At 40.6% G+C, this 288,358-nt stretch overlaps 1 protein-coding gene, 1 non-coding gene and 1 pseudogene across 2 annotated transcripts; 2 read left to right on the top strand and 1 right to left on the bottom strand.

Moving 5' to 3' along the window:
• Nucleotides 1–132,283: 132,283 nt before the first annotated feature.
• Nucleotides 132,284–254,806, top strand: ARHGAP32 (Rho GTPase activating protein 32). The gene is made up of 23 exons (XM_052662185.1): nucleotides 132,284–132,399; nucleotides 142,169–142,277; nucleotides 154,085–154,176; nucleotides 154,693–154,734; nucleotides 155,098–155,182; nucleotides 176,078–176,164; nucleotides 187,149–187,286; nucleotides 189,451–189,543; nucleotides 190,388–190,510; nucleotides 192,089–192,166; nucleotides 203,970–204,051; nucleotides 229,932–230,081; nucleotides 235,067–235,169; nucleotides 236,507–236,651; nucleotides 237,107–237,189; nucleotides 240,865–240,972; nucleotides 241,456–241,601; nucleotides 242,292–242,487; nucleotides 243,741–243,886; nucleotides 246,586–246,657; nucleotides 248,830–249,705; nucleotides 250,373–251,346; nucleotides 252,548–254,806. The coding sequence occupies exons 1-23, from the start codon at nucleotides 132,284–132,286 to the stop codon at nucleotides 254,804–254,806; spliced, it is 6,303 nt and encodes a 2,100-aa protein (XP_052518145.1).
• TRNAW-CCA (transfer RNA tryptophan (anticodon CCA)) lies at nucleotides 213,795–213,866 on the top strand. Its single transcript has one exon. It is a non-coding gene; the product is annotated as a tRNA-Trp (tRNA).
• Nucleotides 254,807–267,857: 13,051 nt separating the features above from the next.
• LOC128068550 (14-3-3 protein theta-like) lies at nucleotides 267,858–268,629 on the bottom strand (annotated as a pseudogene).
• Between the last annotated feature and the right edge of the window lie 19,729 nt (nucleotides 268,630–288,358).

Raw genomic sequence — 288,358 nt, 5'->3', positions numbered from 1 at the left:
ATCCTCTTTGTAAAGGGACTCCACTCATTTTGGATTAGTGCCCATCCTAATGACCTTATTTTAACTTGATCATCTCTTTAAAGACCATATCTCCAAATACAGACACAGTCTAAGGTCCTGGGAGTCAGGACTTCAGCATATGGACTTGTTCTACACAGCTCCTCCAATAACAACACCCCAGTTCTCATCCTGGTTCTCCCACTAAGTAACTGGGCAATGTAGTCATGCTGAGCAAGTCACTCACTGGGCCTCAGGCTTTGGCTATAAAATGAGGTCATTGGATGATGTCATCTCTGTGGTCTAGAAGTCTGTGATCATGACAATCAATACAAGTCTGAACTTTGCAAGACCGGGAACACGATGATTTCCAAACGAGCCACAAAGGACAATTGTCTCTGTGCATAGACATTGGTGTGTTTGTGCATACAGATGTCCTCTCTACTCTTGTAGGTATAAAGACAACTTTCATCTCCTTATGGGAGTTGTCTTCCCATGCACACAGGCATTCAGTGCTTTCAAGACAACAGCAGCACAAAACACAGTAAGATGTATTTTCTCCAAGTAAGTTGGTCATTTTCCCTTTACTGCATCTTTGAAAGAAAAGAAATGCATTTAAGGACCTACAAGTAATCCATGGACTGTGTTTTCCAGTCACCCCATCCTCTTTCATGAGTCCTTGTTCATGCAAGTGATATTCTCCCTGCGTGGATCCCTCTCTCCTATACCTCCTCCTGCCCTATTTCTGCCAGCAAGCAGCTATATGAAGTGAAAGTGTTAGTCGCTCAGTCGTGTCTGACTCTTTGCAATCCCATGGACTGTAGCCCACCAGGCTCCTCCATCCATGAAACTTTCCAGGCAAGAATACTGGAGTGGATTGCGGTTTCCTTCTCTGGGGGATCTTCTTGACTCAGGGATCAAAACCGGGTCTTCCACATCGCGGGCAGACTGTCTGAGCCACCAGGTGAGACCAAACTATATCAAGACTTAAGTCAAGTGTTACTTTCTCCATAAAACATTCCAGAATCATCTGCTCTTTCCACCTTGCTCATCTAGCAAATGGTATGCATGCCTGCTAAGTAGCTTCAGTTTTGTTTGACCCTTTATGACTCTATGGACTGTAACACGCCAGGCTCCTCTGTCCTTAGGATTCTCCAGCCAAGAATACTGGAGTGGGTTGCCATGCCCTCCTCGAGGGCATCTTCCCAGCCCAGGGATCGAACCTGAGTTTCTTATGTCTCCTGCATTGGCAGATAGATTCTTTACCACTAGCGCCACCTGGGAAACCCCAGCACATGGTGTGCCCATCTGTAAAAATAATTATAGTTGCCCACACATACGTAGCACTTACTTTGTGCCAGGCAGAAGTCTATATGCTTTATGTACAACTCATTCAATTCTCACACCTACCCTATGAGGAAGACAGATAGACACTGTTATTATCCCCATTTAATAGATGAGAAAACTGAGACACAATGAGGTTAATTGACATGTCCAAATATACTCGCAAAGTGATAGCAGTATGATTCAAAGCCACACACTCCAACTCCAGAGGCAGAGCAAGCCATTCAGTACCAGATTCTATACCACATTGTTTTGTAATTAGTATTTATTTAGATATCTGTCTCTCAGTAGATAGTATGCTTCTTGGTGACAAGGACTGACTCTTTTTTTTCAAAACAAATAACTTTTTATTGAAGGATCATTGATTTGCAATGTGTTAGTTTCAAGTAGACAGCAGAGTGATCCAGTTATATATGTATGAAACTTTTTCAGATTCTTTTCCATTACAGGTTATTGCAATGCTTTATTGCATATAGTTCCCTGTGCCATCCAATAGGTCATCTTGTTTACCTATTTTGTATGTAGTGGTGTGTACCTGTTCAACCCAAACTCCTAATTTATCCCTTCACCCTCCTTTCCCCTTTGGTAACCATAAGTTTGTTCTCTATGTCTGTGAGTTTATTTCTGTTTTGTAAAAATGTTCGTTTGTATCAGTTTTTTAGATTCCATATAAAAGTGATATCATATGATATTTGTCTTTCTCTGTCTGACTTACTTTGCTTAGTATGATCATCTCTAGGTCCATCCCTGTTATTACAGATAAGGACCATTTCTTAGTCATCTTTTTTCTTACAGCCTGGTACAGACCTGGCCCATGACAGATAGTTTAATAGTGAATAAATGTATTTGTTACTTGGTCTCTCTGCTGTTTACTGAGCACGTGGTGCCTGGCACCTCCCTTCTCCCTGGATCTCCCCAGCTCCCATTCTTCTCTTAACACCCACTAGAGCATCTCATTTCCGGCCTGTGTTCCTCAAGTCCAAATAAACTCTGAGGTGTATCTGTCTACCATTGGGGCTGTTGGTGGGATAGAGATAGGCCCAAATGACTTCTAATAAATACAGTACCTAATGTGCATATCTCAGCTTCAGGTTTAGACATGACCCCTCCTTCTCCCATTTCTTTGGTTCCCTCATCTGCTCGTTTCCACCATTACCACAAGCTGTCTGCTCAGAATTACTGGAATAGAGGAGAGGAACAGACAGGTAAGTGGGATGCTTATCCATGGGGCTATTCATTCAAAAAGAACCTGATACACATGGAAAGTCTTGTCCCATAGCCCTCAAATACACATTTGAAACATGTAGTTTTGTTAAAGAATCATATCTCTAAGATAACACAGAAAATATAGGCATGGCTTTCACAATATACATTCTCTTTCTCTTAATAAAATAAGTGGCTACCATTAACATCCAACCACTGTATTAAGCCCTTTACATGCATTATCTTTTCTAATTTTCACAAAAACCAATGAGAGAAGCTGTCCTTTTCATCTTCAATTTACCAATGAGTAACCACAAGCTCAGAGAGTTTAAATAATTTGCTGGGACTTCTACAGCTAGCAAAGGTCAAAACCAGGATTCCAGCCTCAAGTCCAGAGCTGAAGTGCTCCACACTTCTCCCTGTGGCCTCCTGGGTCACTTTCAATTGACTCCTAATTTCTCTAAGTCTCATCTGCCCAAGAGAAAAACATGGGGGGAGAGAAAAGAGAAAAAAACAAGAAGGATAGGAATTGAAGAAAAAGAAGCAGATTAAGATGGAAAGGAGAGAACAGGCTGTAGAGAAGACATGGGAAGATAAAGAGGAATCAGCCTGGCTACTGTGTACCCCTGACGTCGTTAAGCTCAATGCCAGATACGACACTGCCGAGTAAGTCTTTTTCCATTTGTTTTATTTTTTAATTTATTTTTTAAAATTTTGTTCATTTACATTATTTTTGGCTGCACTGGGTCTTCGTTGCTGTGTGTGTGCTTTCTCTAGTTGCAGTGAGTCGGGGCTACTCTGGTTGTGGTGCTTGGGCTTCTCATTGCGATGGCTTCTCTTGTTACAGAGTGCAGGCTCTACAGTGCCCAGACTTCAGTAGTTGCGGCATACGGGCTTAGTTGCCCCACGGAATGTGGGATCTTAGTTTCCAGACCAAGGATTGAACCTGTGCCCCCTGCAGAGGAAGTGCGGGGTTCTTACCACTGGACCACCAGGAAACCCCTCCATTTTTTTTAAATAACAAAATTCAGTAAATGCATTTCGGTGCGACATGGTAAGGCTGTGTCCCATATGAGCCAAGGCTGTCCATGCAGACGTGCCCTGTGGGCAGAAGGAAGACCCAGATGGAGGGAACCAGAGATGCTGACCAGCAAGGTTGATGTAGTTGTTCTTCCTAAATCTCCTTTCCATGTTTTTCTGTCTCTCTATCTCTTTCTCTTAATGTGAATGCATGGAAGTGTAAAATTGAGTCATTTAGTTAGCAAAATTAGGATTAATTTATGTAGTCTTCTGTTTAGCCCTGCAGGGTTAACTCAGTAAATGTAGTTAATGTGTGTGTGTGTGTGTGTGTGTGTGTGTGTGTGTGTTTCCACATGCATGCACGCACGTGCTCAGTTTCATCAGACTCTCTGCAACCCCGCGGACTATAGCCCACCAGTCTCCTCTGTCCTTGAGATTTCCTAGGCAAGAATACTGGAGTGGGTTGCCATTTTTCCTCCTCCTGACCCAGCAATCAAACCCGTGTCTCTTGAATCTCCTGCAGGCAGATTATTTACTATCTCGCCACAGAGAAAGGTCTGATTAAGCATAATCAGATGCAAACCAGCCTATTCTATGTCCATCTTGTATTTTTCTCTCGGGAGTCCTCCACACCAATATTCCCCACCTGATTTGGACAATGTGTTAGAAATAGTCCCTAAATTTCTCTGTGTGTAACTGAGCAGGACCCTATGGGGCCTTCCCTCCACCCTAGCACCATCTGCTTTCTCTGAAGTACCTATTGAATAGATAATAGTATTTGATGCACATTTCCTGAATTGTTTTGCAGATGTAAAAAAAAAAAAAAAGAACAAAAAAAACCCCACTAAATGAAAGAACTACTTGATGAGCCTGAGCACACAGCCCCAGGCCTCCTGAAGCCTGAGGACTGATCACGTTCACCCCTGTAACACTACCCTGCTCCCTCACCATCAGCAGATCAGAGAATTGGGTTCGATAAGATCCATCTATTACCCTTCTACCCCCACCTCCCTCGCCTGGCTTTTAAAAATCCTTTGCTGAAACCCTCCAGGGAAACCCTTTATAGAGCATGAGGCACCCATCTCCTTGCATGGCCTTGCAGTAAACCGTTCTCTGCTTCAAAGTCCCGACATTTCTGTTTGTTTGGCCTCACTGTGCGTTGGAAACACAAACTTACGTTAACACGTCTTCACATTTCTCAAGGAGGAGGGAAAGCCTGTGTTCATTCCAAGCGTGTACAGTTGGAATTAAGAGAGGCAACACTGGAGCTCAAGAGGAGAGAGGAGGACTGGGAGTCCTGGCCAGAAAACAAACTGCCCAAATAAATACCGGAAGTCCAAGAAAAGGCAGAATATAACACTCTTTAAGGGACTAACAGTCTGTGAGCAACTAGCTGTATGACTGCAGGCTAATCAGCGACCTCTCTGATGCTTTTATCTGCAACAAAATAAGATGTTGAACTCTAAGATCACCAAGACACTCATCTGGCTATGGAAGCCAAGTTCTGCTAATCCATCCTGAGATTTTTCTGAAGAAAAATAACATCTTCAAGACAAAGGAGATGAAGGAGATGAAGGAGTGATAGATAGGAAATTACAGCCTCACTGCTTTCTCTTGATGAAAAGAGACCAATTCACAACAAATTATCCTACCTACTGACCAGGAAAAGAGCTCTAGATATAAGCCAGTCATTTGTATTTCAGCTTTTCACTAGTGAAAATACTTGTCTATTTTAATTGAAGATTGAATTTGCTTAACTACTGAGTTGGTTTAATAGGCTGGCATTAGAATAGAAGATCTAACATGTATCTCTGTAATTTATCGTTTTTCATTCTGAATTCGATCATACATTTTGTATAAGTGCAAATGTAAAACATTTTGATGCAAAATTCATAGAGCAGAAGTCTATTAAAATGAAATTAAAATGGGATCCTTTCTCTTTGACAGCTAAGCTCAATAACTTTAGTCTCAGATTTATTGGGTTGGCCTAAAAGTTCATTTGGATTTTTCCATAAGATGTTATTTTTAAACACTGGACTATAGGTGGGGGTTGGATTAGGGGTCTAGGTAGGGGGAGTTTGTCTCAGCACCCCCTTTCTTCCCCACCACACCCCAAGCCTCTCTTCTTAGTCTCCAGGTTGGAATGACCTCCCCAGTCACCCCCACTCCTATTTTATATTTGATTTTTGAGGGAAGGGAAGGGGAAGGGGAACCTTTCCTCCCTGCATTTTTCCACCGGTGATAACTCCCAGCTTGACTTTGTCATTCTCCCGAAACTTCAGCTCTCCAGCTAGCCCTCCACCCTATTTGCATCAAAACTCAGCGGCCCTGTCCTCCATTTCCTTAGGGCTGCATTCCTGAGAATTTGCAGTCGATTGTGCTGGTCTCCTAAAGGCCTGAATGCTCTGCAGGTGCGTTGGTAGAAAAGGAGAGCAGGGGGGAAAGGAGGAGGTGACTCTGTCCAGGATGACTTTGCCCTCTGCCCCAAAGCCTGGAGGGCAATTCCTGGAGCTCACCTTAAAAGGGTTCTTAATAAACAGGAGTGATTTCAGAGGCAAATACTCTAATGTATGCTCATAAATATGATCAGTTATTTGAAGAGAGTCACCCAGGCAATGAGCACTAAGCAAGCTTGTCATATAAGAGAAAATTCAAGTATTTAGAAATGCTTAACATGGAAAGATACAAGCATCTGAATGCAGAGTTCCAAAGAATAGCAAGAAGAGATAAGAAAGACTTCCTCAGCGATCAATGCAAAGAAATAGAGGAAAACAACAGAATGGAAAAGACTAGAGATCTCTTCAAGAAAATTAGAGATACCAAGGGAACATTTCATGCAAAGATGGGCTCGATAAAGGACAGAAATGGTCTGGACCTAACAGAAGCAGAAGATATTAAGAAGAGGTGGCAAGAATACACAGAAGAACTGTACAAAAAAGATCTTCATGACCCAGATAATCACGATGGTGATCACTCACCTAGAGCCAGACATCCTGGAATGTGAAGTCAAGTGGGCCTTAGAAAGCATCACTACGAACAAAGCTAGTGGAGGTGATGGAATTCCAGTTGAGCTGTTTCAAATCCTGAAAGATGATGCTGTGAAAGTGCTGCACTCACTATGCCAGCAAATTTGGAAAACTCAGCAGTGGCCACAGGACTGGAAAAGGTCAGTGTTCATTCCAATCCCAAAGAAAGGCAATGCCAAAGAATGCTCAAACTACCGCACAATTGCACTCATCTCACACACTAGTAAAGTAATGCTCAAAATTCTCCAAGCCAGGCTTCAGCAATACATGAACCATGAACTTCCTGATCTTCAAGCTGGTTTTAGAAAAGGCAGAGGAACCAGAGATCAAATTGCCAACATCCGCTGGATCATTGAAAAAGCAAGAGTTCCAGAAAAACATCTATTTCTGCTTTATTGACTATGCCAAAGCCTTTGACTGTGTGGATCACAATAAACTGTGGAAAATTCTGAGAGAGATGGGAATACCAGACCACCTGACCAGCCTCTTGAGAAACCTATATACAGGTCAGGAAGCAACAGTGAGAACTGGACATGGAACAACAGACTGGTTTCAAATAGGAAAAGGAGTATGTCAAGACTGCATATTGTCATCCTGCTTATTTAACTTATATGCAGAGTACATCATGAGAAATGTTGGACTGGAAGAAGCACAAGCTGGAATCAAGATTGCTGGGAGAAATATCAATCACCTCAGATATGCAGAGGACACCACACTTATGGCAGAAAGTGAAGAGGAACCAAAAAGCTTCTTGATGAAAGTGAAAGAGGAGAGTGAAAAAGTTGGCTTAAAGCTCTACATTCAGAAAATGAAGGTCATGGCATCTGGTCCCATCACTTCATAGGAAATAGATGGGGAAATAGTGGAAACAGTGTCAGATTTTATTTTTCTGGGCTCCAAAATCACTGCAGATGGTGACTGCAGCCATGAAATTAAAAGACACTTACTCCTTGGAAGGAAAGTTATGACCAACCTAGATAACATATTGAAAAGCAGAGACATTACTTTGCCAACAAAGGTCCGTCTAGTCAAGGCTATGGTTTTTCCAGTGGTCATGTATGGATGTGAGAGTTGGACTGTGAAGAAAGCTGAGCACTGAAGAATTGATGCTTTTGAGCTGTGGTGTTGGAGAAGACTCTTGAGAGTCCCTTGGACTGCAAGGAGATCCAACCAGTCCATTCTAAAGGAGATCAGTCCTGGGTGTTCATTGGAAGGACTGATTCTAAAGCTGAAACTCCAATACTTTGGCCACCTCGTGCAAAGAGTTGACTCATTGGAAAAGACTCTGATGCTGGGAGGGATTGGGGGCAGGAGGAGAAGGGGACAACAGAGGATGAGATGGCTGGATGGCATCACCGACTCGATGAACGTGGGTTTGAATGAACTCCGGGAGTTGGTGATGGACAGGGAGGCCTGGTGTGCTGTAGTTCATGGGGTCGCAAAGAGTCGGACATGACTGAGCGACTGAACAGAACTGAACTGAACTGAACATGGAAAAGAAGTTTCTTAGAAAACCAAATATCACCCAGGAAGAGGTATCTGATTTGTAATTTTGACTCCAGAGAGAAAGTAGAAAGAATAAAGGTAGATTTCAATTCCATTTAAGAAAAATCTCTGAAAATGTTAAGAAGTACCTGTTAGTGGAATTGAAACAGGAGGGAAGAGGGATAGGGCACAGCCTTTGAAAGAATGACATGACCACCACACCTGACAAAAACTGGTTAGATCCAACTAGGCCCAAAATGGTGGGAGATTCAACTTCCTGTGGACCTTAAGACTCATTATACACGCACTGTAATGCATTAGCTAAATGACACACCATAACAGTTCTTAGGCCAACACTAAAAGGCCAAAAAATTGGGCAACCCTAAAAGCCCAATTCCTGGAAATCTCTGCCCCTTCCCCAAAATAGTTGAACTAATCCTTCCACTTACTAGACTGTGAAATTACACAGCCCGTAAAACCTAATCACCTCACATTCCAGGCCCCCTGGCCTTCTGACATACCCACACTGTCTGTGGAGTGCATTTCTTCCAAGGCTGTTCTCCCCTTTTGAGATAGACCACATTCTGTCTCTTATTGTTCAGTAGCTAAGTCATTTCCAACCCTTGGCAACCCCATGGACTGCAGAATGCCAGGCTTCCCTGTCCTTCACTATCTCCCAGAGTTTGCTCAAACTCATGTCCATTGAGTCAATGATGCCACACCACCATCTTATCCTCTGTCACTTCATTCTCCTACCCTTAGTCTTTCCCAGCATCAAGGTCTTTTCCAAAGAGTCAGCTCTTTGCATCAGGTGGCCAAAGTATTGTAGCTTCACATTCAGCATCAGTCCTTCCAATGAATATTCAGGGTTGATTTCCTTTAGGATTGACTGGTTTGATCTCCTTGCTGACTAAGGGACTCTTAAGAGTCTTCTCTAGCACCACAATTTGAAAGCATCAGTTCTTTGGTGCTCAGCCTTCTTTATGGTCTGAGTCTCATATCCGTACATGACTACTGGAAAAACCATAGCTTTTACTAGATACACATCTCCATGCATTCTGTTTGTGGAATGTGCATCTCTCAATAAACATTCTTCTTACCTATTGTTTTGTCTTTTATTGAATTCTTTCTACATGAGACTTAAAGAATCTTTTTTTTAATTTTTAATTTTATTCATTTATTTTTTGACTATGCACAACAGTACATGGGCTCTTAGTTCACTGAACAGGGGTGGAACCTGTGCCCCCTGCTTGGAAAGCACGGAGTCTTAGCCACTAACTACCAGGGAAGTTCGACATAAAGAATCTGAGCTTCGTTAAGTCCTGACCCCAGGTGTGTGATTTCAGTTAAAAGACTGTGGGTTCAAGTACTGATCTGGGTTCAGGATGGGTTCGAGTCTGGCCCGTTGGTTCAAGTCCCATCTGGGTAGGGTGGTTTCAGCACGGTCTACTCTGAGATCAGAAACTTGTCTGGGCTCCAGATAATCACATAGAGTTAACCAGTCACACTGAGGAGTTATTTTTGAAGAGGGAAATGTGTTCCATAACCATTCATTGAATACTCTCTATGGTCAAGCATTGGGCTACCTTCTGAGGATGTAAAACTGAGTAAGGTATGGTTTCAACCAGGTAAGAAAGAGATATCAACAAGTAACAATGCCCCCAAGTAACACATCACTGGCCTCACCAGCCTATAGTGGAATGAGATCCCAGTTACTTTTTATATACTACACTTATTCCAGCACCATGCCCCACCTGCCTAAATTCCAGAAATAAACCTCCTTGAAGTGTCTCTCCAATTAGTCTCCTAGGATAAAGCTTTCTTATCTGGCCAACAAGGAAAAGAGCCTTAACAATGGAAAACCATGGCAATCCTCGTAGAGCAAGCTCCAGAGTGACAGTCACAGCTGCAGGGGGAAGCTTGCTTGGGACCTCGAGTGGGAGTGGAGGCTCCTGCTTGAGGCCGATCAGGAGACTTGCAGGGTGGAAAAAGAGCTTCAGAGTTCAGTGGCTGAGTAGATGCAGTTTGACCTGGAATTGATCTGGTATCTGAATCCCAACCCCCAAAGGACCTGGTTTGCCCAGAAAACACAGCCAAGAAAAGTTGGATTCACAGGGGAGAAGTGTGTACCCAAGAAGGGCACCCAAAGTGGTGAGCTTTGTTTAGAAGACAGTTTCCAAGCCAAGGATAGCCGTGGATCTGTCTGTCTAACTTTCCCATTAGCCAACCAAGCAGAAATATGCTGATGACACTGACCTGCTAAGGAGGGAGATGAGAACAGAGGGCCTCCCAGGTGGCTCAGTGGTAAAGAATGGGCCTGCCAAGCAGGAAACACAAGTTCGATTCCAGGGTCAGGAAGATCCCCTGGAAAAGGGAATGGCAACCCGCTCCAGTATTCTTGCCTGGAAAATTCCATGAACAGAGGAACCTGGAAGACTACAGTCCATAGTGTCACAAAGGAGTCAGATACAACTGCGTGATTCAACACACAGAAATATGTTGATGACACCATGCTGCTACGGAGGGATAAGAGAACAGACAGGTCTGAAGGACGAGGAAGATTTTCAGGAGGAGTCTCTTTATGCATGAGAGTTTCTTGCCCAGATTTAGGAAGTGTGACCAGCCTCAGCTGTTCATTCTCAGTTTCTGAATGTCTGTGGTTAACACAATCTTGTGGCCTCTGGCCCTTCTTACCTGCATTTACTCACATCACAGTGCAAACCTGAACCTGCAAAGTCAACATCACCTCTGCCGGTCCCGTTTCCCTTTCCAGTCCAGACACGTCTCCTGGGTCAAGATGCCAACCAAGGACAGATGAAATTCCTTCTGCAGAAGTGACCCTAAGGCTCCTTAGTGATCCTGAGCGGGGATTTTATTTTACTATTTGTCGTGCAAACAGGATGCCACCTATTTCAGGCACAACAGAATAATACACCTCACGGAAATGCCAAGAAGTCCTGGAGGGGGAGGAAATAGCCTTGATTCTGGACAAAAAGAAAAATTGTACTAATAATACTACCCCCAAAGAAACCACTTAGAGAAGTCAGATGATTTTCTAACACAGAGAGGCTGAAGTAAAACACCACGAACTAGAATGGATGCCAAAAGGAGGTGTCTTGAAAGAGTCAATATTGCAGCATTAATACCCAGATGGCTCTCTCTAGGGCACGCAAAGTCTGCTGGAGAAGGAAGTGGGTAGGAGGCAGGGGAGAAAGGCAGCTTCACACCAAGCACGGAAAGGAAAATACGCATTTAATTTGAAGCTGTCCTCCTGGGCTCCCCACTGTGTGAGCCCACCAGCAAACAGTGGAAGGGAAAACAGTAACATTCTGGGCTTTGTGTGTGTGTGTGTGTGTGTGTGTGTGTGTGTGTGTTCTCCCTTCTGTGAACTGTTACACGGTTCACACGTGTTACCAGGGCAGTGGATTCCAGAGGGGTCCTGCTGAACAGAGGCTCTTCTTCTTTGAATAACTCATCTGGGGGAAGAAGGGGAGGGATGTCCTGTAATCAAACTATTTCAGAACTGGATTCAGCAAAATTTTAACTGTTTGTTTACTGCAGAATTCTTAGACCAATTTACTCTGTTAATGTACATTATGACTTTCCAAACAGAGAAATATGTGGTGTTTCTCCAATTTAGATGAATGGGTCCTTTCTTGGGGTGCTTTCTGGATCTAGAGTTCTAGAAACTCGGCCTTGCAACATCACAGAAGCAATCCTTTATCCCCGTATCTGATCTGTCATTCAGTCTTGAGATCTGCCTCGTGGTCGCCATATCCTTACACCCTGATCCCAGCAGCCACCGCCTGGCTGGGCTGCCTGGGTCTGATTCTTCATCCCAAATTCTATTCGACATCTTCCCCATGTCTTATCTGACCAAGTCCAGTCTGACTCCTCCATCTGCCTTTGAGATCCTGCAAAACCGTCAGCTTTCCTTTAGTCTTATTCCAAAATAAGAATGAACATTTCGGGAGGGCTACGTACACAGAACTGCTTTCACTTTACTTCTTTTTAAAAAAATGTATTTGTTTTTAATTGCTTTACAATATTGTGTTCGTTTCTGCCACACATCAACATGAATCAAAGCCATAGGTATACATATGACCCCTCCTCCTGAACCTCCCTCCCACCTCCCACCTGTTCCCACCCCTCTAGGTTGTGACAGAGCATTGGATTTGACCTCCCTGAGTCATACAGCAAATTCCACTGGCTATCTATTTTGCACGTGGTAATGTATATGTTTCAATGTTACTCTCTCAATTCGTCCCACCCTCTGCTTGCCCCTCTGTGCCCACAGGTCTGTTCTCTATGTCTTTGTCTCTATTGTTGCCCTGCAGATAGATAGGTTCATCAGTACCTCACTTTACTTCTATTAGCTCATTCAATCTCACCCCTCCTACAGCCTCTCTTAAAACTTGACAAATGGGAAACCTAGATAGAGAGAAGTTCAGTTACGCGCCCCAGGTCACCAGACTAACAGCGGCTGAGCCGCAGTGTGAACCTCTCAAGCCCAGCTGCCAAACCAAAGCTCTCTTGCAGCCACAGCTGCCTGCCTCTGCACCCACCTGCTTGTCTCTGCTTCTCAGGGAGCCTTCCCAGCTGAGGGGCCCTCTCTCGCTGACCTTGTTCCACTGCAGAAAATGGATGAGACTAGGTCCAACCTTGAAGGCTCCAGTTAGCCCTGTTAAGGAGTTTGGACTTTGCTGGGCGGGCCACAGAGAGCAATCAGAGGATACAGGAAGGTGTGTGGCAGCATTTAATGTGTGCTGATGATGGCCTGCTCCAGAGAAAGGGTACCAAATAAACTGGGCTGTTTGACGAAATCAGAGAAGGTTAGAGGCTCAGGCTAACACACACAGCCCATAAATGAATGAATTGATTGCATTCTCACAGCCCTACCTGTGCCCACTCTCATCACCCCCCATTTCACAAGTGAAGAATCTAAGGTACAGAGCGGTCAAGGAGTTTGCCCTATGTGACCTAGCTGGAAAGTGCTAGAACCAGGATTAGAGCTGAAACTGTTTCTAAAGTGATCCTCTCATGGTATTTCCCAAGTGAGCCTTATTTTGCTTCTCCTGAGAGTTTTCATACTGTTCTTTAAACTCTTCTCTGTGCTCAAGATATTCTGTGACTGTGTTTTGGCAGACTGGAAGGGGACAGGTTGGCTGCAGTGAACCTGGGAGAAGCTGCTGCAGGTGACCCCTCCTAGGGATGTCCTCACAGGGTCCTGAATTCAGGCAGAGGCTGGGAAGAGGCAGACAAGTGGGCAGATTTGAGAACTAGCCAGGAGGGAGACCCAGCAGGGACTGAGGTTGAAATTGGGGTGAGGAATAGAGGAAGGAGAAGGAAGACTCACCCCCAGCGGTCAGGCTGGACTGGGAGCTCTTCAGTGATTATTGGACTTCCTGGATGGTTCAGCTGGTAAAGAATCTGCCTGCAATGTAGGAGACTTGGGTTCTATCGCTGTCAGGATGATCCGCTGAAGGAGGAAATGGCAACCCACTCCAGTATTCCTGCCTGTAGAATTCCAGGGATAGAGGAGCTGGGTGGGCTACAGTCCATGGGGTTGCAGAGTCAGACACAAGTGAGCGACCAGCACTGGCACAACGCTTATTGCCTTGTTCAGAGGTTACCAGAGCATCCGCCTGGCTGGACCGCCTGGCTCCCGTTTCTTCAACCGAAATTCTATTCTGCACACAGCTGACATCCTTTTCTTTACCAAATGGTGAGTCAACTATGAGTACTTATAATGCACCCTTTTATTATTTTTCTTTCTAACAGAAATAGAAATTACCAGGAGACATATGTCACACACAGTGCTAGGAAGTAGAGAGGATGGGAGAAGACATAGCTAAAAGTACTCAAGAAGTTTTCTCTGCCCCCAAGTGTCCCCTCGTTGATGCCTGAAATCCTCCATGTGAGTCCTGAGACCCTCCAAATAGGAGATCTTGGAACACATGGAATCTGATATTCTAATTATTTATATGAGGACACTGGACCCAGAGAGATGATGTGATTGGTTCAGCTCACCCAAACTCATACTGAACCAGGGTTTAAAAGTACTTGAATTCCCTCAACTTTCTCTCTCTAAATTTATTTATTTGGCTATGCTGGGTCTTAGTTGCAACACGTGGGATCTAGTTCCCTGACCAGGGATAGAACCCAGGCCCCGTGCATTGGAGGCATGGAGTCTTAACCACTGGACCACCAGGGAAGTCCCAATATTCTCTCTCTGGAATCTTCTTGAACAAGGGAAGGCAAGGCAATACTTTGACATTCCCAGGACTTTGGCCTGAGTTCCTGAGTGGCTTTCCTCTGTTTCCAAAGGAAGGTTGCACAGGAAACTGCTTAAGACAGGGGTCCTCAACTTCTGGGCCATGAACCAGTACCTCCTGTCAGATCAGCAGTAACATTAGATTAGAAATAAAATACAAATAAAATAAGTGTAATGCTTTTGAGCAGGAGAAATATCAATAACCTCAGATATGCAGAGGACACCACACTTATGGCAGAAAGTGAAGAGGAACTAAAAAGCTTCTTGATGAAAATGAAAGAGGATAGTGAAAAAGTTGGCTTAAAGCTCTACATTCAGAAAATGAAGACCATGACATCTGGTCCCATCACTTCATAGGAAATAGATGGGGAAATAATGGAAACAGTGTCAGACTTTATTTTTCTGGGCTCCAAAATCACTGCAGATGGTGATTGCAGCCATAAAATTAAAAAACGCTTATTACTCCTTGGAAGGAAAGTTATGACCAACCTAGATAACATATTGAAAAGCAGAGACATGACTTTGCCAACAAAGGTCAGTCTAGACAAGGCTATGGTTTCTCCAGTGGTCATGTATGGCTGTGAGAGTTGGACTGTGAAGAAAGCTGAGCACTGAAGAATTGATGCTTTTGAACAGTGGTGTTGGAGAAGACTCCTGAGAGTCCCTTGGACTGCAAGGAGATCCAACCAGTCCGTTCTAAAGGAGATCAGTCCTGGGTGTTCATTGGAAGGACTGATTCTAAAGCTGAAACTCCAATACTTTGGCCACCTCATGCGAAGAGTTGATTCATTGGAAAAGACTGATGCTGGGAGGGATTGGGGGCAGGAGGAGAAGGGGACGACAGAAGATGAGATGGCTGGATGGCATCACCGACTCGATGGATGTGAGTTTGAGTGAACTCCGGGAGTTGGTGATGGACAGGGAGGCCTGGTGTGCTGCTATTCATGGGGTCACACAGAGTCGGACATGACTGAGTGACTGAACTGAATTGAATGCTTTTGAATCATCCTGAAACCATCCACCGGCACAACTCCCATCCGTGGAAAAACTGTCTTCCACAAAACAAGTCCCTGGTGCCAAAAAGGTTGGGGACCGCTGGAAGAGGCCGCCAATATTTCATCAAAAGAATTCCTTTTTCTGCATTGAGCAACAAGGATGGTGCTCTCGGTCCTTCTCCAAGTTGCAAAGGGACATTGTCCTCAGGGTCGCCATTACTCTCTCTACTCAATCCTTTAGGGAGCAGTCTACACAGGGTGAGATGGTTAGACAGCATCAAGGACTCAATGGACATGAATCTGAGCAAATTCTGGAAGACAGTGAAGGACAGAGAAGCCTGGCATGCTGCAGGCCATGGGGTCACAAAGAGTCAGATACAACTTAGCAACTGAACAACAACAACAACAGACCTCATTTAAACATCCAGGAGTACAACTCTGCCTTGGCTGAAGCAGATGGGCCCCAGTCCTCAAATCTTAAATCTTTAGCAGGGAGGGATTCTGTCTAGCTCAGCTCCCTGCCTGGAAATAAGATTTTATTGTCCCTAATTTTTCAGACAAGGGCCTGAATCCCAGAGAGGTTAACCGACTTGCCCATGGTCACACCTCCAGTAATTAGAACAGTCACTTAAGGTTATTACCTATTTAGACTCCTAGTGGCATAGAATGTCAGTGCTGAGAGTGATCTTACGAGAACAGGGACCATATTTTCAGAACCCAAAACTAGGACATTTAGTTTGGCAAACCCAAGTGCCCTTATGGGGGCAGAGAACACATTATTAGAATTGGTGATGGCCCAGAAAAAGGGGGATGTATGGCTGTGGTTTTTAGACACCATCCAATCCAGTACCCCTCATTTCACAGTGGAGGCGACCGGAGCCCAAAGAGGCTCAGTGACTTGCCGGAGGTCGTAGGCAGAAACGTTTTCTGTTTTCTCAACTCTGAAGGTTGAGTCAACAGGGCGTGGGTGGGGGAGTAAAGAAGGGTCCATTGTTCCAGGCAGCTTGCCCTCCAGTGGACTGACTTGACCCCACTGTGCCTGCCTTAAGCCAGAGTGGGTGCGGCTGTCCCCTACACACCAGAGAAATAACATTCAAAGCCAGATAAAACTTGGGGTCTTGAGTTCTTCCAGACCTGGGCAGCAAGGCCGAAAGGAATCTAGAGAACTAAAAGTCCTTTACCTTCAGGGGGTACCATTCGACAGAAAGGATATGCTACTTTCTGGGGTTTTCCTTTTTCCTAATTTCTTCCCAGAAACAAGATGTTAAAATGACAAGATATAGCTAATCACTCTTCCAGCTTTCTAAATTCTAGTGTAAATCAAAGAAACAAGTCAAGTTGACACATATTTAATAAGGATCTGCATAAGCCCTGTCATGAGAGAGGCACTATAAATATGTATTATTAAATCTTCAATTTGCCCCTAACCCTTGCCTCGTGCACTGCATGACCTCATTTTATATTTAGTAGCAGAAAAGGAGACCAAAGAACCAGCGCGAGCACTCAGGGTGAGTCCATTCCCAGCTAGTTCCTTTGGCCTGGAGGCCCTCAATCTCTAGATCAACATTCCTTCCCACATTAAAAAGTGCATTTTGTTGTGACCTTTTAACACCGTGGCCATCCAAATGAGGACTCTGAGCAGCAGATGGAACCCTTCCAAGAGTCTGCCTAACCTCTCCTCTATGCAAATGCTGATACTCTGCTGATGGAGAAATTGCTCCCGGAAAACCAATTTCCTCCTTATCGTCTTACAGGCTGCTGGGATACACCCTGTTGTGTAGGGTGGGCTCCTGGGCTGTTACCACACCATCCCCATCCCCGCAGAAAGAGGAATTGCTGAGAACCGCCTGCCCAGACTGAGAATTCAGAGACATGTTTGAATGGGAGCTGTGTTCCCACTCCCCAGTTTAGAAACTGTTTTCCTGAGGCTTATTTTCCAGTGTTCTAGTTGCTTTGCATCCTCGGGGCCCTGGAGCTAGCATTCTCAAAGCTTTGCCACCCACAATCCACCCGCTATTGTCAGGGTTCAACAAGTGTTTCATTCATTACTTCCTTCATTCATTTCCTCTGAATTTGTTTCCAAAGGACCGTAACCTGTCATTCAAGCCCACCCTCTATTCCACTGGCAAAGAATCAAGACGGGAGGTGAATGGCCAGCCTGCACAATGGGCTCCCCAGCTCTGTCCAAATGAGAGCACGTTTCCATGTCCGCTGTTCAGCCCAGCCTTCAATCCTGCCTTGGGTGAAAGCAAGTGACAGCGAACTCGAGAAGAGCTAATAACAACCTGATCTCCCAGATAGCATCTTCTTTAATTATTTAGAGAAAGGGACAGTCGGTTTTAAAACCCGTCCTGTTCCAGTTCTTTTGTTAAAATCCTCTTAGAGTCAGTGACAGGTTGTGCAGCTGAGACTAGGAAGGGGCTGGTCCCGAGGAGGGAGTCCAGCAGGAAAGATGCTTTCTGAATGGAAAGGAAGGATGAGGTGAAAGACCCTTTGTTTATAGGACAGTTATGCACATGATTTCTCTGCCAAAACTCCAGCAAACACGACTGATGGATTGTATTTTGCATTTTAAAAATATGAATTTATTTATTTGGCGGCACTGAGTCTTAGTTGTGGCACACGGGATCTTTAGTTGCAACAGGCAGACTCTTAGCTGTGGTATGTGGGATCTAGTTCCCTGACCTGGGCACCCTGTATTGGGAGTGCAGAGTCTTAGCCACTGGATCTCCAGGGAAGTCCCACCTTGCATATTTTAAAGAGCGGATTAGACAAAGCCAAGAGAACAGCCAAGTCTAACTTCCATGGAAACTTGTTGGTGCCTATGCATGTAACAGAGGAAGCAAGATCTCTGGAAGCAGCTTTAAGGACCAGCTCTGCCACTGACTAGTTGTGTGATGTGTGTGTGTATGTGTGTGTGTGTGATGTGTGTATAATGTGTGTGTGTTAGTCACTCAGTCATGTCCGACTCTGCGAACCCATGGACTGTAGCCCACCGGGCTCTTCGGCCTGTGGGATTCTTGCCCAGGCAAGAATACTGGAGTGGGTTGCCATTTCCTTCTCCAGGTGTGATGTGGGATGGGTTATTTAACTTCTGTAAACCTTCTGTTTCCTCACCTGTGAAATAAACATCGTAATAGCTATTCTAGAGGTGATCTGAGGATGAGATGAGAACAGCTTACATAGTAAAGGCACCATAAATGTTATCTTAAACATGAATTTTGTGGCTGTTGTTTTGTTGCTAAGTTATGTCTGATGCTTTTATGATCCCATGGACTGTAGCCTGCCAGGCTCCTCTGTCCATGGGATTTCCCAGGCAAGAATACGGGAGTGGGTTGCCATTTCCTCCTCCAGGGGATCTTTCCAACCCAGGGGTCAAACCCCTATCTCCTGCATTGGTAGGCGGACGCTTTACCACTGAGCCACCAGGAAAGTTAAACGTGAACAGGGCAATCCATGAATTGGGGAGAAAGAAAGTCAACCAAATGACTACGTGGACTGTAACTGTTTTAACATTGTTTCTGTTGGATTTGTTTCCTTGCTGGACTTCATGTTCTGGAATATGCACTTGAATTCCTCACACGAATTTAATAAACACGTGCTTAATGAGGATTAGATGCAGCATTATAGTGGCGTTCTGGGTCTTTCGATTTGAGGTCACAAAAGGAAATTCAGATACAGATCTGGACGCTCACATGCTTTCTCAGTTGATAGGGGAAGCCTGGAGTCAGCTGCTGTTCCTTTCATGAGAGATGAAGTACCAGGCATGGGGAACAGGGGAGAAGGCTGATAGGAGAATGCAGACTAAGGAATCAGCAACATTAGAATAAACAGAACAACAACAACAAAAAAAAATAGAAGCGTGTTCCCCAGTGAAATCAACGCCTCCTCCCTCGTCTCTCCTGAGCCCTGTGGCTGCAGTGGACTTGTGTCTGCAACACTTAGCACAGTCCTCACCTGGACAAGATGATGTCCAGGTGTTGAAGAAAGTGACAGAAGGATAAAGTTTACTTACTAACACCTGGACAGAGTTTAATCTTGTGTGTGGCATCTCTCTAAGAACTCTATAAATATGAAGTTGGTTAATCTTCAACATAGGTATTTTATGGTCCCTGTTTTACAGTTGAGGAAACAGAAGCCTGACTGCTATGTTTATTAAGTATCTCATATAATAATAACAAACATAGCTATCATCACCCTGCTTATTCAACTTATATGCAGAGTACGTCATGCGAAATGTTGGCCTGGATGAAGCACAAGTTGGAATCAAGATTGCTGGGAGAAATATCAATAACCTCAGATACACAGATGACACCACCCTAATGGCAGAAAGCAAAGAAGAACTAAAGAACCTCTTGTTAAAAGTGAAAGAGGAAAATGAAAAAGTTGGCTTAAAACTCAACATTCAGAAAACTAAGATTGTGGCATCCAGTCCCATCACTTCATGGCAAATAGATGGAGAAACAATGGAAACAGTGACAGATTTTATTTTGGGGGGGGCTCCAAAATCACTGCAGATGGTGACTGCAGCCATGAAATCAAAAGATGCTTGCTCCTTGGAAGAAAAGCTATGACCAACCTTGATAGCATATTAAAAAGCAGAGATATTACATTACCAAAAAAGGTCCATCTAGTCAAAGCTACAGTTTTTCCAGTAGTCATATATGGATGTGAGAGTTGGACTATAAAGAAAGCAGGGTGCCGAAGAAATTATGCTTTTGAACTGTGGTGTTGGAGAAGACTCTTAAGAGTTCCTTGGACTGCAAGGAGATCCAACCTGTCAATCCTAAAGGAAATTAGTCCTGAATATTCATTGAAAGGACTGATGCTGAAGCTGAAACTCCAATACTTTGGTCACCTGATGTAAAGAACCCACTCATTGGAAAAGACCCTGATGCTGGGAAAGACTTAAGGTGGGAGAAGGGGACAACAGAGGATGAGATGGTTGGATAGCATCACTGACAAGATGGACATGAGTTTGAGTAGCCTCTGGGAGTTGGTGATGGACAGGGAAGCCTGGCGTGCTAAAGTTCATGTGGTCGCAGAGTCGGACACGACTGAGTGACTGAACTAAGTATCTATGATGTGGCGGGGTTTTAATGTGTCTTCAGTGTAGTCCTCAGAACCCTATAAAATGAAGTTATTACTCCATTTATTTTTTAAATTTATTTAAAATTTATTTTGGGGGGTTTGCCATGTGGCATGTGGGATCTTCCCTTATCAGGGATCAAACTCATTCCCCCTGCACTGAGAATTCCCTATTACTCTATTTATTAATACTAGTCTTTTACAGATGAAGAGTGAAGTTCATGGAGGCTCAATGCCCTCCCTGTAATGCAGGAGACCCAGGTTTGATCCCTGGGTTGGGAAGATCCCCTAGAGAAGAGAATGAATACTCCAGAATTCTTGCCTGGAGAATTCCATAGACAAAGGAGCCTGGCAGGTCCCAGTCCATGGGGTTGCAAAGAGTTGGACAAGACTGAGAGACCAACACTTTCAGTGACTTGCTTGTGGTCACACAGACACCAAATGGTCTGATTCCACTGCTCCGGACAGCCCCTGGACCTCCAGGATACACTCACTACCCTCAGGAGGTGAGGTGAGATCAGAGATAAAGGCTCCATCTAACATAGACACAAGTGACGTCAAAGTAAAGCAAAAATATCCTAAGTTCTAGCCTTCCCTCTCTTGCCCATCACCACTCCATTGCGGGACTGAAGCCCCGCTTGGCTGGGTGGTTTGGAGATAACCAGACTTCCAGAGAAACCTGAAGTAAGATTCTCTCTCCTCCTCCTCAAACTACACCCTCTTCTAGACTTTGAATGACAGACATTCCAATCTGCTGTTGTCACCCTTGTGACCCCAGGCTGTCTCTGTCCTTACTCTGCCTTTATCTCAAAGATGAAAAAACAACTGACTCTAGGAAGGGAAGAGCTCTGAATGAGGTGAGAGAGACAGGAGGAGAGCCGTGGCTGGGGAGCATGAGAAGGATGAGGACCAGGGACCCAGAAGTGGGACTCAGAGGCATGTTCCCAGAGGGGCAGCCGACCCAGGCAGGGTGAGACCACAGCCCACGCTCTGTCTGCAGACCACAGCCCGGCTTCCAGAGCTGAAGTTGGCGACCCGCAATGACAGGTGCCTTCTCCAGGGCAAGGCGCTCCGCAGTCTTGGGGCAGGAAGAATGAGCAGATAGCCAGGGTCTCTGGTTAGATGGTGGTACCTCTCCATCTCTTCTCCCCTCTGGGCCATCACTAGAGGTCCAGTGTTCGGCCGGTGCTGCTTGGAAGCCTCACCTTTTGTCCATTCCCAAGGGCTGAGGCACACCTGGCCCAGCAGGTTGGAGCTGGGTGGAGCCCTGAGACTGCCCTGACCCAGGGCAATTGTTACCTGGAAGGGCCAGAGCGCAACCATCAATCACATCTCACCTGCGGTTGACATTCCCTTCCCCCAGCTTAGGGGCTTGGGTCCTTCTGGGCGGGACTGGAACCAGGAGAGCCTCTTAGCCAAGGCTTGGGGAGGATGAATTGAGACATGGGAAAAGAGGCGGCCTGCAGCAGCAGGTGGGGAGTTAGCAGGGAGTAACCGGTCTGGGACAATTGCCTAGAATAAACACTGTTGTCTGCCACAAGCTTTTCTGTGCCAGCCGGGGCCTGCTGAGCTGACCGTGCTTAAAGGGCCAGTTGCCGAGCTAACAGAAGCAAGCAGAGATCTGTCCTGCGGGAGCTGATGGTGGCAGGAGCAGGAGTCAGGGGATGGGAAGTAAGTCTGAGAGCAAAGCATCCTGGCCCCGAAGGAAGGCTGGGAGTCAGGCTCGGTGACAGACCATTCTGACCCAAGGCTGGCTGCCCGCTATCATCTGGGATTGTTCAGTTGGAAAAAATGAGACCAAACCAGAAACAGAGCAGCCTCTCTTGATGTTTCGGGCTGAGTCTGCCTTTCACCCACTGCTCTCTCACGCCCAGGAATTCACGTGCTGCTTCATTTCCCCCTGTGGTCCCTCCCAGTCTCCATCTACCTAAGTGCTATCCTTTTCTGACACAGGAAACTCGCACCCTTCTATTCTCATCTTCACTCCTCTGAAACCCAAACTGTGAAGACGAAAGATTTAACCATATTAAAATCCACACTTTACCCTCATTTTACAAGTAGTGATGTAATCCGTCTCCTGCTGCCTGGGGGAGGATGCATGGCCTCCTTCTCCATCTCCTAGTGTAGCAGGAAACTACTACCTGGATTCAAGGCCCCCTGGACAAGGGAGCTGTGGTTACCTGGAAACTGATCTGCAGTAAATACACCTCCAGATTGAGTAGGGATTGTTTGGTCTTCTGGGAAACTGGTTTTACCTCTCTGCCCCAACCTCCGCCTCTGCTCCACCCTGAGGATATTTGAATTCAGGACTAGTCACAAGGATGTCCTGGAGCAAAAGCTTTCAGGACCCCAGTCAGTCAGGTGGAAGTTCATCTGGAGAAAAGAGAGGTGTTCTCTAAGGGAGAACCAAAGAGATTGTTTGTTTTGTAAGAAGAGTGAGGCAGAGAGGAAGGTAGGAAGGAAGGGACGGAGGGAGGGAGAGAGAGAGAGCAGGGGTAGCTGGGGTGCTGCAGGATTCTAACTTGTCTGCCTTTTCTTAAGGTGCAACTTTCACCTGAGAGGGAAATAACAGGGCAGAATAAAACTGGGGTGGGGGGCAAGACTAGCTGGGGTGTGTGTGTGATCAAAACAGTGGTGTTATACCATGTTTGGGGGCTTCCCTGGTGGCTCAGATGGTAAAGAGCAGATGGTAAAGATGGCCTGCAATGCAGAAGACCTGGGTTCAATCCCTGGATCAGGAAGATCCCTGGAGGAGGGCATGGCAACTGAATCCAGTGTTCTTGCCTGGAGAATCCCATGGACAGAGGAGCTTGGTGGGCTACATCCATGGGGTTGTAAAGAGTTGGACTCGACTGAGTGACTTTCTGCCATAAGGGTGGTGTCATCTGCATATCTGAGGTTATTGATATTTCTCCCAGCAATCTCAATTCCAGCTTGATTCCCTTATGGCAGAAAGTGAAGAGGAGCTAAAAAGCTTCTTGATGAAAGTAAAAGTAGAGAGCGAAAAACTTGGCTTAAAGCTCAACATTAAGAAAACGAAGATCATGGCATCCAGTCCCATCACTTCATGGGAAATAGATGGGGAAACAGTGGAAACAGTGTCAGACTTTATTTTTCTGGGCTCCAAAATCACTGCAGATGGTGATTGCAGCCATGAAATTAAAAGACGCTTACTCCTTGGCAGAAAAGTTATGACCAACCTAGATAGCATATTCAAAAGCAGAGACATTACTTTGCCGACTAAGGTCCGGCTAGTCAAGGCTATGGTTTTTCCAGTGGTCATGTATGGATGTGAGAGTTGGACTGTGAAGAAGACTGAGCACCAAAGAACTGATGCTTTCGAACTGTGGTATTGGAGAAGACTCTTGAGAAAGTCCCTTGGACTGCAAGGAGATCCAACCAGTCCATTCTGAAGGAGATCAACCCTGGGATTTCTTTGGAAGGAATGATGCTAAAGCTGAAGCTCCAGTACTTTGGCCACCTCATGAGAAGAGTTGACTTATTGGAAAAGACTCTGATGCTGAGAGCGATTGGGGGCAGGAGGAGAAGGGGACGACAGAAGATGAGATGGCTGGATGGCATCACTGACTCGATGGACATGAGTCTGAGTGAACTCGGGAGTTGGTGATGAACAGGGAGGCCTGGCGTGCTGTGATTCATGGAGTCGCAAAGAGTCGGACACGACTGAGCGACTGAACTGAACTGAACTGAACTGAGTGACTAACACTTTCACTTTGTACCTCCTTTGACTTATTTCCCAGCCAAAGACCATTCAGAAAAACCCTTAATGATTTCTTTCAGGAAATGTGTAGCACTTGTTCTGTGTCAGCTTTATCTTTACATCTCTTCATGAGAAAGGCAGCCTGAATACAAGTTCCTGGCTTCCTTGAAGGCAAAGGCCCGCCTGCCTAACCTAGTGCATTGCATACAAGGCATTAATGAACATTTCTGACTTGACTTTTCCGGGCTCCCTGGGCTCCTCTTATTTGGTTTCATAGTAGCCTCTGTTATGACATTCCTTGGCAGAGGCTCTTAGCCTCCTTGCCATGTCTAATCAGGAAGCTCGTGACAGAAGGGGTAGCGAGGGTCCTCATTAAACCTTTTTGCAGTTTCCCACCTACTAGGGGAGGTACCACCAGCCCAGAGGCCAGCACCAAGACACTCAGGCAGAAGCACCTTTAGGGTTTTTCATAAGTTCTGGCAGAAGCAGCTTCCCAAAGGAAACATGCTGGTTATTGTACTAAAGTTTTGCTCTAAAAGGAGGAAGCTAAATATGGTGTCTGATGCCCCTAAAGGCTTTTGGGAAAGTTTTCTTTCGCTGCCAGAAATGGGTCTTTCCTTAAGGATAGAACTCAGCCAATCAGAACTTTCTCTGATGATGTCATGCTCTGCCAACAAATTTTATTGGTGGGAAGGCTCTGAGGTGTTGTGAGGGTGTAGAGTTTCCATTGCAAGCTCAGGGGAAAATTGTGGCTTCGTTTAAGGTTCTACAGAATTCCCCGGTGCTTATATTTCCAACCAAGCTGAGTTTATACTTGGCACTTGTTAAAAATTTGGGAAATTGAGAAACTTTCCTTTTTCCCTGTTGTCAAAAGTTGTTGATTCCTCAGTGGTTGGCTATTTTCCTGTACATACCTTCAGCAGAGGCCTTGGGATGATGCTCAGCAGAGAATCAGTCCATGATAGTAGATAGGGAATGACGTCACCGCAGGTTAGCTTGTAGAAAGGCATCTTCCGGTGAGGATGTTAGCGAGCAGGCTGTATGCATGCATATATTTCCATCTGATGGATTCCCAGGCATGCACGTGCCTCAAGTTCGCTCTGCACAGAGATGCAGAACTGAAAATAGCTCAGAGCTTTTTTCCCCTCCTTTCCATGTGTCCCCAGCTCCCCCAAGTGAAGCCCCTGCTGTCTGCCTGTCTAGGCTGGAGTTAGCACACCAGCGTCTGTACTGGAGGCTAGTGCTGGTACAGTTTACCTCGAGCTGCGGGGGAGTTCCTTGGTTACCTGCATCCGTGGGCTGGGAGCAACAGCTCATAACCACACATTAAAAGGATGTCGCTGACTGACTCACAGTCTCTGTTATTTCAAACAGCAGGCCGTTCAGCCCCCACCACCTCTCCCTCAGGATAATCGACTCCACCATCACCTCATCCGGGAAACCTCAGAGGAGCCCCACCTTGCTTCAGCCTTCCCCATCTTCAGTCCAGTCCTCTCTTCCAGCTTTTTTCCTTGTCACTCATCTTCCCAAATATGTGACACTTAATTACACTGTCTCAAATTGTGTTAGTGACTTATGAGTGTGCTTACATATTTCAGCTCTTGGAGCTTCTCTGTACTAACTATATTTACTTTCCCCCTGTCACATATTAGAGACAGTGCTGGGCATGGACTTGAATGCCCTGGGAATAAATACTGGGATAGGGACTTCCCTGTGGTACAGTGACTAGGACTATGCGCTCCCAATGCAGGGGGCCTGGGTTTGATCCCTGGTCAAGGAATTAGATGCTTCAACTAAGAATTCTAATACCACAATGAAGATTGACGATGCCTCGTGCTGCAACTAAAACCTGGTGCAGCCAAATAAATAAAATGGGATAATAACATTTGTGTTATTATTATATTGGTATTTTGTAAGATTAAATGAGATGATGTATGCTTGACATATCATTGGAGCTTGGTAAATAATGGCTGAATCTGAATCCTAGCATGTTAACTAGGAATTATATATGGTTGTTATTTAGTCACTAAGTCGTGTCCGACTCTTGTGACCCAATGGACTGCAGCCCACCAGTCTCCTCTGTCCATAGGATTCCCCAGACAAGAATACTGGAATGGGTTGCCATGCCCTTCTCTAGGGGATCTTCCTGACCTAGGGATTGAACCTGGGTCTCTTGCATTGCAGGCAGATTCTTTACTGACTGGGCCACCAGTCATACCCCAATGCCTAGTCTCTGAGGATAGAGACATTTAATAAATGTCAACTGGCATACCTTGATTTTTATTTATTTATAGTCAAGGCTCATGGCCTCTGGGATCCCCATTCCCCAACCAGGGATCAAATCCACTGGCTCTTGGCAGTGAGTCCTAACCACTGGACCACCAAGGAATTCTCATATTTTGATTTTTAGGATACCTTTCTAGATCAGACATATTCTGCAAATGGGTAATTTGGGGCATCAAGGAATTACAATGAGAATGAGTTAATATCATTTGATATTTAAGCATCTTCATCCGATGGTTCCCCCTAGTTTGGGAGGGAACTACTTTCAGTGGCATATTCAGGACCAAGGCAAGCAAGATCGTAATAAGCACATGGAGACACACTTGTCACTACAACAGACTTTTGTCCAACTACTTCCTCCTATACTTCTGACAGTTCTTACTTTCAGCTGACACTCAGCTAATTAATTCCTACAGAGGTGTTAACAGATAAGGCATGACTGATAAAACATTTGCTGATAAAGGCTTAAGGACCCAGCCTGACTTGCTTTGGTAGACATCCTATCATATCTGCAAAGTGGCTTCTAAAATGTGAATGTGTTTCTTTACAGTCTCAAAGGAAACATTTTACTTGAGTCAGACGAGGGCTTCCCAGGTGGCACTAGTGGTAAAGAACCCACCTACCAGGAGACAAAAGAGACGTGGGGTCAATCCTTGGGTCAGGAAGATCCCCTGAAGAAGGAACCGGCAACCCACTCCGGTATTCCTGCCTGGGGAATCCCATGGACAGAGGAGCCTGGTGGGCTACAGTCCATGGGGTCACAAACTCTCACCATCCCCAGCCACTTGCCGGGGTCCTGGTCCAGCCATTGAGGTCACCGGCAGTCACTACTGCCTTCCTGAGGTCAGCCACATATCCCCACTCCCTCCACAGTGTATGTCTGGAATGATGCCTGATCCAGCCTTCAGTTTTCCAAGAAGCCCTGGCCCCTTGTTTAGACTGTGGGCTCTTTTTGTGGGCCATGGTGCTGCTGAGTTGGTTTCTGTTGTCTGTCTTACCTGTGCTAAGTTGCTTCAGTTGTGTCTAACTCTGTGCAAGCCCATGGACTGTAGCCCGCCAGGCTCCTCTGTCCATGGGATTCTCCATGGGGAAGAATACTGGAGTGGGTTGCCATGCCCTTCTCCAGGGGACCTTCCCATGTCTTACCCTCTAAGTAAACTGATGACAAGTCACAGTCTGCTTTTTCTTGAGAGCAAGACCCAAACGGTGGTGCACATTTGAAGCGAGTTGTTCCAGTCTCACTTCCATCCGCATTCCACATTCTTGGCTTTTTATTCTGACATGAATTCACACCTTTGGCACTGTCTAGCCCTGGTGGTCTTCCGAACTTTTTCCATCCTATTTGGACCAGCTCTCCTCCCCAATTTCTAGCCAGCTCGTGTGTCCGCCTGGTATTTCCCTGATCTTGGGGGACAGGTCCACGTTCTACCTCCCACTTCCTCAGAAATCCTCATTCATTTTCCTGGCAGCCATGTCCTATCTCAGTCCTGTCTTTCCTCCCTCCACTCTGGCTCCAGCTGAGACTTAACTTGGTGCACTAAAGAGCACAGGAGAGGGAGGAGGACACCTGTAATCTTGGCCTCACTTTTTCCCAGTTTCCTCCTCTTCCTCACAGCCAAGGCCATATTGATCATTTAAAACTCTGTAGCAAGCCTGCAACCATATATTCTGTTGTGTGTCTGTTTTTAAATTTTATTTATTTACTTTGGCCACACGGTGCAGCAAGTGGAGTCAAAGCCACCCCACCTCCCCGCTTCGGCCCTGCCTTCCCACCCCCACCCCGCCTCCCCCACCCCTGCCTCCCCACCCACTCCCACCCACCCACCCCTTCTCCCTGTAGTGGAAGTGTGGATTCTTAACCACTGGACTGCCAGGGATGTCCCTGTGTGTGTATTTTTAAAAATCAGATTTAAAGTCTATTGTTTACTGGTCATGCTGTAAACTGGGAGTTTTGGATGAGGAAATGTAATCACCAGATGTGGTAGAGACAGTGCTCATGAGAAGCCCCATATGCTCCCCCTGTTTCCCAGCCTCCCTTGCAGGTAGCTGAGGGCTATGTGCACACTCTGGCCAGTAAACTAGAAACTAAACAAGAAAATATCATTTCGACCTCTCTGTTCCCCTGCGTTGACCTTGAGAGCTGCATGCTGAGATGGCTCCTTGAGCCACAGCTGATGACACCGGGTCCCCACTGACCCACACTGGCTTTTACATGAACGAGAAATACACCATTGATGTGTTAAGGCACTGAAATTTTAGGGGCTTTTCTGTCTTCACAGCATAGCTTGACATCACTCTGACTCACGCAAGTGTGGAGGTTTATTCCTGCCAACACCCAAGAACTGCTTTTTAGATAACTTAAAATGTATATAAATTATCAGTGCTGATCATGGAAAATTATAAAATACAAATAAACAAAATGAAAGAAAATTAAAATCATCTATAATCTTATTAGCCAGAGATAAATACTGTTAACATTTTGGTGTCTGTACTTCATGTCTTTTTTTCCCAAGTCTATATAAATATATATTTATTTATTATTCTGGAATCTATTTCCTTACTTGACAAAATAGCCTGTACATTTCCCCAAAACAATAAATATTACTCTATGACACAGTCTTTAATCACTGCATAGCATTGCATTATGGCTGTATCATAATTTATACACTGTTGGTGTCTGTATTCCTCTGCTTAAATTTTTTCAGTGATGTTTCTGCTCCTTTTCCACATATTTTATCCTTTACTTCCCCTCCCACTCACAGACTGACTCTATCCTCTACATTCGTAGAATGCAAATGAGACATTCCAAAAATAATTAAAGTGGCCATGAAATTCACAAGGTGATATTTTTGGATGGGGAAGGAAGAAGTAAAGTTTTTGCAATGTACTTATCCTTCTAATTATTATTGTTATTATTAATCTTATTTGCTTGGGAAATCCTAGTTTTTATTCTCTGAGTAGTAATAAATGACATGGAGAGGGCAAAGGATATGTCAGGATGGGTAGCAGGAGGAGCTATTTAAGTTAGGATTAGGTGTGGCTGCAAGAAACAAGACCACATCAAACTCAAACAAACAGTAGCTTAAACAAGCAGAACTCTATTTCACTCTCATAGAAGAGTTTAAAGGGAGGCGCTTCAATACCATACTCTATGGAGTATCAAAGCCAGACTTCTACTTGCTTTCCTAAACATTTTCTTCCACTCCCAGTCACCTCACAAAGTTCATATGATTGCGTTAACTCCAGCCATTACATCTACAGTCCATCATGAGGAGAGGATATTTTTAAAAAGGAGAAGGAAATGTCACTTTTTTGGGAAAGTGAACATATTATGTCTCCTTAGTCATTTGGTCACCTGTGGATGCATGAGAAGCTGGGAAATGTAGTCTTCATCCTCAGTATTCATGTGCCTAGCTAAAATTCAGGAATGTTAGGGCCAAAAAATAAAGAATGCTATGGACTTCCCTGGTGGCCCAGTGGTTAAGACATGCTTCCACTGCAGCAGGCACAGTGGGGAACTAAGATCCCACAAGCCCCATGGTGCTGGCCAGGAAAAAAAAAGTAATTGCCATAGAAGAAGGAGGCAGTAGATATTAGATATCGGTAGACAATCAGATATCTCTGCCATTTGAACCACCAGATGATTAATAAATATCCATTTTTTTCTAAAGTAAATAATTTAATTTAACTGAATGTAACTATGAAACTATTTTAGTCCCTCATGGAGGAGGATCAAACTCAAGGAAAATATAGATTACACTAACAGTCAAATGTAATCAAACTCTTGCTTTGAATGAATGGGCTAAGTAAATACACATTCAGCACTTTACTCCCTGCAGGATTTCTGAAATCAGCCAGCTTCCTCTGAATGAACAAGTGTTAACAGAAAGAACAACTGATAGCTCTGAGCACCTTCGTTGGCACCTGGTTCCATCCGGACGGAGCTATACAATCCATAATGAGCTGCAGATTCTGAGGCACACCCAGGTCCAATTCTCAAATCCCTCAGGCAGAGAAAGGAAGAAGGGTAGGTGATATGGAGAGATGAAGAAAGCCAGAGCCTTTGCTCCTGCTGCTTTGACCGTCTAGACTCTCTTGTCACTTCTCTACATGAAAAATAGCTGAGGGACTTCTCTGCTGGTCCAGTGGCCAGGACTCTGCACCCCCAATGCAGGGGGCCCGGGTTCGATCTCTGGTCTGGGAACTAGATTTCACATGCAACAACTAAGACCAGACACAGCCAAATAAAGAAATATTAAAAAAAAGAAAGAAATGTTGCTCTTCTTTCTCATCATTTAAGGTACCATTCAAATATTTGCTTCTCATGATGCTTTTTCTCTGACTTTAATTTTGGGGTCCATTCACTCATCCATTCGGCAAATACTGAGAAGTCTATCACAAACCAGGATTAGTACTTGGCACAGGGTGGGGGGACTTGCCAGTGAACTAGACAAGTTTGTACCCTCAAATCAACAGTAATTAGGATGGCTAGAGTAGTATTACCCCCACTGTGCTGGGTTATCTGTCTAAACAAAGGATAGAGAGCTTCTGGAGAGAGGAAACATGGAGTTTTAATGAACAATTATTTACAGAGTGCTCACTATGTGCCAGTTACTGTTCTGTTTTATGCACATTAAGTATATTGATTCTTTCAAGTCTTGTAACAATCCCATGAGTTATAGTCTCATTGTTACTTTGAGTGTGTGTGTACTTAGTTGCTCAGTTGTGTCCAACTCTTCTGCGACCCCATAGACTATAGCCCCTCAGGCTCCTCTGTGCATAGTATTTCCCGGGCAAGGATACTGGAGTGGGTTCCATTTCTTACTCCAGGGGATCTTCCCAACCTAGGGGTCAAAACATCTCCTGCTTTTCCTGCATTGGCAGGTGGATTCCTTACCACTGAGCCACTTGGGAAGTCACTATTACCTTATTTAATAGATAATGATACCATAGCATAGAGAGGTTAAGTGACTTTTCACAAGGTCACAGAACCAGCAAGCAGTGAAGCTAAAATAAACACACATTCAGTGCTTTGCTGTGAGTTTGGCTCCAGTGTGCATGCTTCATTAATATGCCATGTTTTATTATGATTCACGCTACCTGAATTCCTAGGATTTAATAAAATGCCTGGAACATCGTAGATATTCAATAAATATATGCTGAATAGAAATGAGCCAGCTGCTTGACATTAGGCAAGTTATCCTTCCTGAAGTAGAATTTCTACAGAGAAGAAACTGGACTTGGAGATCTCTGGAATTCTTTGAAACTCTGTATTTGTTCCCCATTCATGTAGTACATAACAGATCTGAAAGAACTCTTTAGGGATCATCGAATGGAGTCCTAGAGTTCAGCCTAATTTCATCTGTAGCAGGTTAGGTGGGAACTCCTATATTGATCATGTTTTTAGGATGTCTTGCATCTAAGGAGTAGATGATTCATAGATTCTATAAATGGTGTACTATACCAGGATAAGTGGGGTTTCCCAGGTGGCGCTAGTGGTAAAGAATTTGCCTTCCAATGCAGGAGATGCAGGATACGCAGGTTTGATCCCTGGGTTAGGAAGATCCCCTGGAGTAGGAAATGGCAACCCACTCCAGTATTCTTGCCTGGAAAATCCCATGGACAGAGGAGCCTGATGGGCTACAATTCATGGGGTCACAAAGAGTCAGATATGCCTGAACAGGCACACATGTTCCAGGATAAATAGGATATCTAAAAAGTTCCTTCATTGGGTGCAAAGGTAAACCGCTTTTCTCTTGCACGGACAGTTTTGTAACAGAGTATTTTGGTCACATTTCACTTCAGTTTTAAGCAGCATTGGATTATGTTCTGAACTGCTGTGGACTCGTAACAGATGGAACAATGCTTCTAAGACCTCCAGTCTTTGTAAATGTGGCTACAAGCAATGCATTTTCCCCAGTAGGCTGCTCTAAATTACCTTTTTTCAGATTTCACATTGGGCCCCAAAGACCTCAGGATACACTGCCAGACCTTTGACCAAAGCCAGCAAAATCCCCTCCCTCTGACCAAATGCCAGCTTGGGTCACTACAATTTGGCCGTTCTTCTTCCCCCCGCAGTCAGCTGGCCTTCACGTTAGCCTTCCCCACCCAGCTCCTGCTGCCTGGTAATCCCTGAATTGGCAGGACTGCCATCTGTGGTGAGTAATTGTCAGACAGGGGCAGTGCACCGGGCTAAAAGTGACTGTAAGGGAGAGCATTAGTGGTCATGAACTTCCCTGCAACTCCAACAGTTGTATTATTTCTCTGTGGAACAGGGCTGTGTGCCCTTGCACTTGAGGATCTAATGTATTTTCATTATTTGCTTCATTCTGAAAGTCTCTGATGTAATGACTTATCAGTTTGCAGCGGCAAGAATTGAACACATGCCCTGTGAGTTAAAAAAAAAGTTCACAGTGGATATAAAGTATAAAGTTCACAATTAAGTCCTTTTGCCAGTTAGTAATCACAATAAACTGTGGAAAATTCTGAAAGAGATGGGAATACCAGACCACCTGACCTGCTTCTTGAGAAATCTATATGCAGGTCAGGAAGCAACAGTTAGAACTGGACATGGAACAATGGCTGGTTCCAAATAGGAAAAGGAGTACATCGAGGCTGCATATTGCCCCCCTGCTCATTTAACTTATATGCAGAGTACATCACGAGAAACGCTGGGCTGGAAGAAGCACAAGCTGGAATCAAGATTGCTGGGAGAAATATCAATAACCTCAGCTATGCAGATGACACCACCCTTACGGCAGAAAGTGAAGAGGAGCGAAAAAGCCTCTTGATGAAAGTGAAAGAGGAGAGTGAAAAAGTTGGCTTAAAGCTCAACATTCAGAAAACTAAGATCATGGCATCTGGTCCCATCACTTCATGGGAAATAGATGGGGAAACAGTGGAAACAGTGTCAGACTTTATTTTTCTGGGCTCCAAAATCACTGCAGATGGTGACTGCAGCCATGAAATTAAAAGACACTTACTCCTTGGAAGGAAAGTTATGACCAACCTAGATAGCATATTCAAAAGCAGAGACATTACTTTGTCAAGAAAGGTCAGTCTAGTCAAGGCTATGGTTTTTCTAGTGGTCATGTATGGGTGTGAGAGTTGGACTGTGAAGAAAGCTGAGCGCTGAAGAATTGATGCCTTTGAACAGTGGTGTTGGAGAAGACTCTTGAGAGTCCTTTGGACTGCAAGGAGATCCAGCCAGTCCATCCTAAAGGAGATCAGTCCTGGGTGTTCATTGGAAGGACTGATGCTAAAGCTGAAACTCCAATACTTTGGCCACCTCATGAGAAGAGTTGACTCATTGGAAAAGACCCTGATGCTGGGAGGGATTGGGGCAGGAGGAGAAGGGGACGACAGAGGATGAGATGGTTGGATGGCATCACCGACTCTATGGACATGAGTTTGAGTGAACTCTGGGAGTTGGTGATGGACAGGGAGGCCTGGCGTGCTGCTATTCATGGGGTCACAAAGAGTCGAACACGACTGAGTGACTGAACTGAACTGAACTGAACTGAAGGTTAGTCAAACACCTAACATCTTGCAATGGCTCTCTTTGGGCATCTAAGATTTTTAGAATTTTTTTTAAATTCACTTATTTGGCTGCACTGGGCCTTAGATGCAGCATGTGGGATCTAGTTCCCTGACCAGGGATCGTACCTGGGCCCCTGCACTGGGAACATGGAGTCTTAGCCACTGGACCACCAGAAAAGTCCTTGGGCATCTACGATTTGGTCTCCATTAATTTTCCTGACAACCCAGTGAAATTCTTTTGACTATTATCCCAATTTTATATAGGAGAGAATTCTATGTTCTAGTACTAGTCATCCATATAAAAATAGTTGGAAGTCTAAGAATGAGTCCTTCTCCCTGAGGTTTATTTTGTGGGGAGGAGGCAAAGGGGCAACCTGTGGGTGTTGAGGTGAGTCCAAGCACACACCATTGTAGGAAGGCTCTGCTCTTGACTCATGTATGGATTTCTTCCCTTCATCTCCAATCTCTACTTTCATTCCTTTCCTCCTTGAATTCTTGTAAGTAACATAGTGTTCTGTATGTATGTGTTTTCTATTTACTTATATGGCTTATTGTGCTGACATCTCATTTTCCTCCTTCATCTTTTAAATTTAAAAAAACGTATAAATGGAAAGATATCTTTTTTTATATTTATTTATTTTAGTTTTTGGCTGTAGTGGATCTTCACTGCTATACACAGGCTTTCTCTAGTTATGACGAGCAGGGGCTGCTCTTTGTTGCAGTGTGCGCAGGCTTCTCATTGCAGTGCCTTTTCTCTTGTGGCAGAGCGTGGGCTCTAGGGTGTGTGGGCTCCGTAGTTGCAGCTGCCAGGCTCTAGAGCACAGGCTCAGTAGTTGCGGTGCACGGGCTTAGCTGCCTGCCCTGTGGCATGATCCCTCATTCCAGATCAGGGATCAAACCTGTGACCCCTTTACTGGCAAGTGGATTCTTTACCCCTGAGTCCCCAGGGAAGTCCCTCCTAATTTTTAAAATCAAAACTATGTTTTTAATCTTCCATATCACTAACTAGTTCGAACCATATCTAGTTCGATGCTTCAATCTGAAGCATGCTACTGCGTAGGATACATTCTTAGTATTTTAGTTATCCAGTCCCCTTGTTATGGACACTAGGGGGATTATATATATAAACCATATATATATCTCATATCTATATGTGTAGAAGTGATGTGCCAGAGCACATATGTAAACTCCAGCTTCACTAAGTACGGACAGTGACTATACCTGTTTTTCCTCCCACCACCAAGCCAGACTGTGGCATTATCCATCAAAGTATTCTTTGAATTGGTTTCTTTGATTTCTTAAGTTTTTGTATGGTTGGACAATTACTTGGAAGTATTAGCAAAAGAAAGGTAGGGGGACCTGGATGAGTTAGGGCCCCCCTTAGGCCTCTCCGTCAGTGATCCACTTCTCCCATCCTCCTGTCTTCCTCGAATATCTAGAACCTGCTGGAAGAAATTTCCTCTCTGAATGTGAAAGTCACTCAGCCATGTCTGACTCTTTGCAACTCCATGGACTACACAGTTCATACAGTTCTCCAGGCCAGAATACTGGAGTGGGTAGCCTTTGCCTTCTTCAGGGGATCTTCCCAACCCAGGGATCGAATCCAGGTCTCCCACACTGCAGGCCGATTCTTTACCAGCTGAGCCACAAGGGAAGCCCTTCCTCTGAATCTTCCCCCTAAACAGCTTTTTTCTCCTTTTTCTCAGAGTTTTTACCATGCCTCGACAGAGTGTCTTTCCTGTTTTCTGCTCTTAGAATCCAAATTCTTCCCACTCTGGCAAGGTCCAGTTTAAGACCTAGTTCTTCCATGGAGCCTGTCTAATGATTCTCATCTACATGGGTCTCCTCTCATTTTGATTCTCTCTCTCTCTCTCATTTGAGGAGTTTTAAGATGCTTTTGAACTGTGATGTCGGAGAAGACTATTGAGAGTCCCTTGGACTGCAAGGAGATCCAACCAGTCCATTCTGAAGGAGATCAGCCCTGGGATTTCTTTGGAGGGAATGATGCTGAAGCTGAAACTCCAGTACTTTGGCCACCTCATGTGAAGAGTTGACTCATTGGAAAAGACTCTGATGCTGGGAGGAATTGGGGGCAGGAGGAGAAGGGGACGGCAGAGGATGAGATGGCTGGATGGCATCACTGACTCGACGGACGTGAGTCTGAGTGAACTCCGGGAGTTGGTAGCGTGCTCAGACAGGGAGGCCTAGCATGCTGCGATACATGGGGTCACAAAGAGTCGGACACGACTGAGCGACTGAACTGAAAATATTCAATGTAACTGTTTTATGTTCCAAAAAGAAAGATCAGGCAAATGAAATATGTCATATCTGGTCAGCCTTATCACTGGTTTCTTTTTTTTTTTTTTAATTTTTATTTAATTATTTGGCCACCCTGCACAGCACATGAAACTTCCCCAACCAGGGATCAAACTGCCCCTTGCAGTAACAGTGCTGAGTCTTAACCACTACGACACCAGGCAAGCCCATCACTGGTTTCTTTGCTTCATTTGACTTGCACTTTCCCAGCACCTGTGGGAGAATCAGATATTTTGGGGTGATCTCACCCATCCCCTCAAGTCAGTCCTCCATAGGATTATAGAAAGATTTCACTGACAGAAAACACCTAGAACAAGCATTACACTGGCAAAGCATGCATGCATGGGTCTTGCAAAATTCCTCTCATGGGTTACATGTGTCTTTATTGACTCAGAGTTTGTGGAGTTAAAAATGTGAGGTGAGTTCCAGATGCATCTGTGGAACTCTCTGCTGAGCTTCAGCCTGGCCCCTATGGTGCTGTCATCACTGATCTTTCAACAACCACCTGCTCATTTCCTGAGCAAACATGGTTCCTGCAGAAAATGATCTCTTTCTATCTCTTTCCCATCATCCACCCACCGAAATCAAATGAATCGGGAAACACACCCTTTCCCACCACTGATACATGATATTGTTTTCCATTCTTAGTTTTTCCATAAAACAGTTTGTAACAAAAATTACTAGTTCCTAAACCAAAATTGACTTTCTTCTTTCATACAGTCAAAAGTTTGACATTATTCAGGATGGCATGAATCTAGCTTATAAAAGTACATTTTCCAAACTGTTTGGCAGCTGGAGTTTTACATGACAGTTGTTGTTGCTGTTCAGTGGCTAAGTCCTGTCCAACTCTTTGTGACCCTATGGACTGCAGCACACCAGACTTCCCTATCCTTCACTATCCCCCAGAGCTTGCTCAAACTCATGTCCATTGAGTCGGTGATGCCATCCAACCATCTCATTCTCTGTTGCCCCCTTCTACTCCTGCCTTCAATCTTTACCAGCATCGGGCTCTTTTCCAGTGAGTTGGCTTTTTCATCCAGTGTTCAAAGTATCGAACCAGGGTCTTCTGCATTGCAGGAGATTCTTTACCATTTGAGCCACCAGGGAAGACCAAGTGACAGTTATTGCCATTCAAATAAAAGCCCAAGTTACTGCCTAAGACTTCCAATGATGTTCTTTAAACAGAAATAACTCAGCAGGTACTCACCAAGGCCCTTTGTCCTTTCTTTGTATTCCTCCTAGACTGTGGTCATGATGCCTGGCGAAGAGGGTGTCACTTGGTTATCATGAAGATGACTGAACAGAAAGATAAAAGGAAGCTGGGTCTCTGATGATGTCTTGCAGTTTCCATACCCACCTCGGACTCAGTTCCTCTAGGTGCTTTGTAATGTAAGAAATAAAAACAAAACATTATCTAATTTGCTCAACCACTGGTTTGAGGGTGTTATCTATTACACGCTGTCAGACTCAAATCCCTATAGTCATTTGTCTCTGACAAACCTTTTCTCTCGAACAATCTTGCATTGGATCCAAGGCAGCTTGGTAGGAAAACAAATCTGATTTTCCTTACAGAGAGCCCAAAGGTTCTCCAGGTCAGACCTCCTAGTGCCCACTTATCACGATGTGCGTTCTGCCTCTCTCTCACCTTATGAACCTTCTGTAGCTGGTATGGGATATCACGCAGTGGCTCAGACATTGGTAACTCTTCCTTGCTGGTGGAGAACTCCCCCAAGGATAAAGGCTGAAAATGCACTTTCTCGCTTTGCTAAGTTTCTTGCTGTGAGGGTATGAACGTGCGGCCTGCTTCTGTCCAGGGAGGTTCAGAAGGGAAAGTCACTGGGATGCTCGCTTCTCTAATAAAAAGGAACCTGTGAAGAACAAACATCCCTTCCTTTTCACTGGAAGCATTGCTGAGAAATGCTGAGTCATCTTGTGTTCAGCAACATGGTGAGAACAGAAGTCCTGGATGGGAAGGCTTGGGTCCCAGGCATGCCTCCAATGTCTGGGACACCGATTCTGAGCATCAGCTACCTTTGAACATCTGGCTTTTGTTTATTCCACTTTTGAGTATACTCTGTTACTGGTACTTGAAAGAACTCTAAATGATACAATAGTGTCAGAATAGGACTGGCTGCCATCTTCAGAATTTCTAGGTCTGTTTATTTTTTTTAAAAACTTTTTATTTCATAAGGGAGTATAGCAAATTAAAATGTTGTGATAGTCTCAGGTAGACAGCAAAGAGATTCAGCCATACATATACACCTATCCATTCTCCCCTGAGCTCTAGATCTGTTTCTTTAAATTCCTCGTTTCCTTTGCTATGTAGATACCTGAACAGCCTGTGTTGCTGGTCATCAAACAAGCCCAGACAGGTCTGAATCTGCAAGGAGTGTAGTGCAGGGATTATGCTGGGACTCTACAATGTAATCTCTATTCTAATTCTTGACTTTTTTCATATTATGGATTTTAATATAATCACCACCTTGTGGTATGTTACTTTAAAAACAGTAAAAGAATTTGGATGCTTGATAAAAAGTCTTTACAAGGGAAACAGGATTGCTATTAAATATCAGAATTATGTATAAAAAAATCTACAAATAGGAATTAAAATATGTGGAGTCAAACTTTTATTACCTAGTTGAAATGTTTGAAAATATTTTGCAGGGTTTTTTTTTTAATCAACAATGAATAGCCTTCAAGCAAGATACCAAAGAGTAAATATTTTATTTGCTAAAAATAAGTATTATCTTATTTCTATGGGTACATCCTAATATATTAATATTTGCAGATGAGATATTTGCTCCTAGTTAATCTTAGTGAAAAGTGAGCATTTCAGTCAATTATCTGAATAGTCTCAGACTCACAGACGAAACACTGGAATGATACAACTTCTCACAGAGATTTGGGCAAGTCAGTGTGCAGTCTTTGTTTTCTTCCTGAAGAAGATACCATATGACCAAGAAGAGTGCTCTGACCTGTTATAATTAGGAAAAATAATCCAGTATCTCTGTGTGTTACAACCATACATTGTTACAAAGAATGTTCAGTTTCTCGAATGTCAAAGTGGTATTCCAAGAGGAAAGACTGCTGGATAGAGATTGGGAATTCTCTTTTAGATGGGAGTAACGAATTTAGTTGGGCAAACTCTGGGAGATAGTGAGGGATGCGGAAGTCTGTCATGCTGCAGTCCGTGGAATGGCAAAGAGTTGGTCACAGCTTAGAGAGCAAACAATAACAGCTAATTTAGTAAGGAAATAGTGGGTTAGCCTAGGATTCTGGGTCAGTCAGAAACCAACCCTGATCTAAATAAGATTTAGAATTCTATGTGTAGTTATTACTAGAGGACTTTGACCACTCTTTGATTTTTATTCTGCTGGCAAGAACCCCAGGGAGGTGGTGGATGACAGGTGTCTCTAACCAAACCCCCAACTGCGACACTACCAATATTAATCTCCATTCAAGAGGCGCTGGACAAAGGAGAGTTTTTGTGACTTGAGTGTACTGTGCTTTCCTTGGCAATACTCAGGCCATGGGAGGGCACATGGCTGAAGCGCTATAGCCATAGAATCAGAGAGAAAGGAATCAGAAGAGTTCGATCATCTTCATTTCCACAAATGACAAAGCACCTCCAGGAGTGTTATCCGGGCAGCTTCCACATGAAACCTCAGATCGCTTGATTCATGTACTTCCACATCCTTCCAGTACATTATTGAACCAAAAGGCTATTAAGAGAGTAATGCAGAAAAAATGAGATGCTCCAGGTTTGAGTGTCAATGATGTATATGAATTTACTCTGAAGAACACTGGAAAATAGAAAGGAATTTGCTACAGGTCTCAAAATCAAGGAAGACATCACCAAAAATGCCAGAAGATTCCCCAAATAGTCTCAAGTTGGGCATGATGGACTATAAACATCATGCTCACTGTAAGGAAGTTGTTCATATCTCCCCATTTTCAGGATTCTGGCCAACAGTGTATAAAAAGCAAGGACTGGGCAGCATGGGGTTCAAAGCCTATCATTATTAGGACTTTGAGGATGGCTAGATTGGAAACGGTGGGACTGGAGTTAGGGGGAGGGGTTTGCTTGACGGCAGCAGGTCTAAAAGAGACAGAGACAGCTAAGGGCAAACATGCATTGGGTTGGTGTGTGTGTGTGTGTGTGTCTGTGTTAGTCACTCAGTTGTGACCCCATCAACTGAAGCCCACTGGGCTCCTCTGTCTGTGGGATTCCCCAGGCAAGAATACTGGAGTGGGTTGCCATTTCCTTCTCCGTTGGGTTGATACTGAAGTTCATTTGGGTTTTTCCATAACATCTTACGGAAAAACCTGAATGAATTTGTTGGCCAATCCAGTATTTATTGACTAAGTTTCAAAGCTGGGACAGTTGGTAAAGATGGCTGTCAGGGTCTCTCTAGTCGCACCAAGGTAAGGCACTCTTCCTGTTCATTATAGGTATTAATATTATTACTTACTCTTTTAATAGGTACAGTAATTTGCCTTTCCTCTGTTTTTGCTCTGTTTTTTAAAAATTACTTAAACTCTTATAGACAACCAACAAGGATCTACTGTACAGCACAAGGAACTTAACTCAATATTCTGTAAAAACTTATATGGGTAAAGACTCTGAAAAAGAATGAAGATATGTGTGTGTGTGTGTTTAGCTGCTCAGTTGTGTCCAACTCTTTGTGATCCCATGGACTGTAGCCAGCCAGGCTCTTCTGTCCATGGGATTCTCTATCCAAGCATACTAGAGTGGGTTGCCATTCCCTTCTCTGGGGGATATTCCCCACCCAGGGATGGAACCTGCATCTCCTGCATTGCAGACAGATTCTTTACTATCTGAGCCACCAGGGAAGCCCACACACAGACACACACACACACACACATATAACTGAATCACTTTGCTGTACACCTGAAAATAGCACATTGTAAATCAACTATACTTCAATAAAATTTAAAATATAAATATGTGAAATCCATAGGGTCATTTCCCTCTCCAGGGGATCTGTGAAGTCCACGGGGTTTCAAAGAGCCAGATACGACTAAGCAACTAACACACTTTAGGAGCTCTGCTAATGAAAGCTAATATACTAGCTTTAATACTATTAGATTAATCAACTCCATATGAGCAACTGTGAGTGAGTGAGTGAGTGAAGTCACTTCAGTTGTGTCTGACTCTTTGCGACCCTATGAACTGTAGCCCACCAGGCTCCTCTGTCCATGGGATTTTCCAGGCAAGAATACTGGAGTGGGTTGCCATTTTCTTCTCCAGGGGATCTTCCTGACCCAGGGATTGAACTCAGGTTTCCCACACTACAGGCAGACTCTTTACCCTCTGAGCCACCAAAAAATCCCATGAGCAACTGTGATGCTCTCTCAATTTACCTGGTGTCTCAAAAAAAAAAAAAAAAAAAAAAAATTTGCTGCTTTGGGAGGTAAAAAGGTTTTTTTAAGAAAAAGGTGGACCTATGCTTAGAGGAAATGGGAGGAACAGGACACACCATGCCTGCTGCTGTTTCTACCAGGGTGCCTCATCCAGGTGAAGGGACAGGGCCAAACAAACAGCTTTCCCGCGTCTGCCAAACGCCCTGGTCACCGCTGCAGCCTTGCCAAGGGTAGGGCTCCGCTATAGACTGTGCGGAGCTGAGAGCTGAATACAGATTCCTTTTCTGTGCCTCTGGCCCATGGAGCAGGCTTGTCTGGCCCAGATTGCACTTGAATAGATGAAAAGAATCTGTTTTTGCCTTGGCCTGGGGCCTGCAGTCGAGACCACAAAGGCTAGCACAGACACACAGGAGTGGAAGGGCAGCTAAGAAATTGGAGAGAGGAAACTTAGGGGATTTTGAGAAGAAATAAACAATCCCTCAAGAACCTTTCCAGCTGATGTAGATTATGAGTTATTCGAATGGCCCCTTTGCTCTCATTTGGAGAAATGAAAACTGCAAAGATACTAGTTACAGCCTCCTGTGGGTTCACCAGAATCCAGTCTCTCAATCTTTTAAAGAAAATCTAGGTAAGAAGAAAGTTACTGGGGACTTCCCTGGTGGTCCAGTGGCTAACACTCTGCACTCCCAGTGCAGGGGGCCCCAGTTCAATCCCTGGTCAGGGAGCTAGATCCCACATGCCACAACTAATACCTGGCACAACCAAATAAATAATTTTTATTTTTTTTTAAAAGGGAAAGGTTACAGGCCGAACAGTGGGACCCTGGGAGATGAGAAACATCGTGAACAAGAAGGATTTCTCCCCCCAAGCTTGATCCAGGAATGCAAAAGTTTAACCAAAATTAGAGAAATGCTGATCCATGCATGATAAAGAGCTTGGGAAAACTGGCAGTGATTTTTATCAATGTGCTTTGTTTGTTGGGTAATTATGAGAACCAGTCCCTTTGTTTAAAAAGAACTGTCTTTAGAGTAGTTGGGAAAGAAAGTCCTTACCCTCTTCCTATTTTGGTTAGAACCAATGAGATGGGATTTTTTTTTACATGGGAGCAATGACTGTGCCTGATGTTTCTGCCTGGAGGGCTTGGTAGAATACAGTCCCGGGTGTAATCTGGAGGCTCTGTCTGTAGCCCAGACCCGGGATGCAAAAGGAAGTAGGGTCTGCAAGGCCTAAGCTCATGAGGAAGCTCCATCCTTCCAGTTATGAGAATGGTTACTCTTGGCTATTTCCACATGATGGGAAACACTATGTGTTTGGGGAAAAAAAATATGTAGATCAGAGACCATCAGGTGAGACCTCTTCCATGTTTTTTCCCTCCAATTTATTTCTGCCCTTGTTGCCTATATGCTTGTCCCTGGCCTTTGCTATTGTGTTGTTGTGGTTATTTAGTCGCTCAGTTGTGTCTGACTTTGTCACCCCATGGACTGTAGCCTGTCTATGGGATTCCACAGGCAAGAATATTGGAGTGGGTTGCCATTTCCTCCTCCAGGAGATCTTCCCAACCCAGGGACTGAACCCAAGTCTCCTGCTTGGCAGGCAGTTTCTTTACCATTGAGCCACCTGGGAAGTCCTTACTATTGCATGAGGTAGTATTTTTGTATGTCAAGTGTGGGAATTACTGTGTTACCACTACCCAGGGAGCATGTTAAAATGCAGACTCCCAGGCCCTGCCCTGGAACTATTGAATCAGAATATATGGGAGGGAGGAGGAAGGTACATCTTATAATGATCTCAAGTTTGAGAACTGGACCTCTGAGGGCTCAGAGACATGACTCTAAACCACAGTGTTATGGGGTATTACATGGTCTTAGGCAAATTATTTAACCTGTCTCAGTTCTCTGGGCAGCAAAACAGGACTCACTATACCTACTTGATATTGTTGTTGTAAATATTTATGACTATATTTTAAGTCAACGTACATATGAGAGCATGGGGCAGAGTTAGTGTTCATTCTACATCAGAGATTGTATTTGCTCTCATCTGGATAAACCTTGAAGGTCAGAGCCTCCTGAAGTGGCTGCAGGTCAACTGGTTTAAACCTACCATGTCTGTCCCCCTTCACCCTTCATTATCCAGTCCCCTCACACACTCTGCGTTCATGAGCCAGGAAGAGCCAGCAGATAGAAGCCCTGGTCCCAAGGTCAGGACAGATTCTCCCTTGCTCTTGAAACTGCTCTCTCGCCTTGCTCTTCTTGTTTCTCTGTGCCGGCTCTTCTCTCTGGCTTCTGCATCTGCTGCATTGCTCAATGAGGTGGCCTCCTCAGGCTGCCTTGGATGGCTCGGGATTCTTGTCTCTCTGTATCTGCACGTTGTCTCTGTTTGGCATTACTCACAATTCTCTGAGGAAGACTTCCTCATCCATTCTCTTTCCTGTGGATCTCCCAGTGGTGCGACTATGTTCTCCATCAGAGGATGAGAATCTGGACAAACCACACCTTAAGTTCCAGTTCTCTGTGAGTAGACATAGACCGAACGATAGAAAACAACTGGAGTATTTGTTTAAAAATAGTGGCCTCCTGGAATCACAGCCTTTGGTCCTTACTCCATTTTATGAAAGCCTTTGTATGTTCTTTTAAAATACATCCCACTCTTTTGGGCTTTCCTGGTGGCTCAGTTGGTAAAGAAACTGCCTGCAATGCAGGAGACTTGGAGTTTGATCCCTGGGTCGGGAAGATCCCCTGGAGGAGGGCATGGCAACCCACTCAAGCATTCTTGCCTGAAGAATCCCATGGATAGAGGAGCCTGGTGGGCTGCAGTCCGTGGGATTGCAAGAGTTGGACACGACTGAGTGGCTAAACCATCACTACTCTTTTGCCTTTCAAAGCTGAAATGTAGGTTTGTGCTGTGCCTTTTCAGGAAGGAAGGTGTGCTCGGTAGCGTGTGTGAGAACAATTAAAACAGCACTGTGAGCAAGACAGCTTCCAGCCGAAGGAGACGGCTTTTAACTGCTCAAAGCTTGAAATGCCAACTACTTGTGAGTGGGTGGTTATGATTTCTTTCCCTTTTTTCTTATAATTGTAAAGCTTCAGTGACTGGGTACTCTTCTCAAAAGAGCAGTCTAGAAAAGAAACATCTCCAGCAAAGTTGTTCTTCCTTAATGGTTGAGTGAAAATGCAAGCTATATAAAAGGAACACGATGTAAGAATGTCTTCACTGAATCCCAAAACACCAAGTGTAAACGGATTCATTCTTATGTCTTTGTGATGGAAGGAGTTGTAAAATATTAGGGTCCTTGGTGCCCAGGTGTGAGATGGAAGGAATGGATGCATTCAGTCATTTCCCCAAGGTTGCTCTGTGTGAATCTCTGGTGGAAGCAGAACTTAAGTTAACAGCAGCAATTAGCACTTAAGTACCAGTTAGCCCTTGACATCGCTGACCCTCCGTCTCTGGAGAAAGATGCCACTTCTCGTGAGAAACAACTTTTTCTCTGTGTCTCTCTCACATACACACTCACACAGTTGCATAGAAACAAGAAACTTCACTTCTCCTTAGGTTCTGCCTTTTACAGATTAACTGGTATATGCTGATCACATACCTCAGAGACACACTGATTGGGACATGTGAGTAAGGAAAACTATACCATCTCTCAGGCTTCCCTGATGGCTCAGCGGTCAAGATTCTGCCTGCAGTGCAGGAGACCCAGGAGACAAGGTTCAATCCCTCGGTGGAGGAAATGGCAACCCACTCCAGTATTCTTGCCTGGGAAATCCCATGGACAGAGGAGCCTGGCAGGCCTCAGTCCATGGGGGTCCCAAAAAGCCAGACAGGACTGTGCACACATGCACACACGTACCATCTGCATGGGGATCAGAGTGCACCAGACTGGAATTCTGGAGGCCACCAACCACAGTTATACTGCTTAGAAGTGAAATAAAAAGTGAGGCCTCAGGTTAACTCAGTCACAATGCAATAATGAAGACAGTACAGTTCAGTTCAGTTCACTTCAGTCGCTCAGTCGTGTCCGACTCTTTGCGACCCCATGAATCGCAGCACGCCAGGCCTCCCTGTCCATCACCAACTCCCGGAGTTCACTCAGACTCACGTCCATCGAGTCCGTGATGCCATCCAGCCATCTCATCCTCTGTCATCCCCTTCTCCTCCTGCCCCCAATTCCTCCCAGCATCAGAGTCTTTTCCAATGAGTCAACTCTTTGCATGACTGTAAGGTAAATAGATTTACATTTACAGAAACCTCCCTCAAAAAATGTACAATATAAGAAACATGAGAATAATATTAATGAGTATCTGGATCAAGTATTGAGGGAATAAGCCATGACTGAGTATGTTTCCTATAATAAACTAAATTTAGGTAATAATTAGTACCAGATAGCACTAAATGTGTTTCCAACTGCTCAAGGATTTTAGTCAATTAAAAAGTGTTTCAGTTCTACAACCTGAATGGACTCTGGAACTTTTCTGGTTTGATCAGCCAAAACTTGGGGCTAAGGCCTTAGCCTGGAACCCAGCTTTGAGGCCCTTCTCAAGACTTCCTGGGCTTCCCAGGTGGTGCTAGTAGTAAAGAATCTGTCTGCCAATGCAGGAGATGCAAATGATGCAGGTTGAATCCCTGGGTTGGGAAGATCCCCTGGAGGAGAAAATGGCAACCCCTCCAGAGTTCTTGCTTGAAAAGTTCTATGGGCAGAGGAACCTGGCCTGGAGGGCTATAGTCCATGGGGTTGCATAGAATTGTACATGACTGAGTGACTGAGCACAATCTCAGGATTTCCCAAACAAAGGCTTAAGTTGGACAGCACTTAGGGAGCATCTCTCCTGGTGGTCTCACTTTTTAACTAGACAAAATTCTTAAGCCACCGGCAAGGGCGGTAAGCATGAAATTCTAGGCATCAGCTAGCAGGTGAGGGAAGAACTCACAGGTCCAATAGTAAGAGAATATTAGAGGAAGTATGATTGGGACAGATGATCATACAAAAACATTGTAGATTAATATTTATCGACATGGAAAGTGAAAAAAACTTGTTAAAGAGAAAAGCAGATTGCATACATTATTTTCAATATGATCTGTTAAAATTTTTATAGAGAGACATGTTTATGAAGATATGTAGGAGAAATATACCAAAATCTTAGTAAGGAGTATCTCTGAAGTGTAGAATTAGACTTTCCTATGTTTCTGCCATTTCTAATTTTTAAACAATGAGCTTGTATTGTTTTATCTTTAAAAAAATCTTTTATTTTTACTTTCAAATATAAGACACTATTCAAAATGTTCCTGAATAAAAAGGCCACTTTTATTTAAAATAAGCACCAAGGCCCATACTTCCTTTTATCTCCTCAAGTAAGAAGAGATTCAGGGGCAGCTTCATAATTCATCAATCATTCATGTCTTCATTCACAATCCAGGTGTCGGGTATAGGAATTCAGGCTAAATAAAGCTGCATCCCAGGTTCCTGGGATGAAGAAGAGAAGGCAGGAAATTTCCATGGTGCCGGGCTAGCAGACAGAGTCTCCGATGGCAGTCAGCTACTGTAGTTCCTTTCATTTCAGACATACCCAGAGGATATTTTTGGGGGTGGGACGTTTCAGGTCACCTCCTTGGGGTCTCCCTTGGCCCCTACTAGGGTGGCCTCTAACCCTTTCAATTGATTCCCTGACACAGATTCCTAGAAGCATGGTCTGTTCTATAAAAGTATAAATTTCCGAGAAACAAAGTCACTTTAGCCTGAAGACCAGGTTTCGAGGCTGTGCATCAGTCCACAGTGGTTATGTAACGGTTTGTCTTTGTTCCTCTGGCCATCTGTGACCTCTCCACTCCTTCCTGCTGACACCATCCCCAACAGAAAAATAAAATCTGTTTAGCCTAATGTACCGCCTTCTCTCCTGAGCCTTCACGGAGAATAATAACAGCAGCTGCATGACTTTTGCTTAATGTAAATACTTTATTTACTTTTGTATTTAATTTATGCATCTGTCCAGTGTTTGCACAGCTGTTTGATGTCTGTGTGCCCATAGATTAGCCTTTGCTGATTTGATCCAGCTTAAACTGTAAGTGCTGAGAAACAGAGGGGGCTCTCAGTGCACTTTACCCAGCCTCCAGCATGATACCATACAGATGAAAACTTAATTAAGAATTCTGGAGGTTGAGACATCTCCTTGAAGGTATCTTTCTCCCTTGATAAGAACAATTTTACCTGATCTGCTCAAACAAAATGTGACTTTACATCAAGGCGACGTTGTGGAGGTTTTTTCTCTTCCCCCAAATGTACCAAATTATTTGGGGAAGTGTAGGATATGAGATTCAGCCTGGATGCAGGGCTAGTAATTATGGGATGGGTTGGGATGGAAAATTGCTCTTCCTGAGGTTTACTTGTCCATCAAAAAACCAAGAAAGGACTGGGTAGTGTAATGGCAATGGTTTGGTTAACCCATATCCTTGGAACTTAGTTTGCATGCCCGTACCTGAATGTGGACTAGTTTTTGATGTTGTCTTGTGGAAAGAGCTGAGGTCAGCTGTACCGGGTACGGTTACTGGAGGCAGGGGTGGGAATGCAAGGGCAAGGACCACCCCCACCCCCACTCTGCCCAATCTTTTCCCCTCCAGTAGGAGAGTGGGGAGAAAAAAACAGTGGACAGGGATTTCTGTTTGGATGGGCTCTCTCTTATAATGTACAGGTATCATTGTCCTTCAGTAACGCTTTTGTCCAGTTTTATGTGACCTGACCATCAACATCCATTTTCTTTTTTTTTTTTTAAGATAAGGGACTTCGCTGGTGGTCCAGTGACTAAGACTCAGAGCTTCCAGTGCCAGGGACCCTGGTCAGGGAAATAGATCCCGCATGCCGCAACTAAGGCCCAGTGCAGCCAAATAAAATAAAAATAAATATTTGAAAAAATAAAAAGAGAGATAATAAAGATCAAGTACAGGTTGAATTTTAGGCAGAATTTGAATTTCTCTGTGCCTCAGTCTCTCTCAATGTGATTAGTGCCTCACATCTTGATAAAGCCTTAGACTTTGAAAAGTGAACACAAAGAACAGAAAACTGAATTACCTAAAGTATAACTTTCTCAGAGGTTTGACCCTCTCTATCACTCTGCAACAAAGTATTTTGTAGAACTCTGAAACAAAGTATTTTGTTGCCATGAGTAAGATGGTTGCCATTGCTGTTTTGTTAAAATTCATCAAGAACTAAAGAGAAATACTTTTAAAATTAGATCATGGCTCAGGAAAGGAGTGAACTGGTAAGTTTGGGTCTGTTATCAACTTTGTTTGAGACTGGCCTTTTATATCACTGAGGAGTAATGCTGTTTGTTTTCAGCATAAAACCCATAAGAGAAAAAATTGAGTGGGGAACAGGGGAATAATATTTTGATAGGGCCATTTTATTGTTTTGTCTGATGCATTATGACCTCTAACCTCCAACATATTTAGGGATCATTCATACTTAAACACAAAATAACTTCCAAAACCAAGTGCAAATGTTTGTTTGTTTGTTTTTTTAAACCCAATAAAATGGCATATTGCATTATTCTTCTCAAGTTGCCCAGGAAACTTAGTGTTGACTGCAGTAAGTTTCAGAAACATAGGTGCATTCTCAGCCAACATGTATTTTGAATATAGCAGAGAAACAGATGGTTAAGACCTTCTGAAATGCATTGAATCTGGAAACTGGAAGCCAGAAACGACAAAATCGTGGGAGGGGAATGGCAGGGAGCACCCTGGGAAAGCAGCAGCCCTGGAGTTGAATGACCTTCCTTTGAACCCGAGCTTTCCCAAGTCACTTTCCCATGCGCTTCCTCAACACTGGTTTCAGTTCTTTAGATCTCATAAAAGGCTTGGGGCTGGGGAACATCACCACACAGCTGACTGGAGTGCTGATTCAGGCAGGGCTCGGAGGGAGGGCTGGAGATGCAGTGTTTACAGTGAAATACTGTGTGAGCGTGAGTGACCATGCATGTGTATGTGTGTGTGTGTGTGCATCTCTGTGTGTTTTCTCATAAGGAGTAGTGACATCTCACCACTGCCACAGCTGCCAATGGGAGATTTAGCTTTCTCCAAGTCACCTCAATTAAACATACATTTTAAATAAAGCAGCATGCTTGAGAGATACAGCTTCAAAAGCTCCTTGAGACCTGATTCCTCGTCTAAGCATTTCACTGTCCCTTAAGGATCTCATATAGAGAAATGTTAGAGTTGTCTCTTTGTTCATTCTTTCATGAGCCGCTACGAAATTTTGCTTGCAAAGAAGTGGAATTAATACTTCTACAAAAGCTTACATTTCAATGTGATTCCTTTCACTTCCTGGTCTAAGTTCACATCTTAGAAATGGACTCTGTAGAGCTCAGACAGTGGGTGAGACGCTCGTATAACCATCTTGCTTTGCTATCTTAGGACATCTTTTCTGATCATTTTAGAAATGCGGAGTGATTTTCATGGGTCTTATGGGTTCCATCCCTGGTCAGGGAACTAAGATCTCACATGCCGCTCATTTCATCTTCATTTCAAAACATTAGACAAAAAGAGTTTGGAAAACATAATTATCCCGGGTAATTTCCAGATTTCCTTTCTTCCAAAGCTTTTTCATAATAATTTAATTTTCCTACTTTTATGATACCAAAGTAAAGAAGAAATCAAGCAGGGCCATTTTGCAGATGGAAAAAAAAAACAGATGTTAATTGACTTATTTAAGGTTGCATGGTGGGACAAGATGAAAAAGGAAAGAGACAACTAGTACCTTAAGTTTACCACATTTCGTTCCAACATGTTATTTCGGTTGGAAATGAAAAGGCACTTCATATAATTTGCTTTTGATTTTCTGTGTCTTTAACGTTTATATATTAAAAATCTAATTGCAAGGTTAGACTATGATTTTTTCCTTAAAGTCATTAAATTGTTCATTAATACATACCCTTCTCCGCTGATTCTTGATATAAACTTAGATTTTTGGCATAATTTATTTTGATTTGATCTGCAGTGAATTGCAAATAATATAATTTTTTAATTTGCACTTTTTCCACTTGTCATAAAGACACATCTATAGCAATAAAGAACAGCAGAAAATAAGTGAGGATATAGATTCTTTATTCTGACAATACCATTTATGCATTTATTTGGCAACATGGATACAAAGGTGAATAAACAAATTCCTGCCCTAATGGAATGTTCGTTTTGGTGAAAGAGATAAAAAATAATCAATTACAAAACACAATCATGGAGTGAAGGGGACAGAGAAGGCAGAACTATTTCTTTTATTTACTAATTTTTAAAAAAAAAATGTATTCATTTGGCTGTGCCAGATTTAGTTGCAGCATTCAGGATCTTTAGTTGCGGCATGTGAACCCTTAGTTGCAGCATGTGGGATCTAGTTCCCTGACCAGGGGTTGAACCCAGATCCCTGCATTGGACGCATGGAGTCTTAGCCACTGGACTGCCAGGGAAGTCCCCAGAACTATTTTAGACAGCAACTTGAAAAGGTTAATTTAAAAGCCAGGAGAGGGTGGCCCTCCGTGGTTTAGGGACTAGCTGGAAGCTGATCACATAGCTGGAGCAGAGTGAGTGGAGAGGTGAGTAGTGGCTGAAGTGTGCGCTACGATTAGAAGCACAGAGCGCTGAAGAGTTTGAGCAAGAATAACCACATCTTAAGAATAGAAGTAGCCAATGCAGGAGACTCGACACATGTGGCTTCAATCCCTGGATCAGGAAGATCCCCTCGAGGAGGAAATGACAAGCTACTCCAGTATTCTTGCCTGGAGAATCCCACGGACAGAAGAGTCTTAGGGGCTTCAGTCCATGGGGTCGCAGAGTCGGCCAGGGCTGAGCACACATGCTCACACTCATGGCTACCTAAAATAAGGAGACCAGCCAGCCAGGAGAGAGATTGGAGGCGGCAGACGAGGGTGTCGGCAGTTAGGAAGGAGGGAAGAGATTGGATTCAGTGTATGTTTTGAAGGTAAAAATGGAAGGTCCTGCTAAAATCAATGTGGTGTTTGAGAGAGTTGTTTTTTGTCCTGAGACAGGGAAAACTTGAAGGAAGCAATTTTGGGCTTCGGTTTTAATGCTGAAAGTTAATGAGTTCTGCTTTGTTCACATGAAGTTTGAGATATTCAAACAGCGGTGTCACAGAGGCAGCTGGACATAGGAGCCTGGAGTGCTGGTGAGAGGTCAGGGTTAAAGATATACAACCGTGAATGGAGGTTATTTAACGGAGAGGGCTGTAGGAGACTGCTCTGGGAGAGGGCAGAAAGAAGAGGAAATGCACAAGGTCAGAGCCCTGGGGCAAGTCGACATTTAGAATTCTGCAAAGGGAGAAGGAACCCTTGGAGAAGACAGAAAAAGAGCTACTATCTGGCTAAACATTAAAGAGTAGATATGTAAATAGGTACAGCTGGTGTTAAAGTTCAGAGTCTGAAAAAATCTTTGTGGGAGTGCAGCCTAAAGTTCTAAATTATTGTAATGGAGGCTAATGAAACAAAATGTGACCAGGAGAGGACAGAAGATGGTAAGTGTATCATTTTAACGATTGCCTTGAAATTTAGCACTACTGACCACTTCCTAAAATGTTGCCTAATAGTAGTTTACTCTTATAAAGTGTTCAGTGTTGAGAGAGTTTACTTCATGGGCATGCAGATTAACTGGGAGGATGCTACGTGCAGACAACATACCTTTTTTCAAATATCTATTTTGTTGTCCCGGAGAAGGAAATGGCAACTTACTCCAGTATTGTTGTCTAGAGAATCCCATGGACAGAGGAGCCTGCTGGGCTGCTCTCCATGGGGTTGCACAAAGTCGGACACGGCTGAAGCGCCTTAGCATGCATGCATGCATGCATTGGAGAAGGAAATGGCAACTCACTCCAGTATTCTTCCCTGGAGAATCCCAGGGAGAGAGGAGCCTGGTGAGCAGCCGTCTGTGGGGTCACACCGAAGTGACTTAGCAGCAGTAGCAGCATTTTGTTGTCCTGTTTAACAGGGACATAATATGGAGCTGGCTCCTCTGGCCAGGAAGAAAATACATTTAAAAAGGCAATGTCAAGGGTCACTTTGGGAAACTTCTCTCCTAAGCGTGGTTGGTTTATTTTTCTCAACTTATTTTTTCTCAAGCCAGCTGCTGAGCCTTCAATTTGGGGATAAGAGTAAGCTCCCTCTCTCCCCCTTGTTCAAATTCCCAGGCTCTTTCTAAAACTCAAGGTTAGGCAAGCAATGCAGTTGTCTCTGTGGCCGCCCTCCACGCTGGCTCAACTTGTCTGCACCGTGACGCTGCTTCAGTGCCTGGAGGGGACCGCAGTGCAACAGATCCTAGATGCCAGGAGTGAGCCCAGATGCTACTGTCCGGAAGACAACAGTGCCAAGGCCGAGAAAGGAGGCCAGGCGGAGGCCTCCCACAGCTCCAGACACAGAAGGAATTTGCCATTTCCCTCCCCAACCCCCGCCTCTCACCTTGAGAACACTGAACCAAACCAAAACAGATGCAGTTACTGAGCATTTTATATTCAGATAGGCTTATTCTTCTTTAGGGAATGTTGCAATTATTGGAACATATGTCTTGAATCACTAGAAGTGTTCTTAGGACAAAGGTAATCGGTTACAAACTCTGAAACACGAAGTTCAAACAGCTGCAGAGTTGCCCAGAAATCACAGCCTTCAGTTGCTCTGCAGGCATAGCAAGAGCAAGTACTTATTCATAGGCTCTCTGGATGCTTCTTTCCAAGGAGGGGGAGTGTAGGCTTAGAACTAGAGTAAGAAGCATCAGCACCCTTGAGCTTGCTCAAACACCCCTGACATCTGGAATATACAGGAGGAATCCATTTGTTCTTTCTCTGCACTTGATAGAATACCAAAGTGGGGAAAGCTACCAAGATGTTCTGAGACTCTAAAATGGAATATGTGTATCCAACATACACATAGATCCCAGTTCCTGTAGGTATTACTTACCCTCTTTACCAGCTGAACACATACCATTTAATATTTGGCCAGCAGAGCTGAATCCGGGGTATGATGACCAAACTCTGGGATGTGAGGGCCTTCCAAAAGAATTTGGAATGCCATGATCTTAGTTGAGAGTAATCAGGGATATCCTTTGGACCATAAGATCAAATCATTCAATCCTAAAGGAAATCAACCCTGAGTATTCATTGGAAGCACTAATGCTGAAGCTCCAATACTTTGGCCACGTGATGCAAAGAGTTCACTCACTGGAAAGATTGAAAGCAGAAGGGGGCGACAGAGGATCAAATGTTTGGATGGCATCACCAACTCAGTGGATTTGAGTTTGAGCAAACTCTGGGAGACAGTGAAGGACAGGGAAGCCTGGCATGCTGCAGTCCATGAGATCACAGAGTCAGACATGACTTAGCAACTGAACAACAACAATAAAGGGATGAGAGCCTTGGGCAAAACTCATCTCTCATGGTGGCTTGGTTTAATGTCTCATCCTGACCTCTTGACATCAAAGGAGATTTCTGTTTCATGCTCACCAATCCCCTAGGAACAACACACAATATTAAACCCTCTCTGCACACTCATCCCTCTCTAGCAGAGATAGCTCTCTGTGGTCAAAAGGTGAACCAATGGAACTCCTGCAGTTTGGAGAAAGAGTAATTTTTAAACTATGAGTTTGGATGAAGCTGCAGGTCTCTAGTTTTCTTTACTCACCTGGCTGTTTCTCCAGCACTTGGGAAGTACCCGTTAAGACCATTACAGATCCTAAGTCTACCTGTTTCAAGTAGATGGCTACCAAACCAGGATGTTGAGTTGTTGTTTAGTTGCTAAGATGTGTCTGACTCTGTAGACTGTACCCTGCCAGGCTCTTCTGTCTACTGGATTTCCCAGACAAGAATAATGGAATGTGTTGCCAAGCCCTCCTCCAGGGGATCTTCCCCACTCAGGGATAGAAACTGACTCTCCTGCATTGGCAGGCAGATTTTTAACACTGTGCCTACCAGGATACATTTCTTTAATGTACGTGTCTTTAAATTTTCCCATCCAAGTCTGTGCCTCTATGCGAGTCTCATTCCATCCCTTCCCTCCTTCTCTGCTAGAAAACATTCTGAATCTCCATCATTAAAGAACCCTTGATTATACTGAAGCTGGCAGGAGTGACATTGTACATGTTCACTCCCTAATTTCTCTCCAGGATGTGCTGAAATCCTGCTTCACATCTGTGCCCTTGAAATCCTGCAAACTGTGGTCAAGGCCACGTTTTATATTCAGTGACTCCCACTGACATGACTATATGCTGAGTGGACCCGAATCACTGCAGTGACATTAGACGATGGAGTATTTGGCATGGGTGGATTTGACTACTGAGTTAAATTATGGAGGCTAACCCCCTCCCAACATTCAGATCCCAAAGGAGTCAGAAGGAGTGAATGGTACATATACAAAAGAAAAAGATCAAAACAGAAAAGGGTAGCATGTCAAGATCTGTTCTGTTACACAGACCGCTTGTTGCAGGTCGAAGTATTGCGCAGCCTTTAGAGGCTGAACAAAAGGAGTAGGAGGGAGAACCAAGGGCAGTGCCATACACACGCAGGGCTTCACGTGTCTCCTGGCCACGGACCTTCCGAGATTGCTGCTCTTTCACCCTTTCTTGTCCTTCCTCTCCCTTGCCAGGTCACTTCCAATCTTCCAGTCCGTAACTCTGAATGAAGACAACCAATAGAACTTTTAGGCCCAGATTCCAAATAATTACCGATGCGAGTTGATTTTAGACCAAAATGAGCAAGGGATGGAGAGACAGGGAGCTTCCCGACTTGCGGCAACGCCCCCCTCTGCTCCGCGGCGCGGTGACAGCACCCCGGGGTCAGTTGTGAGTGGAGAGGAGCCACTGCCGTAGTCTCGGAGGATGGCTCTTCCCGGCGTCGCTGCTGCTGCGGCAGGGTTTGTGTTTTTGCACCGCAGCACGGTTGCAGAAGCCGAGGCGGCAGACCTCGCCCGAACCCCCAAGGGTGCATCCCGGCACCCTTCCGGCGCCCTGCCGACCCCCGGAGCCCCCGGGGGAGCGCGAGCAGCCCACCCTTCGCCGCCCCCCCGCCGCGCACGTGCGCTCCCGGGACAACAGCAGGCGAGGCCCGGGCGCGCCCCCGCCGCCCTCGGCCACGCGCGCGCTCCGCCCGCCCTCCTCGCGCGTGCTCGTGCCCGGGGGCCGCGGCCGCGCGCCTCTTCTCCCTGCTGCGGGCGTCGCGGGCGCAGGAGGAGGCGGAGCGCGGGAGGCGGAGGCCCGGCCCGGCGGCGGGCTCCAGCGGGCGCGCGCCGCGAGCGGGGCGGGGGCGCTGCGGGGGCGGCCCGGAGGCGGCGGGCTAGGGGCTTGGAGCCCAGGACCGCATCCCCGGGGCCGGCTCGGCCGGGGGAGGGCGATCGCGGTGAGGGTCGAAGGGGAGGAGGACTCCGAGGCCGCGGCCGGGAGCCCGGCGTCCCCGCCCCCGAGCCTGACGGGGCGGCGCGGCGGGATGAGGCGCTGGCGCGGGGGGCGCCCGGCCGAGCCCCCGCGGCTGCCCCGGGCGGCCAGGCGCTAGGCTCGGAGCGCGGGCGGCGCTCGGCGGCGGCGAGGATCGGGACCAGGACGAGGACGAGGAGGAGGAGGAAGGGGAGGGCGTCGGGCCCGGCGCCCCGCAGGGCAGACACGGAGCGGCGAGCGGGGCGCAGCGACGCCGCGGCGGCGCGGCGGGGCCGCGGGGCTCGGTAAGGCGGGGGCCGCGGGAGGGCCGGGGGCGCCGGTGACGTGGGCAGGCGCCGCAGGGAAGGGCTGGGGGGCCTGGCTTTCCTTCTCGGGAGAAATTCTTTTTAAAGTAAAGGTTCGGGATCGAATGTTCTTGGAAGGCCATCTCGGGTTTCCCCCTTCCTCCCCCCTCCATCCCCCAACCCGGCTCCCTCTTCGGCCTCCCGGGGCTGACCGCGATCGGGCCGCAGCCTCCCGCGCCCACCACTTCCCCGCGGCCTCGGCGGACCGGGCCGGGCGGTTCCCGGCCTGCTGCGGCGCTCCGGGCCCGAGGCGCCGGGGCTCCGGGGCGCCCTGGCCGTACCCGCTCCCCGCCGTGCTCGCTGTCGCGCCCGTGGAGTTTTCCCTCTCATCTTTCTAATTGGCTGAAGTTGCCTCTGCACATTGGACGGTGCTGGTGACTTTAGTGCCTTTTTCCTCCCTTGGTCTCCCCCGCCACCTCGTCCCCGTCCTGCCTTTCTCATTTTGGTGACTTGATTAAATGTTCATGTTTAACAGTTTCGCAAACAGATGAACAGAAACGGTAGAGCGAGAAAGTCAAACCAGATTGCTTAGCTATAGCCTGCTTCTGGACCCTTATAAACTCCACATTCTCTGGCTGAAGCTTAAAGAAGGTGGACGGGAGGAGGAGACCCCAGGAGGATGCTTGGGTTGCAGTTTGATAGTTATCTTTTAGGAAATAGAATTTGGATAATTATAATTTTGATCTGCATGCAGAATTGCAATCTGCTTTTAAACTGCTTGGGGCACTGCATGATGTTACATGGATAGCTGGCAGCTGGGCCACATTGCATTGTTGTCAGCATCTCTTTTATTTTCCATTCTTTCAGAGGTTTACTTGGCACAGATTTAGACCTTTTAAGTCAATCTGAATGGAAGTAACTTCTGATACATTGGTTGCTTTTGTAAACGTTGTCTATATTTGTATTTCTATTGGAAGAAGAAAAAGCATATGGTGCTAGAGTATTGTGGGTCTTAGCATCCAGAAAATATGCTAGTTTGAATCAGTAATTGAATTTGTTGTAACATTTTTGGGTAGGGATAAGTTTGATTCATTAATATATTTTTCTTTATTGGGTACATTGGACTCTTAGAATATTGACATTTGATCCTTGTACTTGAGAAACAGAAGCTTTAATTGCTGCGACAACATGACCTCAAGGTTTTCAAGCACTCATTGGTGTGAATTCCTTTTTAACACTGCTGTTTGTGAAGATGGGATATTATGATGCTGTGATGTCCATTTTCAGGATTATCTGGAGTTGGCTTCATTCCTAAAATTTAGTGTGTGGTGATTCTCCATAGAATAAGTCTCTAGAATGGCGTGAGGTTGGAACTGTGCTCTAGCCGGTTGTCTTCATACGATCGTCCCTATAGCAGTCTGTAGAATAAAGCAGCACTTTGGACAGAGACCTGTCCAGACCCAGCTGGGGTGGAAGCCCAGTTTACTGTATGGAGATGCACACTGAGGTGGCTGATACGGTGTAAGTGGGCCACAGAGGAAGTGTTAGTTGGAAGAATCTTCTTTGGTTATGTAACTTTTTGTTTTCTAGGGAGAGACCAAGAAGCAGCCAGGCAGGCTCAACTGTCATTAGAGTCTTTGATGTTGGCTTGAGTTCCAGTAGTTATGTTCCTTTTATTTTCTTTTCCTAACCCCCACATCATTTTCCAATCACCAGAAGCTATGCTGCAATTGGGCTCAGACTTTAATGGGAATTCATTCATCTCTATTTCTCTTTCTCTTAGTCTCTCTTGATTTTATTTTTTTAAAGATATTTTTGGGGATGTGGACCATTTTTAAAGTCTTTATTGAATCTGTGACAGCATTGCTTCTGTTCTGTGTTTTGTTTTTATGGCCACAAGGCATGTTGGATCTTAGCTCCCTGACCAGGAGTTGAACCAACACCCCCTGCACTGAAAGGCAAAGTCTTAACCGCTGGACCACCAGGGAAGTCTCGTCTTAGTCCGTCTGTAGATTGGCTTGTTCAGCAGTGTTTTCCCTTTCTGTGCTGGCCTTAGTGTGTTGTTTGCACAGTATACAAAGATTCACTATTGACTGTAAATGCATTTGACGAATGTCAAGGATTAGCAGCTGTTTTCTTCAGAAGACTTTGATAGCATAAGGAAAATCGAATGAAATGCACTAAACGTTTTCATTGCTTTTGAAGATTATGACTAATAATTCATGACAATCTTTGGGGTTTAACCCATTAATGTGAAATTTGATGTCTATGGAAGTAGTTAAGAGGCAGCAGGGACTTAAAATCAGGTTGTGGTTGCAGTTCTGCCACTTAGTAGCTGTGTGGCTTGGTCCCTGCTTTGGGCAAGTTATGTACATTTCTGAGCCTGTTTTTCTTAGGTGTAAAATTGGGATGAGGTTCCCCAGGTGGCTCATTGGTAGAGAATCTGCCTGCAATGCAGGAGACATAGGTTCGATCCCTGGATCGGGAAGATCCCCTGGAGAAGGAAATGGCAACCCACTCCAGTATTCTTGCCTGGAAATCCCATGGACAGAGGAGCCTGGTGGGCTACTGTCCATGGGGTTGCAAAAGAATTGGACACGATTTAGCGACTAAGCAACAACAAAAACAAAATGGAACATTGCAAGGAGGCTTACATTGTCTTCCTTACAGAGAAGTCAGATGAAAGGATTTGAAAATACTTTGTATTGCTTCTTAAATTCATAGCCTATTACTGTCATTACCTATAAACTTAGTGTTTAGCTGTTTTAAATGTCTTAATACCAGTTTTAAAAATGCACATAAGGAAAGAGGATGTGTTAGATCTTTTTGAGTTCCAAAATTTCGTGATTCTGTCTCATTCTTAGGAAATCCATATGTAGTGTCTACAGTTTTGGACTCAGAGTTTTTGATTATTTGGGGACAGATGTTTAGTTTATTGAGACTTTGAGCTTCTGTAAAGTATCATTTCAGAATATTAAAGGAGATTACAACTTAGGAGTGTGAAAAGAGCTGTTTACTAAAATATATTTTATATTTGTCTGCATTATTTAGGATAGACATTGACAAAATTCAGTATGTAGGCCAAATCTGGCCTGCAGCTTATATTTTGTATGGCTTATGAACTAAGAATGATTCATTTTCAAATGGTAGAAAAAAATAAAAAGTATTTCATAATGTGCAAGTTACATGAAATTCAGATACTAGTGCTCATAAATAAAGTTTTATTGGGATTATAGCCACACTTGTTTATGTCGTGTCTATGGCTGTATTGGCTGTACAGCAGCAGGGTTGATTCCTTGCAACGGAGACAGTATGGTCTGCAGAGCTTAGCAGTTTTATTACTTGACCCTTTATAGAAAAAGTTTGCCAGTCTTTGCTTTGTTGTTGTTGTTCAGTCGCTAAATTATGCCATACTAGTTGTCAACCCATGGACTGTAGCCCCCCAGGCTCCTCTGTTGATGGGATTTCCCAGGCAAGAATACTGATGTGGGTTGTCATTTCCTTCTTCAGGGGATGGATCTTCCCGACCCAGGGATCAAACCTGTGTCTCCTGCATTGGCAAGCGGATTCTTTACCACAGAGCCACCAGAAACCCCCGTTTTTGCTTTAGAACATAAAATTTTTGCTCTGCTTAGCACAAGCATGGTTTCCTGCCATAGCATTATAGGGATTAGGACCTCTGGAAAGGTACTGATTTTTGCTTTGGAGTCAGACAGACTTGTGTTTGAATGTCAGCTGTGATAGAAACTTTGATCCTGGACAAACAAATTAACATCTTGGTGTTTCAGGTACCTCCTTTGTAATCAGAGAATATAGAATCTGTCTTATAAGATTGTAGTGATGGTTAAATGAAATGTTACATGTGAAGGCTTAATATGATATTGTTCAGTCGTTCAGTCGGGTCCAACTCTTTGTGATCCCACGGACTGCAGCATGCCAGGCTTCCCTGTCCTTCACCATCCTCCAGAGCTTGCTCAAACTCATGTCCATTGAATCGTGATGCTATATACATTATAGGGATATAATAAGTACATAGTAAGTTATAGATGATGGTGATCATGAATTCTAGTTGTAAACAATACGCCTAAAATGTTGTACATCACCTTGCCCCAATATTATAGAGTTGTTCTCCTGAGTGGTATGTTACTTGGTACCGAATTTTTTCCTTTACTGAAACCGTTAGTTAGTTAACAGCTGATAAATGGAATAACTTGAGAAATCTTTCATATGTTGTACTATATTTTTATTAATCCTTTGCTTATTTAGATGATTAAGAATGAGTGGAAATATAATTCTGCTCTGTTTTTCAAAGATCTTGGTTCTTGATAATTTCTTGGTACTAATGTATGTTTGCAAGCTGAATTTAAATACTGGTTCTATTTTGGTTTGGGTATTTCCTGTTTTTTGGTTTTTTGAAAAAGATATTTAGGAAAAGAATATTACATTTGGCCAGGGTTAGGGGACTTCTTTTAATGTTTGTGACACCCTTTAAGTCTAATTTAGGATTTGTGTTAGCATCTCTATAATAGCCTCTTCAGAGGTGGAATAATAAAACTTAATATTTTTTCCGTAAAGGTAGGCCTAGTGTACTTTCTAGAAGCTTCGTTGTTAAGCTGCTTTTTGAGATATTTGGTTTAAGTTATCTTACTATGGATAAATTGGATGTACTTCCCAGCTTCAAATGCTGGTTTATTTAACATTAATCCCAAACTTGGAGTGAGCAAATAAACAAAGGCTATTGTTCTAACTGAGTCAAACAGAACAGGGCTGGGGTCAGTGTGGCTCTTGCCATCCTACAAATAGTGCAATTTCATGCCTTGGGTGTTCTTTACAGGTTGAGGGATAATCCCAGGGAGACCTCTGGAGGGTGCTGATGTCCCCATGCTGTCCTTGGAGGGTGGGCAGAGGGCCTTTCATCAAACTGCAGAGCTACAGCCCCTGGAAAACAACACTTGTGGCCCCATAGAAACAGTAGAGGCCTAAACAAGACCCTCCATCTCGAGGAGACAGGATTTTCTTTTGATGTTAAAGCATATAAACAACAAAACCAACCAGAGAATTCCTGTTTGAAGAGGTGAAGACTGAGCGGGAATATTCCCCATGGCAGCAAAATGTAAAGATTTGGTAAAATAGATGTTTGCAGGTTCATAGTATACCTGAGCAAGGGGGCTTCCCTGGTATTTACAGGAGGTGTTTTAGGTAGGTAAAAGGAAGTGAGAAATGAGGTGTTTGGTTTAATTTCTCATATGTAATTTATGAACCAGAGTGTTCAGAGTGGAAGTAGACTTCTGATTTTTCAGGGAGATTGCATCCATTTACTACTTTATTTTATGCCCTAGATCATAGTAGACATTAGTTTCAGAGCCTGTGGAGATGGAAAGCCCTGAGAGAAAAGCCACGCATGGCCCACGTACCCTGGACACGGTGTGATAGGTGTACGTTGTCTCTGTTACCAAAGATAGGCACCACCCTCTGGGGAGGAGCTCTGAAATAGAATTCCATTCCTTTGCCCTTGAAATAGTATTAATAAAATCTTTATTTTGTGGGGTTCAGCCTTGTGGTCCTGAGCAGGCCATGTGATTGCCCTGTTTTTATCCCATTGTGTGCAGGATGGAAGTAGTAATTCCTGTTCTCTTTTTATTGGAGAGTTATATGGTGGAAGGACTCACAAGATGAGTAGCATTTTCAGTGACTGAAGAACATATTACGTGAACTTTAGTAATTACCTGGTTTATTAAGAGCAGGCAAAAAAGATAAGGAAGCTTTAACAGAGAAAGGAGATTTGAACTTGAAGTCAGAGGACCTGGGTTCTCGTCTTGCCTCTCCTGTAAATAAATCTGTGCCTTTGGACCAGTAATTCATCTTGCTAAAAACCTCATTTTCCTTATATCTATTGATGAAATGAGGGGTCAAACTAGAGGTCTCTAAGATTCTTTGTCGCTCCCAGATTCCATGATTCTCCGATTTTTTTTTTTTTTTTCCTTTAAGTAGGGACTATCCTCTTGCACTTCCCCAGTTTCCATTGATCTTCTACCTGAGGAGAGCCTGACAAACAGTGGTCTTCAGGACTTAGTGACAGTCCTGCTCTGGTAGGGTACAGGAAGCCAAATGTCTTTCTCAGTGAACTGAAAAGTATCCATTAAGTACAAGTGAGGTTTTTTTTTGGTACCACGCTAAATGCAGTGGAACCTAGGTATGAAAGAAGTTGGCATCGAGTCTCTTCCCTTAGGAAGTGTTCCATTCCATTGGGAAGATAAACTATATTATGAAGAAGAATATTATGAAAGAGTGGATAAGAAACAGTGGGATAATCATCCCTGATCTATCAGTGGCCATTCAAGGACTTGGGTGTACTGTTGGAAAGGATGCTTTGTGGCCTTGAACATTTGTAAAATAAACTTTTTAGACTGCCTTAAGCTCTGAAATTTGGTCATATTCTCCTTGAAAGAGCAGCAGCATCTTTGAATCAGCCTGTTAGGAGAAAGAGTCAGCCTGTTAGGTAGGAGACAATTCAAGTGAGAACTGTTCAATCCAGGCCAGATTTTTATACTCATTCTACATGATTGTTTGATTTACTAGATAAAAGGAAGGGATCACTTTAATTTTCTGGAAGTGCATTCAAGGGGCAACAATTCTTCTGAAAAGTCAAGCATGTGAGAAGTGACAGGAGACTCAACGTGTCTCTGCTTCTGGGCAGTAACTCTGAGCCCTGGATCTCATTTCCCGCTTCTTAAGGCTTTTACTCCTGCCATTATTTTTTCCCTTAAATTATCATTCTCTGCTTACTGGATCATCTCTTTTAGTATGCAGACGTGCCCTATATTACTTGCAGCAATGATGATTAATTGTTCACCAGATGCCACTCTCTTCAGCTTCATTTCAGTAATAGGGCCCTCAGGTTTATCTGGCACATGGATGCCCAGCTGGACTGCATTTCCTAGCCTCCCTCTTACACGTGGATGTGACCGCATGATGAAGTTTGGGTAACTGGAAAATGACCAGAAGTACTGTGAGCGATTTTTGTGTCAGGGCCTTAGAAAGAAAAAGTGAGTTTCTTTCTGCTTGCTCTTGCTTTCTGCTTTCCTCTTGGTCCCTTTCTGCTGGGAGAATATAGTACTGGTTTGTGTTAATTCAACCTTTCAGTTGAGAGCAATACTTTAGGAGGAGGTGGATCAGTAAGATGGGTCCTTGGATGATCTTATAGAGCAGAACCACCTACTACTGTTCATTTTTCTCTGGATGGTTAAGTGAGAAAGGAATATAGTTTTGTCTTGTTGAGCCACTAATACTTTAACAGGTATTAGAATAAATCACCTCTGTTAAACCATCTTCTCTCCTCCACCTTATGATTCCCTTCAGCTATTGCCCAATTTCTTTGTTCCATTTTGCAACAGGAGATGTTTATGTTTGCTGTGTCCACTTCCTTACCACTGATTCTCTCTTTAGCCTGATCTCTTTGAGCTCTTGTTCTCTGGAGGCCGTCACACCTTGACCTGCCCAGGGATTCGATCTCTAGGAGGCTGTCATGCCTCAGCCTGCCTGGGGATCTGCACCCTGACCTGGGGACACCTGGCTCTCAGGTTGCAACAGTACTGGGTAGGATAAGCTTCAGGAAGATTCACCCCTAAGGAGGTCCACTCATGGAAATTGAAGGAGGCCAAGGCCCAGGAGCAGAGAAGGCAATGGCACCCCACTCCAGTATTCTTGCCTGGAAAATCCCATGGACGGAGGAGCCTGGTAGGCTGCGGTCCATGGGGTCGCTAAGAGTGACATGACTGAGTGACTTCACTTTCACTTTCTCCACTTACTGGCATTGCTTTTAATCAAGGCTGCAATGACTTGTATCTTGTCAAAGCCAGAGGTCATACAACATCTGTGTCTTACTGACCTCTCATCAGCATTTCCCATTGGCCGACTACTTTCTCTGACCTTATAGCTACTCATTCTCTATGTCCTTTTTGCAGCTTATCTCTGCCTACCCCCCCCTCTAAAATTTGGAATGTCCCTGGGCTCTCCTGATTTCATCCATTTTCATGGTTTCAGATACTGTTTATATGCCGAGGGGGCTCAGATTCCTGTCTCTGGTACTGATTTCTGGAGCTCTAGACTCATCATCTAATGCCATTCTTCTACCTGGATGTCTCATGAACAAAGCAGAACTGTGAATTACGCTTTCTTTCATTTACTCCTCCCTCCACTTCTTGCACATCTTCACTGTTTGAAGTGAAGTGGCCAGACTGTCTACCCAGTTGTGCAGGCTCTGAGGTCATCCTCCATTTTTTCCTTCTCATCTCATGTTAATAAGTCCCATCAACTCTACCTTCAGAATACAAATTGGACCTGACGATGTCTCAGTTTTTTCATGGTTAACACCTAGGCTAGCTGCCTTTGTCCTCTGGAAAATTATCTGCAGACTTCCCTGCCTCTGTCCTTTCCTCCGTCCCCTGTGCTCCACCTGTGTGTCCCCCAGCTTCCTCCCACTCCTATCCCCTTGTTACTCAGGATCTTTTCAGTGATTCCATAGTTTTACCATTTCCACAGTGTCTTATAGTTGGAGCCTTACGGTATGTAGCTTTTTCAATTAGCTTCTTTCACTTTGTAATAAATATTTAAGTGTCTTCCATGTCTTTTCATGGGTTGATATCTTATTTCTTTATCAGTTCAGTTCAGTCGCGTCCAACTCTTTGTGACCCCATGGACTGCAGCACGCCAGGCCTTCCTGTCCATCACCAACTCCTGGAGTTTACTCAGACTCATGCCCATTGGGTCGGTGATAGCATCCAACCATCTTATCCTCTGTCGTCCCCTCCTCCTCCCGCCCTCAATCCTTCCCAGCATCAGGGTCTTTTCCAATGAGTCAGTTCTTCACATCAGGTGGGCAAAGTATTGGAGTTTCAATTTCAGCATCAGTCATTCCCATGAACACCCAGGACTGATATCCTTTAGAATGGACTGACTGGATCTCCTTGCAGTCCAAGGGACTCTCAAGAGTCTTCTCCAACATCACAGTTCAAGAGCATCAATTCTCAGTGCTCAGCTTTCTTCACAGTCTAACTCTCACATCTGTACATGACTACTGGAAAAGCCATAACCTTGACTAGACGGACCTTTGTTGGCAAAGTAATGTCTCTGCTTTTTAATATGCTGTCTCAGTTCAGCTCAGTTCAGTTCAGTCGCTCAGTCGTGTCCGATTGGTCATAACTTTTCTTCTAAGGAGCAAGCATCTTTTAATTTCATGGCTGCAGTCACCATCTGCAGTGGTTTTGGAGCCCCCCAAAATAAAGTCTGACACTGTTTCCACTGTTTCCCCATCTATTTCCCATGAAGTGATGGGACCAGATGCCATGATCTTAGTTTTCTGAATGTTGAGTTTTAAGCCAACTTTTTCACTCTCCTCTCTTACTTCAAGCTTCATTAAGAAGCTCTTTAGTTCTACTTCCCTTTCTGCCATAAGGGTGGTGTCATCTGCATATCTGAGGTTATTGATATTTCTCCTGGCATTCTTGATTCCAGCTTGTGCTTCTTCCAGCCCAGTGTTTCTTATGATGTTCTCTGCATATACGTTAAATAAGCAGGGTAACAATATACAGCCTTGACTTAATTATTTCCCTATTTGGAACCAGTCTATTGTTCCATGTCCAGTTCTAACCGTTGCTTCCTGACCTGCATACAGATTTCTAAAGAGGCAGGTCAGGTGGTCTAGTATTCCCTTCTCTATTATAATTTTCTACAGTGCTCTTTCTTTTTAGCACTGAGTAATATTCCATTTTTTGGGTGTACTACAGTTTATCCACTCATCTGCTGAAGGACATCTTGATTGCTTCCAGGTTTTGGCAGTAATGAATGAAACTGCTATAAACATCCATGTTTTTTGTAGATAGGAGTTTTCAGCTTTTGGGTAAATACCAAGGAGGGTGATTCTAGGATGGTATGATAAGCATGCTTTTGAATGAGAGTTCTGTTGCCCCACATCCTTGCCAGCACTTAGTGGTATGAGCGTTCTGGATTTTGGCCATTCTAGCAGATGTATAGTGGATGATGCTGCTTTTCATCCCTTGACCGAGCTACACATGTACCTCTTCAGCCATCTACAAGGAAGGATGGAATGTGCTTCCTTCAGGTCTTCTCATGGCTCTCTTCTGCTGCCCCAGAGAGGCCTGTATGCTTACCTGTGTACAGGCAGTTTCACAGGCTCTGTCTTCTTTATTACCTCATTTTATTTTCTTCATTTCAGTTTGCATTTATTTGCTTTTATCTTACATTTGTAACCCCATTTTCTGCAAGCTGTTTGAGAGGCCTGGGCTCTGTCTAGATATGTGTTGTATCCTTAGCATTTCTGTAGAGTATGTATTTGTTGGTGCCAGAGAGGTGTCATCCATCGTGGGGACAGATGACAAGGTTTTCAGTGATAATGATAAATCATGGGACCCCAGGAGCAGCAGGGAAGGGTCTGACTTCCTGGAGGATGGAGAAGTCTCTCGAGACAAGGCTGCTCTAGTCTTTAAGTAATTAATATGGTAGAATGGAGGAATTTACTTCAATTTTTGTGAGGAGGCAAATGACAAGAGTGAGCTGACAGCAGGGACTTTTTAATAGAGAAAGGATGCTTCAGAGTTTAGCTTCCATTTGCCTGTGTCTCAAAGCACTTGTCTCTGTATATAGAGCTACCCATTCACACTGCAGTTACATAGGCCTCTCGGTCAAATGTGGTCTTTACCTTTTCTCAGGATCAGAGTTCCTTCCACATTATCGTTGGAAGAGCAGCACGTACCCTCTGCTTCTGTATTTTCAGTGTCTGACTTATTACTCACCTGACAGCCCAGGTCTTTTTAAAACATTTATATATTTTTACTGATGTATAGTGTTGTGTTAATGACTGCTGTACAGCAGGGTGGCTCAGTTATACATATATGTGTGCCTTCTTTTTCCTGTTCTTTTCCATTATAGTTTATCACAGGATACTGAATATAGTTCCCTCTGCTATACAGTATGACCTTGTTGTTGCCCAATTCTTTTTATTTTTTTAATTCAAAAATATTTTTTTTAGGGGGGCTGTGCCGGGTCTTTGTTGCAGCATGTAGGATCTAGTTCCTTGATCAGGGATCGAACCCTGGGCCCTCTGCACTGGGAATACGGAGTCTTAGCCACTTGACCACTAGGGAAGTCCCCCCGGTCCTTTTTAAAAGGAATTCTTACTGTTTAACATTCCTTGTTGTGTTAGACTGGAATGTACCTGCCTTCATTTCCAGCACCACACAAATCTGTTCTTTTTTTCACATGATGGCCTTCAGTTGTCATGTGAGAAATGGCTGGTTCTTTGATCTTCCCACTAACTTTTTTTCTTCCTAGACTAAATGTACTTATTTTCTTCAACTGTTCCTCATGTGACTGAGCTCCTTTTGCAGGCCCATCCCCAGCATTTCTGGAACTCGGGCAAGAATACAAATGGAAGTCTGTATGCTGTATGTCTAAACATTTGCACATTATTAATCAGGTGAACTGATACAGATGTTGCATCACATACCTTAACAAAGACAACTCCGTAATGACCTAAATCTGGGTCACAGAGGGAATTCTCTGACTCCTGGGAGTTCTATTCCACACCATGGGAAAGGGCAGGTACCCGTCTCCCTCCAGGCTCCTGGCATGAGGGACTTTTTGCATGTGCATATGTGTGGGCACTTGAAACCATGCATGCCTCTACCCCTTGCAGATAGCGTCGCTTTATCATCCCTGGGCCCAAGGGATGTAAATACTGATGGTGTGGTCATCTGCTGTTGGAGGGTCCACTCAGGGAAGAAGCCTGAGCAAACCCTAGAAGTAGTCAGGAAATTCTGGGGTCCTGGTAAGAATAGGGCTGGGGTGTGTGGACTGCAGTTGGGCATACCTTTTAGTTTAGGTCCTGAGAACAGTTGGCCCCATGGTCAAGGGAGTTGGTCAGCGGGTACCCCAGGTCCAATGTAGTACTGTTCTGTCGTTGTCAGATTCTGGTCTTGATTCTGTTTCCCAGAGCCGTTTATTGTGGAAAAAGTTAAATTCCCTCTTACAGTGTTCCAAACTAGACATTGCATTTTAATTAGAGCTCCCTAACTGGCGTGCGAGACAAGACGCTGAATGTATTACAGATAGGGCAGAAACATTTCCTCATTCCTTGGAGAGGATCGTCAGCGACAGAGAGGCGAGCGCTTCTCCTGACCTCTGGTGACCGCCTGCAGCCAGGCTTACTTGCCACAGTGTGCCCACATCAGTGCTGTCGTCTCCGTGTGTCCCGAGTGCAGAAGACGGAGGAACCCTGCTCTGCACTGCTGTTGGGCGACTGCAGGGCTCCCGGCATAGAGCATTTACATACGGCGTCGGCATAGAGCATTTACATACGGCGTCGAGAGCACTTCTATCAGCATCGGTATCTGGTCTGCCTGACAGTGTTGGAAGTGTCAAAGTAGGTTTGTGCCCTTCTTATTAACGAGGATATAGATCGAGGTTAAGTGGCTTAGTGTAGCCACACATTCTCACTCAAGTAGGACAGTTGAAACTAGAACTCCATTCTTCTGACTCTTATTCTGGTGTATTCTCTCTACTAACCCAAATTCCTTTTCTTGTACTTTTTTTTTTTTTTTTTTGGACAGCCTATCACTTCTGAATCATGTAGGGCATGCAGGCAGTTGCATTTTTTTAGAGTTTTTCTGTCCCGACTTCTGTTATGTTGTTTCCCTTTATTGTTACTTCTTAACCTAAAGATTCAACTTGACAATCCCTATGAAGTGGTATGACTTTTATCAGATTCAAACAGTTCATCCAGTGTCTTGCAACTTAATTGTGTATTATCCATTTTGATGGCTCTTTGCTCTGGATTCATGTCATATTTAGTTGTTGCAGTGATGCTTGTCTGAAATGGTCACCCTGAGTTGTTTATAAAAGGTTAGATTACATTAAAATGGGAAAATGTGCAGTGCATTTTAGAAATATTTCTTTTCTAAACTAGTTATGATTTTTTTTAAAAGGTTCTGGGATATAAGTGTAAATTCACTTCTCTTTTTATTTAGTGCCCATTTTTCCATTGATCTTTACAAATGTTATTTTATTTAAACCTCAGAAATTTGTGGTCACTTACTCAAATGCCAGATTGATTTAGAATTCAAATCTAGGTCTGTTTAAACTCAAAGTACCTGTGTGTTTTCTTAGCACTAGTCTATGAATAATGAGAAATAATTTCTAAACATTTAACTTGAGCCTGAGAAAGGGATATTTCCCAGATTCATATTCTTACATTTGGCATAAGTTAATTCTCTGTTCAGTTCAGTTGCTCAGTCGTGTCCAACTCTTTGTGACCCCATGGACCACAGCACACCAAGGCCTCCCTGTCCATCACCAACTCCTGGAGTTTACTCAAACTCATGTCCATTGAGTTAGTGATGCCATCCAACCATCTCATCCTCTGTTTTCCCCTTCTCCTCCTGCCCTCAACCTTTCCCAGCATCAGGGTCTTTTCAGATGAGTCAGCTTTTCGCATCAGGTGGCTAAAGTATTGGAGTTTCAGCTTCAACGTCAGTCCTTCCAATGAACACTCAGGACTGATCTCCTCTAGGATGGACTGGTTGGATCTCCTTGCAATCCAAAGGACTCTCAAGGATCTTCTCCAACACCGCAGTTCAAAAGCATCAGTTCTTCAGCGCTCAGCTTTCTTCACAGTCCAACTCTCACATCCATACATGACCACTGGAAAAACCATAGCCTTGACTAGATGTTATTGCTTGGTTACTCATGCACAGAACAGGCTTCCTTGCCAACCCCTCTCCCCACCAAATGTGAATAGTGGCTAGTTGAGAAGCCCTGCTCTAAAGGTTCTAAGTAGTCAGGGTTTTACTTTGAATATGTGTGCTTTTGTATTTAACCAACCCCATCATGGTGATAGGGCCTCGAATGTATGAGAGAGAATTTGTCAAACTCCCCACTTGGGGACAGGTTGTCAATGACATTAGAGCATGATGTTCATTCAATTGTGCTGCTTTTAGAGAATCTGGGATTTAATGCCAAAGGCTTCCTGAGTGATGAAAGGTTAGGCTTTTTATATTTAATGCTTATTTTTATTAGAAATGTTGATGGGTGAAAGAAAATGAAAGTTGCTCAGTCGTGTCCAGCTCTTTGCGACTCCATGGACTATACAGTCCGTGGAATTCTCCAGGCCAGAATATTGGAGTGGGTAGTCGTTCCCTTCTCCGAGGAATCTTCCCAGCCCAGGGATTGAACCCAGGTCTCCCGCATTGCAGGCGGATTCTTTACCAGCTGAGCCACCAAATGTGAAATATATGATGCCAACCTGGCAGTTAGATATTGACCTGCTAACCAACATAACTTCTATGAGGAGTTGTGTTTATTGGCTAAAGCACAGATTTGAAGGGATGGTTGCTTAGCATTCTAAAACCAGGTTTCTTTTCCCTTGTTATTGAGTTCCAAGGCATGACTGGAACATCATTGCAGCGCCTTTTCCAGTTTCTTTGTATTAATTTTACCAGGCATGATTTTGTGTTCCTTTGTTCTAGATTGCTGAAACTATGTTCTTAAACTAATGTTTCATTCTGTTTACTCTAACTGATCAAGAGCCATCAGAGGTTCTGTATTCCTACTATACTTATTAAATGCTCTCGTTCCTATATTTACTGATCTCTCTTGCTTCATCTTCAGGGAAACTCTTTTTCTTTTTAAATCATCCTCAATTCACAATTCAGTGTCACTAAATGATACATGTCTGTCTTACTAATATCAGTAGCTACTGTTACTACTGCTAAGTCACTTCAGTCGTGTCCGACTCTGTGCGACCCCATAGACGGCAGCCCACCAGGCTCCCCCGTCCCTGGGATTCTCCAAGCAAGAACACTGGAGTGGGCTGCCATTTCCTTCTGCAATGCATGAAAGTGGAAAGTGAAAGTGAAGTTGCTCAGTCGTGTCCGACTCTTGGCGACCCCATGGACTGTAGCCTACCAGGCTCCTCTGTCCATGGGATTTTCCAGACAAGAGTACTGGAGTGGGGTGTCATTGCCTTCTCCACTGTTACTACTAACATTTATTTATTATTGATATGCCAGACTGTTATAAGCTCCTTACATACATTATCTGCTTTATCATCACAGTTGCCTCATGAAGTTGTTACTCATACTTTTTTTTGTAATTATGATAAAATTTATGTAACAATTTACCATTTTAACTGTTTTTAGCTGTCCAGTATATTCACTGGATATATAATTTACATATATTCACGTTGTTGTGAAACATCTCCAGAACGCTTTCATCCTGCAAAACTAACAGTCCCTGCCTATTAAAGGATGCCCTGTTTCTGCCTCCTGCAGCCCCTGGTCCCCACTGTTCTAAGCATCCTTTCTGTTTTTATGAATTTGACTACTTTGGAGCCCTCATATCAGTGGAATCACGCACTGTTTGTCTTTTAGTGACTGACCTCTTTCACTTAGCATAATGTCCTCAAGGTTCAACCATGTAATAGCATGTGACAAGATCTCCTTTCTTTTTAAGGCTGAATAATATTCCATTGTATGTATATGTCACATTTTGTTGATTCCTTCACCCTTTGAGGGATGGGTTGGTTCTGTTTCTTGGCTGTTGTGAATGCTGCTGCTGTGAACATGGATGTGCAAATACCTCTTTGAGATCTTGTTTTCACTTGTTTGTATATATGCCCATGAGTAAGATTTCTGGATCATGTTGTTATTTAGTTGCTAAGTCATGTCTGACTTTTGGTGACCTCCTGGACTGTAGCCCACCAGGCTCCTCTGTCCATGGAATTTTCCAGGCAAGAATACTGGAGTGAGTTGCCATTTCCTTCTCCAGGGGATCTTCTGTATGTGAAGTGGTATCTTATTGTGGTTTTGATTTGCATTTCCTTAGTGGTAGTGATGCTGAGGATTATTTTTGGAAACCTGTTGTCAGTTTTTGTATCATCTTGGAGAAATATATTCAGGTCCTTTGTCCATTTTTTATTTTTAGTTTTTTGGCCATGTTACATGGCATGTGGGATCTTAGTTCCTCAACCAGGGATCGAACCCATGCCCCTGCAGTGGAAGTGCAGAGTCTTAACCATGGGACTGCCAGGGAGGTTACTGCCCATTTTTTAAAATAAAGTTTTTTGTAGTTGACTTGGCATTATATATGCTGAATACCAATCTCTTCCCGGATATGTGGTTTCAGATATTTTCTTCCATTCTGTGGGTGGCCTTTTCAGTCTGTCCATAGTATCCTTTGATGCACAACAGTGTTTAATTTTGATGAAGAGATGGAAACAAAAAAATGCTTGGTTTTTACTGGCTTTCTATCTTTTAGCATTACTGTCTAACCAAAATAGAGGCCTAAGCTTCAGCATATGGAGAGCTGAGTTCATGTAACTGTAGCTGATCTGTTTATATGCTAACCTCTTGGAAGTTAGAAAGGAAAGGCCTGAAACAGGAGAAAGGGTTTAGAAAATCCTTTAGCTTAGTCTTAGCTAGATTAGTGATATGAAAAATATTATGGTATCCTTAGTGTTTAGGATTAGGGACTTTAGCAGAAGTGGAAAAAAAGAAACGTTTGGTTAAATGAGCTGATAAAGGCCCTGGTGGTTTAGAAATATTTCTGAGTTACTGAAGTTCATGCAACAGGATCTGGAATAACTTTTCTGTTACTTTAGACCCTCTTCCTTTGTGTAGCCCTGTTCAGAGTCACCCCATCCTCCATTTCAACAGTGTTTCTGTATTCCTGTGATCTCTGTTATATGCATTTGTTCTTTTGGCTTCTTTCAGCTGTATTCCTTTCCAGTGTATGCTCATTACGCTTTTTTTTAAAAAAAGTGAGATTGGACCCATTTGCTCTGAGAGGACTGTGGTGTTTAGCATACTGTTGGGGCCTCAGTTAATTTTCAGAGGTATGTTCAGCCTTCTAGAGTATTTGCCTTCATTAGAAATAGTTACAGAAAGTTTTCTTGGTGGAGGAAACTGTCTCTTATCTTGGTACTGGCAGAGTCCTTCCTGCATCATGCTTCAGTTGATGTGTTCATTTAGTTCTCAGCTCTGCTGCTAAAAAATTTTCTTAAAAAGAAGTTTTTTTCTTTAAAGTTGTTCGTGTAATTCCCTTTTTGATTACTTACTGGTTAATTTTTTGGTAATTATTTTTTTGATTATTCAGCTATAATAGTATAAGAATAGATTTTGGAGGTTGCTGTTAGCACATAAAAGTAGTAGGAATTTATTTAAACATTGTTTTTAAAAGGACAGTTTTAACAATTAAATGTTTAACTTTAATGCTTAAAAAGTTGTCCAGGTATATGCATAAAGGTAAAATTACTAGTAGTCTAAATTATAATACTATATTTATATTATTTTTCCTAACATAAATTGCTTAGACTTCTGTTGTAAAAAATAAATTCTGTAACTTTGAGATTTCTTATTTATATATATTTATTATCACATTTTAAGAAAGAACTTTTAGACTTGTAACTCTGTATAAAAGCCCATAATAAATTTCTTTACTTTTTACCATGCGGGTATGATTTAAAATAGAGAAAGGCAACAGGGATGAGAAAAATCCTGAAAAATGAAGGTCTTTAACAAAAGCTTTACTAAATCCTGTTACAGGAAGTATGATAATTATGACAAGGAATCATAAGACCACTTACTGTTCTTTGTGTTTGGCTAGAATCAACATTCATTTGCGCCCAGGTAAATAAATGATTTTATTTCACAAAAGAGATTTAATAATATATGGCTGAAGTGTAAATGAAATACTATGGCCCTTCAGTTGAGTAATGCACATGCAGGCCGCAGATGTAGAAGTTCAGTCAGTTTTGTTGTTGCAGCCCGTGTCATTGAAGGAACGGAGACAAAAGTTTGTTTGTAACTACCATGGAACTGAGTACAAAGATGCCAGTGACCTCTGACCCTCTGAGGCTGTGCATCTGAACAAGGAATTGTTTGAGGATGGGAAAAGCTGCCTGTTGACTTGGGGTGTAGTTTTCCCTTGCTTTCTGTGGAATTGTTGAATGACCCGACTCCAGAGAAACAACGAAGCAAAACTCCCAAAACAAAAAGCTTAATTGGAAGAACTTCTTATTAGTCTCAGAGGAATCTCATGTCCACACAGCCAAGTCTAACTAGATATTCCTTTCCTAAAGGGATAGTCTCTATAAGGATGTTGTCCTCACTTACAAAAACTGCCGTGTTAATCACGGCTGTCCTGTGTGTGGACCGGGCTGGCTCCCTCCTCTGCAGTTCTTGTTATCTTCTCTGTAAAAGCGATCCTCTAGCTCTCCTGGCGGAGCAGTCATTCTGGATCTGGATCGCACTAATACCTTAGCTTTCTTTTCACATTGTTGGAAGGTTGGGCATTATTCAGACACTGAAACTCATAAATATTTGTCAAATGAATGAGTGAGTTAATACATCCACAGGAAAAATTTTGTTTTTTTGTGTGTGTGAGAATGTAGGAATGGTGGCATTTGCAATAGTCTTTTTTTTCTTTTTTTCCTTCCTCCCATGGTGGTCAATAAAAATCTAGTAATATCTCTGAATATGAGAATATGATAAATGCAGCATCTCGTTTGCAGATATAGAGTAGCTCAGCCTTTGAGTTACCTGTCTTGGTTGCACTAGCCAGTGTTCAGACTGGGCTCTGATAACAAGGTTTTATTTCAGAATCTGTTGTCCTTGGAAAGACTGAGGGATCAAGACTGGTGTTACCATTTTGGTGAAAAGCTGGCTCTGGCTTATGTTGTTGCATAGTTCTTGTGGTTGTTCATTGGTTAATTTGTGTCCAACTCTTTGTGACCCCATGGACTGCAGCACTCCGAATTCCCCTGTCCTTCACCATCTCTTGTAGTTTGCTCAGATTCATGTCCATTGAGTTGGTGATGCTATCTCACCATCTCATCCTCTTTTGCCTCTTTCTCCCTTTGTCTTCAATCTTTCCCTGCGTCCGGACTTTTTCTACTGAGTCGGCTGTTCGCATCAGGTGGCGAACGTATTGGAGCTTAAGCATCAGCATCAGTCCTTCCAGTGAATATTCAGGGTTGATTTCCTCTTGGATTGACTGGTTTGATCTCCTTGCAGTCCAAGACACTGTGAGAGGAAAAGTTTGTATTCTGATAACTATATCTCAGCAGAAAAGTGCCATGTTACTTGACTTTCTGAGATGGCAGATGCTAAGTTAATTTGGAAGAATGGTAAATAATGCTTTATATCAGACTGAGAATTCATTGTTCATTCTGAAAAAGTTTGTCGGGAAATACTGTCTTTAGAATTTAAGAAGTTCTATTTTTTTTTTTTTTTTGAAGGGGTATTCATTATTAACTTACTACATCCAAGAACTGAGTATTTTAGAAAACTTTATTCAGCTTTTTGGTAATTTCCTGTTTAAAAGATTAAAGTTGAAGTATGAAAGGAAAGCAGTCTAGGCATTGATCTTTAGCTGCTAGCTGAAGAAATGGTGGCTCTGCCTGACCTTTTAATGTTATAGAGCTGGAGCTTGTACATTTCTTTCTGAGAGGAGTAGTATGAAAAATGCTTTGGAAAAATAGCTGCCAGAGTTCTACCACAGAAAATTGTCTCTAGTGCCATGAGCCACAAACTTGTAAATTGCTAGATTAAAAAAATATATTCAGCATTAGTAAAAGCAACAAGTATTCATCATAGCTATGGCAGAAGTTCCTAATTTGTCGGATACCCATTTCCCCGTATCTTCTTTCTAACAGAACTTAAAGTTTTCCTAGAAGCAGAAGTGTGCCTAGCTAAAAAAACCCCATACATTTCTTAGCCTCCTTTCCAGCCAGAGCAGCCATGTAACATAGTCCTGGTCAGCAGATGCAGGCAGACATTTCTGAATGAAGATCTTTTGAAAGGCCTTTTACCTGTTTTTTTTTTTTTTTTTTTTTTACACCTCCTGTATAGAAATTAGACATGATGCCTAGGGCTAGACCAGTATTCTGGAGGCATTCAGAGGAAAGCCAGGAGATTTACAGAGATCTTGCTTCCCTGGTGGCTCAGAGGTTAAAGCCTCTGCCTGCAATGTGGGAGACCTGGGTTCAATCCCTGGGTCAGGAAGATCCCTTGGAGAAGAAAATGGCAACCCACTCCAGTATTCTTGCCTGGAGAATCCCATGGACAGAGGAGCCTAGTGGGCGATAGTCCACAGGGTCGCAGAGTCGGACACGACTGAGCAACTTCACTTCACTTCACTTCCCCTATATATCCCTGAACTGCCAAACCAATGTCAGCACATGCCTCTCTGAACTTTCATTTGATGAGAAGAGTAAAACCGCTGTCTTCCTTAAACCACTGTAATTTGGGCTTCCTATTACATGCATCAGAACATTATTCCTGACTGATACAGTTATTTGTATGCCCATTATGATCTACTTTCTGGAGATTTGGAATCTTCTGATTTATAATTTAACAAGGGATTTTATCTAACTTCAAATCCAGAAGACACTGAGGGTTTTGGAGTTCTTTCTGTCTTTAGACTTGATTGGATGAGCTGGATATCCAGCTGGATAGATATTGGTTACCAAGGAGGTTTGAGGAAATGCATGGAAATATTCTTAAATAGTCTAGCATCTCCCACTATCACTTCATCCTCTCTTGCATTTAAGTCCTGGCTTCATCTGACCACATAATCTGTGTTGAAACTACTGGTGCTCCCTCTGAATGGAGAGGGTTTCAGATAGTTATAGCACGGTTAGAAATCTGACTGATGACCTTATCTCCCTCCATGCCAGGGTTAACTATGGAGGCGATTTTCCGTGTTTTTTTTTTTTAAACTTATTCAGGTGTAATGTACTTATGGAAGATGTGCACAGATCATACCTGTACAGCTTTATAACTTTTCACATACAGCTTTATGACTTTTCACAAACCAAACTTGTCTGTGTAACTGGCATCTTGATCAAGAACTAAAGAAGCCCTGCTTATCGCCCTTGTGGGTCATCAGTATCCTTCTACTAGCATCGAGTAGTTTTTGCCTGTATTTGTGTTGTTCATACATGGACTCATTCCGGGTGTTTGGCTTCTTTTTGCTCAGCATTTCTGTGAGATTAGTCCATCTTGCATATAATTATAGATCATTCTCATTGCAGTGTAGCATTCCATTGTGTGACTATATCCCAACTTATTTATCTCATCAACTGTTGGTGGGCATTTGGAGTGTTTCCAGTTTTGACTCCGTTTATGAATACTGCTGCTAAGAACATTCTTTTGTTAAACATATGGAAGTGTTCTGTTGGGTATGTTCTTTGAATGAAATTGCTGGATCACAGAGTGTCAGTGCTTGAGAGAGTCAGCTCCTCTGCATCCTCACCAGTACTTGATTTGTCTTTGTTTTTAACCTGGTCATTCTGGTGAGTGTGTGTATTTTGTGAAGTGCCTGTTTGTCTTTTGCCCATTTTTCTACTGAGTTGTATGTCTTTTCTTATTGTTTGTGGGAGTCCCTTTTATATTCTGGATACTAGTCGTTTGTCAGATATTTGTATTGTGAATATCTTTTCCTATTCTGTGATTTGCTCTTTCACTCTTTACTTGTCTTTTGAGAAATAGGTCTTTATATAATCCAATTTATCAGATTTCCCTTTGTGTTTAGTGCTTTTTGGGTAATGTTAAAAAATATCTGCCTGCTCCAGGGTCACAAAGATGATGATCTGTATTTTGTTCTATAAAAGCTTTATTGTGTCACCTCTCATATGTAGATCTTCCTTCCACCTATTAATAGGATTACTTTTTGTCTAGATGTGAGGGAGGGGATAACAAAACATTTTTTTCCAAATGGTTATGTAGTGGAGTCAGCACCGTTTATTAAAAATGTTATCCATTCCCCACTATACTGAGTGTTAGGTTTCTCATAAATCAGGTAACCAAATATCTGTGGCTTGTTCCTGGACATGATTCTCTTCCGTTCCATTAGTCAGTTTTTCTCCTCTTGTACAAATAGCATGCTGTTTTAATTATTATAGCTTTCTAATAGGTTTTGTTAACTCTTAGTGTTAAGTTCTTTACCATCTTTGTTCTTCCTTGAGATGGCCTTAGCTAACTGGTGATCGTCAACTGAGTATGTGGAGTTCATGTTCATTCTGTATGCCTTCTGACCTCTACTGTACACATGCCTCAACCTGGTGAGTGAAATACTGGCTTAATCCACTTAGCTGTCATGTGAATCCAGTTAGGAGCTCTAACCTCTTCATGGATTTTCAGATCTATTGAGTAAACAGAAAAGAATTTCTTGGTACACATATAAATTTAAACTCAGTGCTCACTTTGAGCAGAAATCACTGCTGTGTGCAGTAATCAAATATTTAGTTCAAATGTGTATATTTAATTGCACTGATGCTTAATTTTCTCATTTGTAAGTAATCAGCTGTTTTGTTTATTATGACCAGCACTGTAAATGCTGTGTTTGGGATTTTTGAAGCAAAAAGATGAAGCAGGAATAGTAAAATAAAAATAAGACAATTCCATCTGGAAGGCTCAATCATCTGTGCGTGACATTTAAAGGCAGTGATCTTTGTAAGTCACAGTGTGATATTGTGAGTTGGGAAAAATTTCTCCTCAGTATCCTGTCTTCTTTCCCCTTCCGTTTCATGCTGAATAAGTTAGGGGAAATCCCAAGTTTTTAAAGTAAAGTAATAGTTATTTTGCTTCAAAATCAATCATTCCTAACTTATTTTTTGGGGGCGCTGGGGAATAGGGAGGAGTCAGGGAAGTAGGAGGCCTTCTGGTGACAGTGACTGTGCATTCCAAATTCCAACAGGACATGTCATCATATGTGATACATTACAGTTGACCCTTGAACAGAGCAGGTGTAAGCTGTGGATTCACTTACATGTGGATATTTTTCATTAGTAAATACTGCAGTACTGCATGGTCTGTATAGTGGTTGAATGTATGGATGCAGGGGGTACGTATAAATTATATGCTGATTAACCTTTGCATTGTTCAAGCGTCAGCTATATTTAAAATTGAGACTATCTTAGGAAATTGAAAATACATGAATTATTATAATACCTTGGGGGAACTTTTTTCTCATTTTTAAAATAGGACCAAATGATCAGAGATATGTATACATGTGTGCTGCAAGAACTTTCAATTTTTATCTCAGTTAATAGTGAGTTGCAAGGGTTCATGTTTGAATCAGAAACTGGAACTGACTATGAATTAGGTACATAAGGGTCTAACCCCACCTATTGGCTTTTAATTACAAATAAGGAACATACCATTTCATTGATAATAAAATTAAGCTTGAGAGTAAAAAGTCGCATAATTATATGCCCTGTGAGTTAACCAACCCAGATTTGCTCTGATCCCTGGCAGCAGTCCATGTGTACAACCATGTAGTAGGCAGTTCTCTTGTGTGAGCGGGTCTGGTACAGATTTCTGCCTAAAGATCTCAGTGGCAGCATTTTTTGAGCAGGTATTTCCTGGGTGCATATTGATTTTCAAATACTTTGTAAGTTCTGGCAGTACAAAGATGAGCAAATTGGGCGCCTTTCCTGCCATCACAGAACTTTCCAACTAGAGTTGTATGCCCCAGGGTTGTAACTTGGTGTGTTTGCCTACTGGTAACAAGAAATTATTTTTCTCCAACTTTATTGAGATATAATTGACAAATAGTATTATATAAGTTTTATATGATGATTTGATGCGCATATATATTGCAAGATATCTTTACCACATAAGGTTAGTTAACACATCCTTCACCTCTTAAAATTACATTTTTTTTTTTTTTTGGTTATGCTGACAGTATCTAAGATCTACTGTCTTAAAAATGTTCAGCTATTTTGTTGTTGTTGTTGTTCAATTGCTAAGTTGTGTCCAACTCTTTGTGACCCCATCAACTGCAGCACGCCAGGCTTCCCTGTCCATCACCAACTCCTGGAGCTTGCTGAAACTCATGTCCATTGAGGCGGTGATGCCATCCAAGCATCTCATCCTCTGTTGCCCACTTTTCCTCCTGCCCTCACTCTTTCCCAGTGCCTTTTCCACTGACTTGGTTCATCTCATCAGGTGGCCAGAGTATTGGAGCTTCAGCTTTAGCATCAATCCTTCCAATGACCAGGGTTGGTTTCTTTAGGATTGACTGGTTTGATCTCCTTGCTGTCCAGGGGACTCTCAAGAGTCCTTTCCAGCACCACCATTCTAAAGCATCAATTCTTTAGTGCTCAACTCTCACATGCATACATGACTACTGGCAAAATCATGGTTTTGACCGTATGGAGCTTTGTCGGCAGAGTGACATCTCTGCTTTTTCATCTGCAGTCTAGGTTTGTCACGGCTTTTCTTCTAAGGAGCAACTGTACAGTACAGTACTGTTGACTGGAGTCACCGTGCTGGATAGTAGGTCTGCAGAACTTACCTTAAAACTGAAGTTTGACAGCATCCCGACAATGCATGGGTAGCATCTACTAAATAGCTGACCACTGTTGCCTCTTAACCAGTTTGGTGACGATATAGGCTGGTGGAGTTTGTTGTTTTCCTCCATTGATAATCAGAGATTAGCTTCCCAGATGGCTCTGTGGAAAGAATCCACCTGCTAATGCAGGAGACACAGGTTCGATCCCAGGTTTGGCAAGATCCCCTGGAGGAGGAAATGGCAACCCACTCCAGTATTCTTGCCTGGAAAATCCCATGAACAGAGGAGCCTGGCAGTCTTCAGTCTGTGGGGTCACAAAGAGTTGGACACGACTTAGCAGTTGAACAGGGGCATGAGCACCAGACATGACTACAGTTGAAAGTAAAGCTGTTAAACTGGAAGTAGACCAATTAGTGTAAGTGATCGTAAAGGAGTTACGGAAAATAAAAATAGACTGTAGTTGTAAAGTTAATGTTGGTTCGGAATTGGTTCTAAACTATAAATTATCTCCCTTTTCTGTGGTGGTGATAATACAGGGGTAAGGCATGTAAATACACTGTTATGTGTGAGATAAATGTCGTTTGTTCTTGTCTTTAACCTTCTGTAATTTTTGCTCTATTTTTTTGATCGTATTTTAGTTACACGTGGAATACATGTATTTTTGATATATTTCATTTACTAAGTTTCTATCAAATATAATTTTAAAGTATAGTTGAATTTAAACATTGAGCTTAAGCAAATTAGATGTTAGATGTTTCGTGTGTTTTCATGAATGCATTTACAGGTATTCATAGATCTACTTATTTTTAAAGGTTTATTCTTTTCTGCCACTTTTTTTTTTTTAACTTCCAGAGGCACATATTATTCTTAGTGAAACTGTTTGAATATTTTGTGATGTAGACTGGTGGAAAAATGATTCATTCAGCAGCATTGTATTCTACATTCAGGGTTATTGGAGCACATCATATTTCATTACAGGAGAGATGCCTGAGAAGAGGAGAGTCTATAAACCAGATATAAGGAACAGTGTCTGTTAACTTCATTATCTTATCATCATCACCTGTTACTTAGTGGTGCCTCATCAAGATAGGATCCATTTACTTTCTTATCTACTGTTTTAGAATCCTCTTAACCAATATCTAAGAAATCACAACTTGCTGGTTTAAATTATAAGGTATTTTCTGCATCTAAGCCAAATTTGAAGATGAATTTTAGCATTCAGTATAATTTTTAAACATCCATTCCTTGAATAAACAATTCTTTAAAAGGCAAAAGTAATGTAATAGAATTCATATACTGCTATGGGTGTGTTAAATGGTGTGATTTTTCTGTGGGGCAATTTAGGAATATGTATTAAGAGCCTTGAAATGTTACCTTTGACCTAGTAATTCCACTTTGAGGATCTTAGAGATTTAACCAAAGATACTCATTGGAGTATTCTCTAATGGTGAAAATTTGGTAAATCATTATGTCCAACAAAAAATAGTTATGATATATTTGTATAGAAGAATCTTGCTTAGCCATTATAAAGATTATTACTTAAGACTAGTGGAAAGTTATGATATAAAAGTGAAAAAGGTATGAAGAACTCTATAAGAAATTGAGCTCAATCTAACAAAAGCTAGCAGCTAAAAGCATGAGTCAGACCTATATATTATAGACCTGGAAAGTTCATCAACTCACATAAAATGCAGAAAAGCATGGTGTAGAATAATACACATGCACAGAAAAGTGAGGTATTTATGAAAATACAGCAAATGGATCATGTTTGTATTTCTGTATAAGCATATACAGACATAGAAAAAAGTCTCTTTTGTAAAACTACTGTTAATGACTGGAACTAGAGACAAGAAAAAGGTTTTACTTTGACTCCTACTTGAATTTTAATAAGAGTGTATCCATATGTTAATTTGTAATTAATGTTAAAAAAAACCTCAAATTTTCTGTTTTATGAAGAAAAAAGTTCACTGAGATCTGAGCAGTGGTTCTCTCTGGAACGTAGGAGCTCGGATAGTTCTTAATTTTCTTTGTATTTTTCTCTGTTTCCCAGAATTTTGGCAATGAACAGGAATTACTTTTATAATCTGAAAAAGCAGTAAAATGTAAAAAAGTTAAAAAGCTGAGATTACAGGTGGTAGTGTGGTCTGGACTAAGGATTGCTGTGATTCAGATCCCAGCTGTACCATTCTAGAGCCTCGTGACCTTGGGGCTGGGGCTGGGGCTGAGGGAGCCGCTTTACTTTTCTCACAGGATTTTTTTTGAAGATTAAATTAGGTGTGACATATGTAGGTTAGTTTTTATGTGTCTGGCATGCATTTGGTGCTTGATAAATGTTAACTTCCTTCTTGTTTTTCTCATTCATGACATAATAAACTCTTCAAAACAGATGGAAACTACTGTAAAATTATTAACAAAAACATGCATGTATTCAGTAATTAGACAGTTGAAGAGCTTATGGTGTGATAGTTTCAGAAATAATCCTGCTACAGGATAGAAAGTGAGAATATTCATTAGAGGAAAACAAAGAGCTGTGGTATTTCACTTCTGATGACAGGGAGAGGCGGGTATGAGTCCTCATTTTTCTGTATGAATCAACTGTTCAGTTCAGTCGCTCAGTCGTGTCCAACTCTTTGTGACCCCATGAATCTCAGCACGCCAGGCCTCCTTGTCCATCACCAACTCCCGGAGCTCATTCAAACTCACGTCCATCAAGTCGGTGATGCCATCCAGCCATTTCATCCTCTGTCGTCCCCTTCTCCTCCTGCCCTCAATCCCTCCCAGCATCAGAGTCTTTTCCAATGAGTCAACTCTTCGCATGAGGTGGCCAAAGTACTGGAGTTTCAGCTTTAGCATCATTCCTTCCAAAGAACACCCAGGACTGACCTCCTTCAGAATGTAGTGGTTGGATCTCCTTGCAGTCCAAGGAACTCTCAGGAGTCTTTTCTAACACCACAGTTCAAATGCATCAATTCTTTGGTGCTCAGCTTTCTTCACAGTCCAACTCTCACAGCCATACATGACTACTGGAAAAATCATAGCCTTGACTAGATGGACCTTTGTTGGCAAAGTAATGTCTCTGCTTTTCAATATGCTATCTAGGTTGGTCATAACTTTTCTTCCAAGGAGTAAGCGTCTTTTAATTTCATGGCTGCAATCACAATCTCCAGTGATTTTGGAGCCCCCCAAAATAAAGTCTGACACTGTTTCCACTATTTCCCCATCTATTTGCCATGAAGTGATGGGACCAGATGCCATGATCTTAGTTTTCTGAATGTTGAGCTTTAAGCCAACTTTTTCACTCTCCTCTTTCAGTTTCATCAAGAGGCTTTTTAGTTCCTCTTCACTTTCTGCCATAAGGGTTGTGTCATCTGTTAGTCAGCGCTAATTTGTTTTCTAAGTATGGTTTAAAAAATTCAGCACAGATTCAACCTCAAGAGTGTTTAGTAGCTGTGTTATAGAGACATTGCTGTTTTTATTCAGCATAGCTATCAATATTAAGAAATAAAATGAGGGCTTCAGGACAATCAGTCTTATATTAGTAAATCAATATGTAAAATGAGATACCTTAATTTCAGGGACATAAGATAATTAGGGGAAATAGACATCAACATGAAATTCTTAAAGCAGTTAACAACTGTATTCTTCTGCTTGTTCAGTTCAGTTCAGTCGCTTAGTCGTGTCTGACTCTTTGCGACCCCATGAATCACAGCATGCCAGGCCTCCCTGTCCATCACCAACTCCCACATGTTTGTTAGATGAACAATAAAAAATACAGACATTTGCTTTTCCCGGTTTTGCAGAGGAAGTATCACAAGCTTAGGGCTTCCCCAGTAGCTCAGCAGTAAAGAATCTGTCTGTACTGCAGGAGACACAGGTTCAGTCCCTGGGTGGGGAAGATTCCCTGGAGGAGGGCATGGTGGCCCACTCTAGTATTGGAGAATCCCATAGACAGAGGAGCCTGGCAGGCTGCAGTCCATAGGGTTGCAAAGAGTTGGACACGATTGAAATGACTGAGCACACACACCACAAGTTTAAGGAAGAAGATTGATGTTAGCAAGTGAGGGCAAAGTAGGATGTCATACTAGATGCATAGAACTTAAGAAGCACCAGCATTGCTGTCTCTGATGTTTTCATACAAGGAAACAATTTTTAAAAACACTAATTCAAAAAGATATGCACCCTAATGTGTTTAACAGCATTATGTATAGTAGCCAAGATAATGGAAACAACCCAAGTGTCCATCAGCAGATGAATGGAGGAAAAAGCCTGGTATGTATATACTCAGCCATAAAGAATAATGAAACTATTGCCATTTGCAATAACCGGGATGGACCTAGAGAGTGTTATACTTAGTGAAATATTTATAAATCAGGCAGAGAAAGACAAATACTATATGCAATTACTCATGTTTGGAATCTAAAACATTAGACAGTCAAATGTATATAATAAAACAGACTCCCAGGTATAAGAATCAAACTATAGTGGTTACCAGTGGGGAGAGGGAAAAGAGGAGAAGCAAGATAGGAATATGGGATTAAGAGGTCCAGACTACTGTGTATAAAATAGATGAGTAACAGGGCCGTGTTGTACGGTGCAGGGTTATATAGCCATTATTTTATAATAATTTTAGATGGAGTATAATCTATAAAAATATTGAATCAAGATACTGTACACCTGAAACTAATATATTATAAATCAACTATACTTCAAAATGGGCTTCTGCCTACTGATGCAGGAGACGCATTGGCAAAGGAAGATCCCCTGGAGAAGGAAATGGCATCCCACTTCAGTATTCTTGCCTGGAAAATCCCATGGACAGAGGAACCTGGCAGGCTACAGACCATGGGGTTGTAAAGAGTCAAACATGACTGAGAGACTGAACACACACACGCACACACACACACACTTCAATACAAAAAGATACTTTTTTTTAAGGTCTAAGAGGTTTGGATAGATATCAGGTGTTTCTTTTATTTCATTCGTTTCCTTATTTAATCGTTTTTCTCTAAAAGATGAAATTTGATATCATGTATAGCTGGCTGTGTTTCTTCTTACAGTCTTTCTCTTGCATTGCAACCCTTCAGGAATGCCACATACTGAAAAACAGTTTGGGATAGATTTTCATGTGGTAGAGAATGAGTATAGTTTGGGAAACCACTCTGCTGTGTGACTCTGAGTCACCACAGGGCCTCGGCTGGGGGCCTGCACTCACAGCTTGGCGTGAGCACCTCTTTTCTTGAGTGTCTACTAGTAATAAAAATGCCAGTATCAATGTGTGAAATCCTTTAGAATCAAGTCCTCTGAATTCGTTTCCACTCTGATACACATATTTTCCTTTATTCTGTACAAATTTTTTTCAAAAAGCTAAAAAAAAAAAATCTTGAAATTTACTGTCCTTTCATACCTATATCTGCTATACGTTGTAGATTTCATCAGTGGTCAGTGTTCTTTTGTGTCTCAATAGTGTCTTTATGTTTTTAACCTTGTAGTTGTTTAACTCATAGGTTTTCTAGGACATTTTGTGTTGTTTTAAATGAATTTTAAAATGGTTCTCTTTTGACTCTGTCCCTTAGCTTAATGGAATCCTGTTACTTTCCTTACCTAATTAAGTGTGTTGTTGTCCTGGCCCTATAGCATTTGCTGGAAGAGCTAATCTGAGAGGCACTGTGTTACCCTCTTCTCTTGGTTTGCTGAATGACTGTGAGAGGCAGTGTCCCCAGGCTCCAGGAAGGCAGAGGCCCCTCTCCCCACTGTGTACTGTGTCTTGCACACCAGTGGGTACATTAGACACACAGAAGATCATGAGGGTGTGTCTAAGCTCAGATGGAGCAGAAGAAACCTTGGGGTCAAAGGTAGCTACAGGCTGAGTCATCAGCATATCGTTGAGGGTGTGGAGCACAAGAAAAGGTGGAAAGGGAAGAATCAGCCAGGTTTTCATAAGTGTAGGAATGAGTATTAGTGATAACAGTATTTTTGAAGACTTACATTGCAAGCACTCTGCTGTCATTTATATAGGTAGTCATTTAATCTGTAGAGAGTACTGTGGACAAAGAAAGTTGCCATCTTTTGAAAATGATCTTCAAAAGATGGATGGAAAATTGCCGAATCATGCTGTTTATATATTGTGAAACAAAGTCTTTTTCTTTCTTTAGTGTAGAATTAGAAGATGAAATCAACTGATTTTTTTTAAGGTACACTTCTTTGAAGGCATATTAATAAAATTTGGTACGCTTTTCTTGTGGAGGAAATGTTGTCAAAATAGTTGTATTTTTCTCCTCTTTGGACATATGCTGTTTCTGAGGACTCTTTAAAATCCTGGAAAAAAGTCTTATAGGTTACTTTGAAGTCATCAAACAGGAAGGGTTGAATGCATGAGAAGATAAACCTATGAATGAATTTAATTAATCAGTTTAAGATGACTGCTGGCAACTTGACTCATATCCAGCTTTGAATGATGAGTAGAACTGGGTCTGCACATCATTTACACTGTCAGTGTACAAACACCCTTGGTCTTTACCCATGGGTTGCTTACGTGGGAGTGTGGTAATTTTCTATTCTGAGAATTGTGGGGAAAGCACTTTATTGCTATTGTTAATCTATAATGTACATTAACCATTTGTTGTATTCAAAGTGCTGCTGGGCCTGTAGGGGATGACTGATAAGATTTTAACCCAGGCTTCCGTGGTGGGTCAGTGGTTAAGAATCCGCTTGCCAATGCAGGAAACATGGGTTTGATCGCTGTACTGGGAAGATACTACACGCTGCAGGGCAACCAAGCCCGTGCACCACAGCTGTTGAAACTGTGCTCTAGAGTCCGGGAGCTGCAACTTCTGAGCCCACGCACCACAACTGCTGAAGCCCAAGCACCCTAGAGCCCATGCTCTACAACAAGAGAAGCCACCCCAATGAGAAGCCCATGCACCACAACTGGAGAAAGCCCCTGCAGCAATGAAGACCCAGCACAGCCCAACACAGATAACACAATTTAAAAAGGAAAGAAAATGGATGAGGACTTAACATACGCACACAAGGAATTAATCCTCGAGTATCTGCAGTAGGGTATTTGCAGTAGAGTGTGGTAGACCTGACTGAGGGGAGAAAGGGGGCCACGAGAGGGGGAGATGCTCCCTTTGAGCTGAAAACAAAGTCAGCCACCAGCAAGTTTCAAATGGAACACTGGTGTTGTGACACATGTCTTCTCTTAAAAGACCTGTTTTAATCGCACAGTAGATAGTCGAGATGCATTTGGGGGGAGAGCAAGCTGAAGATCTTTTAACTCTCATTGCAGTGTTATGACTGATCACCCTGGGAATTAGTTTGAAGTGCCTTCAGAGCCAGGGGTTTGCATTAGAAATTGCTAGAACAGATCAGGCCAAGGGTTTAATATCAGTATTTAATGGCCACTAGTGACCTCCACCTAAAAATAAGTCTGCTGCTGAGGGAAAACATGATTTCCATCTCTGATAGGACCTGAAAGGTTAAGTATTGCCTGTTTCTTTGTGCAATGAATTTTAGCTTTGTCTTAGTTTTTCCGAGAACCTTTTGGGTTTGTTTTATACCTCTGTTAATTGTACTTTGAGGCATTGGTTTTCATAACTGTATTTCATACTATAGGAAATAAAACTTCTGCCTTTTTCTTATCCTAGTCATCATCAAAGAATCCTACCAGTTTAATGGTTTTGAATTTGATGATCTCACATTTGTACTAGTCATGCCTTCATAGATTGCTTTATTGTAACTATTCCCTTTTCTAACTGAAGAATTATTTTTGGATTTTGTTTATTTGATTATACCTTAGTTGAGCTTCTTTGACCTTTCATTAGTTCTGTCACATTTGAGTGTTTTTCTGTGTGAAATTTAAACACTTCCAGTTAGAAACAGTACTCAAACTGACTTGAGAGCAACCCCTCTTTAAATCAGTTTCTGATTCCTGAACCAACTCACCCAAGCTCAAGTTGAGTTTGACATTTAAGGAACCGTGATCCTTTCAAAGACAGAGATTGTATTGTATTGATTTATGACCAGGGACTAGTATCATACCTGGTCCTTGTGGGCCATCAAAAAGGTTTGTTGAATAAATGAATGAATGCTGCTGCTGCTGCTGCTAAGTCGCTTCAGTCATGTCCGACTCTGTGTGACCCCATAGACGGCAGCCCACCAGGCTCCCCCGTCCCTGGGATTCTCCAGGCAAGAACACTGAGGTGGGTTGCCATTTCCTTTTCCAATGCAGGAAAGTGAAAAGTGCAAGTGAAGTCGCTCAGTCGTGTCCTACTCTTAGTGACCCCAAGACTGCAGCCCACCAGGTTCCTCCATCCATGGGATTTTCCAGGCAAGAGGACTGGAGTGGGGTGCCATTGCCTTCTCCAAAATGAATGAATGGGATATTGTCAAAGGTTTAATGACTATTTAAGTGGGTTAAATAATTTATGACAACGATAATAATCGCAATAGTTAGAACTGGACGTGGAACAACAGTTAAAACCAGACTTGGAACAACAGACTGCTTCAAAATTGGGAAAGGAGTACATCAAGGCTGTATATTGTCACCCTGCTTATTAACTTATATGCAGAGTACATCATGTGAAATGTTGAACTGGATGAAGCACAAGCTGGAATCAAGATTCCCAGGAGAAATATCAATAACCTCAGATATGCAGATGACACCACCCTTATGGCAGAAAGTGAAGAGGAACTAAAAAGCCTCTTGATGAAAGTAAAAGAGGAGAGTGAAAAAGTTGGCATATTAAGCTCAACATTCAGAAACCTAAGATCATGGCATCTGGTCTCATCACTTCATGGCAAATAGATGGGGAAACAATGGAAACAGTGACAGACTTTATGTTCTTAGGCTCCAAAATCACTGCAGATGGTGATTGCAACCATGAAATTAAAGATGCCTGCTCCTTGGAAGAAAAACTATGACCAACTTAGACAGCATATTAAAAAGCAGAGACATTACGTTGCCAACAAAGGTCTGTCAAGCCAACACTATGGTTTTTCCAGTAGTCATGTATAGATGTGAGAGTTAAACTACAAAGAAGTGTGAGTACTGAAGAATTGAAGCTTTTGAACCGTGGTGTTGGAGAAGACTCTTGAGAGTCCCTTGGACTGCAAGGAGATCAAACCAGTCAATCTAAAGGAAATCAACCCTGAATATTCATTGGAAGGACTTATGCTGAAGCTCCAATACTTTGGCCACCTGGTGCAAAGAACCGACTCATGAGGAAAGACTCATGCTGGGAAACATTGAAGGCAGGAGGAGAAGGGGATGACAGAGGATGAGATGGTTGGATGGCATCACCGACTCAATGGGCATGAATTTGAGCATGCTCTGGGAGATGGTGAAAGACAGGGAAGCCTGGTGTGCTACAGTCCTTGAGGTCACAAAGAGTAGGACGTGACTGAGTGACTGAACCTCAATAATAGCAATAACTACCCGCAAACACAGGTCCTAACTCTAAAGAGTACTGAAAGATGAGAGAAGAAATTTGTAGGAATAGTGTAGAATTAAAGTTGCCTGAAAAACTACAAAATGCTGTCTATAAGAGTCTATAAGAAGGAAAAAAAATCTATTAAAAAAAATAATTGTATGTGTGTGTCTTGCAAGTTTTGGGGGAAGAATTTCCTGAAGAGGGAGTGGCATTTGAGTTGGATTTTAGAGTGATAGCTTGGTTTGAACAGATTGAGGCTGGTTTGATGGATTAATGTGAAAACAGACACAGGTGGAATAGTAGAGAACGAATTTGGAAAATGGCCAGTAGTCAGTGTTGGCAGTAATGTAGGGAATGAAGAGGATTAATTGGAGATGATGTTAAGGCTAATATACTAAGGAGTTTGGACTGTTATCTTGTAGGTCTTTAAAAACATTTGAAGGTATTTTATTTGAGCAGGAACTGATACCCAGTTTGTGTTTTAGGAAGGTCTCCTAGGTGGACTAAGTGATAGTTACTATTAGTTTTGAGAGTGAACTCTGGTGCCCTTAGTATGGGACACCTCCTAGCTCCGTCACTTGTGGTAATCTGATCAATCCCAAGTTTATTCATCTGCAAAGTGGTAGTAATGATAGTACTTAGAGAGCTGTTGTGATGAATAAATGACGTTGTACAGTGGAGTACTTGTTACAGGTCTTAACATAGAGTAAATGCTCCCCTGCAAATATTTGCTACAGAAGAAAATGACAATTTTGGAAAAGGGCAAAAACTGGAGGTAGAAAGAACATACCGGAAATAGGAAAACCAGTCTGTACTAACAAGGTATACTACATGCTGGGCTTTTAAAAATTGTGGAGATAACATTTTATTGCACTACTGAAAAGCCTTAATTGCATTTTGTTAGGTGTGTGTGTGCTCAGTTGCTTAGTCGTGTCCTACTCTTTTGAGACCCCATGGACTGCAGCCCACCAGCTTCCTCTGTCCACAGAATTTTAGAGGCAAGAATATTAGAGTGGGTTGCTGTTTCCTGCTCCAGCGGATCTTCTCCAACCCAGGTGGCACAGTGGTAAAGATATGTGTGTGCATGTGTTTAACATAAGTTCTCTGAAAGGGCAGTTGGTTATATTAAATCTTATCTGTCTTTTGTATCACAGTGACCTTAAGCCTGCATGTACACACCTGTTAGTGACTTGTAGATATGCGGCAGTGGTGGAACAGGAGATGGTTAGAAGCCCAGCTGCCTGGCAAGTCATTGATTGAAAAATGACCATCGCTGGATTTTTCACTTAGTGCTTCTTCACTGTGCAGCTTTTTTTCCTACTGGGTCATGAGAAAGAGGAGGGTAGAAAAGAAAGGACATGAAAGGAGTAAGGCACCATTTACTTTGGTTAGTTGTTAGGAGTTATTCCTGAGACAGTACGAAAGTTAGAAGGAAGACACCTTTAACTTAGGTGCGCTGTGTCCTCTAAGGGGCTATGAATAAATTCCATGATTGGCTTTAAGATAGAGATTCAGGGTGAATTGACTTTAAGCTGATGGGGAAAGTTAGGAGTAGTCAGAACGGTGATTGAAAAAATTGAAAATTACCCTGAATCATTAAAATCCTTGGGGTCAGATGTTACTCTGCTTTTTCTCCAGCTCATGCCTGCTGTATCAGCAAACTCAACAGAGCTGAGTTGTCCCTACCCACTAGATAGATTTATGTTGACTTGGGGGCATTTCTCACTTCCTCTGTTGCTCCGACTGTAGCACAAAATCACCCTTACCTGCTTAACTAGACCAAGGCAACAGCCATAAACTGGTCTCCTTGTTTGATTTCTGTCCTGCTCAGGACTAGTCTTTGTATAGCACCTGGATTAGTCCTCTTCAATATAAGCAAGGCCATATTCCTCTTTCACAAAATCTCCTAGTAGATTTCTATTTCAAGGGTTCTCAGTATCACCTCAGCTTGGAAGCCCTGCAAGGTCTAGCCCTATTTCTGGAGGTTTTTCTCCTGTCATTCCACTTGCATAGCCACCAAGCTGCTCTTGCCCCAGGGTCTTTGCACTTGTGGGTCCCCCTGCCCAGATGGTCTTTGCACAGGTACCCACGTAATTCACTCCATTTACTCCGGTGTCTGTTCACAGGCCACCTCCTCACAGAGGCTTTTCTGGTTACCATCTGTAAAGCAGGCCTTCTCTGTTCCCTTTAATAGGCTTAAGTCTTCCCCACTAGGATGTAGACTCCAAGAGAGCAGGGGTTTTGTTTTCTGGAGTATTCCCGCCAGCTAAGACTTAAATGGAGATGGCAATGGCACCCCACTCCAGTACTTTTGCCTGGGAAATCCCATGGGCAGAGGAGTCTGGTGGGCTGCAGTCCACGGGGTCGCAAAGAGTTGGACACAACTGAGCGACTTCCCCTTCTCTTTTCCCTTTCATGCACTGGAGAAGGAAATGGCAACCCACTCCAGTGTTCTTGCCTGGAGAATCCCAGGGACCGAGGAGCCTGGTGGGTTGCCGTCTCTGGGGTCACACAGAGTTGGACACGACTGAAGTGACTTAGCAGCAAGACTTAAATGACCAGTAAATATTTGTTTAATGGATGAATGACTTATAAGCAAAGGGGATTTATATTTCTTTAAGTCTGAAATTTACTGTTTTCATCAGTATTTATTAACAGCCATATACTGGAGCAGGCAAAATGAAAATATGAAATATTTAAGAAGAGGAACAACTAGGGAACCACAGGATTGATTATATTACAGTATTCAAGAAGTTTTTGCTTAAGGTCACAGTTGGTGGTATAGAGGATATATTCTTTAGAAATTTCTTCCCCTCTAGCTGTAAATTATCTTTCTTATAACATCATCTATGCTAAACTTGAGGGCTGACAAAAATTGATTCTTACAAGTTATTTAGGAGTTGACTGATTTTGTAACTCTGGTTAACAGTATGCTCTCAATCTTGTATGGTTCTTTTTAGAAATGTAATTTTTTAGGGCTTATAGTATCTAAAAGTTTTCAATCTTAAAGCGAATTCCAGTGCTAGACCAAGTTTTGACAAAGGTTCAAACTCTCAGTTCCAAATGTCAGAGAATGATACTGAATTTAAATGGCTAAGTGAAAAACAAATGTTGCAAACTCTAGAATGCTCTTTGGAATCATTGGGAAAACCAGCATGCTGTAGTGCATAAAACTAATGTAAGTCATACTTAAATCTGAATTCTTTCTTACTAATATTATGATTTTACACCTTTTTTTTTTTTAACCTTTCTTGAGTCTGTTTATCTAATGAGTACAATGAGTATAAAATAACCTAGCTACTGTACAGGGTTGATGTATGAATTAGGAAAGAAGATATTTGTATCATATAGTTTGTATATAACAAATGGTAGATAATATTGTATATCAAATTAATAGTATACATACACATGGACGACTGTGAGTGCATCTATTTTTATATTATGATAGTTGTGATATATTATTTCTAATTTGCAAAGGTATTTGACAGTATTAACCAGCATATTTTAAATCCATCCATTCATCTTGAAATCCAGTCAATTTGTTTTACGTTTTTTGTTTTAAAAGGAAGATATATTTTGAATTAATGGGTTATTTAAAATAGTGCTAGAAGTTATTAATATGAGAAAGAGACATAATTTCTGCTTTTAGAGGTTAAAGCAGTTTTAGGATCTATATTTTTGAAGCTCTGTCACTGCATTTTAAAATTATACTGTGGATGTACCTGGTCATCTCATTGATGTTACTGTAGGACCACCTCAAGGTGTGGCTCAGTAAAATAAAATTGCACATGGAGGTAGCAGATTAAAAGGTACATATTTCAAGTAGCAGATTCTAACTTCATTAATCTTTTATGCTTTTGTAGGCTTTTTATGGTGTAGTTTTATTCCTTAGATGTTTCTAGCTCTCAGGTGAGATAACTGGGTTCATTCTATGAAATACAGATTTTAATGAACCAATAGGCAACAATAAGAAAAACATTATTTCTCCCGAGTCCTTTGAATATGAATTAAGAAGGCAATAAGATGCACCTAATGGGCTCATAAAAACAGTGCTGCAATAATGACTGATTAAAAAATCCAGTTGCATCCAATTTATTTGAGATATTACTTATGGCACTCTTCTGGTCATTGCCTATAGAATACCCTTTACTTAGAAACGTCCTCCTACTCTTCATACCCTACTCCTGTCTCCTTTTTAGCTGTGTATGGTTAAGTAGAGTCAGTGGTTGAGAAAATGCAGTAGACATTCAGGAAGTAGGGCAGTTAACTTGAAAGTTGCCTTAGAATAAGCTAAATGTGCTGTGCAGAAATTTTGCAAATTGTCATTAAGATTTGTGTAGATGTAAATGCAAATATTGGGTCCCTCTGATAGTTGGCTCTTTCAGATACTGTACACCGGGGTACACTGCTGGAGGCTGCTGCAACAGAAGTACTGTTTGAAATGTAGTCTTGTGTGGAAATACAGAGAACTGGAGAGCAGAGCGGGCGGACCGCCCAGCAGGGAGTAGCCAGTGTTTGCTTAGAGGAAATCATTTGACAAAATGGGGCTAAAAGAAACCCTGATTGCAAGCTACTTGCTTTCTCTCTGTGAAATGATTTATCATTCCTGCATTTGATGTCTACATAGACAAATATAAAGGAGGTCAGTCACCAGTGGTCATCAATGCTACGAAGCAACTTACACGTTGTATGTGAATGTCAGAGGTTATTCATCAGACAGTGGCATGAAAAGGTCAGAGCCAAATGTGTCATCTTTAAAGGAACTTCAGGTAGTAAACATGGAACCCTTGTCCAGTATAGCAAGTCAGCAAAAGGTTACATTATTTTTTCAGTATTTGCGTTAATACTTGCTGAATATTACAGACATTTGTGTTAGTTGCTCAGCCGTGTCTGACTCTTTGTGACCCCATGGACTGTAGTCCACCAGGTTCCTCTGTCAGTGAAATTCTCCAGGCAGGAATACTGGAGTGGGTTGCTATTCCCTTCTCCAGGGAGTCTTTCGGACCCAGGGATCGAACCCGGTTCTCCTGCATTGCAGCCATATTGTTTACCATCTGATTCAACAGGCAAAACTGTCAAGTAAATATATATGTCATCATCCTTTAGTGGTAATTCCAACCTAGTGAGAACTGATGTCCAAAATCAGGAATATTCTGGAACACACTAGACATTTTAGTTCATCTGTTATCTTAACTGCTTTCAAATTAAATGCAAATTTCTGGGGAAAAAATAGGGATCTTGTAAGTGGCACCCCATTTTATTATTTGTATACAGTTTTACTAAACTGGAAAAAACCAGTTGATGGTAGGTTAGTAAACCACACTCTGTCAAGGTACAGCTGATGTCACATATGAGTTAAGTAGCTCTAAATGTCTTTGAAATTTCACATTTCTCTTAAAAATCCATATGACTTTTACAATGCCCACATCATAATACATTTAAATTTATATGAATAGAAGAATGTTTGAAATTAACCTCCCCCAAGAAGATGTGCCATTTTAACTTTTTGTATTCCTTGATACTTTGTTATAGTACTTCCATCGTGAAAAGTAATGTGAAGATGATAGGTTTTTGATGTAATTATCTAGTTTGAAATTTACTAGTTGGAAATGTCCCGTACAAGGAAGGGCAATCAGCATTTCACTTCTGGAGTCTGTGGTTGGGTGTACAAAGGCAGTTATAGGTCGTTTTAGATAAAAGTACTAACACTAAACCCCCACAATTCTTACTCCCTCGCCACAGTTCTTACCAGAAAGCAAATAGGACCAGTTTTTTAAGTTTCTAGTTAAAAAGGTAAACTATCTTACTAGTAATTCAAAAGACGGATATGGATTGATGCCGGTCGTTGGTACAGTTTTGGTAGTATCAATAATATCAATCTTTTTCAAGCAGAAGAAAACGTAAATAAAGGGAAGAAATAAGCCACTCTTATTTTTTATGTAGGTAACATTTAGCATTCAAAACATGAAAAGAGTTGTTAAAAAAGCTTCAAATAAGATCTGTCAGAACCAGTGAACAGTGGCACTCTTTGTGAGCGATAGCCCTGTCTTCCAGACTGTGAGTGTGCACAATTACGAAGAGAATAGCTCCCTGGAGTACTTTATCATAGAAAAAGTTTCAGTGCTCTTTGGAATGTATTTGTTTTTTATTGTAGTCTTCTTTTATTATTTTAAAATTTGGAATTTACTTTTTGAAAAATAAATACATTCAGATGTTCAGTATTCAAAATAGAAGAGTTTATAATATTCACGCCTTGTGCTCTCATAGAGATATTTTAAGCATTTGCAAGTATGAGTATAATTATTTTATATGTATATATTTTTCTTCTCCTTCATTTAATCTGAGATTGTAACCCACTATGTATATTGTTCTGTACCATTTTTTAAAACAATTCTGTATCGTTATGTGGTGTCTCCCTCATGGTTCTTTTTTCAGGACTGGTAATTTCTTGAATGGCTGTATCCCCATTTTTGTAACCAGTGCCTTTTGTTTTTCTTTCAAATTGTTGCTTTACTGTCTTGATTCCATTAATATTTTAGTGTTGGAAATTGTTTCACACTTTTAGGCAGAAATATTGCAGAGTTATGAAAAGAATAAAGAATGTTGGGAGCTGGGTGAGGAAAGATAGTCTTTAGCCAGTTTTAATTGTTCGAGGTGAAGAGTTCGTGTAAGGACTTTTGTTTTTTCTATTTAAAACCAATTTCTTAATCTGTTTTCATACATGGCTGCACATAAGTGATGGCATTTTATGGAAAGGGCTTTAAAAAAAAAAAACAACTTGAACAGTCCTGGGCAATATTTAGGCATGCACTGGGAGAACCTTGTGTCATAGACGCAGAGATTTGGTTTGTTTTTTAAGTACTTACTTATTTGGCCATACCAGGTCTTAGTTGCAGCAGGGGAGATCTTGCATCTTCTTTGTGGCATGTTGCAGCATGTGGGATCTAATTCTCCCACCAGGTAATGAACCCAGGCTTCCTGCATTGGGAGTGTGGAGTCTTAGTCACTGGACCACCAGGGAGGTCCCGAGATCTGGGTTTTGATTCCCATTGAATTGGGAATGTCGGCAAGCCCAGAATTCTGAACTGACTATACCTTTTAAACTTTACTTCCTTTATATTGTTATGTAATAATAATAATAAAAATAACCCCCCAGTTGTCAACAACTCAAGAGATAACTGTATACATGGACATCACCAAATAATACCAAAATCAGTTTGATTATATTTGTTGCTGCCAAAAATGGAGAAGCTCTATACAGTCAGCAAAAACAACACCTGGAGCTGACTGTGGCTCAGATCACCAGCTCCTTATTGCAAAGTTCAGACTTAAATTGAAGAAAGTAGGGAAAGCCACTAGGCCATTCAGGTGTGACCTAAATCAAATCCCTTATGATTATACAGTGGAGGTGATGAATAGATTCAAGGCATTAGATCTGGTAGACAGAATGCCTGAAGAACTATGAACAGAAGTTTGTGACGCTGTATGGAAGCAGTGACCAAATAAAAAGAAATGTAAGAAGGGAAACTAGTTGTCTGAGGAGATTTTACAAATAGCTGAGGAAAGAAGAGAAGCAAAAAGCAAAGGAGAAAGGGAAAGTCATACTCAACTGAAGGCAGAGTTCCAGGGAATAGCAAGGAGAAACAGGAGGCCTTCTTAAATGAACAATGCAAAGAAGTAGAGGGAAACAACAGAATGGGAAAAACTAGAAATCTCTTCAAGAAAATTGGAGATATCAAGGGAACATTTCATGCAAGGATGGGTATGATAAAGGACACAAATGGTAAGGACCTAACAGAAGCAGAAGAGATTAAGAAGAGGTGGCAAGAATACCCAGAAAAACTGTACAAAAAAAGTCTTAATGACCTGGATAAACACGATGGTATGGTAGAGCCAGACATCCTGGATTGTGAAGTTAAGTGGGCCTTAGGAAGCATTACTATGAATAAAGCTAGTGAAGGTGATGGAATTCCAGTTGAGCTATTTCAAATCCTAAAAGATGATGCTGTAAAAGTGCTGTACTCAATATGCCAGCAAATTAGGAAAACTCAGCAGTGGCCACAGGACTGGAAAAGATCAGTTTTCATTCCAATCCCAAAGAAGGGGAGTGCCAAAGAATGTTCAAATTACCATACAGTTGTACTTATTTCACATGCTAGTAAGGTTATGCTCAAAATCCTTCAAGCTAGGCTCCCACTGAGAAATTCCACATGTACAAGCTGAATTTAGAAAAGGCATGGGAACCAGAAATCGAATTGCCAACATTTTTGGATCATGGAGAAGGCAAGGGAATTCCAGAAAAACATCTCCTTTTGCTTCATTGACTGTGCTAAAGCCTTTGACTGTGTGGTGGTTGGTGGTCTAGTCACTAAGTCATGCCTGACTCTTGTGACCCCATGGGCTATAGCCTACCAGGCTCGCCTTTCTCTTGCCTGGGGTTTTTCAGGCGAGAATACTAGAGTGGGTTACCATTTCCTTCTCCAGGGGATCTTCTTGACCCAGGAACTGAACCCGGGTCTCCTGCATTGCAGGCAGATTCTTTACCAACTGAGCTACAAGGGAAGCTCCTTTGACTGTGTGGATCACAACAAACTGTGGAAAGTTCTTAAAGAGATAGGAATACCAGACCACCTTACCTGTCTCTTGAGAAACCTGTATGCAAGTCAAGAAGTAACAGTTAGAACCTTACATGGAATAACGGACTGGTTCCAAATTGGGAAAGGGGTACAACAAGGCTGTATTTTGCCATCCTGTTTATTTAACTTACAGGCAGAGTACATCATGCAAAATGCTAGGCTGGATGAATTACAAGCTGGAATCAAGATTACTGGATGAAATATCAAAACCTTCAGATATACAGATGATATTACTCTAATGGCAGAAAGTGAAGAGGAACTAAAGAGCCTCTTGATGAAGGAGAAAGAGGAGAGTGAAAAAGCTGGCTTGAAACTCAACATTCAAAAAACTGAAATCATGGCATCTAGTCCCATCACTTCATGGCAAATAGAAGGGGGAAATTTGGAAGCAGTGACAGATTTTATTTTCTTGGGCTGGCTCCAAAATCACTGATGATATTTAATGCAGCCATGAAATTAAAAGATGCTTGCCCCCTAGAAGAAAAGCTGTGACAGACCTAGACAGTGTATTAAAAAGCAGAGACATCACTTTTCGACCAAGGCCCTTAAACTCAAAGCTGTGGTTTTTCTAGTAGTTATTTACGGATGTGAGAGGTGGACCATAAAGAAGGCTGAGTGCCAAAGAATTGATGCTTTTGAATTGTAGTTCTGGAGAAGGCTCTTGAGAGTCTCTTGGACTGTGAGGAGATCAAACCAATCAATCCTAAAGGAAATCATCCCTGAATATTCATTGCAAGGATTGATGCTGAAACTGAAGTTCCAATACTCTGACCACCTGATGTGAAGAGTTGACTCATTGGAAAAGACCCTGATGCCAGGAAAGATTGGAGGCCGGAGGAGAAAGTGGGACAGAGGATGAGTTGGTTAGATTGAATCACCAACTCAATGATTATGAATTTGAGGAAGCTCTGGGAAATACTGAAGGACAGGGAAGTCTGGCATTCTGCAGTCCTTGGGGTTGAAAAGTGTCAGACGTGACTTAGGGACTGAACAACAACAACAAAGTCGTCAACAGTTTAGGCAGTGGTTCCTATATTCATTCTCTTGCTTCTTTTTAATATAGTCTTATTGCATCTACATATTCCTAAAAAATATATTTTTTGAAAAGCTAGTTTTAAATTTTATAAAAAGTTATGCTTTGTCTAATCTCTTTAATTTCTTCCACTTAATATTGTCTTGCTAAAATTCATCTATATTATTATTTTCACTAAGATTTATTTACTTTATAATATGTATATATTTCATTTTATGATTATGACTACAATTTATTGATCCAGTTTTCTAATTGTGGACTTTGGGTTGTTTTCCAGATTTTGTTACTATAAATAGCTTTGAAGAGTATTTTTGTACTTGTTTTTTATTCGTACTTGTACAGGAGTTTCTCTTAGAAAGTAGGTAGGTATATACCTAGGAAATTAGGAAATTCTTAGGTGTGTATCTAGGAAATTAGTTGCTAGGCATATGTGAATATTCTACTTCAGGAAATAATGCCAGACTGTTTACCAAAGCGCTTGTACTTCTTTCAGCAACTAAATTCTTTCTTCTCTGTTGTGCATACCAGTTGGGTTCTAGTTAAAAAAATACAAGATAATTTCAGAATTAGTGCAGTGTTATGCAAAGGATAGATAGTGTTGGGAGCTGGGTGCTGGATGGTCTTTAGCCAGTTTCTAATTGTTAGGAGTAGAGTGATGGCTGGTGATAAGGAGGGTTTGTTTTAGTTATGGAAGGCCTGGGGAGGTGGTCATTTGAGGTGAGACTTGGATGAAGGGACAGCTCAGTCAAAAATCAGGAACCTTATGGGTAGAGAGTGCAGAGGTGCTTGGGAAGAAATGAACAAGGTCTGTAGCAGGTGCGAAAAAGCCACTCTCTTTGGACAGCAGAGGACCAGGAGGGAATGAGAGGTAGGAATACCCAAGCATGACAGGGCAGTGATGAGCCATTAGAAATTTAAATAGGTGAGTGATACGAGCTTATTTAGATTTTGAAAATAGTACTCTCACTACCAGTTTAGTCATGAATACTAGACCATGGTGCTTCCCCAGTAGCTCAGTGGTCAAGAAGCTGCCTGCAGTGCAGGAGCCGCAGGAGATGTGGGTGTGATTTCTGGGTTGGGAAGATCCCTTGAAGGAGGGCATGGCAACCCACTCACTCCAGTCCTCTTGCCTGGAGAATTCCATGGACAGAAGAGCCTGGTCAGGTCACAGAGAGTCGAACATGACCGAAGCGACTTAGCCTGTACATAGCAGACCATGATGTGTAGAAATGGAAAAAGGGAGAGACGGATTAGAAGCAATGGCTAGTCCAATTGAAAGATGATGATAGCTTAGACTAAGGTAGCAGTGCAGAGCAGAGAGATAATGAGATTCAGGATATGTCTTGTAGACAAAATAACAGTGAAAGTTGCTTAGTCATGTCTGACTCTTTGAGACGCCATGGACTATGCAGTCCATGGAATTCTCCAGGCCAGAATACTGGAGTTGGTAGCCTTTCCCTTTTCCAGGGGATCTTCCCAACCCAGGAATTGAACCCAAGTCTCCCACATTGCAGTGGATTCTTTACCAAGGCAAAAAGCTACAAGGAAAGTATTTGCTGATAAGTTCATTTTGGAGTTTTAGGACGATACAAGCTTTTGATTTCTGAAGTATGCTCTTTAATGGTAAAAAAAAAAAAAAGAAAAAACAAAACAAAACAATTTGTTGTTAATGTGGGTCTTTCCTGGTGGTTCAGCAGTAAAGAATCTGTCTTCAAGGCAGAAGATGTGGATTCAGTCCCTGGGTTGGGAAGATCCCCTGAAGAAGGAAATGGCAACCCACTCCAGTATTCTTGCTTGGGAAATCCCACAGACAGAGGAGCCTGGCAGGTTGCAGTCCATGTGGTCACAAAGAGTCAGACATGACTTAATGACTCAACAACAAATGTTATTAATGTAAAAGCTTTGTCTCTGCTCTCAGTAAGTGCTCAGTGATTTTTAGTAGAGTTAACGGATTTTCACTCATCACTTGAATCTGTTTTCTGGGATGTTGCACATGTTTGCGGCACGATATTAAAGCTGGTTCCTGGGTCTAGCTCCAGGTCTTTCCTGTACACTTTCTACCTCTGCAGCCCCTTTTCTGGCCTCCATCTGGGGACATCTGCCCTTGTTCCACCAGCCGTTTCTTGTTCTTTGTTCTGCATTCCTGCTGTTGCTCTTCCTTTGCAGGGATGTGCAGAGATTGCATCAGTTGGTTTTGGGCCATGCCATTCACACTTGACACGGTGGATGGTAGGCTGGGTCAGAATAGCCCGAGGCCTTGGAGATTGGGACTGAGAATAGTAATTGAGTCTTAAGTGTCAGAATTTCTGCAGAATCCAGTTACTTTTGCTTCTGTGAAATTAGAATTAATAAGATGCAGCAGACTGATAAAACTGATGTTAGGTTTAAACACGTCTTTTCATGTAGCCTTCACATTTTAACCAGGTTGTGAAATGAAGTGAAGTCGCTCGGTCGTGTCCAACTCTTTGCGACCCCATGGGCTATAGCCCACCAGGCTCCTCTATTCAGGGCATTTTCCAGGCAATAGTGCTGGAGTGGAATGCCATTTCCTTCTCCAGGGGATCTTCCCAACCCAGGTATTGAACCCGGGTCTCCCGCATTGTAGACAAACTCTTTGGGAAATCTTAGTTTTTGTAAATCACATCATGTTTTACTTATGTTCAGAAGGTCTATAGTTGCTTGGGACTGGAGACTCTGTCCTCCAACAGTATCACGTATTCCTGGTTCTCTTCTTTGTATTACCCCCGCCAAGGGGTGGTTTTCTCCTATCTGAAGACCATGTTCAGTGGTACTTTTTATTCACTTACCTGCATTTGTGTGTGTGGTGCCCTACCAGTCCTTGAGTTCTAGCAGATAACAGCCAAAATGATTCAGACAGATCTAGTTTCACCACAGATGATGGAAGTTTCATATCTACACATAAAGCATCTAAGGATAGGGGCTCAGGCAGGAGCTTGGGGAGGAGCACAGGAAATGTGGCCTGAAAGTCTAGAGAAAGTAAAGCTCTGGCAGGAACTATATTAGATAGCTGGTTGAATTGGGAGGGGGGATGTTTGGGAAAGGGAGTTGTAATAGTGTCTGGTGGCTGCTGTCACAAATGACAACAAACCCAGTGTCTTAAAGCTGCAGAAATCTATTCTTTCAGGGTTCTAGAGGGCAGTAGTCTGATCAAGGTGGCAGCAGGGCCCCACTCCCTCCAGAGGTTGTAGGATCCTTTAGCTTTTCTGCTGTCTTTCTTTGGGTATTGATTTGGTTCTAGTAGGCAGTAGAAATTACTGGGTGATCACATTGAACATTTGATATTGTGGTTCTCTGCTGTGCCAGGGTGGGTGGGTTTTGCCCTAGTCCAAGAGGACCCCCTTTAATCCTGGGGCGTAGCCTTTATTCTCAAGGAAAGAGCCTCAGTGTGAAGCCTGAGGTTTTTGCCTGGCAGCTTTTAGGCTTGGTTCAAATTCTGTTTCCCCTGGCGTGGCAGCAGCTGAGATGCCTTCTCAGCCTCTTTCAGCCTGCCAGCTATTGCTCTCCGGTGGGCTCCATAGAGTCTTTCTTGCACATGTGAGTTAACGAGTCAGCCACGAATTTGAAGTGACCTTGTTTTTAGAGTTTATGTCTCCAGTAGCCCTCTGTTTTCTGGAATTTCCACCTTCATAGGTACTATCCCTTTGGTGACCCCACGCTCTGTCATTTGACACCTCCAGCAAATAGACTGCGGCTTTCTGCGGAATTCTGGTCACTCCCACACCGTGAGAACTGGGATGTACTACCCCAGAGGAAAAGCTCAGAGATGTGGAGCTCACCCACGAGTGTGGTTGTTTAAGTGATTGAGTCTCTGATAGTTTTGCTGGTGTTCGGTTGCTTTAGCAGGTTGGGTTAACATGGGAAGCAAGCAGGGAGTGGTGTGAAGGAAGTTGATTAGTGTATGACTGGTATTGACATTTGAGGAAGAGGGAAGGAAGAGATGGGAGGGTGGAGAGAGAAGGTGAGCTATGATGCATTTCTAGAAGGGCCACAGCTGACTCCGAAATCGGTTTTCTGAAATCGGTTCGTCCTTCAGGGCTTATATCTGTTCATTAGATGTTCTTCTATCTTTTCAGGTACTTGTCTTACATTTTGTTCACAGTTGATAGTTTTTAACTGTTGGAGATAGACATTTGGTGGAAAAATGTAAGCAAAAGCAGGATTTCCCTAGGTTTTAAAATTGAAAGTTATGTGTCTTTGATTTTCTGGTAGTGAATCATGCTTATGTTTGGCAGTGAAAACACTCCAGGTGATTTGCATTTAATTTGAAATACTTGCTTGTTAGTGTATTTGACAACAAAAAGAATGCTTCCTAACTGAGCTTTCATCTGTAATCAGAAAATACAGTTGTTTGCTACATGTGTAATAGCTCTCTAAAATAAGGCAGGATTTCTTAACACAAAACAAGGACATCAACACAACAGTAAATATTTGTACAGGAGCCATAAAATATGTGCTATAGAACAATGAAAAATTATTTTACATATTGAATACCACATGAAGTTTTAGGCTCTTGTTTGATAGATTTTTATATTTTAAATGTTAGCCAATCATTGAATTGAGTTGATACACAGTTTATGATACTGTTTCTGTTGAAATCAATTAGTCCAAAGGTATTTCTTACTTAAAAAAAAGTTTTACAGTCAATTCTCTAATTTGAGAAATATTACTAATGGGAAATTTCATTTAAAAAACATATTCTACTTTAATTTTGATTTAGCCTGGAGAAAACAAAAATGCCTAAACAGTTTTTTGCTTTTTTGTCATTTCCCAACAAAAATGCTTTACCTTAAGATGTTTTGTACCAAATTAAAAAAAATGAAGCAAATCAAACAGACTAGTAAGTATATTGTGGAATAAATACATTTGCATCATTCATCATTTGTTTTACTTGTGTCCTTACTGTAAACTTAAATGATAGAGATCAGGGAGAGCAAAGATGAAAGCTACTTGACTGTTGTCCAGGCCCTAAAAGAATTACTTTTTTTCAGTAGCATCTGCAGCATTTCCTCCAAGATATTGTATATTTGGGGGAAAAAAATTAAGTAGTTTCTTTTTAAGTATGTTTTGAAAAATAATCTAGATTGGCCAGGCAGTGTAACGTTTATTAAACTTGAGGTTCATGTTCTCAGCCTGTGTTACCACAATCATTTCTTTTACAAGAGTGCCACCTGATGTTCCAGTTCTTCAGTAGCAGCTAACTGTGTATGTTCATTTAGCAGCTTAGACATCAGTTTGTTGCTTACTGTCCATCTGGCCACATTAGTGTTACATATATACATGTATCTCATTATGCATTTAAGGTGATAATTTTTGGTACTATTTAAGTGATAAGTAAATCCTTAAGTAAGTCAATTTTTAAAATTGACTCCTTTTAAGGGATTCAGTTATTTTATACGATTCTTTTCCTGTGTCCCCAAACCTTGCCAAGCCTCTCTGTATCTTACCTTTTGTGCTCTAGCAAATTCTACAGACTTCTATTCCTCAGTTTGGTCTCTGAGTCAGATCAAATAAAGACAGCTGTGAAAGAGGGGTGTTCCGTGGGGTCACCACATCGGTCTCTATATTGAGAATTCCTTGGGAATGAAGCTTTGAAACAGCTCCAGACTTCCGGTGTGTGCCTGGCTGCTGGTTTTCAGGGGTTGCAGGTTGCTGGTTTTCAAGGCTACCATGGAAACTACGGGGCAAGGGTGGAATAAGGTCAGATTAAAACACCACAAAACTCACTCTTCCTACTGAGATTCAGTCTTCATTGAAAAAAGAAATGATGCACTCTGGATTGCTGCAAGCCTTTGGTTAATATTCAGAATTTAAAAAAAATATTGACAATAGGATTTTCAGAGGTTCTTTCTTCACCATTTTCACTGATATAACTCTCTTGGCTGGTACTTAAACCTCAATAAATGTGGCTTCCTTTCTTTGACTCACATTGGTTTGAATTACTGAGGTTTTAATACGTAACCATTCTTTGTAGAGCTTTTGCAGTCTGAATGCAGGGACTAGAGCTTACTACAATTCGAATCTCTTGGCACATCTAGTGTAATTCTGAGAATCCTACAGTGATCATAGAGTACGGGTGGTGTGGTCCCTGGTACACTGGCATTGACATCTATTGTCTTTTTCTTTTTCCAGATGTAAAATTTCAGTTAGTATATAATAGTGTAGTCAGTTCATCTGTTTTCTTAGTTTACACTTTATTGCTTCACTGTCACCATGCCTGTGAGCTCTTCATATTCAAAATGAAGGCCAGTAAATGGAGTTGGGTTTCCCAGGTGGTGCAGTGGTAAAGAATCTGCCTGCCGATGCAAGAGATTGGGGTTCGATCCTTGGGTTGCGAAGATGCCCTGGAGGAGGAAATGGCAACCCACTCCAGTGTTCTTGCCTGGAGAATCCCAGGGATGGGGGAGCCTGGTGGGCTGCCGTCTATGGGGTCGCACAGAGTCGGACACAACTGAAGCGACTTAGCAGCAGCAGCAGCAGCCGTTTGTGATTATTGAGCCCTTGGGCTATGACTGTTCTGAATTGATACATGTGCTTAAGTGAAAGATTTATATGGGATTTCAAGGACTTAGTATGAAAAAGAAATGTAAAATAGATCATTAATTTTTAAATATTAAATACATGTTGAACTGATAATGACTTGGATGTATTAGAGTAAATAAAATATATTATGAAAAATTGATTTCACCTGTTTTAATAAGTTTTATTACCAGGCTATTAAGAGATTTAGTATATATACATCACTTGCATTGTTTCTATAGGGGAAGTCATCATTGCACTAGACTCTTGCCAATGGATGTGTCTGAAACATCAGTGTTGTCAGTTTCTAGAAGCTATTTTTTCATTTTTATTTTCTGTATTACACTTTCTGCCTGAACAGAATGTACAGCATCATCTGTGTCAGTGAATTTTAAACATGACCTTACATGGGAATCACCTAGGAGAGATTTAATAAGTACTGATGCCTCACCTTATCCTTCAGTTCAGTTCAGTTCAGTTCAGTCGCTCAGTCGTGTCTGACTCTTTGCGACCCCATGAATCGCAGCACGCCAGGCCTCCCTGTGTTATGCCCAAGTCTCGAAATCTCCCAATGACCACCAGGGAGCCGACATCCGATGCAAAAGCAAGAGAGTTTTTATTACCAAGCTCGAGCTGGGGCTCCCACCGATACCGACGCAGCAGCTATAGGGAGGAGCCCTGAGCTCTGGGTTACATTGCTTATATAGGGTATTATCGCGCGAAAAATTCAAAAAAACGGGAGTCTCCAGGTCTGATTGGTCACCTTCTGGTGAAGGGTTAGGTGTTGAGTTCTGATTGGTTCTCCTTTCCTGGGCTTGACTCGAATTTCCCGGGCTGGCCAAGGGTTCTGATTGGTTCCCAGGTGGTGGGGTGAGGTCAGGGGGTTTCCAAAGGCTCTTTTCCCGGAACCTTACAAAATGGAGTAGCTTTGATTCTTCATTCCCCCCTTCTCTAGGATCCAGGACAGACCCAATCATGGGTCTGAGGTCAGCTCTATATTGTCTCCTGCTAAGGAGACCGTTGGCAGGGCCGCATATTGGGATCTGAGTACCATGAGCTGCACTGTGTTGATGCAGTTTTTAATGAAGGCCACTAGTTAGTTTAGTAAGCATGGCCTGAGGGTGAGTAGCAGTAACAAGATAATCAGGGGCCCCACCAAGGAGGATATGAGAGTTGTGAACCAGGGGGATGAGTTGAACCAGGATTTAAACCAATTTTGAGACATTTCTCTTTTTTTTTTTTTTTTTTTGACTCAGCCCTTTTCTTATCTTGGCCAGGGACTCCTTGACTACCCCTGAGTGATTTACATAAAAACGCACATAGGCCCTCTGAGAGACTTCATACTCAAGATACTTTTTGGGAATTGGGGCGGAGGTCTCTTTTTTCTGTAACTTCTTCCTGCTGTGCATGGGCGTAGGCCTGCCTAATAGAGCAGAAGTCTCTCTCTACCTGATCTAAGTTGGGGCTTCCCACATCTGAAACCAGCTTTTACCCTTGTAGTAACAGCAATTTAGTTGGCCCCTCTCAGAGATGAAATAGACAAGGGCCAAACAGGAGACCTAACAGGATGGTCATCTCTGGTCCCCGGAAACAGAAGGCAACATTTGGGGTGAGGGTTGCAGGCTTTGTGACCCCCTCTGATGGGTTGGTGGTGAGGCAACAGAGCTGTGCTCCAGGAATCTTGTGTTCAGTCTGAAGTTACCATCTTCCACCTGAATGGGGGCTCAGACATTGTTATGCATATTTTTTTGAGTAGGAACCGGGACTCTGTCTGGAGGCTGTACCAACCTTTGATTGTTTCTGTTTTTGTAGACCCTCCCTTCCCTGATTAGCAATTGTTTGAATCCATGCTTTGGAATTCAGTGAAGGCCAAGGAGGCTGAACAAAGTCTATATCCTACAGATAAGAAATGGAGAACACAGAACAGATCTGCACTCCAGAGCCCTACAGAGTCTCGCTCAGTTTTAATTTTAGGGAACTAGGCAATTATGACTGTGATAACTTCCTGTGAAAATGGGGCATAGGACTGCCCCAGCTTGGAGTATAGACACTGAATTGGAAGTATTTTTGAGTTCCAAGTTTTAGATCTGAGTCTTATATGATTAAAATCTTAATCTCATTTCTTTTTAGAAGAATAGGTCTGAAACCCAGTCTGGACCTGGCACTTCAGGGAAACTTGTAGCCATGTAGCCAGTTGCCTAGTTTTATAAAAAGTAAGGTTACTAGCTTCCAGCAGACATTGTTTTGAAAATGGTGGCATCCAAGCCTGACACGACTCAGAAAACTCAAGTGTTTAGCAATACAAGGTGTAATCTGAAAGTACACCCATAGCATCACCTAGTTATTTCGCAGGATATCTGAACCATAGCTACTCTATTTTGACTTTTAATTGTAAACTTTTCCTTAATAGCCAAAGCAGATTTCACTGTTAATGACATCAGTGTTTCTCTAGGTATGAGAAGATGCAAGAATTGGGACTCATAAAATCTTTTCCTGAAAAGATCTAACTGTCTGAAGGCCTGTTCTGCCAGTTTTTCCCAGAGCACAGAGTGCCTCATTCCTGATTTTCACCCTGAACTCCTTTTTCAGGGGCGTTGAAAGTCAGCAGTTGCAGTGGCCACGGTTTAATCTTTGTAGATGCAGATGGTGAGTGTCAGTCTTCAGTTGGCAGAGCCCCTTTTTGCTCATAAACTTGATCATGATTATGAGGGGGGCAGTTCATGACCATTTTATCCCATGGTGCTGAGAGTGTCCATTCTCAGGTAAACAGGCCACTCAATGTGCTATTACTGGACTAGGCCATAAAACAGTATCTAAAATTCTCTGGACCACCTGTCTTACTAGCTTTTTGGTCCAGGAAAATATTTCCTCTTGTTGCTTCTTGCCATATCTAGAGTTACACTGTTACCATCATTGATCTCATATGGGACTATATATTATTCTATTAGAGGCCTCACACACATACAGTGTAAGAAACAGCAATTTTGTAAAACAGGTGAAATACAAATAACATAGCCAGCAGTATTAGTAAAGTCACAAGTAAGACTTATGTTAAGAACTTCCATTAGATGTAGCCCAGTATATCTTCAGGTTATCTGACTTAGTCTGCCCTGTAGCGTCTTTATCTTCCAGGGAAATTATATATTGGCGCCATCTATAAGGAACATAGCCCAGTTTTCTAGTGTCACTAGACTGATTATCTTTAGTATGATTTAATTTTTTAAGTAAATTTTCTCAGGGCCAACCAGTTAGAGTCTGGTAATAGAGAAATTTACCAAGGTAACCCAGAACTAGACACAGGTTATTGGCCACAAACCAACAATTGGATTGATTTTGAAACTAGCATAGGATCAGGCCTATGACAGAAAAGCATTTGACTTATATGCAAAGGTCTAAGAAGTCAAGAAAACATAAATGATCATACGAATCAGGTCCAGCATCTTGGGGAAGCTGTCTCCCTCTGATGTCTTCTCATCCTGGTGTAGTGTAGTTTCTCCTGATAAAAAAAAAGTCCTTCCATCCATGTTGGAGACGACAGTCCCTTAAATTATGTCTTTTTCCAGTCCTGGTTGCAGGTCATGAAGCATCTGATCTTCATCCAAAGATAGATTACTGAGATAAGCTTCAGAAACAAACTTAGGGTGTTCTTCAAGAATTAATTAAATTTTACAGTAACATTACATAACAGCAAAGAACTATCTAAGAGATGAGCCTTACTAGATGCAGACCTCCATTAAGAAACTGGTATTTAACATTTCGAAATATCTTTTTTTTTCTTAAAGTTACCCTTATTTTTATTAAATATAATCAAATTAAGGCTAGTTTGTTTGCAAAATAGGTCTGTTCTCACTGATTTTGGTCTGATTTTTATAACCATAATTGATTATAGGCTTTTTATTTTGCTGAAACATTTATAGAGCCTCAGATTGAACTTTTAAAATAAAACAGGGCTGGGAAACTCACACCAAAGGCTTATCACAGATTTTGCATAACAAATCTAGGTGAATTTTTCCCTTTTTAAGGTCTCAAAAATTTCTTGAGATTTTGTATCCATTAGAAAACCTTCCTAACTCATTTGATAAACTTACTGGAAACCTAAGAACTTTTAATTTTTGGAGGAGTCAGATAGAAAATATAATTGTTTTGTTTATAACGTTTAATTTTACCAAAGTATTGTCATAATTAGTTTGAGAGGAAGATTTCCGCTACTCCCTGAAAACATAAGATTCAACCCCATAATTTTTCAGATAGAAACCATAAAAGTTATAAGCATATTCACTGGTTTATTTAGTCTTTTTGCTAACTTTTGTGAAGTCATCAGGTTTTTTATTAAAATACCAGGACATATCAGAATGTTAAAAACTCCATATAATTTTTAGGATATCTGTATTAGTAACTTTACCCTACATTATAATATGAGCAGATTTATTACTCATTTGATAATCTTTTTTTAATGTAATTTAACCAACCAAATAAACACAGTTTAATATCTCTCTTTGGGATGCTTCAGGGGCCCTCTGAAGCACCCCAAAGTTAGCTAGAAGCCAAAAGTGCTTCATAGAATGATTTAGGAAGTTTTGTCAACAAATATCAGAAAGGTTTCGAGCACTCAGCCAGATGGGACTATAGGTCACTGTGAAACAATAGCTATTCACTCAGCCAAAGTAACAATATGGGATTTCAGAAGCAAATACAGAACAGACCATTTAAGAAGCAAATGAACTTAAATCTATTGTCAAATGCAGTTCAACATCTGAAGAAAGTGTGTCCTTTTAACAGAGAGAAAAGCCAAATTCAAGTTTTTGCGCCAGCTTATTTTTAGTCATTAACAGTCCCAAATTTCTTTAGCTTCTTTGTAAGAGGAAACTAATGTTCAGTAATAAATGTTTCAAAATTTTACTCTATTTGGAAATGAGCTAGCTAGTCAGTGAACTTCCATCACTTAGTTTAGCACAACCCAATTCAAGTTACCCCAATTTGGACAGACTATTTCAGACAGACATTCCTAAAGCATAATTATTTTTAATAGAGTTTATCTAAATGCTCATATCTCATTTACATTTTTTAGAAGGTTTTTTTTACTTGAGGTAATTTTCTTGTTGACAAACTTGTAACAGATATAATATTTAACTCATATTAAACCTAGGTACAATGAAAATATTTTCCTTAACGTTAAGTACTCTAAGACATGTTTATATTAAATAGGTCAACAAACAAACATTAATATCAGGTATTTAACACTGAATATTTCCCAGTTCACATAAACCTGGAATTTATTGTTAATTTAGAATTACTTGGTTTGTAAGCGCTTACCTTTTTTAAGCCAAATAAATAGAGATCATATTCAAAAATATCACCAAGACATATTTAGACACAGTGTAAGAGCTAGCTCTAAGTTTTTTTTTTTCCCTCAGTGTCAGGAGTTAGAGATGGTTTAGATACGTGTTCCTGAGAGCCCTGGTCTCAAGGCACAGGGAAAGAAAATCAAGTTTTAATAAAATGGCGGCAGGTCTAAACCACATGGTTGCCAGACAAAGCAAAATTTCCTTTTCCAGGGGATCTTCTCGACCCAGGGATCGAACCCAGGTCTCCCAATTGCAGGCAGACGCTTTAACCTCGGCTCCACCAGAGAAGCCATTAAATACAAAAATACAGTCTCTCAGAAAACCTCCTATAGACACAGAACTTCAGATCCAAGTACTAACATCAAAGATTTCAAGGAAGGAAAGGAAGCCAGGTTGAAAAAGAAGGGAGAGGAGGCAGGAGAGGGGGGGCAAAAGGGGTGGCCTTACAGACATCTCCTGCCACCTACAGATGCCCAGGCGTTACGGGACTTTTCCCTGGGCCTCCAGAGAAGGGAGGACTGGAACTCAGCCCTACCAGAAATCAGAACCAGAATTCAAGTTCTCTGCCAAGAGGAGGTGATCAGTCTCCAATCCTCAGCTCAGGTTGAGGGCCCTTCGACCAGATTCTTGCGTCCAGGACCGGGGGACTAGAAAAACAGGGAAGGATAGGAAGGGTTAAGGAGAGGAGACACAGAGGGAAGGGGAGACAGATCAATAAAGTCTCTTGTTCCTTACCGGTCGGGGCACTCTGGCCAGTTGTCCACGTCAGGAGGAGACCAGGGACCAAAGGGTCCCAGTTGTGGCCGCTGAGTCTGGTCCATTGGCAGGCAAGCTGGCCCCTGAGAACCCCGAGTGGTCAGGATGTCAGTCTCGGTGAAGAAGAGTCCCCGCCAGAGTCGCCATTTGTTGCAGGAAGAGGGACCCCTTCCAGGGCCCGAAACTGGGCTCTTGTCTAACACTCGGAAATGAATTGTCCGAGGAGACACATGTGCTGACGAAGGGAACTTGGTCAGGGTGTCCGATCCGTGGTCAGAAGATGATATCTCGGACTGGGTGTAAAGTTCCCAAGCCAGAGGTGCCTTATGAGGGCCAGCCTACGTGGAAGGTCGGCCATTCTGCGCTGCAAAAAGTGATTAATTTATTCTTTTTAATTTCTACACTGAGGTCATGAGCGCGCATCTTGACCTCCTTAAAATTATCAGTAACCAAGGATAGAGGTGTGGGGCTAGAATGGTGTTGCCCCATCGTTCCTGGATCAGTCAGATGTTGGTAAGTTAACACAGACAATACGAACAGCCACACAAACAGAGAGAGAGACAGGAGAAATACACCTCCGGGAGTCCGGAGGTAAAACCGAACGACGACGGCCTCCGGCCGTTCAGCGGGAGCGACCCACTATTGTCTACAGAGAACAGGGGCACTCCGTCCCCCCACGCCAGGGTCGGGGACGTCTCCCAACGACCCCCACCGGTGACTCTCCGGCGCGTCCGCCTGAGTCATGTACCAGTCTCAGATACCAGGCCCTCCCAGGAGTGAAAAGAAAGACAGAGAAAAGCTTACCGGCTGCAGATGACTCTCCGGATGGGTCTTCCCGTGGAGCCGGTGGGAGATCCCGGACGAGCCCCCAAATGTTATGCCCAAGTCTCGAAATCTCCCAGTGACCACCAGGGAGCCGATATCCGATGCAAAAGCAAGAGAGTTTTTATTTCCAAGCTCGAGCTAGGGCTCCCACCGATACTGACGCAGCAGCTATAGGGAGGAGCCCTGAGCTCTGGGTTACATTGCTTATATAGGGTATTATCGCGCGAAAAATTCAAAAAACGGGAGTCTCCGGGTCTGATTGGTCACCTTCTGGTGAAGGGTTAGGTGTTGAGTTCTGATTGGTTCTCCTTTCCCGGGCTTGACTTGAATTTCCCGGGCTGGCCAAGGGTTCTGATTGGTTCCCAGGTGGTGGGGTGAGGTCAGGGGATTTCCAAAGGCTCTTTTCCCGGAACCTTACAAAATGGAGTAGCTTTGATTCTTCACCTGTCCATCACCAACTCCCGGAGTTCACTCAGATTCACGTCCATCGAGTCTGTGATGCCATCCAGCCATCTCATCCTCTGTCGTCTCCTTCTCCTCCTGCCCCCAATCCCTCCCACCATCAGGGTCTTTTCCAATGAGTCAACTCTTCGCATGAGGTGGCCAAAGTACTGGAGTTTCAGCTTTAGCATCATTCCTTCCAAAGAAATCCCAGGGTTGATCTCCTTCAGAATGGACTGGTTGAATCTCCTTGCAGTCCAAGGGACTCTCAAGAGTCTTCTCCAACACCACAGTTCAAAAGCATCAATTCTTCGGCGCTCAGCCTTCTTCACAGTCCAGCTCTCACATCCATACATGACTACTGGAAAAACCATAGCCTTGACTTAGAGTTTGATTTAGTTGATGGGTCTCAGGCTGTGGGTATGTATGAAAAAGCTCCTCAGATAATTCTAATATATTGTAGGTTTGAGAACTGTTGTACTGTTTGGTTCAATTTTATTTGTTAAATAGTTGTAGAAATGAATAGATATAGCTTGGAGCAAATACAGATTTTGATATTAGACTGTTGAATTCAGAGCACATCACTTTTTCCTCTTTTGTGCATCAAAAGTTTGAACAAACATAGGGAGATAGTGAAGGACAGGGAAGCCTGGTGTGCTGTAGTCCATGGGGTTGCAAAGAATTGGTCACAACTGAGTGACTGAACAACAACATCAGATTACCATAAATTGGTGAAGGGACTTTGAGATATGATCAAATTAAGAAGACATTATCTTGGCTATCTGGATGGGCCCATGGTAATCACAGGGGTCCTTAAAAGAGAGAAGCAGAGAATGATTGTGAGTAGCAGAAGTGAAGATGGGAGCAAAAGGTTGGAGTGAAGTGTAGAAGGGGCCGTGTGCATACAAGTGGCCTCTAGAAGCTTTAAAAGGCGAGAAACAGATTCTCTTCTCTCTCCAGGGGACCAGTCTTGCTGACACTTTGACTTTAGCCCAGCAAGACTGATTTTCTTGTGAAATTTGAGATAATACATTTGTGCTGTGTTATGCTGCTTAGTTTGGGGTGATTTATTTCAACAGCATTTGGAAATGAATTCAAAGATCAAAGCAAAAAGGAATACATACAGAAAGCATTGTGTGCTGGGTGTGTTCTAAGCAGTTTGCATGTAAGAGCTCATTTAGTTTACACCATAACCTTATGAAACAGGAACCACTGTTGCTAAACTAAGGCACTGAAAAGTTATGTAACATTTTCAGGACATGATAGATCTAATTAGAGAGATTAAAGAAATGGTTTGTTTTAGAAAACAATGGAATAACCTATCTGTTATGTTTCATTTGGAAATGAACATAGGAACAGAAAAATTTAAAGAAGCATTGGGTTTACTCAGCTCTGATGAAACAAATATGAGAAACTGAATGAATTGATTTTTCTAGGAAAGTTGTAACAACCAAGCTTAACTTAGAAGAGAGAGAAGATGGAAGCAGAGTAATTACCATAGAAGAAATAGAAAAACTCATTAAAGAGAAACCCTCCCTTTTCATATACTAATCTAACAGACTTAGGTGATACTGGAGGGGAAATCTACCATACTTTTATGAAATGGATAATACCAATGCAGTGTAAACTGGTAGAAAAGAAAGCAGGGTTGCAAAAGTTTTACATAATGCTGGCAAAACTTGGCAGAGATTGTACATTGGAAGCTTGCTCAGTCTCACAAATGAATATCGGTATAAAATTGCCATAAATAAGTAATTAGCAGAATCAAAGCTCATTAAAGAATAATACACCATGGTCAGATGTGATTATTTACTAACCTCATGAATGCAAACACAGTTCCTTTTGTAAATCACCGCATAAGTAAATGAAAAGTCTGATTTCATCACTTCTGTAGATTTTGAAAAACTATCTCACGAAGAGTGGAATATGACTTAGCAACTGAAAAACAAAAGGCACTGATGGCTATTTGCTTTAAAACGATAACATCTATGTGTGTGTCTGTGTGTATGTGTGTGTGTAATGTGTGTATGTCTGTTTCCAAAGCTGCATCATGATTATTGGGCCAACACTGGAAACGTTACCATTAACCAGAATAAAACAGTGATAATCAGTGACAAGAGGATTTCGAGAGGACAAGTTGCTCAAGTCTAGAGTCTTGAAGAATGAGTCATTGTTTACCCAGCAGATGAGTGAAAGTCTGTTCAAAGGAGAAGGGCTAAATAGTACATTGTCACAGCAATGTGAAAAAAAAAAAAATTGGTGAGTTCAGGGGAGGAATTTTCAGAAAAAAGAAGAGGACTTGATTGGAGCTGGTGAAGGGAGGTAGCTATCCCTCTGTGTCCTCAGGCTCAGCACCTATGGATACAACCAAATGTAGATGGAAAATATTCAAGAAAAAAATTCCAGGAGTTGCAAAAAGCCAAAGTTAGATTTGCTGCAACAATTTACACAGCATTTACATTTTATTTACAACTATTTACATAGCATTTTGTTGCATTAGGTATTATAAGTAATCTGCTAAGTCAAGTCAGTCGTGTCCGACTCTGTGTGACCCTATAGACGGCAACCAACAGGCTCCTCTGTCCCTGGGATTCTCCAGGCAAGAACCCTAGAGTGGGTTGCTATTTCCTTCTCCAATGCATGAAAGTGAAAAGTGAAAGTGAAGTCGCTCAGTCATGTCCGACTCCCAGCGACCCCATGCACTGCAGCCTACCATGCTCCTCCATCCATGGGATTCTCCAGGCAAGAGTACTGGAGTGGGTTGCCATTGCCTTCTCCGATAAGTAATCTAGAGATGATTTAAAGTAAATGAGTTATACTTGTTATTTGCAGATGCTACTCCATTTTATCAAGGGACTTGAACATCCTCAGAATTTGGTATCTGAGGGGAGGTCCTGGAACCAGTCCCTCAAGGATACAGAGGGATTACCTAATTTTTAAAAATCCTTTCATAGTGGCTTTTATTTTATTTTATTTTATTTTTATTTTTATTTTTATTTTTTTTCATAGTGGCTTTTAAAATCAGTATATAGTGTTGATGTGCTCGGTTGCTCAGTTGTGTCCGACTCTTTGCAACCCCATGAACTGTAGCCTGCCAGGCTCCTCTGTCCATGGGGCTCTCCAGGCAAGAACACTGGAGTGGGTTGCCATTTCCTTTTCCATATAGTGTTTATAAGAGGAATTAAGTGGACTTAATGCAAGTTTCCATTGGTTTTAGGAGCTTTAAGAATAGAAGCTTTGGAAACTTTGATTGCTTACTTCAGTGTCTGTGAGCTTCACTTAATTCATGGGTTAGTTCTGAAGTCAGTGGACAAGGTGAAATGAAGGCTTAGTTGAAAGTATCCTTGAAAACCCTTTACATTTACTCTAAAGAATGGAATGAAAGCATATTGTTTTCACTAAATTCATTATCATTTTTTCCCAGCAATGAAGCAGGTTTGCTTTTATATATAGTGAAATATATTGAAGTCAGACTTTTTAGAAGCTCTGTTACAATAAAAATGCATGTGTTTACTTGGAATCAAACCCAGTTCTGAATAGATATTGTTGAGTTAGCATCAATTAATCACACGTGAAACTGTGCCACTCTCTAGCTGTTGTACTTGGAGGTTGTAGCAGATGCTTGTTTTCTTTTCTCTCTGTCTCCCTCTTCCTCCTCCTCTTCCTCTCTCTCATTCTCTTTTTGCAGTAGCCCTTGATTTTGCTTTGGGAATCCTTTCTTCCCCTAATCTTGGTTCCTTAGGGACCAGGCAGGATTCCACCTTCCTGTTGCAACAATGAACATGAAGTCCATGGCTCAGGCCCAGGCCAGTCAGCCGAGTGTACCCTCTTTCGGACAAAGGGATTTGTTTGGAAGTGGGTAAGGGGATCTAAGATGACCCAATTAAATGGACTCTGTGGTGGCTACCAGAGGAGAAGGCGGTGGGGAACTGTGGCCCCCTGTGGGTTAGGCCTGTAGCTTGTGTGTTACGTGATGTGGTGGGAAGAGGCTGGTCAGAAGTCAGGTGGACGTGGTGACAGCACACAGGACCTAGGGAGTGGTGTGTGGTCCCTGTGTTCCCAGGGGCTGGGTTCCGCTGGGTGCAGCCTTCTGCGTTCACGTATGCCTGGTTGACAATCTAAGGCCTTGCTTGTTTCAGTGAAGTTGTGTTGGAAAATGGCCATGCCCATTCATTTACTCTTGTCTGTGGCCCCTTTCCTTTGATAGAGGCAGAGTTGTGTAGTTGTGACAGAGACCATATGGTTCACAAAGCTAAAATATTTATTATCTGGCCCTTTATAGAAAGAATTTGGTGACTCCTAACCTAGTGCTTCTGACAGATGAAATTTTGTATAAGCAGATGCAAAATTCATGCTAGGTGTAAATTGTTCCCTAATATATCAGTCACTTTGGAGCACATTTGCCTTTTCAAAGCAAGTGTTAATGGTCGAAATGTTTGTACCTGAAACCTAAGACTGTAGCCAACATCTGGGGAGACATCTTCCTGAAGCAGTTAGAACCCTTGAATGCCTCCATACCTTAAGTGAGAGCACTCTTTGGGTATTTTCAGTCATTATGATCCATATGATCTTTTATGTTTAATCTGGTTTGAATTGCATTTTCTATTCGTTTTAATAGAATTCTTTAGAAAAAAAAATCTTTTTAGACTAGTTCTAGGTTTACCAAAATGTTGCAGATAGTATAGAGTTCCTATTTATCTCATATCCAATTTCCCCTTTGGTTAACATCTTACATTAAAATGGCACTTTTGTCACATGTAATGAACCAAAATTTACACACAGTTATTATCTAAGGTTCATATTTTATTTGAATTTTGGTTTTTACTTAATGTCCTTTTTCTCTTCCAGGATACCAAAAAGCTTTAGTCATCATTTCTCCTTGGGCTCTTCCTGCTTGGGACAGTTCTCAAACTTTTTGTATTTTCAGTGCCTGGAGGTTATTTTGTAGAGTGTGCTCAGTTTGAGTTTGACTTTTTCCTCATGCTTATACCAGGGTTATAGGTTCTTTGGGGGGAGTACTGCTACAGTTCTCTTTTTAAAATGGCTTCTCAGGCAACAGTCATGGACACAAGAAGACAAATATGAATTATTGTTCTTCCCTGCAAGATTTTTACACGTTTTATTTTTAAAAAATTATTTAGAACTTACCTACCTTCTTCTTACAAAACTAAAATATAGTCTCTTTCCTTGTCTTGTCCTGCCCTCATTTAATGCCTCATTTATCATTCCTATAGCATCTTTATGTAAGATTTGTCATGTTGGGTTATTACAATATTTGAAATAAATCTGTTTTTAAATGGCTTATGTAGGCTTATAAAAATGTTGCACTATTAAAATGTTATCTGAAACATGAAAGTTTAATTCAAGATAAAGAAACCTGTCCCATTTTCAGGAGTTTTGCTCTAATATCTGTATTTCCATAATGCAGAATTCTTAATGCAGCTGAGCTAGGCACACTGTTTTTGGCATGTCCTGCAGCACGTTACTTTATGTGGGTTTCTGGGTGCTGTGATACCTCAGACTCTCACATCCATCACTTTTCTCCATTGCTGTTCCCTACTGCCAATTGCAGGAAATTTCAGTACATTATTACATTCTGTCATTTGCCTTTGGCAAGTAGTTCTGACAAATGGAAGATTAAAATTTAGCTGCTATAGGTTTAAACCACATCCTTTGTGTCAGATAAAAATACCTCCTGGGGTATTTTCCTGGTTTAACTGAAGCAGTCATTTTGTCCATTTTCAATGAAATGGGAGTTTCTTTGAGCTTCACAGCATGGTGTGCCTTGGGGACATCTCTTGATTACCCTGTATCTCAATTTACATCATTTAAATTTCAAATAGCAGCATTTGCAAAATGAGTCAGAACGTTTGAGGCTTAGACAAATGAAAACTCATTGATTCCTTATACTATATTTTATTTGAAATGTACTGTTATGAAATATAAGCCTTTGGTGTGGTTTGGAAAATAAATAAGATACACATACACACACGTATTTTGGGGACAACTCAGTAAAGGCCAGATGAGAGTATAATTTGAGATTTAAAACAATCATGTTTGGTAGCCCAAATAAGGTTTCTTTCTATGTAAAGTGAGCAGTATTTTAGCCCCCAAACTAAAACTTTGTTGCTTTCCTGTAAGTATCCTTGATCACAAATGTTGTTCAGTTGCTGTCATAACCAACTCTTTGGTGACCCCATGGATTGTAGCCCACCAGTCTCCTCTGTCCATGGGATTTCCCAAGCAAGAATACTGGAGTGGGTTGCCATTTCCTTCTCCAGGAGATCTTCCCTGTCACGTAAGGGTACATTCCTTGATTCTTTGTCTCATTACAACAAAGATTTGGAGTGACAGACATTAAAGCCCCCTCGGCATGTCATAGCTCTCAGGTCTCAAATGGACCATGTTATAGCTCTTAGACAAATCAGTGTTACAGCTCTATTTTATTTAGAAGATAGCAGGAAAATCCATCTTCGAGGTGTGAGGGCACGTCGATCCAAAGACACAAGGAGAAGAGCGCCCAGCACGCAGGAGAGAGAGAGCGAGCTAGCTTTGGCTCTTCTATTCATACGTTTATCTCTCCCTGGGCCTGTCCTCTGTAAATTGGGCCAGCCAGGAGTGGTGTTTGTTTTACCGGAGGTCCTCACTCTGGTCCTTGGACCTTCTTTTGTTTCATTTTCATGGGCTTTCCCTTCCTTGTCTTGTAGCCACCGCCATTTTAGACTCCTTTTCCCTGTTCTACATACCTAACATTCCCTGTCCAGGGATTGAACCTCCATCTCCTGCACTGGTGGGCAGATCCTTTGCTGCTGAGCCGCACGGGAAGCCCTGGTGCTTAAGTACATAACCTGCCTTCAAGTTTCCTAGAACATTGGGTCTAAGATACTTTGCTCTAATTGCCATCTGGAATGTTTCCGGTTGTACTGCCTTATGCCCAGTAGTAGCTGTTAGGTGCCCCCCACTGTGGTAGATTCATAAAGCATTTAAATAAGAAATATTATTTAATACACCAGAAATGGTGTGTATTCTGTTGAATTCTTATTAAGCAGCATGGTTAATAATGATTAGTATTGGTATAGCCTTAATGAGAATCAGTTGAGTTAAGTTCAGTTGTGTCTTAATTCTTTGTGACCCCATGGACTGTAGCACGCCAGGCTTCCCTGTCCATCACCAACTCCCGGAGCTTGCTCAAACTCATGTCCATCGAGTCAGTGATGCTATCCAACCATCTCATCCTCTGTCGTCCCATTCTCCTCCTGCCTTCAGTCTTTCCCAGCATCCGGGTCTTTTCCAATGAGTTGGTTCTTTGCATCAGGTGGCCAAAGTATTGGAGCTTCAGCTTTAGCATCAGTCCTTCCAATGAATATTCAGGGTTAATTTCTTTTAGGATGGACTGGTTTGATCTGCTTGCAGTCCAAGGGACTCTCAAAAGTCTTCTCCAGCACCACAGTTTGAAAGCATCAATTCTTTGGCTCTCACCCTTCTTTATGGTCCGTCTCTCACTTCCATACATGACTACTGGAAGAACCATAGCTTTAACTATACTGACATTTGCTGGCAAAATGATGTCTCTGCTTTTTAATACACTAAGCTGGTCATAGCTCTTCTTCCAAGGAACAGGTGTCCTTTAATTTCATGGCTTGCAGTCACCATCTGCAGTGATTTTGGAGCCCCCCAAAATAAAGTCTGTCACTGTTTCAATTGTTTTCCCACTTATTTGCCATGAAGTGATTACCTCAAAGAGATCAAAGAATTCCAAAATGAAAAAGGCCAAAGAAGATGATGCGTTTTCTTCTTTCATGTTGTCACAACTCTGAGCCAAAAAATGACAACTTCCTCCTTGTCATATATTACAAACACTACGCTTTTCCTTCCATTTCTCCACATTGAGAGGTGGTAACTAGTTAGAGGGTATAGTTGATAGTTATGTTACTGTCTCACTCATTCAAGCCTCTTATTAACCACTTACATCTTGTGAAGACCCCTTCCATATTTAAATTGATAAATTCTGAGTTACAGGAGTAAAATGGTTTTTATACTCTTCATTTAGGAATGCTGATTCGTTCACTTGGATTATTGATCATTTCAGACAGTAAAAGCAAATCATTTTGGGGCCTTAATTTTTGTTCTTATTGTTTTCCTATGTGACCACCTGATCATTATATAGCTGGGCAGTCAGATAAATAGAATCAGCTGAAGAACTTCAGGTGCAGATTCTAGAATCAGGTCTCTAGAAATCCAGTAGGTCCTATGGGGGGTGGGGAAAAACCTGTCTTTTTCTTTTTTTTTTTTTTAAACCTGCCTTTTTTAAGCTACTCATCTTATTCTGATGCCCAGTGGTCCATGTTTGTGTGGTTCTATTACACACTGTCTGAGGAGCACCTGCATTTGGCTTCTGAGGAGGGCCCTGAGATGTATACGGAACGAAGAGCTGTTCGGTTGTGTCAGGTGTCCAGTAGTTCTGATGGTAACATCTTTTTTTCATAGTAAAACTCAGAACGGCTGAAATGGAGTATGTGGTAAATATTGATACTGATTTTAAAACATTATTTTTTATTCAGTTGTTTTTGCAGTAATGTGATATATGCATTTTTGAAAAAGTCTTGTGATTTTACAAACCTTGTACTGAAAATAAAAGGTAAAAAATAGGGTTGCACAAATCATTCAAAATCTATACAGCTTGCTACCCAGAGCACTAATAAAAGCAATAACATTTCTAATAACAGAGGACAGTTTAAAAGATACGTCAAATCGTGAGTTAGTGAAGAAGTAATACAGTAGATGTAGGATTTTACCTTTAAAGAAGGGTGATGGATGGTTGATAGAGCAAGTGGCAGAATGAGGGGCTGAGAGTGCTGAGTCACAGACACAGAGGAGACGTGCATCAAACAGAGGAAGTGCTGTGCAAAAGGCCCAGGATACCGGCCGGGGCCAAAGTGAACCAGCAGCACCGCGGCCAGAATGGGCATCGCGTACAGTTTGCTGACCCCCGAATTTTGCCACCACACTCCCCCGGGTAGTGAACTTGGTGTTAAACTGGACATACCTGGCTGAAGACATAATATGTGGGAAAAATTGTTACATACAATCTGAGTCATAGTGACACATTGCCCTACTTACCAACCTCATGTGAACTAATTCACGTTACAGAAACCTGTTGGAGCAGGAAGATCATACTTGGTGCCCGTTTTGGGTCAGGCCTCGCGATTAAGTGTGTGAGTTCAGGCTCCTTCCACCCTCGTGTTCCTTAGGTAGATCACTCTCCCTCTTTATGCCTGTTTCTTTTGTATTTTTAAAAGTATTTCAAAAGTGTTTCTGTAAGTGCTGTGGGAAAGCAGAAAGAAGAATGCTTGGACTGGGAAATAATTTGAAAATTTCCTTCACAATGAACCTAAGAGGTTAGTACCACTTACAAATTGTGTGACTTTGGGGAAAGCCTCAGTTTCCTCTTGTGTAATTCAGGGACAATGTTTTGATTGCAGCATGTGACTAGAATTAATATGAGATGCTATGTGAAAATTTACCATCCGGTTGTAAGATAGAAGAAGGAAACATGCATTTCTGAAGTTAAGTTTCCTAGGTAACTTCAGAGTAGACCTTCAGATTACTTCTAACTTCGAAAGTAATGGGATCTCTGAAGTTTGTATAAGTTGCTAGTATTTATTTTCAGTTCCTGTCACAAATGTTTCTCTGGTCTTTCACTCTTTTCAGCTGTAAGTAGCCACTGGCCAAATTTTTCTTTACTATCATTTATAGATATTTGCAGCAGATACTCATTCAGGTGAATGTTCTTAATTTCGAGAAAATAGCCTAAGAAAAACGTCAACAACAGCATAAGCATTACCCCCGTATCAGTTTACTACCTGTGTCTATGCAGTTGAGCCTTCTGTCACTTTGGCGTCATTTGCTGAATGTTTCGAGGAAGGGCCTTAGTACCCTGACTGATAGCCCCAATTTTTCTGGTTGATTATTTTCATCTATTTCAGGTTAATCTTTAAGAAGTTAAGACATTTACTTTTTGCCCTCCTCCTTTTTGCCCTCATATTGCCCTAGGTGATCAGGGACTTCATTTCATCCAGCTCTTCCTCCTTCCCCATCCCTCTTATAATTTTTTTTTTTTTTGCACTGCTGATTTCAAGTAAATTAAGTTCTAATTAAAATAATTTTCACCTTAAGGTTTGAATGCTCAACAAGCTTGACACTCTCAAAGATAATTTGCTTTTCAGATGGTTGTTCATCAAACAGATCTCTAAGTAGGTTATGAGTCATTGTTCCTAATGAGTGTGTGCAGATTCTTGAACTGTTTTGGGGCGGAGAAAAGGACTGAGGATCTCTGTTTTAAAGCTGCACTTGCAGAAATAGCCTCAGTTTTTTCCTTGGAAAACAGTGCTGTAAATGACCATAGTGTCTTGTTTGTTTATTCCCAGTGTTGCACCTGTGTTTATTATTAAGCTATTTTATGTTAGACTATGCAGTTATTGATATTATAATGAATTCAATTCTCAGTGCTTTTTCTTAGAAGTTTATAGTTTTCTAAAATCTATTACTTCAGATGTAAAATTGCTACCCTTCACTTAGTTTAGTTTCTTTTACTAAAGTGTTATTCACTTTGAAATATGTCAGAGTGCTTTGAAAATAGTAAATCACTTTAGTGATCTAAGGTGATATTTTTGTTTTGCTGGTATGGTATCTTCTTTGTATATTTGTACATGACAGAATGGGTGATAATCACTGACATGTTGTTGGATGCTGGCAGAAAAATCAGTGCATCCTGAATTGCCTTTTCCATTTGTTTACTTAAAGATGCCTTGTTACTTTGTGGATATGCTTGCTATTTGTAGAATCTTTCACTGTTGTAATAGTTCTTTGACTTGAAGATTCTGAAACACTGGCCACATAGTTAATAGTGTTTTCTTGTGAGGGAAGGAGGTAGAGAGGAGATTGTCTAGTTCTCCTTGGCAAATCTATGTTACTTGATACTAACATGTTGGATTTCCAAGCTCATGAAGGTTTTTTAATGTTTATTCCTCTGTATTATTGTGAGTCCATATTTTTTCAGCTTTGCAGCCTTATACATATTTCTTTGATCTCTTGATTCCTGCTAACCAATTAATATCAATTGTTTAAGAGCTGGTGAACTAGGCTTAAAATACTAGAATGTGATAGTCCTGCATTTCATCAATTTTCACATAATTGGTAATTTATTCCAGAATATCAGTTGTTCCTTTTTCATGCTCAGATAGGAGTGATTTTAATGTTTCTGTCCTTTTAAGAATATAGTTCACAGAGCTTTCATGCTGCCTTCTAAAACAGTAGGAGCTAATTGGTGCAGACATCTTGGTGTTAGTCATAGACTGTTCAGATGCGTGCAGGTATTGCCATTGTCCTAGGCAGGTTGTGTAGGAGGGACGTGGAATGTCATAGTTGATAGCAGAGATTGCAAGAGCCCTTCTAGGTTAGAAGTTAAACAACACTGGAAGCTTTTTAATGTGCTGTACCTTGGAGAGCTACCCTACTATGCCTGGTGAAGTCATCCAAGACTATATTATCTGTGGCACTTAGCTTACTCTTGTCTTAGCATTTTCTATCATTTTACAACTTTGCTGTTTATTTGATTACTGTTTATTTTAGAAGGCTGGTAGATAAGGCAGAAAACATGAGACTAAAGCAGTCAATATAGCCTTTAGGAATTAATGCCTGTAAAGGAAATAAGAGCTCAAGGAACCGGTAGAACAACACTACTGGGAGAGAGAGAATCAGCAAGGCCTGGAATGCTAGAGATCATACAGGACCTTATTTCTTCAGCAGATGTGTAGCAACAAAGGAAGAGAGGAAATCCTTAAATCTCAAGATTATTAACTAAAGTATTAGCTAAAATATCATGTGTGAACTTCCCAATTCAGACAAACCGTGTTAAAAAAAAAGCTTTGTGCACTGACTGGGTATTTGTGATATTTCTTCAAGTGAGATAATAATATTTTAGTAATTTTAAAGAAGCCCTTATGAAAATTTTGTTTCCTCTTCTAAGGAGTTTAGCATTTTCTTCTAGATCCTAAATCTTGGTTCATGAAACATTTTAAATTATACCTTCCATTTTTAAAGCATCTTTTATTTACAAATGTTGTGTTCCATGGGTACTTTTATATACTGTTTCATCTAATCACTTTGATTGCAGTGTGATTGGGCATGTTTCTTGTGTTCAGATGAGGAAATTGAGCTTCAGAGATCTTAAGTAAATTGCCCATATTCATACAGGTAATAAGTGGCACCAAAGGAATTTGAGTTATCTGGTCTTCATTACATTAAAAAAAAAATCCAACATTATTTCTAAAATGGAAACCATAGACTCAAAATCAGTACTGTTTTCAGTTGCTTTGTGTTTCACTTCAGTGCTACTTGTAATAGTGAAATGGTAGCTTAATGAATTGTGTATCAATTCACCAAGTAAACATCAGTTCAGTTCAGTTCAGTTGCTCAGTCGTGTCCGACTCTTTGTGACCGCATGAACAGCAGTATGCCAGGCCTCCCTGTCCATCACCAACTCCCAGAGTCCACCCAAACCCATGTCCATTGAATTGGTGATGCCATCCAACCATCTCATCCTCTGTCGTCCCCTTCTCCTCCTGCCCTCAATCTTTTCCAGAATCAGGGTCTTTTCAAATGAGTCAGCTGTTCGCATCAGGTGGCCAAAGTATTGGAGTTTCAGCTAACATCAAGTTAGTTCAGTTTCTGCTTATCACAGCAAAGGCATAGTGATATAACATGAAGATTGTGAATCGACACTTAAAGACAGCTTTATTATTTTGCAAATACTGCTTGAGACAGCATAAAATGTCATTTTTATCATTATATCTTTTCATTATATTCATTGATATCTATGGTATGTTGAGATGGAAACTTAGCCTTCAACTATTCAAGAGAAGAAACTAGAGTAGATCTTTTAATTCATGAAGTTAATTTATTTAAAACTAAAAACTGAAATAGCTAATATATTTTTATATTAAAAATTAAACATTGTGGATAAATTTAAAGATGAAAGTAAGAATTGCCCACAGTCTTCTGTTGTGTAGATTGCCAAGCTTTTTTTCTATATGTGTGTGTATTGAAAATATGATTTTTCTTATAATGGAATCACATTAAAAAAATTTTTTTTTGTAGTTACTGATTCCAAACAAATACAATGGTTAAAAATTGCATTGGAGGAGTCCAGTTGAAGTATTTTTCTTCAACCAGTATTATTTATATGAGATGATTCTAGAATGTATAATAATTGATGGTAGGTAGTGATTCAGTGAAAACATAGCCTGAGATTATATTTATTGAAAGTAATTTTCTACATTTATAATGAACATTTTATATATGTATATATTTAAAACTTGAATACCAGAAAGTATGCCTTTAATCTTTGCTTATTTGGATAAAGATGTAGAACTTAATTTAAAATGATAGACCATTTCACTTGAGTTTTGAGAGAACTTATTCATATACTTGTGTAATTTGCACCTAATATCACTTATTAAGAAGATTGAAACTATCATGCTGAGCTGACTTAAGATCTAATTTTATATGCACTTACTTTGTAATGCTTAAGCTTTTAGTTCTGATTTTTTATTTTGCATTCTTCACATTCAGAAAAGGGATTCAGGTAATAAGAAAACAACCTCTTAATTTAATTGAGTTTGGTTTCCTTTTACTTATTAAATTACTACTCTTTTTTAAATAATGGTAAAAATTGCAGAGTTAAACCAAACATTTGCAGGTTGAGATATCTTACTCTTCAGTGTTTGTATAATCACAGTGACGAAAACATTTTATGGCTTCAGTGACGATGATGAAAATGATGGCTGTCATTTCTGGGCCAGGTCTTATGAACTGAACAATATGATAATTGTATTACATGCATTATTTCTAATACATACATTAACCTTGCAGGGTTGTTATTACTCTTTTAGAGATCACCAAACTGAAACTCAATTTAAGTTATTTGCCTCAAACCACATGATTTGTAAACAGCATAGTTGAGATTTGAGTCTCTGACTTCAAAATATTGATACTTCTAATTCTATTGAAAACTGTTTTTTTCCCCCTAGGTTTTATAATCAGCTTTTTGAAATGAAACTCTTTTTTTTCATGAATATATTTTTGTGATGACATATTCAGGTAGCCATTTTGTTTGGAAATTTCATTTAGTTCTTTTGAATAGTTCAGAGTTAGTGCTCTCTCTAAGTACATGTTTCTACTAAGCAAAATCTTCTCTAACACGAAATGTTCCATTTTCTAGCCAAGTAGACAAAGCTTGTCCACAGAATGCTTCACAGCTATGACTCTACAATAGATACACCACATGGCTCTTCAGAAAATTATGTATTCTAAATGTGAAGTGTGTGTCTGACTATAGTGTATACATGTGTATCAAAGAATTGTATTAGAAAAATTGAACAAGAATCCTTCTAAGATAGTTTCAATGACTGAAGATTTTCCTCTAATGTAAAAAGTACCATATAAAATGTTCAAATGTCATCCATTATCAACCATTCTTCTATGTATTCATTCTACATTTTAATGGCTTTATATCTTTAAATTGTTTTTCTCTTAAAAAAAAAAAAGCGTTCTACTTTGGGATTCTTAAACTATTGCTAAGAATGCTTTTCCCCTTCCTGTAGGAATTGGGAGCTTCTCTTTCCCTCAACTTCTTTGCCTGTTGGTCAGTAGAAGATGAAGAATCAGCTGGTTTTTAAACTACTGATAGGGACTTTTGGGATTTAGGTCAGGGACTTGTGCTCTGAAAAGTTTTCGGTGGGAGTGGAATCTATGGGCTGTAAGAATGGCCCTCTCAACCTCTGGTGGCCACGAGTCCCACTCTGCTTGGTTTCTTTCCTGCCTCTACCTTTGGTTTTTGCTAGATATTTCTAAGCTACCAAAGAAGAGAACAAAGAAGAACGACCACATGTTTATTCTGAATTTAAGCACTTTTTTTTTTTTTTTAAAGCTTCTGATAGCACAGTCAGAACTGTGAGAACAAGTCTTGAACGACTGCCTGGTGCGTAAGTCAGCTTGGGAGGAGAGGAAGGAGGCTCTGCCTGCAGCGGGGATGCGGGGTGGAAAGGTGGGAATCTGATGTAACAGCAGGACTGGAAGAGGACACTTCCCGATGCTTCATATTAGCCAGACTGCCCGTGATGTTCTGTGTGCAAATGCCGCTGATAGTGTAATTTTTCATGTTTGAAAGTGCTTGAGGAAGGGAGGTAAATGAACCAGGAGAGTGAAAGAGTAAAATAAATGATTAGAAGGAAAGATATATAGGATCTATGGAACCACATGATTTTTTGCCAAATTGCCCTGCGCAGAGGTTATACCAATATATATTCCCACCAACAGTGTATATTCATTTTCCCACATCTTCTTCCAGACAGCTTGTTAAAACTTAAAAAAATCTTTGCCTGATAGATTAAAAAGGCATCTTATTGTGTTTTTTTTTTCATTTTTATTGAGTGAAGTAAATAAGTTTTACTATGTTTTTATGATTCTTTCATGTCTTCCTGTTATTATTGTGTTTATGCTTTTTGCCTGTTTATCTTTTGGGTTGTTGGATTTTAAAGATTTATAGGCACCTTATATATATATATGTGTGTGTGTGTGTGTGTGTGTGTGTGTGTGTGTGTGTGTGTGTGTGTAAGAGATTAACCCATTGTGATAGGTTCCAAATATTTTACTTAATTAATTACATATGACTTTATTCATAATTAAAGACTTTTTTTGGTTAGGGAAGATTTTTAAATTTGTATGTAGTAAAATGTATCAGTCTTTTGTGGTTTCAAGGCTTCTTAAAGTTATATTTAGAAAGGACTTCCTCACAGTGAAGTGATCAAAAGATTTCCCATGATTTTCTTTTATGGTTTTATCTTTACATTTAAATCTTTGATCCATTGGGAATTTATTTCAGTGGATGAAATGAGGAAGGGGTTAAATTTAATTCCGTCTCCTCACTATCTCTTTGGAATCACCAACATGGTCAGTAGATTAAAACCGTATAGTTTTTGGAGCAACAAAATTAAAATAGTAACACATATATAAATTGTAGTTTTGTGGAAAGGAAAGGGACCTTATAAACAAAGTCAGCTGGATGGTTCATTTCCTGTATTTTCAAATATGAAGATTCAAGGGTATCCCAGTAGATGCCTTTTAAAGTTTTATCTGGTCAGATTTAGTGTAAAACCAGGTTTTTAAGTAACAGTTGTGCTGTTGCTGGTTTTGGAGATGCTGTACTTTACGCTCGTTTCCCAGCGAGTCATTTTACTGCTCCTCTGTGCGTCTGCATTTTAAGTTATGTGTAAAAATGTTGCATGCTTCTATTTCTGTAATTGTCAGCATCTTTTAATTTATGATACTTACTTTTTTTTTTTCCTTTAAAAAGCCATGGACAGGCCAGGCTGTTGTGTCCCACTTTGGATACCTGAGCAAAGGTGTATATGGCAGTTATTATTGAGGGGAAGGAAAGATGGGTGGAATATTAGAAGGCATGAAGATGGGCAAGTCCCTAGACCTTGCTTATCTTTTCTGTATATTGAGAAGAGAAGAGAACTTTAATTTAGAATTAAATTTATTAAATAAATTAAATAATTAAATTAATCAATTAAATAAAAATTAATTAAATTTAGAATCTAAATTAAATTTAGAAGTTTAATTAGGTCACATTTGTTTTTTTGTTTGTTTTGTTTCCATTACTCTAGGGGGTGAATTTAAAAAGAAATCAGAAAGTGTTCTATGTTTTCTTCTAAAGGTTTTATAGTGTCCAGTCTTACATTTAGGTCCTTAATCCATTTTGAGCTTATTTTTGTACACCATGTTAGAGAATGTTTTACCAGCACTACTTATTGAACAGACTGTCTTTTCTCCTTTGTATGTTCTTATCTCCTTTATGGAGGAAACCTATATGTCTCTGATATTCTTGTTTCCTCCTCTTTTGGAGGAAATCATAAACAAAATGAAAAGACAACCTACAGAATGGGAGAAAATATTTGCAAATGATGCAGCTGACAAGGGATTAATTTATAAAATACACAAGTAGCTCATACAGCTCAATATTAAAAAAACAGAACCCAGTCAAAAATGGGCAGAAGACCTAACTAGACATTTCTGCAAAGAAGACATGTAGATGGCCAACAGGCATGTGAAAAAATGCCTGACATCACTAATTAATTCAAATCAAAAGTATAATGAGGTAGGTATCACTTTACTCTGGTCAAAATGGCCATCATCAAAAAGTCTACAAATAATAAATGCTGGAGAGGGTGTGGAGAAAAAGGAATCCTCCTCCCAGTTGGTGGGATTGTAAATTGGTTCAGCTATTATGGAGAACAGTATGGAAGTTCCCTAAAAGACTACAAGTAGAGTTTCCATATGATCCTGTAGTGCCACTCCTGGGCATATATCTGGAGAAAACTGTAGTTAAAAAAGATACATGCACCGCCGCGTTCATAGCGCTATTTACAATAGCCAAAACATGGAAGCAATCTGAATGTCCATTGACTGATGAATGGATAAAGAAGATGTGGTACCTGTATATAATGGAATATTACTCAGCTTAAGTTAAAAGGAGTCATGCCATTTGCAGCAACATGGATGGACCTAGAGATGATCAAACTGAGTGAAGAAGTCAGACAGAGACAAATCTCATATGATATTGCTTATATCTAAGAAAAGAAATACAAATGGACTTATTTACAAAATTGAAGTAGACCCACAGACTTAGAAAACAAATTTATAGTTACCAAAGGAGAAAAACAGGGGGAGGGATAAATTAGGAGGTTGAGATTAACATATACACCCTACTATATAAAATAGATAACCAACAAACACCTAGTGTATAGCACAGGGAACTATTCTCAATAATTTTGTCATAGCCTGTAAGGGAAAAGAGTTTGAAAAAGAATACACAGACACACGCACTCACACACATATGTATAACCGAATCACTGTGCTATACAATTGAAACTAACATGACATTGTAATTCAGCTGTACTTCAATTTAAGGGGAATGTGAATAGAATTTGTATCCTGCTGTTGTGTGAAAATTGTATAAATTTTAATTATGTTGAATTGGTTCACAGTGCTTTTCAGGTCTGCTATATCGAATAAAATTTAAAAAATAATAAAGTCTGAGGTAGAAAAAGGATATAGGTAAGAAAAGTCAACTTAATAGCTAGAAAGCTTGAGAAGAGAGAAATAATTATTAAAAGAATAGGAATTGGTGAAAACTCATCTTCATTGGGGTTGTGTGTTTGGTTATGTAGGTCACACAGCCTAAAGCGGTGGGAGGGGTCCGGTGTCCCAGGTGTAGCAGTCTGACACATTGAGGGTGCTTCGTGGGACTTCCTGTCTTTGCCTCAGCTGTAATTAACCTTGCACGTAACAGCCTGTGGCCCGCATGATCACGTTATTACTGGCGCCCCAGCTGCATACCTGTGTGTACATCAGTAGAGCTGAACAGCCTGGACACTGCTGTGCTCTTGCCCATGCCTTGAGGTTGGAACTTCTAAAATACTCGATGGAGACCGAAAGTGAGAGTAGCGCGTCGGGCGATGACAGCGTGTTCTGGTTGGATTCGGAAGTTATAACCCAGGTGACTGGCAGTGAAGAGGGAGAAGGGGAAGAGCATTTCAGGTAAATACGGAATTCACAGTCCGTTCTTTCTCTCTGTCTCATCTTTGTCCCTCTCCCCGCCTCCCTCATCTGTGCTCCCCAACCCTCCCATCCTCTTTGTTTTAACCTCTTTTCAGTAAGATTTCTTTTCTCTGGGGGAAGATTTGGAGCTGAAGAGGACGGGTTTCTAGTTGTGTATATAGCATTCTTCATTCCACAGCTTGCCCAGAGCTTGTAAAAGGCATTTTAAATGACTTGTTAGAACACCAGGAAGAGAAGGTGTTAGACAGGTTTTGTAGTAGCATTTCAGGAATTTCAGGTAGAGACTCATAATGAACTATTACCCCTTCCTGTATCTGATTTGTACCTAACAGAAGTGACTTGCATCTGAATCTAAGAGATTTTTCTTTCTCTTTTTCCTTGCAATATGTTCGTGTGTGTGTGTGTGTGTGTGTGTGTGTGTGTGTGTGTGGCTGCTTTTGTTCCCTTATTCATGTGTATGCAACATTTTGATTATGTCCACCGATTAATTATTTCATGGATCAAAGCCTCTGACCTTATATTTCACCCACCTTATAGCTCTCCTCCTCCCACCGGCCCCAGCAAATCTCTTTTGGTTTGATCTCTAATTGTATCTTCATAAATGAAGTATTTGGGAAGGCCACCTGATTAAGCAGCTCTCTAGGTTCAGTGCATTAGTGAAGAAAGAGGTCTCACCCCCCTTGTACACACAGTACCATTTGTGTATTAATTTTGTTGTGCTGTTACAAATTTTAGGAGGCCTTATTCTGGCTTTTCTTTTTCAACAGGTGTTAACAAATTAATTCTTTTGGAGATACTAAAAAAAAAAAACCTCGAAGAAGTTTATACTACATATTATCACTGCCACCCACATGGGCAATTAAAACACCTTTTACAATTTTATCTATGGGTAGTTGGGTAGGAGACCGGATCATTATTTTCATCAGATCTTGTCTTTAGTATTTGAAAAAGAGTTTTTCTTTCTCAAAGGATTTCTTTATTCACAGATTTTCCTTTTAAAGTCTAGGTTAAATGACAGATGAGATTGAATATTGGGGCTTCCCTGGTGGCTCATTCTGTAAAGAATTTGCCTGTAATGCAGGAGACCTGGGTTTTGACCTGGGGTAGATCCTCTGGAGAAGGGAATGGCTACCCACTTCAGTATTATAGGCTGGAGAATTCCATGGACAGAGGAGCCTGGTGGGCTACAGTCCATGAGGCTGCCGGAGTCAGACATGACTGAACGATGACTAACACTTCACATACATGACATTGAATGTTAGGAACTCTTGATAACCACTGATTAACAAATTTAGTGTGGGTTAAAATGAATAGGAAATATGTTTTAAATTTTAAAGAATAATTCACAGTGTTCAAAGTATGAAAGTATGAAAATGAACGTTTTATTAGCATGTGAAAGTCTTTTTTGCGTCAACTTTTTCATTCTCTATAGTTTTTATTTTAGCCTCTCTTACTGGCCTAAGCTACTTCTCTCCCAAGGTGTGCTGATGTTTCATATCACATATTCCATAGTTTTAAATATGCTCCGTATGTCATGAACAGTCAGTGGGAATAAGGTATTTATTGTGTGAGAACTGTTTGGCCTCATGTTAAAGTCGTGGAAGTTATTTCAGCCTGTTTGTCAAAGGAGACAGCCTGGTCCTTGTTTTGATGGACTTGGTTCCAAGATCCTCCATTTACTTGTGAGGCAACAGGAGGCTGTCTGGGGTTTTCTTTCGACAGTTCATCTGTGTAGGCCTGAGTTTTTCTTCTCCTTAGGACCATGGGACCACATTTTCATCCCCGAGAAACTGAGCTAGGTGGTGCATTGTTTTAGGAAACCATGACACCGTAGGGCATTTGTCCTGTTGACAATATTATTTCATATCTGACTGTCATCATGACTCTCCCAAACCAAGTATGTCTTTGAGATTTGATCTTATTTTATTTATAAGGGTGACAGAGATCAAGGCAAGGCCACGTTTCATGTAGTCTTTCTCACCTATTCAGCAGTCAGACATGAGGAAATGCGCAGCAGAGTGCTTGCATGGCGTTCGCCCTGATGTTCCAGCTGAGATGCCTTGCAGAAAAAATGTGTGTGGGTGTCGAAGGTCAGGGTTGGATAGTGGAAGTTGTGGCTGTAACCTTGAGAGAAGCTATGGTGAACTCAGTGTTGTTTGTGACAGTTGTTTTTGTAAAATCAGTTTAATAGTTAAAAAATATAGAAAAGTTTTACCTGTTTCTTTAAAATCTGTGCTGATATACATTAACTAACCTGTTGTTATGATTACGGTCTAATTAATTTCCATGCGAGCACACACTCAGAAAAAGGGCAGAAGATTGTGTGCTGTTCTTTTTCTCCGAATAACTTATGAATTAGATTTAAGTTCATTCTTTTTTTTTTTTAATATTTTTTAAAAACTTTCTAAAATTTTGTTTTGGGGTATAGCCAGTTAACAAGTAGGTATTGTTATTTCCCATTTTCAGATGAGGAAATTGTAGCTCAGACAGCCACATAAACCATATGCGTAAATAAGTGTAACTAATATTGAAAATAAAAGACTTCAGTTTTATTAAAAAATTTTTTATATCTGCTGCTAAATGTTATTTTTTAGTAAATAACAACCTTTACGAAGCTACAGCTTAGTTCTCAGTTCTGAAATTCCTTCTCTGAGGAATTTTTGAGCACTGGTGATGTATCAGTTATACAGCCAACATGAAAGTGAAATAGCGCATACAGTAATGTGACCTTTTAAAGATGCGACCTAGAGGACACCTGGGAATTATTACTGACTCACGGTCATGAGAGGGTCTAGTTTTTTGGCATTTGAGGGCAGAAAGACGTATCATAGGACCTTGATTAGTGTTCTCTAGTGTCACATTATTGTAGATACATAGCCTAGTATGTATGACAAACAATGACACAGAGTTTGAAACATTTACAGAGATGATATGTGTGTATAATTAAACCATATTTTTAGAACTTGTATACCTTTAAAAATCAGAGTCTACAGATGCACAGATCTCAGTCAGATCTTCACTTTTATCTCCATTATAAGACAGTTGTTTTTAAGAAGAGAAGCTTCTGACTCTAGTTAAGCTAGATAATTTGGCGTACATTTTAATTTTTTTTGAAATGTGTTTGTTGGTTTATAGCATCATAAAGCTAATAATAAATGGTTCATGTATCTGATTGGTTGGTTGGTTGCTTGCTCTGTTCATTCTCTGCCTTATTTGAAATGAGGTAAAAGAAGATTTTGAATTGAAAGATTTTGCAGCAGTCCAAATAGGTAACAGGGGCTTGGATATGTTAGTTCTTCTAGATCTTTCAGATCTAGATCTTCTTTCAGATCTAGGATGGCTATTCTAATGGCTAAATTCCTCTGGAAACCCACAGTTCTTTGCTTTTAATATGTTTACTGTCCTTTTGTCTTCTGTAGAAATTTTTCATTTTAGGAATCCCAGGATAGAGAGGTAGCAATAACAGCTTATCATTGACATATATATCAATATCACACTCAGACCTATTTTAAACTCTGTGACTTTTCGTAGTCATCACACCCTTAATAATCTGTTATGTACAATACCAAAAAAAAAAAAAAAAAAAGGTGTATTTTGCAAAAAACCAAAAAAGATACTTCTGTTACTCTGTAACTTTGGGTGTGTGATCTGGAGTATAGTTACTCCCTGAAATATTCTTTCAATATGAAATGTAACTTTCACTCAGAGTCATCTCATCAGTGTCACAGAAATAGTAAATTTAATGGTAATCGGAGTCAGATATGAACAAAGCTTAATCTCAGAAAATTTTGTTCAGTGTTGGAGTCTAGCCATTAGGCTGTCTTTGTTAATGTGTGAAATGAGTCTGTCTTAACTATGAAGCATGCCAGTGCAAGACTTTCTTGGTATTTCACTAATTAAACTCTTTGGGATGGAATCCAGGGTGAGCCTTTCTTACATCTGTCTGTATGAGTTTTTTTTTTTTTTTTAATGTACAAGAAGGGCCTGAGAGCACAGAAAATTATGAAACTATATCAGAGTTCCTGGTTATTAAGTTGTGTATTTAAAGCGAAAAATTTTTAATCTTATTTCTCCTTAAGTTTTGGACTCAGCTTAAGCATTTAGTTCAGTTCAGTCGCTCAGTCATGTCCACCTCTTTGCGACTCCATGAATCGCAGCACGCCAGGCCTCCCTGTCCATCACCAACTCCCAGAGTTCACTCAGACTCACGTCCATCGGGTCGGTGATGCCATCCAGCTGTCTCATCCTCTGTCGTCCCCTTCTCCTCCTGCCCCCAATCCCTCCCAGCATCAGAGTCTTTTACAATGAGTCAACTCTTTGCATGAGGTGGCCAAAGTACTGGAGTTTCAGCTTTAGCATCAATCCTTCCAAAGAAATCCCAGGGCTGATCTCCTTTAGAATGGACTGGTTGGACCTCCTTGCAGTCCAAGGGACTCTCAAGAGTCTTCTCCAACACCACAGTTTAAAAGCATAAATTCTTTGACGCTCAGCCTTCTTCACAGTCCAACTCTCACATCCATACATGACCACTGGAAAAACCATAGCCTTGACTAGATGGACCTTAGTCGGCAAAGTAGTGTCTCTGCTTTTGAATATGCTATCTAGGTTGGTCATAACTTTTCTTCCAAGGAGTAAGCGTCTTTTAATTTCATGGCTGCAATCAGCATCTGCAGTGATTTTTGAGCCCCCCAAAATAAAGTCTGACTCTGTTCCCACTGTTTCCCCATCTATTTCCCATGAAGTGATGGGACTGGATGCCATGATCTTCATTTTCTGGAATTTGAGCTTTAAGACAATTTTTTCACTCTCCTCTTTCACTTTCATCAAGAGGCTTTTTAGTTCCTCTTCACTTTGTGCCATAAGCCCCCCTAAACAGTCAATTGCACGTTCAAACAGTAATTAAAATTCCTTGAAACACTTAAAGCTCTGATTATTAATGTAATACAGTCAATATCTTTTAAAATATATATATAAAGTGACAAACCTGGGAAGACTGCAATCAGAACAAGCAAAGCCTTTCTAGATAGTTAATTTTAGAAGTCGCCTGTTGTACTTTTACTTTCCATTAGTGATTAGCTTCCTTTCCACGCTCTCATATTTTCTTTCATTCACATGTGCTGTTTGCCCTCATCTTGGCTCTCTCTTTTCTTCCCTGTTTCCCTTCCTTTTAAGATAAGGTCTTTAGAGTACTTCTCTCAGCCCCGTGATTCCCCATGAATCTTTTGTTTATCACCATTTTGCCCCTGCTTCCCTGGTGGCTCAGTAGTAAAGAATCCTTCCTCCCGCAATGCAGGCAACGCGGGTTCAATCCCTGGGTCGGGAAGATCCCCTGAAGAAGGGAAGGGCAACCCACTCCAGTATTCTTGCCTGGGAAGTCCCATGGACAGAGCAGCCTGTTGGGCTATAGTCCACGGGGTCGCGAAGAGTCAGACATGACTTAGCGACGGTATGACAAATTCTGTCCCCACCCCCAAGCCCAGTGTTTTACTGAAATGATTTTACTATTTTTTGCCATTCAGTCAGATTTAGTTATATGTGTCATTGTTTCCTCTCCTTTTTTATCATATTCCATCTTAAAGTGTCTCTTCTGGTCCATTTGTTATTTAGTTGATATTTTCTTGAATCTTTTGTTCAGATAAGTTATGAGTGATGTACTCTGATTTCTTGCCTATAGTCACTGCTATTTTTATTTATTTTTTTCTTTTCCTTTGTAGGTAACTTATTCTTTCTGAATGCTTGTAAAATTTTCTTTTTATTCTTAGTTATGTGTATTTTGTCATCAAATCTTCAATTGGACCTCAGTGACTTTCAGTCTATAGATATAAGTCTTCATATTAGGAAAGAGTTTTAGAATTTTATTATTAATTTAATTGTTACCTTTTTTATCAGTAATAATTTTCTCCTCATGGAATCTATTGCGTATTTGATCTCCTTAGTGTTTCTTTCATGATGTATCTGTCATTGTTGTTTTTCAGTTGCTAAGTCATGTCTGTTTGTGACCCCGTGGACTGAAGCACACCAGGCTTCCCTGTCCTTCACCATCTCCCTGAGTTTGCTCAAACTCATGTTCATTGAGTCGGTGATGTCATCCAACCATCTCATCCCCTGTTGTCCCCTTCTCCTCCTGCCTTCCATCTTTCCCAGCATCAGGGTCTTTTCCAATGAGTCAGCTCTTTGCATCAGGTGACTGATTTATCTTCACATTTTAATTTTATGATTTTAGGTATTTCTTATACTTGTTCTTTAGGCCGTTCATTTCATCTTTTTCTTTAGTCTTTCAGATTCAGTTTGAGTGAAGTAATTTTTACGTGTTCTTGTTCTTATATATCACTGACTTAATATTTATATAATAATTTAGGTTATTGTCTTTTCTGCTTTAACTTTGCAGCTTTGTTCTCTAAGGATGCATGTTCTGTTTGTTCTGACTGAAAGAATCGCAGCTTTAATATTGCCCTTCTCTGTCTCTCCCTCCTTCAGATTTTCTCCAGTGGTCCCATGATGCTATAGCTTCTGCCTTTCTTTTCTTAGGTGAACACACCCTTGTTAATAGCCCTAGTCCCTCTAATTGATTATTAAATTTATTTACAGAGTAATTTTCCAGTTTTTATTAATTCCTTGGGGGCAAGTACCTCTTTTGTTGTGGGGAGAAGTGGGAGTATAGCCTCCTTGAACCTCTGTTATTCTCCACTGGTTTACCAGTCAGTGTGATCCTATTTGCTTCTTTGTCTTCCAGAAGTTGAAGATTTCAGGCCTGCTGATCTCACCCAGTGTTAATCTTTTAAGGATTTATTTTCCTTTTATTTGGCTTACTTCCTTTTCAGAGACTTGGAGAAGGAAAGCTCTATTTCTCAACATATATGCAATCTTGAATGGGAAGTTCACTGGTAGTTTTTTTCATGGCTTTTGAGGGAAAGCTTCTGAGGGGAACATTCAGTGAGGCCAAATCTTGGTGTCTGTCACCCAGTCCAGTGGGTCTCAAGAGGTGAGAATTGCTTGTTTCAGTGTCTTCTTCAGGCTGGGAGGTGGGATCTTCTAGTAGAAAGCAGTCCATCACATCTGGAATGCCTGAGATGTGTTAATACATTTCAGTTTTCCCATTTGCAAAACAGGGCTACTAACAGTATATCCAACAGTAACCAGTTAGAAGACAAAATGGAAGAAAAGGTGCCATTTTTAAGAGCAACAACAAAGATGAAATGCTCAGAAATAAACTTACTAAGGAACTCCAAGACCTATGTGAAGAAAATTTAAAATATTGCTGAAGGACATAGAAGTTTGGAACAAAAGAAAAGATATATACCTTGTTCATAACAAAATAGTCAACATCATAAAGATGTTTATTATAAAATTAATGTGATAATAAGAATGCTTTTTTAAAAACCTAGGTAAATTGGTTTTGAAATAAATTGAGCTTGACTAAGTAATTGAGTCAAGAAACTTTGGGGAGAAGAAAAAAGCAAGGCTAGGAAGAGGATTAGTGCAACCAGATGTTATAGTATGAAGTCTCAGTGATTAAAACCTTGTGGTACTGGTATGAATAGAGGGCATAGGGGGTGAAATGAGAAGCCTGGAAATTTACCCTGATACATAGGAAGATATGGTAAAGATGGCTTCTCCAAAGCCAACGGGAACATTATGTACTATTCAATGAATTCTTTGGGGGAAAACTGAATATGCAGCTGTGAAAAATAAGGAAAATTGGAGACCTGCCTCATACCAAGGATAATTTCCAAATGATTGAAGAAGGTATAATGTATTAAATGAAACCACGAAAAATTCAGAAGAAAACATGGGAAAATTAAAAAAAAAAAGGTTTTGGATCAGGGATGGCATTTTGAAATGACTTAAAATGCAAAACTCAGAAAGGGTTATGAAATTCAGCTACATAAAATATAAAACATCTGCACTATAGAAAACAAAATAAGCAAGGACAAATGACAGCCTGTTAAAAATACTTGGAATTCTTATTACAAATGAAGAACTAATCTCTTTAAAGAATTTTAAAAGACCAAAAATCCAACAGAAAAATGGGCTACTTTATAAAAGGAATTTTTTTCATCATTGAGTATTTGCCTTTCATATATACTGAACATATCTTGAAATGATATCTTATAAACTTGTAGTATAGTTTGAAATAGTGAAAGATTGGAAATAATTGAAGAATTCACTAGTAATGGATGAGTTAAATTATGGAATATGTATGATATTCCACAGTGGAATATTGCACAGATGTAAAAATAGCAAAGAAGCTCTTTATATACTGATATGGAAAGTCCTTAAGAAAATATTAGAAAACTACACAACAGTGTGAAACATGATACTTTTTATGTAAAAAGTGTTGCAGTCCATGGGGTTGTAAAGAGTTGGGCTCACCTTGGCTACTGAACAACATGGGCTTCCTTGATGACTCAAACAGTAAATAATCTCCCTGCAATGGGGAGACCATGGTTTGATCCCTGGGTCAGGAAGATTCCCGGGAGAAGGGAATGGCTACCCATTCCAGTATTCTGGGGACTTCCCTGCTGGCTCACATGGTAAAGAATCTGCCTGCAATGTGGGAGAACCCTGCAATGTGCGAGACCCAGGTGTAAAGATTAGGGTGGAGATGAAGGAATAAAGTTATTCTCCTATTTTTTACACAAAAGGTAGCATATTTATACTTTGCTTTTTGTGGATATATTCTTTAATATGAAAAATTATATATATGAATATATATATATTCATAAAGTCTAAGAGAACATATAAAGTGGGGAATTTAATGGACAGACTGGAGACAGGGAATGGAGGAAGATTTTTCGCTATATACCTGTTGATACTTTTTTTTGATTTTTGCATGATAAAATTGTACGTACTAAGAATTTTATGAGGCATTTTCATTTGGAAATCACCAAAACTCTGCCTTCAATAGACCTCTGTTCTGTTTTCAGTGTTAGAAGTTCAGTTTAGTGTTGGAAGTTTAGTGTTCAGTTTAGTTCACTGTTAGTGTTAGAAGTTCAGTTTATTTTCTGGGAATTCTGGGAATATTAGATTTATGTAAGCACTTATTAGACCATATAAACCAGCTGGAACAGAGCTTTACTATTTTATGGGGCTTTACAGTCTAATTTATTAATATGCTCTGAAGGGAGGAAAGTATATTACTCCCCATGATGACAGATACTAACTTTTATCACTTACAGACACATAGCCACCTTGTAGCTTCAGTTTCACAACTTAGAACACCAAACTGACTACTTCAGGTATGTCCCAGAGATGTTCTTCTCTTCAGTAGAATTTAAATACATTCTTTCACAAACAGACATAAAGAGACTAAAACCAGAAATAGAAACAAAGACTGTGGGGAATCAAAGAGAAAAGCAGAGTTGTATTGCTGCTTGGGATTTACTCCAGAGATCAAGAAAAGATACGCTTGTGAGTAAGCAGTCCCTAAGGTCACTTCTCAAGAAATGTGTCTCTTAGACTTCTCTGTGGAACTTTTATACTATCAAGTATAGTTTTTTTTTTTGTTATGAACAAGAATCTCAAAAAATATAAAATGAATGTGTGTCAGTATCAAATAGTTTTTTAATGAGGGAAAAAGCAAGTTGGTAAAGCTTGTTCCCACAATTTAAAGAAAGTGCTGTTGTCTCTTCTTTTTCCTTTGGATGGGAAATGTCCAGGTCTAGACGTATCCTTTGGATTGTAGTCATTGGAAGGCTTTCTTAGAAATGGGAATTCTTATCAGAGTCTTTCTTGTTTCGGTCTCTAGGAAGATGAAGTCCTCAGTACATTCTGAAGAGGATGATTTTGTTCCAGAACTACACAGAAACGTTCACCCTCGAGAGCGGCCTGACTGGGAGGAAACACTTAGTGCGATGGTAAATCAGTTTTATGCAAATGTGTGTATGTATATTTTACTTGCATAAAGAAAAGGAACAGGGGAAGCATTACTCACAGAAACAGAATTTTTTGCTGTTGCTCATTTATTCAGGAAATACCTGTTGAGCAAATAATCTATTCAAGGCACTATTCTAGACTCCCGGGCAGAGCTGTGAATAAAACGCACACATTTCCTGCCTTTGTGGAGCTTATATTTTAATGAGGTAGAAAAGGTAGCAAATAATTAAACGTATAGTATGTCATGTGGTGGTACACGCCATTGAAGAAATAATGCAGAGTGGTGGGGTCAGAGTGGTGGAACATAGTGTGAAGAAGGGTTGCTTGCTATATAGGATGGCAAGACGGCCTCTAGGGGAGTTAAGGTTGGAGCAGACACCTGAGGGGTGTGAGGGAGTGTGTTTACCTGGGAATAGATCATTTTAGACAGTGGAAGAACAAGTTAAAGGCTGTGGCATAGAATTAAAAAGCAAGTTGGAAGAAACACAAGTAGGATGTGGCCGAAACTGAACTGGGGAAAGATGAGATCAGAGAAGTGGTTTCTTGTAGTCCATTATATGAGGACTTTGGTTTTTTATGCCGAGTAAGCTGGGAAACTGTTGGAGGATTTTTAGCCAAGAAGTGACATGATCTGGCTTAAAATTTTATAGGAAATCTCTCATCGCTGTTAGTAGGCTAAAGAAGGAGGCACAGGAGGAGGAGATAGGAGACCAGTTGGAAGATTGTTGTAATAGATGGACAATGATGGTAGGTGGCTTGAACCAGGATGGTAGATGTAAAAAAAGGCTAGACTCTGGATGTACCAATAGTTTCACAGATAAAACCAACTTTTTTTTTTTTCTAAACTAATGAATGAACATAGAGAATGAGATAAAGAGATGTCAAGGATGACTTCAAGTTTTTTGACTGATCAACCTGAAGAATGGAGTTTACATTCACTGAGATACTGGAAAAGCAGTTTTTATTTGTTAATAGGTGGAAAATTCCTTTGCAGTGTAGTTTTTCCACAGAAGTTTGAGTTATCCATTTAATCTTTTATAACTTTTTGTAATTCATATCCATCACTAAGAACAATGAAATTTGTTTTGTGGAGAATAAAATTTTATTTAATTAAAGTTAAAACTTAGTGATTCTTATCCAAATTAAATGCAAATGTTCATTTATCATTGCAGATTTGTGATAAGATTTTTGAAACTGTCTCTTTTTACTCAGGGATTGCCAAATATTTCAGTTCATTAGCATATGATTTTACTTGAGCATATTCATTATTTATAAGGCATTTATAGAATTGTTAGTTTCTTCTCTTGATATTTTCCTTTTAGCATAATGTAACATTGCAAATTTGTACTCTAATAGATGTGAACACCTCCCTATTGAATCAAGTAATCCCTGGAGGTGCCAGCATGCCATTGAAAGGCTATTCAATAAATTCTTTTGTCCATGTAAAAATCTTTCACAGTTTTCTCCTTTATTTCGATAACCTGCAGTAAATCTACGTTGAGTTTATTGAATGGGAAGAAAGGTGATATTTGTTATGTGGTGGTTCATTTACTGTATATTAAAATGTCATATGCTGTATACATGGAAAGTGACTGAATTCTGTTCCCTGGAGTTCCCATTGGTTTGTCTATGGAAATTACTGTTTGTATCATATGTTTTTAGAATCTTTTATTTTTACATTGGTACTCTAATTTTTTTATGTGTAAACTTATTGAAGGCAGGTGCTATAATTCTATGTTTTCTTTAAAAATGATTATACTGAATAAATAGTACATTGCAGGGTTGCAAAAAATGTACAGTGAATGATGAAAAGGATATAAATGAGATTTGAACTGCTATTTTACTACAGTTTCTCTAGAAAGTTATACTAATTTTAATGAGGAAGTAAGAGTAAAGAAAGTTGGGAACCTTTTTCTCTTTCAATAATAGTTTGTATTAAATATTATGTTGAGAATAAAGTTTATTATTAAGAGAAACCCTTGTAAATGTTTCTCCAAAACAATTTCATGTATTTAATGTTTTAGTAGCTTTAGAAATAAAAGGGTGTAAGTGTTGAACTTTTATTGATTTGTGTTGTATGGCCAGAATATTAGTTTTTTAATACATATCTAAAAGAAAATCAGAGATTTCTGAATTGTTAAAAATTTTATAAATAATCATTTTTAAATTGAGATATAATTGCTATATTATGAATTTGTTTCAGGTATACAATATAATGTTTCTGTATATGTGTATATTGTGAAATGTTTACCATGAGTCTAGTTAACATCCATGACCAATACATAGCTGCAGATTTTTTTTTCTGGTTGAATACTTTTAAGATTTACTCTTTTAGCAACTTTCAAATACACGATACTGTAAATTTTGTGTATTACTATAGTAACCACACTGTACTTTATATCCCAGGACTTACTTATTTAAATAGCTGGAAGTTTGGACTCTTTGACTACCTGAATCCATTTTGCTTACCTACCTTTACAGCCACCAATCTGTTCTCTGTAACTTTAGTTCAATTAAATTAATTATATATTTTTAAAGCTTCCACATATAAGTGAGATCATATGGTATTAGTCTTTCTCTTTTTCACTTATTTCACGTAGCATAATGCCCTCACGGTCTATTTATGTTGATGTAAATGGTAAGATTTCTTTCTTTTTATGGCTGAATAATATTCCTTTGTTGTATATATACCACATTTTCTTTATCCATTTATCAATCAGTGAATACTTAGGTTGCTTCCATTTTTGGCTAATGTGAAGAATTCTGCAATGAATAAAGGGATGCAGATACTTTTTCAAATTAGGGTGTTCATTCTCTTAAGATAAATACCCAGAAATGGAATTGCAGAATTATATGGTAGTTCCAGTTCTCATTTTTTGTGGAACCTCCATAATGTTTTCTGAAGTGGTTGGATCAATTTGCATTTATACTACAAGTGCACAAAGGTACTGTTTTCTCTTTTCTCCACATTCTTGCTGATGCTTGTTTCTTTTTCTTTTTGATAGTAACTGTTCTAACGGGTATGAAGTGATAACCCATTGTGGTTTTGATTTGCATTTCCCTGATGGTTAGTGATGTTGAGCACCCTTCCCATGTACAGGTTGGCTGTTTGTAAGTCTTCTCTGGAAAAATGTCTATTCAGAACCTCTGCCCATTTTCCTAATTGGATTTCTTTTTTTTTTTTTTGCTATTCAGTGAGTTCTTTTATATTTTGAATATTAATCTCTTAACAGATATATGATTTATAAAAATTTTCTCCCATTTTATAGGTTACCTTTTCATTTGGTTGATGGTTTCCTTTACTGTACAGAAGCTTTTTAGTCTGATGTAGTCTCACTTGTTTATTTTTGTTTCTCTTGATTTTGCTTTTGTTGTCAAATGTAAAGAATCGTCTCCAGGACCGATATCAAGGAGCTTGCTGCTCTGTCTTTTCTTAGGAGTTTAATGGCTTCACATATTATGTTCAAGTTTTTAATCCTTTTGAGTTAGTTTTTGTGTGTGTTATAAGATAGTGGTTCAGTTTTGTTCTTTTGCATGTGACTGTCCAGTTTTCCTGACACCATTTGTGAAGACACTATCCTTTTTCCATTCTGTACTCTTGGCTTCTTTGTTGTACTTTATTGGCAGTATACAAGTGGATTGATTTCTGGGCTTTTAATATTTTTCCATTCATCTTCGTGTCTATTTTTATGTCAATATCATACTGTTTTGACTACTGTAGCTTTGTAATATAGTTTGAAATCGGGAAGCATGATGCTTCCAGCTTTGTCCTTCTTTCTCAAGGTTCCTTTGACTCTTCCATGTCTTTTGTGGTTCCATACAAATTTTGAAACTGTTTTATTTTTGTGAAAAATGCCTTTGGAATGTTGGTAAGGATTGCAGTAGATCTAAAGATTGCTTTGAATAGAGTAAGCATTGTAGCCATGTTAATTCTCCCGATCCATGGGCATCTTTCTTTCGTTTGTGTCTTTTTTACTCTTTTTTCACCCATGTCTTAAAATTTTCAGTGTTCACGTCTTTTGCCTCCTTTGTTAAGTAAATTCCTGGGTATTCTTTTTATTCAATTTATTGAATCTCAGTTGTAAATGAAATTGTTTTAATTTCTCTGTTAGTTCACTGTTAGCTTATAGAAATGGAACTGATTTTTGTATCGTGATTTTTGCATCATGAAGCTTTGCCAACTTTATTCTAACAGTTGTGTGTGTGTGTGTGTGTGTGTGTGTAGTCTTTAGGATTTTTTTAATATAATAATATCGTGTCATCTGTAAATAGTGATTGTAAAACCATCACTTTCCCATTTGGGTGCTTTTTGTTTCTTTTCCTTGCCTAATTGCTCTGGCTAGGACTTTCAACTGTGTTGAATAGATGTGGCAAGGTGAGCATTGTTGTCTTTTTCCTGATCTTAGGGGAAAAGTTTTTATCTTTTCATTGTTGAATATGATGGTATCTGTGTCTGTGTCAGATACAGCCTTTATTATGTTGAGATATATTTGCTCTGTACTTGGCTTTGTTGAGAGTTTTTTTTTTAATATCATAAATGGATGTTGAATTTTGTCACATGCTTTTTCTCCATCTATTGAGATGTCGTATGATTTTTTTTATTCTTTATTTTGTTAATGTCATGTATCATGTTGATTGATTTGCAGATGTTGGACCAGGCTTGTATCCCTGGATTAAATCCCACTTGAGCAAGGGTGTTTGATCCTTTTGATGTATTGTTAAATTTGCTTTGCTAATATTTTGTTGAGGCTTTTCGTATCAATGTTCACCAGAGATACTGGCCTGTAATTTTCTTTTCTTGTTGCATCCTTGTTTTGCTTTGATATCAGTGTAACTCTGGACTTCTAATATGGTTTGGAAGAGTTTCCTCCTCTTTTATATTTTGGAAGAGTTTGGCAAGAATTGGTATTGATTCTTCTTTCAACCTTTGGTAGAATTCACTGGTTAAACCACCTGGTCCTGGACTTTTGTTGATTGGGAGCCTTTCAATTACTGACTTAATCACCTTAGTGGTGATTGATCTGTAGTACATAGTCATTTTTAAGTCAAAAGAGAAGTAATAGTAAACCTTAAAAGAGGCCTCTGTCCTTTTGTGATTTATGGCTTATGATTTATTTATTACTCTTCATAAATTTGTAGCTTAAACTTAAAAGTTTTTAAAGAAATCTCTTAAAAAAGCTATAGAATTTTTCTAAATTACTGATTGAAATACTTATTTGCAGTTATTTAACAGTGAAATCATTTAGTAAATAAATATTAGGATCTTGAAAAAACAAGATCAAAAACTTAAAAAGAGAATCTTTCACCAGTTTTAAGTATTTTAACTTAAATTGTCATTTAAGTTAAATTCTCAGTGTTTTTCCATTCACTTTATTTTTAGTATTGATCATTGCAAAATTCTCAAAATGGAGCCTGTTAATTCTTAAAATTTTTTGTTAGGAAAAATTTCTCACTTCAGTTTCCTTTTCTACTTTAAAGTGAATGTGTTCAAGGCTCAGGGCTAAAAGCAGGTCATGTTGTAACAAATGAACTTATTATTGATAAAATAAGGTCAATGGTCTTGGTTGAAAATGTTCACACACATGCTAACAACCAGAGTCAGGAAAATTAAAACCAGTTATAAATTCTGAACTTCCAAAATACAAAAAAACTAAAAAGGAAGACAAAAGGTTAATGCTCAGTGTTGTGAGCATTGCCTGTGCTCAGCCACATTCTGTCCCCTTTTCTCCCTCTCTCTGCCCTCTCCCCGCTTCTCCACCCCCCACCCCCGCCCCATTTCTCTCTCTCTCACACACACATACACACACGCAGAAATTCACACTTGCAAACTGCAGTCACACTCACTCACTCCTGAAGGGTCAACTTTCTTCCTGTCTCTCCCACTGAATGTTGGCGTTCACAGCGCCTGTGCGTTGTCTGTGTGTTAATTTCTTGCCAGGTCTTTGCTGTTCCTGCAGGTTCACTGTCGTCTTTGTACAGATGACTGCCACGTCCGTAACTCTAGCCTGGTAAGAATTCATTTCCCACTAGAAGGTCCTGTAGGAACCACAAACTACAGATTTTCACGAAATCCCATCTTTCCTCTCCCTGAAGTGAGTTGCTTCTTTTTAACTTTACAGGTTACGTTAATAACGCTGACTTTATTCCAGTCCCCCCAAGTTCAGAACGTTGCATTTGTGGTTTCATTTCATTTTTCTTAAAAGCAGGACCTTGATCATTTTGCTCCAGTCGCACTGTCCTCCTTGCTTTTCCTCAAATATGCCGAGCATGTGCCTGCTTCCGGGCCTTGCATTTGTATTTGCTGCAGCTGGGAAGTGCTCTCCCTGCAGGGTCTGCACAGCTTGCCCATGCTCTACCTTCAGACCCCCTTCACGTGTCACACTTCAGGCTGCCTTTACTTGCACCTCCGGTGAAGTCCCAGCCCTGTCCTCCTCTCTGTCTTACACTGTTTGGATTTTCTCTGTGGTACTTGCAAATACTGAGTATTTATGATTATTACCTTTCTTTTTCGTTAGGGTGTAAGCCCCTTGAGTATGAGGACTTTATCACTGTTGTTTACTGTTTTAGCATGTGTGACCGGCATAGTAAATTATAAATAAATAATTTTTGAATGAATGAAATTGTCATTCTCTGGACAGATTGAGCTATTTGTTTCTCCTTGAAAAAATCCTGAATTTTCCTACTTCTTTATATCCTTTTTCAGATATTAAAATGAATTCTTGTCACTTTTCTTTTTTCTTTTTTTCCCATTTCTCTTTTTTCGTTCTTTTTTTTAAACAAAAGTGAGACCATTGGTATACTTTTCTTAGACTATAATACCCTTGGGCTTTTCCTCTTTCTATTGCCTACTTTGTCTTAATAGATGTATAATTGACTTACAGTATTCTGTTGGTTTCAGGTGTTCAACACAGTGATTTGATGTCTTTATACATTATAAAATGAACACCAGGGTAAATCTAGTTAACACCTGTCACCGTACAGAGTCCCTAACTGTAGTCAGCCATGCTGTCTATTACATCCTCATGACTGAGTTGGTTTTATAGCTGGAAATTTGTACCTCTTCATCCACTCCACTTGTTTCCTGCACGCTGCCACCCTCCTCTCCTCTGGTGACTACCAGTATGTGCTATCTATGAATCTACTTCTGCTTCGTTGTGTTTATTTGTTTTGTTATTTTGATTCCACATATAAGAGAGTATTTGTCTTTGACTTATTTCACTTAGCACTTTGAGGACAAAGTTCCTTCATGTTGTTGAAATGGCAGGATTTCATTCTTAAATTTATGGATGAGTAATACTCCTCTGTGTATGTGTGTGATTGTGCGTGGGTGGGTGTTTGTTCGTGTGTGTTCTGGGTTAGGGAGCATAGAAACAGACAGGATAAAACATTGCCAATTCTTATTTTTTGAAGTTTTCAGTATCAAATTATGTTTTCCTGAAATGGATGCCCTTTAATCTGTGTGGTTTAACTGGTTCAGACTGTGGAGAAACAAATACTTTCCTTCTTACAGATGACATTTTTAAAAATTTTCCCAGATTGTTTTTTTTTTTTTAACCAGTGAGGATTTCTTTTATGGCTTATATGTAAGTTGTGGTATACTCTCCAACCTTATAGGAAGTCAGTTTATTGCTGCAGATAGATGCATAGGGAATTTAATTGTAAATGGTGGGTGCTTTTATGAACATGGTATGTTCGATAAGTGGTATGTTCCATACCCTCTGTTGTCTTTTTAATTTTCTGTTGATGAGTGGCACTATTTCTGTGACATTGATATAAATTATGTTTTGGAAGCATAAATAAGTGATGATTATAACATGGATAAACTGGGAAAATTGTGTTTTCCAAGAATGAATGTACTTAATGAGTATTTTCTTTTAAAAAAATTGATTTATTTTAATTGGAGGCTAATTACCTTACAATATTGTATTGATTTTGCCATACATCAACATGAATCTGCCATGGGTGTACACCTGCCCCCCCAACCTCCCTCCCTGTACCATCCCTCTGGGTCATCCCAGTGCACCAGCCCTGAGCATCCTGTATCATGCATCGAACCTGGACCGGCGATTCGTTTCACATATGATATTATACATGTTTCAGTGCCATTCTCCCAAATCATCCCACCCTCGCCCTCTCCCACAGAGTCCAAAAGACTGTTCTGTACATCTGTGTCTCTTTTGCTGTCTCACATACAGGGTTATTGTTACCATCTTTCTAAATTTCATATATATGCGTTAGTATACTGTATTGGTGTTTTTCTTTCTGGCTTACTTCGCTCTGTATAATAGGCTCCAGTTTCATCCACCTCTTACTGAGTATTTTCTAAAGGAGAAATTTCTTAACTTTTGATTTAGAGCGACAGAATGAAATAGTTCAAGCTAGGTACTTTCAATAGAAATATAAGAAAATTTATTTTATCAAAGAATAATATGTAGGTGAAGATGTTAGTTTATCAGACAGTTGAGGAATAGTGCTATATATTCCTTTTAATTTTGTTTACTGATTCTTAAAAGAATTAATGATACCACTTTTTACGCCTGGGACATTTCTGGACTATGGGAAAATATTGCTAGACAAAACTTACATGGTTATAGGTATGTTTGAACTGTTGATTTCAACAATTGATTGAATCAACTTGTTGAACTGTTGGTTCAAAAATATTTTCTCAAATCTGCTCGTGCTTCCTGGACCATTGGTTCTTTTGCCTAATTATTACCATTTTGTGTTTTTAGGCAGAGTCTTCCTGTCAGGCCCATTTAGATAGCCTGTGACTTTACCTCTGTATCACGGTTCTATCTCCTGTTTAGTAGTTGTGGTTGCAGAGGTGTGTGGTCCCTAGTATGTCTGCCTGGGTGCATCACAGACCTGTCAGGCTTCCTTATTTTATCCTTGGATGTGTGTTAGGAACAATGGCCCATCTAGCACAGAAAGCCTGTTTGCAAAGGACAGGTAATATTTTAGTTTTCATTCTTCCAAGTAAAGTCATCACCATTTACCAAGCCAGGCCAGTACATTCTTTTTTTTGAAAACTCCTTTATATTTAAATTTTGAGTTAATTTATGAATAATTTACAGAACAAATGTTGTAAATCCATTATGTTAGAAATTTGAATGTGAATTTAAGTATAGCAGACCTCTTTATGTCAAGTGAATTTTGATGCACAGATATCATAGAAGTCAAAAGAGTGTTGTCCAGGTTGTTGCAAAATTTTATATAAGTCCTTTAGTCAGTTGAATGACTGACTAGAGGACTCATATTTTTTATAATAGATGTGTATAATCATCAGTCTGAGATGTCATATTAATATATGTGGTCAATTTCACCCACGTTACTAGAATCTCACATGCCGCTTGCTGTTTATTCACATCCAGCATTTAATGTGTCTAATCATTGTAAAAAATCTTTGTCAGTTTTCTCTTTTCTATTATGGATGAAAAGTGAAAAACATGGAATTCTTACATATATTCAATCAAAACAAAATGCCCAAATCAGCAAGCTTTTAAAGTATTTTTTTTCTACTGAGGTATAATTGATTTATAATGTCATATGAATTTCAGGTGTAGCACATAAAGTGCCTTCTTTAAAGATGGTGCAACAGTTTGGGCAGCATAACGTAAAAACTAGGTAATGATTTATTTCACTTCTGCGTCAATGGTGTAGGTCAGTGGTTGACAAATTCAACTTACTGGCTGCCTGTTTTTGCAAGTAAAATTTTTTCTTAGCATGAATCTATATTAAGTCATTTACAGATGGCTGCTTCTGTGTTGTAAAATAGTTGAGTTGTGGGAGAGACAGTGTGGTCCATAAACTTAAAATATTTACCCTCTGATCCTTTAAGAGAAAGTTTGCCAACTCCTTTTCTCTGTGTTTCCTTTTTTCCATTTTTTTTTAAAAAGCTGTATTTTTAAAATTTTGTACTTTTCTAGTGTGGTAGGATTAAGAATGATGAGAGACACTGATGAAATAATACCTAGGAGTTTGAAGGAACTCTGTCTAGGTAGAGGAAAAATAATACTGAGATCCTATATTAGATTTATGAAAAGGTTCAATGAATCCATAATGTAATTGCAAGATGGAATGAGTTCTATTTCATTACTAAAGAATATAATAACATTTTTTCCCTTTGGAAGACCTGTAGGACAGAATAAGAAGACTCTGTGAACAATTGATGATGAAACATCAACCCTTATAAATAAACTAAGGAAGTTTAACTATTGTTAACCTTATAGCAAGTTTAACCATAGTAAGGACAAAAACCTCGGACAAAATGGGTCCTGTTGTTCCTGATGGTGTTTATATATCCAGTGTTAATTCTTGTAAGTTCATACATTGTTACCTCATATTTTTCAAAAGTCATGGATTTTAACATTCAGTCTGTCTTGGCTAGTTTTTTCTTTTTTTTTTAATAAGAAACATTTTTAAAATTTGAGATGATGTTATGTATCTCCTCCCTTTTTTATTTTATTGAGATATAAAATTGAAGTGTAACACTGTATTAGTTTCAAGTGCACAGTAGTATGATTTGATATTTGTCTACACTGAAAGATCACAACAGTAAGTCTGATGATTTGATATTTGTATGCTTTGTGAAAGATCACAACAGTAAATCTGATTCACATCTGTAACCATACATAGTTAACAGATCTTTTTTTTTTTTCCTTGCGATGAATACTGTTGAGATCTACTCTCTTAGCAATTTTCAGATGCCCAAGACAGTGTTAGGAATTACAGTTACTGTGCTGTACATGTACATTAAGTTCCCATGGCTTTTTTGTTTTATTGCCAGAAGTTTGTATCTTTTGACCTCTTCACCTTTTTCACCTACTGTCTCCCCGTTCCCACCTCTGGCAACCACCAGTCTGTTCTTTGTGTCTATGAGCTTGGTTTGATGTTGTATTGATTTGATTTTAGATTCCACATGTAGATGAGACCATACAGTATTTGTCTTTTTCTGACTTAACTTGACTTAGCATAATGTCCTCAAGGTCCATCTAAGTTGTTGCAAACGGCAAGGTTTTGTTCTTCTTAAAGGTTAAATAGTAGTCTATTGTGTGTATTTATCTTCTTTGGGAATCCCCTCTTAACTCATTTTAAATGTTCAATCCACATTATTCTCCCCTACTGCGTTATCTGACATTGGCTATAGCTGTTTTTTTCTGTGACAAGCCATAGATTGTATAGCATAAGTTTGTTTTTTTAAGATAGATATTTGGATTTGCTGTTTGCTTTCTCTGGAGTGTGAAGAATCTTTTGATTTTCCAGTTTCTGTTGTTAAAATGATGCAGCTGAATGTATCACTAAAATTAAAAAAATCACTAAGAAAACTGGCAGACTAAGGATAGTTTGGAGGTATTACATAGATGGAACTTTCAAATATTAGTGTGAAAAATGTATGTTGTGATCTCCTAATTATGTTCACATTATCACTTAAATTTTTATTAATCCTCATAATCAGGGTTATTTTGTTCCAACAGCTTTGAGGGGAGAATTTGTGCTGAGGCACATAATACAATAACAACTTCAAAATGTGATTATAAGAGAATGAAAATTCTTAGTTTGACAGAAAATTTTTCCCTTTACAGTAAGGTTAAATATTTTTAGGTGACTGTTTTTCCTTGTTCTTAGCAATTTTAAGAGATTTTAAGAGATATAATTTTAAGAGATTAGTAAATAAGTATTTCTTTTGGTATGGAGTTAGCAGGACCATTAAAATGAGCTATAATCTGCTTTTAAAAATGTATTCATAATAAAGGAATGGTCATAAATCTTTTGTCTTTGTTTTTTTAAGGCCAGAGGAGCAGATGTTCCAGAAATTCCTGGAGACCTTAGTCTTAAGACATGTGGCAGTACAGCCAGTATGAAGGTTAAACATGTGAAAAAGTAAGTATACTATTACAATGAGTTTTAATAAGTGAAAATCAGTTCTTTAGTTCTCCTAAAACTTTTATCCAGATTTCTTACTAAATGAGCTCTTACTGTCCATATGTTGAATAATACTGTTATGACTCAACTGTTAGCAGAAGAGGTCTGAAGATTACATGTCTAAAAATATACTTTAATTTTGTTCTTGGAATAACTTTCATGTTATTTTATATTATGTTGTGTTTGTCCAATAGTAACAGTCCAAGTATATCTTTTTTGGTACATTTAATACATGCTATCAGTCATTTAGAAAAGTCAGTTTTGGTATTTTGAGTTAGGATATCGCTGTTTCTCAGCTCTGCATTTGAGAAAGCCTGACGTGGATGCCAGTGTTAGACTCTGAAGTGAAATCTGAGGGTATCCATTTCAGTTTTAGACAGAAAAAGCATCTTTTCACCTGGTAAAGGGTGAGATAGCTATGTTTGTATTCTAAGTGGAGGAAAGACAAGGATAAAATTTTCATTCTGCATCCAGACCCACCAATCCAGGACTGATGGGCTGTGACAACATTCACAGGTAAACACTGGTTTTGTGTTTTGTGGTGGGGATGCTGCTTCTGCTTAGAGCAGGCTGTTCACAGTCTCCATAACATTTACTGAAAGCATAGTTTTTCTAGGGCCATTGACATGGGTCAAGATCAGGAGAGTACTGTAGCGATGCTTTTTATTTTATTTTATTTTTTTTTGGTTTTGACCTGTGCACTTCCCATTTGCCTCTGTGTTTCTGAAGAGGTTTGAGTGGATATTTGTGCTCATGCGCATGTGCTTATTAAACGTTTTGCTTGCTGCACGAGCTCTTAGGCCTGTCTTATTTCCTCCTCAGGCTTAGTAGTTCCGACTGTTCCGGGATCTTACCTCTCATGTGTTTCATCTACTGCAGGTTGCCCTTCACTAAAGGTCACTTTCCGAAGATGGCTGAATGTGCACATTTCCATTATGAGAACGTGGAGTTTGGCAGCATACAGGTATATCTGAGATATTTCCTACATACTGAAGCGAGGTGTATTTATGTCTATATCCATATATCCGATAGGTGACACCTAGAAGTAGTTTTTCCTGTTGATGTCTTGTTGGTTCATGTGAAAATTTCTATTCTTTTCTCTTGACCAATATTTGACATGTGATGACTCCTATTTCAAGTAGTATTTCAAGAAGCAGTATAATCCAATCAGTATAAATTTCAGAATTTCTGTCAGATTCCTAGACTGTTCTGCAGCATGAACTGTTTTAGTGCTTACCTGACTCCTGTATGGGTCATAGTGGTGATGGATAAATGAGTCAGGGTGAAGGCAGAGTAGGATTAGGCAGAGAAGTGCTAATGGAATTTTTTTTCAATGTTTTTCTTATTGTGAAGTATATTATGTGTAGCCATGTATATAAAACACATACATTTATACATGTATATTATATACATATTTATGTACATTTTAAAGTCTAGGTTAAGAGAGAAATTTCTTGTGTCCCTCTTGTTGCATTTGTCTTCCCTACCCCAGTGGTTACTTATACCATTACTTCTGTAGTATTTATTACCTTACATCTTTTAAATAGTTTTACTGTCTATATGCATTCCTAATCAATATGGTACTTAGCTTTACTTGTTTTTGAGCTTTATATAATTGGAATTATTCTAATTTGTTCAGCAAATATTTACCGAGCAAGTACTATGTATGAGGCACTGTTTTAGGTGCTTTGGCTGTGCTAGTGAACAACAGCAACCAAAATCAAAGACCCATTCTTAAAAAGCATAGAAGATGTCCAAGAACGTAAGAGCTATTGTGAAAAGAGTAGAGCAGGGTAAGAAGGGTCAGGGGTCACTCGGGGTGGGTGGGTAGCCCACCCATCAAACCAGGGTGCACTTCATTATTGAATGTATTCTTTCTTGCTTCTTTCATTTAACGTTGTGAAATCCATTCCTGTGGATGTATACAGATACAGTTTGTTCAGTTTGTTCATAGCTGTGTATTAATTCATAGTGTGCATATGTCACAAGTGACTTACCAATTCTTTCATTTGTCTGAAATTTGGGTCATTGTCAGTTTTTGGCTTTAAGTTTAAACAGCATCTCAGTGAACTTTGTTTTACATGAAACCTGACGTACAAATGCCAAACTACTTTTTAAAGTGGTTTACAGACGTATACTTCTGTAAGCAGTAAACAGTAGTTGTCCCACATTCTTCCCACATTCTTGGTTGTTTGATACTTGTTAATTTTTACTAATCTGATGGGGACGTAGTTCTCTCTCACTGCATTTTAATTAGCAGTCTCCTAATTTCTGATACAGTTGCCTATCTTTTCAAATGTTTATTGGGCATTGGGGAGTCCTAGTATTTTAAACTCTAGATCAGCCCTTTGCTTGTTCTGTTTTATAGATTTGCTTATATTTTTCTTCTTCATTCAGGGAAATGCTTTACATATTTTGGATGTTAGCCTTTTCATGTTGCATCTAGTCCTTTGTTGTTTTTGTATGTGAACTGAAAATACTTTCTCTCACACTGTGGCCTGCTTTTTAAATTTTATTCTGCTTTTAGTATGTGGATTATTTTATTCTTCATTTTATGTAACTGAATATTTGTATAAATCTTCCAACTTGTGGTTTCCCTCTCATATTTCAGATGATCTTCCCTACTCTGAAGTTATGAAGATATTGTCCTAATTTTTTTTCTTAAAGGTTTCATAGTTTTGACTTTAACATTCAGGTTACTTGTAATTGTTATATATGTATAGTGTAAAAGGAGCAATGTTAATAATTTAGAACCTCTAGTGTGACAACCAGTCAGGGGACATAAACTGTAGCACTGGGGCTGAGCCTTGAGGCCCTTCTCCTGTGCAGAGAACTGTCCTTATAGTAGTATGGGTCATTGGTGAAACAGTATTTCAATATTTTAACACTGTGGTACCCACCAGCCTTTTAAAAAAGAGTACAACCTTATTTTAAACTATGACCAGCTATATTAGTCAGAGTTCTGTAGTGAAACAGAACAAAACTGTGTGTGTGTGTGTGTGTGTGTGTGTGTGTGTGTGTGTGAATATGTGTAAGGATTGTGTGTGTGTGAATATGTGTAAGGATTGTGTGTGTGTGAATATGTGTAAGGATTGTGTATGTGTGTGAATATGTGTCAGGAGAGAGAGAGAGGTTTTAAGGAGTTGGCTCATGTGGTTGTAGAGATTTCGTGAGTCCAGACTCTCCAGAGTAGGCTGAAGACCAAAGGAAGAGCTGCCATTGCAGTTTGAGTCCTGGGGCACTCTGCTGTCAGAGTTCCCTCTACTTCATGGAAGGTCAGTCTTCTTTTCTGTTAAGACCTGCAACTGACTGGAGGGTAATCTTTTCTCCTTCCCCTTCTCCCTTTCCATTATGAAGGGTAATCTACTTTACTCAAAGTCTACTGAATTAAATGTTAATGTCATCTGAAAAATAGCAGTAACATTTGGAATAATGTTTGGCGAAAAGTTGACACAAAATTAACTATCACAGTCTACCCCTTTTCAGCTTGGCACTCCTTAAACCATACTTACCACCAAAAAAACCAATAATGTCATATTTTTGTCTAGCATGATTAGCTACTTTTTATCCAACTGAAACCACTAACCCTTTTCCTAGAGAAGGATGCTAAGTCCTTGGGTAGTGTTTGCTTTTCTTGGTAACCCATAACTAAAATACTATGATGTAAAGTTAAAAATACTTAAATACCATGATATACATCTTACATCGTATAAGGCCATAAGAGGGGGAAGAAAACGAAAGTATTTGCTTCTTGTGCATGCATGCCTGCATGCATACAAACACACTTCACACGAACGTATTCATAATAAAATAAGGGGTAAGTACTCTTAACAAGTATAGTTCTTGGTTCTGTGAATGGTCAGGTTGTAGGTGGTGTTACAGTTGCCTTCATCCACTACTCATTCTGTATTTCCCTCAGCAAGAACTTCAGCTGATTGTGGTTCTTTACCTGGTAAGATGACCCAAATCTTCATTCTGGGTCTGGCCATTAATAGTCCTGCCTGAATTGGGTTCTTGTTATTTTCCATTTAGTTTATGATGGGGAATGGTGATACTAAGAGACACCCTGAGGGGTCCCATACAGTCAGACTACTCTTCGTTACTTCCATCACAGTACAGTGGACCAGTTTCCCCCATAGTGAGGATCAGTCATACCAGCCAATAGCATAATTCCCTTCTCTGCTTGTTGATTTAAAGGTGTAAGGAACCCAGAGGAGCTCAACAACACTCTTAACTTCCAGTTCTGTGTCTTCTAGCGGAAACATTCCTCCCTTTGGAACTAAGACCTCTAGGCCAGCTGGGCATATAGTTGTGATGACAGGAAGCACCAATTTTGCTAGTGAGTCACTAAGAGTAACATTTGAGTGGTGCCACTCCCATATTCCACCCCCTTGATTCCTGGTTCTTCAGTCTGACTAAAGGCACGAATGACTTTGTGTCTCATAGTAAAGAGAGCATGGGTCATCCATGGCATGATGGGTCTATAGAGACACCCATTATAGTGCCCTTGGATACTTGGAATCAAACACTGTTAAGAGACAAGGTTTCTGGACTAACGCATATATGATATCTTCGAACATTTTTGTCAAACCAATGAATATAATAAAATTTTCATTTCCCTAATGATTAGTAATGTTCATCATCTTTTCAGATACTTATTGTCATTTGATAATTTGAAATCGTCTTTGGAGAAATGTTTAGAAATCCTTTCTGCATTTTTGAATTGAGTTGTTTACTTTTTTTGTTGTTGAGTTTTAGAAATTCTTCACATAATAGCCTATTGTGCTTTTAATTTAAAGTGAGTCTTCTTATAGACAGCATTATAGTTGGATCATGTATTTTTTAAATCATTGTGTCCGTCTTTGTCTTTTGATAGTCAAGTTTAATCCATTTCATCCATAGTAATTACTGATTAGAAATAATTATTTGTCATTTTGTTATTTGTTTTCTATATATATTATAGATTTCTTGGCCCTTATTTTCTGTATTAGTCCTATCTTGCTTTTAGTTAATATTTTGGTAGGGAAATGTTTCAGTTCCTTTCTCGTTTCCTTTTGTATCTATCTATAGATATTTTCTTTGTGGTTACCATGGGGATTACATTTAACATCCAAAAGCTATGACACTAATTTTACCAGCTTAACTTCAATGACATACACAAGTTCTGCTCCTTTACAGCTTGATCCTCACACCTTTCAGTTGTTGATATCATATAATTACATCTTTTTACGTTGTGTGCTCTAAAACATAAACTAACAATTCTTTTGAATACATTAGTCTCTTAAATTATGTAGAAAACAAAATGTAGGGTTACAGACTAAATTTCCAGTACTCACTTTTAGACTTATAATTTTGAAAAAGTATTAGTTTCTTAAGTCATGTAGGAAACAAAAACTGGTCATAAAGTGTTACACAATCCGAGCTTTTGTGGTTGCCCATGTGATTACCTTTACTGAGGTCTTTATTTGTATGTTTTCTAATTCTTACCAAGTGTCCTTTCGTTGCAACCTGCAGGACTCCCTTGAGAATTTCTTGCAAAATATGCCTGATGTTAGTGAACTTATTCAACTTTTGTTTATTTGGGAATGTCTTATTTTATGTCTCACTTTTGCTGGGTGGTTTGCCAGTTATAGTATTCTTGGTTGACAATTTTATTCTTTTAGAAATTTGAATTTCTTGGCCCACTGCCTTCTGGCCTCCAAAGTTTCTGATAAGAAATCTGATAACCTCATTGAAGATTCCTCATATGTGACTAGTTGCTTCTCGCTTGTGATTTTTAAGATTCTCTCATTATATTTGGCTTTTGGAAGTTTGGCTATAATATGTCTTGTGTGGGTTTCTTGAAGTTCATCTTGGAGTTTGTTGGGATTCTTGGCTATTTATATTTATATCATCAATCACGTTTTGTAAGTTTTCAGTGAGTATTCAAATATTCTCTCTAGCCTTTGTTTGTCTCATTCTGAGATTCCCACAAGTCCCTTAGGCTCTGTTCACTATTCTTCACCCTTCCCCCCCGCCCCATGCCTCAAAATCAGTAATTTCCATTGAGCAAACCTTATCTTCAGGTTTACTGATTCTTTTTCTAGTTGTTCACATTTGCACTTAAGTCTCTATTGTGAAATATTCACTGTAGTTATTGTGCTTTCGGGTGCAGAATTTCTTTTTAAAAACTTCTTTTTGTTGGTATTTCCATCTGTTCATATGTCATTTTCTTTACTTTTTCCACATTGGCCTTTGGTTTTGGAGAGCATCTTTACGGTGACTGGCATAAAGTCTTTTCCTAATATATCTACTATCTTTTTTTTTGCAGATTGTTTCTGTTGGTTTATTTTTTTGCTTTGAACTAGCCATAGTTTCTGTTTCTTTGTGTACCTTGTGGTTTTTTGTTGATTTGGACATTTGAATCTTAAAAGTAGCAAGAAGCAGCTAGTCCATCCTAAAGGAAGTCAGTCCTGAATATTCATTGGAAGGACTGATGCTGAAGCTGAAACTGCAGTACTTTGGCCACTGGATGTGAAGAACTGACTCTTTTGAAAAGATCCTGATGCTGGGAAAGATTGAAGGCAAGAGGAGAAGGGGATGACAGATGATGAGATGATTGGATGGCAACACCGACTTAATGGACATGAGTTTGAGTAAACTCCAGGAGTTGGTGATGGACAGGGAGGCCTGGCGTGCTGCAGTCCATGGGGTCGCAAAGTGACTGAGTAACTGAACTGAACTGAGTCACATGCACGTAGTAATGTGGCAGCTCTGGCAATCTGATTTTCCCTTTTCCCTAAGGATCTCTGTTTTTGTTTATTATTATTTTTTAAAACTTGTTGGCTCACTGTGTGCCAAGGACTAGCCTGATGTTTAAACTTAAGGTCTTCTCAGATATTTCCTGAGTCTTCACTTCCCCATGGACCTGTGTGTGGTCACTTCCTAATTTCCCCCATATATGCAATTGCTTTAGAATGTCCGAGTCTATGTCTGGCTCCTCAAAAGGGAAAAATAAAAATTAAGAAGGGAAAGGAGGCGCACTGGCCTTTAAAATTCTGTGGAAGTGGCTTTAGGCAGTGAGGGAGGGTTTTCCAACAATATGGGGGTGTAACAACAATGACTGTCTGCCTGTTGGAACCTCTGCTGTCTGGAGCAGCAGTTTTCAGAGCATGGATCCTTCTCATTTGTGGAATTGGGGTCCTTCTGCCCACCCTGGTTCTCACAAGCTGCCTGCAGGCTGCTCCTTGAGTGTATGTGGCATGTGCTGTGGACCTGTGCTGGACAGCTGCTGCTGTGCTGAGAGCTAGATGGACCACGATTCACCACAGTTTATCCTCCAAGCCTTCCCCTGGAAGTCCCAAGCCTCCAGTGGACTCCAGAGTTGCAGAATAATTGTATCAGATTCTGCCAGAATCTGGGAAATTCCTGGTGCTTCCTTCTCCACCATCTTCCCAGAATCCTCCTTCTTAGAGTCCTTACTTACTTTTAACATGGGATTGACAGTATGTTCTGAGGAGAATGTAACTGGGAAAACTTAGTAAAATGTGTCTGGAAGAGGTGATGAACCTTGGACTTGGCACCTCTGGTTTATCCTAACAAGTATTCATCCTGTCAAATGACTGACTCAGTTGTTGTCTAATATGTCCCAGTGGCAGGACATTCTGCAGTTGCATACCTTTTTTTTAAATTTATTATTCTGATTTGTTGAATTTCTTTTAGATGTACAGATTTCTTGTTTTCATATTAATATCTCTTTTTCTTCCTCAGATAGGGAGAATTTGTAGTTGCAATAGGCCATTGTATCCTAGAAAATGTCACTGTCCCCTAAATATTTAAAATCTGATAGTATTATATTTAACTTTAAGGCTTTGATTTATAAAATGAAAATAATTATTCTTAATCCCATATGTTATAAATTCTGATTCTCAATTTTATTTTATGGAAAGACACAGTTGCTTATAAAATAATTTAGATGTAAAGATTAATTGCGATACGTGAACCGTGAACTTCAGATGTTCAAGCTGGCTTTAGAAAAGGCAGAGGAACCAGAGATCTACTTGCCAACATCCACTGGATCATTGAAAAAGCAAGAGAGTTCCATAAAAACATCTATTTCTGCTTTATTGACTATGCCAAAACCTTTGACTGTGTGGATCCCAATAAACTGGAAAATTCTGAAAGAGATGGGAATACCAGACCACCTGACCTGCCTCTTGAGAAACCTATATGCAGGTTAGGAAGCAACAGTTAGAACTGGACATGGAATAACAGACTGGTTCCAAATAGGAAAAGGAGTACGTCAAAGCTGCATATTGTCACCCTGCTTATTTAACTTCTATGCAGAGTACATCATGAGAAACGCTGGACTGGAAGAAGCACAAGCTGGAATCAAGATTGCTGGGAGAAATATCAATAACTTCAGATAGGCCGATGACACCACCCTTATGGCAGAAAGTGAAGAGGAACTAAAAAACTTGATGAAAGTGAAAGAGGAGAGTGAAAAAGTTGGCTTAAAGCTCAACATTCATAAAACTAAGATCAAGGCATCTGGTCCCATCACTTTATGGGAAATAGATGGGGAAACAGTGGAAATAGTGTCAGACTTAATTTTTTTGGGCTCCAAAATCACTGCAGATGGTGATTGCAGCCATGAAATTAAAAGATGCTTACTCCTTGGAAGAAAAGTTATGAACAACCTAGATAGCATATTGAAAAGCAGAGATATTACTTTGCCAACAATGGTCCGTCTAGTCAAGGCTATGGTTTTTCTGGTCATGTATTGATGTGAGAGTTTGACTGTGAAGAAAGCTGAGCGCCAAAGAATTGATGCTTTTGAACTGTGGTATTGGAGAAGACTCTTGAGAGTCCCTTGGACAGCAGAGAGATCAATCCAGTCAGTCCTAAAGGAAATCAGCCCTGCATATTCAATGGAAGGACTGATGCTAAAGCTGAAGCTCCAGTACTTTGGCCACCAGATGCAAGGAGCTGACTCATTGGAAAAGGCCCTGATGCTGGGAAAGATTGAGGGCAGGAGGCGAAAGGGACGACAGAGAATGACATGCTTAGATGGCGTCATCAACTCAATGGACATGAGTTTGAACAAACTCCGGGAGATGGTGAAGAACAGGGAAGCCTGGTGTGCTGCAGTCCATGGGGTTGCAGAGAGTTGGACATGACTAAACGACTGAACAACAACAATAAATACTTTAGATTGCACGGCTATGCTCAAATCCTGCTTCAGCTCAATTCTAGCAGACCTTAGGGCTTACCTCATAGCTCAGTTGGTAAAGAATCCGCCTGCAATGCAGGAGACCCTGGGTTGATTCATGGGTCGGAAGATCCTCTGGAGAAGGGATAGGCTACCCTCTCCAGTATTCTCGGGCTTCCCTTGTGGCTCAGCTGGTAAAGAATCCGCCTGCAATATGGGAGACTTGGGTTCAATGCTTGGGTTGGGAATATCCCCTGGAGAAGGGAAAGGGCTACCCACTCCAGTATTCTGGCCTGGAGAATTCCATGGACTGTGTAGTCCTTGGGACCGCAAGGAGTCAGACACAACTGAGTGACTTTCACTGTAGCCTATCTCTGACTTTCCAGTTGAAGAATCAGTTCACTGTCTTCAGTTGTAATATGTGGTAGAAGATGGCACTGTCCTGTTGAGGAGTAAAAGGATACTGGCGTGGGGTGGAATGGGTGTGGCACTCTTGTGCCATGCAGTCTTGACCACAGTGGAGATTATTAGTTATGCTTGATCTTGTTTACCTTAATTCTGAAAAAGGAGTACGGTTCCTGGATACTCTAGAATAACTAGATGACAGCTAATGTTCCCTCTAGCTGAGATGCACTGTGAGCTCTGACTTAAATGAGCTGGGGATGTGACAAAGGGAAGAAGTGAAAGGATGCAGTGACACAGGCAGAAAGAGGCTGTACCACGCCATGTTCTTGGTCCCCGTTCATATGGAGCACGAGGAAGCTGTTGACCAATTAGAATCATTACTCTAGTCCCGGAAATAGGTTGCTGAAACATCTGTATTCCTGGAACATACCCTACTTCCAGGCTATATATTTTAAAAATAAATTCCCTTTTTTACTCAATCAGGATTTTATGATTTTTACATCTGTGTTCATTAATGATGTTGGTCTGTATATTGTACTTGTTCACTAACCTGAGTTAGAGAACTTCACTGCCCCATGACCTTTTGAAAATAAATGTCTTGAGATAATTTGTAGAAATGGGAATTACCTGTTCTTTGAAAATTTAGAATTTTCCTGTTTGGTTCCCAGGAGGCTTAATCTGTACCATTTCAGTTTATTGATATAATTTGATGATTGGTCTAGTCTAGATTATTGGTCTGGTTTTGTTTATTGGTTTCTTTGTAGGTCTAGTCAGTGTCTCCTTGCTGCTGCTGCTGCTGCTAAGTCGCTTTAGTCGTGTCCGACTCTGTGCGACCCCATAGATGGCAGCCCACCAGGCTCCCCCATCCCTGGGATTCTCCAGGCAAGAACACTGGAGTGGGTTGCCATTTCCTTCTCCAGTGCATGAAAGTGAAAAGTGAAAGTGAAGTCGCTCAGTGGTGTCCAACCCTTAGCGACCCCGGGGACTGTAGCCTATCAGGCTCCTCCGTCCATGGGATTTTCTAGGCAAGAGTACTGGAGTGGGGTGCCATCGCCTTCTCTTTAGGTCGGTTTTTATCTTCTATATTTTCTTAGAAAAGTGTCCATTTAATATAGGTCTTCATATTTGCAAGTGCAAGTTGTGTACAGATATTCTTAATGCTTGGTCTTAAAAAGAAACCAACTTGGAATTTTATTCATCAACTTGAGACTTTTTGTCTTCTCCCTCCCTTCATTTCTCTCTCCCTATTATTTATCAGCTTAAATCCTAAGCAAACTTTTTTCCTTAGATAAATAAAATTTTATAGATACTGTTGATACTTCATTTGGTTTTGGCCATTGTTTTTTAATAAGTGCATTTGAGTTTGGACATTTTTCTCCCGGAGTAAACTACAGAATTTGACATTTAAGTTGTAAATTTCGTTTAAAGAAATTGAAACCAGAAAAAACAAGATAACAATACTTACTAGAAAGAGCTTATTATTTATTAATTAAAACTGCATGTCATTTTAAATTCTGTAAATTTATTATCTTTATTGCACTTCTCTTTGTGGATCAAGTTCTTTGTCCAAAAAAGAAAGATTTATTCACATTCACAAGCTGTTTTTTAGTAAGAAGGAAAAGCATCTCTTGCCACGTGTAGTTTATTCAGCTTTCTGCTGTTGAGGCATTAGTCTCTGCTGTGCTTGGTGTGACAGCGCCATCTAGTGTATAGGATATGTATGGTTTACATTCCCTTATTTAGTTATCTGAAAATGTTAGTCACTCTGTCCTGTCTTGTGTCTTTGTGACCCCATAGACTGCAACCTGCCAGGCACCTCTGCGCATGAAATTCTGAACCTGTGAATTAATGTTTCTTTTTATTCAATTTCATATAAAGGATTAAGTTAAATTAACCCGAATGCAAGAGCTCAGATTTTGACTGAAATACAGCACAGAAAAAGTATGAATTTAATACTTGTCTCCTGAGGGTTCTCTGCTAAAGCTGCTATGCATGGGACTCGGAAATGCTACTGTGGTGTCATTCTTAAAACTAGGTTGTGCATTTTTTTTTCAGTTAACACTTTCTGTCAGCAGACTCATTTGTATCAGCAGACATATTCTTGCCTTGATACTGAGAATGTGGGGAAAGGTCGTAGAGTTTGATCCAACTGTAGAAATGTTGAGAAGTAAAAATATAAACAAATTAAAAGGCCCTGAATTTTTATTTTAAATGAAATAATTGGAATTATAATAAAAAATACTAGCTAGTATTTATTGAATGCTTTCTGTGAAACAGAGATGTTATACCAAGTATACTAAGTTATACTAAGTACTGTTTCGTTATTGACTCTTCATAACAGTTTCCGTTGAGGAACTTGAGGTAGAAGGAGTTTAAGAACTTACCTAAGGTCACAGCTGCTAAGTGGTGGGGGTCTGTGTTTAAATCAAGGCTGTTGAGCTATTCTCAACATTCTTTTGTGAAAGTACTAGAAAAGGATACACTGACAAAACCACTGTCTTAAGCAGGAATAAACCATAATTTTGAAATTGCCTACATCTTCAGTGTATTTGAAGGTAAAGCAGTTGATGATTATAGTACAGTGTACCCTGTGAGTTGTTAAGTAAGTTCTTTAACTTCTCTGGGCCTGTTTCCTTTTTGTGAAATAGTGATGAACACATTTTCAAAAATATCAGAGTACTGTGATAGTTAAGTGAGGTGAAATTAATAAATGTTAAAGAACTTTGGAGAATGGCAAATGTTGTAAGTGAACTTTGGTGAATCAGGCCATAATCTATGAAATGTAGAAAGAAATACTTTCCTGATGACCTGAGGGTAGTGGTATCAGGATTGGGGCAGTGGATAAAGAAAATCCTTGCAAATAGGAAGCGTTATAACTATAAGGAATTTCGTGATAAACTACCCCTCATAAGAAAGACTGTACTGATTATATTCTTGGTGATCTAGTAATCAGTTTATTTAGATGTGATTTTCTTTTAATATAAATACTAACCTTATATAAAATTGTGAAATAGAGCATGTTAAAATAACAGATGCATTTTCTATAACTTTAATTGATTTAAAAATTTAGCTCCATTTTCAGATAGAATTAAACCTATAGGTTAGAATATTGAAATTGTAATGTATTTATAAGGTTTATGGTTTAAAAATAAAGGAAACCAGAGAAAATACATCATTGTATTTTACCCTATAGAATAGTAACATTGAGGATCATATATATGGATTCCACATTTTCAGCTTCAGTATTTCAGTATCAGCTCAGTCGCTCAGTTGTGTCTGCCTCTTTGTGACCCCATGGAGTGCAGCACGCCAAGCTTCCCTATCCATCACCATCTCCCGGAACTTGTTCAAACTCATGTCCATTGAGTTGGTGATGCCATCCAACCATCTCATCCTTTGCCAGCCCTTTTTCCTTCTGCCTTTGGTCTTTCCCAGCATCAGGATCTTTTTCAAAGAGTCAGTTCTTCGCATTAGATGGCCAGAAGATTGGAGCTTCAGCTTCAGCATCAGTCCTTCAAATGAATATTCAAGGCTAATTTCCTTTAGGATGGACTGGTTGGATCTCCTTGCAGGCCCAAGGGACTCTGAAGAATCTTCTCCAACAGCACAATTCAAAAGCATCAGTTCTTCAGTGCTCAGCTTTCTTTATGGTATACTGATCTAATATTTAACAGCTTCAGTAGATTATTTTGGAAACAGATTAAGTTTTCTTCCTGGTTAAGAATTCCTCTAAATTTAGCCATTGACGTTTATAGAAACATGTACCAGCAAGAAGTTTTGTTACCTATCTGTGTGACTTTCAGACATTGATAAAAATGAAGTAAATCAATGAAATGCTTATTTCCCCTACTACTTTCAATTTCAAGATTTAGCTTGTAGATGTTTCCAGTTAAAAATTATCTTATTTAGAAGTTTATATTATTTGTATATAACCATTTGAAACAAAGGCCGTGATAATTTTACTATTTCTATCCCTACCAGAAAGTCTTCTCCCTCAAACCAAAACATACACATTTCAACCCTACTTTTCTACATACTCTATAGTAATACCTCCTGTTATGCCTAGAAATCTTTGTCATTTGAGGGGAAGATTTGAAATGAAGAGTTGACATAGTGAATTATCAGTGCTGCCATCAACAAAGTCCTGGATTTTAACTGGTTTGAGATTGTCCAGTTTAGAAGTTAGGTGTGTAAAACTGGTTGATGTATAGATATGCTGGAGTCACATTACACATGCAGTTCACTTCCAGGAGTTGGACTTACAAAAGTCATATTATTGAGTCTGAAACTGTGAAGAGTCTGAGATGTTTCTCTACTTAGAGGCTAACATGCCAGTGTGTCAGGGTTAATCTCTCTCCTTCTGTAACAGAAACATGAGGTCTCCACATCAGAAATCAGACCTTTTATAACCTCACAGTGTAACTCGTGTTGGTTCTTTTTGCCTCAGTTCTCCATGAGGTGATGCAATAGGAACTAGATGTATACCTCATGTGGACAGTGGGTTTTTGTATCACGAGAGACAGACTCTGAAATTTTGAAATTTGGAGTTTCTGTTGGATAGCTGGTACTTCTGTCCATTTGCCTTTCTGGAGGTGGATGGAGGGACTCTGCTCTGGAAAGTAAACGTACCCTCTCTGGGAGAAGCAGCAAAGATGTCTGTTTTACAAACATCTGGACTTCAGAAGAGAGAAGACTTTCTCCAGAGGCTCTGGCATTCGGGGATTCCCATTCAGTCTTTCTTTAACCTCAGTGCTGAAGTCTGTTTGTTCAAAATGTTCTGGCCATATAGCAATGTGAAAATACTCATGAAGCTTTGTTTCCCAACAAATATATGTTCTGGAGTGAGCACCTACAAGATGAGACTGTGATTCTGCTCTTATGTTCTTTAATCTTATTTCCATTTATTCTTCATGCTGGGAAACTCTTGTTGAGCTGAGGGTGGTTCTGGTGTTTAAGGATTAGCAAACCAGTTCCTTCTTCTGATACTCCCCTGCAGAAACAGTGTTCTTTTCCCCTTCTGGAAGGAAAAATTGACTATTACGTTTATTAAGATGCATGTAGTTCTCTAGCTTTCACCTAAGAAATTTGAATTGAGATTTTGCCTCATTGATTTTAGCCTTATGTTCTGAAATTAGAACTTGCTTCACTTATTACCCACCTAAAAAGTAATATAGAGCTACATCTCAAATATAGACTTATTCTTCCACTTGGTGTTCTCAGCTCAGTAGTTTTGAAGACGTATTTTCAGTGTTGAATATTAGGATGTTGATCATAGGTGTGAGCAGACCACATGCAACAGAAATTATTTTTCTTGTTTACATGTCTACTACAGTCTATGGAGGTGAGGAAAACTGTTTACAAACTACACAGGTATGTCATAGTGAAACTGCAGCCATAATAGCATTATAAAAGATGAATAAAAAGAAAAGAACTCTTTCTTTGCTCAGTTTGCAATCTGTTGATTAAACTTTGATGAATGGTTTTTATGTGGGTGAGGTGATATATTTTTATACAACTTTACGCTGATTTCCGTTCTCCATGCAGAGAAAGGACTTTTTGAACATTTGAAGGCTTGCTGAATAGAGTTGTATTTTTAAAGATCCTAACAACACTAATTTCAGCATGGTTTCCATGGTGATAGAAAAGTGAATATAGGAAAAATAACTCCAAAAATAGATTTGTAAGAAATCCAGAAGATGGGACTTGAAAATTCTGTGTTCTTTTTCTTATAGGCAAAGGATTGAGATTAAGTCAAAGAAGTAAAAATAAATCATTATGTTCCTGTCATGTTTCTATAGGTAAATGTAGCCTCATCTTTCATGGCGTGTATACTCTAGGTATATGTGCTTCATGTACTGTGTAAAACATCCTGGTGTTGAGACTTGTGGGTAGCAGAAGTCTTAATGACTACAAACAATTCATTCAGAATGATTTTACTGAATGCCTTGTCTGTGGCAGGTACTTTGAGTGTCAGTGACGAAGTAGATAAGAGAGTCTTTCCTCAGAGGAAGTAAGCAATATACCAATAAAAGTAGTAAGATTGTTGGAGTTCTTATAGGGATTCAAAGGCAGGAGAGGTTATTTCCTGTGGCATTCAAGGAAGGCTTTGTTGAGGACTGAACAGGTTTTGGATATGCACAGATAGACGTGAAGAGCCTTTAGACCAGGAGAAATACCACAGACCAAGGTCCCCGGAAGGAAAGGGGATGGACAGGTTAGAATGATGGTGGAAAAACAGGGTTTAGAAAATAATCTGGAGAAATGCCATCTTTCAGGGCTCATCTAAGGTGTTTGGACTTTGGCTTTAAGTTAGTTTCTTAGTAGGAACTGATAAAGTATTGAGGAATTTTGAGAAGCTGCCGTGAGCAGTGTGTAGTAAGAAGTGGAAAGAAATCAGAGGACCACTTTACTTATTCATCTAGTCTGTTTGTCTGGATCAGATGCAGGGAGGCCCAGAGCTAGGGAAACAGCAGTGGAAAGTGGGAGCAGGAGCAGGGCTGAGAGGCAAGTTTTGGGAGATAGGAGAGAATAATGAATTAAAGGTGTAGGTTAGATCTTGACCCTGGGAATATGAAAGAAAGGATGTGTACAGAGGAGGAGGGGATAGAGGGCTCTAGGGTAATTAGGCTGGTCAGCTGGGGGAGTAGTTATGTTACTCGCTTTGGGAATTCAAGAGGAAGAAGAGACTATACAGGCAAAGAGAATGAATTCAGTTTTGAAAATAAGTGCTGTATTCCAGTGAGACTGTGTCTGCTTATTCAACCATTCATCAGATAGTTACTGATCCCCACTTAAATTCCAGATACTTTTCAAGATACTAGGGTAGGTAAACACCCATTTCATTTTTTTCATTATGTATTCTATTTTAAAAAATCTGTCCATGTGTATTGTAAATATTTTACCCCCATTTTGACTCATCTTTCACTTGGTTTGTTGTATCCCATTGTGATAACTATAAAAACTTGGATGGATAGTTGCTAATACCTATTTTTGTGAAGGGGTCTAAAGTTGGTGTTCTTCTATTCGTCCATCTTCCTAATATCACTCCTCAGATAATCTCCTTATGTCTTTTTCCTTCTGGAATTCTGATAATGTATTGCTTTGGTCCTCTTTATGATGTCCTACAGGTCCCGTAGGTACTTTTCATTTTCCTTCACCCTTTTTTTCTTTCTCTTCTTTGGACTGTATATCTGTGTGTGTGTGTGTGTGTGTGTGTGTGTGTGTGTGTGTGTATCTCTGTGTGTGTTTGTATATCTGTGTGTGTGTGTGTGTATCTGTGTGTGTGTGGGGGGGGGGGGGCACAACGCTGAGTGACTTGCAGAATCTTCGTTCCCTAACCAGGGATTGCAGCTGGGCCCTCGACAATGAGAGTGTGGAGTCCTAACCACTGGAGCCTGGACTGTATATTTTTATTTACCTGTTCTTTAAGTAACCTGATTCTTCTTCCTGCCCAAATCTGCTGTTGCTCTCTTCTAGTGAAGTTTTCATTTTAGGTAACGATTTTGTCATCCCCCAAATCTGTGTTTGGCTCCCTTTTTTTTCTTTCTTTTCATTGATAGGCTCATTTTTTCCATACATTGTTTCCCTGCTTTCCTTTAGTTCTTTGTAGTTTCTTTAAGCTCTTTGAGTGTGTCTTATATCGTTTATTTAAAATCTACAAAATTGGGACTTCCTTGGAAGTCCAGTGGTGAGGACTTTGCACTTCCACTGCAGGGAGCACAGGCTCCAGAAGCGTTTTGTCAGGGAATTCCTTTGAATGCCAGGAGCTAAAAATAAAAAGTAAAACAAACAGAAATCTACTTCTCCAGTCTTTGCACATTTCCTTCATGTTGAGTGTCCATTCAGCACTTAACCAAGCGGCTCATATCTCTGCCTGAGCTAAAAATGACGCAGAGGTTAGAGCTCAGGACCTTCGTGTGTCTTTGGTGTGCATGTGTATCACTCTGAACAGATTCATGAGTTTCTGCTGTTTCTAGAGTAGGGAGAAAGCTGGTTCTCACTCTCACAAGAGAGTTTTTCCTTGTATTTTCTCATGTTTCTGTGAAGGTACTGGAGTTTGTAGCTGCCCCCTGCACCGTTTTGTTGCTGCCGTTTGACTATTCTGTTTTGCTTTTCCCCCATCTCCTTGCCTTAATTTGGAAATCTGCTCTCTCCTTCTGTCTTCTTCCCCCTGCTTTGGTTTTGCTTAGGAAGGTTGATTTTGCTTCTATTCATAATTCTCTTACAGGTATTGACATGTAAAATTTTTTACCTCTCTCTTTATTGTTTGAAAGCTGAAGAGGGTTTTTCTGTCCTTTTAGTGGTTATCATTCCAAATTTAACTTGAACACCTAATTTTTAGTCTAAAGTTTATCAATCTCTTTACTCTTCTTTCAAGCAGTACCAGATAGAACGATTTAAGCGGAATTAGCCTTTCTTGTCTTTCATGGTTGTGTTGTTTAGGATTTATAGTTTCATCTCTTTATCTCTTATAATTAATCACCATTTTTGTTACACGTTAAGATTTGTTTTGATGCAATACTTACTTGCTGAATTCTTTGCTCAGTATTTCTGCTTTTTACCTTATTCTTTATCCTGGAATTCTTTTTCATCTTTAAGGATACATTTTAGAACTCTGTTGAAGATGTATTGATGGGAATTAATTGCTTTTATTCATCAGAAAATGCTTTTTTTCTTTTCTCTTGTATATTTAGGTTTGAATAAAACTTAGGTTCATTTATTTTCTTTTCTCAAAACTGTTAAGTTAGTATCAAACTTCTGCTGTCTGTTACTGTCGAGAATTTAGGTGTTGTATATTTACTTACATACTTACCCTTTCTGATGTTGCTGATCCCCTCCTGAAGTTCTGGGTTTTTGTGTGGTACTATTTCCCGTCAATCTGAGGAAGTTCTATTAGCTTTTATTGTTGCACTAATCTGTTAGAGACAGATTGTCTCAGCTGTTGTCATTTGTAAATGTGTTTATATTCCTAAAATTGCTAAAGCTTGTTTTTATGGGATACAGATTTGGCAGGCTTTTTCTTCCAGCACTTTAAAGTTGTTTCTGTTTGTTTTCTGGGCTCTCTTACTTCTGGTGAGAATTCACCTTTATTTTCCCCTTAAAGTTATATATATATATATATATATTTTTTTTTTTTTTTTTGTCTGCTTCCAAGATTCTTGTCTTTATTTCGTTGTTCGAAAGTGTGATTATGATATGCCTTGTTGTGACTTTTGAAACTGATCCTACTTGAGGTTCACTGTTTCTTGAATTTGTTAGTTGATATCATTTACCAGTTTTAGAAAATTCTTGTCTTTTGCCTCAGCAGATACTTCTCTGTCCCATTCAAATCCCGTTTCCTTCTGGCACGCCAGTTGTACATGTTGCTTGTCTCAGAGATCTCAAGTATACTGTTGTTGATTGAGTGATCATTCTTTTTTTCCTCTCTGCCTCAGCTTGGATACATTCTGTTGATTTGTTTCCAAGTTCAATAATTCTTTCATCTACTGTACTCAGTATGCCATTAATATCTGACATCATAATTTTTATTTGTAGCATTTTCTTTTGAATATATTTGCAGATCAGTCTCTGCTAGAATTCTGTGTATTCTTACTTTCTTACATAGTATCTTTTCAAACTAAATTTTAGAATTTCTACCATAATTAATTTAAATTCTTTTTATTATTTTAATATCTGGGGCATTTCTGTGTCTGTCCCGAAGGTTATTTCCTCTGTTGACCGTGGATCACAATTTCCTGCTTCCGTGTATATTTTGTAATTTTTTAATGCCAAATATATAAGAGATAGTAGAAACTAAAATCAATAATTTTTACCTCCAGGAAGGGCTTATCCATTCTTCTTCCATTCTGTTAGATTGTTGTATTAGGGTGTGTTAGTCATGTTTGGAGTGAGCAGAGTCAAGCTGATCTGTGGTTGATTTAGACCTTGTGGTAATGTTGGGTTCAGTCATTCAGTTGTGTCCAACTCTTGGTGACCCTAAGGATTGTAGCCCGCCATGCTTCTGTGTCCATGGGATTTCCCAGGCAATAATACTGGAGTGGGCTGGCATTTTCTCCTCCAGGGGATCTTTCCAATGCAGGGATCGAACCTGAGTCTCCTGCATCTCCTGCATTGGCAGGCGGGTTCTTTACCACTGAGCCACCTGGGAAGCCTGATATAGACCTGGCCTTTGGCAACTTTACTTTGCTTTTGTTTATCATTACTTCTAAGTATTCTGATTCAGGAGGGTTTTTTTGGTTTGTTTGTTTGTTTTAGCAGGGAAGATTGAAAATCGTTGAGGTCTGTTTGTGCTCTACTGTTAAGCCAGCAGTTTTGTGAACTGAGGGAGAGCAGCCCCTCTGGTTGCTAGTTCTCTTTGCTCTCCGGCTTTTTCTGGCTCCCCTTCCCTCATTCTAGCATGGAGCTGCCTTATACTCTTACACACAGCGTTGCCCCAGTGGGGTTTTTCTCAGCGTTTCTATGCCCCTCCAATCTCTACTTGTTAAGTGTTCCAGGGGCCTCAGCTCTCTTGCCCTCTCTCCATCTCCAGTGCTCAGCTGTCTTGTGCTTGGGGAGGCTCTGCACACGTCACACACGGGCTAATCTTTCTCGGTTCTCCTGCTCTCTCGTCCTGGCCCCGCCGGTGGTGTGATCTACTTGTTGATACCTGAACACCTGTGGGAGTCCGTTGCTGAGTGCGTCGGACTGACTGTGTGCTGCACAGGGCTCTTTGGAATTTTAGTTCCTCGCCCCAGTCCACAATCAGTCATCTGAGGTTTGGCAGGTTTCTCCCTAACCTGTCTAAGGCAGGTTTCTTATCCTCCAGCATCCTTGCCAGGCATCCAGGCACATCCATAGGAATCTCTTCTATCTCAGGAAAATCTTTTCGTCACTGTTTGCAACTTAGCTTGTGTAGGTTTCTTTTCAATTTTCAAGGAACTCATTTTGTAGTTAATCTGGCTAGTTTTTGCTAGTGTGAGAATGATTGTTATCTTCCAGATTTCTCCTACTTAATACCAGGAGGTTGGTTTTTTGGGTTTTTTTTTTTAATACTTTCAGTGATACTCCTTTTAAAAATAGAGAATATATTCTTGTCAACTTTATTTTCTTATAATATTAACTATGATGATAGGTAATGATTGCTAAGTGCTTACTGAGTGCCATGCACCTTGGTGAACACTTTAAATGCATTATCTCATTTAATATGCACAGACTTGAGAATGGGTGTTTTTATATCATTCCCATTTTCCAGATGCGAGATTAGGTAGGTAGGTCAACATTATGTAACCAGTTAGTGGCACTTTTGAACTCAGGGTTGTCTGTATCTGGAGCTGAGTTTGCAAAGCACATCCCTAGATGGAACAGGTGTGTGAGTGAATAAGTGAAGTGAGTACGGTGTAAAAAAATAACAAAGCAGGTAGCAAGATGAATGATAATTAACATTCCACCTAGATATCGATGGAAAATAAATCAGTAATAGCTTCTGCGACAAAGACTCTTGGAGAATACAGGCCTCATTCAAAGGGATGGTCACTTCTCAGCTCCAGCCAGTTGTTGCCCATGTGAGAATATGGGTCCAGTAGTTCAGGGGTTCAGATTTTTCAACAGGAGCCAGAAATTTGTATTTTTTCATATGAAATCATTCAGTTTCTAAACGCTAGCTGTGGTTCAAACAAAAATAAAATAAAATCCAATGTGCAGACCTACATGGTGAGTCTGAAATAAAACATGTCTGCAGGCCCATCCTATTGCCTGAGCAGCCAGTGTGCAGTCCCCGTAATGGACCCTTTGCTCTCTGAGACCACTGGTCACACTGTCATTTGAGGCCCACTTGAACTTCTTTTCATATTTGTGCTATACATCAAGGACATGAAAGCCTGCTATAGAATGAATGTACTATTTTATTTTTTACTGCTGTTCTGTAGTTGTGCTAGTGTAGATATATGCCACAAAGACAATTTTTAGGAACATTTTTATTTATTTATTTTTTTAGATTATATTTTATATTGGAGTATAGTTGATTTACATCTTACATTAGCTTTAGGCGTACAGCAAACTGATTCTGTTATGCATATTCATGTAGCTATTCTTTTTCAAGTAGAAGCATTTTTTTAAAAAAATCCTGACTTCATTTTATCTATCTGCTTTAAGCAATAAAGTTCTAATATAAGGCATATCTTACATTAAATTGATGTGAGGGCCCAAATATTACTGAATGCTGATCATATTCTTGCTCATTAATCATGACTTTCTTTTCCTCTCTCTTACCCTTTTTGCTCGACATAGCTTTCACTTTCAGAAGAACAGAATGAAGTAACAAAAAATGGCTGTGAATCTAAAGAGCTGGTCTACCTCGTGCACATTGCTTGTCAGGTAATTTTGTGGGTGGTTCTCCATTTCACACAAAATTTAATAGGAATTAAATATAAATGAATAACATTGACTAAATATGAACAAATAACATGGACTGTGGTAACACAGGTATTTTATTCTTTCTTCCAATCATATTGGCATTTCTGCATGTACTCAGAGTTGAAACAATCAATAGAGTCCATTAAATAGAAATTTATTTTACAAACTTGAAAATTCTTGTAAATTTTCTTGTAAAGGAAACATATCCTTTATTGATGATGAGATTAAATGGTTCAGCTAGTGCTTACATATTACAATTAAGAGAACAGAGCAAATAGTGTCTGCCTCAGATGCACATTTTTCTAACCAAGACTTTAAGTTCCACTGTGGATTAACAGTAGGATGTGTGTATGTTTTAGAAGTATGCTCTTTCTTAACTCTTCTTGTTAGAACTTTTTTGAGGCTTATTAGTGTGACTTGCTCTTAGTGAGATTTCAAATATGTCACTTGTAGCATTGATTATTTCCTCCATCAAGTAAGCAGTTCCTTGATTTATTCTATGTTCATTGAGCCTTCTTGCCTGTCTTTGAATTATTCACTGTGAAGTAAGTACTTTCGAGGAAACCTTTGTTATGTACAAACTTTTCAGTTTCCTTTGACAGGGAGTAAGATAAAGAATTTACATATTTTTTCCAAAAAAAGTATTATTCATGTACCTGAAGTTAAAAATTAAATAATCTGGAAAATGGCTATTTCATATGGGAAATACTAAGTTCCTAGTCTTGGTGTGACTTTAAGGGCAAACCTTTCAGAGTTAAGTGCTTTTATTTGTAGGTGAGAGAATATGAGATTAGAAATTGAACTTAGCTTGTATATATATGTTCTAAGTTATATACTGTTTATACATGTTTTATTATATGTCATGTTGGTTCCTTTGAGAAAGTGGGAAGCTCTGAATCCATGTTTCATGTCATATTTCATAAAAATGCTTTTACTGAGTTAATTTTTACATGAAAATATCCAGTGCTTTTATGATGAACCATTAACAGGCGATTAGAAAGCATTTCTTCATTATCCAGAGTACATGATTGGCATGTCAGTCATGAACTTCTTATCCCATCAAAAATCTTCATCTTTTAGTGCCTTCTCTTCTTAGCAGTGATTTCCGTTTGTTCTGACAGTGCAGATATTTTTATTCTTCCTCATAAGCAAAACATGTCAAAAATACCCATGCTGTCTGTAAAACATGACCTTCAAAAGGTAAGCGTGGCATTTTAGTACCATACATTAGAATGTGTAATTGTTACTTGATTATGCCTCCATGAAGTAGTGACCTAGATAGTTATGCTTTTTCCTGGTTGTAAGTATCTTGTCAAGCTGCTTAAAAAATTTCAGACTACTTGTTATGTTTTTATTACATCAAGGTAGTAATTTACTGCATTGTAATAATGCTGTCGTGTTTCTCCTCTGCCTCCTCACTGGAAGTAATTGTTGATACGTTCTCATGGCTTTCCTTCTGTATTCTTGCCATATATGTCATCCATAAACCATAATAGACCAAAGGCATTTTTTATAGCCAAGATAGACTCAAAATCAAACCTTCTAATTTTGCAAATGAGGAAATTGAGGCCCAAATTATGAAAGTTGCTTTCCTAAGCTATATGAAATCTTAGCTGGAGCTCCTAAGGACTTCAGTTTTCTGATTGCTAGCTTTTCTTACATCTCCTGGGAATTCACAATATACAACAGATTTTAGAAATTGTATTATCTTCAAATGAGGTATGATCACCTCTACTCCTTGTAATCTATTCATTATAGAAGCTAATTGCATATTTCATATCTTTCTAATTTCTAATTTTTAATAATGTGCACTTGAAATTTCTTTTTATTTAACCAAAATTCTTGGTCCTTTCTTTATAACACACTTTCTTTCCCAGTTCCTTTTTCTTAGAAAGTGTCCGGTTAAACAGCAGAGATCTTTTCCCTTTCTGTAGGCTGTGGTACTGATTCTTCAGGTATTAACATTACATTTGGATCTTGCAAAGTTTTTTTGCCTCTGCCTCTTAAAGCTTTAATTTCCTTTTAAATTGTGAACCCAGAAATGTAAACCATGTGTTCCATACTGCATAGATCCAAATTCAGTAGGCATTTTTTGATCACTTATATGTCTGGTACACAAATATTATGGCATACAGAGTATCATTTACTCTTAAAACAGCTCTGTGAGACATATAGTCTGGTTTCTATCTTACAGATGAGGAATGTAAGACTAAAGAATGTCAATAACTTCCCCATGGTCATGAAATTAAAGACCAGGATTTGAACCTCACTCTTGTGGGTTTTTTCTGTTTTTCCATCATAATTCTAGTTTTATTTATACTTAGTTGGCCACTCTGAAATCTGCAGGCATATTCTAATGTTATTAAAGAATTAAGAAATATACCGAAGCTAATAATCTAGTTTATTTGCATGACTTCAGTGGACAGGACCTGGATAGCATTCATATATGTAAAGATATATCTTCTATCTACCTACCTCTATAAAACTCTTAAGTGGAAGCCTCTGAAAGTCCAGGTTAACTGGCTGCAACCCTAGGCCAATAGGCTGTATATGTTAGTCACTCAGTTGTGTCCAGCTCTTTGTGGTCCTATGGACTGTAGCCCACCAGGCTCCTTTGTCCATGGAGATTCTTCAAGAAAGAATACTGGGGTGGGTTGCCATTTCCTCCTCCAAGGGGTCTTCCCAACCTAGGGAAGGAACCTAGGGACCTAGGGAGTTCCTGCAGGAACTCTGGTCTCCTGCATTACAGGCAGATTCTTTACCATCTGAGCCACCAGGGAAGTCCAATAGACTGTATAATCTGGGCAATAAAAAGGGGACGACAGAAGATGAGATGGTTGGATGGCATCACTGACTTAATGGACATGAACTTGAGCAAGCTCCGGGAGTTGGTGATGGACGGGGAAGCCTGGTGAGCTGTAATCCATGGGGTCACAAAGAGTTGGACACAACTGAGCAACTGAATTGAACTGATAAAAATATTTCCTAGCTGGTATACTGGGCCAAGAGCAGTTGGAGCAGATACCTGTCACTCAAATGTCATTCAGCCATATCCGTGTGTCTCAGCTGAACATTAACCATGGGCAAAGCGACTTTCTCAAATGCCTTGGAGACAGATCTACATAATGTCCTGCCTGAGCCCTCATTGCTCTCCCTCTCCTACTGATGGTTATTTAGAGTAAGTTGTCTTGACCAATATAGCCATGTGCCTTACGTGTTCCTTCCTTCGTCTTTTAATTCTTTTCTCCAAGGAAGCAGACTCGGGGAAGGGAAGGTGCTAAATGGAACAAACAGATGAGCTAGTGTGGATGAAGAAACACTCTTCCCAGTCTGTATCATGATATTGACCTGAGGGGAACACTTTGTCTTCTGCAAAGCATACTAATTTTCCCCTGCTTTTCGGGAAATAGCATGTATTTAGTTTGAAATCAATGAAAGGTAATAAAAATCCTAAGATATTCAAGAACAGGTAAAGGTAGATATGGAAAAACCTTTAATGTCTCAACTGTTGAAACTTCAATAATTAGAAAAAAAAAACAAAATTAGATACACCTTGACACTAATTACATTAAGCCCCATTACATAGTATAAAGCATTTATAAGTGTAATGTCAGTGGTAGGGAATCTTAAAAGTGTTCTGTATTCTATTATTTTATTCATTAGCAAATAAGCAGATATCAGTTTTTAAGTGTTAACTTTGAAATGACTCATTTAAACCTAGCGATTATAAGAATTTATTCCGATATGTGCCCTAATGAAAATTCTGTCTGATCTTTGCCCCTCTAAGTATAGTTTTATTAGTTAAAAAAAAATTGTTTCTTAGTATTTTGTTGTCCCATAGTAAGCTTTAGAGTAGTTGAAATGAATGGTTCTTATTCAAGTTGGATTTTATGAACTACCTTTGTATTTTAACCAGAATTCATCAATGTATAAGAAGTCATTTTTACTGAAGTGTTTTGTAAATATTTACAGTACCGTGAAGCCTTTTTTAATGTCCCAGTTGATGGAATAGACAGTTGCTTGTAGGGGAATGCTTTTCTGTCTCAAAATATCTCCTGTACTCTGATGCTTGAAATTCCACCATCAGCAATGCATTCCTCAGTATTAAGTATCTCCTCCACTTGGTCCATTTAGCATATGTTGTTACTAAGGGGATGGAGTTGATTATTAATGTTTGAAGAGCACCTGTATATGGATACAATGTATAAGCAGATGGCAAAGTTCTTTTAAGTGTGAAAACATTTCTATGAAATTTAGGTGTTACTATTCCCAATATGTACTTGGTGGCTCAGTCGTTTCCAACTCTTTGCAACCCCATGGACTGTAGCCTGCCAGGCTTCTTTGTCTACAGGGATTCTCTAGGCAAGAATACTGGAGTGGGTTGCCATGTCCTCCTCCAGGGGATCTTCCCATCTCAGGGATCAAACCCAGGTTTCCCGCATTGTAGGGGGATTCTTTACCATTCTTTACCATTCATTCCCATGGTAAAGAAGAATAAACAGTCACTCGTAGGTGTTAAGTAACTTGTATAAAGTCCCCTGTTCAGGATAAGGTCAAGCTGAGATTTAAATCAGGTCTTTCTTTTCACTGAACTTCATCATGCATACAGTTAATTCATAGTATTAATTCTGTTGCATGATAAACTTTCCCATGATTAAGGGTCTTCAAAGGACATGGGTGAAGAATGTTCTTCTCAGAAAGAACTGCAAATATATATTATAGTTTTTGTTTAAAGGTCCATATAGTTAAAGCTATGACTTTTCTATTAGTCATGTACGGATGTGAGAGTTGGACCTTAAAGAAGGCTGAGCACTGAAGAATTGAACTGTGGTGCTGGACAAGACTCTTGAGAGTCTCCTGGATAGCAAGGAAATCAAACCAATCAATCCTAAAGGAAATTAACCCTGAGTATTCATTGGAAGGACTGATGCTGAAGCTGAAGCTCTAATACTTTGGCCACCTGATGCGAAGAGCCAACTCATTGGGAAAAATCCTGATGCTGGGAAAGACTGAGGGCAAGAGAAGGGGACGACAGAGGATGAGATGGTTGGATGACATCACTGACTCAATGGACATGAGTTTAGCAAACTCCAGGAGATCATGAAGGACAGGGAAGCCTGGCGAGCTACAGTTCACAGGGTCACAAAGGGTCAGACATGACTTAGTGACTGCACAGCAACAACTCATTGCGTTTCTGCTATAGTCAAGCTATAGTCAAGCTGCTGTACCTTGTTGGGCCATTGTGATAGCAACTGCCAGAATGAGGTAAAATGCAAATTTAAACATGTTAGTCTCTTGGTTAAAATTCTGCCATAGATTTCCACTGAATTTAAAACTAAACCCAAACTACTCACCAAGGCCTCTGAGGGCCCTGCTGGATCCAGAGCTTGCCTGCTTTATACATCGTGGGACAGTCTTCTCACTCCTGTGCTTTGGTCTCACTAGTTTTCAGTCAGTTAAGACCCTGAGTTTTTTCCTCAACAAGGCATTACCTTAGGTCAGCCCGTAAGTCCATTCACACACGCACGTGCTGTTTCTGGTGCCTGCGCAGTTCTCAGGAGGCCGTTTAGATGCCACCTCCACAGAGGGGGCTTTCCCTCCCTACCTTGACTGGAGTAAGTTCTTGCTTATTTCTTCATAGCACAGAATTAGCATTATTTTATTTTTGTATTTATTACCTTAAGGGCTTCCCAGGTAGCTCAATGGTAAAGAATCTGTCCGCCAAGCAGGAGATGCAGGTTGGATCCCTGGGTTGGGAAGATCCCCTGGTAAAGGAAATTGCTACCCACTCCAGTATTCTTGCCTGGAAAATCCTGTGGACAGAGGAGCCTGGAGGGCTGTAGTTCATGAGATAGCAAAGAGTTGGACATGACTTAGCAACTAAACAACGTAACAATTTATTAACTTAAAAGTAGGATATTTTTTCTTCTCATTTGAAATACATTCTAAGAAGTCAGAGGTTTGATGGTCCTTTCTCTGTTTTATTTAATACTTACTCCAGGGCTTGGTTCTATGTAAATTTGGTCTTATATACACTGGGATTTTTCTTTTTTCTCGTTCTTCTTTATCATCTTTGTTAAGAATTGTTGATTTTTGTTATCCTTGGAGAGCAATACTTACTGATATTATTCAGGTTAGAAATTTGCTGCAAATTAAAATTTAGACATGAATAATGAATTTTTTGTTTTGTTCTTTATAATAAATAATTGAATTTCTAAAATATTCTGATCATTTACTTTATTCAGCCTATTTGGAAATTACATGATTAAGGTTGTTTTTTTACATATAAAATTTAAAGTTCTTCTTCCATATCCACTAAAAAGATAGGTATTTTACTGATTTTAGACTTTTACTCAGTGACTTTAAAGCGGCTTGGGAGGACTTGAAAATTATGTTTTAAGCTTTTAATTTCCTGCATGTAAATCTATATTAAAGAGCAGACATTTTGCTTGTACAGGAACAGTTTTTAAAAGTTGAAAGAAATCAGTTTATTGATGTATAAGGAAAGCAATTTTGAAATCCAGTCCCCAGTCTTTACCTTTTGAGTCTCTGAAGGCTATTGCCTTTATGTGGTTGCTTGTTGATATTTATTTCTTTGAGTAAGACTCTCTAGAGAGAAGAGAACATGATTACTTTTTATAAATTTAATAAACTTGATTTTTTTTTTAGACTAATTTTAGGTTCACAGCAAAATTGGGTGGAAAATACAAGGTACCCATGTATCCCTCCTCCTCATACATGCACCTCCTTCTCCACTGTGGGCATCCTCCCACTAATGTGGTACATTGTCACAACAGATAAGCCTCCACTGACATACCATTGTCATAGAGGTTCACTCATGGTGTTGTTCATTCTCTGGGTTTGGATAAATTTAAAACGTGTATCCACTATTATAGTGTGCAAAATAGTTTCACTAGCCTTTGAATTCCCTGTGCTCTACCTATTCATCTCTCACTACTCCCTAGCCCCTGGCAACCACCAACTTTTTTTAATTGTCTCCGGTTTTGTATTTTCTGTGGTGTCCTATGGTTGGAATCATGTAATATATTGCCTTTTCAGGATGGTAGATTCTTGCTTATTTCTTCATAGCACAGAATTATCATTATTTTATTTTTGTATTTAAGGGCTTAATTTTGTAACTTAAGGGCTTCCCAGGTGGCTCAATGGTAAACAGTCTGTCTGCCATGCAGGAGACTGTCACAAAGTTCCATGTCTTACCTCATTTTAGTGCTGAGTCATGGTCCATTGTCTGGATGTACCAAAATTTATTTATCAGTTCACCAGCTAATGGATGTGTCAGTTGCATCCAGGCTTTGGCAATTTTTAATAAAGCTGCTGTAAACCTTTGTTTGTAGGTTTGTGTGTGGACATAACTTTTCAACTCATTTGGGTAAACACCACAGAGTGCAGTTGCTGGATCCTATGGTAAAACACAGTATGAGTAATTTTGTAAGAAAGTGATGTCTGTGAAAGAAGCCGTACCATTTTGCATTCCTACCAGCAAGGAAGGAAATTCCTGTATGTAACAGGAATTTATATAACATCATTTGGTGTTATCAGTATTCTGGATTTTTGCTACTCTATTAGGTATGTAGTGATAACTTCTTGTTTATATTTGCCTTGCCCTGATGACATATGGTGTGGAGTGTCTTTTCATATGCTTATTTGCCATCTATATATCTTTCTGGTAAGGTGTCCATTTTTAAATCAGTTTTTGTTTTCTTATTGTTGGTTTTTAAGAGTTCTTTGTATATTTTGCTTAATAATCCCTTATCAGTAGTATGTTTTTTGCCAATATTTTCTCCCATGTCTGTGGCTTTTCTTTTCATTCTCTTGACAGGGCAGAAAATTTTAATTTCAATGAAGTAAAGCTTATCAATTCTTTTTTTTTCACGGATTTTATGTTTGCTCTTATATCTAAAGAAAGGCATCACCAAACCTAAGGTCATCTATATTTTCTCCTATGCTCTATTCTAAGAGTTTTATGGTTTTCTTATTAGGATCTTTTTGAGTTAATTTTTGTGAAAGGTGTAAGGTCTATGTCTAGATTTATTCTTTGTGTGTGGATGTTCAGTTGTTCCAGCGTCACTTGTTGAAAATTTAAAACAAAACAAAACTGTCTTTTCTCCATTGTATTGCCTTTTTTATCAAACATCAGTTGAATGTATTTAAGTGAGCCTGTGTCTGGGCTTTCTATTTCATTTATGTATATGTCTATTCCTTTTCCAGTATCATATTGTTTTGATTATTGTAACTTTATGGTAAGTCTTGAAGTTACATACATCAGTCCTCCAACCTTCTTCTTCTTTAATATTGTGTTAGCTATTCTGGGTCTTTTGCCACTCTATATACACTTTAGAATCAGTTGGTTAATATACGGAAAAATAACTTGCGGGGATTTTGTCTGGGGAAGCATTATGAATCTATAGATCAAGTTGGCAAGAATGAACGTCTTGGCAATACTGAGTCTTCCTGTCCACGAACATGGTACCTCTCTCCACATTTAGTCCTTTGATTTCTTTCACCAGAGTTTCGTAATTTTCCTCATGTAGATCTTCTGTATATTTTGTTAGATTTATATCTAAGTATTTCATTTTGGGGATGGTTATATAAATGGTACTGTGTTTTTAATTTCAGACTCCACCTGTTTATTGCCTGGTATATAGGAAAGCAGTTGATTTTTGTTTATTAACCTTGTACCGTGCTATTTTGCTATAATCAGTTACTAGTTCTAGAGGTTTTTCGTTGTTTTGTATTTTCTACCTAGACAATCGTGTCATGTATGTATAAAGGCAGTTTTATTTCTTCCTTCCCAATCTATATATCTTTTATTTCCTTTCCTTGTCTTATTGCATTAGCTAGAAGTTTCATACAGTTTTTAAAAGCAGTGATGAGAGAAGTTATCCTTGCTTTGTTCCTAATCTTAGTTGGAAAGCTTCAAACTTCCCACCAAAAATCAGTTCCATTTCTATGAACTATGATAATAGACTACTAGAAAGAGAAATTAAGAAAGCAATTCCACAATTGCATCAAAAATAATAAAATACTTAGAAATAAATTTAACCTAGGAGGTAAAAGATCTATTATTTTGTAATAACCTATAGTGGAAAATAGTCTGAAAAAATAATACATATAATATAACTGAATCATTTTGCTGTACAACTGAAACTAACACAATACTATAAATCCAACTCTATTTCAATTTAAAAAAATCCAGAGCTTTGAAATTAAAAGTCACCATCTGTTTAATCTTTGATAGAAATATATATATGTTAAAATAATTTTGATAATTTTCTGATATTTGAAGGGTTGCATAATTTTTGAAATAGATGTATGAAAGAAAAGATATTTGTAACTATGCAATAGGTTATTTTTCTTTTTCTCTGCCTTATTGTTCATTTTTATTTATTTTTTATTTTTGCCATCCCGAAAGAACAACTATTTAACCCACTGTTGTGACTCAGAAATGCTTTGGGTAGATGGCAGCTGTAGAAGTGAGAAAACAAAGGAGCTTACTTGAGCAAAGAGTAAAAGAAAGACTTTAAATAGTAGAAGAACAGCACTTAAAAATCATGTAGGCAAGAAAAGGAACATTTTACAAATGGAGGAAATGCAAGTAATTGAGCATAACTGGAAGCAAAGAAAGAGCATGAAGGAGTAGTGAGTGGGATCACACTGCAGACTTAGACAAGCCCAGATGATGCAAGTCCTCATATGTGCAAGTATGTTTGGATTTGATTGACCAGTGGTTCCCAAATCAGGTGATCATCAGACTAACTGGACTCATTCCAGAGTTACTGAACTAGCATTTCTTAGAATTGGGATCCAGGGACTGTTCTTTAAATTTTCTGCCACATGTGTTCTCTTATTTCATTCTAACAACCCCTTCTGAAAGACAGAGATGGTATTGCTCTCTGTGTAATGGAGAATTGCAGTCCAAAGTAGGATTAGGCATATTTATCCTGTTAGTTATGGGCAATACCTGTGTTTAGAATTCAGCCTCTCTCCCGTGAAGTGGTACCGTCTGCTTCTGCCCCATCTGGTGGAGGCAAATGGAAAAGAGCTACATTAGAGATTTTTCTTTATTTCTGAGACGGTTGCTTTTTCTCCTAATTTCTCCAAATTCTTATGAGACTAAAGCCTCCACATAAAAATTAAATTGTCAGACCAAATGGTGTGTAGTGGAGACCAATTCATCACTACTGCCCATGGGAGCTTTTGAAGCCTTCTGTCAGTGTTCCCTGACAAGCTCTGTAGTTCATATTAGGGGAGGGGAGTGGAGGAGGAGATCAGAGGCAGGGAGGTCAGAAGTGATGTGGGTCCTCACTAAAGCTCAGGCTGTGAAGTGATGGATTCGAGAGAAAATTAGAAGACAGTATGTGATAAATATGTTCTATGACTAAATTTTCAAATCTAATGAGCTTCAGAGCTTAGGCAAGGAAAGGAAGAAAGACCGAAAAGTGGGGAGAGACGGGGTTCTAGATACGATAAGCGCACCGAATCCTCCTAGATGAGATTTTAATGGTGTTGATTGCCAGTGCATTTCTGGTGTCAGTCACAGAAAATGTTCATGGTAACTGATCAGTAACCCAATTTTATTTTTCTTTAATTTTTGGTAGTATTCTTCCACACAGAATCATTTAATGGTTCTTTCTATGGGTTTAAGATTACATGCTATCTTCCTTCTACCAGTTATTATTCTCATGGAGAACCAGTGGGCTTGACCAGTCGTAAGAAGAGGTTTAGTGGACAGTTCTAGCTCATTTTCCATTATTAATGCTTTAATGTATAACTCACTAGAGGGTTTTGGAGTTTAACTGTTTACTGTCAAATTAATTAGTAAATATAAAATCTCATGGATAACCTATCATTATGGAATAAAGCCTGGTACATGACCACTCCCAATAGAGACAAATTATAGTGGTCTTTTTTTTCTTACTCATAGGGCAAAAGTTGGATTGTTAAAAGAAGTTATGAAGATTTTCGGGTACTTGATAAACATCTTCATCTGTGTATTTATGACCGACGATTCTCCCAGCTCTCAGAGCTTCCTCGTTCTGATGCTCTGAAGGACAGTCCAGAGGTGAGCATTCAGTACTTTGCAGAAGTAATCACTATTATGTAAATCAGCAGAAAACTTTTGCTAGTATATGAAGTAAAAGCTTATTTTGAGCACTCAGGAAGATTCATGGGATTATTTATTTCTTAAAACAGTAGAAAAATTAGTGATATTTTAGGATATTTCAAATAGGTTTGTTGTATAATTTTATAAAAAGAAACTCATATCTTAATATACAAGTAGGTGATATATATGAGCAGATCATTTTTCAAAGAGAATATAAATTATAGAAGCAAAAATATGGAAAAATGTTGACCTCATTAGTAATCAAAGACATGTATATTCAAATGATGCTGTTTACTCAGTTTATGATGGCAGGCTGTGTCCATGCACTTATTTCCGTGCCTGTCAAAATTTTCTAGTAAAAGTATACAGAGGTTTTTGTTTTTTGTTTTCTGTTGGTTTTTTTTTTTTTAATTTAAGAGGAAGGAGATTCTTTTATAACATTAGAAAATGAAAATAACCATCAGGGAGTCCAGAATTGTGAGGAATCTTGGAGTGGATGGGATAAGATTTAAGGGGGTAAGAAAATACAGTTTGAGCAGCTTCTGCAGGAAGACTGCAGAGGGACAGGTAAACTAGAAATCTTCAGTGTAAAACTGAGTAAATGAAGTAACAGAAGAGCAAACCGAGGGCTTTCAGAAGCGTGATTACCATCCTTAGAGAAAGCAAGGCAGTCACATTCATGAAATAAGAATAGAGTTTATAAAAATAAAATAATCAGAGATCTTAGAAATGAACATATGGTCATTTAAGTTAATTTTAATAATAATAAACATTAATAGCTGGATGACATGCAAAATGGACTTAGATGAAGAGAGAATTAGTGAGCGGGAAGGGCAGACTCTGTAAGAACACAGCCCCAAGGGGATAAAACAGTTGTGAGAGAACAGTCGAGAGTCCCAGAGAATAGATCCAGAAGTTCCCACAAGTTCCTGCTGCTTTATAGGAGTTATTATAGGAGGAGAGAGCGGATGGAAGTAGCTGAAAACATAATGGTAGTGGTGGTTTAGTCGCTAAGTCATGTTCGACTCTTGCCGCCTCGTGGACTGTAGCCTGCCAGGCTCCTCTGTCCATGGGGTTCTCCAGGCAGTAGTAGTGGAGTGGGTTGCCATTTCCTTCTCCAAAAACATAATGTTTCCCTAAATTAAAAAAGAGCCTGTTTTCAGATTAAATCAGTCCATTAAGTGTTAAATATAATAACATCTAGAAACACTGTAAAATTTCAAAATGCCAAACGCAGAGAGGAAACCCAGAAAGCCTCCAGAGAGCAAAAACGAGATTTTTCTCAAAGGAACAAGGAATGTATTGGCATTAGACTGCTTAGCAGCCACAATGGATGCTTGAGAACAGTGCAAGTCCCGAGGGGAAAACCCTTCCAATCTGTAATTAATTCCTGGGTAATTACATAGTAGAAGCAAAGTAGAGGCTCCAGGCATGCAAGAACTGCCACTGTGGCAAAGCCTCAGGAATGCCCTGAAACCACAGATTCTGTCGTATGATAGAAAACCTGGACGTCTCTCTGCCTCCATTTCCCTTCTCTGTCTGTTGGTTTTTCTTTCTCAGACTGTCTCAGAACATGACCGCTCCCAACAGGTACCGGGTTCTTGTGTCTTTGTAAAATAGCAGCCAAACGGAACTGAAATTAGGAGTTCCTGATTGCTGCAGCCACTCCTGTTAGGCTGCTGTTGGGTCCCACGGTTGGACCATCAGCTGACTTGAGGTGAAGGATCACGCATGAACTGTCCTGCCGTGGCTGGGTGGCCGAAGACTGCAGCAGGCCTTGGAGGAAGTGTCAGAGTAGTGGGGAGAAGTTGGGAAGGAAAGTAATTATGTCTGTGCCATCATTTTACATTTTCAGTACAAAAATAGAAAGAAAAGGCAACCAAATTAGAAGCTATATGACCCCTGATGATGAGGAGCCGAAGTGAAAGTCCTGCAACAGATAGGGAATTATGTAAGTGCCCTTAGTGTCAGTTCATGGAACTGTGAAGCTTCTGTAGAGAACCTCTGTGACTATGAAAATGCCTGAAAATCTGCAGATTTTTTTCTCTCAGAAACAACCAGTTTACACCAGTTTCTTTAACAGTGAGAAACTGTTACCACTGAATCTTCTCTTTTTCTTTAGTCGGTCACTCAGATGCTTATGGCTTACCTGTCCCGCCTTTCAGCTATTGCTGGGAACAAGATCAACTGTGGACCTGCCCTTACTTGGATGGAGGTATTAATCTAGTTCACTCTTTATTAGAGTTAATTACCTACGAAAGAAATCCCATGTGAATTTTCATAGCTACTGAGTTTCAGGAATTGAATAAGTGGGGCTTATTCATGTCTTCTGGAAGATAGATATGGTACAGTAAGTATTTTTATCTCAAACCTTTTTTGATAATCCAGGAAACTAGTTTTAATATTATTTTATGAATCAGAATGACACCTGTTGTTTTGGTGTTCAATATATTCATGTTTATACATTTAGCAAGGTGTGTGTATATATATATATATATAAATTTAATTGACTTAGTAGTGAAAATAGTTTTTAGTCATTTAGAAACAAGAGACAATTAAATCCTTTTAAAGGATCTGATTTAAGAATGTCTTGAGTGATAGAGTATCCAGTCAGTATGTTAGATTTTTTTCTTTAATTTGCGTAGGTAGAGTTACTTTATTCTTTAAGTGAAAATTGGGAAGATGATAAAAAGTGGAAAGAATATAGAACTTAGAGCCAGTACAACTTGCATTGAGATCTTGTTTTTTCATTATTGGCTGTGTAATCTGGGACAAATTATTTAATCTTCTGTAATTTATGTAACCTCTTTTAGCTTTAGCATCTTCATTGTTAGGTATAGATAATGATGATAAGTAACTTTTTTTAAGTTGTGAAGATTCAATTATATATATAATACATGTACAATACAATGACTGGTATATAGTAAGTAGTTTTTTTTTTTTTTTTAAGATTCTTTGGGTTATAGTTTTTCTAAATCGAGTCGAGTTATATAGATACACCAGGAAATTTGCAAGTCCCATGTCTTTAACCATCTCATAGTACATTTTCTTTGTTCTAGATTGATAACAAGGGAAATCACCTTCTAGTTCATGAAGAATCCTCTATTAACACTCCTGCTGTTGGTGCTGCCCATGTTATCAAGAGATACACTGCTCGGGCCCCAGATGAATTGACCTTAGAGGTGAGTGACCAGATATGCTCTGTGTTAGCTCAGTCCGTGCTGCCTTTCTAGCCTCATCTTTGTGTCGATCATTTACTTAATGAAAAGCACCAAGTGTTTCTGCCCTTTATTGTCTTTCAGCCTGGCATGCCATCTATTTTTATTTTAATGACTATACTCATTCTTAAAAATTCAGCTTAAATGTCCCGCATTTTTTCTAGGAAGTCTCCTTGATTTTCTTCCTTCTACTCCAAGAAATACATACCCTACTTCTCCCCTACCCCTCGCTCTGCCCCCATAACCCCTGCCCAGAGCCTGCACTGAATGTCATTCTGAGCTGTTCTCAAGGCTTATCTCTGAAGGTCACTTATTACATTCAATCAAAGTTGTTCTGCTCTGTTTGTCTCTGTGAGCTTCTTGAAAGCCAGATCCTCTTGTCTTTTGTCCTTTATTTTGGCACCTAAAAACAATACCCAGTGATCCTTTTTCTCATTGTTCATAGATTGAGGTAAAGACCAGATGAAAAGTGAAGTGAACATTTCTTGCTATCACATGCAAAAAGAGGGGATTTAAGTTTCTTCTGTTAATACTGGCTGATGACAGATCAAAAGAAAATGCTGGCAGTTATTCAATTTAAGAGGAAAAAAGTGTACGTTTTTACTGTACAGAATTCAAGCATTCTCAACTAAATTTTTAGCTCTATATACAAAGAATCCTTGATCTTGAGAGATGCCATGTTTGTTAGCAAATATGGTTTTGTGAAGAGGACATTCATGACTAGAAAAATTAGTCATGAATATACCACAAAAATTTGTGAAGCAATATTGTGTACATTAGCAACATTGTTCTAAAGTGCCTAACTGGTTTATCACAGAGATCATCACTTATTTTGAATGAAGAATATAACTTCCTTTAAGTATATTATTAAAAACTATTCTTGCTATTTTTATACTTAGGATTTTGTAAAAGTTTGTGTAAACTCATTGGTTTGTCTTTTAGGGTGAACAAAGTCAGCTGCTCAGTGGGAATGTTATATATTGAACCGCCTTTTGAAAGAAATGTAGCTGTCGTTCAATTTTACATGTACTAAGAATAACCCGGTAATTGTAGACATCTTAGAGCGTTCCTATATAATGAAATAAGATACGTTAATTGCTCAGCCCAGTGCCTGGCACATGGCAAGCAGCTCACTGAGTGTATTAATAGAAACTGCTGTTGTTCTAAATATGGTAATTTAAAATTTCCTTTTATAAGTGAATCTGATCACCTTTAGTAGCAGCAGTAACAGTATTTTAACTCTGTGATGATGCCTAGTGTTAAAAAAATCTCACACTGTCAATCAGGCTTTCTGAAGTTACTACACATGTTACTTGGACCACAGTCTTTGTGCTGCTTAACTTTTTGTAAACCTCCCCTTTACAAATGGTTAAGATTATTAAATTCTTTACAGAAAGAAATATTAATGTTTTTCCAGAAATGATGAGCCAGAGAATAAGATACAGTTCAGATTTAAAGTTTTACAGTTTAGATTTAAATTCTAGGCAGACGATTGCTTTACAATTTGATTAAAAACACTTCACTTAAAATGTTTTCTCCTAGGTGGGAGACATTGTTTCTGTTATTGACATGCCCCCCAAAGTGTTAAGCACATGGTGGAGAGGCAAGCATGGATTTCAGGTAGGCAACAAAGAATTTGGTGTGGAAAATTCAAAGAATGTGTTCTCTTTCAATAATATTTCTGTTTACAGTGGTATGCTGGCAGTGGACTTTGTTATCAGAAATTTTGTCTGCAGTGGAAAAAAAAAATGTAGAAGACGTTAGACTTGGGTTTCCTTTTCTAGACTGCTGTGGAAGATCTCCTCTTCTGTCCCACACGGTGGAATAGCTGAAGTGTGAGCAGAGCCACCTGCCTGCTGACGCCTTTTAGATTATCGGGCCTGTAACCACTTTTGATAGTGGTTTAAAATCATGAATCACATATGTTTTCCCTCTAGACTTAAGTCAGTTTGATCAGTGGTTTTTAATGCGTTGTAACTGTTAACGTAAGCAGTGTTTAATAGCAGAGTAACAGCAGAGTCTAAGGCCGTCTCTTTCTTTCTCCTTGTATGCCTAAGCAATTTGAGACCTGACAACAGCATCTCCTAGACTGACTGTCACTAATTTCCACAGGGTAGAAAAGTTTCCTTTTAGCTCTTAAAACTATCACTAGAAGAACATCTAAAAATGCCTTAAAATTGTCTCCTTAGTATATAACTCGTGGGTTTTAGTTGTCTATTTATAAAAATGTTCCTAAAATGCTATGTAGATTAAATGCCCATGCTGTACATTTGGAAATGCTAATGGCTATTATATAAATATAGCTTTATATGCATATAAAAACTATTAGGTTTCTATAACATGTATTTTATGAAAAAAAATTATACATTTAAAACAGGACAGCATGGTGGCTAAGAACATGGGTTCTGGTGCTATATCTCTTGGGTTTTAATCTTGTGTTATTTTCAGCAAGTTGCGTTACTTCTCTATACTTCAGTTTCCCCATTTGTAAAACGGGGATTGTAAGATTGTTGTTAATCTCTTAAGATTATTGAGAAGATTAAATGTGTGAGGATAAAATATGTAAAGTAGCTAGAGCAGACTTGATGCATATTTCTCACTCAATAAATGTTGATTTTTAAATGTAAATAATTCAAACAAAATGTGATTGGATTTACACCTCAATTTGTTATAAAAGCATTCATAACAATTTAATTTGATTAACACCAAATTGATTAACCTTGTATCTTTGTTACCCCACAAATTTTCTCACGTGTATAATTGCAGTCCTACTTCAGCTATGCTGATTTCTTAATTGCTATTAATAATTGTTGCTTCTGATTAAATATAAAACTAAATGGAAAGCTGGTCTTAACCAGCTTTTTATTAAGGGATAAGGGATCAATTCTTCATGTTCATGGAAGTGAGCTATAAATGGTAGGGGCCCAAACAGGATCAAAAAGTAAATTTGGCTTTTAAATGCCAGTTGTGTTTCAGTCTTGCTATTGCTTCCTCTCTTGCAGTCTTAGACCGGTCACTTGCTTTCTTTGGACTGCAGTAGCAGGAGACGAGGGGCTGGGCTTGGCCCGGGGGTAGCTTGAACAGTGGTCTTCCTGGGAATCGAGGCCATTTCGAGCTGCCCACTCTCAGGAGAGAGGGTGGAGGGGAGCAGAGATGTGGGCTGCTGCTTCCCAGGCTGTGGGCCAGCCTTGAGGCGTGCTGCTCTGGCCCCTGAAGGAGAGTGTTCTGGAGATATGTTGTCAGCATGGGGACCCCGTGTCTCCACCACGGGTCTGCTCTACTCGCTGTGTCTCTGATGTGTTATGTGGGCTCCCCTGTTTTTCCCTCAGTCACAGGTATTGCTGTCTCCGGCCAGCAATGACTCGGGACATGACAGGGTGCCGGTGGCGTGCGGAACCCTTCCCCTTAAGTCCAGTGAGCTGATGCTGTGCAGTTGCTGGCTTGGGACTTTATTTTTTATTATTATTTTCAAAATAATTAATAGATTCTTATCATTTAGTACAAACTTACAGAATAATTGACCAGATAATACACCAAGTTTCTTTTTTTTTTTTCCAAGTGTCATATACTATCTATCCCACACACATAGTTTTCCCTATTAACATGTTGCTTTATGTTTTATAATTCACTGAATGGAATTGGCAAAATGTTGATCTTTATTAACCACAAGCTGATGAGCAGAGTTTACCTACAGCGCAGTGTAACCACCGTTTCTAGGAGTGGTCCGAGGAACACCAGGGCCAGAATCACATGGATAAGAGTACAAAGTGTTAGTGTCACATCCTCCGCCACAGCGATGGAAACACGCTTAATGAACCAGTATTTACACGTGATTGTTAACTGTAATCCGTGTTTTCATGAAGACTCACTCTTTGTGATGTCTGTAGTTCTGTGGGTTTTCACAAATGCATAATGACATGGATCATTCGTACAAAGTGATTTCCCTGTGCTGGAAATTTCCTGTGCTCTCACCTATCCATCTTCTCTCCTCCTGATCTCTGACAGGCGCTGATTATTTATTATCTCCATAGTTCTGCCTTTTCCAAAGCATTATATAATTGGAATCATATGGTATAATATGGAGCCTTTTCAAACTGGCTTTCAACCTGCACTTAAGGTTCCTCCAGATCTTTCCATGATTTGACGTTCCTTTTCTATCATTCATTGTTATGAATGTGCCATAATGTTGTTTTTCTATCCACTTATTAAAGTGCATCTTGGTTGCTTCTAGTTTGGGGCATTTATGAATAATATTGCTATATATATCCACATGCATATTTTTGTGTGGATATGTTTTCAGCTCCTTCAGATAAATACCATAGAGTGCACTTGCTGTGTTGTATGGTAAGATCATGCTTAGGTTTGTAAGAAACCACCAAACTGTCTTTTAAAGTGGTTGTGCCATTCTGCCTTCCCACCAGCAACAGTGGTGATGCTGCTCTGCATTCTCATCTACATTTGATGGTTCTCAGTTGGTTTTTTTTTTTTCTTCTTCTTTTTTTCAATCATTCTAATAGGCGTGTGATGATATTTATTGCATTGTTGTCTGAATTTGCAAATAAAGTCAGTCCAAGGAATGGCATTTACTGATACAGAAAAAGGTGTTGTAATGCTGTCTTCATTTATCTGTTACTAATAACTCCTTCTACTCTCTCTTCACCTCTGATTCTCAAACTTATCTTGGTGAGCTTATGATGTGTTGCATAGGGAACATGTCAAAACGTAAAATCCTGTGACATAAACCCCCAGGTTCTGTCTCAGTGGTTGTGGAATAGGATTAAGATACATTCTTATCCTTGTGATTCTGGCCCTGGTGTTCCTTAGACGGCTCTGCTGGAAGCAGTGCTTACTCTGAGCTGTAGCTAAAGTCTGCCAATCAGCTGGTGGTTGATAAAGGTCAACATTTTGCCAAGTTCTAGTCTTTATATTGTTTTAGCGTGGAACATAATTTAGCTGTGGGAACAGAAGGATTAGTTCATCCATGTTTCTAAATTACACTGTGACTGTGTTTCTTTTCTTAAACTTCTAGGAGTAGGAAGTGTGAAATTATATTAACTATAGTAATTTGAAATTCTGAAATCTTTTACTTGTCTTCTAAAGAGTATATTGAGCCTTTTACCTTTGTTTTCTGAGGAGTTTCATCATACAATGTATAGTTCAGAAAGGGAAAAAAAAAAACAAACCTCTGCTTTTTCTTTCTTGTTAAAAATACATGGCCTTTTTGTGTCTGTTTGTGGACTTTGGTTGGAAATGTGAGGTGAGGTGTCTGGAAGGTCTTTTTTTCCCCTTACATAACAGGCATATCACTCATGTAAAGTGTTAATGTCTGAGGATTATTTGTTTAGTGCCGTGTTTCTCAGAATTTTATCTGAGAGCCACAAGTATCAGAATGACCCGAGAAACATGTTAGAACCGTATACAACTGATCTCTGGAGATGGAGGACAGAAATCTGAATTTCATCAGGTTCCTCAGATGATTATTGAGTATAAAATGTGAGAACCACTGACTCAGCCTCCCTGTGTTTATCCTGTGCAGATAGAGAAAGAATTAAAACACTGCTTAGTGAGTGTTCTCCTTTCCCCCAGAAAACCTCCTAAGATGTATTTGGGATGCAGTCAGTCTAATGGGTAAAATACCACTTCGAGGGTGACAGAATCCGATTCAGTCACGTTCTCTCAGTTCTCCGCAAGATAGTCAAGGGTCACTGGATTTATTTTTCTAGTTACCCCAGCCTGTCATGTGAGGGTTTCCATGCCCGAACGGCAGACAAGCAGCTCTTCAGTAATAAGCATCCCCTTACCTCAGGAGTTTAACATGGTTCCAGAAAGCTTACTTTCAGAAAAGCCTTCTTTATCCCACAGGGAAGATGTTTGGAAACCTTGGCTCTTGCAGTAAGTAGTTTAATAGAGGAAGACAATTCACCCACTTATTTATATGAAGACCATCATTTTATGTGCGGAATTCAAAGCTTCACCTTTTCATTACTCAAAATTAAGTAGAGCAAAATATTTCCTTTCCAGTTAAGTAATAGGAAAATTACATAATTTTTCACCTGTAGTATTTACAGGATTTCAAGGGAAGGGGGAGTCAGAGTGTGGTGCTACAAGTCCAAGGCATTGTAACACTTCTTGGTCCTCTTCTGTGTGCTTCCTGTTAACCTTTAACTCTCACACTACAAAGAAGGTACTTTTATTACCTCTCTTACTGACAAAGAAACTAAAGCGAAAGAGGACTAAACTACTGCTCTGTTACTATTTCGCTGTTTAGTGTCACAGCTTAGGTAGAAACTTAGGTATTCTGGGCAAAGAACAGATCATAGTAGTATTGCGGTGAACCAGTAGTGGCTTCTACTTGTCTACATGTGTGAATCACAGATTTCTAAAGTAGAAAAAACGGCAGAGGATCACCTGGTCCTAAACTGTCGCCTTATAATTAAAGAAATCAAAGGAATTCGGAAAGATGGATTTGATTCACAAAGACAGTAAGTCAGTGATATAGCCAGAACATGAGCTTGGTGAGTCCCAATTTTGTGTTTCTCCCCACTTAGGTCACAAAACATATGTAAATTTTCTAAAATTATTTTATTTCTTATTGCTGTCTTTATTTGTCTTACTAGTGCCATTAGCAGCTGCCATTAACGTTTAAAGAGAAACTAGTTTCTAGATAGTCTTTTGTTAATTTATAACATCAGAATATGTCCTACCAAATGACTCTTAAACATTCAGTTTCATGGAAATTACTGAAAAAATGGCTTACAGAAGTAGTTCTTGGCTTCATCAAACCCTACACCCATTTGTATGATAAATAATTTCTAAAATCCTTCCTTAGAATTCAGAAATGAAATTTATAAATGACATAACAAAATACAAACACAATTTCAAAAAAGTCAATATAATTTTTCATATATACTATAAAAGAAATAAAAGTGAATTGCATACTTGAAATACACAGTTGTGTATACTAAGGACAACTTCATGGAAGTCTTGTTACTTCAAATGTAATGTGCAGACCAGTAGCATTAACCTCAATCACAAAATAGAATAAAACTTAACTTGTAATAGCATCAAAACTATGAACTACTTAGGGATATATCAGAAGAAAGATACAAAAGATCTGTGTACTGAAAACTACAAAGCATTTCTGAGATAAAGAATATTTAAAAAACGAGAGATATACACCCTGTGTATAGGTTGGAAGTCTTTATATTGTTAAAATGTCATCTCTTCTCAAATTGATCCCAGTCAAAATCCCAGCAGATTTTTTTGTAGAAATCAATGCACAGATTTAACAATTCACATGGAAATACAAAGGACCTAGAAAAGAACAGCCAAAACAAATCTGAAAAAGAGCAAAGTTGGAGAACTAATACTAATTGATTTGAAGACTTAACTGTAAAACTGCAGTAACAGGAGAGTATGGCATTAGGGGAGAGATGGACAAGTAAATCAACAGGACAGAACAGAGTTAGAAGTAGACCTACACATTCATGGATGCTTGTTTTCAACAGAGGTTCAATGTCCGTTCAGTGAAGAAAACATGATCTGTTTTACAAGTGATGTTGGGACAGTTGAATATCCATCAATTCAGTTCAGTCACTCACTTGTGTCCGACTCTTTGTGACCCCATGAATCACAGCACGCCAGGCCTCCCTGTCCATCACCAACTCCTGGAGTTCACTCAAACTCATGTCCATCAAGTCGGTGATGCCATCCAGCCATTTCATCCTCTGTCGTCCCCTTCCCCTCCTGCCCCCAATCCCTCCTAGCATCAGAGTCTTTTCCAATGAGTCAACTCTTCACATGAGGTGGCCAAAGTATTGGAGTTTCAGCTTCAGCATCAGTCCTTCCAATGAACACCCAGGACTGATCTCCTTTAGGATGGACTGGTTGGATCTCCTTGCAGTCCAAGGGACTCTCAAGAGTCTTCTCCAACACCACAGTTCAAAAACATCAATTCTTCAGTGCTCAGCTTTATCCATATGCCTTCATAAACCCTTTTATTTATTTCTTGTGCCATCTGCATGTATTAACACAAAATAGGTCATGTACCCAAAATGTGAATCTTAAACTAAAAAGCTTCTGAAAGAAAACATAGGAGAAACTTTTGTGACTTTGGATTCAGCAAAGATTTCTTACATGTATTATCAGAACAATTCATAAAATAATAAATTTCATCAAAATTTAACACTGCTGCTCTTTGAAAGGCGTTATTTTTAAGACAATAAAAAGACACATTACAAATTGGGAAAAAATATTTGCAGTGATTATATCTGATCAAGTACTTCTATCCACAACATATAAAGAACTCTCAAAATTCAACATGAAAACAGAACCCAATTAAAAAAAAATAGCAAATATGGGAACAATTAACAAAGATACATGACAAATAAACCTGTCAAGAGATGTTTAACTGCAGTGATCATTAGAGAAATGCAATTAAAATAACAATGAGGGCTTGCTATATACTTATTAGAGCGGCAAGGATATGGAGGAATTGGAACACTGACACAGTTGGGGGCAATGTAAGATTCTCCAACCAATTGGAAAACAGTTTGTCAGTGTTTTAAACATATACCGATGGCAAGATCCAGCCATTCCACTCCTAGGTGTTTATCCAAGAGAACAGAAGGTCTGCCTTCATACAGAAACTTACATATGACAGTTCGTAACAACTATATACGTAATGGCCCCAAGCTGGAAGCAACCCTTTTATCTCATCAGCAAGAAATCAATGAATAAACAAACGGTAGCGTTTACACAATAGAATATTACTAAGGAATAGAAAGGAAGAATTAGTGATAAATACAGCAACATGATGATCCTGAAAATAATTACGCTGAATGAAAGAAAACCAACAACACAGAGTACATTCTGCATGACTCGATTCATATAAACGTGTAGGAACTGCAGAGTGATGTGTAGTGGTAGAAACTTCGTTGTCTGTTGAGCAGGGGTAAGGGCTGCTAGGGAGAGGGAGAAATTACAGAGTTACAAGGAAACTCTGGGGGTTGATAAATGTATTCATAATTTTGAGTGTGGATACAGTTTTATGGGTGTCAACTCATCAAAATGTACATTTTAAATGTGCACAGCTTGTTTGTCAGTTATACCTCAGTAAAAGTGGGAAAGAACTGCAGAAGCATCTGTCTTAACTTTTCTTGTGTCTAATCCTATGACAGTTTCCATCTCTTCTGCCTCTGTGTCTCTTACATCCATATACTCTTCTTTCTTCTTCATGCCAAACTGACTCAGGGGAAAACTACCAGACTGAAGGTTCTCGCGCCCTCCTTTAAGCCCCTCCCTCAGCCTTGTCTTTTTCTTTTCTTTTTTCTTTTTCTGTTATTATATTTTTATTAGCTACTCCTCTACCCTTGTGGATGCTGTATGCTCATCTTTTCTTTTCCTTCCCTCCTCTTCCTAGAGTGGAAATTCATCTTGACTCCTGCCAAATACACTGAATTCCTCTTACCTTTCTCAGCCATTTAAATTAGAGCTTTAGAAAATACTGCTTTTACAGAAAGAATAATACAGGAAACAGAATGATATAATTCACAGATCATATTGTTAGAATTCCAGTCATTTTTAACATGGAACATTTTGAGTTTATTAGAATTAATTTATATTTGGTAAAATATTGGCTTGAGTATGCACTATGTTTTGTCAGACTTCTTCATTGTGACCCATCCTTCTTGGATGGCTCTGCATGGCATGGTTAATAGCTTCATTGAGTTATACAAGTCCCTATGCCATGACGAGACTGTGATCTGTGAAGTGGCAGAAAATTTAAAATGTTCATTAACTGTAATTTTAGAGTTAGTTATGTGTATATTTTCAATGAAACACAGTTCCTTTTTTTTATGGTTGAAATTTTATAATAAGAAAATAGAATCTATTACTTTTCACAAGTACACAGAATTAGACAGTCAAGATAACTGTCTTAAAAGAGCTACAGTTAGAAGTGCTTTTGGCTTCAAGAAACAAAAGCAAACAGAAAAAGTATCATTGCTGCAGTTGAGTCAGCAGCTTAATGAAACTAGGCAGAATTATCTAAGCTTCTCTTGGCCTTTTTTTAGGGTCAGATGATTGTTACTGCTGATCCATTCCCAAAACCTGGTACACAGCAGAAGGAAGAGACAGGATAGTGACACATTTCCACATGTGCCATGGCTATACCCTGAATGCAAGGAATCTGGAAAACTGAGTATTTAGTTCAGCTAGCATTTAGTAATATTGCACTTAATACTGAAGGGAGATAGGCGAGCAGGGATGGATGGGAATTAGAGAACCTCCCATGGACCTACCTCTGCATAATACACAGCAGCTTTTCCCCCATATACCTGGACCTAATGCCTTGAGACATTTAAAAGGTGAAAGTGTAGGCACCCCACTCCAGTACTCTTGCCTGGAAAATCCCATCAATGGAGGAGCCTGGTGGGCTACAGTCCATGGGGTTGCTAAGAGTCGGACACAACTGAGCAATTTCACTCTCACTTTTCACTTTCATGCATTGGAGGAGGAAATGGCAACCCACTCCAGTGTTCTTGCTTTGAGAATCCCAGGGACGAGGGAGCCTGGTGGGCTGCCATCTATGGGGTTGCACAGAGTCGGACATGACTGAAGCGACTTAGCAGACTTAACAGAACTAGTATGTACCAATTTGATACAGTTCCTTAAAGAAGATCATTAAGCTTTGTTGAGTCTTACGAAGAAATAATGGCAAGCTATTTTTATTTGCTGACAGATATTTGAGTTTAGAAACTAGGCTAGGTGCTTTTATACAGATTATTCAGGTAGCTAATGATGTCCCATTTTTATGAATTAAGAAACAGATGTTAAGCAATTTGCTGTAGATCACAGAGCTTAGGAAATGAGTGATCTTTTCTCTGTAGCGAATTGCAGAAAATGTATATAAATGGAAATGAATTAGAATTTTATAGAAAGAATGATATTTGATAGTGAGGAAACTTAGGTACCTATAGGCAAAAGGTCAGTCAGTCAGTTCAGTTGCTCAGTCGTGTCCAACTCTTTGCGACCCCATGAATCCCAGTACACCAGGCCTCCCTGTCCATCACCAACTCCCAGAGTTCACTCCAACTCATGTCCATCGAGTCCGTGATGCTATCCAGCCATCTCATCCTCTGTCGTCCCCTTCTCCTTCTGCCCCCAATCCCTCCCAGCATCAGTCTTTTCCATTGAGTCAACTCTTCGCATGAGGTGGCCAAAGTACTGGAGTTTCAGCTTCAGCATCAGTCCTTCCAAAGAACACCCAGGACTGATCTCCTTTAGGATGGACTGGTTGGCTCTCCTTGCAGTCCAAGGGACTCTCAAGAGTCTTCTCCAACACCACAGTTCAAAAGCATCAATTCTTCAGCACTCAGCTTTCTTCACAGGCCAACTCTCACATCCATACATGACCACTGGAAAAACCATAGCCTTGACTAGACAGACCTTTGTTGGCAAAGTAATGCCTCTGCTTTTAAATATGCTATCTAGGTTGGTCATAACTTTCCTTCCAGGGAGTACACGTCTTTTAATTTCAGGCAAAAGGTAGTAGGTATTGTATGTCACATCCATGCATTGGAGGAGCCGCAACCCTCTAGGTCTTCTAGTGGCCAACATACTAGGATGATAAAGAATAGATAATGTTGCACAAGTGCTTACTACATTCGTTTTGCTTATACTCATCTGTTTAATCCTCGTAACAAACGTTATGAGTTAGACACGATATCATTATGTTTAGAGGAAGAAACTGAAACATGGACCCTAAGTTATAAACCCAGCCTAGTAAGTGGCAGGCCTAGAATAGAACCGAGGCCCTCTTAATCCTAGGGCTAGGTGCATGCTCAGTTGCTTAAGTCATGTCCAACTCCTTGTGACCCCATGGACTGTATCCCACCAGGCTTCTCTGTCCATGGGATTCTCCAGGCAAGAATACTGCAGTGGGTTGCCATGCCCTCCTCCAGGGGATCTTTCTGACCCAGGAATTGAACCCATATCTCCTGCATTGCAGGTGGATTCTTTACCCACTGAGCCACCTGGGAAGCCCCAATCCTGGGGCTACACTTAACCACAAGTGATTCTCTTAGAAGTGATTTGTGTAAGAGAGCATGAGAAGGATTTTTCAAGTTGATTCTCATCTGGTTCTAACCAATCTTGGAAGAATTTCTACTTGTTGATTAGTTAAATAGGAAGTTGAGTAAAATATGGTATAGAATTTCACCAATAAAACAAATACAGCATCGTTTTAGAAAGCGTGCATATACGAACTTTAAGATCCAAATTCAAATCTTTCAAACAAGCTGATAGTTTATTAATAAGCCCTTTTCAACTCATGATAACTGGTTACATCTTCATAATTTTAAGAGCTAACGTAGAATATCGATCAAGAAATTGAAGTAAGAATGCAGCAAATTAGTATGTGAAACACTCCCACGCAGATGAAAATTATACAGCTCAGACCTTCACGATGAGTCAGACTCTTGGAAGGCTGTTCCTTTCTTCCCCAGAGTCTGTCAACAGAGGGATGTACAAAGTGATGTAGTTTTCTTGTTTCAGCTTTAACATCTGCTGCTTGGCAGCCCAATCATATTCCTATCTAAGAAAACATCTATAAATATTGGTAAAAATTTCCTTTTTACTTTTGTTTCCCGGATCTTCGTATCTGTATTCATTCTGCTGGCTGTGCAGTATCTCTGGGTGATCTGGAGCTCAGTATTTTTCTAGCACAGCTCCTTGGGGGTCTTCCTCATACCACAAGCAATTTGCTACCAGGTCAATTTGGTGTGCTTTTTCAAAGCTGAGATTGGTTGTTTTCTTCTCTTGCTTCCTCACTTATCCACACACTTCTGACTCTTTACCAAGAATGAATACCAGGATTTTAAGTGAGCAGTCATTTCGTCAGGTTACTTTAGTCTTGTCATTTTTCACAGAACCGATGAGATAATGAAGAAAAAAATACACAAAAAAGTTAAATGTGGTTTAGTATTGCTTTAAAAAAAATCATAGAGAAGTCAGTAAATAATGAAAGTGGGCAGTAGAAGTGTTCACACAACTGGATTGAAATTTCAGCAAAGTAAATTATTTTACTTGCCATGCATACCAAATTATACCTCTTGCCATGCATAGCTTGGTATCAGACTAAATATTTCAATTGGAGTAAAAGAAGTTTGGGAAATTAAAAGCTAAAACTAGAAAAGAAGACTTAGACTTTTAGGCAAATAAAACACATGACTCTGTATACTCATAGCAACAGATTGTTTTATTATTTGTTTGTATAATTGGCATCATCAGTGATTTAGAGTCTTGGGATAGCAGAATCGCTGGGAGGGGCTGTGGAGCACATTACTGGAATTGAATTGGCAATGCTCACACACTGGTCTGTTCCCTGGTTTAGAATCCTCTCTTTGCTGCCTTTCTTCTTTAGGTGGGACTCTTCCCTGGACACTGTGTTGAGTTAATTAATCAGAAAGTTCCCCAGTCAGTGACCAACTCAGTGCCAAAACCAGGTGAGTACTCTTTCTCTATAGCGTGGTTATTTACCCACTGCTTAAAGATCCAGATTTTCTCTTCCAGTCAGGCACGCAGCTTGTTTAGCTGTTGTGTTCATTGTCGTAATATGCATTCTTAATTTTAATGTGGTTTTTGATTTTTAGTGTATTCTTTTTTCTCTGTTGATCATTTCACAAAGGTTTACATGCATTCAAAATGTTAGGCAGTTTTAAGAACTGTTTGCTCCATTAAGCTTTGTCATTATTTGCTTTTGCAATTATATAGTAGGAATGTAGCTAATTAATGAGCAAAATGATAAAAGAAAATGTCAGGTTTAAGGACCTGACATGGAGATAATATGATTAGCTGAAAATTAATAAATGAAGGGAATGTACATCTTATCAGTGCCTGTGAACATCCAAACTATTTTAAACAGCATTTCTTATTACTTATATAATATATTTACAGTGCTGCATAAGTGTGTGGAATATTGTACAGATATGTAAAGCAATGTGTTACAGGGAGTAAAAATCAAAACAGTGGAAACTTCTGTTTTTATTGGGGTGACTTAATCTGGACGAATTTTACAGAATACTTCATCAGGAACTTTTTAACGTGATGTAAATTTTCAGAAAGAAAATAAAAACAAAGAATAAAGATTTTAGAAGGAGGAGGAAGTGATCAAATGGATTTCTCCTTCTGCCCTACTCTCCCCTCATCCTAGGATTCTCAGTCTCTTTTCAAGGCATTTTTATCCTCTATTAAATCCCCCTTCTTTGGGCAAGCTTGTTAAGCATAAAACAACTTTGTCAGAGAGAACTTACTTATTCGTTAGTGGTTGTGTTGGCTGTAGTTTTCTTTTCTTTTTGAAATGTCGCATCAGTGACTTAAAAAAGAAATCCTGTGCCCACAAGCAGACCCTGCTCCTCCTCTCTCTTGCCCTAGCTCTACTAAGCAACTGCCAATCTACTTTTTGTCTCTAGAGTTCTCTGAGCTAGACCTTTCACACAAATGAAATACAATACAGTATGTAGTCTTGTTGTAACTGGCTTCCTTCATTTAGCATAATGTTTTCAAGGTTCATCCATATATCAGTGCTTTATTCTCTCTTATGGCTAAATAGTAGTGCATTGTATGGATATACAGTATTTATTTTATCCATTCACTTTGGGTTTCCATTTTGGGTTATTATGAATAATGCAATAATTAGTGTACAAGTTTTGGTATAGATATATGTTTTCATTTCTTGAGTATGTATGTAGCAGTAGAATTGCTGGGTCATATGATAACTGTATGTTCAACCTTTGGAGGAACCGCCAAACTGGTTTACCTTTGTAAACCAGCTGCACTGTTTTATACTTCCACCAGCAGCATATATGAGAATTCAAATTGTTCTATTTCCTTGTTACTGTATTTTTGGTTATTGTTGTCTTAGTGGGTATTAAGTGATACATCTTTATGGTTTTGATATGCATTTCCCTGATGGCTAATAATGTTGAACATCTTTTTATGTGTTTACTTATTACCCATTGGTGTATCTTTGGAGAAATGTTCAGACCTTTGTCTATTTTTTAATTTGGTTGTCTTTTTACCATTGGGTCATGTTATACATTCCACATACAAGTCCTTTATCAGATAATGTGATTTGCAGACATACATTTCCTCAAATTCTGTGTTTTGTCTTTCATTTTCTTGATGACATCTGTTGAAGCATAAATATTTTTAATTTTGATGAAGTTCAATTTATTTTTTTTCTTTTCTCACTTATGCTTTTGATGTTTATCTAAGAAGGCATTGTTTAGCCCCAGGTCAATATTTACTTCTGTATTTTCTTCTAAGAAGTTTATAGTTTTAGATCTTCCTTTTTAGCCTACTACCCATTTTGAGTTAATTTTTGTGTATGTTTTTGAGGTCCAAGTCCATTGGATATCCAGTTATCCAAGCATGATTTGTTGAAAAGGTTATTTCTTCCCTATTTAATTGACTTGACTCCCTTGTAGAAACTCAGTTGACCTTAGATGCATGAATTTATTTGTAGATTTTCAGTTCTGTTCCATTGATCTATATGTCTGTTCGTATTCCAATACCACCCTGTCTTGATTACCATTGCTTAGAGTAAATTTTGCAGTTGGGAGGTCCTCCTACTTTATTCTTTTTCAGGATTGATTTGGTTTTTCCAGGTGCCTTTCAATTCCACATGAATTTTAGAATCATCTTGTTAGTTCTAAAAGAAGATGGTTGGAATTCTGATGGGGATTTATTGAATCTACATATCAATTTGGAAAGTATTACCTTCTGGCCAGTATTTAAGTCTTTCAGTCCTTGAACATGAGATTATTTTCCCATTTGATTAGATCTTTCACGTCATTCAACTTTTGTAGTTTTTTTTTTTTTTAAGTTTTGAATATCTGTTGTTAAATTTATTTTTATTCTTTGGATGCTTTTGTAAATAGAGTTGTTTTCTTAGTTTCATTTTCTTATCGTTCATTGCAAATGCATAGAAATACAATTAATTTTGTATCTTAATCTTGTATCCTGAGACTTGAAATGTTTATGAGTTCTGATAGGTTGTTAGTAGATTTCTTGGTATATTCTATATATAAGATCATGTCATTTGTGAATAGACATGTTTACTTCTTCCTTTCCAATCTGGATGTTTTTTATGTCTTACTCTTGCCCAGTTGCCCTGGATGTGTTACAGTGTTGAAGTTTTGAGAATAGGCATCCTTGTCTTACTTTCGATCTTTTAGGAGAAGTCATCTAATTGTTTGTTGTTGTGTAAAAACTTTTAACTGTGTGGTTTTCATAGATGCCCTTTGTCAAGTTGACAAAGTACCCTTCAATTCCTGGTTTGTTGGATGATTTTATCACAAAAGGGTGTTGGTTTTGTCAGAAATCTTTTTTAATGTAATTTTTATTTTTGGCTGTGCTGGGCCTTCGTTGCAGCGTGTGCTCTTCTCTCGTTGTGGCGTGTGGGCTCCTTGCTGCGGCGGCTTCTCTAGTTTTTGCAGCATGGGCTGTGGGGCGTGCGGGCTTCAGTAGTTGCAGCTCCCAGGCTCTAGAGCACAGGCTCCATAGCTGTGGCGCATGGGCTTAGTGGCTCCATGGCCTGTGGGGTCTTCCCAGACTAGGGGTCGAACCCATGTCTCTGGCATTGGCAGGTGGACTCTTCACCGCTGAGCCACCAGGGAAGCCCTGGCTGATACTTTTTATCCATCTGAGATGATCATGAGTTTTTGTGGTCACTGCTTTAAAGTTACCAAAATTCTACATCAAAAATTTACTGTTATTTCTTGTATATTATTTTCATGTATTTCTGCTATCTAAACTATATAACTTTTATTGATTATAAAGTCTTATTTTGATCGTGTTACCTCAGATATACTGTAAACTGTTTTTAAAAATTAGCTTAATATTGGTATTATATCAAATACTTTCTCATGTTCTGAATATGAAAGTGAATTTCTAGTAGTGATAACCTCCAGCGCTTTTAAAACTTGAGAAAGTTAATCAGTTATTGACAGTTCTGGAAAATGGGTTTCTGTGAATAGACCTGTATGGCGTTGTTAATTCTAAATTAGTAGTGATGTATAATGACAGCACACCTTCAAAAGCTAATATTTAACTCTGATGGGCAACATTGCAGGGTTGGCATAGGGAAATGTGCATTCTTAATACATTTTGAAAAGGATAATGTGAGTTCTATCAGCCTCAGGCTTGTTTCACACTTTAAAACTGTCTTTGCCTTCAGTACAAATAGCTTGAATGTTCTATTTATTTTTAACATTGCCATCTGTCACTGTGAGATACCAGGTCTGAAAGATAGAGCTATAGTTTGAGACTGCAACTTAAAGCTCCCTGTATTATTGCACAACAAGGGCAGTAAGGAAAATTTTCCCTTTGGAACTCTTAATGTTCTCAGTATGACCAATTATTTGTGTCTGTAAAAATAAAGTTAATGAATCACCATGTCCTGACCAAGTTAGCACGTATCCATGGTACCTTAAGGAAAAGGGCGTGTGTGGGGTGGGAGGTGGGGAGGAGAGTTAAGAGGAAGAAAGGTAAACGCTTGTTCCAAAGAAACTGGCGTTTGTTCCGTCCCCGCAGGTTCTGCTTTGACAGCTGATGAAGCTGAGGTGAGTGGGAGGAAGAGGAAGGAAGCGCATGAGGACTTCTGTGTGTGTCTCCTGCTTGGCATTTACTGAGCAGTTATTTACTGATGTCTTTCTTCAAGTTTTCAGTCTTCTCAGCTGTTGCCTCCGCAGATGTTTCTTTTGCACACTTCTCTCCCCCTCCACCCCTTCCACATGTCACTCACCTCTCTGATGTTGGCTCACTGTCCTCTCTCCAGCTCACGTGCTTTCTGCTGACCTTTTCTCTCTGTGCAGCCTCTCTTAAGCCCATCTAATGAATTCTGCAGTTCTCATAGCAGGTGTTTCCTTTCTAGGGTCAACACTTGGTCTTTATTAATTTCCATGGTTGAATCCCCCATCTTCCCATCTTATCCACCTTTTCTTCCAGAAAGAAAGAAAGAGCGAGTTTGGGGAGGGAAGGAGTAGGCAGAAGGTTGCGAAAGAGTGAAGAGAAAAGAAAAGAAAAGCTTACTTTATGGGCATGAGCTTCTAAAAATGGAGGACTAGAGAATTTAGACAAACCTCCCCTCTGAAAACAGAAAATCTGGACAGAAATGTAAAAATATAATATGGTCTCTTTGAAGCATTGGAGAGTTAATAAGGTCCTGAGCAGTTACTGAGCTAAGATGAAGCAGAAGAGGGAAATCCAGAGAAGTGACCCAGTGTGGGGGGACCTGAGCCCTCAGGGTATCAATTGATGGAGCAGAGAAAGTCCTGGTGCTCTCAGAACAACGCAGGAAGCCAATAGGGCCAAGTTGTTGATGATGCGCCAAGCTTTAAGTTAGGAGTTGTGTTGAAATTGACAACTGATTCTAAATTGAATGGAAATGCAGAGCCCAAAATACCTAAGACAATGTTGAACAAAATAGTGGAAACTTATAGATATCAAGACTTACTATTAAAGCTTCACTGATTAAGATACTGAGGTTGATACAAGGATAGACAAATAGAATGGCGGTAAAGAACAGAGTCCAGGAACAAACCTGTGGACATACATTAATAGATCCTTGATTTATGCATTGTAGAGCATTGTGAAAAGGACAGTCATTTAAGTAAATGGTGCTAGCTCTTGAAAATTATAGATCTGTATGTGAAAGGTGAAACAGCAAAGCTTCTGGAAGAGAATACAGTAGAATATCATCATGGGCTATTTTCATGATCTTGAAGTGAAGAAGTGAAGTGAAGTGAATGTCCAACTCTTTGCAACCCCATGGACTATAGCCTGCCAGGCTCCTCCATCCATGGGATTTTCCAGGCAAGAATACTGGAGTGGGTTGCCATTTCCTTCTCCATCATGATCTTGGGTTATACATAAAGCAGTAATCCTAACTGAAAAGCTTAATTATTAAACTTAAAGTTCAGAAAGTAAATTGCAATATACTATTAAGATAGTGAAAAGGGCAAATCACAAAGTGATAAAGATATTTGCAGCACACTTATCTGACCAAGGTCACATAACAAAAGTATGTAAAGAATCAGAAAAGGAGAGATAAACTGATTTTTTTTTAATTGCATGAAAACTTGAACAACAGATATCAAAATGCTGAATAAGCATAGCACAAGTTGTTCCACATCATGAGTCTTTAGGGAAATGCAAATCAAAACTTTATTAACTCATGAAAACACACTCACAAGAATGCTTAAAATTTAAGAGTAGCAATACCCAAAGTTGGCAAGGGTGTAAATCACTGAGAATTCCCATGTACTGCAGGGTAGCGTGATGTGGGACAAGCAGTGTTGGCACTGCCTACTAAGCTGTACACATATATATCTTGTGGCCCAGCAGCTCCACTCTTAGGTGTGTATGTAGTGTGTTCATAGCAACCTTATTCCTAATTGTCAAAAAACTAAAGAATTTCAAAGGTATATCCACAGTGGGATAGATAAATAAAGGCGTGCTCATTCAGTAGATTCCTCCACTGAAAATGAAATGAGTCATGGCTATGTGCAACTACATGGATGAGTCCCACACAAATATTGAGGGAAAGAAGCCTGATTTACCTACATACTTACACTGTATAATCCCATATATGTAAGGAGAGAGTTCAAAGTCATAGAGTTCAGGGCTGAGTTGTGTGGTGATAAACTTCAGGCAGTGGTACTTCTGGAGAGGAGAGTGAGCAGGTGGGTAGGAGGGAGGACCTGGAAGTGCTCGTAATGCTCTCTTGGCCCAGGTGGTGATTATACAGAAGTGTGATGACATAGAGCATCTTTTCATGTGTTTGTTGGAGAAATGTCTATTCTAGTCCTTTGTCAATTTTTAATTGGTTGCTTCATGTTTTTTAACTATACCTCCTATCCAGGTAAATCCTCCTTATGGTATTGCTTTAATACACAAAGGCTGAAAATCACATTCTCAAAATAGATGTTATACTTCCGTACTGTGAAGTACTCTGCAGCCCTCAAAAGAATAAAGCAGAAGCACATGTGCTCACCCAGGGTTTTTTTTTCCTGTGATGTGTTGTTAAATGAAAGAACAAATCACAGAGCAGTACAGTCCTGCTGTGAACTCATAGAGGATCAGGAGGATGCGTCCCTCACCGGAGAGGCGTGTGAGATTGCAAATATAGCAACAGACATTTCTTTTTTTCCCATTTGCTCTGTACTGTTTAACTCCTTTACACTAATCATATATTACTCTTTATAGACCATAATCTCCCCTTCACTCTACCCTGTCCAAATAGGTAATTTCTAAGGTCTTAATGCAGCCACCCCATAAATAGGTATTTTGTGAAAGCAGATTTAATGCAGATGTTTTATTTAGTTTATATACCTATGTGAAAAGCAGGACAGAGGTGAGAGCACGGGCTTCAGCCTTGGGTTTTAATCCCTGTGCCATGTTTTACTGTCCCTGTGCATGTCATTTGGCTTCTCTGATTTTTAATTTCCTCATCTAGGAAGTGAGCCAAGATTCATTTGAAGATTAGATGTAAAGCATTTAAAGCCCCGTGGATACTTAATCACTATCAGCCATTATTATTTTATCAATTTATGCTTATCTACTATGTTATATCATTTCAATTCAGGAGTGTCTAAAATTAGGTCTATTTAGTTTATGTAGATAACTTATTTAATGTGTGATTTGTTGGTATAAATTTATATGTAAATATTTCACAGTATACCTGTAACAAACAAATTACAGTTGCTTTCATGGGCCCATGGTGTGGAAGCCAGCTTCTTTGGATGGTCACTTGAATAGAGTTTGCATCATGAATTTTTTTGCTAGCAGACATAGAAGGACCTGAGGTTTTCATTTTAGGGAAAGACAGTGATCAAATGTAATGCTAATGAAATCCTTACATTCATTTAAGAAGTAGTTTATAAAGCAACAGCCTGAATTTGTAATTTTGAAAGTAAAAAGTCCTTGTATTCTTTTAGAAAACTGGCCCTTCAGAATCTTGTTTTTGTTGTTGTTATTTTATTTGCAATTTTGCCTAATTATAGTTTTTTTTTTCCTTTATGTTCATTGGTTTGCTTCTGGGCTATTTGTTTTCTTTCTTTGAGTGTGCAGTACTCTGCTCTTCTGTAACCATGCTTCCTCACTGTCACTTTAGCATGAAGCAGCCACGCTGTAGCAAGTGAAAAGGTTCCGGTTTTTACTTCACCCCATGTGGAACATTGTATTGAATATTCTTCCCATTGAACACATGCTTACTTTATCGCTCTGGAGGCAGATGTCTTAAGAATCAGATATTAAAACCAGTGCCCTAGGAGGCATTGCTGTAAAATTTAAAGGAGTTCCAAAATGCTAGAACGCCCAGGTATTTTTCTCTCCAAATACATAGATACATCAAGATAATACTTTTCTCACTCTCAGGGAAAAACAGAGAATTCAAAATACCACATGTTTGCAGTTGCCTTAGACTTTTAGAATACTATATTTTTATTAAATTGGACCTTGAATCTCAATACAGCCTTGCAGGATACTAAGTATGCGGAATGTATTTTTGTTCCAAACACACCCCTTTTTAACTAGTAGAGCAACTCAGAAAGACTTCCACGATGTGCCCGAGGTTTCACAGCTGGTCTTGAGAAGTCTTTTGACCTCTCCTGGTAATCACTGCCCACACCTAGTACCCCTGGCCTTGCACCAGGTGGATTAAACTCATTTGCGATTGTTAAACTCAAAAACCAGAATTTTCCCACCACAGAACACTGAATAGAGGTAAAGTTTATTGTTTCGTCTCCCAAAACAAATTATTTATTTAATATCTTTTGGTTCTATTACAACAAGAGAAAATAAAAATGTATTTCTGGAAATGAACAGAACAGAAATTAGGGCAAAAGATGTGTTAAAGGGGAAATGAAGATGAGAGCTTATCAGAACCTACTTCATTCACTAGTTTTGTTTCAGCCATCATTCTTTCTAAGCCTCTCTAATTAATTAAAAAATACATCTTTCGATTGCTCCTCACTGCACATAAAACGTACCTCCAGACTCGACTCTGCTGTGTCATTTTCAGCCATCCTCCTCCTCTGTTCTCTGGTTCTGTTCTTTCTCCCCATGCTCGCTGGGCTCTGCTTTCGTGTGCTCAGAACATACATACATGTGATCATGTAGCTTTCCCTCTGCTCCTGCTGCCCCTACAGCCAAAATGCCCTCCTTCCCACTCCCCCTGAGTTGACATTTTCCTTGTATTTAGACTCAGGCCATAATCTTCTTGTGCATGAAAGCTCCACTGACTGGCTCTCCCTGGCCCACCTCTCCCTGACCAGCACTCCCTGACCATTATTCCCAGGCCTGCATCCTGTTTACCCCCATGTCAGATCTAATAGCAGCTGTTTCCCTTGCTCACTAAGTTGCCATCTCCTCACTGGTGACAAATGTGTTTCATTCATCCTTGTCTCCCCCACAGGGTATGTGCACACGGGATGCACAATTAATGCCTGTGGAATTAGTCTATCTTAATATTTACTACTAAAATAAAACTTCAGAATACAACCTTTATAACGTATAATCCCTGACTTCAGAAAACCCCAGTGATTTCCCTTTGTGCCAGAATTATATACTAAACCTTCAACCTGGAATTTAAGATGCTCCATAAAATACTGGAACATTTATGTTTGTAACCTGTTTTTTCCCTTTCTCATCTCTACTCAGTATCAATAATATGTTTCCTTATTCTCCGCTTGGTTGTACTTTGGGTTCCCCCGCCTCTATGCCTGTGGTCTTTCTTCTGCATGAGATGACTTACTCTGTTCTTCATGGAGGCTCCTTGGGCCGCTGCTTCACAAACTTGAATGTACATTCAGTCTGCCTGAGAGAGAGAGTTAAAAACTGTAGATCATGATTCACTAGGGTGGGGCCTGGTGTTCTGTATGTTTAAGAAGCTCCCAGGTAATTCCATAATACTGGTCCTAAGACTATGTTTTGAATAACAAAGGCCTACAGCCTACAGTAGCTGTTCCTTGTGTTACTCATTTAGAAACAAGAGTTTGGTAATAAGTTAGCATATGTTGAATTTTATACTTCACTTTTTGTGTGTCTTTTTTCTTAACCTAGAATTGCTTCTGGATAGATACTCTATTGTATATTACTTCGCATCCTTTATACATAGCATTTGTTTTAAAACAGTTGATCAATAATTATGAATAAGAATAATTTCTACTACTAGTATCAAAGGGCTTCCCTGGTGGCTCAGAGGTTAAAGCGTCTGCCTCCAATGCGGGAGACCCAGGTTCGATCCCTGGGTCGGGAAGATCCCCTGGAGAAGGAAATGACAATCCACTCCTGTATCCTTGCCTGGAGAATCCCATGGATGGAAAAGCCTAGTAGGTTACAGTCCACGGGGTCGCAAAGAGTCGGACACGACTGAGCGATTTCACCTCACCTCACCTCACCTCAGCTCACTAGTATCAAAGGCCTAAACTCCCATTTAGGCCTTAGCCAGTGCTTGGAGTAGGTTCAATCTAATCCTTGCCATATATAAAGCAACTTTTCCATTTCTGATCATTTCCAGTATTCATTCATTCAGTGATCAAACATTTACTGAGTGCATACTGAGTACTAGGGTAAAACAGTGGACACAACAAACAAAAATATTGTCATTTTGCTATTTGTATTCAAGTTGATGAGAGGGAAAGAAAAAGGCAAACACATTAAACATACACTGAGGTGGGTAAGTGCTGCGGAGAAAAACGAAGCCTAGAAGTGAGGTTAGAAAGTACTGGGATGTGGCTCCTGTGGAGCTGTAATTTCAGAGGAGGAGAGTGGAGTGGTCAGGGAGGGGTTTATTAGAAAGTAATATGAAAGTGAAAGTCGCCTAGTTGTTCTTTGTGACTCCATGGATAGTCCCTGGAATTCTCCAGGCCAGAATACTGGAGCCTTTCCCTTCTCCAGGGGATCTTCCCAACCCAGGGATCAAACAAGGTCTCTCACATTGCAGGCAGATTCTTTACCAGCTGAGCCACAAGGGGAAACCCAAGAATACAGGAGTGGTTAGCCTATCCCTTCTCCAGGGGATCTTCTTGACCAAGGAATTGAACTGGGGTCTCCTGCATTGCAGGTGGATTCTTTACCAACTGAGCTATCAGGGAAGCTCCATTAGAAGGTAACTTTGGGAGCCAAGACCTGAAGGAGATGAGGAGTAAAGATAAGCACTTACTTGTGGGAAGAGCTTCCCAGAGGGGAAACTGCAAGTGTAAGGACACTGAGCAGCATGTGTCCAGGCTCGTTAAAGACTCAGCAGGAAGGCCGGTTTGACTAGAGCAGCGAGTGAAGACGTGGGTGAGGTCTGGAGGGTGGAAGGGCATCAGATTCTCCTTGGGGCTTGGGTGCCACTGTGTAGATTTGGACTTTGGTTTAAAGCTAGATGGGAAGACGTGAGAAGGTTTTGAGCAGAGAAAAATCTATCATAAAAATTACCCAAATTATTCAAACCTTTGACAGTTTGTCTGTAAATTCTACCAGTTTCATGGCCAAGAACATATCCAGAGTCAGATCACATCTTACCATCGACAGCGACCCTCAGAATGACTAGAAAGTTGCCTTCTCAGGGAATTCTCTTGTTGCCCCCACTAGCCACATAGACCCATCTTAGTTCTTCACAGGATAACCTCCATTTTGTAAAATGCAAGAAGAAAGTAACAGGTGACCTCTCCTGTGCCGTCAGCAGTCATTGAAAGACAGAGCATGATGAGCCACATTTTAAACTTTGTATTTTAGAATAATTATAGTCTCAGACAAAGTTGCCAGAATAGTACAGAGAGGTCCCATGTATTCAAAGCCCAACTTCTCCCAGTTGTCGCACCTCACATAACTATACTGTACATCATCAAAACCAGGAAATGACATTGTCACCATGCAGTGAAGCAGATTACAGACTTCAGTCCCCTTTCACCGAGGTTTGCACACACTCACATCCTTACCTGTATTTTTACATGGCAGAAAGTGCAGCCTCTGAGTTTCAGGTGAGGGTTGTTTTGTTATTCTCCTGCACTCAGGAGAGTTACCGTCTAATTTATTTATCCCGTCTGTGCTCGTATGTTGGGGAGCATGAGGGGCTCTTGAGTTGCACTGAGTGTCCCCCAGGTGGCTTTTCTACAGCAGGGACTCTCCTTCACCCTGCCCCCTTTTTCCCTCTCCCCCTCCTCTTTCTGTTGGGCCCCTACCCTTGCGTCTTCAGTGCTGAGGAAGGGAGTGGGGAGGAGGGGTGGCTGTGCCTTTTCCACCGTGAATAAACTCTTGGGAGCCTTATTTCCTATTCATCAAAATCCATAAGTCCACAGCTGTTCCAATGGTAAAAAAAATCCACGTGTTTTGTTCCTGTCGTGCCCTGGATTTCTCTGTGGTCTCTTCGTATTGTGAAATCACACCAATTCATTGTTTTTCTTACTGTGGCCTACCGTTTATCTGTTGATAACTCCTTTATTCAGAACTGCAACCAGAGAGGAAAGAATGATAAATACTCACCAGGCATCTTGAATTCAACAATTCCAGCTTGTGTGACCTTGGCTTCCTCATCTCTAAGACAGGAATAGTGTTCTCATCAACTTCATAGTGTTATAATGAAGACTGTCTATAAATTATTTAGAATCTTTCTGGCAAATGAGACATCATTTTGTTTACTAGAAACAAGTGTCTGAACATGGATTTATATTGGTATTGGTGAAAAGTCATTTAGAACAGAAAATATTAATTTAATATTAACATTTTAATATCTTCCAATTCATTAATTTTTTCATATCTAGTCGAGTTAACAGTGTAGTACTGCTATTTAGTATAAATATTGAATCTTTTCAATATTTGTATAAGTACAGCTATAATTTTGACACTTGGCAGTGCATAAAGGAGGAGGTCATAATCAGAAACATTTAATTCTGGATTTTTTTGTTGTTGTTGTATTGAAGTATAGTTGATCATGTGCAATTCTTATTTTTTAATTCTGAAAAAAACTTTTCAGGTTTTAAAATTTTTCATTTGCATATTAAAAAATTGTGCATTCCAGTCTCAGAATTTTTCATGCAAAGGCGGTATACATTGATGATTTTTTGTCTGAGTAGAAAACAATCATGACTCATTATCAGCAAAGATATTCAGAGTTATGTTCTCCCAGCCTGTCGCTGCCAATTTAATGACTCAGCCTTTTGTAGACAGTACTTCCTGCTAGATCAGGTTTTTGGTGTTTTTTTTTTTAATTTTAATTGGGTGTAAATACCATCATTTTTATAGAATACACTGTCTCCCATATGGATAGCAAATATAAACAACTGAATAGTCAGTGACTTTTTAAGAAGTTAAAGTATTAATTAAGTATCAGTTTAGTCCTAGTGTTTTCTGAGCAGAAGACATGTACCTGTGTGAAGTGGGTGGGTGGAGTTATCCTGGCGAAGCCTGTTCTGCAAGTGTAGCTGGGCTGGGGCGTCTCTGCTGTGTTGGAAAGCAGGACATGCAAAGAGAGGATTAAGCTCCTGCAGGCAGAGCTCTCCCGTGCACACAAACCACTCTGCCTGACCAAAGACCAGAAACCGGGGCTAAGGAAACTGCTGGGAGCAGAGCTGGAGCCTCCGCGTGCTGGGAAGGTCTGACTGGGAGTCACCCTGTGGTGGTGGATAAGTCTGAGCCGGTGCGATTGTCCTTCATTCTGCACGGAATGCAGAGCCACGGTGTCCTGTCGAGCCTACTGCCGAGTGCAGCCATTTGGAATAATTTTAATTATTGATCCTAAAACCTGTGCCACAGCGAGAGGTAAGGACATCTCAGTCAATTATTCAGTGTTTGACAAATATTTCACTGAGACTGTTTTTCGTATTGCATTTGGGCACGTATTTCCTTGGCTGCTTTTAGGTGACTGGCTAATTATTTAACTATCCACAAATGGAATAACTGAGCTTTAACCTTTGGCGTGGTTGTAGAGAGGTGATCATTTTTTGAAGTAGATTTAACTATGTAGATATTATCTCTTACTTCCCTACGTTCAGGAAATACTTATTTTAAAATTTCAGATCAGCTTATTTCTTAATGCTTTCCAGACCTCAGGTTAATGTGCAAAAGTTTGCATGTTAAAAGAACATATCTGTTTCATAAGCAGCAAATATATATCATATTTAAATTTTTCTTTCCTGCTGGGTAAATAACATCTCAGTTATTGGCAGATAGAAAATAGGCAGCACTGATTTACTGTAATGCCTCTGGTAGTCTGTAGAGACTGTTCAAATTAGCACAAGGAAGTAATCCTTCTGCCCTTTTTCTCCTCATTGGCATTAGTAAGGCTAGCTATCTCTATCCATGATATATTTGCATTAATTCTTTTTTCCCATATTTATATGGTGCTTCTTCAGATCTTGGTTATAAATATTTTTCATTAAGATAACATGGAGACCACAGTTTTCTCTGAATCACAGACTAGCCCTGTTAAGAAGTTGAACATTTTTCTTTTCTACTACTGTTTAAATAATATGGATATTTTGATTTTCAAAACCACAAATGGAGAAAGCTCAGAATTTAAAGCTCCTTTTCACTGTCAACTATTAAAGAAGCACCAGTTGCTCATATGATAATGGTTTACAACTCTGACTTCTTTTTTAGCATATTATGTAGTACTATATGATATTCAAGATGAGAGAGCAGAAATCCAAAGTTTCTTAGGTTAAGTTTGCACATAAGACAATTATACGGGCAGAAACTAGAAAGTGACCCTGTGTTTGTGCACCTTTCCTTAGTGACCTCAGCCCTGAATTTAGGAGGTAAGACCAGATACGATCAAACCTGGTTTGTAAAGCCAACTCAGGTCCTGGTTAGCCCTGTACCTCGGAGGATTCTACAAATGTTCAGAGAAATTGCAGTGGTGAAACAACTCCTGTTTATTGACACACCGTGATGCTGCTGCTGCTGCTAAGTTGCTTTAGTAGTTCTGACTCTGTGCGATTCCATAGACAGCAGCCCACCAGGCTCCCCCGTCCCTGGGATTCTCCAGGCAAGAACACTGGAGTGGGTTGCCATTTCCTTCTCTAATGCATGAAAGTGAAAAGTAAAAGCAAAGCTGCTCAGTCATGTCCGATTCACAGTGACCCCATGGACTGCAGCCTACCAGGCTCCTCTGTCCATGGATTTTCCAGGCAAGAGTCCTGGAGTGGGTTGCCATTGCCTTCTCCGACCCTGAGTGATAGATATTGTTATTGCCATTCTCACTGTGTGTTTGAGGGAACTGGACTTAAATAGGTCATTTGCTCAAGACCTTGCATGTGGTAAGTGATTAGAAAGTAGATTCCAGCCCTCAGGTCTATCTGACTCCAAGGTCCAAGTTCCTATTTCCCAGGCCAAAGGTCAGATCTTCCATAGAGCAGGCTTCTAAGGCCTTTAAAAAGAGTTCTCCTTATCTATTATGTCTTCTTCAGTTACGGGATGTTTCTGCTCCAGCTCCTGCATAAAGAAAGGATGGGAAGGGAAGGGGGAAATAACCTACATAAATAAAACCCACCCTGATCATATCAGTGTTCCACACCAAACTTCATAGCTTAATAAAGTGCACAGGGTTTTTTGACATCAAAGTGAAATATGACTACATTTTAATCTAATAAAAAAAATAATTTCAAGAAAACAATTTTCACACTGTTAAGATTAAGGTTCATCATGTTCTTATTTCTAGAACTTCAGCAATAGAATTTAAATTCATTTTTATTGGAGTATCGTTGCTTTACAGTGTTGTGTTAGCGTCTATTGTACAGCAAAGTAAATCAGCTACATGTATGTCCCCCTTTCCTTGGATTTCCTTCCCATTTAGTTTCTTTATAGTTCTCTTACTTTTGAGGTTACTGAATTCCTAAGAATCTCTGCTTATTCCAATCTAATCTATAAGACAGATATATAAATCAGTGTTGTCTTAAAATAGTACTAGTTTTTAAGCTTCATATCAAATAGTACTAGTTCACCTTGGAAAAATGAGAGCCCAGATTATTTAAAAATCCTCAGCAGAGATGCTTCTACAGTCTTTTTATTATAACCCATTCTAGTATTAGAATCCTTTAGTGTCACGAATTTATATCCACCTCATGTTTCCTCCCACTCTCCTCTGCTAAAATGCAAATCTTTTTGTTCTGTATTTAGAAATGAAATTAGTCAAGAGTCTTTTATATAATAACTGAGGTGGTAAAGCTACCGAGATGAAAAGAAAATTTTACTCTGTTTTTGTACAGAGTTGAGGAACAACACCAGTCATATTTCTTGTTTTAATTTGTAATTTAAAATTTAAAAATAAAAGTCAGTACCAGTTTAGCAAGAAAAATGTAAAATTTACTTATATTACCCTAAAATCACGTAAGCTAAATTTGAGCCTTCTTTCATGTTCGTTACTAAAATTTGTAAGTCCCAGAAAAGTAAACATATGATGTGAATAAGAAGACTGTCCTAATCATACCCTGATGCCCATTTTCCCAAGGAAATGGTGATTTTTGAAGCTCTTATCATAGCATGCCCTTTGTGGTTTATCTATCACTGTTTATGTCCTGCCCTGGGAAGAGCAGCAGTATAAAGTTGCTTTGGTTTCATTCTTAACTCTGAGAAACAGATATTTTTATTCAAACACCCAAGTATTTTAGTGGAATACAGGCATACTGTTCCATGTAAGAGTTGTATTGGATATTCTGAAGAAGCAGTTTGTTGCCAGTTTTCTGCTTCTCTTTTTCCTAATGAACTGTTCTTATCTCCTCTGTGTCTGAACAGCTCTTCTTGAAAATTTACTACAGATTTATTTTCTAGATCTGTTAGTTTTATCCATTTGCACTCCTGTCTGTTATGCCTTTTGAAATGCCTCCTCTTCTCTGCTATGAGTAAATGGAAACCTGTTTGACTTACGTAACTGTTAGTAGCTTCCTCTAGCTGTGTGTGCACGCATGCTCAGTTGCTCAGTTGTGTCCGACTCTTTGCGACCTTAGAGACTGTAGCCCACCAGGCTCCTCTGTCCATGGAATTCTCCAGGCAAGAATACTGGAGTGGGCTGCCATTTCCTCCTCCAGGGGATCTTCCCGACTCTCTTGTGTCTCCTGCATTGGCAGACAGGTTCTTTACCATAGCGCCACCTGGGAAGCCCCATTAGTAGCTTTCCAGGTTTTCAAACAAGAGCCATTACTGTCAGAGCTATTTTATATTCAGTATTGCATGCACAGTACATTTCTCAAATACCAGGTTTCCTCCTTTGAGGTTGGAATGTACAGATGCCAGAACCCTTCCAGCGGCCACATTCCAGAACCTCATCCCTGGCCTGGGCTGGTCCCCGATGTTACCCCACCAGCTGTCACACACATCAGTCTGAGAACTGTGTTTTTTCTCTAATTTCCAAAATTGTTTATGATTCTGTACTTTCTTATTCCATAATAACTTCAACAGTATGTTAAGGTTTAATACTCAAATTTATCTACATATTTTCTTGGACATCTGCTTTGGGATGAATGGAGGCCAGTGAATCCCAAGGCTGAAATTGCTTTATTCTTGCTTTAAAAACTAGCAGGAAACTCAGTAGTTCCTAGAGAGACAGCAAATATTTTACATTTTGAATATCAACCTGATAGAATATAAGTTTTCAGAAATTCAGGATGTATAGAAAATATTCACCTTTTTTTCTCTTACTATAATGAATTCCTGAAACTTAGTTCAAAAATTAATCTTTGTAAAATATATGGCACTTTTTCTAGTAAAAAGAATATTATAAATGGCCATTGTAGGGTTCACCAGGGACTTGCTAACAGATCAGAGAAATAGTGTATCATATGGCATGATCAATAACTGTAAATGTTTTTAACAATTAAAGACAGTATGCTTTTGCTTCAAGTTCTGGAAATAGTTATAAGCATGTTGTATAAATGATGTACGTAAGGACTCCTTATTTCTAAATTTTCATGGGGAAAAATAAAATAATTAAAACAATTTAACTTTAAAAAACTGAACTTAATATACTATGCTTGAAATAATAACATTTAACAATGGTCTTCCTATTTTAAATTTTTAAAGCAGCCTTTTCCAAGATAATGTAGAAAGCTGAATGTATTTTGTTATATAGCTGTCCAGTGGAATTTTAAATTATGTCCTTTTTCCCTCCTGATAAATTTTCCTAAAGCAAAGACATTTCCCACAGACTCTAGAGTTTTCTCTGCTTTTCTAACTTTACACTTTCTCAGAGTGTTTCTTGATTTCTTAAGTATTTCCATTGAAATCTAGAATTCATAAATTACCTAGTTAAACTTCTCATGCTTCATATGATTAAACTGAGATCTAAACTAGCTACTTAACTTGTCTGAAAGTTTGCAGCAACTTATCAGCCAAATCAGGACTTAAACTACATCTCTGCATTCCTGGTCCAGTATGCTTCCACTTGCTCTTGCCTGCCCAGTAATAGGCATGTTTGGATGGGCAGCCTTCATTGGACCATTTTATTATTGAAAGTTGAAAATTTAGTCGCTTAGTCATGTCCAACTCTTTGCAACCCCCAGGACTGTAGCCTACCAGGCTCTTTCCATGGGATTTTCCAGGCAAGAGTACTGGAATGGGTTGCCATTTCCTTCTCCAGAGGATCTTCCCAACTCAGGGATTGAACCGGGGTCTCCCACATTGAAGGCAGATGCTTTACCTTCTGAGCCACCAGGGAAGTCCTTGTTTTATTGTTAGAAAGACCTAAAAGCTTTCAGTTTAGGAGCTCTTGGTTTAGTATGGTTTCTAAATCTTTAAATAGGATTGCTAACATTTTATCCTTGCTGAATATTTTTATCACATACAAAAGCTATATATTTAGATATTATAGAATAGCACCAAATAAACTGAAGAAAAGGAATTGAATTATGAGATTCAGTTCAGTTCAGTTCAGTTCAGTCGCTCAGTCATGTCTGACTCTTTGCAACCCCATGAATTGCAGCACGCCAGGCCTCCCTGTCCATCACCAACTCCCGGAGTTCACTCAGATTCATGTCCATCGAGTCAGTGATGCCATCCAGCCATCTCTTTCTCTGTCATCCCCTTCTCCCCCTGCCCCCAATCCCTTCCAGCATCACAGTCTTTTCCAATGAGTCAACTCTTCACATGAGGTGGCCAAAGTACTGGAGCTTCAGCTTTAGCATCATTCCTTCCAAAGAAATCCCAGGGCTGATCTCCTTCAGAATGGACTGGTTGGATCTCCTTGCAGTCCAAGGGACTCTCAAGAGTCTTCTCCAACACCACAGTTCAAAAGCATCAATTCTTCGGCGCTCAGCCTTCTTCACAGTCCAACTCTCACATCCATACATGACCACTGGAAAAACCATAGTAGGTCATCTTAATAATTAAGAGCTAGATACAGGAAAGGTATAAAGGTATAGAAAGAAAAGGTATGAAGTATCATTATTCTGATAATCTTATTATATTTAAGTTATTATTTTGAATGTAATGGGAGATGAATTAGATTTTATTTAGCACACCTCATCTGACAGATAGAAAATTTGAATGATCAGATACTGGTTTGAATTAGAATTTAAATCATTTAAAGTGTGAGGCTAACTGAAACTGAATTTAAATTAGCTCATGTAAAGCACTGAAGCATAGTAGATCTTCAATATAACTTAACTATTCTATAATGTTATGAGATTACTCTAATTTCTAAGTTTTCCTTCAGGTTTCATTGGAGATTAGGTTTAGGGTTCAGTTTGTCTTTTTCTTTCTCTTGCCTTTGTAGAACTGGGAACAGGCCAGTGAGACGGCAGGTCTAACAAGACCAGAAGATGTACAGAGATAAAAATAGAGTCAGTGACAGAATTTCTTAGGGGCGTCCTTACTCCATCAAATGAAAACCTACTTTGAGTTTGATTGGCAAGAAACTCTCAGAGGGTGTTTTTCATAATACTAAAAAAGATACAACATTTTCAGTCATTGGATTAAAGAAGTTCTTTTATATCATTATTCATCTCTTTATTTATATTAAAGCTCTTCTATATTATGAAAAAAGAAAAGTTAGAAGAGGTTCTATACCTCAGTTACTGGAAAAAGTGTTTTTTTTAAGTTCAGTTTATTTAATATTTGAGTCACATATAATCTAGCTCATCCAGAATTTTTTCTTTAAAAGTTTGTTAAATTATTACTCTAGTGAATCAGTTTAATTTCCAAGTCCATTTATTTTCAAATAAAACCTTTTTTGGTGTAGTGTAAAATTAATTGATATACTCAAAGCTATAAACGAAGTAAGAATTATGTCATTTTTCTCCAGCATGAGTTCTGACTTAAACTGATTCAAAGTTATGTTTCTGAGTTGCCCACAGATCCTTTCAGGACATATGACAATGCATGCTAAAAATAAGTTGATTTTGACAACTCTTCCCAATATCCCTTTTAATAAATTTGAAAATACTAAGTAGCATAGTTCAGCTCAGCTATTTAAGACTGTCACTGGAAAGATATGGCATGTTTCTTTGCTTCTATTTAAGACATTTTTCTATTTTTAGAATTCTTTATGTACGCTTGTACCCTGTGGAATTCTTTTATGTTTGAGTTTTTTATTGAAAGGCAATGCTGATATGTTTACAAGATTCCTATGTTTATTACAATTTCTAAGGGAGAATTTTGCCTTGCCTTAAGGCATTAGTTTTTGATGTTGCCACTTGCCTCTTCAGTCTGATGTACTCATTTACATCCCTGCAACAGATACGAGGCAAGCAGGAGCACAGGAGGTTTATCACATGAGTATTGAAGCAAAACTTTAAATGTACCTATGGTTGTCCCCAGTGGCTCGGTGATAAAGAGTCTGCCTTCAATGCAGGAGATGTGGCAGGAACCTCGGGTTCAGTCCCTGGGTTGGAAAGATCCCCTGGAGAAGGGCATGGCAACCCACTCCAGTATTCTTGCCTGGAGAATCCTATGGACAGAGGAACCTGGTGGGTTATAGTCCATAGGGGTCACAAAGAATCTGACATGACTGAAGCGACTTAACACAAGCAGGATGGTTGTCACATTCAAAACTTAAAAATTAAACAAGGCAAACTAAATGATTATCTTCATAGATACAGATAAATCCTTTGATAAAAGTCAACACTTGTTCATTTTATACATTTTGACAGTTAAAAATAGGGAGTTTTTAAAAAATCTGTTTAAGGTTTCTATCCAAAAACCCAAGAAAATTTTATTCTTAATGGTGAGATATAAGCAATCTATTTAGATCAAGAACAGGATCATCATTTATTCAAGGTTCAGTAAAATTAAACAAAAAGAAATAAACAGGAAGAAATAAATCTGTTACTTACAGATGATTGTCGACAAACCCAGAAGAATCTCCTGTCAAATTATTAGAACTAATAACAGAGTTGAGGACGGTTGCTGAATGAAAGACAAATTAATACAATGACAGCAGCACCTAAATTAAAAAATTTTTTTTTGTTCAGCAGAAAAAAAAACACCTTTATATTTAATTCTCACAACAATCCTGTTAGGTAGTTACTATTTTTAATGTTTCATAGAAGAGGAAAATGAAGGTCTTAGAATTGGGTCCCTTGTCCCAGTCACACAGTCATACAGTCATACAGCTGGAAGCTGCAGAGACGTGATTGGAACCCTAGTAATCTGACGCACCATGATACATGTGTTTCTGTTTTGTCGTCGTTGTTCAGTCAGTCAGTTGCGTCTGACTCTTTGTGACTCCATGGACTGCAGTATGCCAGGCTTCCCTGTCCTTCACCATCTCCCAGAGTGTGTTCAAACTCATGTCCATTGAGTCAGCCATCCAACTATCATCCAGTAATCAGTTACTAGATTTTTTTCTTTTTTGCATTTCCCAGGTGGTGCTAGTGGTAAAGAACCCACCTACCAACGCAAGAGACTTAAGAGATGTGGGTTTGATCCCCTGGAGAAGGGCATGGCAACCCACTCCAGTATTCTTGCCTGCAGAATCCCAGGGACAGCGGAGCATGGTGGGCTGCTGTCTATGGGGTCGCAGAGTCAGACAAGACTGAAGCAACTTAGCTGCAGCAGCAGCAGCAAACATACAAAAAAGTTTAAAATCAGTTTAAAAACCTTTAAAAAGTGAAAAACTTTAGGAAATAAAAGGTTTAAAAGAAATAGGACCGTAAGTTTATGACCTCGGTTAAGGAAAGATATCTTAAAAAAACCATACACAAAGACATGATTAGAAATTTATACAGTACAAGCCAAAGGCTGGGAAACATGTTCTTGACAAAAAGTAACTGACAGGGGACTCATTTCCAGATTGTATAAAGATCTCTTGCCCATCAGTAAGAGAAAGACAGCCAGATAGTAAAATGGGCCAAGAATGTAACGTTATTTCACTGATGAGGAAGACTGAATGACCAGTGATCATGGAACAGTGCCTAACCTTATTAGTAAGCACAGAAATGCACTTTAAAGTGGAATATAATATGTCATCCTGATGAGATTAACAAAAATGAAAATGTCCGATAGAACTAAATAGAACAAAGAAATGAAGAATGAAAAATGCAAGTATGTCCTGTGGGAATATTATGTTGGTAAATTGTTCTAGAGAGTATTTTAGCAAAGCTGAAACATGGTTGAAAAGTAACATGCTGTGCAGTCCAGTCATCCTCCTCAGCATGAGTGCCAGAGACATTCTCTCAGAATTATGCATCCCACCTCTAACTTTGTCTGCTTGGCCATCTGGACTCATTACAAATCTTAGAACTCGAGGCATATAGGCAAATAAACCTAATGCAGAGCCCCTTATCTGGCACAAATCATCTTCCTTTAATTTCCTGAGAAATTCCTTCAAGCTCAGACTTCTCTCACATCGGTCTAGAAGATTCCGAGACCCAATTCAGAGAACTCTGATTTAAGTGAAATATTATGAGAAAGATTTTTTAGGATCTGCTGGAGAAATACTGTACTTGTGTAGTTAAAAACATCTGGTGCCCCGCCTCTCTGTGTCAAGGTTTCCTGAGCCCCTGTGAGCTGATTGTCGGTATCATAAAGCTTTACCTTGGAGATACTAAAATAAATACTGCAAAACTTTTAACTACTGGAAGGACTGGTTGGGTTGGGTTTATGTCAAGTCTTGAAAGAAGACTGCAATTGTGAAATCATGTCTAAATGATATGGAAAAAGATAGCCTTGTGGCACATGCTGCATTTTAACTCTTGACTAGGGAATAGTGGCTCAGATGGTAAAGAATCTGCCTACAGTGCAGGAGACCCAGGTTCCATCCCTGGGGAAGGGAATGGCAACTCACTCCAGTATTCTTGCCCGGAGAATACCATGGACAGGAGTCTGGCGGGCTACAGCCTGTGAGGTCACAGAGTCAGACATGACTAAGCAACTCACACTTTGACATTTACAGGGAATTTGAACAGATGGTGGTGTGATTTGCTTTTGTTTTGTGTTTTATTTTTTATGCATTTTTTCTGTGAAAATGTCATTGTTTATGCAATGTGGGAGACCTGGGTTCGATCCCTGGGTCGGGAAGATGCCCTGGAGAAGGGAGCAGCTACCCACTCCAGTATTCTTGCCTGGAGAATCCCATGGACAGAGGAGCCTGGTGGGCTACAGTCCATGGGGTTGCAAAAATCAGACCCAACTGAGCAACTAACACTTTCACTTTCACTTACTAGTTTGTTATGGGTGGGGGCACTGCAGTGTCCAAAAGAAACTTCTTTTAGCCATTTTATTATCTAAGAAATGGGAAGGAAATATAAAGTGAAGGAAAAATTAATGTGAAGAGACATTTATATTTGGAAGTGTTTATTAGATCTTACACAGACCACCTGAGTTTTAATCCTGATTCCATGACCTTAGACATGTTACTAAGCACTCTGTGCCTGAGTTTCTTCCTCTGAAAAGGGGGTAATAGTAGTATTTTCCTTATAAGGTCTTGTGAGAAACAAATGGTTAATAAATATAAATTCTTACACAGTTGCTGGCATGTAACTAAACATAAAATAAATGCCGGCTGTATCTGTATTATTTGTTCAGTATATTAACAATAATATAACCAAATAATAATATCGGTATTATTATTTATTTGTACTCCTCTCCTCAGTGAGCTCCAACAGCAAGGAGCTGGCCTCACCTGTTCCCCACCGTACTCTCAGGGCTGAGAACAGTTCCTGAGATATGGTAGGCATTCACGTGCTTGTTGCTAAATAAATACAAGTTAAAATTCAGTTTTCATCCCTTTGAAACATTCCTGGAAATCTGAGACTAAAAGAATTCTTTCTCATATACATCGTATGCAGTTGTCAGAGTCAACAGGTATTTTCACCAAATTCACCATCAAAATACAAATGCCTACTTTTTAACATGTATCTTGGATGTTCTGGCCAATTATTAAAATCTGGAAAAGAAATCAGAAATTATTCCTTTCAGAAACAGAATGGAATTACTGTGTTTGCTCTGACACCATTACATACCCATGAAATCCTAAAGGATCAACTAAAATCCTTCTTAAATTGTAGAGATTTTAGAAAATGATCAGATTTGAGCCATACATAAAGAAATCATTTTCTAATATACCTACTATTTTAGTAACTACCATAAATGAAGAAAACTGTTATTCTACGGAAGCAGCAAAAAAGCAAAGTAACTGACAATATCACTAACCAGAAGTATGTAGAATGTGTCTTTTCATAAAGAGAATTAGAAAACTTTGCTGCAAGATTTAAAACTTTAGAAACATTATGACAGGCCCTATTTCCAGATAGAAAAGAAATTAAAATTCTTTCAAATACATAATGTTACATTACTGTAATGCAAATTTGCTTATTTTTATGTATTAATCTTACGAAAATGGTTTGATGGCCACACTTTAAGAACAAAGATTCATAACAGTCTACTAGAAACTGGGGAGAATAAAACTCATACAAGTTCAGTAACTTTTAATATACTAATATGATATGTGTGACATCTTCTAAGTTACCCCAGTGTGCTACAAATGTCTCATTAGCAGATAAGAGAGCAGATCATTTAATTTTATAGCAAGAATCTCAGATACAAGTGAGGCTCTAATTTCTCCAGAGTGTCACACAGCATGTTAATGATGGCATCAAAATTATACTGATGATTCTAGGTAAACTTTAAGTGGTTGGTATAGAAAAAATAAATTTCCTCTTTAATCTATGTACAAGGATGACAACCTTGTCCCAATTCGCTCAGGACTTTCCTGATTTTAGCACTGAAAATCTCATGTCCCAGGGGACCTCTCAGTTATGGGCAAGCCAGTTACAGTTGATCACCTTTGTACAGTTCATAGAAAAGATGCTTAAGTCTGGAGGTAGTGTTTCCCATAAAATGTAAAGAAAATGTTTAGTCTGAGTAACGAATCTAGTGGTCCGTTTGGGCCACAAGATAATCTCAGTGCACAGAATTCCCACAGGAGGATTCATCAGTTCATGGGCTTTAGGATTTGGGTTCACTCAAGAAACTAGAGTGGGGTTCAGTAAGACCTGTAATCATCTGTGGACCGAGCAGGAGGATTGGGGCCATGTGGCTTAGTCTTCTATCCTGCAGCTGATCTCTGAGCTTACAGTAATTTGTTGTATGTTGACTTCCAGAATAATTTCCCTTGCAGGATGCACTTCTCAGCAAAAATGATTTTTCTAAGGATTTGTTTGCTTTCAGATCTTTCACTGTTGTCTTTCTAACGTATATAAGTCAGTGGAAATATCTTCCTGTATATAATTTGCTTATCTCTTACTTTGATCTACAAAGGCTGTTAAGGTGATATAGTATGTGATAGATGAATGTTACTAAAGATCTAATGCGTTTTTATGGGTGTATGTGTCTTGTACTTTAACATAGCCGTTAGTTTGAGAATTGTGTGCTATTCCGTAATGGGATTGTCCTGTTTATAAAATGAGAAAGAGGGAGTTGTTTCTTTTTTAAGTTTTCTTTTCCAGATTATAAATGCCATGAAAATTTCTAACACTAAATAAAATACTTTAGAAATTAACTAGAAATGCAGTTTCTTAAATTTCTACCGTGCTAAGTCTTACTTATCATGAAGATCTCTAAAAGCAATATATTAGAGTAAAACTCAAGTCCAAGTTACAATCCTGTAGCAGGCTTAGTTAGCATTGGGAAGTTGGCTGGTTTACCATGCTTAACTTAAAAGTCATGAATTATAATACTTCAATTTGCACACAGTTCCATCAAATAAGACCACAAGCTGGTGAGAAGAACATGCAAAGCCATGCTTTTATTTATAAAGCAACTCTTTCTTCAACTTCTGCTGAAAATTTCCTACAGAATATATGGTATACTTGAAATAGATTATTTTGTAGTTATTCTGTTGAGATCTGCACTTCATTTCCTCTCACTACAACTAAGGTATTTTCTCTTTATTATTGTTTTTTAGTATCTAAAAAGCACGGCAAGCTCATTACTTTTTTACGCACATTCATGAAGTCTCGTCCAACAAAACAGAAATTGAAGCAGCGTGGAATCTTGAAAGAAAGAGTGTTTGGCTGTGACCTGGGGGAGCACCTTCTGAATTCTGGTTTTGAAGGTAAACATGAAATTTATAATCTCATAATTTCAGTTTCTAACTTCTCCCTGTTGATCTCCTATAATCAGTTAGATATGGCAAACAGCACCTGTTCCATTTGAGTTCAGCAGGACATACCGAATGCTCTCAGGTACTTGCCTGACTTCGGGGTAACTGAGAATCATGAGGGGGTCTAGGAATGAACTTTGGCATTAGAGATGCTTATGATCTGTTCAGAAAGATGAAGACATTCTCCCCAAGGGTACAATAGCTCTGCTGGTTTGCATTATTTTCATGTCTCTCCAGATAATGTCCTCACTTTTCCTTCTCACAGTTTATTCTGAAATGTTAATTTCTCTTTTGGAAAAAAGTCACAGTTTTGAGATCATGTATTACCAAGACCAGCCTCCCAACTTTTATACCTAAAAATTTAAATTCCTTTCTCTATAAATTAAATTCTTATTCAAGAATTCAGTGCTTGGAAAAATGGATGGAGGGGCTGAATGGATAGAAAGAAAGGAAAAATGGAGTTTTTCTTTGATTTTCTTTTAAAAATAGCACTTTTCTCTACCATCTCTTTTAGATGCTAGAATATTAAGGAAGTACTTAACTATAATTTTGATAAGTACCAGAAATAGGTGATTTGTGAAATTCTGAATCTTGATGGGAAACACCCATTATATACTTTTTAAGAAGACCACTAGTGAAAGTGTAAATATCAATAAATATCAAGTTCAAATTAAGGCCTTATTCACTGCCTAAAGAATACCAATATACTTATAATATGGATTTAATACAAACTATACCATGTTTCTTGTGGGAGAAGACACAATATTACTTTAAATAGGTGTTGCTGCTGCTGCTGCTAAGTCACTTCAGTCGTGTCTGACTCTGTGTGACCCCATAGACAGCAGCCCACCAGGTTCCCCCCTTATGGAAGTTACTGAAAATTAAACAAAAAACAAACAGACAAACCAAAACCCTAAGGATTATTTTTGCAGCTAGTCAAAATGCACATGGAATAATAAGCCAATGAGAAGATCACAGAACATTATGGGGAGGAAATCAGGGATAGGAGACATCTAACTACCAATATTAAAACAGTATTCAAAACTAGAATGTTACTGGTGTAGAAGATGAGATACAACTGATGAATGAAATAGCCTGGAATGTTCAGAAGTAGTCATTGTTCTAGGTATGAATCCATGCTGATAAAGTGTTTTTTAAAAACCAGCTCATGGGGAGGAGTTCATTATAAATACATACAGAAACATGAAATAGCAATTTTGAAAAACTTAATTCTCGCTTTATGACCCTAAAAGTTTCAAATGTATGAAAGGGTTAACTATTTTTAACTCATAATAGTGTTAATACAAAATGATTTTGTTTTGAGATCAATGAGGAAAAAAACCATAAATGAAGAGGTGATTCCAAACAAGTAGCTTCCATATAGAGTAAGTCCCCTACATACGAAGAAGTTCTATTCTGAGAGCGCATTCCTAAGTTGAGTTTGTCTGTTAATCCAACATAGGTGTCCAACTAACACAGTCGGCTATGTAGTACTGTACTGTAATAGGTTTATAGTACTTTTCACACAAGTAATGCATTAAAAAAAAAAAAAAACATTTTTAATCTTACAGTATAGTACCTTGAACAGTACAATACTGCAGTACAACAGCTGGAGCTTCCTAGTGGTACCAGCTACATCATCGCTACTTTGGCGCTTGCCTCCAGACAGCCTGGGCTTGAAATACAGACGCTACTGTTCCACTGTACTCTGTATAGTACTATGCAGTGAAGTACATGAAAGCACAGCCACTTGTAAAGGATGCAGGCACCTGACAGTATGCCAGACACATGAACTAACGTGTGCTTGGATGTGTGAATGCATGTTCACATCTTTGAAAGTTCACAACTTGAAGGTTCAAATGTAGGAAACTTACTACAAATGTAAAGGAAAGGTTCCACAGACTGGGAAGGTCCTTTTTTCTTGGGTATGATGAAATGCTCCTAATATAGTAAATGAAAATATCATTCAGGTTTGTGAGAAAATTAAGCCCCTGGGTAGAAGAATAGAAAAAAGCTGTAAACATATAATTTTGACGAGGAACTAAAATAGTAAACAAATGCAAAAAAAAAAAAGTGTCTATGCTTATTTGCAATCATGGAAATGTATCTAAGCAATTTTGAGACACCATTTTATATAAGTAAACACTATTGATATAACAAAGCTGCTTTTCTAAATTATGATATCCAGTGCCATTAAGAACAGTAGAGATTTTTACCAGCAGGTGAAAAATGTTGGTTTCAGGTAGCTCTGGAAATTACTGCTTTTTTGAAAAACATTTTGGCACTCCAGAGCAAGAGACCTTACAGTATTCCTTTCTTGTAGCAATTCTCTCTCAGGGTTATCCTAAGACTATAATCCAACAAAAATAAAAATGTTCATTATAGTATTATGTATGAAAGCCAAAAAATTGAATACTCAACTTTTAGGGAATTGCTGTATAAATTAAAAGCTATTCAAACTGTAAATTTGAATACAGTATAGAAATTTCAAAGGTGCTATATTTTTCTTGCTTTATTGCTCTTTGCAGACACTGTGCTTTTCTAATGAACTGAAGGCATGTGGCTGCCCTGTGTTGAGCAAGTCTGTTGGTACCATTTTTCCAAGTGTTTGCCCACGTCGTGTCTCTGTGACACACAGAGGGTAGTTAAACCCTCCACCAGCAAAAAGATTACAACTCACTGCAGGCTCAGATCATAGTTAGCATTTTTTTAGCAATAAGGTATTTTTCTAATTAAATGTATGTACATTGTTTTTCAGACACGATGCTATGGCACACTTAATAGACTATGCTATAGTATGAACATAATTTATATGCATTGGGAAACCAAAAATTTCTGTGACTTCCTTTATTGTGATGTTTGCTTTAATCTGGCGGTCTGAAACTGAAACTGTAGTGTTTCTGAGGTCTGCCTATATGTAAAGAGTAGGTATGCTTTCTTGTGGGTTGCTGTTGCTGTTTAGTTACTAAGTCATGGCTGACACTTGGCAACCCCTTGGACTGTAGCCTGCCAGGCTCCTCTGTCCATGGGATTTCCCAGACATTGAACCCATGTCTCCTTGGGTCATGAAGATCCCCTGGAGAGGGAAATGGCAGGCCACTCCAGTATTCTTGCCTGGGAAATCCTTTGGGAGAGGAGCCTGGTGGGCTACAGTCCATGGGGTCATAAAGAGTCAGAGGTAACTGAGCAGGCATGCACTCAAGAAGGAGTAATCGTGGTATAAACAAATAAATATTAATTCAAAATGACATAGTTCTGTTGGCATCTAGAACCTAGTATAGCTACCTCTGCTTAGGGGTATATTCAAAGAAAGCTTGCCTAGGAGTAAGAGTTCAGTTGGGTTTTGAACAACAACCAAGAGTTTTCTATAAGAAGATGGTAGCAGAAGGAGAATCCAGGCAGAGAAAACAGGCTTCCTTTACCTGGAAATTGATGGACTTAGAGCATGGCTGGTTTGTTTGGTAAAAAATGAGACTTAACTTGGCCTAGAGTTGTGAAATATGGAAATAGGTAATACTAAAATAAGTGCAGATGGTGAAGGACCTTAAAATCCAGGCAGTTAAAATGTGACTCTCTGCTTGGACAGCTTGAGTTTGATCCTTATTTGTGCCATTTGTTTACTGCTTGTCCTTAGGTGTAAAATTTCATCACTCTTAAGATTCAGTTTCCTCTTTGAAAAGGGAGATAATGATAGAATTTCTCTGAAAAGTAAATAAGAGTATCTGTTGTAAAGCACTTAGTCTGGCATCTTTTGCTTCCTAAGTAATATACCTGCTTTCTAATAAAATTATTCAAAGCTAAGGAGTTTATGTTTTAAATATAAGTTACAGGATCTGACAGAATTTAAAAGACAGGATGCAGGAAGTACAACACAAGGCAGGAAAACCAAGGAAAAACCTTTTATAATAATAAAGGAATGATATATACACTTAAGTGAAATGCAGTAGATAAAATTATCTTATTGAAGTATCTTAGTTGTTTCATTCACCACTCTTCCATCCCTAATAGAGTAGTGTTTTGCAGACCAAATAATGTTCTTTCAAGCTATTCTTTTCATGGATTGTAACTGAAAATGATGAAATGAACACAGTTACTGAAGCCTGTGAATTCATCAGTCTGCAATGCAATATAAATGAAGTTCAAATTTCAGTTACTGTAGATTTTTGGTTAGAAAAATGTTTTCTCATAAATTTCAAATGTTCTGTTCTGGACCATAGGCCCAGAGTAGCTAGTTGTTTGTGTTAGTTGTTCAGAGAAGTAACCAGAGAGCCTTTCTTTTCTTCCTGCTTTTTGTTGAAGTGCATTTCATGACCAGCTGATAATATCGAGTCAAAAGTCAGTAATTTTAATATAAAGATAGGCAGGAAATTAAAAGATTTCATTTACTTGAAATTACTTTGACCTTTGCATTATGTTGATGTTTATTGAATATAATTAGAATTAGCATTACCTATGAAAAGATAAAAGAAACTTTTAAAGGTGAAAAATTAAAGCACTTAGAGTAGGTAATTATCATGTTGGAATAAACATTTAAGTTTGCATATCCATTTGCTGAGTATGAAATTCAGGTGAGTAACTGTATTTTTTTTTTTTTTAATCTAGAATGATGTTAGAGCTAAACAGTTCACCTTGCTGTTGTAACAATCTAAACAAGTCTGTTGCAGAAGATCTTAGAGAAAGTATCCCAATAATTAGTGAACTCTTCCACTTACCTCAGTGTAACAACATAGAGCCAGTCTTGATTATTCAGGAACCAGTTACCTAGTTTAGATGTGAAATTAGGTAAATAGGAGTTACCATTTTTTGTGGTAGATTAATCTCCACCCCTTACAGCTTTAATTTGCAACTTTCATTTTGCTAAAACATTCTTATTTTTTGTGACTTTGTTTCCATTGAATACTCTCAATTTAATCCATGTCTTCAAAAATTCTCTCTAGTACCCCAGGTTCTTCAAAGCTGCACAGCGTTCATCGAGAGATATGGCATCGTGGATGGAATATATCGTCTCTCTGGTGTTGCCTCCAATATCCAGAGACTACGGTAAAACCCAACATGGCTTTTTCTTTTTTGTTCCTACTGTAATTCATTAAAATGAAACTTTCAGAATTAAGTCACTTATATTGATAATCATTATTTTCTGTGAGATTGTTTAGATAAAGCAGAAAAGTAGCTATATTGTTCTCTGTGTATGTTTTCGACATTTCTTCATTTGTAGTGTCAGAAAACCTTGGCCTCTAATCTCAATACTTTTGTTTTCTCTGCAATATTTGAAGATTTTTAAAAATTGAATTTGAACCTATGACAACTATGATAGATGAAAATTTACATTATAATAGAATTATTCTTTAATTAGAATTGACAAGAGTGAACCTGTTTATTATTCTTTTTAATAAGAGTGAAGCTTCTTCTAATCTTCTTTCACCCAAGTTCTGTAGCATGTGCTCAAGCATATATGGGTTACATATTCCACATCCTCCCCATTAGACCCCCAGAGACAAAAATAGTGGTATCCTTTATACCAATAGAAATTTTAACTTTTTGTTAATCTGTTAGATTCCTGTCTATTCTTAACATGCTATTATTTTTTATTTTTCACTGTGGTACATGGTAATTGCCATTATTCTATAAGGATTTTAATATTCTAAATTGACCACAGAGTTGATTTCTGTTTTCAGAATACATGTTTGGAAAATACTTGAATTGATTCTGGTACTGAAAACAGTATAGTCTCTGACTTCAGATGCAGTGGATCTCGTATTCAGATTAATCCTCTAGGTTGACTAGTGGCCTCTGGTCTGTAGATTAATATTAGTCAACCTCCTGGAGAATAAGCTTAATCTGCCTTTGTGTTCTGAGCACAGTTTTTATTTCATTCACTAATTGCTGCAGATTTTACTTTCTGTGTTGGTGGAGAATTGTTTTATAATTGTTTCTGGCTTCCTTATCCCTCTATCATAACACATTCCTGAACTGTACTTCTTGCATCTGAGGAATTTCTGCACATAGTTTTTCATGGACCAGCTGCCATTCAACTCTAGTTTTCAGAACTGCCAAAATATTGGGCATTTAAACAGTTAGGAAGTAGAAGTCCTTTGTTTCGATCTGTGTGGTAAGAGCTGCTCTTTCACACAGGTTTCAGAGATTTCTGTCTGTTTTAATATTAAAGCTATCCCCTGAATTTCTATTTAGAAAAACACTTGTCTCATAGTCAGACATTCAATTACTGCTGAATAACTTCTGTGAAATACAGTCATTTGAAGTACATATTTGCTCACTGAACTGGAGGTTAATACTTTGGACCTTTTTTTCTGTTCTAAAGTCATATTTGCTTTTCTTTGAAGAGAAGTAGTTTTGTTGTCTCTCTTCTATCTTTTCAGCCATGAATTTGACTCTGAACATGTTCCCGACCTGACAAAAGAGCCCTACGTCCAAGACATCCACTCCGTGGGCTCCCTGTGTAAGCTGTACTTCCGAGAGCTCCCAAACCCTCTGCTCACCTACCAGCTGTATGAGAAATTTTCTGTGAGTACCAGTCACATTTAAATCAAGTTCTGTTTGCAGTTTTGCTGTGGTTTTGTTCAAAACCTGAAAAAGTTGATTTCCCCTGAAAGAAATAGTTATATGAGAAAAGAGCTCCTTTAAAGAGAAAATAAAGAACACTTACTGCTAGTTGGTCCACAGTCTTCACTGTTTTTGCACCTTTCCAGGGTCTCTCACTTTGAGCCACTAATCTTACTATAACCCTTGGTTATATGTTGGTTATCATAAAGTTTTAAAAATATTATCTTGTATGAGATTTCAGCGTCCCCATAGTGTGTGAACGAAGTTTACTTCCTTGGTACTACATTGTTTTTCCTCATCATTCAGCACCAAAGAGTAAGGTCAATGAATCTCAAAGTGAAACTGAATTGTAAGTGAAGAACTTTCATTTTTACCAACAAAGCCTACTAGTTTCTTTTGCATTATGATTGTTCCAGGATGCTGTTTCAGCAGCAACAGATGAAGAAAGGCTGATAAAAATTCATGATGTCATCCAGCAACTCCCTCCTCCACACTACAGGTAAACCACACGCTGTAAAATGCCAGCCAAAAGTAGAAGTCAGTTGTGTGAACATGGGCTCCTGGGGTTTCTAACTGTTTAAATTTCCTTGGAGTTCTGACTGTTTAAACTTCCGTTTTTCCGTACATTTGTATTTTTATTTGTCTTTGTGTTCCCAGGGTCTGGGCACAGTGCTTGGCATCCAGCAGGCACCCTGGAGCCCTCTCTTCTGTTGCTTACTTTTACAGCCCAGATTAATTTGTATGTTAGCTTGGACTCTTGGAATTAGTTTGGAGGATTTCATTGTAACTTTCCTCTCCCCCACTAGCACAACCACACACAGCCCCTTCTCTTCTCTTCCTAGAATGGTTGTATGAGTGCTCAGTGTTGATTTTCTACATTGCTGTATCTATGTAAATGTTATTTACAAACTACATCTAACAGTATGAACGTATGCCTGCATGCTCAATCACAAACTCTTCTGCAACCCCATGGACTGTAGCCTGCCAGGCTCCTTTATCCTCCTCTGTCCTTGGGTTTCCCAGTCAAGAATACTGGAGTGGGTTGTCATTTCCTCCTCCAGAGGATCTTCCTGACCGAGGGATTGAACCCATGTCTCCTGCATTGGCATGCAGATTTTTTACTGCTGCGCCACCAGGGAAGCCCGATGTAATAGTATACTAGAATTTTTTTCCCCCTTTCTAGGGTAACCATGCTTTTTTCATGGAGTGATGGCCTGTTTGGGGTTTGCTGAGTTTCTTTTTATTGCTAGCTTGTCTCCTGACTCTGTCACAGAATAACGGGTATTCTCTCAGTTCAGGTCAGTCACTCAGTCATGTCTGACTCTTTGCGACCCCATGAACTGCAGCACGCCAGGCCTCCCTGTCCATCACCAACTCCCGGAGTCTACCCAAACCCATGTCCATCGAGTTGGTGATGCCATCCAACCATCTCATCCTCTGTCATCCCCTTCTCCTCCTGCCCTCAATCTTTCCCAGCATCAGGGTCTTTTCAAATGAGTCAGCTCTTCGCATCAGGTGGCCAAAGTATTGAAGTTTCAGCTTCAACATCAGTGCTTCCAATAAACTCCCAGGAGTGATCTCCTTTAGGATGGACTGGTTGGATCTCCTTGCAGTCCAAGAGGCTCGCAGGAGTCTTCTCCAACACCAGAGTTCAAAAGCATCAGTTCTTTGGCACTCAGCTTTCTTTATAGTCCAGTTCTCACATCCATACATGACCACTGGAAAAACCATAGCCTTGACTAGACAGACCTTTGTTGGCAAAGTAATGTCTCTGCTTTTGAATATGCTATCTAGGTTGGTCAGAGCTTTCCTTCCAAGGAGTAAGCGTTTTCTAATTTCATGGCTGCAATCACCATCTGTGGTGATTTTGGAGCCCAAAAAATAAAGTCTGACACTGTTTCCACTGTTTCCCCATCTATTTGCCACAAAGTGATGGGACCAGATGCCATGATCTTAGTTTTCTGAATGTTGAGCTTAATAAGCCAACTTTTTCACTCTCCTCTTTCACTTTCATTAAGAGGCTCTTTAGCTCTTCTTAGCTTTCTGCCATAAGGGTGGTGTCATCTGCATATCTGAGGTTATTGATATTTCTCCTGGCAATCTTAATTCCAGCTTGTGCTTCCTCCAGCCCAGCGTTTCTCATGATGTACTCTGCATATAAGTTAAATAACCAGGGTGACAATATACAGCCTTGACGTACTCCTTTTCCTGTTTGGAACCAGTCTGTTGTTCCATGTCCAGTTCTAACTGTTGCATCCTGACCTCAGTTGTGTTTAAACATATCAAGCTACCATTTAAAAGAAACGTTTCCCCATGAAAACACCCCTTGTGGTGCCTTAAATCCTGCTGTTTGTCCAGGTCTCCTCCATGCAGCAGCAGCTCTTACCCTCCTCCTGGACCCTTCCTTCATCACTTTCTTCCTGACTTGGACCTCTTCTCCTCTGGACCTCTGCCTGTCACCTCCCCTGTGTCCACTCCCTGCTTTCCTAGTGTCCATCTTTGGTAACTTCCTGAGAATAGGTGTGTGGGAGGTGAATGTTCGGAGACTTTGATATGAAAATGCTCTTATTCTCCTCATACTTTTGACTGACAGTTGGCTATAGAATTTTAATCTGTAAATAGTATTTTCCCATAGTTTTGATAGTATTACACCACTGGCATCTAAGCAAAAATGCTGCAGCAAAGTCTGATACCAGTTTGAGTGCCACTATTTTAGTGTGACCTATTTTGTGTTGTTTAAATCCTTTTGGATGCTTTTAAATTTAGAACCTACCTAGTGGTTCGTTTCCATGGTGACTCATCTTGGAGCAGGTTCTTTTTCATTCTTTGCTCTGGGCACTCATTGGGCTTTCTCCCTCTGGAAACTTCTGAGAAATTTTCTTGTGTTATTCCCTTGATGGTTCTCAGAGCAGCTTACACCTCATCCCTTTTCTTTATTCTTTTTCTAGAATTGTTTTTATCTACTGAACTAAACTCTTTTGAGTTTCTTACCTTTTCTTTGTCAGTTTCCACATATGGATTTTCTCCAAACCATCTCATCATTAAGAACACTTAATTCTAAGAACTAACTGCCTTCCCTCCCTCTCTTTTCTCATTTCTCCGAATGTTTCTACTTTATAGCATCCTTCTCTATTTTTGTTTCATGTGTATAATCTCTTCTCTCTGTGAAAATATTACCGGTAATCATAGATTTGGTTTTGTTTTAAATTGTTATCTCTTTACCATGGTATTTGTTTCTTCCTCATGTGGCGGCTTATCTTCCTTTTCTTCTCGAGTCGCTGACAGGCTCACCTGAATCCTGAAGACTCATACGTTGACCACAATTTAACTTTCATTGCTGTTTCAAATAATACTCTTTAACTTCTATCTTCCATTTATTGTCTTTAATAGTTTTAATCCCTATAAGGTAAGGACACTTTGAGAGATGTATAGGTAATACCTTGTGTTTATCTAACTTAACTTACATTTAAACTCATCATTCTTTATTTTCCAAGATACTCTGCCCTATTGTTAAATCTCTCTATATATAAAAAATTGTTTACATGAATCACACTTGAGAATATATAAGATAAACCAGGAATTAGGATTTAGAGTAAGCTTTCTGTTCCAAGAGCATGTTATTTGCTCAAATAGTCTCCCCATTGGTGCCTGCTGGAATTTTTCTTTTAACTCTTTTTAGGCTTGTGAAATATTGTCATTTTCTTTTATAGAAGAAAAATTTAAATTCTCTCTTGTTAGCATATCTGCTGCAAATAGAATACCATGACTTCATGATAGCGTTTGTCTGGAAACTGACTTTTGGAGGATTTACTTCACTGATGTCTCTGAAACTAGATGTGTAACAGGCAAATATTCCTAAAGATTTCTTTAAAACTAAGGCTGTTTCATTTTCTGAGCCAATCCTATCAAAAACTTTCATTTCTTACTGCCTTGGACAATTTTTTCTCAATATTCTATGGATGTAATTACTATATATAAAATCCATACTACTCTGACAGTTCTGTAGAAATAATAATATTCAAACCTTATAGGCAACAGAAAACCTTGATGGGCTCTATAGGGTTTCTTTCTCCATTTTTCCATTGAAAACCTAGAGATTAATGAGTGGAGCTTTTCTGCTCTATACTACTACCTGATGTTTCTTTGTGTTAATATGCTGCATTTCATTTTCCAGAACACTGGAGTTCCTAATGAGACACTTGTCTCTTTTAGCTGACTATTGCTCCATCACAAACATGCATGCAAAAAACCTAGCCATCGTCTGGGCTCCGAACCTGCTAAGGTAAGTTGCATTTGACTCATGACCTAAAGTAGAAACAGTCAACTAGCAGTCTAATTCTTCAGTGTTCTCTTAAGGAGAATTTTTGTTTATTTATTTATTTTTAAAATATTTATTCATTTGATTGTGCTGGGTCTTACCTACAGCATGCAGGATCTGTAGCTGTGGCATGCAGACTCTTAGTTGTAGCATGTGGGACCTAGTTTCCTGACCAGGGGTTGAACCCAGACCCACTGCCTTGGAAGCGCAGAGTCTCAGCCACTGGACCACCAGGGAAGTCCCAAGGATAATTTTCAAAAGTAAAGCTGATCTGTTGTTTTTATGAGCATCTTCCTTAAAACAGGCGGTCAAGGTTTAGCCAAGGCACTGTCAAAGTGTGCTTTCTTCTTCTGGTTCACTTTTGATTTACACACAAACCGAAAAGATAATGCTCTTCAAGACTGCTGTTCTGGGGACCCTCTGATGGTAGTGTCGTTTACCCCACAGATCAAAGCAGATAGAATCCGCCTGCTTCAGTGGGACGGCAGCTTTCATGGAAGTGAGGATTCAGTCTGTGGTTGTGGAGTTTATCCTCAACCACGTCGACGTGCTTTTCAGTGGGAAGATCAACGCAGTCATTCAGGAAGGGGCAGGTAGGCCCACGTGGACGCTCGTCCCCACTGGGAACGTGTCATTAAACCCCCACCACTTCAGTGAGCAGCATCTCTTATCTCAATTTAATAAATCTGTCTCCAAAGAAAGCAGCTGATTTATATCTGCTTCCCAAAACTCACAATATTGTAACAGTTCTATTATGTGTTTTTAGTGAATACTAAATATTAGACCTACCATGATCTAAGTTCAGGGAACATAAAAAGTGTATCGTGTCACCTGTTATCGATGTGTGTGAAAGTGTAATATAGAGCAGCAGAAGAAAAACTCCTCCCAAAACTAAAAATGCATGACTGATTCTAGGCCTTGTCTGCAATCCTTTAAGAAAGGAAAATAGTTAAATTATTAGAGTAAATTAGTTACAGTATTAGTTAAATTAATTATTAAACTATTTAATAATAGTTAAATTATTAGTTAAATACTTGAGGAATTTTATACTTTTATCTACTACTGTTAATAACCTAGTATGTCATTTTCTATTCCTCAGTATAAGGCTCTGTTACTTTTGCCATTTAAAAAATTTAATAAAGAAAATTTAAAACAACACAGAAAGATAGATAGATAGACAGGTAACCAGATTGTTATACACACACAGTCACAGATATTTATATTTTTCCCCCATGTCAGAAAGTTTGAGTCTCGTCATTGCTTTTTTCTTTTTCTTTTCAAAGCTTCTCTATCAAGACCCAAGTCCCTGCTGGTCTCGTCTCCATCTACCAAGCTGCTGACGCTGGAGGAAGCCCAGGCACGAACACAGGCTCAGGTCAATTCTCCAATTGTGACCGAAAATAAATACATTGAAGTAGGAGAAGGACCTGCTGCACTCCAGGGGAAATTTCATACCATAATCGAGTTCCCACTCGAAAGGTAAAATTCATTCAGTCCTCCTTAAAAAACGTGCATTTCATGACTGTTTGTTATTTTCTTTTCTTTTACTTTGGTATTTTAGTAGTATTATATTGATTCTTTCCTTCCCAGAAAAACCTGTTCATTCGACTGTGGATGTTACTTCGTGGGAACTGAAGCGAATGGTTATCAAAAAGCATTGCATCGTATCTTAAGAGAAACAGAATCAGAGCTGGGAGGACACTGACAAAGTCTGAGAACCACTGCTGTTCACGTTCTCAGTGTCCTCTCCAGCTCTGATTCTGTTTTTCTCTAAAGAAATGATAATAACATGGTTTCCGTAACTTCTTTACTAACTGATTGTGAGAAGACTAATGTCTATAAGTTAATTTTGATCTCAGGTTACTCCTCTGGCTGCTCCATAAGAATATCAGGATTTCAACTCCCTGGATAGGATAGTACTAATTGAAGTTCATTTCCATATGTTAGTGTACCTTTCTAAATTCTTTTCATTTCCCTCAACTGAAATGTCCTGACAACAGAAAGTTAGAACATACTCTTTTACTTTGTCATTCTGAGTTTGTCTTCAGCTTCTTGAATTTTTTACTCTATAATTTCCTCAAAAACCTCTTTATAAAAGAGTAATCAAGAGTGTCGATGCTGAGTGGACCTGGGTTCCAACCTTGACGCCATCATTTACTAGTTTTACAGCATTAAACTTCTTCTTCTTACTTCCTCAGCTGTACAATGAGAATAGTACTTAAAATGACAATAATAGTGCCTACCTCAAATGGTTTTATATAACTTAAATGAGATATCATGTATACCAGTTAGCATAGTGCCTGGCATTCAGTATATATTAGTTACTTTTCTTAGTGCTTTGCTTCTTTTTTGGCTTAATTCTCTTTACACACACCTAGAATCATTTTCTTCAACTCTATTTTATTTTTGGAGATTTAGTGTTTCCTCTTCCTAAATATATCTTATTCTTACTTATTTCACAGATTGTGAGATTAGCTCTCAATATGAAAATCTGGTTAAGTTATCTTTGTGAAACTAATTACAACTGTTAAAATCCGTGCATTTAATTTTCATTTCCTGCTTCAGCAGCGCAGCTCAGCCGTACTGTGTGGCACGCGCTCTGTGGAAGGCAGGTGTTGACTGTGTCCACCGTGCCTCTGCAGGCTGCTTGCCCCTTTCCATCATTTGTTCATCTTCAGTGAGTAAAGGTAGCCTCTTGGATGCCTTAATGCAGATCGTTTTCTCTCTCCTAGGAGGAGGCCGCAAAATAAAATGAAAAAATCTCCCGTGGGGAGCTGGCGTTCCTTTTTCAACTTGGGAAAATCGTCGTCTGTTTCTAAGCGAAAGTTGCAGCGTAATGAGAGTGAGCCCTCCGAGATGAAAGCCATGGCTCTGAAAGGTGAGTGTTCACGCCTTCCCTTCCCTCTGCGCCCAGGAGCGGCCTGCGTGGGGGCTGCCCCTCCCGTCCTGTCACACTGCTCTTCTCTTACCAGGACACACACGGCACGTTCTTGTCACAGGCGCCAACAGGGTGTGTCCTCGTTGTGCTGTTTCGTGTGAACTGTCTTCTACCAATGCTTTATCCCCAGATACATAGTATATATAAGTGCATAGAAGTTCCCAGTTTCTTTGGAAACTATACAGATTATATATCGTGTCAGTGTGTTTAAAAATTCATAACATATTTATAATATAGTTTGTATATGGTTGATAATAAGTAACTGCTGTGGTATTTAAACTTACTCATCTTATATATTTATAGTTTTTTTTTTTTAATGACAAAATCAGGTTTTGACATGTCTGTCAGAGTTTTAAATCTTACAACCAAAGAAGGTGTCTTTTTCCTAGATGATACGTTGAAGTGAGAGTATCTTATTGGATAGATAAATCTATTTCTGTGTTGTTGAAAGTACTGCTCTTTTAAAAATCATTTAAATCTACTGCTATTAACAGGTTCTGAATCTGTTAGTGCTTACTTCTCAGGCAATGCTAGAAATATAGCGTTCAATTCATTTAATTCATCATTCTTTCAGTTTGCAATCATGTACTAAGTATGGGCTAGATATTTTGATTGCAGCCTCTGCAGAAAGAAAAAAAATTAAGACACTGCTCCCAACCTTCATGTCTTACTTGGGACATATGCATGTAAGAAAACAAATTTCATGCAGAATCATAGCTATTGAAATTGAGGCTTATGTGAGGCATTTATGGCAGGAGTGGCCAATTCCTATGGGGAGAGAGGTGGGTGGAGGAAATAGAACCTGTGACTCGGGTTTTGAAGGATAAGTAGGGATTCACCTGACCAACAAGGGACTGAGAAAGGTGTTTTGGGAAGTGGCAGCAGAGTGTGTGGGCGTGTGGAGCAGGAAGCATAAAGAACGTATGCGTGGGATGGTACACACAGGGGTTCAGTTCTCAGGGGCCCAGGGTGCTTGCCGGGGGTGTGGTTTTGTCCTGAGTTCCTTGGGTGTCACTGAATAGCTGCAGTATGTAACATGAGCAAGTTTGGGTTTAAGAAGGATGACTTTGGCAGCAATGTGGGGCATGTCCAGGAAGAGGGTAAGCCTGGAGTCTGAACAGTAAGTCAGGAGACAGTTACAGCTGTGCAGGCAGGAAACGAAGAGCATCTGCAGTAAGCGGTGGCTGTGGGAGTGGGAAATAGATCTGAGAGGTATTTATGAGGCAGAATCGACAGGATGGGCAGAAAAACGGTTGAGAAAGATGCGAACGGTAATTGTCAGGTGTTGATTAAATGGTCAGGGAGTTGCTGTTATCACTGAAGGGAGTAGTGGGTTTGGGAAGAAAAATGACATGTTAACTTTGGACATAGTGAGTTGGACCTGCCCAAAAGGTGATGAGTACTAGGGACCTGGAATTCAATAAAGGACTTTAATCTGACTAGAAATACAGATTTGAAACTCGTCAGCAAACCAAGGGTGAGAACCCTAGGGATATTTTTCTTATGGCCAAGGGAGAGCCTGCTGAGTGAGAGAAGCAGGTTGGAGGCTGAGTCCTGGAGAAAAGCATTGTTTAGAGGGTGGAGGGAGCAGAGCTGCACGAAGGAGAGTGAGAAGAAGTGGTCCCTCGGCAGGGACACGGTGGTTGTTGTGCAGTCACTAAGTTGTATTCAACTCTTTGCGACCCCCTGGACTGCATGTTGGCGTGGACTGCACACGCCAGGCTTCCCTGTCCTGCACCATCTCCCAGAGTTTGCTCAAACTCAGGTGCATTGAGTCGGTGATACCATCCGACCATCTCATCCTCTGTGAACCCCTTTTCCTCGTGCCCTCAGCCTTTCCCAGCCTCAGGGTCTTTTCCAGTGAGTCAGCTCTTCACATCAGGTGGCCAAAGTACTGGAGCTTCAGCTTTAGCATCAGTCCTTCCAAATGAGTATTCATGAAGGAAGGGCTTTACAGGGAAATGTTAGCAGCGTTGAGCTCTGCTAAGAGATTGGAAGAGGATGAGGATATTTCACAAATAAATTCAACACTTGTAATTAATTAAATGGCCTCTGTTAGTTTCCTAGGGCTACCATAGCAAATTGTCACCAAGTGAGACAAATTGGCTGAAAACAACACGAATTTATTTCCTCGCAGTTCTGGGAGCTAAAGACTGAAATCCAGGTGTCAGAGGGCCATGTTCCCTCTGAAGGATCCAGAGAATCCTTCCTGGCCTCTCCCAGCTTTGGGGACACCTGCGTTCCTGGCTGGCGGTGGTGCCACTCCAGTCTCTGCCTCTGTCTTCACATGGCTTCTCCATGGTCTCTCTGCAGCTTCTCTTGTTAAAAGGATACGAGTCACTCACTCTAAATTCAGTATGAGATCATCTCAAGATATACTAGTCTTTAGGAAATACAAAAGCAAGTTTTAAAATTCATCTTTATTCTGAAGTTTATTATTCTTTTAGAAAAGAGATTTTTCACATAGGAAACCACTTGAGAAGAGTACAACACATTATATAGAATGCAAAATTGAATACAGTTGTAAAAAATCTAATCATTCTTGAAACTCTAAATACATGTACAGAAAAGCACTGTCCCCTTTCACTGCATATGTAAGAGTGAATAAAACATCACACTGTTTGGTTTTGATTCTTCAGGTGGCAGGGCAGAAGGGACCCTCCGTTCAGCTAAAAGTGAAGAGTCTCTTACTTCTCTCCATGCAGTCGATGGTAAGACTAAAGCATCAGTTGTTTTATTCTAGAATATATTTAATAAAAAGATACACTGCTTAATAAATAGGCTGTAGGTTATAATTTCCTAAAAATGCTAGTTGTTTAGTCACTAAGTCATGTCCAACTCTTTGCAACCCCATGGACTGTAGTCCATCAGGCTCCTCTGTCCATGGGCTTTCCCAGGCAAGAATACTGGAGTGGGTTTTCTTTTTTTTTTTTTTTTAATTTTAAAATCTTTAATTCTTACATGTGTTCCCAAACATGAACCCCCCTCCCACCTCCCTCCCCATAACATCTCTGTGGGTCATCCCCATGCACCAGCCCCAAGCATGCTGTATCCTGCGTCAGACATAGACTAGTGATTGCTTCTCCAGGGGGTCTTCCTGACCCAGGGATCGAACTCATGTGTCCTGTATTAGTAGACAGGTTCGTAACCACTGAGCAACCAGGGAAGCCTCAAAATACTAGTATCTACTTAGTATTGTCCACTGATGCTTTAATATGGTACTAGTCTTTAATTTCTTCACTTTTGACATGATTGTGATTCAGTTTACATAAACGTAGGTGAAGTGTTTTAAGTTAACCATTTATATTTATGCCCAGTAAAAGATGGTGTTAATAGTATTTCTTTAAATTTCAAAATGAGAGCACAGTGCTTGTCACAGAGTATAAAATTAAGCAGTATTGATGTTCAGACCAGTGACCTTTTGTCTTGCAAATTTAACGTGACCTTAAATCTCATATATCACTGGTTAGAGATAGTCCTCATTATCTGAGGATGATTTTCTACCAGGAGAAGGCAACTGAAAATGAATCTGCTTAAAATGCAGACCAACATGTTATGGTTAATAGTACAAAAAGATTTGATTGCAACTTGGACAAAACTAAAAATGTTGAAAATAACTTTTTAAGCTTCCATTGAGTGTAAGTCGGGTTACAGTTGCAGTTCTGTACTAACTTCCAGAATGAACAAAGGTTACATCAGTGCTGACCTGGAAGGAGGCAGAACTTCTTTGAGAAAAACAGGTAGCAGCAGATAGGACTTTCCCCACATCAAGACTGGATTGTGTGGGAAGATAGGGAAGAAGGCTTTGTTGCAGAAATAATCGAGAGCTGCATTGATTTCCTGCAGACTTTTCTTAATCCGTTGGTTTTCAGATTGTGTTCTTCTGAAGTTTCCCGGGGGTGTCCTCCTGGTCAACTTCCTCATCCTCATTTACAGATCCTCATTGACCCATGGCTATACTTGGGATTCAACAAATCCCTGCCTTTCATGTCAGTGGGGTGTCTGCCATCTTCCTGATTTTCCGGGATTTTCCATTTCACTGAAGTTGAGAGTGGTTCTCAAAAATAGTGCAGTGGACTGGATAAGTGCATGTAGTAAGATGAAAATGAAATTTGAGTAGGGATTAATTTTATAACTGGTCAACACATTAGTGGTTGTATTTGTGTTAAGACAATGTCTCTTTATGGTACTTCATCACTATGGCTCATCACTGTAACAAAAGAATGAGATTAAGATAGAGGACTTCTCTTACCAGTTGGATGTTTAGCAATATCATAAAATAAAGTAATACTATTACCACTCTTAAGGCTTTTGCCTGATAAGCTTAAAGCCTGTTCTTGCTGAAGAAAAAAAATAAAATTATTTTAAAATATCTGAAAGGGATACATTACTAAATATAAAATTATACTTTACTAAATATAAATACTTTTTTTGAGAAGTTCAATTTTGGGTATGAGGATATTTCCCCACAAAAACAAAAGAATAAAGCACACACCAAAAAAAGCCCTCTTTCTATTGCCTATCTGAAGTACCGTTTAAAGTGAATAGTTGTACCTCACAAGTCATGTGTGAAGTCAGTGATAAAACAAGACAAAAAGAAATGAAAACTTGCCCAGTCACAAGAGTCCGTGTTGCAATAGTATAGAATCTAAGAGTTCTGAGTCCTTTTTCCTGTGGAAACCATCCAATGCATCCTGCCTCCAATGGTACCAAGTGAATCTGTTACTGAGCGTTTGCTTTGGGGGTTCCATCTGTGCTCCCCAAGAGATGGTTGCGCTTCCTTACTGTATGTAGTGCGTCTCTGCTGTACTAAGTTGCTGACTCACAGGGCACTGTGTGTCCTGGGACATTCATATTCTGACACTGCTACCCATTTTTGCCAGGTGACTCCAAGTTGTTCCGACCCAGAAGACCCAGATCTAGCAGTGATGCCCTGAGCGCCTCTTTTAACGGCGAGATGCTGGGGAACCGCTGCAACTCCTATGACAACCTGCCCCACGACAATGGAAGTGAGGAGGAAGTTGGGCTATTGCACATTCCGGCTCTCGTGTCTCCGCACTCAGCTGAGGATGTTGACTTGAGCCCACCAGACATAGGAGTAGCCAGCCTGGATTTTGATCCGATGTCATTTCAGTGCAGTCCTCCTAAGGCCGAATCAGAATGTCTGGAGAGCGGGGCTTCCTTCTTAGACTCCTTGGGCTACTCCAAGGATAAACAGAGTACGGATAAGAAGGATACGGAAACAGGCGGTAGCCAGTCACAGACTCCAGGAAGCACTGCAAGTTCTGAACCTGTGTCTCCTCTTCAGGAGAAGCTGAGTCCATTCTTCACCCTGGACTTGAGCCCAGCTGAAGAGAAAGCATCGAAGCCATCCTCATTCACCGAAAAGGTTGTCTATGCTTTCTCTCCAAAGATTGGCCGGAAGATAAGCAAATCACCCTCTCTGAACATATCCGAGCCCATTTCAGTGACCCTTCCCACCCGGGTGTCAGAAGTCATCGGCCCCGTCGCAAACACGGCAGCTCAGAACGCACCTTCTGCAGCCTGGAACAAAAGTAGCGAAGAAAGTGATGTCATAAATAGATCCCCCACCCAGGTAGTAAAGAGAAAAGCAAACGAGAGAGAGGCCCAGGAAGGGTGTGAGTGTGAAGCCCAGCCCCTGGACCAGGGGGCTGCTGCAGACGTAGACTCACCAGGGAAGGAGGAGCCTGCCTCAAGCAGTCAGAGTAAGGCTGTACCTTCTGGACAGACTCAGACAGGTACCATTTGTTTTCCTCCATTCTTGCTTTAAGCTAAGAGGGATCTTCCACCAACTGTGCCTTTTAGGAGAGAAATGTACTCCACAGCTAGCCTTTTATCAAAGAGAATGTTTTTTCTAGGTGGTGCTGATGGCTCAAAGCCCTAAATTAAAGTCAACCAAAACATCCCCCAAAGGGCCAGCAGTCCTACTTCAGATCTTGATAAAGTCCCCTTGTCCAGTCAGAATTCCTGGATAATTTTTGCACAGCTTCATAGCTCTTGATTCTGTTTCCTCTTCTGACAAAATTATATTATAGCCTTACACATTAACTAGCCAGCCTACACCATCAAATGTAAAAAGTATTCTTAATAACATTCTGCAAGCACTTGAAGCTTGTTTTCTAACCAATCTTTTCTGAGCCGGATGAGGGACTGGCTCCCTGCCTCGCCCATCTCTGTAGCAACCCAGGAGGAGACTGCAGTCTTAAACACTCTCTGGTTTAGTTTTCCTTCTGAACCAGATGTGTTTTCTGCAGTGTTCGCATGTGGGATAGAAGATTGCGGATGGCCATTTTGAAATATGGAAGGCACTTTTTTTTTTAGTGATCAAATGGGGGAATGTTTGGCTTTCCATGTAGGATAACACAAGCTGCTTTTTCACTTTCTTTTTTCCCAATTTCCTCCCAGGAGCAGACACACATGACCCCCCTCAGGATTCCGTTCCTGTAAGTTCAGTCTCTCTTATCCCACCACCACCGCCTCCGAAAAACGTGGCACGCCTGCTGGCGCTGGCGTTAGCGGAGTCTGCACAGCAGGCCTCCACCCAGTCACTGAAGAGACCAGGCACATCCCCGGCTGCCTGTGCACACTGTGGGGACATAGCGGTGGCTGCAGCCGAGGACAGACCACCTGCTCCCTACTCTAGCGTTACTCTCGAGAAAGCCTATTTCCAAACCGACAGGCCAGCAGAGCAGCCCCACCTCCAGAACAAGGGCCCTGGGCATGGTGACCAGCCGGTGCCAGACACAGCGGCTGCCGGCGACTATACCCATTCCAGCATCACTGACTCCATGGGGCAGTCCCCCCCGGCAGACTTACCAGGCGATCAGCCACATCGAATCTATTTATCTGGGGACCCAGAGAAGGCGAGAGTCACTTCCGTTCCCTCAACAGACTCAAAGTCTGATGATCTCATCACTTTCCCTGAAGACCAATCTGTGAAGACCAGTGTGCCGACCGTCTCCTTTGTGGACCACGATCAGCTCCATTTCTACAGTGGAGATGAGCCTCCTTCTTACCTTGGTGCAAGCGTGGATAAGCCGCATCACCCTTCAGAACTTGCAGACAGAAGTCCTGCCCCTTCTCATTTGCCTAGGGACAAGATCTGCCCTCCTTCCGGGTCCCCTGAAGAGAACACCAGCACAGCCCCCCTGGCGTACATGACGCATGCTCCAGCAGTGGCCATAGCAAGCGCCAGCGAAGCCAGCTGGGACGTAGCGGAACAGCCCAGCGCAGTGGAGTATGTAACCGCCACCCTTCAGCGTGCTCAACGAGCCAGCCGTCCCCTACCCCTACCTCCTTCCCAGAGACCCGCAGAGCAGCCCCCGGTCCTGGGGCAGGTACAGACTACAGCCAGTATAGGACTAACCAATCCCCACAAGGTAAGAAGCGGGGCAGGCCAGTGGCATGCAGTGTTTCTCCAAAGGTGTGCCACTCTCCATCAGCATGTGACGTTGCCTCGAGTGAAATCTGACATCTCTTTTTAAGTCCTAGGCCAATTTCTGTGAAACACTTCCTGGTTGAGATGGGGATCTGCCTTTATCTTGATGCTGGCTTTTCTCTGAAAAAGGAGCAGCTTCTCCATGGCTGTGGTTTTACTATAACCCTCTCCCTTTACAAAGAGATTATGAGCGCAGGAGTCCACCTGGCCATTGGCTGTCAGAGTTGTGGGGTTTTCCCAGCTCCCTCACTGACTCAGTGTGACTCTGGGCAAGCTGTCCAACCATCTCTGCCAGTTTTTCACGTCTGCATGACCAAAGTGCTGTAGTCTCAGGACACTTGGAAGACTTTATGTCTTACCAACTTTCTCGAAATATCAGAGATGACAGTGTCATAGGCCTTTTTGTTTTTTCAGCATTAGCCAGCAGATTGTTGAATAGTCAAGCACCTGTTTTGATGAGAGAATGTTATATGCAGACTGTGAAGGTTTTTTGTCATTGCCTTGGACTAAAAGGACTTCAATATCTAGTCCTCTATGGAAGATGCTATTTCCAGCCACTTGTTTCTCAAGGGCAGCGTGTGCAGCCTTGCAGTGAGAACCATGCTTGTCTTCTGCTGCCACAGACACACTGGAGCGGGAGGGAGAGGCAGAGGCTGTGTTGAATGCCACCTGGACATGTCCCTTCTTGTCCCTCCCTGGCCTGGGGGCTGAAAACTGCCCCCTGGGCAGTGGGTATCACTTCAAAACACTCTTCAGGTAGAATCAGCACTGCTTGTTTAACAGAATGTTCTTGGTGTTGAGACTGAGCTGCACGGATAGACCGGGTACGTGGTTTCAAGCCTAGTGGTCTTCTAAGCAAATCAGATCTGTCATGGTCCACCCCATCTCTTGAAAACCCATCCTAAATGAGAACAGCTCTCCAAAGAAGGGCTGGCTGCCACACCAGGTGGCCACACAGGCCTGCCTTCTTTTCCTGACTGTAGGGACAGGTAGGCCTCTGCCCTGTCCAGCACCTCTGCACAGCTTGGGAAATTTTCAGCTGCTGCCCGCATGGCCTCAGCTTGTGAGTTATGAATTCAGTAATGTTTGATTCCATATAGGGAAGCATAAAAAACACTCACAGTACTATCATCTTTCAACAGGTTCAAGCAGCAGTTCCGATTCCGGAGAGGCCGTCTGAACCCAGGGGCCTGGGTGACCCTGCACCTGTCCTGGTTGGGGATGGCGGGGCCGCTGCGCAGTGCCCAACCTCCGCTCCAGCTCCCCAGCCGGTCCTTCCTGAAAAGGTGCGGGAAGGTGCCAGGGCGCCCGCGCTGCACCTGCGCGCCGAGTCTGTGCCCGCGCATGCCTCCTGTGGCTTCCCCACCCCGGCGCCCCCGGCCAGGACCATGGAGAGCAGACTGGCCGCCGCCCTCCACTCGGGCAGCGCCGACGGGGCGGGCAGCGCCGGGTACCACTCCTTCGTTGCCGCTGCCTCAGCGGAAGAAGCCTTGCCTTTGCCCCTCCCTGTCCCACAAGCCAAGCACGGCCCTCTTAAGACTGCTTACCCCACGTTCACCAGGCCTGACCTCACCACGGAGCCCTTCGGTCCAGAAAACTGTCTGCATTTCAGTATGACCCCAAACTGCCAGTTCCGCCCCCAGAGCGTGCCACCCCATCACGGGAAAGCGGAGCCGCACTCGGTATATGCGTCCAGGTCAGAGCCACCAGCCTCCACGGGCCCCCGGTACAACACGTACGTGGCCCCCGGGAGAAGCGTGTCTGGACACCACCCGAAGCCGTGTAGCCGGGCAGAGTACGTGTCCTCACTGAGCTCGTCCATCAGGGGTGGCTGCTACCCCGAGGACATGCCGCCGTACCCCACCATCCGCCGGGTGCAGTCTCTGCACGTGCCTCCGTCCTCCATGATCCGCTCTGTCCCCATCTCCAGGACAGAGGTGCCCCCAGATGAGGAGCCCGCCTACTGCCCACGACCCCTGTACCAGTATAAGCCATATCAGTCATCCCAGGCCCGCTCGGACTACCACGTCACTCAGCTGCAGCCTTACTTCGAGAACGGCCGGGTGCACTACCGGTACAGTCCCTATGCCAGCTCGGCCAGTTCCTACTACAGCCCCGACGGCGCTCTGTGTGACGTGGACGCCTACGGCACGGTGCAGCTGCGGCCCCTGCACCGCCTGCCCGGCCGCGACCTGGCCTTCCTCGCCCCGCGGCTGCAAGGCAAGAATGTGTACGCGTTCGCCGGGGGTGCGGCCCCGCGCGCCCGGCCCAGCGTGGCCAGCTACTTCCCGGCCAGTGACCACAGCATGGTCCACGTGCCCCCGGTGGCCGACGCGAAGCACGCGTACGCCTCGTGGGACCTGGAGGACCTGGAGAAGTACCGCCTGCAGTCCATCCGCAGGGAGAGCCGTGCGCGGCAGAAGGCCAAGGGGCCTGTCGTGTCCCAGTATGACAACATGAGCCCGGCCGGCGCGCCGGACGACCTGGGCGGCATCTATGTCATCCACCTGCGCAGCAAGTCGGATCCTGGGAAAACTGGACTCCTCTCGGTGGCCGAGGGCAAGGAGGGGCGGCACCCGGCCAAGGCCCTGAGCCCCGAGGGGGAGGACCGCTTCTACCGGAAGCACGCGGAGCCGGAGCTGGAGCGCGTGCCCCACCACCAGGGCGGGTACGGCAACGGGCAGCCGGAGAAGCCGTGCCTCCCCCAGAAGCAGAGCAGCGTCAGGAACCGAAAGCTGCACGACACGGGCTGCAGCCTCCCCGAGCACAGGCCACATCAGGAAGCAAGCCATAGGCAGCTGTGCGACCCGAAGAATGGGCCCCCTTTCCCCCAGGGAGCCGGCCCGCTAGACTACGGGCCCAAAGGGCTTCCAGACCCTGCCGAGCCTGTCAGCTACCTTAACTCTGGAGGGAAATACGTGCCGTCAGGGCCGGAGTCTTTAAGACCGAGCCACAAAGAGGTGCGGCTCCCCAAGGAGCTGGAGCGGCCCCGGGCCCGGCAGCCCCCGGCCGCAGAGAAGCACCCCAGAGACTGCTACAAGGAGGAGGAGCACCTGTCGCAGTCCGCGCTCCCGCCCCCTAAGCCAGAGAGGAGTCACAGCCTCAAACTGCACCACCCTCAGAGCGCGGACAGGGACCCCGGCGTGCTGTACCACTACCACACCCACGGCAAGCGCCCGGGCCGGGGGACTGCCGGGCCGCAGTACGATAACCTGGAGGGCTACCACTCCCCGCCCCAGCACCAGCGAGGGGGCTTCGGAGCAGCGGCAATAGGCCCGTACATGCCCCCCGGCTTCCCCCACCCCCAGAGCAGGACATACGCCACAGCTCTGGGGCAGGGCGCCTTCCTGCCCACAGAGCTGGCCTTGCAGCCTCCTGAAACGCAGGTCCATGCAGAATGAGCCCTGGGAGCAATAGAGTGGACGCAGCCTCTGCTGGACAGTGGACTGTTCTATTTTTTTCAGTAACCAAAAAAAAAAAAAAGCTACAAACCGCCCCCCCCACCACCACATTAAACAAAATAGGAAGAAAAACAAATCACCATCTTTTCCCCTCTTCCCAGCTTCATCACCACCTCTTCTACAGACTGTTGTCATTTTTGTCATTTAAAGATCTGAACGATTGTGAAGCACTGTGTTGAAAACCTAGTAAAGAAATTTGTTACAGACCGTACTTGCCACATAGGGCTGATTTGTAAGAGCCTGAGGACTGCCTTTAATGGAATTTGAGTTTGATGGTGTCCTTCCTAGCACTTGCTGCGTTCTTCAGAGCAGCTGACACCCACTTCTTGAAGGTCTTGTGTGCCCTGTCCTGTCCTGTTCCCACTTGCTTTCCCAGTAGCCACGGCCTTGCCCAGAGAGTCACTTGTTTTCCTTGTCAGGTCATACCTCCTTGTCTTGGAAGGGGCTGTGTGTTAAATTAGAGTGGAGAGAAACTTCTCCCTGAGCCTTCACATAAGACTATTATTGGACATTTAACAAATTATAGCCAAAAAAAAAAAAGGAATTAGGACTTTAAACATTTAATAGTCATTACAAAATGTCAGACCCATTAGATCCAGGCTGAACCATGCTTTTCTCCTGGTTGCTCCACACACTTCAGTGAACAGGCTTATCCCACGGCAGAGGGGTTTCTAAGTTACAATTAAAGAAACTTCTTAGGTGGAAGTCTGTGACCTTCGTTAGCACCAGAAACTACATCAGTGGTTCTAAGCTGCTGCCTGTCTTCAGTTCTTTTTTTTTTCTCAATAGTATTTGATAAATTGTGATCCTAGTGAAGTATTTGACACAATTTGTTTTCCTAAAGCAGTTTTTTTCCCCCTCATTTAAAAAACAATGAAAAACCATCATGGTTTGCCTGGATAAACACACATAATATCACATGATTGTAAATTTACATATTAATTTGTTTCTAAACCAGGTATCCTGGGAATTCTTACAGTAGCTACAGGTTATTATTATCCATTAGTAAACTGAGCGTTCCTGCAATAACACTTAGCACAGCCCATTTGACCTGCTGGAATTCTGGGCAGCAATCCTTTAGGTCCCGAGGAATTACCGTGTTGTGTCTTCCCTCTGACCCTGGGCAATTGCAGTCTTAACTGTAGTTGCCATCCACACCAGCATTTCAGGTTTAGTCCTCGCAACACTGCAGACATGTTAAACATGTTCCACATCCAGGACTTTCTTTTGAAAGTTTGCATTCCATTTTCTCAACCCACCCCACCACGAACGCCAGACTAGAAGGCAGTCCTGTATTTATAAAACGAGTTGAGATAATCATGTCATTCCATAACTCTTAATAATACTTGATTTTTATACATTCACATGTTTTAAATGCTCAAGTTTGTAGAAGACACTAGGAGAATTCCATTCCATTTACTGGATGGTTGCTGCTCTGGCTTTTTAAAACTTGGAACTAACGTTTATTTAGAGCAAAGAAAAATCTTTTAAGAGGCTAAATTGATGCTGCTATTATTGCTGTGAAATTGTGTATAAAGATTAGGATTCATGCCAGTTTTTTTAAATCTAAAAAATCATGTGATTGCATTTTAAGGGTTTATATTTAGAAAAAGAAAATAAAGTTTTAAGAGCAACACATTTACTTATTAATATATGTGGAAATACTCTGTTAGGTGTTCTTTTATTCCCCCAGAATTGATCGAAGAGATTCAATAAATATCATGGAGGAAATCCTGAAATTATAGAAAAGGTCTGTGAAGCTCAGGCCTCAGTACAGACCCACCTGCTCTGTAGTCACAGTGGGAGGGAACCTGATTGGAAACTTCCATTTAGCACACACATGAGGAGTTCCATGCAGGAATTTGCTCTTCGGTGAATATGCAGCACTAATTTTTTTTCCAACCCTTACCATCTTTTTGTCAGTAGGCGACCGATGGCCGCTTTGAGGGAAGACAAGCCGTCTGAGCTCTCACAGGCAGCCCGGAGATTAGAGAGAGGAGCTGGTGTGGCCCTGAGACACAGATGGCTTTAGGAGCTGAGAGCCTAGAAAGATGTGGCTGAAGTCTGTCCAGTGTTCATACCTGTGGATTGGTCACACACACTGTTTACTCCTGAAACTAAAGTCTATTTTATTAAATGTTCTATGAGTTTGGAAATATCAGGTACATATTTTGAATACAGAAAAATGACTCAAACTCCTGGTAAAAGTGTGAAACATAAACTCTGCAATCTAGCGTTGTTTCACCGAGTGTAGATCCAGCCTTAACTTCGGGTGCAGTTACTGAGGGGCTTTGCCTGCGTCCTTCCCTGTCTGGTTATCGCGGGTAGATGGCAGATCACTGTGAGCCAGCTTGCCTCAGCACAGCCACCTTGTTGGTATATGACATTGCAGGGTGAGCAACCAAGTGTCAGCACTTTCACACTTAGACGTGGAGCCTACGATCAAGGAAATGGAGCTGCCTTACTCGTGAAACCCAGAATTTTAATTCTGTTGGTATTTTCACAGCCATGTCTCCAGATTTTATCCTTTTTTGGCAAAATTCTGATGCCACAGCTTGGTTTGATTGAAATAAATATTCCCTGGATGTTTCATCAGGGACTCTGCTGACAGCCCCAGAGATGCCACCTCCTTTCAGTAGATTTCATCTGAGCCTTATCGACAGCTCACCGTCTTCAGGTTCCTTCTAAAAACATGAAAGTCCCTGGGACGGTCCCAAAGACAGGGCCTGCATATTTTTATAATGGCAAAGCATTTTTTAAAAGGGTCAGGTTGAAATATCTAGGAATAATCCTGTAAAGAAGAGGGACCATTAATGTGAGCGGAGATAGACTAGGTCATTACCACACCTGAAGCACCAATAGATGTATACAGTGTAAATTTGAAATCCACCCTTTAGTTTCAAAAAAAGGAGCCTGCGAAGCCCATTTATCTGTTTCCAGCCCCGTCAGTCACCCATCCAATATGTTGGCAGAGTATTGTCTGAGCAGTGTGTGTAAGGAGTAATAATGAAAGCAAAAGTATGTCAGAAAGTTACTTCCAAATGGTTAGAGGCATGTGACTTTTAGTACTGTGTGTTAACGGAATGTCAGGAATGGTATATTTTAACTGTGTGCAAGATAATGTCAGTGTGCACAGAGGGTCTTTTTTCCTTTTTTGATTAGTGCTGTTAGTGTTCAAAGAATAAAAATGGTTGTTTTACAGTTTAGATTCCAAGATAGCAAAATCTGATTTTTCAACCATGACCTGCATGAGAGAAGCATCCTAGGAAGTCTTAGCTCATACTTCTGAGTTCTTAACTTTAATTTATATAGTGTTTTTTTTTTATGTTTTAATATTTTTGTGAACTGGTGTAAATTGTTAATGCATATAAGCTTGTGTATTTTTGTAAATAGTTTGTGATTTATTTCTTGACCCATATGTAAATATTTAGAGTCTCATTTCTTCAAAGCTTATTTGAAGCTGAGTTGTGGGTTTGGGGTTTTGTTCGTTTGTTCCTTTGTTTGTTTTGGTTGGGGTGGGGGGCGGGGAGAGAAGGGATTTTGTATTCTGATAATCCAGAAGGAGATATCTTGTGGTTTAAAGCAAATGTCCCACTGAAAGCAATTCAAATATCAAGAAAATTATTTCAGGTTAAAACACACTTCCTGTGTACGTGTTTGCTTTCTAAACCTAATGTGAGTTATAACAAAGTAGATGGGTAATCGGGGCTATTCTGGCCGAAAGATGAGTGTTTTCTATGACACAAATTCTTATACCAAAAAGATACTTTATTTAAGGGAAGGGGTTTAATATCTCCTGTCATCATCTTTCACAGTAGGCTGGCTGGCTGAATTTTTCCCCAGGGCAGACAGGCTTTTTGGAACTGCAGGCATCTGTGCACTGGGCTGCCTCCTGGCTCCCAAGCTTAAGGTGCACAGGAGGGTGAACTAGCTTCTTAGGGTTCTCCAGAAGGGGGTTCTGTATACAGCCATACTTCTCAAGATTCCCACAAAGCATCCTGTGTACTTTGGAGTGAAATGACCAGACAAGAATCTCCTACACTTGGTCACCTGTTGCCAGCTGGTGTGTGGATAAAGATGAAGCATTCCAATGTGTCAAATGCTGTTGGTCACCCAGATGCATTCCTGTGCCAAAGTTCTCAAATGCTTCTCTATCAACCAGAAATTTTTGAAGGGAAAAACAAACCCAGTATCAAGCTATTGAAATTCTAGTTTTCCTACTAGGAATGATAAATTACAAATCATTCTTCATCCTAAAATATTAGGGCCTGTCACTTTTTTGCCAGTCATTCAGAAGGAAAATCACCTGTTCAGTACAGGTGACCCTGGTGTACCCATCATGTTCTGTCTACCTGCTACCACACTGCAGACCGGAAGCAAGGTGTGACATCTGCTTCCAGTAAACATGCCCAGCCTGAACACATGTTCCCATGGAGACTGCTGCTCAGAGGGGATAAAAGACATAGATGACATCTCCACTGGGTCTTCCACTGTCCTTAATTTTCTGAAGTTCTCATTTCCATACCAGCTATTACCAAAGGACCTTCATGCTGATGAAGATAGAGTACCTTCCTCTTAAAATGTATTTTTACTTATCACTGAGAAATCAGTGGTAAATACATTGGTGGTGTTTGAAATTTTCTTTTGTGGTTCTATAGGAAAGGGCACACTATAGTAATATAGACTCCCTGTTACATTTAAACTTCGAATACCTCCAAACACCTGAAATAAGACATTTTAGTTGCCATGTTTCTCACATAATTGCATAATTGAGAATGTATGTCTTAAAAGGAATTGAGATTGAATTGTTATTTTAAATATTTTAGTTAATTATAGTATTTCCAGAATATATTTCAAGCCACCAACTTCTTTTGCTGTTAGTATACCTAAGGACTCAGCATTTACACCTGTGGATCACTGTCCCATAAGATAGTGATACGGTCAAGACACACTGAGTTAAAAAGTGTTTGCTTCTACACATAGCAAATGCTCCACCATGCCAGTCTATACATAAAAGAGTCCTATCACGGTCCTGTGTTTGTTTTTTTTTAATTTCCTAAACCCTCCTTTCTGACGTTACTTCCTGCCACTGTCTACATGCTACCTGTCAGACTTCCTCTAAATAACCATTCAAAATAAATAAGCTTGTCAAAATGATGAGTAAAATTCTGAAAGATTGGGGCTTTGCATCTGTATTTCATTACTTAGAACTTCTGATTCTTTTCTCCTAATAAGGTACTTGGGTAGCTAGGTTTCAGAAGATGAGATTATTGTGTAAGATGCTTAGAAGGGAGAATAAAACAGACTCTAAGAGTTCTCCCTACATTTGACCTTTTGTGAGAAAGCAATATGATTAGACACAATGGCATTTTCCATGCTAACAGCTCCGCAGAGAGGAATGCTGACCCACAGAAGACATCCAGCTTCTCCATGAACTCCAGGGGGAAGAGAGATAGGAGTGCCAGACACATAACTTAAGTTGTCACACAGCCATTCAGTTAGTGCCCTTTTTTTCCATTTCCTAAAAACATCTTGCAAAACATCTTGAGATTTCTCAGCCACATGTTCATGCTTTAAACTGGGCAGATACTTCTCAAACTTTAGACTCCATATAAAGCAGCTGGAGGGCAGTTAAACATAAGACTCCTAGGGCAACCACCAGACAGTCTGGTGGGTCTGGGGTTGGGCCCAGGAATCTACAGTTTTAGCCCCTATTGCCTGATTCTAGCACAGGTGGTTGAGATGTACTTGACAGCAGATGGAATGGGCCCCTATCGGAGGGAAACCAGTTCTAGTTTCTAGAGCTTTGCCACTTTTTCTCATTCACACCATGGTTCCCCATCTCTTTAGTGATTCCAGAGGTTTATCATTAATTTCTCTATCCCTGTGAATAAATATTAAGCCCAGGTTCAATTATTTATAGCAATGAAAGATAGAAAAATTATGTCTAATTGACCTGACAAGCAATACAGAAAAAAAACATTCTCTAAAACTGGTAAGGTGCTCATGACTGTTTATAACATTGTCTCCTATTATACACCTACATAGTCAAGGTCTGTACCGTTGCCTCCCATTATACACTTAGACAGGCAAGGTCTATACCATTGTCTCCTATCATACAATTACATAGTCAAGTCTCATTTGTGAAACATTCAAGCTGTTAGGAAGTGTAGTTCATGTGTATTGCTATTCACACAGTCAATTCAAACACTGTATTAAGGGATAACAGAAATAACCCTTTGAACCAAGTGATCTGCCTGCCTTTCTCATCAAAACATTTACAAGAACTATCAGCACATAATTCAAAACTTGACTCCTCAGTTGTGTGTATTTTATCAACTGTGGGCAATAGTATAGAAGTGTTTTGCATACTACGGTACCGGTCGCTGCTGTAAGCCTTGTGCGTCTATGAACTCATCTGTTCCCCATTAGTTTACAGATGAAGCCAAGGCGCACAGAGGTTAAACACATCACCACTGCCGTATACAGCTAGTGAAGAGTGAGGGAGCTAAGAGTCAGACCCAGGTACTCCTGAGAAGCTTATGCTCTAATAAAAGCAGACTTTAGAGTTGAGTAACTGAATCCTAACTGTTACAAATTCTAAAACCCTTAACTACTAAGCCTTTCTAAAATGCATGCTAAACCATGGCTTTCTCCTCTCTAAAATGGAAATAATAATAATAGTACCTACCACTTGGGGTTGCTGTGAGAACTAAAGTAGATAATGTCCCTTAAGGGCAAAGCAGGAGAGCAAGTACCCGGTAAAAGTTGTCCAGGCTTTGTATTATGGGATGATGCAAGATTGTGCAGAATTAAGGAAGAGAAGATTCTGTTATGTATCATTAAGAATGTAATCAGTTGGGTCAACATTTCTGTAAAACTGGAGGGTTTCACATAGTTGACATATCTTGCAGGAAGAGAATCTTGACTGGTAGAGAGAGATGCAAGACGTAATTTGGTGGTTGAAAGGAAACTTCAGAGGGAGACTGGTAGTGCAGAAAGCCCTTACTTTCTGTCCCGAGCCCAGGTTCCCTGCCCAAACCTTACACTCAGCTAAGGATGCCCTTCTCACGGGAGGCGATTTCTCCTCACTGGGTTCTCCATCAGAGAGCCTTCCTTGATGACCCAGTTCAAGACCACTGGATCCCCTCACCCTCTTAACTCTCTAAATAACACTTATTCAGAAAAGATTTGTATATTTTGCCTACTAATTGTCCGCATCCCTTCACTGATTTCTAAGCCCTACGATTCCTTGACACACAGTATGTATGCAAATAGGCTTGTTGAATGAATGAATGAATGAAAAATGTTAAAGAAAGAGACTACCATATGACCTAGCAATCCCATTACTGGGCATATACCCTAAGGAAACCACAATTCAAAAGACACATGTACCCTCAATGTTCATTGCAGCACTGTGCACAATAGCCAGGACATGGCAGCAACCTACATGTCCATTCACAGATGAAGGGTTAAAGAAGTTGTGGTACATATATATGGTGGAAAAGTGAAAGTCACTCAGTCGTGTCTGACTCTTAGAGACCCCATGGACTATATAGTCCATGGAATTCTCCAGGCCAGAATACTGGAGTGGGTAGCCTTTCCCTTCTCCAGGGGATCATCCCAACCCAGGGATCGAACCCAGGTCTCCCGCATTGCAGGCAGATTCTTTACCAGCTGAGCCACAAGGGAAGCCCAAGAATACTGGGGTGGGTAACCTATCCCTTCTCCAGCAGATCTTCCCAACCCATGAGTCGAACCAGGGTCTCTTGCATTGCAGGCGGATTCTTTACCAACTGAGCTATCAGGGAAGGTGTGGTGGAATATTATTCAGCCTTTAAAAGGCATGAATTTGAGTCAGTTGAACTGAGGTAAATGAAACTAGGGTTTGCTATACAGAGTGAAGTAAGTCAGAGAAAAATAAATATTGTATATGAATGCATATATATATATAGGATCTAGAAAAATAATACTGATAAACTTATTTACAGGGTAGGAATAGAGACACAGACATAGAGAACAGACTTACGGGCACAGCAGGGGAAGGAGAGGGTGGGACGAATTGAGAAAGTAGAATTGAGACATACAGACTACCATGTGTAAAATAGCTCATGAGAAGCTGCTATATAACCCAGGGAGCTAAGCTCAATGCTCTGTGATGACTTAGAGGGGTGGGATGGAGGGAGGGAGGGAGGAGGGAGGGGACATACATATACTTACAACTGATTCACGTTATTGTACAGCAGAAACCTACACAACCTTCTAAAGAAATTATCCTCCAATTAAAATAAAATTTTAAAAAAGAAAGAAAGAAAGGGGTCATAGAAACAATAACTCTAGAAAATTCCTGTTTTGGCCACGCACAGTCCTGCGGGGAAGAGCTGCCTTTGCAACCAGTAGGCATCTCTAGACACCGAGACCTGATCTTTCCGCGGCCTGGAGAGCATGATTTCAAAGAAGCCACCAGATGGCGCTGGTGACGCGCTGATTCCTCGAAAGTGTCCTGTGTGTGGGCCAGGGCGGCTGGGGACCTCTGGATGCTCCCTGGGCTGCTTTCTCGCCCTTCTCTTCTCACCCACTTCCACAAGGGCACTTCAAGGGCACGGACGTGGACTGGAGAGCTGATATGAAGAGCCATCCATGAGAACAGGAGGGTGAGACTGGAGCTGTGACACACAGGACCTAGATGAAAATGCCCTCTGTCCCAAGAACGCTAGGGAGAGGTTGCTTTCATTAGGAGACTTGATATTGTCTAAGGATCATTTCGTGGTTCTGTTTATTGCTATTTTTAGGAAATGGCATAAACGTTTGGAAACAGACATCTCCATTTTCATAGACTGAGTCCTGGAAGGGTTTCTGACCTTCATCGGAGTTTCCAAACCTGGACACATCAGAATTCCCTGCCGAGTTGTTGTTGTTGTTTTAATATATATTTCTATGCACCACTGAATTAATTGTCTCTTTGATGGCCAGAGAACTTTTTTTTCTTTAACTTTTTTTTTTTTATTGGGGTATAGTGGAAAAGCCCCTGAGGCTGGGAAAGATCAAGGGCAGGAGAAGGGTGACAGAGGATGAGATGGTTGGATGGCATCACCGACTTAATGGACACACGTTTTAGTAAATTCCAGGAGATAGTGGAGGACAGAGGGGCCTGGCATGTTGCTGTCCATGGGGCCACAGAGTTGGACATGACTTAGTGACTGAACAACAAAAATACCTGATTAACAATGTTGTTATGGTTTCAAGTGAACAGTGAAGGGACTCAGCCGTATATATACATGGATCCATTCTTTCCAACCCCCTCTTCCATCCAGGTTACCACAAAGCATTGAGCAGAGTTCCCAGTGCTATAGAGTAGGGCCTTGTTTGTTATCCATTTTAAGTATTGCAGTGTGTACATGTCCATTCCAAACTCCCTACCTATCCTTTCCCTCATCCTTCCTGCCACCTCTGCTGGCAACCTGTATTTTTAAATGGAACTCCCTAGAAGAATCAGTTTCATCCATGATTTAGACGCCATTGTTCTTGGAGAGGTGTCATCCCCCAGGCTCATTCTAGAACCAACCCTCTCTGCTCACCGCTCCCTGGCCTGTCGGGGGCTCACCTAGCCTCACACGGAAGGAAAAAGCAAGGGCACTTTACAGTCCAGGTGTGTGCAGCCTCCTTCACTGTTTCTCTGAGCCTAAGTGAAAAGACAGCCTCCAGACTGAGAAACTGAGCAGCCCCCAACTTAACCCGCCATATATTCTCAGGCTTCTTAGGGTTCGGATTAAGGAACAAAGTTTTCAGGCTTTCCCATCCTGAACTGAGCTTTTAGGTTTACAAAGGGCTGGAAACATAAGTGTGATCTAGAACAGGTGGTTCTAACTTTCCCAAGCCCAACAGTTCCATGGGGCCAAGAGCCATGTCTCTGGCCTGTTTCGCTCTCTTAATGATACATTTTGGGGAATAAAGTCTTAATTTTATGTAGTCTGCTTTATCAATTTTTCATTTATGGTTGGTGAATTTTATGTCCTATTTAAAAAGTCATTCCGTACCATGAGGTCACAAATTTAGAAATTTTATTGTTTTACCTTTTATACTGTAACTCATAATATAGCTGAATTGATTTTTCCATATAATGCGTTTGAACTGTGGTGTTGGAGAGGACTCTTGAGAGTCCCTTGGACTGCAAGGAGATCCAACTAGTCCATTCTGAAGGAGATCAACCCTGGGATTTCTTTGGAGGGAATGATGCTAAAGCTGAAGCTCCAGTACTTTGGCCACCTCATGCGAAGAGTTGACTCATTGGAAAAGACTCTGATGCTGGGAGAGATTGGGGGCAGGAGGAGAACGGGACAGCCCAGGATGAGATGGCTTGATGGCATCACAGACTCGATGGATGTGAGTCTGAGTGAACTCCGGGAGATGGTGATGGACAGGGAGGCCTGGCGTGCTGCGATTCTTGGGGTCGCAAAGAGTCGGACACGACTGAGCGACTGAACTAAGCTGATGATATGGGGTGAGTTTAGCATTTTTTTTCTATATGTATATAATTGTCTAACACCAATTATTGAGAAAAATTTCCTGTTCCCAAAGGTAATCAATTCTGTATTTATTAAAAATCAAATGTTTGGATAGTCGTTTAGATTCACTCATTTATCATTTTCATTGCTCATTCATTACTATATCTTTGAACTTCTATGTGGGATCTTTTTAAAATTTATTTATTTTCTTAATTTTTATTGGAGTATAGTTACTTTTTCAGCTTCCCTGATAAGTCAGCTGGTAAAGAATTTGCCTGCAATGCAGGAGACCCCAGTTCAATTCCTGGGTCAGGAAGATCAGCTGGAGAAGGGATAGGCTACCCACTCCAGTAATCTTGGTCTTCTCTAGAGGCTTAGCGGGTAAAGAATCCACCTGCAATTTGGGAGACCTGGGTTCACTTCCTGGGTTGGGAAGATCCCCTGGAGTAGTGAACTGCTACCCACTCCAGTATCCTGGCCTGGAGAATTCCATGGACTGTATAGTCCATGGGGTTGCAAAGAGTCGGACACGACTGAGCAGCTTTCACTTTCACAGTTGCTTTACAATACTGTGTGAATTTCTACTGTAAGCAATCAGCTATGTACCCTGTGTGCACGCTCAGTTGTGTCTGACTCTGCGACCCCATGGACTGTAGCCTGCCAGGCTCCTCTGTCCATGGGAGTTTTCCAGGCAAGAATACTGGAGTGGGTTGCCATTTCCTCCTCCAGGCGATCTTCATGGCCCAGTATGGAAAGCACGTCCCCTGCATTGGCAGGCAGATTCTAAACCACCGAGTCACCGAAGAAAAATCAGCTGTACATATACATATATTCCCTGTTTCGAATTTCCTTCCTGTTTGTGTCACCACAGATCATCGAGTAGAATTCCCTGAGTTATACTGTAGCTTCTCATTAGTTACGTATTTTCTGTGCGTGTTAGTGGTTCGGTCAGTCATGTCCAACTCTGTGACCCCAAGAACTGTAGTTCACTGGCTCCTTCAACTGTGGAATTCTCCAGGCAAGAATACTGGAGTAGACAGCCCTCTATTCCCTTCTCCAGGGGATCTTCCTGACCCAGGGATCCAACCTGAGGCTCCTGCATTGCAGGTATATTCTTTTTTTTTTTTTTTGGTTTATAAAATGTAATTTTATTTTCTGCTACTCTGCTGTTACATAGGGCATAACATTTTCACAAGGCTTTTTTGGGACTACAATCAATGATTGCTGCTGCTGCTGCTAAGTCGCTTCAGTCGTGTCCGACTCTGTGCGACCCCATAGCTGGCAGCCCACCAGGCTCCCCTGTCCCTGGGGTTCTCCAGGCAAGAATACTGGAGTGGGTTGCCATTTCTTTCTCCAATACATGAAAGTGATTAGCAACATACAATAGTGGTCCAACTCTCTAAATAACAATCACTAGACAAACTGGACACCTTCTCACATGTGCACAAATCTGCATGGAAAAGTACTAATGTTTTAGACTGGACTGTATGCTTTTTTTCCCCTTTCTAGTGTATTATTTTCTAGTGCTTCCCTGGTGACTCAGATGGTAAAGCGTCTGTCTACGATGTGGGAGACCTGGGTTCGATTCCTGGGTTGGGAAGATCCGCTGGAGAAGGAAATGGCAATCCACTCCAGCACTCTTGCCTGGAAAATCCCATGGACGGAGGAGCCTGACAGGCTACAGTCTATGGGGTCGCAAAGAGTCGGACACGACTGAGCGACTTCACTTCACTTCACTAGTGTATTAAGAAATGACATGCACTTTAATTTGCCAAAAGCAATGGCTGTATTCTGGCAGCAACATGCTACTTCTATTACATAGTAAAGTGAATACAAAGGCAGGAGGTGTAAGTGAGTTTTTATTGGGAAGGGAAGTTGTCAACTTAAACAGCAGCAAATGAAGAGTGAATAAGGAAACTCCCTGTTGTCACAGATACACAAGACCTCCATCACATATGATACAGGAGGCATTTTAATCTGTGATCCCTCAGCCCCAAAATGTCGAATGCTTTTCCATTCAATCTAATACTTCTGGATTCCTACTAAAAAGGAAAATATTAAGAGGATGGAAAAGTTGTTTACTGAAAGGAAATCTCTGAAGAAGAGTAAAGAAGGGAATGTAGAAATTAAGAAGTTATGTAGAACACTCTTTAAATTGTAATTAGCTACATTTTCATATCTTCACAGTAATACAAAACACAGTCACTTGCAGAACTAGTTCAGATTACTTAAATACAAGATACATTTTTAGTCTTCTACATAAGTGTTTGGAAGTTACTTACGTTTGTATGAAATGAAGCTATAAATACTTCTCTACGGCAGTAACTGCACACCAGGAAGGCTAAGACAAACACAAATCTAGATATGGAGTTTTCCCAAAGCTGCAGTGTGAAAAGACTATAAACAGTTGATTCCATACACATGAATAGGTTTCTTTGCTATAGGAAATCCAAATGGAGTGAGGAATGGAGATGAGTAAAAAGGTCTCAAGGGGAAGAAAGATGGCACCCTGTATGCACTTCGTTTTCGGCCCCTTCTGCCGCATTACATTCTCCTGCACTGTCTGATGTCCATAGTGTGAGGTTGTCTCTCAGCAGCTGCATGATGAGGGTGCTGTCTTTGTACGAGTCTTCCTTCATTCAATGTGTTGAGTTCTGCAATAGCCTCATCAAAAGCCGTTTTAGCCCGTGTGCAGGCCAGTTCCAGGTTATTGAGGATCTCATATTAGAGCACAGAAAAGTTAAGAGCCAGCCCCAGCCGGATGGGGTGTGTGGGCTGCATCTCTTTCTTGCTTATTTGGAAAGCCTCTTGGTAAGCTCCTCGGGAATTATCTATCGTTTGCTTCCGATCATCACCACAAGCAACTTCAGCAAGGTACCAGAAGTAATCGCCCTTCATTTTCAGATAGAAGACCTTACTCTCTGGATTAGTTGCATTGGCTATTAAATACTTATCCAACAATTCCAGGACTGTGGTGCAGATAGACCTCAGCTCGGACTCCACTTTCTCCCGGTAGTCCTTGATCAGCTGCAACTTCTTGTCCCAGGTGTTGGTCTTCTGCTCAATGCTGGAGGTGACTCTCTAGGTGGCCCGGCGGCCCCTGACCACGTTCTTGTAGGCCACCAACAGCAGGTTGCGCTCCTCGTTGGACAGCTCGGCACCCTGCTCCGTCGCGGCCTTCATGCAGGTGGCCATGTCATCATAGCGCTCAGCCTACTCGGCCAGCTTGGCCTTCTGGATCAGCTCCGTCTTCTCCATGGGGGCCAGGGGAGCGGACAGTGAGGTTGAGCCTGGACCCCAGGGGCTGGCGGGGGTGGGGGGTGGGGCACAGCGAGGAGGCCTTCACATCTCCATGGCCGCGGTGCAAGTCCCACCACTTGGATCCCTCTTCTCTGCAGGCATATTCTTTACTATCTGATCCACCAGAGAAGCCCCTGTATGTTTTACACGTGGTATCAATCGTGAATAGGTATCAGTTCCAGTCTCTCGATTCCTTCCACCACTACCTACTCCTTTGCCCTCTAGAATCCACACATTTGTTCTCTGTGTCTGTGTCTCTACTTTTGCTTTGCAAATAAGATGATCTGTGCCATTTTTCTAGATTTCACATATATGTGTTAATATATGAAATTGGTTTTCCTCTTTCTGACTTCGTTCTGTATGATGGTCTCTAGGTCTATCCCTGTCTCTACAAATGATCCAGTTTTGTTAGTTTTTATGGCTGCGTAATAGTCCATTGTATATATGTACCACAGCTTCTTTATCCATTCATCTGTCAATGGACATTTGCTTCCACATCCTCACTATTGTAAACAGGCTGCAGCGAACATTGCAGTCCGTATGTCTTTTGAGTCATGGTTTCCTCTGTGCATGTACCCCATCATGGGATTGCTGGGTCATAGGCATAGATATTTTAAAGTCTGTGTCCAGTAACTCCTATTTCTGTAGTGCCTCCAGGTCTGTTTCTACAGCCTATATTTTTTTTCTTAGCTTGTTTTCTTATTGTGTGCTAGTTATTTCTTGTTATCACAGACTTGATGGATACGAGTTTAAGCAAGCTCCAGGAATTGGTAATGGACAGGGAAGCCTGGTGTGCTGCAGTCCATGGGGTTGCAAAGAGTCATACACAACTGAGCAACTGAACTGAACTGATTCTTTTTGAAAAATTGTTTGCTAAAATAACTTGAGGACTTGAATGATATCACCTTCCTCCAGAAGGGATTTATGCTCATTTCTGCTATGTATCTAGGGATGCCAACAATTGAAGTTTCCGAATCCAGCTCCAGACATGGAGAGAGCTTGAAGCTGAACTGAAGACCCCCTGAGAACAATCTGATATGTTCAGTTTGCTCTTAGGGAAGACTTTCCCAGCCCAAGGAGAACTGGCTTCATCAGGTCACCCTCCTATATCCAGTTCATCCCTACTCTGATGAGCTCACACTCCCACTCAGGGGCAGTAAGCCCAGCAATGTGCCACCTGCAATATGTGATGTGCCCTTCAGCCAGTTCCTGTAGAACCAACACATACTCCGAAAAGGGAAGTGGCCCCAAATGCCACACTTACCTCTCTGGGCTTCTGCGCTCTGTCCTAGGTCTTCTCCCAGTAACTCATCGTGATCTTGTTAACTTACTACCAACAGCTAACAGTGCCTTTGAGAGCAGTTTTTTTGTTTGTTTTTTCTGTTAATACCTTTATTGAGATACAATTCACCCATTTAAAGTGTACGATTCAGTGGTTTTTACTCTATTCATAGAATTATGCAACTATTACCACTATCAATTTTAGAACATTTTCACCACCTCAGAAAGAAACCCTGTATCCTTTCTCACCTACCAATTCCCTTGATCCTAAGCATCCATTAATCTACTTTCTGTCTCTATGAAATGCTTATTATGACATTTCATATAAGTGGAATCACATAATACAAGATCTTTAGTCTCTAGCTTCATAGCATGCTTATAAAGTTCATCCACGTTGGAGCATCTATCAGTCTTTGATTCCTTGTTGTGGCCAAATGAAAGTACATGGTGTAGAAATGCTACATTCTGTTTATACATTCTTGATGGACATTTGGGTCATATTCACCTTTTGGCTGTTGTGAATAATGTTACTAAGGACATTCATTCATGTTGGCGACTTTGTGTGGACATACCTTCTCACTTCTTTGGGGAGTGGAAATCACTGGGTCATATGGTGACCTGGTGCTTAACTTTCTGAGGGACTGTCATGCTTTCCCGAAGTAGCTGTACCATGTTACATTCTTGCCAGCAGTGCATCAGGTTTCTGATATGAGAGAAGTTTGCTTTTCTAAGATTTTTGTCTATCTTTCATATTTGTTCTCAGCTGGTTTGTTCTTCTAAATTACTGACTCTCCTTTACCAAGAGCAGAAGCCCTCTTAGACTTTCAGCAGAGTGGCTCCAGTCACCAGTGTTTATTCTTTAACATTTCACATCAGATATTTCCAGTAGGCAGGGGTTGTGCTTGAGTATATCCTTGATGGAAAGGGAGAGAGGGGCATTCAGTATGCTGGTTCAAGAGTTTGGGATAACTTTGGACCAGAGGCACCCTTCACTTGAAGCCCTTTGGTTTAGAAACTAGCTCAAGTAAAAAATTTTATTCTTTTCTTTTTTAAAAAAAGTTCTTAATACTATAGATTCCATGGGGTCCTTTCAAAATGAATTATGTCTTTATGGATACATTTCTCTTAAAGTCATAAAAATGTATTTAAAATATCTTCTAAAAAATACCAAGCGCTAAAACACATTTTAGATTTTGACTTCCCAACTCAGGCTATTTGGAAAATAACTGAAAAATCTTTATGTGACTGAAAGAAGCTTTTTCAAGCTCCCCTTCATTACCTGAATCATTCATTAAAAATGCATCAACAGATTTTCACTGCTTTCCTGGGCTAGGCTCTGAATATTAGGCGTTTGTACTTTTAGCCTCAGAGAATTTATAATCTAGCTAAAACCAGAAAGGTGAAAACCATCTAAAGTGATAAATATGCATAGGGTCATGTAATGAAATGTACATGTATTATAGAGCCTAACAGCAAGAGAGAACATTTATGAGTTATTCTGTTTCACTGATTATTTATCAGAAACCCTCATGGCAATCCCTAGTTGTTGATTACCTTGGATTCCCTCTGAGAAAATCAAAAGCAACTGAGTAATGTAAGTGGCTTGTATTTATTAACAGTCCCTGGGACCTGTGAACTAAAAGTGGTATAAAATGCTAGACAAGGGGACAGACACAGGACACAGACTGCTTGGGCATGGATTCTTATGTGGATGTCTTCATTGGATGACTCTCGTTAATTCACTGGACCTCCCTAGCCCTCTGTTCACTCTTCTATAAAATAAGGATGAGTGTTCCTAGTTTATAACATGCTTGTGCAGAACAAATGAGTTGAGATCAATCAAGCACTGAGGAGACTTCCCTGGTAGTCCAGTGGGTAAGAATCCACCTTGCAATGCAGGAATCATGGGTTTGATCCCTGGTCAGAAAACTAAGATCCCACATGCCTCGAAGCAACTAAACCTTCATACCACAACTGGGAGTCCGTGCACCACAACAAAGACCCAGCATGCTGCAACTAAGACCCAAGGCAGCCAAATCGAGAAACACAAAAACTTTTTTTTTTTTTTAATAATGCACTAAGAACCAATTCTGGGACATGGTAAAGCTCTCATGCTTAAGTTCTTATTTTTCTTAATGTGTAATCATGGTTAATCATTTACTTGGGGGAACTGAGGTATAAACAGGAAAATACTTTGTGAATTATTAGCAGCAACATACACAGAAATGGAGAAGGAAAGGGCAGCCCCCTCCACTATGCTTGCCTGGAGAATTTCACGGACAGAGGAGCCTGGTGGTCTATAGTCTGTGGGGGTCACAAAGAGTCGGACACGACTGAGTGACTAACACATACTCATAAAAAAGGAAAGGGGAGAATCCATTTTGCTCCCAGCCAAGAGGCACTTAAACCAATATCCTTCCAGCCCCCACCCATATGTGAGGTATAGAAAAGCAGTTTCCATTTTCTCCTTACAAAATTTCTGTTTGATTTTTCTTACACTCAAGGCTGAAAGAATTGGCTGGTGGCATTTCTTACTGAAGGCAGTTTTACCAAAAGCCTTTGTACTTTGTGTCCAGCCTTAGTGAAGAGGGTTCAGCTGTGTCCGCATCACCTGAACTCTTCTTGGTCATATGCTCCACTCCCACCAGCTCAATCCTCAGTCCTCTCCTCCTACACCTAACTGCAACATTTAACTCTGCTTATTGCATTCATCTCACTACATTTATTAAATACCCTGGGATAGTATTTGAATAGAATTGTATTGATATTTATCAATTACTGGAGAAGGAAAGAGCAACCCACTCTGGTTTTCTCTCCCAGAAAAATCCCATGAATGGAGGAGCCTGGTGGGCTGCAATCTGTGGGGTCACAAAGAGTCTGACACAGCTGAGTGACTGAGTACTATGTACCCCAACATTCCATCTTGTTAAAATGTGTGTGCTGCGCTTAGTCACTCAGTCGTGTCCGACTCTATGACCCTATGGACTGTTAGGCTGCCAGGCTCCTCTGTCTATGGGATTCTCCAGGCAAGAATACTGGAGTGAGTTGCCATGCCCTCCTCCAGGGAGTCTCCCCAACCCAGGGATCAAACCCAGGTCTCACACATTGTAGGCAGATTCTTTATTGTCTGAGCCACCAGGGGAGCCCGAGAATACTGGAGTGGGTAGCCTATCCCTTCTCTAGGGGAACTTTCCAACCCAGGAATCAAGCCAGGGTCTCCTTAAATTGGTCTAAAATGGACATTAAAAAATTCCTTTTTCTAATTTTATTTTTTCATTACATTTTTTTTAACTTTCCGTAATTTAAAGTCCCATTCATCAGGCGACTTTTCTTCTGCCTCAGCTTTGATGTTGATATTCTAAACATTTTGTCCTCAGGTTTTTTATTTGCCCTCAGTTTCTTCCTAAGAAATCACATCCATGCCAAGGATTTCCTTCCTCACTTCTCTGTATATTTTGTTCAGAATTTCCTCCCAAGTCCAAACTTCCATCCAGCTTCCCGCTGGACTGTTCCCCGTGGGGTATCATGCAAGCTCCTCAAATTCAGCATGTCTAAAGTGACTAAAACTCTTCCTCTCCAAACTGTATTTCCCTTGAAATATCCTTATTATCCTTTATGGACTGAATCACTCGAGTGGGAAACTCCAGCGTTCACCTACTTATACAGCTGTAGCCCCACTGCTGGTAGCTCAGTTCAGAGTCTCATCATTCCTCAGCTGAAGTATTACAGCAATCACTTGTCTTGCCTCCAGTTTTTATTTTTGTTTATTTTTAATTTTTTAAAACATTTTTCTTTCTTTATTTGGGTGCCTGGTGGCAGGATGAGGGCACCCTCCCTGCACACGGGTCAGGCAGCTGCATCCCACACCCAGAGTGGGGTAACCTTGCCCTCACCCTGACCCCCCAACTCTCACCCAGCTCCAGAGACTGTGCCGTCCTGGGGGCTCCCCTGTCACTCAAATCCCCTAATCACCCTGTTGGAAGGTGCGGTCTGTTTTCCGCTAGGACTCCACAGGGCCAGGCAGGCCCTCTTAGGGTGGACTCAGAAGCCAAACTGTTGACATCAAAATCATGTCTCCATCCTCCTAGCTGTTTCTAGGTCCCGCATCATTTCTCTAGGCCTCACTTTCCTCATCTGTGAAATGGGCACAAAATTGTTACCACTCCCCCATCTCCTCTCCCCTCCCCCTGCTCACCCTCCTCCTCCCTTACATCCTCCCCTTCCTCTTCCTCCCTCTCTCCCTCCATCTCTTTCCACACCTTCCCCTCCTCCTCCTAAACTTCCCCCACTTTAGCCCCCAGGAGGCTCCCTCCACAGCTCTTCATCTAGGCAGCTGACACATGGTCTCTGGGTAGATGTGCAGGGAGTTTAGGTTCAGGCTGGCAGCTTTCAGCTCTAAGCCTGGGCCCTGATGAAGAAGGGAATGTTAATCATTAATATAATTTCTTTCCAGAGAAGCATAAGATTTTACAGCTGGAAGCAGCCTTAGAGAATCGCGATAGCCCACCAGTTACAATTGTGGAAAGAGCAGGCTCTTGCTGTCCCTAAAGTCACAGGGCTGGTCGGCTAGTTACTGACTGTGCTAGTCCCACCACCCCAAGCCCTTCTCCTAAACCCTTTTTAAGCTTTTAAGTTTTTAAATGCATCTCCTAGATGAGTGAGAATAGCCCAGCCCTGCAGCTTCACTCTGGGTGGATAGACCTCTTCCCCCGGTGAGCTAAGGAAAACTGTAGAGGGAATAAACCAACTCTAACAATAATAACCATTATTGCCCTAGTGCTTCCACCACCACTTCTGTTTGTATCCTGCACTTTCTGCACTTTCTCTAACCTCTTGAGACCTGGCAAATGAGGAGAAGCCGATTTCAGCAGAAAGGATCTCCCAGGGAAGCTCAGAGATGCTCAGGCTTCAGACAATGGGGTCTGGTGGTAGTGCCTGGGCTGATGGGAGACCCAGGGCCCCACGGTGATGCCGCAGGCGCCTGGCACAATCTGGAGCCTGATGAAAATGAGCAGTGACTGTATGGACTTGTCTTTGCCGGCCACTGCCGGAAAACTCTGTCCCCACCAAGTCACTGGGTCTCTGAGTTCTGTACCTGGACGCCCAGCCTCACGTGACTCGAGGACAGGGTACTCACATTTGGTGATCTGTTCCCCCACTCCCCAACTCTGGGCCTGGACAGATCAGGGGTGTCCAGACCTGGTCAACAGCTCCAGGGGAATGGCCAGACTTGCTCTGAAGCCTGGGCGACTGGGAGACAGAAAGGTCTTTTGTTAAGGGTTTTAGAAGGAAGAAGAAGTTTGGGGTGGGAATGTTAAGCAAGGAAGGGCTGAGGGAGTTCTGCAGCAGACAGACCCATGGGGAAGCTCGGGGAGGAGAAGGTGGGTGGGAGGAATATGGTTCAGGATCCTTGTGGTCCCTGAGTTTTCTGATCAGATGATCCTCAGAGTGGCAGTCCTTGACTCCAGGACCTCTTCCCGAAGCTGATAATGAATATGGTGCTAGAAACTTAGTGGCTCTGAGTTAGGGTATAGGGGGGCACATGAGGATGATCATTCATCCCCAAAACTTGCAGCACACATCTCTTGTCTCCTGGAAATCAGATGCAGGGCTGGACCAGGAGGCAGGAGGAGCAGCCCCCACCTCCACCCCTGTCCTGGGCCACTGCAGACTGCTGCCTTGGGCCCAAGGTCATGTTGCTGACAGAGCCACCTGTTTCAGGGATGAGAGGGAGGAAGAACCCCCGTTCATTGCTGTCCTTGTCTCCACTTTCCTTGCTCTGATGACCTTCAAGAGCCTTCTTTCCTTCTGTCCTAGTTCGGTTTCCATGGGAACTGGAGTGGCAGCATCATCATTCTGCTGAGGTGAGATCCCCCCAGGATGCCGTGAATACCCAGGAGAAAATGATCAGAGAAGAATATACCATCTCAGAAATTACCCTGCAGGGCACTTCCTAATATTCTGCTTCCGACATCTCCTGGGTTAGGTCTTTCGTTTTGTGTCCTCAAGTTCAGGGAGCCCGCCGGGAATGGGCGTTTGGTCCAGATCTTTGGTCCTTAGCATCTGTTCTGCTCCTGGTTGGTGTGATAATCACTTACTCCGTGAATTCCTGGGTGAGGATCATGAGAAGATGAAGTCATTTGATATCCTCCCAATAAATCCAAGGGCTTCCCAGGTGGCACATTGTTAAAGAATCTGCCTGCCAATGCAGGAGGCGTGGGTTTGATCCCTGAGTCAGGAAGATCCACTGGAGAAGGCAATGGCAACCCACTCTGGTATTCTTGCCTGCAAAACACCCATGGACAGAGGAGCCTAGTGGGCTACAGTCCATGGGGTCACAAAGAGTGGGACACAACTGAGTGACTGAGCACCAAGAATAAATTCAGACAACCACATGTGGCGCCTTAAGCCCTGTCCTCTCCCCAAAGTGCCCTCTGGCCAAGTGATTCGTGACAGAATCATGAGCGGCTGTAGATATATTTTACTTGAACTTCTCAAAAAAAGCTAGTGGTATGTTTAAGAGTGGTCACTTACAGTCAAATTGATTGACAGGCACTGGACTTTCTGGAATGAGCCGTGGGCTGCTCAGCAGGTCCCTAGACAGTGAGACAGATTCAGAATGAGCCATCTCCTAACCATGGTTCTTGCAGAGTAGTTGAGAGCACAGATTCTGGAGCCTGTCTGCCTGAATTCAAATCCTGGCTCTGCCACTTAAGAGCTGGTGAACCTGGGCAGGGCACCTAGCCTGTCTGATTCTCAGTGTCCTCATCTATAAAATGGGATGAAGATGGTTTCTATCTTATAAGTGACCATATTAAAAGAATTAATACACACAAAATGCTCAAAACAGTACCTGTACATGGCAAGTCTTAGCCATCTTATTATTATCATAATTATCCTACTTTATTCATTCTGAGATGCATTTTTTCCCATTTTTATATCTCTGAAGTCTGAAGGGTTTTTTTTTTTTTTTTCTGTTTTCTGGGAACATAAAATATTGTGTGTCTATAATGGATTGTGTTTCAGATTCAATTACATTTATTATTATCATTTTTAAGATCTCATCTCTAAAACAGTGTCTGGTCAATAATGAGGACACCATATAATTTTGCAAAGACTAAATAAATTCTCTCTAGGTCTTTTCTTCCTGGAGTCCTAGTAATGAAAGTTTTGCCATTGTGACCATCAGCGTGGGCCCAACTCAGGCAGACAGATAGCGCTGATATTAGAGGTGCAGTCATCCCCTTTACTACTTCTTGGCCCTCAGGACAGACATTCCAGCTGGTTCTGCAACGTTGTGGAGATAAGGAATCTCAGTCTGCACCATCTGACAACCAGAGGGAGTTCTGTGTCTGTGTTAGAGTTCTTCAGGTGAACAGAACCGATAGGATACGTGCTTAGGTATATTTTAAAGAATTGCTAATGGGATTACCTGGCTGGCAAATCCAAAATCTGCAGAGCAGATTAGCAGGCTGGAGCCCCAGGAAGAAGACAATATTCCTGTTCAAGTTTGCTGCAGAATTCCTTGCTTGGGAAAGGTCAGTCTTGCTCTGTTCAGTGCTTCAGCTGACTGAGAGCCCCACCCATGTTATAAAGGGCAATCTGCTTTGCTCAAAAGCCATGATTTATGGGACTTCCCTGGTGGTCCAGTGGTTAAGACTCTGCTCTGCCACTGCAAGGGACATAAGTTCGATCTCTGGTGAGGAAATTAAGATCCCACATGCAGTACAGCTCAGCTGAAAAAACACAGCAACAACCAAAGTCTGCTGATTTAAATGTTAATTTCATCAAAAACAGCCTCACAGAAACATCCAGAATAGTGTTTGACTCAGTATCTGGGTGCCTTAGCCCAACCAAGTTAATACATAAATTCACCATTGCATAGACTTATGGGGGAGATTTCTAGAGTGAAGGGCCTGCGTTTGTTAAAGACCATCCTTTCCATGGAGAGATCATGCCTCCTCCCTTGCGAGTTCCTGATGGGCTCAGATTTCACAATAGTCTCTTCTGTAATCTCCACAACAATCCTGCACAGTAGGCAGGAATAACTTCATTTTTCAAATGAAAAAGAATCTGAGGCTACGTGTCTTATTAGTAGATACCTCTGGGATACTAGAAGTTGCCTCATTCAAGCCAGGTTTCTCTGACTCTAGCTCTTGCTTGTCAAGGGTACTAGTAGTGTTTACTGCTTGCTATTACATTATTATATTAAACACCAATGCTTACTTTGTTTCAGACACTGTTCTAAGCACTTTACATATATTAACTTTCTAAATTAACTCAATTTCCTAATCTGCTCCTAGAATTCTGAAGATGGATATGACAAACAAGTCATCTGGAGGTGAGAAATGCCTGCTGTCAGCATTGCCTGGGCATGGCCAGAGGAGGGCTCTTTGCTTCCTGGGGCTAGTTATCTCTCTCCCTCCTGCCAAGCTTCTTTCCTGCTATTTTCACTGAGCAACTGATTAATGCCTGTGCAGGGCAGGCATGCCCACTCCATGGTGTTCTCACCTCGTCACTTCTTTGCACCTTCTAATGGCTTCTGAGATTAGCTCCTATCTTAGTTTGCCACATTTATTGAGGAGTGGGGACGTTGACATGAACCAGGGATGCTGTCAACATCCCTGGCTCTCCAAGGTCCACCATCCTGCTCTCTAGTTTTGCACTTTTTTTTTTTTTTTTGGCTGTGTTGTGTGGCTTCTGGGATCTTAGTTTCCTGACCAGAGATTGAACCCGTGCCCTTGGCAGTGAAAGCGTGGAGTCCTAACCACTGGATCACTAGGGAATTTCTGCACTTCTTAATTGCCAGTAGCTCAGCCCTACCATCCTTCTGAGAAATGAAGACCTTGTTTGCAGGACCTCCATCTCTGAGCATCACTTAAGGGCTGGAGTCCTGTTGTGCACAGGGGAGCTGTGAGGTGTTCTCCTTACCTTGACTTCTGTATAGGTTCATTTCTGCCATAAAACCCCTTTATCTTTCACGTCAGACCAGAGTTTTGTGTTGAGGGAATCACAATAAAGGAGAGGAAATGCTGCCTTGATGGATAGGCCAGCTGGTAGATATTCGGCACATCTAGAGAACAAAGTCATCATTTGGTGTGAGCGATGAGTGCCACAGAACCCCTGGCCATTAAGTGGGATGAGGAGGGTGGAGGTCTGGTTTGGGGAAAAAGAAAAAGGCAATTGCCCTTCATCTGGGCAATGAAGGATGAACAAGATTTTGCAGGAGAGAAGGGAAGGGAGAAGAAGGCAATGGGAAAAATCTGGGAAGAGTCAAATGTCCCGTGAAGAGGGCTTCTCCACTGTACTAAGCATCCTACCCACCCCTTTTTTTCTGGGGTCCTCTGACGATCTCTTCAGTGGTGGGCGTCCTCTGCTTTCTCTTCTTTGGTTGATGTTTCTCATCAGCATTTAAGCATAAAGCATCAGCATTTAAGCATCAACACTCAGCATTAAGCTGAGTCTCTGTTATCTTTAAAACAGCAGTGCACAAATCAAAACTCTTAAACTGTCTCCCTCCACTCCTTTTCTCTCCAGACACCCACTGCCCTAGTTACCACTTTCATCCAGTAGCTCAGGCCCCAGAAGAGGGAGTCAGTCTTTACATTCCTCACTAGTCTGTCCACTTCTCTCATTCCTTACCAGGTCCTGCCAATTTAGCTCTTAAATATATCGCCTGAAGGTGTCCACTTTTTATAGTGATGGTTAATTTTGTGTGTCCTCTTGACTACCTACAGAAAGTCTAGGTTAAGCATTGTTTCTGGGTATGAAATTGGCATGTGAACTACCAGACTCCATAAAGTAGATTGCTGTCCCCAGTAGGAACAGACATCCTCCAGTCCAGTGAGGGCTTGAATAGAGCAAAAGGCAGAAGCATGAGGAATCGTCCCATTTTTCCTGCCTCACTGATGACCTGGGACCTCCCACATCATCCTCTCCTGCTCTGGGACTGGGGTTGATGCCACTGGCTCCCTTGGCTTCCCAAATGGTGGACTCAGAATGAATCATAGTAATATCACCAGCAGATGGCAGCTCATGGGGTAGCCTTCATAATCACATGAGCCAATTATACACACACACACACACACACACACACCCTGCTGGGTCTATTCCTCTGGAGAACCCTGACTAATACAGATGTGGGTACTGACAGTGGTGGTAAAGAAACAGTTTGAAGGATGAGTTTTCTGAATTGGTTGTGGGTTTCTGGAATTGGTTCTCTAATTTGATTAGAATTTAAAATGCTAATCACTCTATGTCCAGAAGTAGAGAGATAGTATCATGATAGTTCATGACATGAACTGTTTACAAAGATGTGCAAAACATCTGCATTGGATACTCCTAGTCACTGGCTCAGACCATGAAGAATCCACCTGCAATGAGGGAGACCTGGGTTGGGAAGATCCCCGGGTTGGGAAGATCCCCTGGAGAAGGGGATGACAACCCACTCCAGTATTCTTGCCTGGAGAATGCCCATGGAGAGGGCTACAGTCCATGGGATCACAAAGGGTCAGACACGACTGAGCGAATAAGCATAGCACAGTCGAGTAAGATACAGGATACTGGGTGACTGTGTCTGTGACACTTTTGGAAAACATTTCTGGAAATGAATATAATAATCTCATCTGGCTGCTCTTAACATCACTGGACAAAGAGGAGAAAGAAAAGGATGAGCTCAGGGCTTTGAATTCCCAGTTTCAGAGCCACAAGTAAACCTGAGAGTGTGTGGATGTGCCCTGATGAGACCCTCAGCTCCTGGAGCTGCAGGGCAGAGACAGCTGGGAGTCCAATTCAGATCTCAGTCTGCTGACTTACTCCCTAAGCTGAAATCCCAACCTCCTGGAAGTGCCTGGTGTCAAGGTAAGGGCGTTTGTCAGGGAAGAATAGGATCGGGAGTTGGAATGGAGGAGGTCTTCGTGAAGCCAGGACTTCAGGTCATCTTTGCCAGTGAAAGACAACTCCACACCGCCAGCGGCAGTAGAATCCTCATCCCCAGAGTGTCAGTCTTTCTACCCCCATCTGAGGGGAGCCACCCTGCATTGCTTGGAGGAAGTGTGATGGCCTCCCCTGAGGCATTTGTCTTGCAAGAGAATATGATTCTCTTCCTGCAACCCAGCTCTGCCGCATATACACACAACACACAAACAATGTTGCATTAATATATTTACAATATATTGTAAATGTACAATATAATGTACATGTGCTCAGTAGCTGAGTCCTGTCCAACTCTGCAGCCCCATGGACTGTAACACACCAGGCTCCTCTGCTCATGAGATTTTTCCAGGCAAGAGTGCTGGAATGGGATGCCACTTCCTACTCCAGGGGATCTTCCCGACCCAGGGATCGAAACTGTGTCTCTTGCATCTCCTGTATTAACAGGCGGATTCTTTACCACTCGTGCCACCTGGGAAGCCCCGTGTGTGTGTGTGTGTGTGTGTGTGTGTGTGTGTGTGTGTACACACGCTTTGTGCATTCGCCCTCTGGCTGCCCTGTCCAAGTGGTAGGGTAGGGACCCCTCCCCTCCAAGATCAACTGATGGTGGTGGCTCAACAAGCAAGGAGGTCAGAGGGACCCAATGGGGCTCTGAGCATGGCTGGCCTGTGAATTAATCTGAACTGTGGAAAGTGAGCCCTCCCTCGGACCTATCGCCCTGTGCACAGGAGCAAAGGGAACCTGAACCCTGTCTACCAGGAGGTGTCCCTGCCTGGCTGCCCTATGCCAGAGCGTGGGTATGAAGCATGGCTGGGTTGTGTCTCATAACCCCACCCCAAACCCTGAGCAAACACCTTGCACAGTGTCGGGCATGTGCTCCATACATCCGAGGAGAATTAGGGAGTGAAGAAAAGGCTGAGATCAGTTGCCAAGAAGGAGGAAGCAGGCAGGGAGGTGGAAGGCCTTCATAGTCAGGGACAGCCCTGCTCAGAGAGACAGCCATGAAACAAGGCCCTCAGGTGCAGAAGCCAAGGGTACCTTGGCCCAAGAGGTTCTTGGAAGGCCAGTTATTGGGTGGAGAAGACTGGGATGGGCGAGGAAAGGAAGAGGAAAGAGAAGGGAGTGAGTGAAAGGTGCGGGAGGCTAGGATGGGAGGCTAGCTCAAGGGAGGGCAAACCGGAGGGGACAGGGGGGTGGACAAAGAAGGTTCCCTTCTCTGCAGCTGGCCTGTGATTTCCAGGGAGAGGAGCCAATCTTTAAGAGATGCCACTTTGAATGAGGCCCTTCCCAGGAAATCTCATAGAATTCTGTGACATTCCAGGAGGTGGTTATCGCTATTCTCCAGCAGGGAAAGAGATGTGGAGGCTTAATCTGGATGAAAAGGCTTTTCTTTTCCCAGGATGGTGTGCACACTCCAAGTTCAGACAGAGATGCTTCCTGCATTCGCACCTCCTGCTCCTCGACTGTGTGGCATTTAAAGATAATGGTGAGGTATTAATGCAACCACAGGATATTAATGTTCATGCATGGCTTTTTTTTCTATTTATAGCTCTCACTGGAATCAGTAAGAAAATGCTTATTATAATCAACTCAGAGGTCAGGAAGGAAAAAGTGAGCCAAAGAATTATGGCTGCAGATCTTGGAGGGGTGTATGTTTTGCAGATCTGTGCTGTAAATGGTGAGTGGAAAAAGTCACCGTTGTGGACTTGAAAAAATATCCACAACCTAAGAGTTGAGAGTTATGTTTTACTCGGTGGGGAATTTTTAGGACTTTAAGCCTGGGAGACAATATCTCAAGTGACCCACTCCGAGGAGAGGAGGAGAGGAGCCAGTTGATATAAAAGTTCTGCAACAAAAGGCAGGTAATCTGAACAACAAAAGATTATTGTTAATTAAAGAAAACCAGATAACCCAAGGTAAGGAACTTAGCGTTTTTCTATGTATGGGAAGATGCAAGAGTCTGGGCTCACTGAAATTGTTCCCTTGATATGCACCTCATCTATCTGGGCCCAGTATCCTGTGTTTTCACACCCCGAGTTCCTCAGCGCTCGCCATTCGAAATGGCTGAAGTCTGATGGCCACTAGATGGCAGGTATTCGTCTTCCTAAGTTCCCTTGGGGCTCACCAGCTCACCTTCTGTGGTGGCTGCAATCACTGTGACTGTGACATCCTCGTTCAGGATGTGGCGGGAAATATTCCATTTCTCACTACTTATTGGGATTTTTTTCTAAAATATGCCTGAAGGATTTTGCTACATAAATTTGAAGCACAGATGTCATGGAAATGGAAGTGTAATGATGGCTAGTCACCCTGGAAATGAAAAGCATGACTCATGACACAGGAAGACCATCTTTAACTGAATAAAACAAAATGAAACTCTTTGGGACAGTTCATTGAATTGCAACCAAGGGTGCCTTGGGTTTACCTTCCAGAGCAGACTATTCTAGGTATAGTGATTATAAATTGAGAGATGGGGTAAAATAAGGGGGCAGTAACGTAGGAATCGAATTTTAGATGATGTATTGATCAAGTTCTCCACCCCTAGTTAATTTCTTAGGTTTTCTTCCCTGAGGTCTTGGACTGCAAGAGAAGCCCATTGTTTCATTCAATGCACCTTTCTGCCCACCAGCTATTTCAAAAAATTCAAGGATCTTTTCTCCAGTTGATGTGAAAAATGCAAATCTGTAAGGAGAATATGGAAATTCACTCTTTTAAGCTAGCTACATGTCAGACCTCACAATAGAAAGCACAGAGGTGATATGGAGCTTAAAAGAATGCTTCAAAAATGAAAATGGGGCATTTAAATGGGCAGTGGAAATCAAAAGAAGTTGCAAAGCTATAGTGTGAAAAAGAAGTAATTAGGAGAGAAATTTAGAGCAATCTAGATCATGTGACATACAAGAAAGAAAGAATAACAGGCCAGATTCAGAGGGAAAAAGAACAGGTTATCAGCTTTGCAAATACATCATTTGTACCGTTTTCCTAGATTCCACATATATGTGTTAATATACAGTATTTGGTTTTCTCTTTCTGACTTACTTCACCTGTGTGACAGTCTCTAGGTCCATCCATGTCTCTGCAAATGGCATAATTTTGTTCCTTTTTAATAGCTGAGTAATATTCCACTGTATATATGTGTTACATCTATATCCACACCTCTGAAAAAAGGAGGGAGAATATAGGAGTTTTGGAACAAAGGGTAGGTAGTCAAGAACATCAAAAGATTACCATTAATCAAAGAAACCAGATATGTCAAGTTAGGAAATTTAGCATTTTTCTGTATATGGGAAGATGTAAGAGTCTCTGTGTGTGTGTGTGCATGCACACTTAGTTGTGTCCAACTCTTTGTGACCCCATGAACTGTAGCCCTTCAGTCTTCCCTGTCCATGGGAGCTTCCATACAAGAATACTGGAATGGGTTGCCATTTCCTATTCCAGGGGATCCTCCTGACCCAGGGATTGAACTCTCATCACTTGAGTTTCCTGCATTGGCAGACAGATTCTTTACCACTAGTGCCACCTGGGGTTGGATCATCTGAGTCTGCTGCTGCTTCTGCTAAGTCACTTCAGTTGTGTCTGACTCTGTGTGACCCCATAGACAGTAAGCCCACCAGACTCCTCCGTCCATGGGATTTTCCAGGCAAGAGTACTGGAGTGGGGTGCCATTGCCTTCTCCACATCTGAGTCTGGGCTCATTGAAATCATTCCTTTGATACGCACCTCACCTATCTGGGGCCAATATTCTGAGCTTCCTCAGGGTTCACCAGCTCACACAGATTACTGTGGTATCCTTGTTTACTGCTATGGCAGGAAATATTTCATTTCTCAGTCCCATTTAAAACCATTTGGCATAGACCCAATGTGCTCATGAACGTTTAGATAAGACTGAACTTCAAGGAACTTCTGGTATGAACCAAATGGCTCATGGGGATTTTCGACAGGATGCAAAGTCCTGCAAGGGGCCTCAAGGAGCAGGCTTCCACTTGCTTTTCTTTCTACCTCTTCTTGCTTCAAGGACAATCTCATCTGTGAACCCAGCTCCAACTCCCACATTTATGCTGACAGAATCTACTGTTCTGTCCTCTGGGTTCCAAACGTATATGTTCAAATGGCTAATTTTGAGTGTCCTCAAACATCCCTCAAACGTCCCTGTAGCTCAAACGGTAAAGAATGTGCCTGCAATTCAGGAGACCACGGTTCAATCCCTGGGTTGGGAAGAGCCTCTGGAGAAGGGAACAGCAATCCACTCCAGTATTCTTTCCTGGAGAATTCCATGACAGAGAAGCCTGGCGGGCTACAGTTCATGGGGTTGCAAAGAGTTGGACACAGCTGAGTGAATAACACACACAAATATGCCTCAAAAAAGGCAAAGGCACAAATGTAGTGGTTTGGGCTGAAACTAAACTCCTATTCATCTGTCCCTTTCCACCACTACCTAGGTTAGTTGACTCTGAAAGTCAGAGACCTGGGGCTCCTCCCTAACCTCCCTCTCCCCAGGGTCCCAGCCTTCTGTTCACTATTCCTCTTGTATTTTCTCAAGTCTCCTTACATCGTTTCAGATCCTCTGCTGCCTTGTTAGTTCAAGTCGCCATCATTTCTCACCCCACCGGCTTCCTAATACATCCCCTTGCTACTCTCTCCACTCTTAATCAAGAGTAATTATGCTTAAACTGATCATCTTTTGATAGTGTTGTTTCAGAGTCCAAGTTCATTCTGCTCACTGCTCGACAATGAATTGGAGACGAGGTGTTGAGGCGAGGAATATGTCTTTATTTGGAGAGCCAGCTGACTGAGAAGATGGCAGAAAAATGTCTCAAAATAACCATCTTATAGGGGTCTCGACCAGTTTCTTTTGTAGATCAGAGATGGGAGGAAATGAGGAAACAAAGCAAAAAGGCCATTATTCTTGCAAATATCTCCTAGAGATAGGTAGGGCCTGGTGTGCTACAGTCCATGGAGCTGCAGAGTCAGGCACGACTTGGCAACTGAACAACAACAACAATATCTCCTAGAATGACAAGCCTCAGGTAGGAGACGTGTTCCTTTCTTTCTTTCTGCCATCTACAGGTGGACAGGGTTCTGAACAAAGGTGCTTTAGTTTAACAGTCAGGCAGAGGGTCAGGGTCCTGTGAGGCAGGCCATTAGTTCAGTTCAGTCGCTTAGTCATCTCCAACTCTTTATGACCCCATGAACTACAGCACGCCAGGCCTCATAAAAACCACCAGCTCCCAGAGCTTACTCAAACTCATGTCCATCGAGTCGGTAATGCCATCCAACCATCTCATCCTCTGTCATCCCCTTCTCTTCTCTTCTTCAAGCTTTCCCAGCATCAGGGTCTTTTCTAATGAGTCAGTTCTTCGCATCAAGTGGCCAAAGTATTGGAGCTTCAGCTTCAAATTCAGTCCTTCCAATGAATATTCAGGACTGATTTCCTATGGGATTGACTGATTGGCTCTCCTTACAGTCCAGCTTCTCCTTGAGAAGACTCTCAAGAGTCTTCTCCAACACCACTGTTCAAAAACATCAATTCTTCAGTATTCATTCAGCTTTCTTTATAGTCCAACTCTTACATCCATACATGACTACTGGAAAAACCATAGCTTTGACTAAACAGATCTTTGTTAGCAAAGTAATGTCTTTGCTTTTTGATATGCTGTCTAGGTTGGTCATAACTTTTCTTTCAAAGAGCAAGTGTCTTTTAATTTCATGGCTGCAATCACCATCTGCAGTGATTTTGGAGCCCCCGAAAATAAAGTCTGTCACTGTTTCCATCGTTTCCCCATCTATTTGCCATGAAGTGATGGGACCGGATGCCATAATCTTTGTTTTCTGAATGTTGAGTTTTAAGCCAACTTTTTCACTCTCCTCTTTCACTTTCATCAAGAGCCTCTTTAGTTCCTCTTCAGTTTCTGCCATAAGGGTGGTGTTGTCCACATATCTGAGGTTATTGATATTTATCCTGGTAATCTTGATTCCAGCTTGTCCTTTATCTAGCCCAGCGTTTCTCATGATGTACTCTGCATATAAGTTAAATAAGCAGGGTGACAATATACAGCCTTTAATGTACTCCTTTCCCAATTTGGAAACAGTCTGTTGTTCCACGTCCAGTTCTAACCGTTGCTTCTTGACCTGCATACAGATTTCTCAGGAGGCAGGTCAGGTGGTCTGGTATTCCCATCTCTTGAACATTTTCCGCAGTTTGTTGTGATCCACACAGTCAAAGACTTCGGCATAGTCAATAAAGCAGAAGTAGATGTGTTTCTGGAACGCTCTTGCTTTTTTGATGATCCAATGGATGTTGGCAATTTGATCTCTGGTTCCTCTGCCTTTTCTAATCCAGCTTGAACATCTGGAAGTTCTCAGTTCACATACTGTTGAAGCCTCACTTGGAGAATTTTGAGCACTACTCTGTTAGCGTGTGAAATGAGCACAATTGTGTGGAAGTTTGGACATTCTTTGGCATTGGCTTTCTTTGGCATTGGAATTAAAACTGACCTTTTCCAGTCCTGTGGCCACTGCTGAGTTTTCTTAATTTACTGGCATATTGAGTGCAGCACTTTCACAGCATCATCTTTTAGGATTTGAAATAGCTCAACTAGAACTCCATAACCTCCACTAGCTTTGTTCATAGTGGTGTTTCCTAAAGCCCACTTGACTTTGCATTCCAGGATGTCTGGCTCTAGGTAAGGGATCACACCATGGTGGTTATCTGGGTCATGAAGGTCTTTTTTGTATAGTTCTTCTGTGTATTCTTGCCACCTCTTCTTAATATCTTCTGCTTCTGTTAGGTCCATGCCATTTCTGTCCTTTATTGTGCCTATCTTTGCGTGAAATGTTCCCTTGGTATCTCTGATTTTTTTAAGAGATCTCTGGTCTTTCCCATTCTATTGTTTTCCTCTATTTCTTTGCACTGACTACGTATGGTTATACTAACAACAGCAACAAAAAGCAAGTCAAAGAAATAGTTCCAACTGTTTGGAGTCAGAATTGGCTTTTCCCTGCAACGCTGTTATCTGCATCACCATGGTAGCCTTGTTCAGCCCAGATCCTGCCACTCTCCAGCGGCCGACTCCCTGCACCTTCCCTCTGCTCCCAGACAGTGCCTCCCACCTTCCCTTTAGGTCTTCCAGAACATTTTTCTCTCTTCACAGTATGAGTCTTCCTCAAAGCAATCCTGCCCCCAAGGGCTTTTCTTCACTGACTCTTCTTGATTAAGTCCTTCTCATGCTTCAGATCACAGCTCAAATGCTGCTTCTGCCAACCAGAGACGATCCCCCGACATATGGTTTTTATGATTTAATTGCAGCATATACACAGGACAGACAAAAAATTCACAGTTCGTGTGAACTCATTGGATGAGTGCCTGCCTCTCCGCTGGAATGGAAGCTCCTTGAAGACAAAAGTTGTGTCTCCTTTGCACAGTGTGGAGACTCCAGTCTTGAGTGCTGTGCTGTGGCCACGGTGTCCTCCCTGC

The sequence above is a fragment of the Budorcas taxicolor genome, chromosome 25 (genome assembly GCF_023091745.1).
Source record: "Budorcas taxicolor isolate Tak-1 chromosome 25, Takin1.1, whole genome shotgun sequence".
Classification (NCBI taxonomy): domain Eukaryota; kingdom Metazoa; phylum Chordata; class Mammalia; order Artiodactyla; family Bovidae; genus Budorcas; species Budorcas taxicolor.
This window is presented reverse-complemented; position numbering and strand designations above follow the sequence as displayed.

Coding starts and splice junctions, on each gene's coding strand:
- ARHGAP32 (XM_052662185.1), top strand. CDS start 132,284: ATGGAGACCGAAAGTGAGAGTAGCGCGTCGGGCGATGACAGCGTGTTC. Junction 235,170..236,506: donor TCCAATATCCAGAGACTACG/GTAAAACCCAAC, acceptor CTATCTTTTCAG/CCATGAATTTGACTCTGAAC. Junction 242,488..243,740: donor ATCGAGTTCCCACTCGAAAG/GTAAAATTCATT, acceptor TCTCTCTCCTAG/GAGGAGGCCGCAAAATAAAA.